At 38.5% G+C, this 288358-nt stretch overlaps 2 protein-coding genes across 4 annotated transcripts; one reads left to right on the forward strand and one right to left on the reverse strand.

The window, feature by feature from the left end:
* The first annotated feature begins 772 nt into the window (after positions 1–772).
* Positions 773–75862, forward strand: FARSB (phenylalanyl-tRNA synthetase subunit beta). Of its 3 annotated transcripts, XM_021002816.2 has the most exons (18): positions 773–881; positions 4197–4252; positions 7927–8081; positions 10403–10475; positions 11062–11177; positions 14864–15014; positions 18507–18615; positions 28749–28819; positions 30818–30879; positions 30969–31020; positions 35104–35165; positions 35426–35633; positions 36059–36139; positions 38059–38151; positions 39492–39609; positions 51223–51375; positions 57137–57191; positions 75204–75325. In XM_021002816.2, the coding sequence occupies exons 1-18, from the start codon at positions 824–826 to the stop codon at positions 75232–75234; spliced, it is 1704 nt and encodes a 567-aa protein (XP_020858475.1). In that variant the 5' UTR covers positions 773–823; the 3' UTR covers positions 75235–75325. The 3 variants fall into 3 exon arrangements, with proteins under 3 accessions (XP_020858475.1, XP_020858474.1, XP_020858476.1); XM_021002815.2 differs by lacking the exon at positions 57137–57191 and having other exon boundaries at positions 774–881; positions 75204–75862; XM_021002817.2 differs by lacking the exons at positions 51223–51375; positions 57137–57191 and having other exon boundaries at positions 774–881; positions 75204–75862.
* Positions 75863–84719: 8857 nt separating this feature from the next.
* SGPP2 (sphingosine-1-phosphate phosphatase 2) lies at positions 84720–219639 on the reverse strand. Its single transcript, XM_021002890.2, has 5 exons — positions 219237–219639; positions 171608–171778; positions 115835–116014; positions 112761–112850; positions 84720–89204 (listed from the first exon to the last, which is right to left on the reverse strand). Exons 1-5 carry the CDS (start codon positions 219429–219431, stop codon positions 88659–88661), a joined length of 1182 nt encoding a protein of 393 aa, XP_020858549.1. The 5' UTR covers positions 219432–219639; the 3' UTR covers positions 84720–88658.
* Between the last annotated feature and the right edge of the window lie 68719 nt (positions 219640–288358).

Consider the following 288358-nt stretch of genomic DNA (forward strand, 5'->3'; position numbering starts at 1 on the left):
GGAATTGTTTGCTTCTTTGCACTTGTGTGCCCAGTGCCTAGTACAGTGCCTGGCACAGTAGGCACTTACGAAATGCTTGTTGATTGATTTATTGATGAATTAAAGTTTGCTGAACTGGAATCCCCATTTTATGGATTTATGGCTGATGCACAGAACCTAGATTTCCTGACTCCAGGTCTAGTTCCCTGTCCAGGGTAACCCGGAGATTGACAACCCTTCTTCCCACCAGACAACACACCTTTCCTTCTACCTGAGCTTGTTTTAGTAACTTTAGCCCAAATACCTCCCCTCCAGAACAGTCCCACTTAGGTACTCCGCTCCAGTCCCTTTTAGCCCGGCCCACGCGGTCCCCGCCCCGCCCTTCTGGTCAAACCTAAGGCTCCTCCTCCAGGCCCCGCCCACTCTGGCCCGCCTCCAGAGGGCTCCTCCGCCTGCTCATCCCCTTGCTCCGCCTCCCACTCTTTTCGTCACCTCCTAGGCCCCGCCCCCATCCTGCTCTGGTCCTTCATTCCGAGCTGATGAAATCGACCTGCAATCTGGGCTGTCTACAATACTGCCTATTCCGCAGCGTCTCAGGACCTTGCCTCCCCTTTCTTTTGGCCACCCTCCCCACCGGAGCCTGTGCTCCAGATATCAAGGTCTACTAATACTCTGAACCACAGCTCTCACGGCACATGGAGGATCAAAACAGAGCGGGAGAAAGGAGAACGGAGCAGGAGCTACCACGGTCGACCCCATCACGAGGGGCGGGGTCTTTGCTCTCAGGACCGCGGAACCGGGCCGATTGGGTCGAGTGCGCAGGCGCAGTGTGCCGGGACGAGCCATGCCGACTGTCAGTGTGAAGCGGGATCTGCTCTTCCGAGCCCTGGGCCGGACCTACAGTGAGTGCGGCCTCCGAAGCCCAGCGGCCCAGTCCTCTCCGCGACACGATGAGCAGTCGTGTCATGGCAGCCATCGGGGCGGCCACGCTGAGGAGGGGTTTCTAAGCCCGTCCTCCCCTCCCTGGGATGGGGAGAGGAATAAGCCGTGGCCTTGGCTGGCCCGGGGAAGGGGGGCGGCGAGGCGGGGATCGTGTCTCTATGGTTTTTGCCCAATATTTTCCTAAAAGTTCTCTTTGAGAGATCTAGTGAGCGCCTTGGGAGAATGCTCTTCCTCATGATCTGTTTGGGGATGGGGTGACATTTGGCCCATCCATCCATTTCCCTTTATTCTCCCTCTATTTTGGTCATTCTTGCCTCTGATAACGAATTCTTGGACGCCATGGAGGACCTCCCGTAGGGTGCTGTCTGCTGCCGCCCCCCCCCATTCTTTTTCGCGTTAACTTTAATTCTTTTATGACTATGTAGTTCATAATTCACTCCCATAGAGCATCATTGGGAGAATATACTCCGCATTCCAATGGATCTTCATCATGGAGAGAATATTGGTCATAGCGTTGTTGGGAGAATATTGATATTAAAGAAGTTGATTTTTCTAGTGGCGGACAATTTGGGGTCCTTGAAAACCCGTGCAGTTTTCCCAGTGTGCTCCAGTCTAATCTAGTCAATTTAGGGCCCACGTCATTATCAGTTGTATGTCTTGATGGATCCGTTTGATGTTACCCATTTTACTGCATGTTATTATTTTTTTTATCTACCTTGGGTTTTGTTGGCAGGACGATGTAGTATTTTTGTTGTTGTTGCTTTTTATTTTTATTTATTTTTGTTGCTATTGTTTCAGATGCAGTGAGGGCACTGTTATCTATAAATTAGAATTTTTGGGGAGTCTCACCTGAAAATCCTTTTTTTGTTTGGAGCTGATTTGCCAGATACGTTCCCTAACAAATGATGAATATCTTTGGTGAATATGTATCTTCCTTTTGAGTCACTTACTTGAAGCCTCCCTTGATTTCTTACTCAATGAATTGTTGGACAATAGATTTATGGTTGCTAAGATTTGAATAATTATATTAATTGCTATGATAGTAGCACTTTGATGTTCTCAGAGTGTTTTGCAAATATTGTCTGATTTTCATCCTTAAAACAGCCCTATGAGGAGGGGTACGTATGATTTTTCCCATTTTCCAGATGTGGAAACTGAGGTTAAGTGACTTGCCCAGGGTCATACAGCTAGTAGTTGCCCGAGACCAAATTTGAACCTATAGTCTTCCTAACCCCAAGCCCAGTGCCCTATCACTTCTTACTGTTTGTGATACGTATCTTGTCTGATAGTCTTTAAGCTTACATTTTTCTCCACCGGCAAATACTTTCTTGAAGTCACTCAGCATAGTCATGTTTTCTGTTTCTGTCATCTCTCAGTTAGATGTGTTATCACAGATGTTATTTGATGTAGAAAGTAGCCTCCCCCCAAAATCTGTTTCCTTGTAGTGCTTTCATGGAGAATGTGTCTGACTGTTCTCATGAGGATCTATAGAAATGAGGAATCTGGCATTTGGATTAGTTGTTGCTGCCTTCTTCTCAGGCATCTTTTTTCTTTTCTTTTCTTTTCTTTTCTTTTCTTTTCTTTTCTTTTCTTTTCTTTTCTTTTCTTTTCTTTTTTAGGCAATTGGGGTTAAGTGACTTGCCCAGGGTCATACAGCTAGTAAGTGTCGAGTGTTTGGTCTGAGACCGGATTTGAACTCAGATCCTCCTGATTTTCAGGGCTGGTGCTCTATCCATTGTGCTACCTAGCTGCCTTCTTTTTTCTTTTCTAAAACACTTTCCATGATATTTTCAATTTGGGAGGTAATTTTTCCTTCCTCAGCGTGTCTTGAGAATCAGTCCCAGATACTTTTAAAATTGGAGTACCTATTTAACACACATTTAGCCAGATCCCACCACTTTTCCTGATTTTCTTTTCCTGGTTTCATGTACATCAGGGACAGATACTAGTAAAATTCAAATACACTGGTGCCCCACCGTTTTTGTTTGTATAAAGAGATCACTATGAAAATTCTGACAAAGCTTTTCCAATTTGTGGCTCCTGGTTTCGTCTACACATGTCCTTTTGATGACCTCGTTTAGCTGACTCTCATGCCAAGCTTTCTTCTGAAGGCTCTGCAAAGGAACCAGAACCTGGATTCAAATCCTACCTTTTAATGCTTATTGCTTGTGTGACTTGGCCAAGTCATGGGCTCTGAGCTTGAGTTTCCTTATCCATAATGAAATGTTTGGGTTAAATGTTTCCTCTAGGGTCCCTTCTAGTTCTAAATCTATGATCTGATGATCCTTTTCTTCATTGGGGTTTGGCTATTTAATGAGACATTTTGATTAAATATCTTGAGAAAATAATAAAAGTCAATGGTATTTTATCCATTTCCCATTTTGGGGGGAGAGTTTAGATAGGACTGGTTGAAGCTGCTATAATCCTAAATAATGTTGCCTTCTTAGCTTTATCCTTTCTTTTGATTTGTGTTTTACCTTTTGACTTTTGCTCTTAGCTGTTAGTCTGACTGCATTACATATTGCTGATTTTGAAGTGATTACTTCACCTGTAGCTAGTCAGTCCCTGCTTGTTAAGAATGAAGTCATTTGCTGTTTGCCATGTCCACCTTTCAGTTCTTTTATTCAAAAAAGTGTTTATGACCTGCAATTGTAAGGCTTCTGTCTTTGGCTTTCTTCATATATCGCTCCCAAATGGTATATAATTTTTGCCATACTTCCCTGAGCACACTTTCTCCCTGATACCAATGAGTATCAAAAATATATAGCAATTAACTTTGGAGGATTTTGTTATATGACTAATAAGTCATTTTTTTGTCCCCTGCACAAGATGTTAATTTTCTTCATAGCTTTCTGCTTGTGCTCATTGGGATGTTATGATGGAATGACCATGTAACCCATGAAATGGTTTTTGTTAACTCTGGGTACATGATACATCAACTCCTTTACTTTTCTGAGGAGAACCTATAAACTCTCTCTTGTTTTAGTTGTTAACATCTTTACATGTTGGGTTTTGGACAGCAAATCCATTGTTTGTTAAAATTTTTTTATCAGTTTTTGATTTTTATATTACTCTCATTTCAAAAGGTATACATAGGTGTATTGTGTATGTATGTGTGTGTGTATATATATATATATTACATATATATATACATTATACATATAAAACTTGTACATATAATATTTTCCTAGGTTCAAGGCAATGAAAACATTTGTTAATATTTTGATTTGTTTTAAACTGGCCAAGATTGTTAAACGGTTTTTTTTTTCTTTTAGCTGATGAAGAATTTGATGAACTGTGTTTTGAATTTGGTCTGGAGCTTGATGAAATCGTATGTATTAGGAATTCTTTATCTTCTATTTTGTCTCCTTAAAAACACTTATTTTGAGGGGTATGATGTACATCATCTTTGTCACCTCTGGTTTAGATTATGGATTTACCGCTTTGACCCATTCAGATGGTATAATTCAGAGTAATGGGTTTTAATAGTTTTTTGTCTCTCTTTGCTATTATTGTCATTAACTAAGAGAACTTAAATATCAAATGTCTCAATCCATTTATGCAGTAGTCTCTGTAAAATGATTGTAAAAGTTTTGGATGTGTAATTCATAAAAATTTTTTATGTTCTTTTGACAGTATGATGACAATTATAATAATATGCCTGCAGTGTGACATATCTGTGTAATATCTTAATATTATTAAGAATATATTATGCTTATATAAAAGACCGTATGGTGTAATGGAAAGAGGGCTGGTTTGGGAGATACCTGGTTCATCTCCCACCTGACACCGTCTCTGTGACCTTGGGCAAGTCGTTTGACCTCCTGGAGCCTCAATTTCCTCCTCTATAAAATACAAATGACATCCGTAGAAATTGTCTAACAGAGCTATGAGAACCTGATGAGAAAATAGAGGATAAGTACTCTGAAAATTTGAAGTGTTATGTGTTACTATGGATACTTTATCTGGTCACAGTTTAAAAGTATTATACCATTTCTTTTCTTTTTTGGGGGGGGTCCTACGCAGTGGGGTTAATGGACTTGCCTAGGGTCACACAGCTGGTGTTATGTGTCTGAAGTCAGATTTGAACTCAGGTCCTCCTGACTCCAGGGCCAGTGTTCTATCTACTAAGCCACCTAGCTGCCCCTATACCATCTCTTAATAGCTAGTCAAGGCAAGTCAACAAATTTATTGAAAGTTTACAAAGTGCCAGGCCTATGCTAAGTGGTAAGAATACAAAGAAAGGCAAAAACATAATCTCCCCCTTCAAGGAGTTTACATATGAATGGAGGAGACTGTGTGTAGATCACTGGGTAAATACAAGATGTCTAGATAGTGGATGGAAGGCCTTTGGAGAGGGAATAGTCACGCCAGCTGGGGAGACAGGGAGAGGCCTCCTGGAGGGGGGGGGCGCAAACTCATTCTTGAAGTCAGCAGAACTAAGAGGGGGAGGGGAAAGCTTTCGAGTTATGGGGGATGGCAGGTGCACTGGCATGGGAGGAAGGTACTGCAAGTAGGCCAGTATTTCAGGGGTGTAGAGTGCTTAGAGGAGAGGAAAGTTGAAGAAGACCAGAAAGGAACAAGGGTCAGGTGGGGAAGAGCTTTAATTGCTCAACAGAAGAGTTTATATTGTCTTGGGCTTTTCATGAAGCAAAATTGCTATCTGACATTTTTGACACTTGTATCTTTGGATACAAAGGATTAGCTATTAAACTTCATTTGTCACTTTTTCAAATTTATAAGTTCAAATACCCATCTTTCCCAATGTGCCCTTTCTTTAAATCCCTTCTTTCATTTAAATAAGTCTTGAAATCCCTCCTCTGCTTGGGAAATGGTTAAAATATCCTTTTATTCATTACTTAAGTAACTATTTTACTCCTTTAATTTATTTGTTTTTATTTTTCTCTGTTTTTAGCATATCAGTGTGCATCCTTGTCTGTAACTGATTATAATAAACTCTGGAGTTGTGCTTTCAAAAGCCCCAGGCCCAGTGTTGTATTGACTTTTTTGGGTCCAATTAGTGTGGATTAGCAACTCTTTTTTTTTTTAAAGGATTAGCAACTCTTTGCTTAAACGAAAAACAAATGCCACCCAATCCCTGTATTATATGATAGGTTATGCCTGTTATATAATTGGGAAATGTTTAACAAATTACAGTAGAGTACAGTATTAAAAAATGTAGTGTAGCATATATAATGTTAATTTGTTGTTTTCAAAGTCAGCATGCAGCTGTAGGGAATTTGAGCCCACTGGCCAAGAGCACTTGCTTTGCTGTGCTCTAGAATTGCCTCAGATAACTTGTTCAGGCCAGCCTGGATGTGTCCAAGACAGGACTTGAACTCTGGTCTTCCTGGCTTTCTGTGCACATGTGATGGTACTGCTCTATTATCTGACAATAGAATCTAAATTCTTAACTGCTTATTAAATTCTGGGGATCAAAAATAATCACTGATGAAGCTCTGAAAATTTTGTGTAGGATTCATCATGTAGGTACAGAGCATTGTATTATTTGTGTTTATACTGTACCTTAACCAGTAAGTTTCGTGAATGGACACCCAAGGTTTCCAGCCAATTGAAAGTTAAAATTTTCTGTCAGAACTTTTTTTTTAGTTGCTTTTGGTGACAGTTTTTCTCAAATGCAGTACATGCTGCATTGCCTCAGTAAACTGAAAATATACTGAGTATAATTGAATCTTTTGTGATGATGTTGGCCCATTGATGTAACCTTTTTGGATTCGCGGTAATGCCATGTCACTCTCAGCTGTGGAGATGGAGAGGGCTTTTTGCCCTTGCTGTGAGGGTGTCCTTACTGCTCTCTGTATTCTTCCAGTTGGTATTTCTTTTTTCTTGCTCCATGTCTGGGGTTGTTTTTAGGACTCTCCTTCCCTTGCACTGATTCTGCTTCTAGCTACAGGCTCATAGTTTGTAAATCACTGCCCTATCTTTAGTCTGCTATTTTCCACATTCTCTTTTTGTTTTGTTTTGTTTCTTAAATCTCCCATTCCCTTGCTGATTCTCACCTTGGTGCCTACCTGCCTTGGTTTTTTATAGTCATTGTCAGCCAGTGATAATATTTTGATCTGGTCAGTAAACTAATGATTTTAATCATGCCTTATGTAATTTTTGCAGTTAGGACTATTCTTGCCCATTTTTATTGATACTCATCTTTGAAGACTTTTTCAAGGATTTGTGAATTTGTGGCTCTTCTGATTAGTTGAGTTGCTGGATGCCACAGTCTCTCCATTTTTCTAGTCTACTACCACTATCCAAAAGTAAGACCTCATAGATAACAATCTATATTATAATAATCTCTAACAGATCTTCCCAGTTCTGCTTTGTGCTTTTATTGCATCCTTCAGATTGTCGCCAGGCTAATATTTTTCGTGCGTGGTTCTGGTTATAGTATAATGCCTTCACTGGCCCTTCAATTAAATTGGACAACTCACTCCCCAACAAACGTACCTTGTGTTTTTCTGCCTCCAAACCTGTTATCTATACCTGGAATACCCTCCTTCCTCCTCTATATTTGTTAAATTCCTCACCATACTTTAAAGTCCAATTCGAAAAAAGCCTTGCTGATCCACTCAGTGGGCAATGGTCCCCACATAGTGCCTGGAATAGAATGTTGTTCATAACTAAACGGTTTATTTATATACTATAATTGTCTGTGTAGATGTCTAGTACCATCTACTGTACTGTAAGTTCCATGAGGCAGAGATCTTTTTTTAACTGAAACTTTGTATTTCCCTGGTGCCTGCCAGGATATCCTCGCACAACATGTTTGTTGAACCAAATTTCTTGACTTGGATAAGGGAGTGTGTATATATTGATTTAGCAGGGAATAATGTTTAATATTTGAGTACCCATGAAATGTTAGGTGCTATATTGAACAGAGACTGACATTAATTCCTTTTCTGGGAGACTTGACATAGTTCTCTATAAAGGATCTTAGATTTTTTTCAGTGACGTTATAATGGATGCAGTTTTTGTGTTGTGTGCTTTTAGACTTCTGAAAAGGAAATTATAAGTAAAGAACAAGGAGATGAAAGGGCAGAGGGTGCCTCTGATGTCATTCTCTACAAAATTGACGTCCCTGCCAACAGATATGATCTCCTTTGTCTGGAAGGATTGGTTCGAGGGCTTCAGGTTTTTAAAGAGAGGTAAGGTAACATTTTTATCACTCAGTGTTCAAAAATATTCTTTCCTCTTTGTTGGTAGATATGTTGCTTTGTCATTATTAGTGACTAGATTTATGCTTTAGGAAAATCATGTGAAGATTTAAAAATATTAGTTTTTTGTATATTCAGAAGCTTTTGGTGAGTGGAATTTAGATTATATATGTACACATTCTCTCTGTGTATTAAGGGCTGGTCTGGTTGTAGCCTTTTGAAAATTTGTCCTACTGACTCACAGGAGTATTTGTCATTGGAACACCCTCCCACCTCTAAAAAGAATGCCCACATCCACCTCAAATTGACTTTGCCTCCTTTGAAATGCAAATTTATATGAAGGGCACAATCCTAGACTGTTCCTGTAAACCTGGTTATGATAGGAAGGAAGGCACTGCCTTACTTATTGTGTGTGAAGACACACAAGGGCATCTTTCCTGGAATGATAAGTGTCAGTGTAAGGGTAAATCCCCTCAGAGCCAGGGAGAACAAAGTGTTTTGACTGCTCTTATTAGCTCTGGAGAACAGACAGAACTCAAACAATTACAGACAACAGACTTCAAACTTACAGCCTCACAGGTCACTGCCTGGAACCTGTACTTTGGAGCCATGCTAGCGAAACAAAGAGTTATCAGTTTGTTGTGGGACAGACGCTTCAATACCAGTGTCTCAAAGCAGCTAAATATAAGGGTACTGCTGAGAGTACCTGCATAAACAGCAATGGAAAACCAACATGGACTAAACCACATCTGAAATGCTCCAATGTCACTTCCACTGAAACATCTATACCATCTTCATTTACTACAGAACATAAAATAGCAGCTTGCACTGAAACATCTGTACCATCTTCATTTACTACAGAACATAAGATAGCAGTTGCTGCTTGTATTTTCCTGATGAGTTTTCTAATCTTCCTGGTCTGGATCACCTGGAGAAAAAGATGGAGAAGAAGATGGCAAACTGACAAAGAAAAGACCAAAAAAAGAGAAGTAAGAAGCCAACAATATTGTGGCAAGAATCACATGCCTGACCAACCTGTAGTACTCTTGTCTGCTTAGTGTGCTAGAAGCCATTCTTGTTTTTCCCTGACATCTCAAGGAGCAACCACATAAGCTAAATGTTCATCTGTCAAGCCCATATTAATGGCAGCAAATCTTTCAGAAATGTCAGTTACTGACATATTTGATCCCCTGATTTAGAAGACACAGCTCTATAGTTATATCAAAAACAAAGATTAGCACTCATCAGGACTGCTTTACAGAATAAATTTTGTTCTCTGTCAGCTTCCAGACACAGTCCATCTTGATCCGTCTGTTGTGAAAAGCTGGTGAGCTTTCTATTAGCATGGCTTACTAGAGACATAGAAAAAAATAGAGCCATTCGCTAGGCTAAAATAATAAGTTTCCTTTGGGTGTCAAATCTGATTCCATTCGTTCAACAAAATGTTTATTAACCAATAGCTATGTATTGTGCTAAGGCTTGATGAGATACGAAGATAAATAAGACTTGCTCTCTACCTTAAAAGAGATTCGTATTTGGCTGTGGAGTGAGAGAGAAAGGACGTGAACACACACAAACCCCTCTAATGCTTAGTAATATTTTTCCAATTTTAATGCATGTCCTTTTCATTCTCAAGTGGATGGAATAATGACTATGTTTGACCTGACTTCCCAGGCTTAAGAGCAAATGAGAGGAGAATACCCATTTTTAAACCTGAATCTACTGTTTAACTCCTAATTCCTCATCTCTAGCCTTGAAACTTTTAGCACAAATAAACTACATGATCTTCCTTCTCAAAAAAAAAAAAGAAAAAAGAAAGAAAATTTGTCCTACTGATGTCATAAATGTTTTGAGTATCTTTTTAAATGATTATGGTTAATGAAAATATAGTTTAAAAGCATAATTTTTTCTTACATGTATCTTTTAAAAAAAAAATTATGTTGAACGATGTGGCCTCTAGGCCTCAGGTCCCCTACCCCTGGCTAGCTTAATAATAAAAAAAATAGAACTTGGGGTTCTTTTATAGCATATTTAGATTATGTATGTGGCTTGAAGATATATATTATATAATATATAATGTAACATAGCATATGTACATAAAAGTTTGTGGGTTAGGAGAATACAAATGGTAAAATAATCAGCTAGGGAAACTTAGAAATGGAGCTTTGTAGCTGAGATATTTTAGTTTTCATATTCATATCTAAAGTCACTTCCAATTCTAAAATATTTACATATACAATATGATATATTCCTATGTACTGACCTGTTTAGATCTATTTATTGTAAATGAATTTGCTTCTATTTTATTGTAGGATAAAAGCTCCAAGATACAAACGGATAAAACCTAATAATGGACAGATCCAGAGGTTGATTATCATGGAAGAGGTATCAGGGCTTGCTTCTTGTTTCTCAGTTCATCAAGTACCTTTCTTTCATGTTTGATATACCTGTTGGAAAGAAGAAAGGAATGAGAACCTACCTTTCTTATTCTGTCAAATGTGGATGTTTGCTAATCATTCACTATAATTTGTGTGTTTAAAGTTAACATATTGCTATGTCCATAAACAAAATGTAATTGATGAGCCCTTTCTCCAAAATTGATCTTAGAAATGCAGTATTTCAGAAAAAAATTTGAGGCATAGAGCCCCAAACGTGAATCATACATAAAACTGAAAAGAACTGAAACATGAATGTTTTTTATTAACATTGTTGTGTTTCTAAAAACCATTAATTATTGGCAGCATGCCTTCTCTTTCCAGATCTTCGGTGATGAAAATACTTGTATTTTTGATCTAGAACATTTTTCTTTTTAAATTTCAGTGTTATTTAGTGGGCATTGAGTACTTTTAGGTTAGTTGCTTGATTTGATTGAAATGCGAATTTATAAAGCTTAAGAATACAAACAGGCCTCTACTGTGAATTTTTACCACAAAACATTTTGTATCATTTCTTCTGATTTCATAAATTTCAGACTGCCGAAGTCCGTCCTTATGCTGTAGCAGCAGTTCTTCGAAACATAAAATTTTCCAGAGCTCGCTATGACAGCTTCATTGAACTTCAGGAGAAATTACATCAGAACATCTGCAGGTTTGTTTCCAAAAGCAAACTGTAGAGTAGATGGTAATGATTACTTCAGTGCTTTAAGGATTTGTGATTTTTTTTTGTCTTAGTTCTTGCTCCACAGATGCAAATTTCAATCCCTTCTTCCCTTTTGTTGCTGTCCTTTTGAATTGTTGAGGCTGAAAGAAATCCCCCATTTAGTGGTCAGCCTTCTGCTAATACACATTTTCCAATTTAGATGGGACAGTCATTGGATCACATAAATACAGGAGATTGCTGGGCTCTGACACAGTGTCTTTCCAGCTTTGTCAGATCTGCTAGAGCTCATTTGTGCTTTGCTGGCAGAATTTTTTAGAAGCCAGCTTATCTCCACACTTTGATGAGCATCTGATTAGGAACATATGGCCGTAACTAGGTTTTAAGTTGTGTTGCATCCAGTAAGTACAAATACTGTTATGTATGGCATAGGCATGAAGAAATTAAGAAGTGTCTTTAAATGTGAGAGATTACTGTTTAATAATTTTATTACAACCTTTACTAACATCTGATACTTAGAATCTGTATGTGTTTGAGTCATTTTAGGATTGAGTTATAGCAAAAGATATTAAAAGAAATTTAAGTTAGCCTATATTTGTATTTTACAAAAAATCAGAGATTCCTTTAAATCTGATTTCTGTAACTATATTAAACATTGTGCTCTGTGAGCCTCTTTGCAAGCTTGCTTCCCTTCCTGTACTCTACACTCTAGCCAAACTTGCCTCCTGCCCTTCCTTATACGCAGCACCCATGGGCAGTAGAGGCCTGGGAACTTTTTAATGAATAACTTCACATACGGGATAGTTTTAACTATTGAGGGATGCCACTGTCAGCAGTGACCTGTTGCCCATGGGATTACTCTTACATAGGGTTATTCTCCCCTAGGTCATTCTGTCTTCAGCAAAATGTCTTTTATACCATTGAAGAATAATAGAATTATATCTTTTGTGTGGAATACACTTTTGAGATTCCAGATAATAGTCAAACAGAGTTACTTTACATACAAATAGAAGATTTTTATTAATTTGCCAGAATCCTAGTTAGGTAAAACAATGAGAACTCAAAGTTAATTTTAAAGCATAAAAAGGAATGTGATCTCCTACATATATGTGTACATACACTACTTTAAAGGCTAATCTTTGGCACAGTTCTGTTTCTGTTCATTTATAATAGTAATACTAGCTAGTGTTTACATAGCACTTTTAGGTTTTTCAGAATGCTTTACAAATTTTATCCCCACAAAAGCTGTGGGAGGTAGGTACTGTTATGATCCCCATTTTTTAGTTGAGCAAACTGTGAAGTACTTGCCCAAGGTCCCATGGCTAGTACGTGTTTGAGGCTGGATTTGGACTCAGATCTTCCTGATTTTAGGCCCAATGTGCTACTACTACTTCCCCTTGCTATCCTCATTTATTAGGCATTTTTTGTGGAACTGTTTAATTAGTCATTCAAGAAGCATTTAGGTGCATATTTATGTTCAAGGCACTGGTATAAAAATGAAACTTTGTTCTCAGGAAGCTTACATTTACATACATACACATTCACTTACATGTACATTTAATACACACGTTTATATATACATAGTCATTTACATATATACATTTTACAGATACAACACATTTTCATATACACATTTACTATATACACACGCATTTAAAATAAACACAAGGTAATTCAGGAAGGAAGGGCTCTAGAGATTTCTCTAGGGGCAGAGGTGAGGAGGAAGTGCGCTTCATGTTTGGGGGACGAACAGGGTGGAGCCATAAAGATGGGGCTTGGAGAGCCATATGTGAGGAACAGCAGGAAAGCCAGTTTGGCCAGGCTGTAGGGTGTGGGAAGGGGAGTGATCTCTAATGAGGCTGGAAAAGAAGGTTGGAGCCAGGTTGTGAGGGGATTTTAGAGTCAAACAGAGGAATTTATAGTTTATCATAGAGGCAATAGGGAGCTGCTGGAGTTTATTGAGCGGGAGACTCAAAAATACTGTGTATATATGTATATACTTAAAGTCATTTCAGCTAGTATGTGGAGAACAGATTGGGGTTGGGAAGTGACTTGAGGCAGGGAGACCAACTAGGAGGCCATTGACATAGACAAGGTGAGAAGTGATTTGGGCCTGAACTGGGGTGGTAACTATGAATAACAATAAGGGGTCAGAAGGGAAAGATGGAGTGTACTCAGGGCAAGATTTGGCAACAGTTGGGTATGTGGGCTAAGAGATGGAGAAGTGGCAAGGATGACACCATGGTTACAAACCTAGCAAACTAGAAGGACAGCGGTAGCCACAATCACCATGCATAAGTTTGGAAATGGGGTGAATTTGCTGGGAAATAATGAGTTCTGGCTTAGGTATGTTGAGTTTGAGTTATTTATGAGACATCCACTTTGAAATGTCCAGTGAGGAGCTGGTGATACGGGACTAGAACTCAGAAAAGAGATTGGGTTTGTTCATTTAGATCTGGGAATCATTTGCTTAGAGAGAGTCAAACCTGGTGGAGCTAATGAGATTACCAAGTCAGAGAGTGTGGAGAGGAGGGCCCAGGAGGAAGCCTTTGGGTAGATCTACAGTTAGGGGCTCTGGTAATGGATGCTGAGGTAGCAAAGGGGACAAAGAGGGTTAGAGAGCCAAAAAGAGAAGCTGAAAAGAGTAGTGTTAAGAAAACCTCAAGAAGAGAGAGTATCTCAGACCTGTCGCCTTCCAAACTTCCATATTACTGTTGAGGGTGCCACCATCTTCTCAGTCCTCCAGGCTCACAACCTAGGTGTCATCCTCAACTCCTCACTCTCACCTACCGTATCCAGGCTGTTGCCAAGTCTTGTCAATTCTACCTTTGTCATGTTTCTTGTGTTCTCCTTCTTCTCTCCTCTGCCGCTGCTGCAGCTTATACCTGGTCTCTCCCACTCCAGCCCATCCTCCACTCAGCTGTCAGGTTAATCTTCCTAAAGCATATTTCTTTCTCTCTTTTACCTCCGGAATCAAATACAAAATCTGTTTAGTATTCAGAGCCCTTTATAGCCTAGCCCAGCCTACCTTTCCAGTCTTGTTTCACTTTATGCAGCTTCCCCAAATGCCCTCCATGTGCTCTTCAGTCTAGTGGTGCTAGCATCCTTGCTTCGTGCACAAGACACTCCATCACTCAGCTCCGGGCATTCTCTCATGCCTGGAATGCTCCCCCTCCTCATCTCCATCTCTGGGCTTTCCTAGTTTTCTTCAAGTCCTAACTTAATCTACAGGAAGCCTTTCCCAGTCCTTTTTAATTCTAGTTAACTGACTGACTGACCAGTGGGGAGATAAAACACTCAAGTGCATGAAAATGGGCAAACAGAACATATCATATATTAATATGGCATTTTAGAAGTCATAGTAGAAAAGAAAAGTACCACAATTACACAATGAAATAGGAAGTCTATGGAGATTGCCTTGGGAGCAGATCAGTTATTTGTATCATTGCGTTTGGAAGCCATGAGATGTTAAGATTCATACTTTCCAGCAACTGAAAAGTATCAGGTGGTTATTCCAGACAATTGATTCTAGCATTGCCTTTTTTACTTTTTGCATTCTGTTCCTAGCTTTAGAATGCTCTTTTATGAATTGTAACTTCATTAGAAATCCAACTACAGAATAACTTGAGTTAGAGTGGTACCATTTCTTATCATCTTATTTAATTTGTGATTTTTAGGAGAAGAGCCTTGGTCGCTATTGGTACTCATGATTTGGATACTATTTCAGGACCATTTACTTATACAGCTAAGCCTCCTTCAGATATTAAATTCAGGGCGCTAACCCAGACAAAAGAGCACACGGCTTGTGAACTGATGGATTTATATAAGGTAAGTGTCATCTTTCTGACTGTTAGTACCTCCACAAAAACTGTTATGAAATCTGACTAATGAAAGTAGGCTTCTAGGAGAATAATGAGGTATAATGTTTTTCATTTCTTAAAAAACAAAACGAAACTGTACTGCTTACTTTTGTTTTTGACGCACCAGATTTTATAGACAGGGAGGTGGTGCTTTGGATAGAGTGTAGACCTGGAGTCAGGAAAACCTGAGTTCAAATCCAGCTTTAGACACTAGCTGTGTGACCTTGGGCAAGTCTCTTAACTTCTGTTTGCCTTAGTTTCCTCAGCTGTAAAATGGGGATTATAATAGCACCTACCTCCCAGCATTGTTCTGAGAACCAAGTGAGGTAACATTTGTGAAGCACTTAACACAGTGTCTTGCACATGGTAAGTGCTGTGTAAATGCTTTTGTCTTCCCTTCTTTCCTTTCTTCCTTCCCAGCAGACACTACTGCAGAATGCATTCCCTGAAGAAGCTAGTTTATTGATTGTTAACGGAAAGGAGGAATGAGGGATGTGTCCTTTAACTTTGACATGATCCTATCATGGACCATTACATTGGGCCAGAGTTTTGTTGTTGCTTCTCTATGTTGACTTTATAATCATTGTGTATATTATTCCCTTGGCTTTGCTTACTTCACTTTGAATCGCTTCCTGTGGGTCTTCTCTTGTTTCTTGGAATTCTTCATATTTGTAGTTCCATGTATACCATGTCATGTACTATATGTAACATATACTCTAATTTGTTAAGCCATTCCTCATATTTTTTCCGGCTTTTTGTTATCACAAATAGTGCTATAAACACTTCTGTATATTTGAATCTTTTCTTGCTGTCATTCACCTCCTTGGCATATAGGCAGTCAGCAAGCGTTTTGGTACTATGCTAAGCGTAATGCCAGTGGTGGAATCTGTCTTATGGTATTCCACATTATTTTCTAGAATGATTGAACCAGTTCATGTTTCTACCATGAGTGAATTAATGTTCCTGGAACAGTGAGTTTTCCCATATTTTAGCATCTTTGCTAACCTGATGTGGATATGAGGTCACATCCCAAGGTTGTTTTAATTTGTGTTTATTTGATTCTTAGTTATTTTGAACATTTAAAAAACTGGTTTATTTATTGTATTTATTTTGAAAACTGGTAATTTCCTTTGACTACTAATCTTTTCCAAAAAAAAAACCAAACTTTTCCCATTTAAAGCATTGGTTTAAATAAAATCTGTTTTATTAGTCATCATTTATTCTTCAGCACAATTACTGTGTTAATTGTTAATTAATCTTTAAGGTCAGCTCTAAGTAAATTTATATTATACCATTCAAAAATTTGGGGATAATAAAGTTGGGCAGGTATAGAAGCAGCTTTAGGTGAAAAATACCAGTAGGAACACCTCCTAACCATTTATTGGTATCAGAGAGGTCAGTGTTGGCTATCGATGGATGAGAATCTATTTAGATGGACACCAAAGTTGTGATCTTTATTCTGTCAATCATACAGAAATTTATTAAGTATTTTCTCCATGCCACACATTGTACGAAGTGCTTGGGATCTGCAGGAAGTCACTTAAGGAGCACACATTCTTATCTGGGGGGTTTTGGGGGGGGGAGGCGGAGGATAATCACGTGTTCTTGTCCATTTTTGGAAGAATGTGAATTGATCATATCATTTCATCTAAGAAGAGCTTTCACCTGTTCATCATCCACATTCCTTGCCTCAGGTTTTAAGTGGGTAGATATTGCTTCTTCTATCCTTTTTACTCAGTTTAATTAAAAATTCCTTAACTTTAACAAATTAAAATTTTCAGATTAGTTTTATTCCTCTGAAATGATCATTTCGAGTCTTAAGTTCATGAAAAAATAACATTTGACATTCATTATGCTAAGCTTTTTTTTCCCTTACTTAGACCCCTGGTTTCTACCCAGTGCCAGTGCAAATCAATACCTGCTCTGCCACTTAGATAACATTAAATGTAACATTAAATGACTCCCCCCAGGTGTAAGTAAAGTGGATTTTAGTGTGTGTAAGGCGGATTTTGTTATTCCTTTTTAGATGATAGCTCCGGGATCCTAGATAATATTTCCCATGAATTATGGTTGAAAACATCTCCACCGTGCTTGTACAGTGAGATATAGGGATGACATAAGTGATATTTACTGTACTTACACTGAATAACGATATTGCTAAAGTTAACCTGTGAGGCTATTGTTGGCAATGTGCTTTTTTGTCTGTTGCCCTATAAAGCAAGTGGGCACTGGTCAGTAAGGGGGGATCCCATTTTGGGATTTGAGTAATGCATAGAAGAATGCATGTACCTGCCTTGATTGGCCCCCATCAAGGCTTGGGGGGGATCTGTGTGTTTGCCTCAACTGGCCCCCATTGAATTTTAGGGGATGGGTAGGAGTTGTAGCTCCTGCCATTCTGGCCTGCCCATGTAAGAAGTGTGATTAGGGTATGCTGTAGGAATTGGTGCTGCCATTATCAGCAAACCCCCTTTGAGAAGACTATAAAGTAAGCTTATTTAACCCCTCCAATGCTGTCTTCCTGTCTGAGCAAATCAAAAGTGAACCTGTGCCAGAATACCTGTTAGTGTTAGGAGCCCTCCTATGTTCTCCTGCCCAACAAATGGTGTTCCCTGTGTGTTCACCTGTGAAACACAAGGTCACACAGTCAGCATGTGTCAGAAGTGGGACTTGAACCCATCTCTGGGGCCAGCCTTTATCCACCGGGTCACATTGTTTCTCACTGTTTCATTTGCTGTGAGAGGAAGTGTGGTTCTGAGCCTACAGTTACTCTGTTTCACAAATTTTAAAAAAAAATCATCCTGTGGCCTGTTGAGCCACTTATGCTGAGCAGTGGACATGGCTGTTTGAAAACTGCTGAGAGATACAAGAAAATTTATCTGATACTTCTCTTAATGTTAATTGTGTGTGGTTAGCCCAGTTGGTTAAAGCACTGGGCAGATGAGGCTGAGGTCTCAAGTTCAATCCTAATTTTGCTTGTTTAGCATCATTCTATTTTACAGCTGCAGAACCTAGAGCCAGGAGCCTAGTCTAGTCCTGGTTCTACCAGGGAATAGCTCTCTGACTTTCGGCAGATTACTTCATCTCCCTGAGCTTGTTCCACATCTGCAAAATGAAGGAAATGAGAGAGGTGATCTCTGCCTCCTTTCCCCTGGCAGCAATGTTGAAAATTCATGTTTGAGTTATGAAAAAAATCAGGGAAAAGAGTGTTGCGGAATTAATGCAAATCTATTTTCCCTGCTGGAAAAGCATTCTCAAAACTTCCCGATGGAGGAACTGTGTATAAGGAATATAACACATTTAGTTTCAGTTAAATAAATATAAATTAGGGCTTTCTGTAACTTATGGCTTTTATAATTGCTTTTCCCACTTCTTTTCTCCCAGATTCCTAAATAGCCAGACTAGTGAACTTCTTAAAGTAATTTAAATAATGGGCAAATGACATTGTCCCTTTATTTTTCAGACGGATAACCACCTGAAACATTTCTTGCACATTATTGAAAATAAGCCCCTGTACCCAGTTATCTATGACAGCAATGGTGTGGTCCTTTCAATGCCTCCAATCATCAATGGTGAGTTTGTTCTGCTTCTTTTTCTTTTCTCTCCTAGCTTCTCAGCAGTGTGATTTGGTCATCTTCACCCTCCCTGTTCTTTAGTCACTTGGTTCCTTGGTGGCCCAAAGGCGGCTTTTTGTCCTCCTGTTGTTAGCCTTTATTTTCCTTCTCTTGAAGACAACTGGATGATAGTTTTCTGCTGCAGTAACTAGTTGTTTACTTCCATTTGTTGTGATATTTGATGTGGGATCATGATTTGTTATCATGAAAGGTACTGCTTGGCAGTATTGGGCTTAACAAGATTATTCATAGCCTAGCAAGGCCATTTCAGTTTATGGTAAATAAAGCTATCATTAAGGTGGGTATCACTGCAGCAACCAGAAATCGTTGTGGTGGTTAGATTATCATAGATTGTGTCATTTGTTGTCATCCCAAAGGTCCTTCATTTGGTATTGTTTCCAGAAAACCCAAATTCAGTCTTATTTGATGAAGTAAACTAATTTGAGTCAGCTAATTCTGGAGGCTGTTACTGATATAATGAGCTCTCGTTTATCCTCCCCAGTGAAGGTAAACATTAACCCTGATAATCCCTTATCAAAGTGTATGACATCTGCCTAATTCTGGGAATTAACGTGAGCACTAATGACACTACCAGAAAGAACCTAAACTGTGTTGCCAGTGGTGAATTATGACATCTCAAGAAACTCAAGACCAGAGGGGTACAAGTTGTGTTTTCCTCACTGATGCCCATTGAAGGCAGGGGATGCAGAAGAGAAAACTTAGTTGCGAGTAGAACAGCTGCCAAAGAGGTGGTGTCTGAGAAGGAGGTTTGTATTTTTGAACCATAGCTTAAAACAGAGAGATGGCGGATTCTTGGGCAGAAATGGGGTAAAACCTCAGTAAAGGCTGGTAAGACTATATTTGCAAATCTAAGCAAAAGCATTATTGAAACTAAAAAGAAAAGGGGAGGGAGAAGACTACTAATGTATATCTCCCTACTGAGGTGCCATAGAGAAGAACTATAATGATGGAAGAAGAGTAGCAGTTGGGACACCCAGAAATTCACAAGAAACGAAATCCAAGGAAGGAGTCAGTATTAAAAACCTATGGCCCCAAATGTCTATACACAGATGCCCCAAATTGAGGCAACAAGTAAGAAGAACTGGAGGTCCTAATTGAAGGAGAGCAACTTGGCCTCATTGGGATCATGGAGACTTTGTGGGATGAAGCCCATAACTGGATTATGGGTCTAGATGGGTATACCTTAGTCAAAAGAAGATTTCATGTTAGATGAAGTCAGGGGTGGAATTGTGGGAGGAGATTCACAAACCAGAGGGTCAAGCACAGCAAGTGGAGAGTATGTGGGTGAAGGTCAATGAAGGAAACAGAACAGAAGTGGTATTATTGATAGAATATACCAGAGACCACTTGGACAGAAAGAGGACAAAGATGAGGAACTTGAGAAACAAATCATAAGCCTGGCACAGAAATATGACGTGGTAGTGGTGGAAGACTTCACTAAGTCAGTTATCTTCTACAGAGGCTCTTAAACTTTTTCCACTCCTGACCCCTTTTCAGGCATTGAATGGCCTGAGGGCGGGTGCAGTGCAAAGTGATGCAGGTTGGGCAAGGCTGCCAGAAACCCTTGGATTCATTATGCATTTGATTTTTAATTAAGTTTTGGTCATTGACATTCAGAAACTTTTTACTGTTGCTAAATTTTTTTTCGAATCCATGTAGCGTTGTGACAACACCTGCAGTTTAAGAAGCTCTGTACTAGAACACTTTCTCTGCCAAAAGCAGCTCAGCTGATGACTACTTTAGGCACCTTACGGATAGTTTCATCCTTCAAAAGGCTGAGGAAATAACAAGGGGAGATTCCATTCTGGATCTGATTTTCACTAACAGGAAGTGGTTTTGGGGGTAGGATAATAATAATCATCAGAATTTGTATGGCGCTTTCAGTTTTGCAAAGTAATATACAAATGTTATGTCATTTTATCTTCATAACAACCCTTGGAGGTAGGTGCTATTATTATCCCCATTTTACAGTTGAAGAAACTAAGGCAGACAGCATTTTAGTGAGTTGGCCAGGATTACATAGCTAATAAGTGTCTGAGGGCAGATTTGAACTCAAGCCTTCCTGATTCCAAGTCTAGCACTATATCCATCATGTTACGGGAACCCTGGGGAGAAATGATCAGTGTCTCCTAGTGTTTGTAATAGACAAAGAGAAGAAATCAAGTTATAATCTTACATTCACCCTGGATTATGTGAAAGCAGGTTTAAAAAAGTTTGAAGCAGATAAGTAGAATCCCATGGACTAAAATGCTACAGGGAAAGTGAGCTTGGAAGGGATGGGAAATATTAGAGGATGAAATTCTGAAGATTCAAAAGGAAACAATTTCAGGGAGAAGAAAAAATAAGATTGCTGAATTTTATCATCTCAGATTAAAGATGTACAAAAAAGACATGTAAGGTTAGGTAATAGAGGATAAACACGAGAGTGGAGTAGTCCTATAAAATCAGTAGGGCTAAAGCTTGGAATGAGTTGAGGCTGGCAAGGGAGTCTAAGGACAACAAAAAGGAGGTTTTTAAAGAAGGTTGGTTTTTTGTTTTGTTTTTGCCATCTTGGGATAAAAAGGATGCTCAAGGAAAGGATGGCATTGCCTCTGCTTTGGGTAGGTGGGATGATGTTGACTGAGAATGGAGAGAAAGCAGAACTGCTTAGTTCCAATTCTATTTTGTGTGTGTGTGTGTGTGTGTGTGTGTGTGTGTGTGTGTGTATGTGTATATATTTGTATATGGAGACAGTGAGCACATCATTACCTTTGATGAGTTTAAGACACCTGGCCCCAATATACCACTTCCTAGGGCTCTGAAAGAACTGGCAGATGGGATTGCTTAACTATTAACTGAAATATTTCTAAGATCATGTGGTACCATCAGACTCGAGAAAGACATATGTGTAAGCTTTAAAAAAAAAAAGGAAAAGAATAGAGGTTGCAAATTATAAGCCAACCAATGAGCTTGACTTTGACTCCTAAGACAATTCTAGAATTGGTCGTTAAAGAATTGGTTAGTGAAATTAAGAAGTGGTGATTACTGAGAGCCGGGAAGGCTTCCTCAATAACACATCCGGCCAGACTAACTGCACTTCCTTTTCGGACAGGATCACTATCCTAGTAGCTGAGGGGAATCCTGTGGACGTCGTTTACCTAGTGTTTAACACAGCTTTTGATGATGTATCTCATTTGTAGGTGTGGAGAAGATGGCGGGAGACATGCAATAGACTATAAGATAGTCCATCCAGTTGGGTGGGTTTCGAATTTGGTGGAGGGTCAGACTCAGCAAGCCGTTCCTGGTGGTTCAGAAGTCAGCTTGTATGGCAGGAGTGGAGCAGTGCTTGGCCTACTGCTCTTTGGTGTTGTGATCATTGCTTTGGATAAAGACTGTAGATGGTATGCTCACCAAATTTGTAAATGACACAAAACTGGAAAGGAAAGCTAACCACATTGAGCTGAATCTAATAAGATGACATTCAGAAGAGATTAAAAGTAAAGTCTTGCCTTTGGGTACAAAAAAATCCATTCCACAAATGTATGATGGGGGAGGTCTATGTAGAGAACAGTTGTTTCTGAGTACAAATATTTCTTTCTTGAACTTGACCAACAGTGCAATTGCTTAAGCTATATAAATCATTCTTGTTAGTACCAGAGCTACTTACTGACTGTACTGTTCATCTAACTGTTGCCAGTTATTTCATCCCTCCATTACTTAATTTGCTACATTTGTTCTCCGCTAAAGCCCTCCAGTGCACCGTCATGTTACAGAGTAGACAATGGGCAACACTGTAGGGTCTGGTGAGTCTTACCGAGTCCAGAAAGCCTTTGCGTAGGGGTCTACTAATAGACAGCTATCTGAGGGCTGCCCTAGCTGAATAGGTTAACTGGTGATCAATTTTTCAGCCCTGGCTTCTTATGAAATATGAAGGGGTTGTGCTCTTTAACAGCGAAGGAAATGTTTACAGTAAGGAGAGTAGAACTCTGTCAACATACCAAGCTGCCAGTTCAGTGGTAAGGAATCTTTTTCAGTAGACGGTCAGAGGTCACTTTAGGTCCCTTTTAGACCATAAATGATCATGAATAATAGAGAAAATATGTGCAGTGTGAAAAAGTCATTACGCTTTCCCCATAATGCATGCATACAGAAGCAAACCAAAATTGTTGTTTGGCATTTTTAAATAAAATTTTTTAAGAGGTAAACTGCAAAGAAATATTGTTTAATGACATTGAAAGGGAATTATTACATTCTTTCATATTTTTAAAAAAGTTTTTTTAAGCAAATGTAATTTAATGAGGTTTTCTAAATAAGCAACGTGAGAGTCCAGTGGTGAACTAACATTTTCACGTATAATCTGAATCAAAACATGATCAAGGTGCTTGCTTGGGAAACCTCATTAATAGTGGAACGGTTTTGCTGATTTTTATGTAGTTGTCTTCCTTGACCCATTTTCTAATCCTTGGGGCTAGGAGAACTTGTCAATTGAATTCCCAGAACAGCTTGCCTCTGAGTGGTACTTCTTTTCCTCCAAGAGGCTAAGGAAGTTGTTATTTAACTCTTGCCAGGTCTCTTCCCCATCCTCCCCTTGTCTTCACCTGAACTCTTCCCTACCTCTGCCTTGCTCTACTTGGTACTTTTTGACTAAAGGAGGTGGACTGGAGGTATTATAGGGAGTAGGATATACCAACTCCAGGGGCTGGACCAGTGATGACAATATAATAGGAGTGGGCTCTGCTAGCTACAATGCCCATGGAAGCTGTGCCTGGAGTGTTTCCTGTCCTTTGGATTTGTGCAGTTTAATAGGAGCTAAGGCAGATAAAAAAGTTGAAGACAATTTGTCACCAGGTGGTAACTCATGAGATTCCTCTGTGATTACATCAGGGGTTGATCTACTTACTCTCTACAGCAGTTTGGCAAACTTCGTGTCACAGATCAGTTCCAGGTAGTGGTCATCATTATCACGTTGCCATTTTGCTACTTAGACCATCTTTTTTGAAGAACAGTAGGAGAATGCATGCAACGCCCTCTTGAACAAGTTTAGGATAGTTTTTAAAAACAGATTTATTATATTTGTATACTGATTCTTGTGCATACTTAAGGTGCCTTCCATTCTGAAGAGATCATGTTTGCTGAGTATTCTGCAGTGTCTGAATTAGGAAGGATTGTAGCATAGATGGCTCATTGGACATACATTGTTTAGAGCCAGAACAGACCTCTGAGGACATCTAGTTCAATACATTTATTTTACCCATGGGAAAACTGAAGCCCAGAGAGGTGAAGGGACCAAAGTACCTACCAAGATCGTGGCCGAGCTGAGGCTGGGACGGTTACCTAAATCCCAATTGAATTTTTGTCAATACAAATTTTTTTTAAAGAGTTTTTTTTAATGCAAGCATTTGAATTGTGTTCTCACTTTAATTTGGAGTTTTCCTTTAGTTATGGGACATTAGAAATAGCAAAAGAGGAGAAAAAAAGGGAAAGTTAGAATAAGACAAGTAATAATCATCTAAACTTCGGCCATGGGCCTCTCCAAACCTAGACAGTCTTGGCTTTGGAAAACAGGACATGACTTATAGTTGTCACTGGGTCTTCAGTAGAAAACTCCAGCTTGGCCAAGCTTTTATTCCACCTGCACTTCAAGCTCCTCCTCCTCTCCTCTTTCTTTTCTTCCTCCTCTGCCCTTTCCCCCTCTTCCCTCTCCTCTCTCCTTTCTGTTCCTCCTCCTCATCCTCTTCTCCTTTCTTGCTCCTTCCTTTCCCTCCTCTTCATCTTTGACTTCCTTTCCTTCCTTTCTGTTTCTCCTCCTCCTCCTTCTTCCCCCCCACCTTATCCAGGCTCATCGTTCCACCCTTCTAACCATCTATTTGTGCCATGCCACCAACACCAACACCCTCTTTCAGCTCTGACTCCAAGCAACTCTGACTCTTCCCTGGCCATCACTCCTCTATATGGCTTCTTGAGAGCAGGGACTGTTTTGCTTGTATATATCTGTATCCCCAGCACTTAGCACAGTGCCTGGCACACAGTATACACGTAATGGATGCTTTTCATTCATTCATTCCATGGGCAGGGCACCACCACAATGAGGCATCGGTTCTGGACCTCAGTGGAGGGCCTGCAATCCAGTTAATGAATCCACAGTCTTATGTCCCTCACTCATGTCTTTTATGTTCCTTTCAGGACTATAGCATAGTAGAGCGGAAGAAGTGTAAAGCTCAGGGTTGAAAGAAAGAGAGGCCTGATTGTGTGAGTGGAGCTGACCATGTGGGTCTGGTTGAAAATATTCTGGGGTGGAAAGGGAAATAGCGTGGGCATGGAGGGGCAGAACTCAGGAGCTATTGGCAAATGGCCTAAATTCAGACTTTGCTCATTCTCAGAAAGTGTGGATTGTATATGCATGCCATTCAGAGTTTGCTTATAAATAATGAGATGATCACTCTTTAAATGTGTCATTTTACTGTACATGCAGATAAAGACTTCAAGAACTGTGTTAGGGAAAGGCCTCCAAAATTTCTTAAATTACCCGTCCTTCTACTACTTTCACAAGAATTCTAGTATCTGTTCCCTTTTCTGGTTGTTTGTTTGTTTTTTTAATCCTTCACAAATGCAGCTTATAAATATATTCGGTATTTTTGTTACTAAGGTTTGTTGTAACCTTTTTTTTTCTTTACTGAAGTTTTTCAGTTTAACAAGATTTGGTAAGGCAGGAGAAGTGACTTGGAGGCTGGGTGTGGTGGCACACACTTGTAGTCCCTGCTTCTTGGGAGTCTGAGGCTTGTGGCTCACTTGAACTGGGGATCTCTGAGCTGCAGGAAGGCTGAGCTGTTCAGATATCCACACGAAGTTCAGCTCCAGAATGGTGAATCTCCAGAAGTAGGAAGAAGGGGCCGCTAGACTGCCCAAGGAGAAGTGACTTGGCCCAGGAGGGCCAAGCTGCCATCAGTGGTGGTGTTAGCCAGTAACCGTGCTGCACTTGCAGGCTGGGCAAGATTGGGAGACCTACTAATTAGGGTTAGGAGAGAGGGGAGGCTTTCCAGTGGTAGGTAGGATGGAAGGGAAAATGCCCTTGGGGCATCATCTAAATAGGAAAGGCTAACTTACTAGGCTTCTTCCTGACTTAATAAATCATTCTAATATCTGTTTTAAGAATAGAGAGTCTTTAAAGCACAGAAAGGACCAGCTTTTTCCTCCCAAATAATGATAACTGGGAGAGTGATTTTTTTTATAATTACTACTGATCAAAAAGTATTCCCACTCATTATCAAAAATAGTTTCTAATAATAGTAAAAATAATATGTGTGTATTTTTTATACACACACACACACACACACACACATCTATTTTAAATAGGGATAGTGTTAGGGCCTGGAGCTGTAATTTCATTGATAGAGGGAACTCCTGGTTACCGATTCAGGCCAGCACCTTCTCTGCAGCTTGGAGTCTTCGAATTGCATGGGCACAGACAGTTTGTATCAGAAGCAGGACTTGAACCCAGGTCTGCCTGGCTTTGAGGACAGCTCCTTATTTACCTCTAGCTGGCTCAGTGGGTAGGGTGTCAGGAGGACCCGAGTTCAAATGTAGCCGCAGACACTTCCTAGGTGTGTGACCCTGGGCAAGTCTAACCTCTGTTTACCTCATTTTCCTCATTTGTAAAGTGAGGACAATAATAGTACCCACCTCCCAGGGCTGCTGTGAGGACCAAATGAGACACTGATTGTAAAGCACCCAGCGCAGTGCCCAGCAAGGTGTAGGTGTTGTGTAAATATTAGTAGTTGTTGTTGTTGTTGCTGTTACTACTGAATTGTATTGTTTCTCTGCTTTAAAAAATGTTTTATTGAAGTTTTCACATTGTAGTCATTTTTAGATGTTACTCCCCCAACATGTCCAATAAGCTCTTTTTTGTAACAAAGAAAAACAAAATTTAAGTCGAGCCAACTAACACAAAGCATTTGACCATCTGAAAGTGTAGGCAGCATTCCATACCTGCAGTGCCACACTTTTCTAGCTAAAGGAGGGAAGTGCATTTCTTCAATAGTAAAAAATAAAAATCAGTTGCATTGCACAATCCTGAAATTTGAGCTTAGTTTGACTCTTACTAACATCAGGTAACTAAACATTGGGTGCTCAGGCTCTGGCTCAGAAGAATTGTAATGTAATGTGAAATGACTGTGAGCTTGGCTGGATTTCTGCTTTTTCCTTCTTTCTAATGTTGAACAGCTGAACTGAATTTCACTAAGCATTATACATATTTTAATTTTCTTCCTAATGTTCAACACCTGTTCTAAATTTGAGGGTGATGTCAGTTATTATCTCCTATTCTTTTGGTGATGTTCTCAGTTCATCTTGTTCTTTCTGTAAACATTTGGGTTGTTTGCAGTTTGAGTAGAATTCAAAAGTCTAAAAGGAAATTTCTTTTACTTGGCAAACTTAACCAGATTCCAAGGCAAAATTAAACTTCACACAGTTCTCAAAACAAACTCCCAACTATCCATTCTGGATTGCTCTGGGAAGGATTTTTATTGTCTTGAAATTTTATAGTATAGTACTTCTCACACTTGTGATTTATTCAGATTGAAGACTGCCTTTTGCCTCTTATTATGGGCATATTTCATCTTTTAATTTCAAATATGAGGATTTGTACAGACTTAAAAGGAACGAGCAGAAAATTGCAGCAAAGCAGAGTGTAGGACAAAGAACTTCCAGTCTAAGGAAGAGGAAGTAGAGAATCATCCTGCATGTCAGTCACAGGAGAGGAGGTGTCAGAGGCCACAGCACCTGCTGGCTCTGGACTGAAAGAGCAGGAAGTCCCACTGCCATCTGTTCTGAGAGCATCACAGCTTCCAGGGAATGAACTTCAGGACAGGCAGTTGAGTCAGGCAAGGAGCACACCTACTATGTGCACAGTGAGAGGATTGATAAAGTGAGTTTGAGTAGGGTTCCCCTTCCCCCCCATCCAAAACCCAGACACCCCTCCCCAAAAAAAACACATCTCTTTGGCAACTAAGAAGCAGCCCTGAGTAACCGTCAGTGAGTGAGTCCTCTCATGAAGAGCTACATTCAGAGCCTTCAGATTGCCTACTGTAAGGAAAAGAAGCCCTGGCTGGTGATTTCTCTAAAATGTCAGCTGTTAAATGCAAAAGGGGATAATTTTGGGGCAAGCCATATGACAAAGAAGAAAAGCTAGGGAATTAGAGGTCAGTAATAATTAGGAGTGGCCGTAGGGCTTGGGAGGCACCTGTGGGTAAAGGTCTTTGAAGTCTTCGGAGAGATAGGAGAAAAAGCAGTTTGGTTAATTCCCACCCTTCCCACTGACGACAAAAATTTGTTGTCTGCAGATTAAAAGACCTTAGATTTCTTCCGTAAAGAACTCAATAACTTCAAGCTTTATGGTCTGCAGCACTATTTCAACAACACTCCATTCACGTATCAGCGGCTCTTTAGGACTTTCCTGTACCCTGGTAAGGGGAGCTCAGCCATGGGACAGCTCATTATTGCTAGACTATTACAGACACCCTGAAGAAGAAGGGTTAGTGTGTGGAAACGTTTTCAGGATCTTTCTGCTTGTATTTAACTCCGTGATTTCAGCTTGTTGAAGTCATCTGTGCTATTTTGGATATGACAGTAAAACAGAATAGATTTTATGAAAAAACCTATGCATCACACAGGCCCCATGCAGGCCTTTCAAACTCATAACATTAAAAGTGCAATTTATGCTGTTACTTTGTTTTGTTCTGTGTCTAGAATTCTGATAATTCATATATTAAGGAGAATGTGAAGAAAATTATTGCCTGGCTACTAATACATTGTAAATTTCTTGTAATTTGGAGTCATAGCTTATGGTCAGTGCCAGAGATAATATTCAAATACAGATCGTCACACTGTCAAATACAGATCTCTATTTTACAAAGGCCCCAGAATTTAACTGTAGGCTTTGTCTCTGAGCCAGAAGATTCTAGGTTCAAATAAGTTTTAATTTCTCTTTTGTTTGACTATCTATGTAATAAAAAGGCACTCATGTTCTTGTATGATTAAAATCCTTTGTCTTTCTAAAATTGATAATTTGGGATTTTGTTTTATACTTATTGTAGGTGATCATTCGAAAATCACATTAAAAACCAGGAATGTGTTTATTGAATGCACAGGAACTGATCTTACTAAGGTAAATGGAGATTTAATTCTATTTCATGTGCTGTAAGACCTTTATGTTTTTATTTATATTCTTGGACCAAATATTTAAATTTAAAAATAATTAACATTCAGGGTGGGCACAGGGAGGTAAGAATAATCCATTCTTTGGTTGTGATGCTTATTTCACATGGGCCAGATCAAGTAGTTACTAGAAAGGGATGCCTTCTTCAGTACTTGGTAAATGCTTTTCTATTCGCTATAGACGTAAAGATGATTTCTGTAGAAGAATCTGGACTGTTACATGATAGCCTCATTCTTCCCCATTTCACTTGCTTTCCATCCTTAGAGTTCTTTGATTGGATTACTGTGGAGTCTTAATTACTGCATGAGCTCTGCACCTTAGTTGTTTTTTTTTTTTTAATTGTGTTGAGTAAGGCAAAAGAAGGAAGCTGGCAACTAAGCAAGTTAAGGGAATGTAAATTAATGATTGTAAAGGGCGGGGATAGTTGGCATTCATAGAAGGCTCATTGTCCTAGAGACTGGTAAGAAGATACCTCATTTAAAATTTATATTTTTCATATTTACCTCTAGAAATACTATCATAACAATGTAGCTTTTATTACTTTACTCTTAAAGATTTGTTTTCTGCATATCAAAAGACCTTAGATAATTTTCTTAAAGGATTAAATTATTTCAAGCTATATCGTCTGCAACACTTTATATAGCATATATTTCCTGAAGCTTTGCATGATTTGCTATACCTTTTATTTGATTTTTAAAATCCTTTTTGAGCTCTTTCAGGAGTTCTTTTGGGCCCGAGAACAATTCACATTTTTCTTTGAGGCTTTGGATATAGCAGTTTTGACTTTGTTGTCTTCTGAGTTTGTATTCTGATCATCCCTGTCATCGTAGTAACTTTCTGCAGTCAGGATCTTTTTTTGTTGTTGCCTTATTTTTCCACCCTATTTCTTGAGTTTTAACTTTATATTTAGTTGGGCTCTATTCCTAGAGTGGAGGGGGGCACTATGTCTGTCTTCAGGATTTTTGTGAAGCTAGTTCTGGGGGTTTATAAACTTTCAGTTCTTCTGAAGTGGTATGATCTAAAGAGAGATATGTTTACTACTCTCCTGGCCTGTGCTTTGGTCTGTGAGCGACCACAAGTACTCTTTTCCTTCCTGGAACTGGGCCCAGGGTACCTGCTCACCTGGGGCTGCAAGCTCCAGTGTACTAGTGCTTCTCTTTGCCCTGCGACTGCAACCTTAGCCTGTGACCCAGATCTCTGTATGGACAATGCAACAGAGTCCTGCACCCAGTACCAGCAAAGGGACCCCCTGAAGCTCCTTCTCACCCCTTTGCCATTTGTGGGCTGAGCGCTCCAAAAGTAGCCTCTGTGGCCATTGATTGAGTGGCTTGCAAGGCCTGCTTCTGATTTGCTGAGGCACAGCCTGTGCTTCCCTCTCACCTTGGTGTGATAGACCTTTCTTGCCAACCTCTTATGTTGTCTTGGGTTGGAAAATTGTTTCACTCTGTCTTTTTGTGGGTTCTGTTGCTCCAGAATTTGTTTTGAGGTGTTATTTCAAGCTGTTTGGAGGGAAATTTGGGAGAGCTCAGGCAAGTCCCTGCCTTTTCTCCTCTGTCTTGTCTCTGCCCCCTGCTTTATATGATTTGTAGCTTACAAAAGCAATTTGCATTTTAAAAAACATGTCCTTGGGTTGTAACTATAAAGATGTTGAAATTTTCTTAGTGTTTTCAATTGTCTTTGAAGGAAGAATCCAAATAGAGTATGGATTTGTATCTGCCACAGATACAAAACTGAGACTTTGATGACTCCAGAATCGGAGAGCACAAAGACAGGAACTGACAATCCCGGCCTGTAATCTTGTCTCTCCTCTCCATCCTTAGAAAGTGCATTGAGAATCCCAGCTCTGGGAAGCTAGAAAGGGGACTGCTGAATGCTGCTCAGTCATTAGTCATTTCCCATCTTAGCTGTGGACTATAGATGGTCACAATGGTGTTCTTCTTTCTCCAGGCAAAAATAGTCCTTGATGTCATCGTCACAATGTTCAGTGAATATTGTGAGAAGCAGTTTACGTAAGTAGGACAAATTACTGTCAAATATGACCAGGCTTTCCTGTTGTGAAAGACCAAACTAAGAAATCAGCTGGGGTGTTTTCTTTCAGGGTTGAAGCTGCTGAAGTAATTTATCCTGATGGGAAATCCTATACATATCCAGTAAGTATTAATAATAATGACAATAGTAATAGCTAACGTTTTTATAGTGTTTTAAGGTTTGCCAACTGCCTTATAAATATTATCTTATTTGATCTGCACAATAATCCTGGGAGGTAGGTGCTATTATTATTTCCATTTTACAGATAAGGAAACTGAGGCAGAAGTGAAGCAACCCACCTAGGATCACACAGTTTGTGTCTCAGGCCAGATTGGAACTCAGGTCTTCCTGACTCCAAGGCCAGTGCTCTATCCAATGCACTACTACACTGACTGGGAAGAAGAACCTTTGTGTAGGGAAAAGGCTCTGAAAGGCACAGTGTGCCATAACCCCTTTGGCCTAACTTTTTAATTGGGTAATTTGCAATTCCACCTCTGGCAGGGATGCACACTCAGCAGTCCAGACTTAATTAATCTTGTTCAGTCATCTGAAATCAGAAGTTGCTAAAGGCCACTGCTGCAGCTAATAAATGTATCATCAGGCCTAATTCAGGAGTTTGTGCAGTTGTGGTAAGGGTCGAAACAGTCAATAAAAAGCCCGAACCTCTAAGCCCCCAGGGTAACTTAGTGTGATTAGTGCAGCAGGTGACAATGTTGAGACTGTTGGGGGTCATAATTCTGGCTTAGTAAGGATGTTACCATGTTGGCTTTGGTGCCTGTGCAGTCAGACCCTCACTAGCAGCTAGTGAGGAGATCCCAAGAGCCTGGAAGGCCGCTTTTAGTCTTCACACCCACCACTTTAATGGTGTGGAATCTGTAAACAGAAGCCGAAAGTCCTGCTCCTGAGTGAAGCAGGGTCCGCTATCAGAAATGGTGCTGTTCCTAACAACATGAAGATAGAATATTTGTGTAACTACAAAAGTGGTGGCCGTCAGTCATGGTTGGGGGATTCTTAACCCTGTTTTAGTAAATTCTTGGTTTGAATGAGAAAATGACTAGCAGCAGCTTAGTCAGCTTACTTCAAGGGGTGGAAGTTACAGAGAAGTAAATGCTAGCTTTATGTAAGGAACTTCCTCACTTAGAGCTCCATCACCATAGGCATTCATTTGAAAGGAATGTTGTAGAAAGGATTCTTGTGAAGGTGAGGGTTGAACTAGATGATTTCTGAAAGTCCTTTCAACTCTGAAATTCTTTGGGATCGTTGTTTTGGTACAGAAGAATTGTCTTTAAAAAACAAAAAAACAACAACAGCATGCTGTTTAACCTAAGCAATAGGTTTTTAAAAAATCTTTGTAATACTCAGATGTTAATACAGATGTAGTGTTGAACATTGAGAAGGAGGTAGAGAAATACATTTTAAAATTTGGTTCATTTTTTTCTTACATATTGCTATTCATTTTGAGGTGATTAAAGAGGTCCCTTAGGTCTAAATCAATATTCTTATACAAGTGAAATAGCATGATTTTTTCCAAATGTTATATAGTTTTTAAAGACAATTATTTTAAAAATGTGTTTGTGCTGCTAGTGTGTAGAGAGAAACCTCTTCTGTAGAAGAAGTAGAATCTTAGTAAGTTATTTAGTCCATCGCTGTGCTTTGAAGCAAGGCTTTGAAATGTAAGGACATAGCATAGCTTATGTTCATATAAAGCTTTTATGTTTATAAATGACAGTGACAAGTAGAAATTTGAAAGAAATTCAGAAATTGATCAAGGGTATGCCATTTTTATGTGATTAGAATGCCGAGGTATATGGAAAAACGTAAGCTTTTAGATCACTCACTTTCTGGAGCATATCCTTTCCTTTATCAGCAAAGATGTGCTATTTAGTGCATTGTCACTGCCAGAATTCTCCTCGACAGCTACACTGTGGCAGTACCCATTGAGAGTGTGCTGAGAGTCGTGGCATTAGTGTGGTGGTATGCCCAGCCTCTCCAACAGCACCAGAGTAGTGTTTTGTAACTCTGCTCTGGGGGACAGCTCTAGTGCAGTGCCTGGGGTAAAAGAGGAAGCCAGTTAAATTGAGATAGTTATCAAATCGTTTTTAAAAATTGACAGACTCCAAGTTAGTTAGCCCCGCAAAAGGAAAGTACTAAAAACGGAGCCTTTTAGCCTTTCAATGCAGGACACAAGAATGATCCTTCCCAGTGGTACCACAGGGATAGGCAGATGGAGGAGTGAGGGAAGACACAAATAGGTATGGTGGGCAAATAGGCTCATTCCACAACTGAAAACTTAAACCCTAATATATGGCAAAAGTCTTACTGTTTTAGGTAAAAATGTGCTTACTAAGCATTTTTGTTTTAAATTCTCAGGGTGACTCAAGACAATGTATTGGCTTTTTAAATTGAGCAGCAGTGTGCATAGGGAAGAAGAGGGGATAAGCGTTAATTAAGCATCTACTATGTGCCAGGCACTGTGCTGAGCACTTTACAGTGTTATCTCATTTGATCCTCACAACAACCCTGCCAGGTGATTATGATCCCCATTTTGTAGTAGAGGAAACGGAGACAGACAGAGATTAAATGACTTACACTGGGTTGACTAGCTATTAAGTGTCTGAAATCTGATTTAAACTCCATTCCTCCTGACTCCAGATCCAGTGGTCTATCCAGTGTGCCACCTACCTGCCTCTCAAGTAAAAGAGTGTGCAGCTTGTAGTCAAAGTCCTGAATTTGAAAACTTCTTCAAACAATTACCATCTGTGTGACCATTAGCAAGACATTTAGCCTCTCAGAACCTCAGTTTCTCCCCTCTGTAGAATGGGGGCAATATATATTTGTACAACCTTTCTCAAAGGATTATTGTGAAGAAAGAACTTTATAATCCTTAAAGAATTATGTAAATGTGTGAGTTTTTAGTACCTAGTGCTTAACACACTGTTAATATTCTGCTGCCACATTTCATTCTTTGGTTTTTGATTTTCTTACATCTGTAATCATTGGCTAGTAGACCATCTAAACTTGAGAAGAATTCTGGGACTATCATAAAAATAATGTTATCTTTAAGTGTGATTTTCTTTTCACCATAATCTGACCTGTCAGGTCAGGCTTGCCAAAATCTCAAGCCCAGTTCAAAAACTCGGGAGATGATATAACGTATCAGTGCTTTGCTATTGGAAAGACTGGTTAAGTCTCCATAAAACATTGTTTAGTGTTTTATTCCTTATTCAGAGGTTTGTGTGAGGGAATCTTTGTAATATTTCACAGTGAGTTGATTAGATCTGTCTGTCAAGGAATCTTTTAAAAATTAGTTTTTTCAATTTGGAACTATGCCCAAAGGGCTACAAAAATGTGCATACCCTTTGATCCAGCAATAGCACTTCTAGGGCTATATCCCAAAGAGATCAAACAAATGGGAAAAGGACCCACATGTACAAAAATATTCATAGCAGCTCTTTTTGTGGTGGCAAAGAATTGGAAATTGAGAGGATGCCCATCACTTGGGGAATGGCTGAGCAAGTTGTGGTATATGAATGTAATGGAATACTATTGTTCTATAAGAAATGATGAACAGGCTGACTTCAGAAAAACCTGGGAAGGCTTATATGGTCTGATGCTGAGTGAAGTGAGCAGAACCCAGAGGACTTTGTATACAATAGCAGCCATGTTATGCAATGACTAAGAATGTTAAACTGAACCCTTCTCAGCATTATGAGGATCTAAGACATCTCCAGAGGCCTTGGGATGGAAAATGCTGTCCACATCCAAAGAAAGAACTATGGAAGTCAAATTGCTCTCACTTATTTTTACCTTAAGTTGAATTTTGTTTCATCTTTCTGATGGTTCCTCATATTGGTTTTAATTTTTACTTACAACTTCACTAATGTGAAAATATGTTTAATGGGTATGTAAATGTAAAGCCTATGTCAGATTGTGTGCTGTCTTGGGGAGGGTGGGGGGGGGAGAAAAAGGGAGAAAAAATTTTCAACTCAAAAGCATATGGGAAAAAAAAATAAAAATTAGTTTTTTCATATAAAGTAGAATGTTCTGAAATACCGAACTAATCCTAGTTCATCTGCCTTTTAAAAAAAACTAAGATGGTGATGAAATTTTTTAAAAATGGGATTAGGAAGCTTCTAAATCTGTATCCTAATGTAGAATGATTTAATTTTCTTGTATGTTTTATAAAATCTTTTTCTTCTCCATAGGAATTAGCTTATCGAAAGGAGATGGTGAAAGCTGATTTAATTAACAAGCAAATTGGAATCAGGTATGCAATGGAAAACTCATTCATATTCATTTTAAAGATATAGGAATGGAGAGCAAATTATATTTTATCTTATCTCAAGGAATGTTTGGAAAGGCCTTTCAATCCATCTGGAATTAAGATGGCAGTATAATACAAAATATTATTATTTTTCTCATTTTAAAATAAATTCGTAAGGAAGCTTGTTATATAGTTACATTTTTTTTTTCAAAATGTAATAATGCTTTAAAAAATGTAATGAAATTTTCATTTTCCTATTTCAGTGAAACTCCAGCAAATCTTGCAAAGCTTCTGACCAGGATGTATTTAAAGTCAGAAGTCATAGGGGATGGGAACCAGATAGAGATTGAAATCCCTCCAACCAGAGCTGACATTATCCATGCCTGTGATATTGTAGAAGATGCAGCTATTGCTTATGGTTATAACAACATTCAGATGACTATACCGAAAACGTACACCATAGCTAATCAAGTAAGATTGCACCCTTAAATAAACACTCCTTATTGTTAGTAACTGACTATTGAATGCCAGGAGGGCTTTGGGAAAAACAGAGCATAAGAATTAAACAATATTTTGACATGCTTTGCTATGAGAGGCATTTGCAGTGGATAGGATACAAAACAGATGCCCAGCTGATTAGAGCAAGTTGGAGACCTATAGTGGCTAGTTCTTTGAAAAAAGCCAGGTTTCAGGCTTGGAGCCGTAGCTGACTCTGTAATGGGGAAGCTCATTTTCTCAAGGTGGGTCCAAAGACAGACACTGTGTGTGTTTGTGTGTGAGTGGTAGTATGCTGATCAGCAGAGGAAAGAAGCTTTTACCTTCATAATAATGGGCCCTTTCTTGAGGAAAATGGGAACTTTTGAGGTTAAGTAGTATGAATATGATTTTTCTTGCAGTTACCTCTGAATAAGCTTACAGAGCTCCTGAGGCATGACTTGGCAGCAGCGGGATTCACCGAAGCTCTTACCTTTGCTCTGGTACGTCTTGCCGGCTAGCATTTTCTGATTGACATCTTACTTTAATTTTTGAGCATTAAACATGCATTTCGTTATTTTATCATAATGTAATATGCCTATGAGAAATTTATAGTACTCTTGACAAGTTGGCATTTGCCGATGCTCCTAGCAACACCTCTCTGCATGTACTGGTGGTGTCTGTGGAATGTAAATATGGATGCTTGCTTTGATTCCCTGCTACAGGTAGAAAAGGCTAAAGCAAAGTACTAGAACTAGCATCTCCTGTGTTAAATTCTAGCATTCTGTAGTGCCGTGAAAAGATCATGGGCTCGTTCTGGGTTTCATAACTGAATTGTGTTAGCAGTTTCTAGTCTGGATTTCATCGTGGCAATGCCCACTAGATGCCGCTCTAGTTAAAGATTTGACAGCTGTTCTGCATTATTACCTACTTTTGGGGATTTGTTCTCATCTTCAGACATTTGCTTTGAGTTCAGAAGTTAACATGAAAGGCTTAAATGAGGAAGTGGATTATTTACAGAATTCAATGGAACAAAACAGATTGACCATTTAAAAATATATCTGTGAATTGTAGTTCCCTGACTTTTCTATAAAGCCTAGCATCTGTGTTGCCTATCCTCTTAGTGTTTGAGTCTTTAAACATGTTACACCCTCACAGAAGTTGAGGGGGAGAGGGACCTAATCCCCTTCTTATATCTAAATCTCTAGCTTGTTCTTTTTAATGATGACATATTACAGTGGCAAATGAGTCATTTAGCTTATGGAGTATGCTAAAAGAGCAATTTTTCATTTCATTTTTTCAGTCCTTGGGTTCCATAGTGAAGCCTTTCCTGGTGTGGGAGTTAGTAGGCAGGTATTTACCATTGCTTTTGTCAGTAACAAAGGCCCCAAATATTGCACTCAGTCATACATTGTGAATTTGGGTCTTTTCATTGGTAACCCTCATTCTGATGGTTATTTAATCTCAATAAATAGATTTCATGAGGATATGTCAATTTCTTTGCCTAAATAAAATATGAACAGAGTATCCCCCTAAAAGGGACTTCGTAGGGTACTGCAGTGAGCAATATCCCCAGCTCTGTTTATTAGAAATGGATATATGAGTATAATGCTACAGTCATTTCCGAGTTAAGGCTGGGTTCCCTCCTCTAAGAGGTTAGCATTAATTTTTGCATCAAATGTTGCTTACTCCCAGTGGTGAATTATTGTTTTTGATGTGTCACTTTCATAGCCTCAGATTGAAACCCCTTTTTTGGGATGACATTGTGCTTATCTCACTACTCTTCATTAAGAGGCCATCTGTGCATAGAGCAGATACTTAGAGAATCATATATTTAGAGCTGGAAGGGACTGTAGATACCACCTTGTCCAAGCCCCTTCATTTTACAGATGGAAACAGGACATAGAGTTTAAATGACTTGTCCAAAGTCACATAGCTAGGAAGTGGCAGATCCTAGATTTGAACACAGATGCTCTGATGCCAAATCTAGCCTAGTTTGCACAACGTAATGCTGCCTGTCTACGAGGTAATCTGTGATGCATGCCCATAATAGTGCTCTGAGCACATTCCTATGGGAGTTCATAGAAGGGGGGAGAGAAAATGAGAATGGAAAAGTAGGTTAAGGCTAGATCATGGAGGGCTTGAGTATAGCACCTGTCAGCATCTCCATAATATATTCTGTTTGGTTTCATATGTTGGCAAGAAAGTATAAGCACCATAGCAGTAGTAACTGATAAGTAGCATCTGCTCCAGGCTATTTTTATGGATAGAGAGAGGCTGTTTTTAGCACATTGACTTGAACATAGAATAAAGATGCCTTACTTAGGAGAAGATAGTCAGGTGACTTATAGAGAATTACAGAGTCTTTATTTTAAGTTTAGCCATTTCTATGATAATCTGTTCTAAACGTGTTGTTTCTTAGTGCTCACAAGAGGATATTGCCGATAAACTTGGCATGGATATTTCTGCAACGAAAGCTGTTCACATAGCCAACCCCAAGACTGCAGAATTTCAGGTAAGAATTTTGGTGGCTAAGCACTTTTCCTGAATTCCATGAGGCTCTTGGTTAGTATGTACACCAATAAAAAGGGAGATTGTAACATGCCCTATGTGATATTCTTTTACTTAAAATGAATTAGGACACCATCCCAATTCTTTTCCTAAAAGACTGAAACTATCTTGTTACCTTTTTACAGTTACCAAAGCTTAGTGTGGGTCACCGAATAAATCAGCTGAGTGTAAATAACATTTGCAGATAAAATAATACAGACAAACCCTCCGTAACCTATAAAACTGTGACTTTTGAATAGCCTGTAGGTAGGGGGCCTGGTACCTGAGTCTCTGCCTCTAATTCTATAGGTGCAATTGCCTTTTAGTTCACATTTGACTAAGGTTAGAATGGCCGAGAGAAGTGCCTTTATTTTGAGCAGATGTTTGAGGTTATGAAAGGAACATTTTCTTAATACAGATATGGACATATAGAGAGCTAACAAATTAGTGAAGCCCAAACATACTCTTATAGATTCCATGATTCCTATTCTTGCTGAGGTGAGATATGTTTGCATTACTCTACTCAGAATGTGTTTTTCCAACAAACCTATTATAAGTGGTGGTTTATGTAGTTAAAATACTAATGGTTGCACTAATACTTACAAGTTCTCTCCTTCCTTTAAAAATAGCTGTCTAACATAGCACTTGCAACTGATAGCATATTTAGTTTTTGGTTCTTATAATTTACAATTTCTTAACAAAAAGGAAGATTCTATATCTTAATGTCATTCCTCTGGAAACCCGACTGGCCACTGTATTTAACTTAAGTTCTTTTGTCTGCATTTGGTTATTGTGGTCATTATATATATTATTCTTTTGACTCTCCTTTCTTTACTTTAAATTCGTATGGCTCTTCCCATATTTCTCTGAATTGTTCATGTTTGTCTTATTCTTTATGACGCATAATATTCCATTACATTCACGTTCCACAGTTTATGTGGCCATTCCCCAGTTGATGGGCATCTACTTTGTTTCTTTGCTACTGCAAAAACTGCTGTTATGAATGTTTGTCTATATATGGGAGTTTACTGTCTTTGGCTTCCTTAGGACATATTCTAAGCAGTGGAATCAGATTTATTTTTAATGTGGTTTTGTTTTCAGTGAGAACCCTGTGTTTTTTTTTTTCATATACATAATACCCTGGTAACAGTTGTTTTAAAATTATAGCATTGCTGGAGAGCTCTTTTATTGCACACTTAAAATTTGAGTGATAATACATTAAAATGAATTATAAAATAAAAGTGAGGGGAAATGATACTTTTTGAAGTTAAGTTTCACAGATATAGATTTGTGCTTGACCTTCAGGTAGCACGTACAACTCTTCTCCCTGGGCTCCTGAAGACAATTGCTGCTAATAGGAAGATGCCCCTACCTCTGAAACTGTTTGAAATTTCTGACATTGTATTAAAGGATTCCAGCAGAGGTAAGAACTTTTTTCAACACTGATTCTTTTATTTAAAAGAACTTGCAAGAAAAGAAAGTAATAATACTAGAAAAGTTGGCCTATTAAAATCTTAACCTAAGAGAGTAATCTCTAGGGAGCAGGCATTCTTAACCTGGGGTCTATGAATTTGCTTATTAAGTATTTTGAAAGCTGTATGTAAATATAATTGGTTTCTTTTGAACCCAAATATTTTTATTTTCTGTATCTAAAACCATTATTCTGAGAATTCACTAGACTGCCAGAGGGGTCCATGAAACAAAAAAAGAGTTAAGAATCCCTGTTCCAGGACATTTAACATTTTCTCTTATATTCCATGGTTATATTCGTATTCTTTTTACTTGTAATGCTTATCATTCTCACTCAGAAATGGCAACAATAATTGCATTCACAATGAGTGTGTGTGTTGTATCAGATTTTGCTTATTCGTGCATGGTCTGGTAATTATGAGGGCAGGGATTATCACTTGGTACTTTGTGTGACATTTGACTCACCGTGGGTACTTAATAAATATATAGTAAGTTTAGTAGGTACCTGTACCAAGTTGCTAGTGAAATCTATTCCAGACAAATGCCCCTGGGCACTCTTTGGTGGGGCAAGTCAGAAAGTGATTGTCTCAAGCTGTATACCCAGCTTCTCTCAGTGTGCAGTGCCTTCAAATGATTAAGCTGCTGCCAGTGTTTCCTAGGCTCCCTGGAACTAGCAACTTAAATCCCAGTATTGTTTAATCAGCTATTCATCCTTTCGGACTCTTTGGGGGGTGCGTGTGTGTGTGGTGTGTGTGTGTGTGTGTGTGTGTGTGTGTGTGTGTGTGTTAGAAAAGCTTGGAGAAAGAGATCTTTTTTTTTTTCCGGTATCATCCTAAAACGTTTATTTGACATCACTTGTGTCCAGTTGAAGAGATCCAAACCTGAATGTTGTATGTCCCCAGGAACCGTTGCTTATTATTGTAATCCATAATGTTATCTGTAGGTGGAATATGCATGGCAGTTTTTCCATATTGGGCAGGCTTACTCTTAGAAATTAAAAAAGATTAGATAAAGAAGAGGTCCTATTTGATCCTAGAGTGGCCCTCTTGGTCCTCAGGTGCGGCCCTTGTGTTTGGTCCATGTGTTTGGATTCAGTCAAATGGCCACACTTGAGGATGAGAGGGCCACGTGTGCCTCGAGGCCGCAGGTTCCCCACCCCTGTAGACTTTACTGAGCAGAGGAATGCTTGTCAGAACTACTCATTAGGTGAACTGCTCTGGCAAGCTGGAGGGAGGATGGATTAACCAGTTGGGAAGCTTTTGCAGCAGTCCCGAGGAAGTGAGGATAGTAAGTGTGTTAGAGAGAAGGCAACAGGCTTTAGATGTGTGAAGTTGGAAACAGCAAACTGATTGATCTTTAGAGTGAGGGAGAGGAATGAATCAAAGATGGCCTTGAGGTTGTAGAGCCTGGGTAGCCAGAAGGATAGTTTGTCCTCAGCAATAATAGGGACGTTTGGAAGAGAGGAAAGGTTGGGGAGAAGGTAACATCATGAGACATCCCATCACTAAGCTTGTCTTTTTATCAGTTTGCCTTCCAAAATACATCTTTCCAAGGGTGATATGAACAATGAATGTACATACGTTGGGCCAGGAGTAGAATTTAGGTTCCAGGCCTGACTAAACTAATGACCCTGGGAAAGTTGTCAATTTCTTTAATTTTCAGGCTGTGTGTAAGATGAAGATAAGAATCTTTGCCCTACTTATCTCATAATGTTATTGGGAGAATAAAAAGTGAATTGACATGAATGCATTTAGAAACATAGAAAGCATCCTACAAACTCAAGGTGCTATTACCGAATGTTAGGTTGTATGCTGAGTCTCAAGAATAAGCCAGCCTAACGTGGAAGACCTGCCATGTATATGCTACCTACAGATAGTGTTATTTTTTATAACGAGCATCCCATTCTTGGACATTCTTGATCATTCTGTATAATTTATTCTTTGCCTCCCACTGTAAGTGGGAGAGGCAGGGCTCTTACAAGTCACTGCCCCAGAACACAGAACTTGCCCTCCGAGGGCCCCTTCAGTTGATCTAGGTGATAAGCAATAGCTGTTCTGGAAGAGGGAGGGGATTTTTCCAATGTTACCTGCTACTTTGGCTGCCTGGGTATTGTTAGGTTCTAACCTCCCTGGAGAACCATGGCCCAGTCCAAGGAAGTTTGGATCTTGTATGGCAGAGGGGAAGGGTTTGAATGGGGATTGGAGGATAAGGTAAAGTATGATTGTGTTAGAGACAAGCGCCATGATTGGTTTTATATAAGGGCTCAAGGGACTGATTATACACCCTTAGGACCAAGCCATTGCTGACCAGGGGCCTATAGCTCCATTTTGAAGATCACTAATGTAGATAATTTGAAAATTAACTCTATTCCCAGTGTAGATTTTCCTGTTAAACCTGATTTTATTCGTTGCTGAATACTCACATCAATGTGCTTTATTAGGATCATTCCCCCCTTAGCCCTAGAAGTTGAAGTTTGGTATTTTTTGTCTAGAAATACAAAATATATCATAATTAAAGTCCATTTGCATACATGTCTCAGACCTACTATGGAATTCCCTCTTTTTTTCCTTTCATTTTTTATTTCAGAAGAAAAAATTAAAAGCACTTAAGTAGTTAAGAAAATAGGTGGGGTGCCTTCTTGAGTGGTTCCCTCCTTTTTTCCAAGTGAACTCAGCATGTTTGTTTTTATGTTTTTGCTAACAAAGGCACCAGTTTCTCAGGCCAGTAGACATATTTATTTTATTTGCCTTTTCACCCACCAATTAGTGAGATATCTATTAAAAATAAAATCCAGATAACCAGTAGACAGATGAGAAAGCAGCTTGCCATTCAAGATGGAAACCTCTTTAAAAAGAGAGAGAGAAATAAAAATATTTTTCCAGGAAGTTAAATAGCCCGCCTACTCATTTGATGTTTAAAGCAAGGGATGGGAGTGTGGGGAGTGTCTAGAAGATTGAGGGATCATTTATTGGCAAGTTGGAGACTTATTTTGTGAGTGCGTCTACCAAAAAAATGCACCTTTCTAAATGGAAATAGATCTGCAACTCCACAATTAATTTCAGCAAGCTCTTATTGACTGTGTATAAATTGTTATGGGTGCATATGCTGTTGCTTGTTTCATATGTTGAAGATTTTAATGGAGTTCTCTGAGAGACTCTGTCAGAAGCTTAGGTAAATCTTTTTGCTTTACTGCTTGATATGCCAGATCAGCAGTAACTAACTGAGTATGGTCTAAGGGTAAACCCCATGCTCTGTGTCCCTCTATCTCAGATTTGCTGTACCCTCATTCTACATTAGGGAGTTGCTTAAAGTCTGACACTTCACTTATAAAGAGAACTGACTAATCCAATATATGATTAGGTTCTAATTAGTTTCAGTCTCCTTTACCATACATAAAATTGCTCAGAAGAATAATAGTAGCTCCTTTTTTTGTTGTTGCTGAATCAAATTCTACTTATTTTTATTAACATTTTGAAAATAATTTTTAGGTTTGTAGGAGGAGAAGATATCAAAGCATGGGAGAAACCTCAGACCTTATAATACTTCTGTTTGACTTTTTTAAGCCCATTGTAAGCTGACCCCTTCCCACCTTTCCAATTTTCTTCTACCCTGCTCCCCTCCATGTGCTCTGTGGTCCATTGAGGCAGGCCTTATTGCTGTTTCTCAAACATGTCGCTCCATATCCCATCTCTGGGCATTTTTCACCGGCCTGACCCATAGATTCTCCCCTTTGTCATCTGTCTCTCAGCTTCCTTCAGGTCTTGGCTAAAATCCACCTTCTGCAAGAAACCCTGTTTTCCTTAATGCTGGTGTCCTGTTTGCACATAGACGTTTGCATGTAGTTTCCCCCATTAGACTGTACATTCCTTGGAAAAGGGGGATGTTTTTGCCTTCATTTTTATCTCATTTGTTTAGTGTAATGTCTGTCACATAGTAAATACTGGAATTCTTGGTGATGACTTGAAAAGTGATGGAGAGAACATTTACAGTTACAGACCTATGTACTACTTTATCCATCTATATAAAATTTTTAATGAGAATAATCTCCTTGCACATTGAAGGCATCCTTGGTGAAGGTATATTCCATAGAAAACCATGTCTTTGTTATAACAAAATTGACTGGAAAATATAGAGAATGCAAGATTACCAGTATCCTTATTTTTAAATTAACCACTACCTTAACGTTTCTCTTTCAACAAAGTGTTTTCTATCTATCCATGAAAATTTTTCATGATACTTTGAAAGATACAGCAGGGATAACCTTTAAAATCCCCCTGTGATCATTAATATCAGGAGAGGCATGAAAGAGTGAGGTGTTTGCTCTCCAGAGGTATTTACCACTCTCGTGGAAGAGGTCTGGCAATGAGTGAAAGTTGAAGCATCTCCTGTGGGTGGTGAGGTTCTCTAGATACTCCTGTTTTTTAGAGGGGAGGGTGTTAGAATTGCAGGTTGCATCAAGCCCCAGAATATTGCTGAGCCCTCTGGAAGAGAAGAGAAGTTAAGTTTCTCTTAACCATTCATACCAGGAGAACCAAGGGGATAAAGAATATCTGTTGTCCAGATTATGACATACAGTTACATGGACAACCTATAGAGCTTGTATAGATCCGGCAAATAGACAACCAGTTGGACCAAGAATTAAAAAGAAGGAGGAAAGAAGGGTGGATTGCCTTTGAAAAGTTGCAGAAATCCTTTCATGAAGCCTAACTTCTCCCAGAAAGAAAATCCCATATCTTTGCTATCACTTATATTCTGCCAGTGTTATTGTATTGCCAAAGATTTAAAAATGAGTATCACTAGATGACAGCGGAGAAGGTGTATGGTGGAGGTAAGCAGGCTGCAGTATGTAACAGATAAGGAACCTTGAAGGAGAACCAGATTCACCAGTGTCATACAGGAAATGAGAAATTAAAGAATACAGACTGTTCACCTGACAGGAGTGAGGGATAACTAGGAGGCAGCCCATGTGACCCACTGGTAATCTCACAATGTCAAGAAGAAGGAAGTATTTCTGGCTTGTTGAGGGGAAGTGGACTAATGGAAGTGGGGGGGACACACAGAAAAGAGTTGTACATGGCAGGCATGAATGGGCTGTGATCTCTATTGTTGGAGAGAACATAGCATTGATGAGAGCAAAGATCTATTTGGTTGTGAGCTCTAGCCCTTTTCTAACAGGCTAAAATAAACACAGCTAATTTCTGACCATTAGTTCTACTCTTAAATGGTGCCAGTAATTAAGCTAGATTTTTAAAATTATAGAGCAACATGCTTATGTTCACAGGTATTATGGTTTTAAGTCATACTTGAGGATTAACGTTGGGATGATTCTCTACTCATCTTATGTTAAGCATTGGCAAATAAATTCCTTAACATTTCCCTCATCAAATCCATTTGCTTTCCCGATTATTCACTAATACTCCGGAGTGATTTTGTACCCACATCTAGCCGGGAAATACTCTGATATCCTGTCAGGGGTATGCTTCTCAAGGGCCACCACTTCCATTTTGGTTCCTGGAATTTGTAGTTACCAAGGTTAATGACCAAATTGCCTTTGCTGAGGCTGTTGCTATAGCTTTTGGTTTTGCTGTTGTTTTAAACATTACACATGACTCAAAGGGCTAAGTTGTTTTTTTCCCCTCCTAATAGGCAGTGATATATATGGAAATTTTGTTCTTGGACCGAGAGGTTGAATACAGGCTTTCACTCTGGGGCAAGTTTGTCTCCCTTTTATAAAATGGGAAAGTCAGCGTAGCTTTCACTGTAGTTGACCAAACAGGACCAAACCATGAATTACTAATTGGTTTCATTCTTTAATACATCAGTTTAACCTGTTGGGTATATAAAATACCTAAAGCATAAACAAAGTGGTAAGCAAATTACTTAGAGGTTGGGAAAGGGAATGTACATTGAAGGGCTTAATTTGTGAATTGCTAAATAATGTGCCAAGAAAAACAAGCAGCTTTTGAAAAGTCAAGCATGACAGCTCCTCATTAAATGCAGACTGAGCTTGATGATCTCAGTTTTTTCCTTGGTGGGCAGTAAGACTGCCAACATATCTAAAATCTGACATAAATGGCAAGAGAAAACACTTAACTGGGGTGAGGCTATTTATGTTAAGAGGAAGGAAGACATTTTTCTGGCTTTGTAAAATATTGGTTACAGATATTTATTAGATTTCAAATCCAAGTTGTCTAGTGGTTGTCCAGTTGGTGGGTTGGTTTCTCCCCCTCACCCAAAACCCCTGCCCTTAATAGAAAACACCTCAGTTTTAAAAGAATACATTTAAAATTTGGGTTTTAAATTATATTATTATACTAAATACTCAGCATAGCCCTAAGTTAGCTCCCTTTCTTTTTTCTATACCTTTGAATTATCCTTATTGTTACTCTTAGACACAGCTACTCCATGTCCCTTTTCTCTACCCCTATCATGCCTACTAGGTTTCTGGAAAGTAGTACCATGTTTCTAGAGCTTCATCCTTTTCCCCAGCCCTCCAAACCGTCTCTCTTCATTTTTAGCTTTTGAATCCTATTCTATTAAAGCTTTACTCACATAATCAAAGGAATCCAGAATTTTAGCATAGACCTTGAGAGATACCTGGCAACTGGAAGGGTTGTTATTGAATCCTTCATGATGAGATATAGACTTCTTGACATTGGAAAGACAGCAAGAGAAGACTAGCTTAAAAAAAGATACTGTCATTATGAAGAAAAAAATACTTGTCATGGGCAAGACCATGCAAAGACTGGAATACTGAAGATTGGAAGAAGATAATTTTTACTAAGGAAACTCACTTTTTCTTCCAAGGCTATACCAAAACTGTTGTCTGAAGTCCAGGTGATCCTTGAAGATCTAGACATCTTTATCAGATCATGAGATATCTACCCCAAAAAGTTTGGAGGACCTTTTTTTTTTTTTTATTACCTCTGGTCCTAGAAGTCATGTCTTCATTGAGGTAATGTTGGATTCTAATAAATATATCAATATACTGAGAAAAAAATTATTCTAGAATTATAGAAATTCTCAGATGGAGATATTCTCCAGACAATCTTGCATCATGCCATATGTCACAAAAAGTTATGAAATGTACCTAAAAGATGAAGATAAAAACGCTTCAATGGCTAGGGCACCTAGCTGTTTTAAACACAGTTGAAAACCTCATAATAGCGTAATGAAGGCTAGACTTGGAAAAGATCATTTTTCGCCAGAGAGGCACGTTAATATCCAGTGTGACAAAACTCTATTGAATGATGAAGAATGAAAAGGACATCTGTCACCATTTTATGAACTCAGTGCCAAATTATGTAAAACAACTGATGGTAGAGAAGGGAGGGCGAACTGCAAAATAATAGCTTTCAAAGTTCTAAGAATGAGGAAGGCTTATTGCACAAGTCGTGATTTTACTTTGCTCCAGGCTAATTCTCCCACCACTGTAGCTTTTTTTGGCCACCCCATCATATTGCTGACTCGTGTTGTTCATTTCTTCTCAGTGTACATGGAGATGGAATGCCGACCGGTCCTTTTCTGCTCTTTGCCCTAATCGTGTACCTAATGTCTCTGCTCTTCTGCTCCTTGTCAGAAATGCTCACTAATGATATGTATAGAGTATAAATAAATTCAGTGGCCCTTTGCTTATCTGTTTAATGTTTTTAATGTATATAAGCCACCTATTTGTGTGGCTTCTCTTAGATTATAAGCCCCAGGAGAGCAAATTCCAGGTATATGGGTTTTTAAAAAAATATATAGTTTATTGTGCAACAAGGATGTCAGATGCTTTCTGATGATAATGAATTACTTCAGCTTTCTACTTCTAAGAAATTATCCATCAGTTCTTTAGACAGTAAGCAACAAATGCAAGATTGTCCAGGGTTCACATGTGGAACACAATTCTCAAAAGATGCCTTATGTCATCAGCCTGGCTTGATTTAATTTCACTATTTCATTTTTTTGGCATGCAGAATTTCCAATTAATAATATAAAAAACATGGGTGTAAAGAACATTAACATTAACAGTATGTGAAGTAGCATCCTGCATTCATTTGTCTGTGTGATGGCATCTAACTGCAGAGCTACATCATTTTTATAAAGACAGTTATTTTTACTGTATTTGGTTCCACATTGTTAAGCTCTACTGATGTGACCATAACATGTTCTGTCATGCATTGAATATTATAATTTTTAAAACAGATTAAATTCATGCCAGGTTTACTTTAGCTAAATAAAAATGAACCCGTGAGGATATAATTTTCTCATTCATATATTTAAAAGGTCGTAGCTCTTTTTTATATCAGTTATTCCATAACTTTTCAGCTTTATTCAGCCATATTGCCTACAATTATGAGGATTGCAAAGGGGTAAAAACATCTTTAATTCCATTATTAGCATCAATCTCCTTTGGTTTTTAAAGTTTAAATTAATTGCAATTTCATTTTAAAACTTTTGGACTGTATTTTTAGAAAGTAGTTGCTACACAGGGCTTCTACAGCTCTGGTCAGGTTATGCCCTGATTGAACTCTGCAGAAGAATGATGAACATTATAATAGCATCTGTAACCCTTTTGATCAAGATAAGGATGCTTGGTCCCATCCACATCAAATAAAGTGATATTTTGCCAAGTTTAAGTGATATTTCCTAAGCAAGACTATGCTATTCAAGCTTGCCCTCCTGATATTCAAGGCCTAGGCTGGCAAATAAGGCTAGCATTTTGATTTCCTTACAAGTGTCTGAGTAGGTACAGGTAAGAAAATATTGATCTATGCCTTTCTAGTCTGTGATGCCATGGCTTTTTTCTATTAGTGGACCTTTTTTGGGGGAGAAGGGCAGAGAAAGGGGGAAGCCAGGCAGCCCTGAGATTCTATCAACCTAGGGAACTCTTGGTCTAGAGACTCCCTCCACCGATGCACATGCACATCATCAACTTATTTGTAATTTACAGTCTTAAAGAGTTGTCTGGGGACACTGAGAGGTGGTATCAAAAGTGGGGCTTGAGCTAGAAGCCCATTGACCCCAAGGGCAGCTGGGGAGTCCCCTTGACAAGCTGCTTTCTCACCCCATTATTAGTATTTGAGTGAAAGAGGATTGCTGAAGTTTCCTCCTGAGCAGGTGCCCTTTCTGAATCTTGGGATTAGTGCCATTTTTGGGTGCTAGATGGTGTCACTTCCATTGGCTTCATTACTTTAGTTCTGCAGACCCTTAGCCAGCTGTCTGTCTTTGGGTTGTTTAGAACAGACTCTCCAGGCAGTGCTTTGAAGTCTGTGAAATGCATGTGTAATTTAGGCTGCCGTACTTGGCAGGCCTGTTTTAAAAGCAGAATTGTTTGATGGTGTGGCACGAGGAAGAGGGCCCTGCTAAGTGAACGAGAAAGAATGGAGGCATTTCCATCTGACCAAAAAGTCTAAACAGTTCTTCTTTTGCGATGTGCACTCAGTGAGTTTCCTGTGATGTAATATGTTCTCAGTGTCAAACACTACAGAATGGGAGTTTTACCTTGCGGATTGTCAGGGGAGGAAGGATTTGTAGGAGATCTAATCCTTGGGGTTTTTTGTTGGTTTGTTTTTAGTTTCATTGACAATACAAGAAACATGTAAGAAAGAAACACAAATAAATTAATCGAGTTGGAAATTCTTGTAGCACTGGAAGGGATGTGACAAGCCACTAAACTTGAATAATTCAAGCCCCTTTTTTTTTCTCCAAAGAAAGTTGGGATGATACCTCTTTGGCAAGTTTCTGTGCATTTTTACAATCAGATAGGTGGGAAATCTAGTTGATGAGAATGAAGTGGTTCTTATGGTTTCTTGAGATACATAGCCTCCTAACTTGATAAAAAACATTTCGCAGTTCAGCCTTTTTTCTTTTTGATTATCTATGGCTGCGTTGTGCCTAAGCCCAGATGAAGTGTCATTTAGCTGAAAAAAAATAGAAAGTCTGGAATTCCAAGCATCGCTCACTGATCAAGCGAGGTAACTTTTGGGTGATTTTGAGATCCTAGAGAAGGGATCAAAGGCAACGGCCACCAAAGTAATGCTTCTTGCTTATAATGCGGAGTCCTTTCATTACTGTAGTGGTGCCCTCTCCTAGCAAAAATGGAACTACAAAGTGTTTTCAGTACAGGTCTGTGTTAAAGTAGAAGCCTGTGACACCAAAAACGGGGAACACATGGTGAAGATACCCAGAAGCAAGTCAGGAATAGAAAAGAGAACGCCGAGGTCTGTTTTATTCTATTCTTTTAGCTTCAGGGACTCTGTGTCTGTCTGTCTGTCTGTCTGTGGAAATTAGGCTCTTCATTTGGAATGTGCATGTAGTTGCTTTAGTGAGCTTTTTATACTCACGAATGTTGTAACATAAAACTCTAGTGAAAACCCTAGACATTAGTACTAAACTTTTTTCATAGTAACAACAGCAGTCGACCTACTTGTGTCTCTTGTGCTAATTTATAAAGCATATTTCCTCTAAAGAAAAAGGGGGTAAATTCTTATGCTGTGTTCGTTCTTTGATATCTCTGTTTGTATATGTTAAGTTTGATGCTGATTTCATAAGGAACTTAAGAATCTCTTTTGGCTAAATTACTAAACAGGTTAGACAGTTATAATTATTTACTGATTTAAGTTTAAACTATGATCTAAAGACCCATGTCTTCTAAGAGTCCATTGTCCTGGTAAATTTTTTTTTTATCAGACACTTAACCTTTTTATTTTTAAAATGCATTTAATGGTGCATTTTGTCCTGATATCAGTTGTTTCTGGGAGGAAAAAAAATCTTTCCCCCAAAATCAAACACTACTTTGTAACAGAGAAAAACAATTAAGTGCAGACATCTGAACCTTTGTATCTTATAGTGTATATTATATTCTGCCCAGCTCGTCCCCTACCTTCTTGCCAGGAGGAGGGAGGCACTGATCATTTAAATACAAAACTTAGGTATTAAGAATATGGCTTTCTCTTTAAATAAACTAAGCATATCCACACTTATATATATTTATATGTAAGTATTGCTTTAGATATTTGTAGCCTTCTAAATTCTATCGTTTTTGTTTGTGTGCTCACTATACGTGTGTTTTCTTTTATGGTATAATATTTGCAAGGGGCACTAGGTGGTGCAGTGGATAGAACACTGGCCCTTCAGTCAGGAAGACTCATCTTCATAAGTTCAAATCTGGAACTCTGGCCTCAGATGCTTACTAGCTGTGGGACCGTGGGCAAGTCACTTAACCCTCTTTGCCTCAGTTTCCTCACCTGCGAAATGAGCTGGAGAAGGAAATGGCAAACCACTCCAGAATCTGTGCCAGGAAAACCCCAAATGGAGCCACAGAGATGATTGAAATGACTGACCAAGAACAACATAGTATTTGCAAAGTGAAAGATGGATAGTTCACTTCGCCTGTGGCTAATATCCATTGTTTAATATATAGGAGGTGAATATAGAAGTGATTTCTATGAGAATATAGTAATAGAAACTAGACTGAGAGAAAAAAATGTCTGATAAAAGTTCAAAATAATTTCTAAAGTAGACACTCACGTAACTTCGTGGCAAAGAAGAAATGAAACAAACTCTCTTATGCCTTCTCCAGATGTAGGTGCAAGAAACCACAGGCATCTCTGTGCTGTTTATTACAACAAGAACCCTGGGTTTGAGGTTATCCATGGACTGCTGGATAGAATTATGCAGCTCCTGGACGTGCCGTTTGGTGAAGACAAGGGCTATGTGATCAAAGCAGCTGAAGGTAAGCTACCAGCTGAAGCCACAACACTTATAATAAAACAACGAAGAGATGAATTCGTTACCCATTGTGGTGAAGATCTTTGCTTTATTTCAGTTGTTAGAGTTTTCCAGAAAATAAGCTTTTCAAATATTTTAACAAAACTCCTTTCAGATTTCTCACAAGCATTGTGTGATGTATTTCTGTCCTAGCTGAGATGAGATAGGAGCATCCCTAGTATACATGTACCTTGAACACATCAGCATCATGGTGGACCCACAAGTCCAAGCTGGAAGCCAAGGAAAATCTACACAAAAGCTATGTACTCCAAAGTTGCCTATCTGAATCCTTGGGGACAAAAAAAAAAGCCTCACAAGTTGTTCAAAAAGACTTTATATATATTAATCTAGAGTTATAAAATAAACTAGGTAGGGATGGGCAGCTTGTGATCTGAAGCCCAATTACAACAAAATCTTTGTTATGGGAGCACAGCTAACTAAGGTAGCTGAGAACTCTATGCTTAATCTGTTTGCCACTTCTTTAAAAACTTCTGAAACCTCTGGCTTTTTACCTTAGACGATGCATAGTCTAGTTTTCTTCTGACTACGAGATCCAGAGGAAGCCTGAAACAAATATTTTTGCCACTAGTTATTAATTAGGGCTTTTCAAGTAATTTCCAGTTACTTTTCTATTTTTGGAATTATTTGTGCCTCCTTTCATTTCTAATCAAATTTTATTACTGAAGTATTTGTCACTTCTCCTAGTGTAAAATTTTTTGGGAGAGGTTCTATTTGCCCTCAGACTTCCTGCTTTGTCCTTAAGAGACAGCCATGACTTTCTGTATTTATGGATCCTCTTTCCAAGTGTGCTGAAAATGAAGTTTATGGGTCTGTTCATTAGTGAAGATTTGTGTTCAACAAAGTACTGTATCTTTAAAAATGGAAATTGAGAGAGCGATGCAGGCAGGTTAACTGGAGCAGTTAGTTAATAAAAACATCAGATTCCTCAGCCATGCTGTTTAACTGAGGTATAACTGTGCATTTATTCTTATTTGAGATAGTAAAAAACCATAACCTCTATGATGATAGTATTTCTGTTAGCTAAAAATGAGCATCTTTGTATTCTGACCACTCCTTCAAAAGAAGCATCATTTAGATTTTTCAACATGTTTCATTTCCATAGAAGGGGCATTAGAAATCTGACCCTCCTCATACTATAGATGAGGGAAAATAGTAAATAAAAATAGTGAAATTTAAAAATAGTAAATATTTAAATTTACTTCCACCTTTCTTCATAGATGTGCCAGAAAAATGGAGAAAAAAAGTTTACTGTAATTTTGTAGCCACCAAATCTGAAACGTAACTTGAGGCAGAACCTTCTGGTAGTATAGGCAATAATAGGGTTTTTGTTTTAAAAACTAGGAAGCATCTGGCACTCTATCCACTGCACCACCTAGCTGCCCACTATAAACATTTCCTTAGCTTGAATTTTTGATTTGTGTAGTTAATAGCAGAAGTTTATATGGGATTCAAAGCTAGAAGGTGCCTTCTGTAGATCACATGGCCCTATTCCACCCTCATTTTTCAGCTGAGCTATTTGAGGCTGTGACAGAAGTGACTGAAGTAAGGTTATGCTGGGAGGAGAATTGCTATCTGGACCCAGGTGCTCTGGCCCCACACCCAGCGTTCTTTCTCCCTACTCTGTTGCTGCTTCTGAGTTCTCTGGCGTTTCTCATTTTAGGAACCACTTTAATAATCTGGTAGCATTTGATGTGTCCATAGTCTGAAGACCGGTAGGTGGACACAAAATCAGATCTTCTAAATTCATTGTCCTTTCTGCTCACCAACCACAGGTTGGGAAACACACAAGTTACTTGTGACAATTGTTGAATGACTTGTGAGCTAAATTTTTAGTAACAATAGTGTCACTGTATATGTATATATGTGCGTATGTAAATATATTTTATTTAACATGAATATTGCTATACTCATTCTTTAGTTTCCTTTGAAATGTGCTTTGAATCTCATTTTAAGAATAGTTTTATAATTCACATTTTATGTTTGTCTTTTATCTTACTTGTCAGGTATTTTAATTGAGGTCAGTCCAAGTACAATCTCTTAGTATTATTACTTGGTCTAGGGGTCAGCTGATGCTACAGTTTACACTAAGTGGCCTTTTAAAAAGGACAAGATAGGGTCAGCTAGGTGGCACAGTGGATAGAGCACCAGCCCCGCAGTCAGAAGGACCTGAGTTCAAATTTAGCCCCAGACACTTGACACTTATTAGCTGTGTGACCCTGGGCAAGTCATTTAACTTCATTGCCTCACAAAAATAAATAAATAAAAAGGACAGGGTGTTTTTTTCCATCAGCCTGATTAGCGTATTTAGCTGTATCCTTTTCCCTGAAGAACCAGGCTTGTGTCTTATCCTAAGTGCTTTTTGTTAGGATGCGTTTGGTGAGAGGCCTCAAGCCAGAGAGAATTAATGTCATTGAGCGTAACATCTCATTTCTCAGCTGCTAGTGGGGAAGGGTACAAGGAATGGGGATTCTAATTGCATTTTGATTATCTACATCACATGTATTATTATTTCTGCTTTGTATAGTTCAAGAAACCAAAGCCTTGGAGAAGTGAGGTGGCTTGTCAAAAAGCAGTTCTGTAGAAGAGCCAGTACTAGAGCCCTTGCTTCAGTCTGAATCTCTATTGTCTTAAAATCAAGGAAGAAAACTGGTCCCTCGCAGCCTGAGTCAGTGTGTAGATTCTTGTGGAATTTAGCAGCTGGGGAGTGTGTTTTGTTGCATCTTGTGTTTGAGGGATTCTTCTTGATGCCTGTCTGTTGCTGGTATCATTTGTTTGGCTGTTTGCAGAGATCCTGTTCCTCTAAGGAGAGGTCTGCACTGTATCAAAAAATAGATTAGGAACAGATGAAGAACTCCAGTTTCCTGACATCCTTGATTATTAAGTTGTCTTATATTGCCCTGGCACATGGCATGCTTCTTAATAATTAAAGATCTCTGGTGGTTTTGGTGATTAGAATAGAGTCAGACCTGCTTGCCAATGTGAATCCCTGCTAACGGCAACTGTAAAGGCTGCCTTGTGGCAGGTCTTTTCATATCCTACCGTCTGTCTAATGAGCACTGCCAGGTTGTTTGTGCAGGGCTCTGTTTGGGCTCCTCTTATGTTCTGTGGGTTTTAGGGGCTGGAAAGGTACTTTCCTGCTTTGAGAAAATTGTCCCTTGCCTCTCAGGTAAGAGAAATCCAGAAATTCGTAGTATTGATCACTTCATTGCTTCCAAACAGTTCCACTGACCTTGGAGTTTAACCTTGCTTATGCCGCAGCCGGCAGCGCTCCCTATCCTACAGTCACTGCAGAGAGCTACTTGCAAAGCCCTTGGCTGCGGCAAAACTTGGAAGTCATAGTAGTTTGTGCTTATTTTTTTATTTGCTGCATACGCTGCCAATGAAAAACATAAGTGAGATAGAATGTCAAGCAGATGATAGACTAAGGTCAATTGATGGGTGAAAGAAATAGATCCTCTAACGTCTTAACAGACTGCAGAACATTTAAGGGTTTGAAGAGAGGTCCAGTTTTCTCAGTGCTGTAAGTTGGTTTTGATCAGATTATTGTAGCTCATGTATTTGCTTTTTCCCCTTCATTTTTGTGGGTTTTTGAAAACCAAATTGTGCATGTTAAAATGCACTTATCCTTTTCAAAAACCATTTCTGGGTAGGGAAAATTCTTAACATTTTTGTGTTTAAAAGTTAGGTGGTGGTTGGATAAATCAGTGGAAAGAAGTCAGTTCTAGTATAATGGAATGGGTTTTGTGTGTGATCCCTTATACTGAGTTAGATGTATCTTTTCTTTACAAAAATTCTTATGTAGCTCAATTTTGAGCATAACACATTTCTTCTGAAAGTGCCAGTTAACTTGAGACGATTTAAGCCAAGAAGGCTGAATTCAGGGTGTCTTTGGGTTTGACTACATCCCTTTCCATGCTGCTTTGACTCAGAATTCATCCTGTGAAATAGAAAATATGCTTACATATTTTAGTCTGTTCACACATTGAGCCCTTGCCATATGTACAAACCATGGTATTTAAGCACCTTCTGTTACACTAACACATAAATGGCCATTGACCTGACCTCCAGGTCATGGCCTTTTCCCCCTCTAAGGACACCTGTGAAAGATTTCAAGATGCTAGAAAATAGGGGTGAAATTGTGATGTTCTCCTGGCCTTCACACTGGTTTTTAGTGTAATCTGAGCTTATAAGTGTATGGGAAAACATGCTTTAGGTCGAGAACGGCAGTAAAGGTGATGAGCTGATAGCAGCCTTGACGATTTCTTCTAAAGAGAAGTTGAAAGACTAGGGCCGGCTGTTCATGTTTTCGTAGTGAGGGCTGTTGTTCCCACATGCATATGTGTATAGATGTAGGACACATGTAGGTGATGGGTATGTTAATGTATAAATGCAGAAAGATGAGAAAATTAGAGAGTAAGTGAAAGTTTGGCCTGAAAAATACAATTCACTCATGAGTAAGTAGAGTTGTTGAAGTAATGGGCTGGAGGCCATTTTGCTTTTTCTTAAACAAGGCAGTTGTGAAATCAAATGAAATAATATATGTAAAGCACTTTGCAAAGCTTAAGGAGATGTGTAAATATTAGTTATTGTTATTATTGTGCATCTTAATGCAAATCTGCTTAATTGTGTTTGGATTATAATTTCTTGGATTTTTTTTCTTACTCTTATGCCATTAAATTTTTATTTAGCAGATAACCTTCATTATTAGTTATCAGTTTCATGTACAGTGAGCCATCCTAATGTTTTTTAGGGGATTTAGATGTATCTTTTATTTTTTCATGGACGTCTTCCTCACTCTTGCTCATCTCACATGTCCAGTTATGTGGTAAATCTTGTCATTTTTACCTTTATAAAAGCCCCTTCTCTTTCTTCACACCCTGACTCTGGGACTAATGACTTCTTGCCTAGACTCTTACAGTAGGTTTCTAATTGGTCGACCTGCTTTCCTCTGCTCCGGTCCATCCTCCATACAGCTACAGAAGTGGTCTTCCCAAAGCACAGGTCTGACCAAGTAATTCCCCTCCCTCATGATTAAATATAAAGTCCTTTGTTTGGCATTTAAAGCCCTTCACAAACTGGACCCTGGCATGCTCTGTCCCCTAACCTCAGCCTCTTAGAATCTCTGACTTACTTCAAGTAAGGAAGCCTTTCCTGGTCTCCCTACCTGCTGGTGTCTTCCTCTCTAAGGGTACTTTCCATCTACTTTGTATATATCTCTTATGTACCTCATTTATTTACATGTTGTCTCCCCCATTACAATGTGAACTCTTTGAGGGCAGGGACTGGTTTTGCGGTTTCTTTACATCCAAAGTACTTAGCCCCGTGCCTGACACAAAGCAAACACTTAATAATTACTTGTTGATTTTTTTCTTTTTTAAAGAATTTATTTTAAAAAATTATTCTAAACTTAAATGCCAAAAAGGGGTATTTCCATTCACACAGCAGAATACAAAAGAAAATTCTTTATGAAACTATTAATCTCTATTTCACACCGCTTGCTTTTTTAAAAGTATGTAATAAATTTTACACACTTTCAAAACTGTCTCGCTTGTCTGTGCTTTCTTCTGAATTTTTGTGCATTTTAAAAAGTGTTAAAAAATAATCTTTTTTTAAAAATATCACTATTGTGAACCCCTCCCCCAAAGAAAGGGGAAAAAAATCCAACATTCTCATAGTCAAGCAAAACATGTTCTTATATTGGGCAGGTCCAAAAATGTATGTCTTCTGCACCTTATGTCCATCACTTCTCATTGGAAGAGGGTAAGTACTGGGCTTTATCATAGGTCCTCTAGAGAAAAGATTGGTCATTGCTTTGATCAGAATTCTCAAGTCTTTCAGAGCTGTTTTTCTTGATTGTGTTATTGTTCTAATATAAATTGTTCTTCTGGTTCTTTTTACTTTATCCTACATTAGTTCATGCCACCTAGGATTTGCTGAAATCATCTCTTTCGTCATTTTTAATAATACAATAAAAGTCCATCACATTCACATGCCACAATTTTTTCAGCCATTTCCCAGTTTTCTAGGAGTGCCAGGCCTGAAGTCAGGAAGACTCATCTTCACAAGTTCGAATTTGGCCTCAGACACTAGCTGTGTGATTCGGGATAAATAAATCACTTCACCCTGTTTGCCTTACTTTCCTCATCTTTAAAATGAGCTGGAGAAGGAAACAGCAAATCACTCTAGTATCTTTGCCAAGAAAACACCAAATAGTGTCATGAAGAGTCAAACATGTTTGAAAATTGACTGAACATGTCTAAAACTAAACTATTGTATTTCTCCCCAAACTCTCCCCACTTCCCAAATGCCCTATTATTGTTGAAGGTACCACTGGCCTCCAAGAGGCTTATAACCTAGGTGTCATCCTTGTTTCCTTACTTTCTCTCATTCCTCTTGCCCCTAATTCAATCAGTTTTCAAGTCCTGTTTTTCCTGCCTTCCTAATATCTCTCATGTGCTCCCTCTTCCCTCTTCTGACCATCCTAGTGAAGGCCTTCATCACCTCAGACCTGGACTTCTTACTTCAAGTCTCTCCCCATTCCAATACATTTCTCACTGAGCTGCCATATTGGTCTTCCTAAAAGATAGGTCTGATTTTATTACACTCTTTTCAGTAAACTGCAGTGGCTTCCTATTACCTCCTGGATCAAATACAAGTACAAATACGTAGGACTGTGAAAGCCCTACGTAAGCTGGTCCTTTCCTACCTTTCCAGTTGTCTTCTGCCTTCTTCTCCTTGATCTGGTGACACTGACATCCTGGCTGTTCCTCCATCTCCTGACTGAGCATGTTTTCACTGCTTGTCTCTCATACCTGGGATGCTCTCTTTCCTTGTCACCACCTTCTGGGTTTCCTCAAGTCTCAGCTAAAGTCTCACCTTCAGCAAGAAGCCTTTCCCACACCTCTTTAGTCTGTCTTAGTGTCTCTGAGACCACCCCCAGTTTTTCCTCTCTGTATCTTGATGGTGTATGGTTTACATATTATCTCTCCCATTTGACTTCTGCTTGATAACAGCTACTGTTTTGCCTTCTTTTATGTCACCAGCGCTTAGCACAGTTTATATCACATAGTAGATGCTTAATAAATGGTAGTTGGCTTGTTCTGAGGGCTCTGGTACCATGTTGGTCTGTTCAGCACCATGCTTGTCATTGCATGTTGTCACTCCCTGGGGTGTCCGTGGTCCCCACCCTGAGCCGACTTTTGCTGCCCCTAGACACAGATTCTTACACATATCCTATTTTTGACTGCGTTGCCACTGGCTTTGTTGGAGAAGGCCTCCTTCCCAATTACATGTGGCCTTCTAGCTGACTTTTTGCACAATTTTGGGTTGGAAGAAGTCATTTAATGGATTGGATTTTCTAATCATTTATTTGGTCTGATAGGAACTTAAGGGTTTTTGCTTTGATAATATCAAAATAAATATTGCCTCTAGTTTTCACTGTATGGATTTGTACTATGTTGGTTCTACAATGTAGGTCCTTGAATTGAGCTCAGGAATTTAGCTTTCCTTCTGAGTTAATTTAAAGGTGTAATTAAAAGAGGAACCATTATCTACCATACCTTATCTGTGAAGACCTGCAGCTGATCTGGTATATTTCTACCAGGTATGTTGTCCGACCTTGCCTGTCCTCATACAACTAAGGAGGGTCTTATTTCTCTGACAGGCCCTCCTAGGAGTCAGAGAGTCAGCTGTCGATAGTCCACTAACAATGCCCTCAGGATGCAGATAGGTCCCATAAATCAATGAAGCGTTCCTTAATGGCAGACCCAGGTGGATGTTAGCACACGTTCTTTGATGTAACCAATCATACTGTCTCTACCCTATGATGCTGTCCGCTCACTCCGTAGCCAGTCACACGTACCCGGCTCTCTACCCCCAAAGCTTGATTAAAGCTGGCGAGCCTGACCTTAGGATCATTGATCATAGAGGTCATTGGTCCCTGCTAGCCTAACTCATGTGAATTGATAGTGCTCAGACCATTAATTTTCAAATGTAGCGGCTGGAATGGATGTGAGGGAGCCGGGTGGTCTGCCCCCCATTCAGAAAACTGTCCTGTTGCAACTTGATTGATTTTTTTTCACATTAGATTTAGGAAAATGTGTGATAGAAAATATCAAGATTGCTTATACCTTGCAAAAAGATCTTGTAAACGTGGGCAGTAAAAAGAATGTGTCAAATAAGACTTGTCACTATTGAGTTTCAAATCCTTAGTGCTCTCAACAAATATCATTTTAGCTGGTAAACTTAATTAGGGGGTAGTTATGATTTTTTTTAGGTGTACCTCTTTTTAAAAAAATCAGTGACATATGGGATGATTAGATAAAGAGAATTTCCCCATGGGTTCTATTAAAGAATCAGCTCCTTCCCCTCCTCTACCGTATTTAAAATAGTATTGATTTCTGTATAGTCTTTCAGGAATGTGTTTATTTCTATGTCAAGGAATCAAATTCTGAAAAGAATTTTGAAGTTTGTGCAACTTCTTTGCTTTTTTAAATTAAAAAAAAAATTTTTTTTGGTGAGGCAATTGCAGTTAAGTGACTTGCTTAGTCACACAACTAGTGAGTGTTATGTGTCTGAGACCAGATTTGAACTGAGATTCTGTGATTCCATGTTGTATTCCTCAGTAGAATGTAATTTCATGAGGTCTTGGACTGTTTATATTTTTTACTTTGTATGCACGGCATCTTGCACCTAATTAAGTGATGAATGTACATTTTATTGAATTGAGCTTTCATCTGAAGAACAATGTAATTAAGTTTGGAGAGGTTTATCATCAGAAGATAGGCTACCAGAAAATGAAATTCTTTTGGTCATTCATGAAAACCCTATCCTTGCATGTGAAAGGGTTGCTCTTTGTTATCATTGGATAGAAGTAGTGTAGATCAAACGATCTGAATACTTTTGTAATTTCTTGCATAATTCCAAATTATTTTTTATTGACAATGATCTCTTCATTATATTTGTATATTATTCCCATAAATATTTTTTTTTGGGGGGGGGACTAGATCTGTGATTTTAATACAGGTCCATACCTGCTTTGCAACTTAGAGTTTTAGAGAATTTCCTAGGACACTGATAGCATAAGTGACTTGGTCAGGGTCACACAGCCAGAACCCAACTCTAATTCTGATGTTGGCTCAGGAGTAATTGATGCTCTCTCTGTCTTTTTTAAATAATAAGGTCTGTGATTTTTTCTGAGCGTTTGGTAATATATGTAACAGTACACACACACACACACACCCCATGACCAAATTGGGTTTACATCAAGAATGCATGAGTTGCTCAATACTAGAAAACAGCAGAATAAATCATACAAGAGGAACAGGGGCAGCTAGGTGACACAGTGGATAGAACCCTGGCCTTGGAGTCAGGAGGACCTGAGTTCAAATGCGACCTCAGACACATAACACTCACTAGCTGTGTGACCTTGGGCAGACCTCAATTGCCTCACTTAAAAAAAAGAAGAGAGAGAGATAATAGAAAGCAAGGATTCTCAGTCTTGGAGGAGGACATCTTCACTGTCTTCAGAGTCAGACTTTTGAATACCACAAAGCAGTTTTTGTGCAAGGCAGAGTACTGTATGGGGAAGGTAGCTGAGGTCTGAGTATTCTGGGTTCTTAGGTGAAATGTTTTAAAAGGCTAATTATGTTAACCCAGGAAAAAAAAACAAAAACAAACCCCTAACTCCTTTTTTGAACAAAAGGCATATTTACAGGCAATTCAGTTGAATAGCTTCTATAAGTAATAGCAGATCATCAGAATTTTGGGTTAGTTTTAGAGGCCCTTTAGAGTTTGTGATTTTGTTTTCACATGGACTGTAACAGATCTGACCTTCATTCTTTTAAAGTGTGTAATAACTTAATTGCCTTGGGTTCCTGCCTTAGTTACAAGAGTTTTACTGAAAAAAATCACAGATAGCTTATTAAAAAAAATCTCTCATTAATCAGCTTGGCATGGTTGTGTAATAATTCCATTGCCTCCTAAAAACTTAAGTGCCTTCTTCCTTCCCTTCTATTCCACTCCCTACTTAATTAAATGAAAGGTGTGACTGAAGGTGTAGCAAATCTTCATGGTATACCATCACTTAGCTAATAGCTTGTCATCTATTAAAATTTGTCTGTAAAATTATGGTTATTTTCTTACTTCACTTTCTGTCAGTTAATATTCCAGGAAAATTGGGAAATTTTAATATCAGAATATTAAGGAAATTATTTTTCTCTATAAAAGAACATTAGTAATTTTAAATCGAAGTTTGCCTAGTACAAATCATTTTTTTTTTCTGCTCTCATTAGTTGTACTTTGAACCTATTAAATATGTAGCATTAGAGTTGGACTTAACCCTGACTTTTCACACTCTGTGGTTCTGACCATGGACAGGTCACTTAGCAGTTCCCTCATCTAGAAAATGAGCTTAATTTAAAACACTTGCCCTGTCTCTGTCACAGAATTGTGAGGAAACTCTCAAATGCTATATAAATGTGAATTGTTGCTGTTCTAGGAGTCTGGAAAGTTAGGATATATTTCTCTTATTCAGACCACTTTGTAGGAGAGCAGAGGTTCTTAACCTGGGATCTGTGGGTGTGGAAGATTTCAGGGGGTCCGTGAACTTGGATGAAGAGAAAGTTAGACATTTATTTCAACATAATTGGTTTCTTTTGTAATGCTTTTTATTTTATTTTATTCATTTTAAAACATTATTTTGAGAAGTCTATAGGCTTCACCTGATTGCCAAAGAAATATATGATACAAAAAAGATTAAGAAGCCCTGTAACTGAGAACAGTCCAAGATGATTAGCTTAGTTGAGGTCATTTCATAGTTTTAATTCTTTTTTGCATGTTGGGGAAAATTCCTCCTTGATGTTCTGTTCTCTCTTGGCTTCCATAATATCCCACTCCTCTTTTTCTTCATAATTTTTCTTACACCCTTAATTTGAGTGATCTACAAGATTCTTTCCTTTATACTTTTTTTAAGTCTCTCTTCACTCTTTTCTTAGGGAAACATCAGTTTCCACAAACTCCATTCTCATTCCTGTAGAGTTGACCCTTTAATCTCTGTCTTTAGACAGAATTAATCTTCTTCACTCAGGCCTGTGCTTTCAGCTACTGTTCTGTTACTCATCTCTCTTGAACGTAGTGATATCTCCTTCAAACTCACCATGTCAGAAACCTAATTTTATTATCTTTTCTTTCAAATTAACTTGCTGATTTTCCTACTTAAACATCTCAGATGAGATTATATACATAAAAGGTTTTGCAAACCTTAAACACTTAGATGTCAGTCCTTAATATTCCTGTCAAGAATTTACTCACTATTTTTTATTCTTTTGACTCTCTCACTTCATGCATCCAGTCAATCACAAAAGTATTGTTTCTTCTGCCATTAAGTTCCTCTCAAATGTGTCCTCTTCTTCCTGTTCCCTTTACCACTGCTCTAGTACAAGCCTTTATTACTACCCTTCTAGACTATTGCAACAACCTCCTTATAGACTCTCTGGTCTTTAATATCTCTGTTTCCTTCACAATGCCATGAGCTTTATCACTATGCACAGATCTCCATTTTTACAAATGAGTTGTTATCATGCATCCAAAGGTAACAGGAAACATCATTTAATGAGACACTTAGCCATCACACATCACATGGCTCATGATGAACATAAGCAAGGAGACCACCATGATGATAATTACAGTTTATGTGCCAACTTCAATTGCAAAGAAAGAGGAGATAGAGATAGTCTATGAAGGACCTGATAAAGCCCCTCCACATCAAGTTAACATATGCTTTAGTACTTGGCAGTGTTAATTGAAAATTGGGTGTAGGGGAGGACAATGAAAAACATGTTGGAAGATTTCTTCAGGAAATGGAAGAAGCCAAAGGCTTGTAGATGACTAGACTCATATTTATCATGAATACTTTCTTCAAGAGGAGAATAAGGAGGCAATCAGTGAGTAGTAGGCACTGAATAATATCACCCACACACAAAATGACTCTGACTTTATCTTAATAGATAGTTACCAACTACTTAGCCTTGTTGGACTCATTTCCAACTATCAATTTCTTAGTTCAGAAATCAAAATCAACACTAAGTTAGAAGAAAGAATTTTTAAATGAGAATATATACCAAGCAATTTAAACTTAACTTGTCTAAACAAGTTACTGATGCTGAAAATTGGAAGTGGATAAAAGAACAGATATCCGCATGGACTGTCACCATTTCCTATGGAAGTTTAACCAACGTAGCAAGAAAATGGAAACAAGTTGGGTCTCTATTGATTGAAGAATGACTGATCAAATTTTGATATGAACTAAATGGAATGTATTCTTTAAAGAATGGTAATATGAAGTATTCAGAGGAACTCGGGGATAACTTGCATGAATTGATACAGAGCCAAGTAAGCAGAATCAAAGAATAATACAAATAATGGCCACAGTAATTTAAAGGAAAACAGCTCTAAATGGCAGCGAGATTCAGATCATTCCACTGACCACTGTTGACTCCAGAAGTTTGATGATAAGCTGTGTATCCCTCTTTTGGCAGAGGGGCAGTTCACAATCAGTACAGAATGAGGCGTGTGCTGTCAGACATGGTCAATGCGTTGGTACTGATTTTTTTACAGGAGAGTATGCTTTTATGGTTGGTACTAGGAAGTGACAGCAATATAAAAAAATAGCGTCAAAAAAGCTTTTAAAAAAAAACAGTGTAAAGCAGTTGCGACTTGGAGGTCAAAAGAGCCTAGAAGCTTTCTCAACCAGAAAATAGTGTGTATCCTTGCTAAGTGGAAAGCAAGGGTTATAGCAAACAGAAGCAACATTATTCTAGAAGATGATGAACTTATTAGTTAATTCTTACTGAGTAGGACGGGAAAAGATTATGAACACTAGAAGGAAAAATGGGCTTATAGAAAACTTAGTGAGAGAACTAATTACATTTGATCATCTGAGAGCATTTAAAGTTGAAACTGAAAGGATGATAACAAACCACACTAAACTGTTTTTTCCAATGGCACGTTGCCCTTGAACTGTACTATCCCATTCCCTAGGGTGCCGTATGAAACAATATATATGACACAAAAGAAAGCAAAAATCGGAAGGCCACCTGGACTAGACCCAGCATACACAAAGGGTTTGAAGCTCAGTCATCAAGAAAAAGGAGGAGACAGCAAAAAATTGGGGGGACAGTGTTTATTGTTGTTGTTGGGTCATGTTTGACTCTTTGTGACCCCGTGACATCTCCGAATTTGAGAGAGATAACCTTAATGGCCATCCACTCCAACTCATACACCAAAGAAATCTCCACTGTAACATAACTCAACCAGCGGTCATCCAGCCTGCGCATGAAGATCTCCAAAGAGGGGAAGCCAGCCCTTCTTGAAGCAACCAGTTTACTTCGGGGTAATTCTGATTGTTAGGAAGTTTTTCCTCATGTCTGGCCTAGATTTGCCTCTTTAAAATTTCCACACTTTGCTCTTGGCTCTGCCCTTTGGAGCCAAACAGAACAAATCTAATCCATTCTCTGCATGAACAGCTTTTAAAATACTTGGAGATAGCTATCATGTCCTTCCAGAGTATTTTTTTTCTTCTCCAGGCTATACATATCCAGTTCCTTCAGACAGTTCTCATCGGTCATGAAGTGTTCGCAATCCTACTTGTCCTCCTGTGGATGCTTTCCAGATTTTCAATAGGCTTTTTAGACAAAAGTGCCCAGAACTGAGCATAATACTCTAGATGAGATCTGACAAGGGCAGAGTACATTGACATTATCACCTCTCTATCTCTAGAAGCCATGACCCTCTTAATGTAGCCCAGGATTACATTACCATTTTTGGTTACTGAATTTTACTACTGACTCATTGAACTTGCAATACACTAAAACCCTCAGATGCTTTGATCAATTCCCATCTATCTATGCCTCCCCTTTCTAATATTTGGGGATTTTTTTTGTTCCCACATGCAAAACTTTACTTTTTTTATTTTTTGAGTTTCATCTTATTAGATATATCTGGATTCTTTTGTGTTCTGACTCTGTCATCTACATTAGCTGTCCCTCCCATCTTTGTGTCAACTGCAAGTTTGATGAGTGTACTATCTATGTCTTTATCCAAATCATTGATAAAAATATTAAAACATTATGCGATCAAGTAAAAATTCCTGTGGTATTTCACTGGGTACCTCTCACACTTGCTGACTCTGAACCGTCGACAGCAAGTACTCTTTGAGTCTGACCATCCAACCAGTTTGGAAGCCTTCTGGTCTTCTAATCTAAGTTTCTCCATTTTCTCTATAAGAATACTTGGTCAGAAGCTTTGCCGAAATCTATTTAAACTCTATCTACAGAACGCCCTTCATTTGCTAGTTTAATAGTGCTATCAAGAAAGGAAATGAGGTTAGTCATGATTTGTCACAATCTGTCTTGATGAAGACTTCTTGACTCTTGGTAATCACTGCTTCCTCTTCTAGATGTTCACCAACTGTCTCTTTAATAATCAGTTTTGGCATTTTCCCAGCAATCAAAGTCAAGCTCACTGGCCTATAGTTGGCAGACTCTGTTCTCTTCCCCTTTTTTGAAGATTGGGATAGTTGCCCTTTTCTCATTTGCAGCCCCTTTACTAGTTTCCATGAATTCTTTCTTTCTTTCTTTCTTTCTTTCTTTCTTTCTTTCTTTCTTTCTTTCTTTCTTTCTTTCTTTCTTTCTTTCTTTCTTTCTTTCTTTCTTTCTTTCTTTCTTTCTTTCTTTCTTTCTTCCTTTCTTTCTTTCTTTCTTTTTTGGCCAGGCAATTGGGGTTAAGTGACTTGTCCAGGGTCACACAGCTAGTAAGTGGTGGTCTGAGACCAAATTTGAGCTCAGGTCCTCCTGACTTCAGGGCCAGTGCTCTATCCACTGTGCCCCCTAGCTGCCCTCATGGATTCTTAAATATCACTGTGAGTGGCTTAGCATGGCATCCAGCATTTGTTTTAGAACACAAGGATGGGCTTCACCTGGGCCAGGTGACTTAAATTTATCACAGGCTCTCTTACTATCATCTCACTTTTTCTGAGTGTTGACTCCCTTCTGATCATTTTTGTTCTGTCAATTCTAATATACACCAAAATGAAATTAAGGCTATCTCTGAAAGAGCTAATATTTCCTATTATGTGCATCCTCATGTAGTTCCATATTTTCTTGTTCAACAGGAATTCATATGTTTTGTTATCTTTGTACTGTCATTCAGCAAAGCATAAGACTCATCTTCAGGAAAGAATTCCTTTTGTAACCCATAAGAGCTTGAGATAGTTTGGGGATTTTTTTTCTATGAGCAAAGGGATTCTTTCCAGATTTTACTAAAGGTAAGTCTGAGTCATATTTCCTCATGAATTAGGATTTTTTAAAAATGTATTTGCTATTGGGTGTGACTGTCTTGGGTGTCTGTCCTTGTCTTGGAAGATGTGATCAGCAGATATTTGGTGTGTTTGTTGCTAACATTATTGCTAATAAAAAAACTACTGCTTACTAACACGTTAATATTTCACATTCAAGATGAACAGAAATTGGGTGCCACGCCCAAAAGTAGAAATGTAATGGAAATCACAATAATAATAGCTAACATTTAGGCTATGAACAAAGCTCTCAGAATAAGACTCAAACCATTAATAACCATGTGAAAAAGAATGTTTTTTGTTGCTAATATTAAGAGAAACACAAATCCAAACATCTCTTGAGTTCAAGGATGTCAGTGACAAAAATAAAGGCCTCATGTAAACCAAAATATTTGTAGCATCACTTTTGGCTGTAGCAAAGAACTAGGCCCATCGATTGGGGGAATGGCTAAACAATTTATGCTTCATGACCAGGGATGTTACTGTGCTACCAAAAAATAAACATGATAAATACCTATGGACTGATGAAAGGAGAAGTACGCTGAATCAAGACACTAATTTACACAGTAGCACACAATGTAAATGGAAAGAACAACACCAAAATCATCCTTAAGTTACATAAGGTTGTGATAACCAACCCTGGCCCCAAAGAAGAGACATGAGAACATACCCGTGCCTGCTCTACTGCAAAAGTAGGGGTCTGTGGATGGAGAAGATTGCCTGTAACATCAGACCTTGTAATAGGTTTATTTTGGTTTTGTGGAATTTTTTTTTTTATTTTTAAAATGTATTATAAGGAATGGCTCTCTGAGAAGGGAGTAAGGGGAAGAATACAGTGGTAAATGTAGATGATTAAAATGGTATCAAAAATTTATTTAAAATAAGAATAGCTAACATTTTTATAGCACTTTAAGGGCAAGAAGGAGAGTGGTGTGGTATAAAGAAGGCTTGCCTTGGAGTTATGAAAACATGGGTTCATGTGCTATCTCCGACATTTACTAGCTGTATAGGCACTTAACCCATCTGGGACTCATTTTCTCATCTGTACAATTAAGGAGTTGGGCCTTATGACCTCTAAGGCTCCTTCTAACTCTAAATCTATCACTCTGATTATTTATGTGTGCATGTATATGTGTATACAGACACATATATACGTACATATGTGTATACTTATAGATGTCAGTTTATCTTCGCAGCAGCCTTGTTGGGTAGATTTTACAGATGAGGAAACTGAGACTAACAGTCAACTGACTTGTCCAAGGCCACACAGCTAGTAAGTATGTGAGGCAGCATCAAGCTCTGGTCTCCCCTGTGCCACACTACTGTACTAGGAATAAGAGAACCAGAATCTCATGATCGTGCTACTTGTGGTTCCTTTTGACCAGTTCATTTTCCTCTTTGGGCTTCAGTTTCTTCATCTGTGTAGCAAGAAGATTGGACCAGATGATCTTCAAGATTATTTCTAGCTCTAATATTCTATGTTTTGAATGGAAACAAGGCACTCAAGTCTCTGGCCCCATGCCTACTAATTTATCCACCCGAGTCAATTAAACAGTTTATTCCTTTGTCATTAGAGTCTGGAAGTTGTTCTTGAGAAGAGCCTGTGTTGTATGAAAACACTGTTAGAATGGTATCTCCCTCCCACCCTGATCCTGCCTGGCCCCAAGTGATCTAGCTTTAACTAATATTGTGATATTGGGTCAGTGTTCTAAGCTTCACTTGAGGTTTTTTACATGTAGATTTTTAGTAAATTTATTTTTCATATCAGAAATGGTCCTATAGACATTAATGATATCTGAGAGCCTCTTTCATCATTTTGCATACCTCAAGTTGGCCATCCCTTTTTCTAGGCCAGCATTGTGGGTTCAGTATCTGTCATCACCACTAGTTTCATCAGTAACCTGGGGCAAGAAGTCATCTAAGACATCTCTTTGTGCATTAGTTTTTTCCCCATTTCTAATTTATCTACTTCATAATGGTCTGGTGAGCCTTATTGAATAACAATCTTATCTTTTTACAATGATACTTTTTTCTCTTCATACACTAATTTTCATATAGATCCTGTTCTCAAATTAAAAATGTTTTTTATAATAAGCTTTTTGTGTGTAAAATTAAAATTCTGATGTAATAATCAAGAAAAACCCAATCTGTTGTAGTGTTACTTTTCATGCTTCTATCCTTTACCAGTGTGTTGAATTATTTCATTTTTATTCATTACCTTCAGTGTAAGGGTACAAATAGTAAATTGCTTTTGTTAACTAATATAATTCCCAAAGGCTTAAATCTAGTGAAACTGGGAAATATCTATTGGCCTAGGAAAGGAGGATAGTTCTGTGACTTTTATTTTGAAATTTTAAAAAAACTTTGCCTACAAAAGGAAGCGTAGTAGGTAGAAAGAGTCCTGGGCTGAGATGCTGGGGACTACCTTGCCACTACCCCCTTTTTCTGTGGAGTGAGGGGTTAGATTGGGCACCTTTCCAGCCCTAACATTCTTTGGTTCCATGATTCTTTGAGTACTAAAGTGTTGTGAAATGTCATTGAAAAGTTTTTAGAAGCCTGTAAAAAGGTAGTTTGATTAGTGGAAGTGTTAAGGATGTATTTGTACTCCTCACAAGGGAGAGCCAGTAGAAGAGCCCGTGAGTATGGTCTGCTGTGGTAGGGTAGTAAGCACAGTTTAGTTGAGGTTGAAAGAAAGCAGATGTACAATGGCACATTCATGGATAAGTCATTCTAGGATACTTTGTTTTCCTTTTAAAGTTTGGAATATTGGGGGTAGAATGGAGGCAGTGGAGTGTAACTCTCTGGTTGTGGGGTGTTGCCCTTTATAACCTGTTGGCTCACTTTTAAAATAAATCCAGTTTTATACTGAATAATCTTGACAGTGACAGCTTGGGATGTCTGACTCTAGTATTTTTGTTTAATTGTTTAGTATTTGCACTGTTAATTAACTAGTTTTCTCTTTTAAGTAATGTGAAAAGTGACAGCCATGAAAGTCAATTATGGATTTCTTCACACATTTCAAGATGAAGAAATGCTGGAGTTATGTTCCCCTGGTTGTTTCACAGCATGGAGTGTTGGGTATTTCAGTGTGCTTATATAAAAGGTGGAAGTGTACTGAGTCAGAGCCAGTAAACTCTCTTTATTTCGAGAGGAAGGTTTGCCAGGTTACTGTATTTAATGGGAATTTTATTGCATACTGCCACATTATTAAATGTGGCCACTAGCACAGCACTCCATCCCAATTCAGTGCCATGGGGTTAAGGAGGTACTCCTTTTCTCTGTTCCATTTGCCTTTGCTTTAAGAGTTAATGACATCTGCAGGTGTGTTCGGATTAGCACTGTAAAGTTTTATAAAGGCTTTTTCTTTCTTTTGATGTTCAAAAAAGGATGAAAGATAGCCATTGAGCTCAAGGGATTAGGTCTACTACACTTTAAAGACTTAAGGGACCATAAATATTTCACTTCAGATGTAAGTCTGGAAAAAAAAATGTTGCTTTATATTGTTGGAATTCAGTCTCAGCTTACAAATTTAAATAATCTGTACAGAAGCATTTTTCTCCCCAAACAAAGTTGTTGCTGAAATCTGAGCAAATTTAATACGCCCTATTTTGGGGATGTATCTTAATAGCCAGTTCTGCTTTTCCCTTGCCGTATTCCCAGGGTTTTACTCCTCTGTAAACGACTGCTTTCCTTCTGCTTCTGTTTCTCATGATTTTCCTTCTTTCCCTTTTTGCAACCTTAGTTATTGCCAACTGAGTCCACAAAACTCCTGCTTGTGAGAAAAGCTGCCCTTAAAAGATGCATATCATGCTCAGACTTAGGTTGGAATGGGTGGTAATCTGTTTGGTGTAGTGAATTTTACTTTATTTTTTTTGTTTCTCGGAGACATTATAGAAAAAGGATGTTCATTTTGCTGTTAATAGCATATGTGGATACTGCTGCAGAATTAGATACTAGGTTTTTTTTTTCCAAACATTACTTACCCAGAAAAGAAAAAATTGAGAGAAAACAATAGAGAAGACCTCTATATCTTGATGCAGACATGGAAGAATTCAGCTCCTTCTTTGGGGTTTATCAGTAAGGATTTTTTCCTCTATAAGTCTTCTGAAGATGAGTTATTAGCTCCTGTAGAACTGGAATGGGATAATTTGGATTTTCCTTTTGATAGGTCCAACCCATTGACAGGAAATTAAATAATTACTGTCTTTCTCTTATACCATGACAAATTGAAAGGATAATTCAAAGCAAAGATTTGAAATACAGTCAGTTCCCAAAATGGATCCCAAGACTTTGTGCCCCTGAGATGTGTATATGATGGGGTGGTAGGTTGGAGAGGGAGAGCAGTGCACTTATATATCTGTGGGTGTTTCTGTTAATCTCACTAATGGTAGATGTTAGATCCAATTAATTTGGCAAGTTTCTCATGAATCATTGTGATCTTTGTGCTACCATAAGACCCTGGGTGGTTATGGATATAGTATATATTTTATCTTTTCAAATGCTGCTTTAGTTCATTTTTTCTAAGGTATTGAGCATCTTAGTGATAGATATTTATATTGTGCCTAATTGAATGTAAGAACAACCTGGTACTGGTATTAATGTGAAGTAATGACTAAACATCAATTATAAACCGAGTAGTCCATTTGCTAAGATGAGTCAAAAATTGCCAAGGGAATTAATTTAATAGCCAATGGCAAGGGGTTTAAGATTAAGGAATTCATAACATCATGCTTGATAATAACACTGCTCTGAAGCTTTGAGAATTAGGGGCCTGCTCAGTTACTTCCTTAAGTCTCAACTTCCGATGCTTCATGGAATTATAGGAATGAGCATGTATAAAGCTTTATCCTAACTCTGGGCCTATAATATTACTTTAAAAGAAAGAAGGGAGGAAAAAGAAACTGTGAAAGGTGTTTGGCAACCAGCAGGATAGGGAGCTCACCAAGCTCTTTGAAGGTCAATTAGCCAGAAAATGTGCTAAAGACTAGGTACTGTGTTGGATTACTGGCCAAAGTATTACCCCCAAGGTCATCAAAGTGGTCCTACTGTCTGAGCAAAGAAAGACAATTATACGTGTTGAGGAGCTGCTACGAAAGCTTTAATTAAGGGACTTATTTACACCCCACTAAGTCTTAGAAATTAAATTCTTATTTGTGCTAAGCTACATGGCTTTGGTCTGGGATCCCATGTAGGATTTCAACACAGAATACAGTCTTCCTGAAATCTGTTTTATGTGGTAAGCCATTTTACTGTAATGGATACCAGGAAAGGTGAGGATTAAATACAGCACTGGAAATTGGAAGGAAAAGAAGAGTGTGAGCTAGCTGTCTTTTTTGTAGAGAGAGGAGTTTGAGGGGAATAGTAGGGAAGATGATAATTTCTTTTATATTTTTATACCCTAGAAATTCTGAGACTCCCATGTGATGGGTCACAAACAAAACCTGAACACAAAGAAAACCAAACTTATCTTTATTCTGGTATTTGAAATTTTGAAGTCTTATCCGCAAGATAATGCTATTTTGCTTAGATCATTAATTGGCAATTTTATTACGCTAATATGCTTTTGTCCTCCCTTGAGTTTTATAGGGCATATTTCTTGTATTTCCCTAAACCTTCAGCTCCCTCCCATCTGTATTTCAGAAGTTTAATCCCATATTTATAGCATTTCTAACAGTTGGAGCATTCTTTTCCCCCCCTTTTTGTGTAGTCTTCAGTTTATGTGTCTCGATCCAGTTATATCTTTATTACAGTATTAATCAGGCTGCGAGGTAGCTTATGCCGCCATGCTACCTGGCATTCTTTCTGTTGACATTAATGAGTCATGATTCTCACATCCTGAATGGTTCTTCTCCCGGAAATGACTGCTACATATGCTCCCTTTGTGCTGATTGAAGCCAGTCTCTTGCCTCTCCTGTGAAATGGTAAATTCCCAGAAAGCTAAGCTTATGTTTTATTTGGACTATCACAGTTGTTTTTTTGTTTTTTTGAAACCAATAAGGAGGCTGTATAGATTGTTTTGACTTTGCTTCAGTTTCTAGCATTGCATTTCTAGTTTGAATGCTCTAGGCGAAAGGTGCCCTTTTTGTTTGTCTTGAGGCTTTTTTTCTTGAGAATGGAGGCAGACCGTTCAAAAGTAATGCTTGTGTGAATCTGTGTGTGTGTGTGTGTGTGTGTGTGTGTGTGTGTGTGTGTGTGTGTGTAAGAAAAAGAGAGAAGAGAGAAACAGAGCACCAGCTCTGTTAGTTAATCACACACTAAAGTCAATAAGAAACCTGTGAGAAGTGCTCAATTCATGGGCCTGTCTAAAGGAGCCAACGATAGAAACTTAGACAAACCCTGCCAGCTCTGTGATTCTGGGATTTCACTGCCTAATGTGACTGTACACAGACTTCATTTCCCAATTTAGTATGGACATTTTTTGGTTTGTTGGAAGTTGTCTGCTTTTTAATTTGGCCTTTTCATTGAAAGAAGTAACACACCGTAATGCTTCATTCATTCATTTAACCAATTAAGTAACATTTGCGTTTTACAACAACCAGCAAGTTTCCCCATAATGAATTCCATGTTCCTAGTTATTTATTTTCTGGTAGAATAGCATTTGCTTTTTATTTTATTTTTCAGTGTGGATTAGCATACCTATATAAATAGGACCCTCTAAAGGGTAGTTTTTTAACAAATTTAATCAACTTAAGATGAAGTTCATTCATAGTACAAAAAAGTTCCTGTTTAATAAACAGCAAAATCATCTTATGTGGTTTTAGGAAGTGAAAAAAAAATCTTATTTCATTTCAGATTGCATTTCAAAAATGTATTTTTCCTCCTTTGATTTCCCTAGAAATATTAATATTCTACTGCCAAACTGGAAATACCATCTTCATCTTGGCATAGTTTATATACCAAGGTTGGTTATACTTGTTTACAGTTTTCCTGTTGGATTGTTTTGGCAAGATAAAAGGACCCAAGTTCTCATCTTTGTTCTGCCTTTGGCTAGATGGGTGACGTTGGACAAATGGCTTATTTGTAAATGTGTGAGTTTGACTAGATCATCTCAAAGGTCCCTTCTGCTCCTGAATCCTATTAGCAAGTTTTCTTGTAAACCTAATTTCCCAAATAACACTGAGCTTAGGATTATTATTTGAAAACTTCAATTTTTATTTCATAAGTGAAGAGAACACGTATTTATTAAGTGCCCACTGTCTGCCAGGCACTGCTGAGTGCTTTACAGATATTATCTCGTTTGTATTTCGTAAACCACTCAGTGACTAAAGAGTAGCTACATGTAGATTGATGTCATAATGCGTACTGAATTTTGAAATTTCATGCTAATAAAGGTTTCTGGTTAGTCGTGAACTATTGGCCTGACCCCTTTTCTCTAAGGTGGTGGTTGGAGATGAGACAACATGAGGAAAACGTCTCCATTTCAGTAGATAGCTAAAGAAAGGAATCAGTGATGACAAAATTCCAAAATACAATTAGTTATCTGGTGATTGTAGACTGTTCTGGTAAGTTAAAAAAACTACTGTTAAAGTTCCCAAGAACTATTAGTTTTGTTAGCTACTGTCAATAAACTGGTTTATGAAAGAAAACCCAAAGGAAGAGACAGCTTTCTTCCTCTTTTTAAGGAAAATGAGAGAGGGAACCCAGACTACTTTGGAGTTGTTTTTTGCAGTGGTCTCACAGTAGATGTCCCCTTTCCACCCCTCAAACTGCTGTGAAAGCTTTTTTCCAGACAAGGAATGTGGGTCACGTTCCTAGTAACATGGCATGTAATCAGACATGACAGTTCCCTTCAGTCCAGATGACAGTGCGATTTATCTTTCTAAATGTCTTAAGGTAGAAAACAGTCAAGTTTTAGACAGTAAAGACAGTATAGAAAAACCTATTTTGAAATCTCTAATGTTTTCAGGATAGGAATTCTTCACTTTTCCTTTTTTTCCCCCCTAATATAGTTATGACTAACCAAGAGAGAAAGCAGCATGTTTATATAATTTTTTCATATAATTACACAACTGATTTCTTCCTTTTTTGAGTAAGAAATAACCATTGTTTTCCTGTTCCAACCCTTTTAGATAAATCTGGGCATAGGTGAAATAATCTTTTGACTATAGTCTTCTATCTATCCCCTCTTCATTCTTTCCAGGGTCCCATTGAACTGAAACATGGATCCCTGGTTTTCTCATCCCATTTTCTTTCTCACTATTCCTTATAGGGGCTGCTGGGTAAAATCAAAACCACTGCTTTTTTTTTTTAACACTAGAAAATGTTAGAGAAACACCATCTTCTCAGGTTCAATAGTTTGAAAAAAAACTTTTTTAAAAATCAAACTCAGAATCTCAGCATTAAACATGCTCTCAATGTTAACTGTCTAATGACATTTTTGCCTGGAGAAACATTGATTTTTCTCTCACTCTGTTTTTCAGGCTCTGCTTTCTTCCCTGGTCGATGTGCTGAGGTCTTCGTAAAGGGTCAAAGCGTCGGGAAGCTAGGAGTCCTTCATCCTGATGTTATTACCAAATTTGAGCTGACCATGCCGTGCTCTGCTCTAGAAATCAGTGTTGAACCCTTCTTGTGAAAATGGGGCTGTGTGGTGTGAGCCTCCCCAAAAGGCTCCCCTTTCTCTTCCCCGGTGTTCTTTAGTTCTCCATAGGGAGCATCCATTTGTGCTTTAGTGTTTAATAAAGTAGAACAATATTGTCTGGCTCCATGAGTAAATATCTTCCTCCTACTGTAATTAGGGCAGCTTGTGCAATATAAGAATGTGGTATCCCAGGACAGCTCGGCCATCGATGTGTAAAGTTTCATTGTTGGGTAAAAGCCCAGTGAGTTACCAGAGAAATGTAATAGTGGAGCGCATGATCAGTTCTGAAAATCAGAAATGTTCCGCACACATCAGAGCCTCACACTGTAACTGATTACTTCTGCATAACAGGAATCTCCTTTTCGTATTGCATGAAACAAGATAATTGATTAGAGCAAATGTTGAACGAATGTGAGCATAACTAAGGGGCTTCGCTTGTGTTTTGTCCATTTGTCATGTGTTCATCATAGGGAAAAAAATAAAGTATCCTCATTTTTTGAAGACCTTGAGCCTTAGGTAATCAAGATTTGTATCTGAATTTTCTGTTCATTTGCTATGTGGTAATTAACTGCCTTTGAAGTAATTTTGAAGTGAAAGAAAATCTGAGAACTATTTGTTTTTGCATGCAATGTATTTTAGTGTACCATACCAAGGGTTTCCTGAAACCATCGGGTTGGGTGCGTACACCCCTTCAAGGCCAAAGCCTGGCTTTGCTGGAAGGGTTCAGCATGGAGAAGTTTGAAATGAGTGGGCCTTGATGTATTTAAACATTACAAAACATTTGGAAATTGTCCTCTTGCCCTTCTGGATAGACTTAGGGTTATAACCAGTTGAGATAGGAAGAAATAAATTTACATGAAGTCAGTTATATAATTAAACAATTGAATTTTTCCTTCTTTCCAGGGCAGGAATTTAACCCTTTGCTCCTCTAACTGGGAAATTTCATACACCTTTCCCCCCATCCCTCTCCACTCTCCTTCCCTTATTCTTGAATTTGCTTCACTCTAGGATTCAAGTTCATACTGTGAACTCTGCCTCTCCTGAATGAAGGAGGTGAGTTACCCTATTAGGAGCCTCACCTCACCTAGTTAACATGAAATTCACATAGAAAAAACAGAATTCATGATAGACACCTGCAAAAGGAGCATCCTGAAAGAGTAAATATGTCGTATTTCTAAAGACTCCACTCAACCTAGAACTGAGAACAGGACCAGCCTGCCTAGGTGAAAAGTAATTGTGGCAAACTTAGCAAGATACATGAATAGACAGGAGCATAAACTCCTAATTTGTTGAGACAAGAATGCAATTTTGAAGCTCATCTCCTAGCTAGCGCCTAGCACAGTGCCTGGCACAGAGAAAGTACTCAATGTTTATGGATTAATTAACTTGTCCCACCTTAAAAAGAAAGTAACTAGGCTTTTGGAGCATAAAGTTGAGGTGATTGAGCCCTGTCTCCCCACTCCAGTTCAATAAGCATTTATTTTGATTTGGTTCTGCAATTTGCAGTATTGTGATAGGTTATCTAAAAGACGGGACAGTTAGGCAACACACTGGGTAGAGCGCCAGGCCTGGAGTCAGAAAGACATGAGTTCAGGTCCAGCCTCAGACATTTACTAACTGTGGTACCCTGGGCAAGTCACTTAACCCTGTGTTTCAGTTTCCTCGTCTGTAAAATGAGCTGTAGAAGGAAATGGCAAACCACTCCAGGATCTTTGCCAAGAAAATCCCAAATGGGGTCGTGAAGAAGCAGACGTGACTGAAACAAATAAACAATAATAAACTAAAAGATGCTGGTTGTCAAATAATGTTACAAAGGTAGTGTAGTATGGAAAAAAACCCTCAGAAATCTGGAGTCGGAGGACCTGGGTGTAAATCTTGGGTTTGCAACCTATGTAACATTTGGCTTAGTCTTCAATCCAAGACTTGGTCTCTCTGGGCTTCGGTCAACTCATTTGTAAAATGAGGGAGAGGATCCTTCCAGCTCTAAATCTCACTATCTGTGAATATGAACATGAAAATGATTCTGTGCTATTGAAGTGGCTTATATGATACTATGAGGTTCTCTGGTATTAAGATCATATTGGTTGCTGGTCATCTGGCTTTATTCATGTTTAGAAATCAGTGTCTAATGAAGATGATCTTGCTACCTGCATGCAGAGGGAAGATCACAATATCCATTATGGACATCTTTTTAGTCCTTCACAAAGGAATCGGTAGGAGGAAAAACAGCATTGATACAACCAAACAAGAAACGAAGGGCCTCTTGAGCTCTTAGGTCTCCATAGGGTGATCATCTTACCCCATCAGTCTTAGGGTGACATTTCTGAATGGGAAGCAAGGCACTGCATCTTCATTATTGAAAGCCACTTTTTACAGAGTTAGGTAAGCAAGGAAACAAAATCACGTGCCCTTTGAGTGAATGGAGTGCCTTCGAGGAAATTAGAACCTCAAATTTGGATCAGTTTGGTACACTGGAAAGAGCACCTGGGTTCAAACCCTAAGCCTTTCAGTCACCATGTCGCCTTGGGGCTTCCTTTTCCTCATCTGTAGCATGAAACTAGATGAGATGGCTACTAGGGTCACTCTCAGCTCTAAGGTACTATGAACATAACATAAAAATGATCAAGAATGGATTTTTATTCAAACTCTTGGAATATCTCAAATGACTAGTTCTTTAATGAGAGTTGGGGAATAAGATAATTAGTAATTTTCTAACAATGGTGGGGGAGGGAGAATAAGCATTTATTAAGCACCTACTGTGTGTGCCAGGCACTGTGCTAAACATTTTACCAATCTCTCATGTGATCCTCATAACAACCCTGGGAAGTAGGTGCTAGTGTGATCTTTATTTTACAGTTGAGGAAACTGAGGCAGACAGGCTAAATGCCTTGTCCAATGACACACAACTAGTATGATACTTTCCTTGATCTTAAAGTCATTAGTTACAAAGGAACTAAAGAAGGCTCTGCTCCCCTGAATTATTTACCCAGTATCTCTTCTCAGACCTCTGTGAGTACTTGTACCTGGTCATATGGTATAAGTGCCACTAATGCTGCTGCCTCTCTGCTTCCATCCAACCTGTTAGCCCTTTGGGGCCCTGAGACAGATTTGACCAAGAAAAACAGGCACATCAGCTGAGCTACTAAAGCATTGGATAAATATGAAATCCTCAGTTTTATAATCACATACTAATCTGTAAAGATCTCAAATCACTTTATGGATGGAAACCCTCATGAGGAAGCAGGGAATAAGAGTCATTCCCTAATTACTAAATGGTCAAAAGATTTGAACAGGTAATTTTCAAAGGAAGAAATTCAAACTATCAACAGTCATAAAAATATACCAAATCATTAATAATGAATAATTAGCAAGTTAGAATGCATATAGCACTCTAAGGTTGGTAAAGCATTTTTAAAATGTTTTATTCTTACAACCACCCTGGTAGGTGTATTATTCCCATTTTACAGTTGAAGAAACTGAGGTAAACAGGTTAAGTGACTTGCCCAGGGTCATACAGCTAATATGTTTGATACTGAATTTTAACTCATGTCTTCCTGACTGTGTTCAGCATTCTTCCAGTTGCATCATCTAGAAACCTAATTGGAGAAATGCAAATCAAAGCAATCCGGCGGTCCCACCTCACACATGCATTAGACTGATCCATCAAACAAAGCCCTGTGAATGGTACTGGGGATAGAGAGACAAAACTGAAATAATCTCTGCGATCAGTCAATGTAGACTTTATGTGGAGGTGGACAGATTAAACTTACATGGATCCATATAATACAACCTAAGGAGGAATAGAGAGAAAGAAATCCAGACAATGTGTTCTAGGCATATTTGGAGTGGGAGAGATGACATTGAGCTGAGAGTGGAGAAGCATCAGGAAAAGCAAACCTGAAATCAACATTGAAGGAAGATGAAGAGTCTGAAAGATGGTGGTGAGGAAGAAGTATATTCTAAACATAAGAGATGGTGTATATGAATGCATGGCTAGAGATGGGTGGTCATGTTCAGACAATAGGCATTAAGTAGATCAGTTTGGCTATCATGCTGTAGAATAAGGCTGGAAAGGTAGAGTACAGTCAAATTATGGAGGGTCAGTCTAAAGTGTTTACATTTTCTTTTAGAAGTAGTAGAGAGATACTGGGAATTAGGAGGAAATTTTTATATGTATGGGGGAGGGTATGAACATTTATATGGCTGGAGATTTACATTATGAGAAATAACACAAATGAAGAAGCTTACTGGTGAAATGTCTTGGAGGCTTCTTGAGTTTGGATTCAGTTTTAGACCAGAGAGAACCACTACAGATGTTTGAGTAGGGGATCAACTTTATGAAATCAGCGTTAAGGAAGATTAGTCTACCAACTTTGTGTAGGATGAATTGGAGAGGGGAGGCATTGGACCAAGACAAGTAGGTATGAGGTGACTAGGATGGCATTTGTAGAAATGGGAAGGAGTCAGATTCAAGAGACATTCAAGGAAATAAAGGCATTAAGACTTCATTGAGGTGAGGTGAAATATTGGGCATTTGGGGCAGGAAGTTAAAAAGTAAAAAAAAAACTGTTCCAAAATTTTCAACTTGAGGAAGGAACTGGGAGAATAGCATTTCCATTGAAGCCTATGGAGAAACTCAGAAAGTTTATCTACAATAAGTAGTGGGTTTTTAACTCACATTTCTATGATGCTTTAAAGTTTTCAAAAGAAAAAAAATTCACTTTTCAAGATGTCCTTTGTTCTTGAAGAGGACCATGACATCAGGGAGGTGATGCCATGACATGCAAGTGAATTGAATATAAGTGAAGGAGGGCTGTGCAGAGTCACCAGCCTGGGTCCAGTGAGGAGATATAGATCAGGATGACTGGAGGTGGCCCAGGATGCAGTGGGAGACCTTGACCTTTTCAAGCTAAGGCCTTTAACAGGTGTCAGTCTGATTGAGGCAATGCCCAGTGAGTGATTGAGGCTAGGTAAGAAATGAGGCAGGGAAAAAATTTAGCTAAAGAGGTATTATAGAAAATCATAAAGTCGCAATGGTCTCAATGACAGAATGTTTCATAATTAGCTGGTGCTGGTTTCATTGTTGGATCTCTTAGGCTTCCGTAGAAATCAGTGATATTTACAATTGGTCCTCTTCAAATGGTATTCATGTTCTTCCTGCTTAGCAGTAAATACAGAAGTTTCTGCATACTGATCATAGTGGGACTACCCATTTTCTCTCTCCATCACAAAGAAGTTTCTTCCTAAGTGCTTCAATATGGAGCTCCTAAGTACACAGTATGGAAGCTCGGAGCCTAGTAAGAAGGTCCTCCCCTGCTGGATTACTTTCAATGGCTGCATTGGCACCAAAATCCTGAAGGTAGAGGTGAAAAAGAATTTTAAAATGAAATAAAAGCTAATACAAAGAGGTACCACTGTTGTGTTTTTCTTTTCTCAGCAGAACTGAAAAGATTTGCTAAAAATATTTGCATTTGACTGACTTGTTCTTTTATAAATGAGAAGTATTCAATCAAAGACAGCTAGAAATCCCTCCTGGTGCTTTCCTCCTGTTCGTTGTACCTTATAGTAGCTTGTCTGTCTTGTCTAACCATTTTTCACTTGTCAATTCCTCTGGCCAAAGAATATTACCTCATGGGATAGTTGCTTACCTCACCAGTGACTGTCCCAACTCTTTTTTTTACTCAGTGACCAAGTTGTTAGGCTCTTACTATGGGAGACTGAGAATTTGACTAAGAGCTTATTAGACATAGGCTCCTAAAATCATCATTTTAGAGCTTGGAAATGACCTTAGAGGCCATCAATTTCACAACCCTCCTCTACCCATTTTACAGAAAAGAAAGTGAAGCCCTCTTGAGCTTGCATGTACTTGTCCAAGTCCATTAATACCATATCAAGAGAGCAAGGGTGAGCCCAATGGACCTGTGATGTACGATGCTACAGCCTGGGCTGTTGGTTTTTTCTGCCAGTTTTTTGGCATGCCAAGTATAGAGAAGGGAAGCAAAAACAAATGTGACAACACAATAATATACTTGGACAGAGTTTCCTTGTGTGGTTATAGTCTAAGAGGCAGGGGTAGGCAAACTACAACTTGATGGCCAAATCTCACCTGCTTTTTTTGTAGGGCCCCTAAGCTAAGGGTGGTTTTTACATTTTAAAATACACCAAAGCTTTTAAAATGGAAAAACCATTCTTGCTGAGATACAAAAAAAAAAAAGGGCCAAGTTTGGCAACCCCTGAATCTAATCATTCATAGATTTAGAACTTAGGCAATTGGTCAAGCACTAGAGCCAGGAAAGCAAGTAAAATCCAGCCTCAGACACTACTTATGTGACCAGGGGCAAGTGTCTTAAATGCTGCTTGCCTCAGTTTCCTCAACTGTAAATGGAGATAATAATGGCACCTACCTCACACTTAGCACTGTGCCTGGCACATAGTAGATGTTATATAAATTCTCCCTGTGCCCCCTCCCCAATTTAGAACTGGAAGAGAGCTTAGAGGCAACCTAATTCAACCACTTCATTTTAAAGATGAGGAAACTGAGGCCCAGTGACAAGGTCACAGGTAGAAAGTGAACAAGTCAAGATTCAAACTCAAAATCCTCTCCAAATCCAGCCTTCTTTCCACTATAGCATGCTGTCTCTCTGTGGCCCATATTCAACTCTAATTACCCTAATTCACATCCCTTATGTACTTGTTTTGTAAAATAGTTGTTCTGTTTTAAGAAAATCCATTAGATACAAATATGAAATGACTAGGTTAGCAGGGGGTTGTTTCCATGAAAAACAGCATCATTTACAGAAGTGGAAATTTGCCACAATGTCATTTAAAGAGCCAACCCATTCCTCCCTCCCTCACCTCTACAGAAAAATTAAAATTCAGCATGATTTGCATGTTACTATTCAGGAATACATTCTGTAAATGAACACTGGATAAATCTTTTTTTTTTTTGGTTAGGCAATGGGGTTAAGTAACTTGCCCAGGGTCACACAGCTAGTGAGTATTATGTGTCTGAGGCCAGATTTGAACGCAGGTCCTCCTGAATCCAGGGCTGGTGCTCTATCCACTGTACCACCTAGCTGCCCCCAAACACAGATTTTTTTTTTTTGCTTTTTGGTGAAGCAATCAGGGTTAAGTGACTTGCCCAGGGTCACACAGCTAGTAAGTGTCAAGTGTCTGAGGCTGGATTTGAACTCAGGTCCTCCTGACTCCAAGGCTGGAGCTCTATCCACTGCACCACCTAGCTGCCCCTGGGTAAATCTTTACCAATAATTACGTAGGGCTTTAATGAGGGACCTATTGATAATTTTGGCTTCATATATTTCTTAAAGGGGGTGCACTGAAAATTTGAGGAAGGCTCAAAAAAAATTCACAGAGGGAATGAAATCTTTCAAAAATAAGATTTAGCAAGAAAAGTTATGGGATCTAGAATTATTCAGTCTGGCAAATAGAAGATTAATGATAGTGGCCTTCAGATATGAGGACTTACTTAGGTAGTTCTCCATCTCTGAGAGAAGAAGAGGAAGTAACATTAAGATACAATATTAGGGTTTTATATTCAATTTAGAGACAAAATTCCCAACAGTGTAGATTACTAAATATAGGGGTTGGGGAGGGCGGCTGAATGTTTGTGGAATGTTTTCCAGAAGTCTTCAGAAACAGGGTAGAGTAGGGGTGGGGAACCTATGGCTTTGAGGTCACATGTGGCCTTCTAGGTCCTTGAGTGCAGCCTTTTGACTGAGTCCAAGTTTTATAGAACAAATCCTTTTATTAATATGCTTAATTTATTATTGTGTTCTACCTGGTAGAGGCATATCTGTTGGGGATGGTTGTGTGCTCCTTCTTGAAGACAAAGGGATAGACTAATGTCTCAATCTCTTCCAACCATATGATTTTATCACAATCGTGTGATTCTTATCAAACCTTTTTCTTTTCTTTCTCTACTCTCCATGCTGTCATCTTTTCTCACTTTCAAAATGTGTGCACACCATTCCTCAACCCCCAATGATTCCGCCGTAGTGCAGAGGGAGTTGATACAGCAGTCTTGGTGGTGGTGGTGTTACCTTCCCGAGGACAAGAGTGATCATTTTTGGAGCAGGAACATGACGGAGTGCATTCTATATGCTTTAAAATAGTGTGATTTGTCATCAACTGCTCAAGAAGCATTTATTAAGCACTACATGCCAGGCACTGTGCTAAGCGCTGGGGATGCAAAGAAAGGCAAAGCTCCCAGCCCTCAAAGGCTCACATTCTAATGATGTAACTAACTAGGTAATATTCAAGACACAGAGAGAGTAAGTGGAGGGTGCTCTCAGAGGCAAAGGTACCAGCAGCAGGTCCTGGGAAAGCCTTCTTGCAGAAGGTGGGATTTGAGTGGAGTCTGGAAGAAGCCAGAGAAACTAAGAGGTGAAGGTGAAGGGGCCCAGCATTCTAGGTGTGAGGGTAGACACAGAGACTGGAGATGGAGTATTAGGTGGCCAGTGTGGCTAGACCCTAGAGTGAATGGAGAGGAGTGAAGCATTAAAAGATTGGAAAGGTTGGAAGGAGTCTGGTTACAAGGAGCTTTAGGGGCAGCTAGGTGGTGCAGTGGATAGAGCACTGGCCCTGAAGGCAGGAGGACCCGAGTTCAAATCTGGCCTCACACCAAACACTTACTAGCTGTGTGAACCTGGGCAAGTCACTTAACCCTGCTTAAAAAAAAATTACAAGGAGCTTTAAATGCCAAATGAAGAAATAGAAAGTCATAGGATCAGACCTACACTTTGGAAAAATCATCTTTGCAGTCATTTATTCAATTGTGTCTGACTTTCCCTGACTCCGTGTTGGGGTTTTCTTGGCAAAGATCCTGGAGTGGTTTGTCATTTTCCTTCTCCAGCTCATTTTATAGATGAGGAAACTGAGGCAAACAGGGTGAAGTGACTTGCATAGGATCACACAGCTAAGTAAGTGTCTGAGGCTAGATTTGAACTCAGGAACATGAGTCAGGAAAGCACTCTATCCACTGTGTTCAAATGGAGCTAACATATTACCATCTGCGTGCCCCTGGGCAAGTCACTTTATCCTGTTTGCCTCAACTGCAAATGCCTGTAACTCTAAATCTTTGATTCTAAATCGAGGTCCTTGAGGAGGTGGGAAGGAAGGAAAGGGTTTGTCACTCCTTCCTCCCTTTCCCCCCTGAACTGACTCACTTAATAGTTAAGTGATTTTACCTGTAGCTACTGTGACCAGGTCAAATAAGAGCTTCAGGTGTGATATCCCGGAGTAATTAGAGCCCCCAGGTTGTTTTTATCTCGGCCTCTCTACTCAGTTGTAAAGAGCTCCCAGAAAAGTCAGTCTAGAGAGAAATTAAGTAGGCAGAACACAGGCTTTCAAAAACATTTAATATGCAGTCAAGGGTCAAACCAGCAAGATTCTGAAAAAAAAATACAATTTACATACAGCATATAAACAACCAGATGAACGTCCTCCAAAGACAGAGGCAAAGCAGATTGACTTGTAAATACCGCATATTCTGGTTGTATTTATGGAAGTACGCCCGTCATTTTCAAATCAAATTCACTGCCTCAGCCCTAAGTAGAGAACCTCCTAGTTGCTTTAGGACTCAGCGTGGTGCAGCTTCTTCAGCGCCTCCTCAAGCGACCCTTTGAAGGTCATATGCCTGCTCTGTTTATTCACTTCCTAGGATTCTGTTTTGCGTCAGGGCGTTGAGAAAAAGTGACAAGAAATGACATGTGCTAAGGATTCTGGGAGGTTCCCAGAACTTGGAGTAGATGGATTGGAGGGAGCCCCAGCCCAGGGAAGGGAAGAGGAGATGGCGGGAGAAAACCATAGAAAGGAGACAGATTTGCAAGGGATTTGTAGTATTCTAGTGCTGTAAAAGGTGGTTAAATTTTATAGGACAATCTCAGCCAAGGCTGGGCAGAAACCCAGTGGGAAAGCTAAGACTTACCAGTAGGGGGCACGCTGCCCTCAGAGAGAAAATGGTAGCATTCCAGAGGAGGCCTTAGACTCCGCTCCCCCAATCAAGAGGGTTTTGTTGTTGTTTTAAAGAGGTAAAACCACTCCCAGAAGAGATTAGTTGGAGGGCTTAAAAGGCTCTATCTAGCACAGAGTGGATCAGATGACCTGAGGGGTCCTTTTCAATCCCTTCAGTCTCCAATTCTAGGCAACTGGGAGAAGAGATTAAATAATAAGAGGAGGAAAGGGAATGCCATTTATTAAAAGCAATCTTTGGAGCAACAAACTTTTTATAGGGATAACCATGGCTAACTCCTTGGATTACTGAAAGCCCTAGCCATGTCAAATAAAATATGACCGTTTATTAAGCACAAATGTACACCAAGCAAGCAGTCACCTTTAGATTTTTCACATTATAGCAACTAAAAACAAAAACCTTTAGTGCACCACTTTGTTTATACACTTTGTATTTACTCACCTGTATGTCTTTGTAGCCCCTCAACAGAAGCTCCCTGAGGGCAGGGACTTTTTTTTTTTCTAATACCTAACATTTATTAGAGCACTTTAAAGTTTGCATAATATTTGCAAATATTATCTCACATCATTTTTGTCTTTGTTTTCCCAATGTCTAGCCAAATGCCCTGCATACATTTGGTTGAATTGAATTTATTACCATCTTTTATCAAATACATTTTAGAAAGCTGCAAGGGATGGGTGGGTGGGGAACACTTTGGTAGAGAAATACATGTTTACTTTCTACTAATTAGCTTTGGGCATGCTCACAAATCTAAATAAATATTACATAATATTATCTTCTACTTTTTTTTAGCTGAAGAAATTCAGCTGCAGTCAAGTCACACAACAATTAGATCTTAGAACAGAAGCACACGGGAATTAGGATTCCTCTGCTCTCAGTGGCTGCCACCGGTTGTTTTTCAGCGTATAATTGATTATTAAAATAGTTAAGTGGCAACTCATTTACTCCCTCCCTTCTGATTACCAGAAATACATAGAAAACAATTCCCAGAAAGAAGTTAGGGATTTTCCCTACCCTTTTTGGCTTAAGGAATCAATGTATTCCACACAACCCCAAAGAATGTGCCCCCCAAAAGGATGAGGGTATTCAAATTAGGAAAAGGTGATTGTCAGTCTTCAGCGTAAGTGCTCTATTTATTTATTTATTTATTTATTTATTTATTTATTTATTTTTAAGGCAATTGGGGTTAAGTGACTTGCCCAAGGTCACACAGCTAGTAAGTGTCAAGTGTTTGGTCTGAGGTCGAATTTGAACTCAGGTTCTCCTGACCTCAGGGCTGGTGCTCTATCCACTGCACCACCTAGCTGCCCCCTCAGAGTAAGTGCTTTATAATGAGTTTAAATAAGGCTAGAACTTAAACATAGGCTATATCCCAAAGTATTATTTTTTAAAGAAAAAAATTTGCGTGTGTTTCTGTAAACACTAAAGGCTTCACTCAGGTTTTGTAGAAGCCAGGCTTGGGAGTAAAGTCTGCGCTATGCCACCGATCAATAGGATACCTAAGACCCTGTGCAGCAGGACTGCCTAATTTTTTTTTAAATTTAATATTTTATTTTTCCCAATTACACGTAAAAACAATTTTAACATTCTTTTTTTTCCCAATTTTGAGTTCTGAGTTCTTTACTCCCCTCCACTCCCGCCCCCCACTGAGAAGTCAATCAATTTGACATAGGTTATACATGTGTAGTCAAGACTGTCTAAATGTTTAAACAGGAGAGTGGGGCTAACTTCCAGTGAGAAATGTGTGTATTACCGTGTGTTAGGCTGGATGAAAGCTTGTGGGTAGAGAAGTAGGGAGAGGCACTATGGCCCCTGCAAAGCAGGCATTTCCTGGTAAAAAAAAAACCAAAACCCAACTATATCACATACATAAAGTGCATATTATATATGAAATATGTACATAGGTGTTCATAGATCCAGAACTGGTAGAGATCTCAGAGCCCATCTAGACAAACTTCCTTATTTTAGAGATGATGAAACAGTCTCAGAGGGGTAGCATTAGAGTCCAAGGCAGGATTTAAATACAGATACTCCAACTCCATTTGCTGTACACTCCCCCCCCATCCATGCACCCTTTTTTTTTTTAAGAGAGAAACTTTTTTTAGTTGATCCAATCTTATCTCCTTTTCAAGAGCTAAGGAACTTCTAGCAGGGGAAAAGGATTGTTTGTGTGTTGATTTAGTGATACTAATAACACTTTTAAAGTTCATGTGTTGCTTTTCTGCAAAATAGTCTAAAGTCTTTCACATGTTGTCCTGAAAATAGTCCTGAGATATGGGAACAAGGTGAAGAAAGAAGGATATTCATCCCAGTCGTTTACCCCAGCCTCACCAGGACTTGAGGTTCTGTCCAGTGGTAGTCGGGCTTCTGCTCCATGCATAGATATATTAAACCTACATTTTACTAATTGGGAGAGAGCAACTAGTTAATCACATTCATCAGTCAACTGCAGGATTGTTCTCTGGAATTCTTTGAAAGAAATATGTAAAGATGGATGCCCAAGCTCTACTTCAAAATGAATTCCTATGGATTAAACAAAGTTACGATGTATGGAATCATTAAAAAAGAAGCCTTCCTATCTCTGTGCTTTTACTGTCTAGATATGTATCTTGCCAATCACTTCACACCCTGCCACAAACTTAATTTCTTCAGAGCCAGGTTTAATCGTGGTGATCTTGTGGTGAGCTTTAAGAAATGTCATATAAGGCTATTATAATTTCTTTGGAATGACAACTAATGCCACTTTGTCTACAGAGTGCCTTTGGAAGGGACACCACCATTTCACTCTAGCTGAAGTTCCCATTCTAGTTGGAGAATCCAGGTCAGTCTTTCTGGAAGACATGAGGACTAAAGGAATATCCTCTAGACTTTTCCAGGAGCTAATCAAGGCTTGTGTAATCTTTCCTAACTACACAAGATGGTGTATTATACCACTCTAGGTCATAAGATAATTTTTTCTGAAGAATAACAAAGGATTCTAAAAAGCTAAGATTATAGTCTAGGTTTAACTTTGGAATGAATCTGTAATGGAACTTATGAGCTAGAAATTCTGACTGGAATTATTTCTTTTTCTTATGCTGTATCATCGTTTATTTTGATTATTAGCCAGAAAAGAAAGGCACAAGACATACAAATATCTTTTTTTTTTTTTGCTTTTGTTTTCTTGGGAGTGGTGGACATAGAAGAAAGAAGAGGCTGGCAGGATGGTGATGGTGGCAAGGATGGTGACTGTGATGGGTCTTCTCCATTGCATGGCCTTTCTAGGGTGGCATTGTCTCTATGGGCATTCTTTCAAGTGTACATTGCTCAAAGTAATCCCAAAAACTGGTGGAGCATTGGCACAAATACCGTAGCACAGATGCCAACTGAAGAATATGTTACAAATTTGTACGGTACTTCAATTTCCAGTCTTCGTCTGGCCTCCTTATTCCTGGTGACCACCTTGAACCAAGAATAGAGCACTTGGAGTGAAAGATTTTGCATCAATTGACGAACCAAGAAAACCATCACAATTCCAACCATAAATTTGGTTAGTCCCAAGCCTAACATTTTAGTTGTGAGTGGTGGGATGCTTTGTATGGCAGACTCTGTGGGCTCAGATACCAATTTGAAGAAAGGACTGACCCAGAATCCAATGGTCCCTCCAGCTCCAGCCGCTAGAATTGTGGTAGTATCTGCTCTCGTAGGAGTATAGTTATCCGATACTGGGTAGTTGTAACATAAGAAGAAAGGCACCACAAGAATACATATAGGGAAAAGCAGACTGGCGGACTCGAGGTGATCGATGAAGTCCCATGCTGGGTAAGTGACAGCGATGAACAATCCACTAATCAGAATGCCACCAATCACATCCTAAAGCAAATAGGAAAATAAAAAAGGAAGTGAATTAGCAGGCATGTGTAATATAGGTATGCTTCTGATGTACAGGTTTTTCTGTCTCTTCATTTTTTAATTTAGGAAGAGGAAAATGTCCTGATGTGTCTAATGCATGCATAAATATAGACCACATAGAAAAGAATCTGTGTGATTTCATCCTTTGCTGCAAAACCAAGTTCTGAAATCATTCCAGATTCTATAAGTGGTCATACATGGAGTTTTAAAGCTCAGTCCTTCCCTTTTCATGTTTGCTTTGTTAGTAATAAGGTTGTACACATCATGGCAGGTCTGGACACACACTTGGCAAGCAGTGGATGGCAAAAACAGGCACTAACCATCTGGTTTCACAAATTGCAGAAAAAGTGATTAAGGAACCATTCAGGAAGAGAGAAGAGAGGCCAACTCAGAGGTCCCAGTAATTTAAATGTAACAAATGAGGTTGTTCTTAGAGCTTTACTTAACCAAGCCAACTGCCTCCGCTACATCCCTTGCTTCTGTTAGTGACTTATACCGTGAGCCTCACTGCCACAGGTTATCATGACTGTAAGGCAATCAAAGTAAGTCCTTATTAGAAAAAGATTAGCTGAATATTAGTTTGACATCCTTTACCAAACAACAGAATATTTTTTGTTTTTACCATCTTTTTAATCTCTATCCTTGCCTTCATACTTTCATTTCACGTTGCCTTAACAAGTCCATTATTTATCTCTTGTTTATATCCTAGCATAGTCCTCATAGGTAATAATTTCCTAACTGTTGTCTCTGTATTTTCCCCTCTCCCCTCCTTTCTCATCACCCCCTCCTCTCCCTAGCTTAGCCTCCCTTATATTATCGACTCTTTACCTTAGAGCCTGGGTTATTAACCATTTTGTGTCATGGCCCCTTTTGGATTATAAAGAAAACTAATTATACTGAAATAGTTTTCATATTAAAAAGAAGTCCACAAATTCCAGGTTAAGAACTCTTGCCTTAGAGTATCTGTTCCCTCAAATTCTTCAGTATCTTCACCCATCCTCTCTTCCTTTCTTCCTGACTCAGAGGAAGAGTGTCTTCTGCTCATCTACAAAGCTAAATCCTTTACCTGCGGCTTTTTCTCAGTTCTTAGCCTTCCTGATCTCTCCACAGCTTTTGACACTACTGACAACCTCTCTCACTGTATCCTCTCTCCTTTTTTGGCTTTTCATGATACTGTTCTCTCCCACTTCCTTTACCTGTCTGATTGCTCTTCAGTCACGTTTGTTGTATCATCCATGTACTGCTTCACAACTAGGTTGCCCTTACCCGAAGGTTTTGTTTTGTGCCCTTTTCTCTCTCTAAGCTTCTCTCTTCCCAATGTTATTGGCTTCAGTGGTCAAATCTTTGCAGGTGACTCCCCAAACTATACATTTAGCTTTAATGTCTCCTTACAACCCAGTTCTGTATTGCCAGTTGCCTGCTGGATATCTCAAATTAGATGATCCTAGGCACCTCAAACTTAGCGTGTCCAAAATGAAACTCATTATCTTTCTCTAATAAGCCCACCCTAGTCCAAATTTCCCTTCTTCTGTGGAGGATAGCACCATATTTTCACTCATTTAGTTTTGTAAACTTCACTTTCTTCCTTATCTCCCAAATTTATTCATTGGCCAACTCATCAGTTCTGCCTCCATAAAATCTCTTGCATCTGTTCCTTTCTCTCTCACATGGTCCTCATAACTTTTCACCTGGACTGCTGCTATAGCTTCCTAGTCAGTCTCCCTCCATCCAGCCTTTCCTCTCACCAACCCATCCTTTTTCTAAATCACAGGTCTCAGCATGGGACTCCCTGCTAAAACATTCTTCACAAATAATAAGGTTTTTTGCATTATGCATGCCACATTGAGGAAAATTTAATAGCATTTATTCCTTATGTAATAAATGTATAATGAGTGAGCTTTTCAGTGGAGTGAGCTTTGCAGTGGAGTTTCAAGGGTGTGTGTGTGTGTGGATAGATAGACAGACAGATGGATAGGTGGATGAGATAGAGACATATAGATATACATAAAATATGATATACATATATAAAATATGTATATATATAGTATACATACAAATACACTAAGACAAAGGAACTACTGTTCAGTGATGGAAGATGCAGGATGTCAGAGTCCTGGGAGACTTGTGTTTGAATGAGGACTGTGTCAGAAGACCAAAACTTGGAAAATGAAGATAAGAGAAAGGAAACTGCATGTGAAAAGGAAAAGAAAAAAAAAACAGCAGGGTTACCAGAGTCATGTAAGAAAATCAAGGATCAGTTTGGCTGTGGTTAATTGAATCAGGGAACCAGAAGAGAGATGAATGAAACTATGCTACCATATTGTCTTACCTACTACAGCCTTACCCTCTAGAGTTACCTTCCATCTATTGCATATGTATCTTGTATAGACTACATGCTTTCTCCTCCATTAAAGAGGGAGCTGCTTGAGGGCAGAGATTGTTAATGTGTTTCTTGATATCCCTGGCACTCACTACAATGTCTGGCAACGAGTAAATGCTTAATAAATGCTTGTTGATTGATTGTCCTTGAATCCAAGAGTGCTAGTGGAACCTTGATGAACCCAGAGCAAAGCTGAGAGGCTTCTGGTAGCTAGGTGGTACAGTGGGTAGAGTTCTGGATCTGTAGTAAAAAAGACTTGAGTCCAAATCTGGCCTCAGAGACTTGCTAGATGTGTGACCCTGGGCAAGTCACAACCTCTGTCTGCCTCAGTTTCATCATCTGTAAAATGGGGATAATAGCACCTACCTTCCAGGGTTGTTGTGAAGATCAAATGAGATATTTATAAAGTTCCTTAAAGCACTATGTAATTGATAGCTATCATTAATTTTTGCTTTTCTTTTTCTATTTTTTAAAAACGTATTTCCACATCAGTCATGTTGTGAAAGAAGAAACAGAACAAAAGGGAACAGCCATGAAAAACAAAAAAACAAAAAAAAGTGAAAATAGTATGCTTTGATCTGCATTCAGACTCCATAGTTCTTTCTCTGGATGTGGACAGCATTTTCCATCACGAGTCTTTTGGAGTTGTCTTGGATCATTGCATTGCTGAGAAGAGCTAAGTCAATCATAGGTGATCATCTCACAATGCTGCTGTTACTGTGTACAATGTTCTCCAGGTTCTGCTCACTTTACTCAGCATCAGCTCACGTAAGTCTTTCCAAGTTTTTCTGAAATCCGTCTGCTCATCACTTCTTATAGCACAGTATAGCTATTATTATTAGTTATTATTATTCATCATCTTCCAACTTGCCCCTAGAAACTTCTGTAGAATTTCATGAGGGAAAGGGCACTGAACCCTGTGCTTTTACCATTGGAGTATGAATTCTGAAGTGACAGTTCATACAAGTCTTCCCATGTTTCTCCTAATTAATCGTATATATATATATATAAAACTGTTTATACCACAATATCTCCTTGCATTCACGTATCACAATTGCTTCCTCTCCTAATTTAGATGCTCTTTTAGTGGCAGCTAGATGTCACAGTGAGTAGAGTGCTGGGCCTGGAGTCAAGAAGACCTAAGTTCAAATCCAGCCTCAGACAGTTAACTGTATGACTTTGGATGAGTCAATTAACCTTTGTCTGCCTGAGTTTCCTCATCTATGAAATGGGGGTAATAATAGCATTGACCTCCCACAGTTGTCGTAAATCTCAAATGAGATATTTGTAAAGAACTTACCAAGTGCCTGACACATAGTAGCCACTTAAATCAATCTTTTCTTCTTTGCTTCTGTCTTTCTTTTCTTGTTTTCCTCTCTCCCTTCCCTCTCAGTCCTTTGTTATACCAAAATGTGCTGCTGTAAATACTTTTGTACTCATGGATCCTTTCTCTCAATCACCAACTTCCTCAGCCATGATGGATGTGTTGATAAAATGTAGATCTTTGAGGGCAAAGACTGTTTCAGTCTTGTCTCTGTATCTGGTGCCTAGTCTACTTACTGTCTGACACATAGAAGGCACTTTGACAGACTATACTTATTTCTTATAAGAAAGAATTTCTAGGGGCAGCTAGGTGGCGCAGTGGATAGAGCACCGCCCCTGGAGTCAGGAGGATCTAGGTTCAAACCCAGCCTCAGACACCTTACACTTACTAGCTGTGTGACCATGGGCAAGTCACTTAACCCCATAGCCTAGCCAAAAAAAAAAAAAGAATTTCTATTTGGAGTGCTGGTAGCAGGTCAATGAGTAGTAATTATTATGCCCCTCCCCGTAAAAACCACCAACAAAACATTTAAAAGACTACACAGAAAAAAAAAACACCAAAAAGTAGTACAGATATAAGGGATGCAGGCAAATAAAACAATTTAGTTAAATTTAATTTAGCTTGTTAAATTTAACACATTTCTTTAAAACTAACAACATAATGATAGTTTCTTATATAACCACAAAGAATTTATTGATGACTGTTAAATTCACAATGAAAAAGAAAAATAAATCTTAAATGATTAATGAGGGAATCAGATTCTAATTTCTTCAGAGCCTATAAAGCAGTTAACCCATTAAGTAAGGGGACAGAGAATGATTTCACAGCTTATCTCATTGTTTGCATTATTTTTATATTATAATTAAATATTTTTGCTATTGGATTTGTTTCTTATAGAGAACAACTGTGTAAAGAGAGAGTACTACATTGCTAGCGGGTTGGGCTATGATGATCAGAGGTGATAACTTAAATAAGCCTACAGTGAACCTTCATTTTATTGCTTCTATCAAAACAAATGAGGCCATAGTAAAGTAATATACATATTTCTACATGTAATTTAAATAAATTAAGCCACAGCCAACAAATAGATTAATTTAATTCAGGAAATTTCTTAGAACAACATAAAGCACTTTCTAAAAATAAGGGTTACTTTTTGAAAGCTTGAGTTACTTCTTACATAAAACTTTTAAATCATACATTCAAGGACATACTAAACAATCTTTTTTTGAAGCATATCTGTTGTTTCAGTTTTCTAAGAGGAAATTACTAGGATATTTCTTTCCATCTCTGAGTTGCCACCAACATGATTATGACAAATAATCCTGGAAGTATAGAGAGTAGAATGAAAGGTAATCTGGGTGAGATGCATGAAATATCATAGTTCCAAAGAATGTTAGGTACTGGCTGAGATGATGGAGAATAAATAATCGTAGCAGAAGCACACAGCTATTGTGGCTAAAATTCTTGTCTTAATGGTCAAATTTGTTTTTTTTTACATATATGAGTAGGGAAGGGGTTTAGAGAATGAACATGAGGAATGTCATTTTACAAAGAAAGGAAGAAAGGACAATGGTGAAGGAGGAGATGAGGAGGAGAAATTAGGGCAGATACTTCAGCAAGAATGACTTAAGAATAAGATATGCTTCACTCTGTAAAATTACTACTGTGAATATGCTCTTAAAATCAGTCATCTTTGAATTCATGTTACAACATTAGGTAAAATCACCTTCAAGTTGATAAAGCATCATGATGAACCTAGCATTTCCCAAAGTTAAAAAGTGTAAGGAATTAATGAACTTTTACTCATGTGCTGTCTTTAATTAGGAAGTTCTTATTTGAAAGCACAGGCCTTATTCTGTTTCCTTCATAAAGGGAGCAAGGGAGGGGAGCCTACATATTGGGATTATCACATGGATAAAGAATTTGGAGTGAAAAGTTTCAGGTTCACCTAAATGCATGTTGTATTTTCATTCAAGATCAGAGGCTATCCTAGAAGAGCCTTGGGAAACTCAAATTCTAGCCATGTTTCCATGTTTAGTGTGGTAAATTTACATTTTATCTCTAAGCATCTTCAATGGAGTATGTTACTGAGCAGCCCAACATAACCCAAGGTTAGCTGGCTAGAAAGGAGAGAAAGAGAAAACCTATTCATTCAATTGTGAGGAAAGAATGCATTCAGATTGTTGAACTATTTATGCAGAAGACACAATGATTCTGGTCTTCCTTTCTTCCAGGCCCCCTGCTGAGAATGTGAACAATCTTCTCTGCCCTTGGCTGCCTCCACCAGTCAACTGAAATTAGGAACAGAGATAAAACCAAGAGAAACGTCTTTCGTTGGTGGAGTGACTGCCTTTATCATGCTCATTTAATAACTTTTTTTTCCTCCCAGAATATGCCCAGAAATGATTTATAAATTATGAACCATTCAGGTACTGTGTATGTTATTTTTCATATTGGGTTACAATTAGTTCAGTTTCTGTCTGTTAAACAGAGAAAGTGAATAAAAGCCAAACAGAGAAAAATAAAGCCACATTCATGAGTGTGAATATAAATAGCTGTAAGAAACCTAGATTTATGAAATTAGCATGTATAAGAGAGAAATTGCTTCATAAATTCAAGAAATATTAATATTCTATTGTTGTCCACAAATGGCAAGAGATCAATTACATAAAGGCAGCCATGAAATAAGAAATATATTTGGTCAACTGGTGTTATGTTTAAGTCTCCTGATATGACAGAAATCAGTATAGAACAGGGATTCTTGACCTGAGGTTCACATGTCCTCAAAGGGTCCATGGTTATACTTCAGATGATTTATAAACTTGGGGAGGAAAGAAATTAACATCCGTTTTCATTAACCTCTAATTGAAATTTAGCATTTCCTTCAATTATTTTTGAAGCTGTTTATTTTATTTTCAAAACATTTTAAACTTTTATTATTTATATTTTAAACAATTTTAAGTTTCAAATTTTCCACCTCTCACCCCTCCTCCATCCACTGAGAAGACATGTAACATATTAATTATATACATGTGAAGTCATATAAAACATATTTCTATATTAGCCATATTTCACAAAAGCAAGAAAAATAAAGTAAGAAAATTATACTTCAATTTGCACTCAGAGTTCATCAGTCTCACTCTGGAGATAGGTAGCATTTTTTCATCATGAGTCCTGTGGAATTGGCTTGGATCATTGTATTATTATTCATCAGGTAACCAAGTCTTTCATAGTTGATCATCGTAATATTGCTGTTACCATGCACAATGACCTCTTAGTTCTTCTCACTTCACTTTGCATCAGTTCGCACAGGTCTTGCCATGGTTTTTTTTTTTTTCTGAAATCACCCCCCTCGTCATTTCCCATGGCACAATATTACTCCATCACAATCATATGTCACAACTTGTTCAGCCATTCCTTAATTGATGAGCATCCTATTCATTTCCAATTCTTTGACACCACAAAATGAGCTTCTATGAATATTTTTGTACATATAGGTCCTTTTCCTTTTCCTTTTATCTCTTTGGGGGTACAGACCTAGTTGTGATACTGCTGGGTAAAAGGTATACACAATTTGATAACCCTTGGGGCCTAGTTCCAAATTGTTCTCCAGAATGGTTGGACCAGTTTATTATTCTCCCCATTGTACCTATTTTACCTCATCCCCTCCATTGTCATTTCTGATAGGTATAAAGTGGTACCTCAGAGTTATTTTAATTTGCCTTTCTCTAATCAATAGTGATTTACAGCATTTTTTCATATGACTACAGGTAGTTTTGAGTTCTTCTTCTGAAAACTGTTTATATTTTTTGACAATTTATCAATTGGGAAATAGCTCTTAGTTTTATAAATTTGACTTAGTTCTATACTCAGTATTTGAATTGTTTCTTTCTAGTGGTTTGAAGTATTTTCTCTTTGACCTGGAAGCTCTGGAATTTGATTATAATATTGCTGGGTGTTTTCATTTGGGATCTCTTTCAGGAGGTGATCAATGGATTCTTTCAATTTCTAATTTTCCCTCCTGATCTAAGATTTTCTAGCAGTTTTACTTGATAATAACTTGCAATATGATGTCTAGGCACTTAACCATGGCTTTGAGGTAGCCCAATAATTCTTAAATTATCTCTCCTGGATGTATTTTCCAGGTCAGTTGCTTTTCCAATGAGATACTTCCTACTTTCTTCTATTTTTTCTTTCCTTTGACTTTGATTCTTTCTTTTTTCTTTTTTTTTTTGTTTTTATCCAATTACATGTAAAAATAATTTTAACATTTGTTTTTAAAACTGAGTTCTAAATTCTCTCCTTTCTTCCCTTCCTACCCCCTCATTGAGATGGCAAGCAATTTGATATAGGTTATACATGTGTAGTCACGAAAAACATATTTCCATATTAGTCATGCTGTGAAAGAAAACATAGAGAAAAAAAAAACTGAAGAAAACTAGAACTTGACCAAATCTCTTCACTTTTGGAAAGATGTAGGGATATGACCTTGTTGAGTGGCTACACCAAAGAGCAGTCATTAAGTACAAAGAGCCAATGGAGTTTTATTAAGAATAAGTCATGCCATAATAATCTCATTTCTTTTTTTGATAGGATTACTAAACTAGTAGGTAAAGGTAAGGCTATGGGTTGAATTTGCCCAGATTTTACTGAAGCATTTGATAAAACATCTTGTTCTACTCTTATAGAGAAGATGGAGAGCTGGATTAGGCAATAATATTAGCAAATGGATTTGGAATTAGTTGGATGGTCAGATTCAAAGACTAGATGATACTTCAGAATCAACATGACAGGTCCCCAGTGGAGTTGTCTCAGAGAGCTGTACTTGGCCCTGTGCTGCTTAGTATTTTTATTAGTGATTTGGATAAAGGCATAGACGATTTGCTCACTAAATCTGCAGGTAACATAAAGTTGGGTGAGATAGCTAACGCAGTCAGTTGTCATCACATCCAAAAAGAGTAACAAGCTAAAGCACTGGGATGAATCTAATATGATGAAATATAGATGGGATAAACGTCAAGTCTTGTACTGGGTATGAAAGAGCAATTCCAGAAATGTAAGATGTGGGCAGCTGGGTGGCACAGTGGATACAGCACTGGCCCTGAAGTCAGGAGGACCTGAGTTCAAATCCAGCCTCAGACACGTAACGGGCACTAGCTGTGTGACTCTGGGCAAGTCACTTAACCCCAATTGCCTCACAAAAACAAAAACAAACAGAAATGTAATGGAGGAGGCATGAATAGATAGCAATTGTTCAGAACACCTTGAGGTTTTAGTGGACTGCAGTGAGCATACAGCAGTGTGATGTGACAGCCAAAAAAGCTAATGCAACCTTGGGCTGCATTAAGAAAGACATAGCTTCCAAGGACAGGAAACTGATAATCCTCTTGTCTTTGCTCTCGTCTGCTCTCATGTGGGGCATTGTGCGTTCAGTTATGAGTGTCCTGGTTCAAGAAGGACATTGATAATGTGGCAAGTATGCAGAGGAGGATGACCAGGATGGTGAAGGGCACTAAGTTTTACATGAATATTGGTTGAAGGAGATGGGTATTGTTTAGCCTCGAGAAGAAAAGACTGAAGGGAGGAATAATAGCTGTTTTTAGTTATCTGGGGGGCTGTTATGTGGAAGAGACATTAGAAGTGTTCTGACGTTCATCCTTTTTTTTTTTTGAAGACAAGATGAGTGATGTCTTGACTTATGAATGAATTGTATTTAAATGAAGCAAAGTTGCACAAAGTGGTCAGCCTCACACTCTCTTCTTGAGTCATCAATGTCCAGTGGCAGGACAAAAGTTAGGGTGACTGGGGATGGCCTGGGGTGCAGTGGATGACCTTGGCCACCTTCATGACCTTTGGAACAAATTGTTCTCATCCAGCCGTTCTGCTGGGAGAAGTCATCACGTGCTTGTGGTAGCCTATTGGTTACCCTTAACCTGGTTTAGTCCATCTGCAAAGATGGCAAATTAGCAAATTAAAACAGCATATAGTAGTTTACCTGTCAGCTCTGTGGACAAGGGAGGAATTAAGACCAAATAAGGGATAGAGAGCATTACAGGATAGAAAATGGATAATTCTGATTACATTAAGTTGCAAAGTTTTTACAGAAACAAAGCCATTGCAGCCCAGATTAGGAGAAAAGCAGAAAAATTAAAAAAAATTACAGCAAGTTTCTCTGATAAAAGCTTCATTTCTCAAATATATAGAGAACTGAGTCAAAATTATAAGAACATGAGTCAGTTTCCAACTGATAAAAATGTCGAAATGAACAGGCAGTTGTCAGATGAAGAAATCAAAGCTATAGAGATATGAAAAAATGCTCTAACTCACTATTATTAGATAAATGCAAATTAAAACAACTCTAAAATACCACCTCACACCTATCAGATTGGCTAATATGACAGAAAAACAAAATGACAAGTGATGGAGGGGATATGGGAAAACTGGAACACTCATACATTGTTGGTAGAGTTGTGAACTGATCCAACCACTCTGGAGAGCAATTTGGAACTATGCCCCAAAACATGGAAAGGCTTACATGAACTGATACAAAATAAATGAGTAGAACCAGGAGCACACTGTACATAATAACAGCAATATTGTATGATGATCAACTGTGAATGACTTAGTTATTTTCGGCAATACAAAGATCCAAGACAATTTTGAAGGCTTTATGATGAAAAACACTATCTACCTCCAGAGAAAGAACTTATGGAGTCTGAATGTAGATGAAAGCATACTATTTTTTACTTTATTTTTTTCATGGTTTTTTTGTCTGTATTTTCTCTCACAACATGACTAATAGGGAAATATCTCTTGCATGACTCCACATGTATAGTCTATATCAAATTGCTTGCCTTCTCAATGAATGGGGAAGGGAGAAAGGGAGGGATAGAATTTGCATCTCAAAATTTGTTGTATTTTGTATCAGAGGATGGAACTACTCACAAAAGGTGGGAGTTGTAAAGAGGCTAAGCTTCATGTCAATTATTTGAGTCCTCCAAGGGTGGGAAAGGTTGCATCAGTAGATAGTGGCTTCCCCTTCACCTGAAGTCTTTAAGCAGAGCCAGGATGACCACTGATCCAGTATTGTGTAGACACTTTTGTTCAGCTGCCTTTTGAACTTGATGGCTTCCTAGGTCCTTTCAAACCCTGTGTTTCTGTGTGTTTTAAATAGAAAACGTTTCTTCTAACCAGAGGTGGTTCCTTCTGTATTAACCAATGAATACAGCCTAAAGTATAAATGACATAAAAGGAATAATCTTGAAGGGTTCCCATGTCCTACTTCTCTTTGTTAAAAAGTAGCATTTTAACCTTTTAACCTTTCTAAACCTTTTATAAGTTCTCTCTAAAATGTGCAAGTTTGCCAAATGGAAAATGGCCTAGGACCAGATTAAGTTCCCATAAAACAAGGAAGGGAACAAGAAGAATTTTATGTATGATTTGGAAGGTAAATACCAAATGACCTCCACTAAAGCCTCCTTTTATGCCTCATTGTCACAGCATGCAGAGAACCTATAGGGCTTCAGGCTCTGATAGATCTTTCTGGAAAGCTTTCAAGAAGGGCCCAACAATGTTCTATCTGTCATCCAAAGACCAGCTTTAAGAGGAGGGGGCCATCACCAGGTTGGCTACAGGATGAGGTATTATTTTGGCCTCAGTAACTCTTCCAGATTATCCACCAAGTGGCAGAGTGAACACAGTCATGAGTGATGGGGGCATTCACACCAACAAAATCATAGACCCTCAAAATATATTTGGCTTCACCATATACTCTAAAATATCCTGTGCAAGGAGCAATTTGGGGATGATTACTGGTTGACTCTGCATTAACAGGGTCTAACAAGTCTAGGCAGCAGGTTTTCCCCACCCCTGATTCTCATTAATACTAACAGGCCACAACTTTATTGAATCAGAGTCTTTGATAAGTCAGTAGGATTATGACTTTAGATCAAATAAGCTCCTAAACAGGCCACAAAAAATGAAATCATAGTGATGCCAGTCTTTTGGATTATTCTGGCCTAAAGTCCCCTGTGCCCTCTTAAATTTGAGAAGACCACTTAAATCTTTACAGAATCTGTGTCTTTTCCTGAAGCAAGCTTTGCTCTGCCCTTGTTATTTGTGGGCTTGGAGTCATGAAGGCCTGAGTTTAGATCCTGCCTCTGATACTTACTTAGCTGGTGACCTGAGGAAAGTAATTTAATTTCTTTTCCTTATCTGTAAAATGGGGATAATAACAGCATCTACCTATAGGGTTGTTGTGAGGGCCAAATCAGAAAATATATGTAAAGCATTAAGTAAATATTAAACTAGAGGAAAAGTAGTTCAAAAGACATATTTAATGCCCAAAGGCATTTCCCCTTAGTTGGCTATCATTAAAGAGCTAAAGACAACCCCTGGGGGTTATCAACCTAAAGAGCTGGTAAGCCCTTTACCATCTGGGGAAAGAGGCCATAAAGCATTTGAAGATCAGCAGATGGTAGCAGAGAAGTAGCAAGAGTATCAGAGTAGTAGCAGCAGCAGCAGAGACAGCCAGTAGAGGGAGCTCAGTGAAGAACCCCAACAGAAAGTAACAGACAAGAACAGAGTAACAGATGACTCCAACAAAGAAATAAACAACAACAACAAAAGAAAAACCCAGCTTGCCTGATCCCACCATCAGAGAACAGAACAACAGAGGATTCCCAACACAGTAGAAAAAATGGCTTGCCTGATCCCATCATCAGAGAACATCAGCAGCTCTGAAGTGTCAGAGGCATGACTTTCCTTTCTTACATGCTCTCCAGATACATGGGTTCTCTATGTGCGTGACCATGGAAGAACACAAGTATGTTCCTTATGTATATCATCTCCCCCACTGGCAGTGTGGTAACCAGTGAGGAAGCATACCTGGGGGCTGTTGGTCTGCATTCTTCAACTCATCCTGGGGAATTCATTCAGCAGAAATGCAAAAGATGCTATGTGGAGCTGGGGTGACAAGTTTCTCTTTGACCCTGGCAATGATTCATGTGGGCAAGCAAATCAACTTTCAGCAAAACCACAAAGCCCGGGTGGAGTTGGTGACCGCTAGCCTCTCTAGTCCTTTCATCAGACTTTTGTTATGGATTCCTACCATCCACAAAAATTCCAAGTCTGTATGGATAAGGGAAAAATTTAGAAGCAAAGAAAATATAGAAAGCATTACAAAATGTTAAACAGGTAATTTTGATCATATAAAATTACAAAGTTTTTTTCACAAACAAAACCAATGCAACTAAAATTATAAGGAAAGCCAAAAAAACTGGGAAAAAATTTTTTTCCAACAACCATCTCTGATAAAGGCCTCATTTTTCAAATATATAGAGAACTGAATTAAATTTACAAAAATACAAGTCATTCCTCAAGTGATACATGGTCAAAGGATATGAACAGGTAGTTTTCAGATGAAGAAATCAAAGCTATCTATAGTTATATGAAAAAATGCTCTAAATCACTATTGATTAAAGAAATGCAAATTAAAATAACTCTGAGGTACCACTTCAATTATCAGAGTGGTTAATATAATAAAAAAAGGAACATGTTGGATGTTGGAGGGGATGAGGCAAAACTGGGACACTAATGCACTGCTGATGGAGTTGTGAACTGATCTAACTATTCCGAAGACAATCTGGAACCACCCCCAAAGGGCTATAAAACTGTGCATGCCCTTTGATCCAGCAACACCACTGCTAGATCCATATTCCAAAGATACCCCAAAAGAGGGAAAAGAACCTATTTGTACAAAAATATTTATAGCAGCTCTTTTTGTGGTGGCTAAGAATTGGAAATTGAAAGGATGCCCATCAATTGGGGAATGGCTAAAGAAGCTGTGGTATATGATTGCAATGGATGCAGGATGATTTCAGAAAAACCTGGAAAAGCTTAATGAACTGAAGCATAATGAAATGAACAGAACCAGGAGAACATTGCACACAGTAACAGCAATATTGTTCGATGAAGAACTGTGAATAACTTAGCTATTCTCAGCAATATGACCATCCAGACAATCCCAAAGGACTAGTGATGAAGCATACTATCTGCCTCAGAGAAAGAACTGATAATGTTTGAATACAGACTGAAGCATGCTATCTTTCACTTTCTTTAAACTTCTTGTACAAAATGACTAATATGGAAATGTTTTAAATAATTGCACATGTAAAATCTATATCGGCTTATCATCTCAAAGAGGGGGGAGGGGAAGGAGGGAGGGAAGGAGGGATAGAATTTGCAACTCAGAACTTTAAATAAAAATATTTTTAAAAATAAAGAATAAGTTTAACATTTTTTTAAAATCACAAGTCTCCACAGACTGTAAACTCTAAAGATGAACTTCATGTTAATAAAGAAAAGTGGATGGGCATCTGAGAATCCTTTTCCACATCAGATTCAAAATGAGGGCAGAGTTGGACTGACTGAAAGATGGTCTCCTAAGACTCAATTTGTAAATCTGCAACTTAATTCTCTGAGTGAACAAAAAATAAGGCTATAAAGTGAAGAAACTTGGAATGACAAAAGCTAATAGAAAATGAGTTTGCCATGTTTACAGTTATTCCTGAACATGTTGAACCCTTGCATTTTCCTTTTTTTTTCTCTGAATGATACTTTTAGGAATTTCTGACTGTAAAGTCTCAGAGATCAGCTTTAAAAAAAATACAAAGAGCTGAGATATTGATATATCTTCTTTAATGTCCAGCCTGGCCTGGTCCTGTGGATATTTCAGATAGGTGAAAAAGTTTGGTGACATGGGGGGAAAGAACTTGGAAGGAAATAGGGCTTTTTGTCTGGAGCCCTGTAATTCTTGGCTCTAGTCACATTTTTACAGAATTGCTGATATTCATTATTCACAAAGGTTGTCTCTTCTTCAAAAGATACCCATCATGTTCTACTCCTAGCTGTTCCAGAGACCTGTCAATATAGTAATTTAGTAGAAGTGAGGAAACCTTCAAGGTTCCTTTTCCTAGTAATGTCTTATAGTGGAAAGACTGTTGTTGGGAGTAAGGAGACCACAGGCTCAACTCAGCTCTGCTATGTAATCTCAAGCAGGTCTCATTAGCTCTTCTACTCTCAGGTTCCTCCAATAAAATGTGTCAAATGAACATATTGCATTACATGACCCTCCAACTCTAGAATTGGGTGATTATAAGCCAGTCTATTTTGTCTTAGTTTCCTCATCTGTAAGATAAGAACTCTTTCTCCTCATTCTTAGAGGTGTAAGAGTGAATGGTAGACATCAGTTGGCTTGGTGAGTTGCAACACAAGAATGTAACAGAATGTTACTGTGCCCTAAGATACAGTGAATATGATGGATACAGGGCAGTATAAGAAGACATGAACTGATGGAAAATAAAGTAAGCAGAACCAGGGAAACAACACACACAATGTCTCCAACAATGTAAAGGGAAACTGTAATGGCCCAACTTTGCTTCAAAGAAGAGATATGTGAAGGCATATGTGAAGGTCTCTCTGCGTTTTTATTGGCTTGAACCAATTACCCAGAAACCTGGGGAGATTTTCCACACTTGCTAGAACCTAACTGTAATACTACGACTACAACAGATGGAATCCCAAATACAACAGCGGTAATCCCAGAGTAATCCAAAATCCTATAATACCATACTCCCAAGAGTTACAGTAGATGGGGAATGCTATATCCTCAAAGGGGCTCATCAAACACTCCTCATCTCATTTGGCAGTATGGAAAAGCCTATGGATTACTATTCAGAATAATAAATTAAAAATAATTGAAGGAAATGCTAAATTCAAGTTGGAGATTAATGAAAATAAAAGTATAATTCTCTCCTCACCCCATATAAGTTCATAGACTCCCTGAAATCTATCCACAGACCCTGTAGAGAGAAGTCCACTGATCCCAGGTTAAGAATCCCTATCTTAAATTGTGGTCAGTGAACATCAGAACAACACTGAGTCTGGAAGGGAATGGGGGGGGGAGTGGTTGAAGAGTTGTGGGAGGAAACACAGGTTATCGAATACAATAGGTACACATTTCTTTCTAAGATCTCTGGATTTATCAGTGATAGGTGGAGTGCTGGATGTTAGAAAGCCACCTGCCCCAGGTTCCTGACCTTGTTGATACTACCCAATCAATGCCACTGTTGCATCTGTATTTGTAGAGGTTATTTTCTGGCAGAATAGAACTAAGATAAGTACAGATTCACTGCAAAGCATCCGTGGAAAAATGGGATCATGATTTTCTTTCCAAGAGTGATCAGGAATGTCCTTAGGAGCAAGAATAAGAAGGTAGATCTACTTCATTTGGGGCAGCAAGGTGTCGCTACAGTACACAGAATGTTGGGCCTGGCATTAGAAGACTCATCATCAGATCCTGCCTCAGACACTTAACTAGCTGTATGATCCTTGGCAAGTCACTTATCCCTGTTTTTCAAACCACTCCAGTATCTTTGCCAAGAAAGCTCCAAACAGGGTCATGAAGAGTCAGACATGACTGAAAAACCACTGAACGACAACTACTTTGTTTCCCAGAGTGTTTCGAACCTTATAATTCAGAAACAAATGATAATGTATAAATGAAGATGAGTATTTATAAAGCATCTGATATGTATGCCAGGCACTGGGCTGGGCAAGGGGGCAAGAAGACAAAAACTAAGCAGTCACCATGTCAAGGAGTTTATATTTCATTGGAGGGAAATAATATGCATAGATATAATAATAATAAATATAAATATATATAGAAAACAAAGTAATTTTGGAGAGGGGAAAGAGACTATTGCTGCTGAGTAGGATCAGAAAGGACCTCATGGAAGAAATTACATGAACTGAGTCTTGAAGAATCTGACTTCTAAATTCAACATAATGGCATATAGAAAACACTAAATAAATGCTTGTTGTCTGACTTTTTTCAAGACATTAATGTGTGAATAACCTAATGGATCCCATGGCCTAGAACCCCAGAATTATTCCTCTTCTAATTAATTCCCTAAACCAAAGGTTTTTAATATTTTTGTTGTCTTGTACCCCTTATAGGGATCTATTGAAGCTTATGGTCCCCATATCAGAATAAGAGTTTTAAATGAATAATCTAAAATACATAGGATTACACAGGAAACCAAATGTTAGTGAAAATAAATATTCTATTTTTTTCCCATCCAAGGTCATGAACCTCCTGGAATTTATCCACAGGCTTCTTCTGTGGTTCCTGAGTTAAGAATCCCTGCCCTAAACTTCTCTTTCCTTTCTAAGGCACTTCCTTATACCCATCCCTCCTCCACCAAAACAAAGTTGTTTCTTTACATCCTTTTATAGGCCCTCATGGTTCGTGGTTCTTGAGACAAATTATTTTATAACCTCCCACTTTACTCCCTCATCAAAAGAAAGAAGAATAGGTTCATGTCTGACCATCTAACACCGCCCCCCCCATTGCCAACTAGGTGGAGGTAGGGAAAGCAGAGTACCAGGGAGTTCTCATCACTCTCTCCCAAAAAGGAAATGTATCACTCCTTACTGCCTGATCACTTCTGATAAAGAGCCAGGTTCTCAATTATGTCATTCATATTCACAATGCATTGCGGAACTGCTCTGTACTTTGTACTCTGCTCGCTCAAAATGGCATAAGGATCTTTAATAAGTGAAATGGGTTTTTTATTTCCCATTTTTAGAACAAAGTTTTTTTTTTAAATAAAAAGAACTGTGTACAATCTGTGCCTTGCTTCCTCCGGTGATGGCTATTTGGCAGACCAATGGGTGTGTCATGTAAAACCTGACTCAACAAAATAGAAAGGAAAAAAGGGAGAAAAAACAGAGGGCTGGAGATGGGAGCATGGCAAAAGGAACAGGCATTTATTAAGCACCTTCTATGTGCCAAACATTCACTGTGCTTAGGGCTTTATAAATACTCATTTGGAAATGACCAAGAAATTATTAGCAATATTTTAAAATCAATATGAAAATGAAATATTTGTACATTAAAATATAACTGAGTCTTAAGGGACTTTGAATTAAGATCCATACTATATGTAAAATTTTGATTACAACCACAGAAATTTTTTCTTGATGTTAAAAGTGAGAAAAGAATGGGTAACTTCCCTCTTTTCTTCATTTTGTTTGATAATTTTAAATAATCTGATTTTATACATATGATTTTTAAAAATCATTCATTTGTTAAAAGCCAGCCATGAACAGAACATGTACGTGGTGCTGGTAAGAGGAGAATGGGTTAGAAAAAGCACAGAAAAAAACAATCCTTGACCTCAACAGGTTTGTAATCTGCAGTAGAGATGGAGGATTCTATCCTTGATTTAATGGACTCAAGATGGAGAATGCGACATACATTTCTGGATATGGCTGATTCTGGGATTTGTTGTATGTTTTTCTTTTTTCTTTCTTTCTTTCTTTCTTTCTTTCTTTCTTTCTTTCTTTCTTTCTTTCTTTCTTTCTTTCTTTCTTTCTTTCTTTCTTTCTTTCTTTCTTTCTTTCTTTCTTTCTTTTTAAAGGCAATTGGGGTTAAGTGACTTGCCCAGGGTCACACAGCCAGTAAGTGTCAAGTTTTTGGTCTGAGGTCAAATTTGAACTCAGGTCCTCCTGACTTCAGGGCCAGTGCTCTACCCATTTCGCCACCTAGCTGCCCCTTTCTTTTTTTCTTTAATTGGAGGCACAGATAGAGGTGGTATGGAGGAAGGAAGAAAGGAAGGGAGGGAGGGAGAAGAAAAGAAGGGAGGGATCAAAGAAGAAAGGGGGAAGAAGAGAAGACGAGAAGAAAAATAGGAAGGGGAAAAGAGAGAAAGAAAGAACAGAACAAAGGAAGGGAGGAAGAAAAGATAAAGCCATTTTTTAAATGCATAGAAGAGAATAAAGGCCAAAAGGAGATTAAAAAGACAATTGAATTTATCATACTTAAAAAGGCAAGTAAGCTCTACTTAATAGAGACCTGTGATTTCATGTACAGTTCTCTTTTCTGTTCTTCTATCTATATGGAAATACTCATTTTATTTGGTATTGGTTAAGTTCAAAATGAAAAAAAAATTAAACTATTGAAGTGCCACAGCGTCTGATGTTATACTTTTGGCCAATTTGGCTGTTAGCTGTCCAACAATGTCTATTGACCTGGCTGCCTAGTAGCCCAGCAGTAGCATTCTGCCATAAGGAAAGGGCATATCTGTAGGATTCCAGTTCCCATAATAATTGGATTTGAGTTAACATTGGTCATTGGGAGAAGTTCTCTGGACTATGTCTTCCATATGCTTCCTATGCTTGGGCTGTGCATAAGCCACTATCATGGTAAGGTCAGCTAGTGTGGACTCTGATAGCTGGGAGACTGGTCTACAAGGCAAGAAAGAGGTTTAAAAAATACACGGTAGAAAGGCAAAGACGGGAAAGGTGAGAGGTAAAGCTATAGACAGAATGGAGAAAGAGAGTTTAGGCCCATAGAGCAACCTTTGAGCTCTCTAATCTCAGGGCTGGGTTGGGGACGCCCAAGAAAATCAGTCCCTCATTCCTGCTATATCTGGTAGAGCATGAAAGGCTCCCTGCTTGAGGCCAACTTTGATTAATTTCTGTCCTGGATACTGGCCTCCTGGCTACTTACAAGACTGTGATCTCAATGTCTTTGTGATCTCTGGCTCCTGTATGGTTAGACTCTGGGTCTCTGTTCTAGCCTGATACCTCAGCTTGACTCTATGCTTTGTTATTGACCTGTAAAGTGGTTTCTTAAAGTTGTGGACGGCAGGCAGCCTGCAACCACAATCAACTCATGGCTCAGCCTCGTACCGTCTCTGCCATCTCTTGCTGTGGACCAGGCCCAGGTCTTAGCCTCTTAAAGTAGCCTATAATCCTAGTTTATCCAGAGAAACAGGCTGCTGTATTCCATCACTTCTCATTTAGGAAGTGGTTGTTCCCAATTTCTCATGTTGGGAAGGGATATAACAATTATGGACCTCGTCTTTTTTTTTTTCCAGTGACATGCTCCCTAAGAAACAGTCACTGGAATGTATGGGAAGCACTAATTGCTATCCCAATAACTTATAAAAAACCAGAAAGAAAAATGCATTTCCCTCCAGGGTCGCAGAAAAATAGTCCATATAATAAGATGGTGGGAACCACAATTTTAAAAAATCTTGGCAGCCCTTATAAGAGTAGTAGTTCAAAAGTTAAATGGAAATTAAGTATAGGGTAGCATGTACACAGCCCTCTGCTCCCTCTCCTGCCCATTCTCCAACCCCTCAACATATCAATAGTGACTGGCAACTTAGGCTGAAAAGTTTTAGATGTATTGGGAAAAAAAATACACACATCAAAATGCTACACTCTGACTTAGAATAGAGGTTTGTGTAATCTATAGGTAGTTGAGTACTTGGAAAACTTTTTAGTGTTCTTTGATTCCAACTGAGATAAACACACACACACACACACACACACACACACATACACACACGTATATGTGTATGCAAATATATACATACACATATCCACATATACATGTACATACACATGCACACACATGCATATATATGTGTATACATACCCACAATTTAATACAGACATGTGCATGGTTATTTTGTGCATGTGTGTATTGTACGCACACGTGTATATGCATCCACACATAACTTACTAGCAAATAATCTAGCCAAATAACTCTAATTATCTACAGAGAGTAAGGAAGGCATTCAGTAAAATAGGTCTAGGTTTCAGCCAATTCAAGTCAAAAATAAATTGACAATGACTCTCTGTCACACGTCAATTATTCACTAATAAGATCCAGTAGAAAAATAATATCCCTGGCTCCCTTTCAGCTTCACCAAATTTTTAGAGTTGGAAGAGACCTCTGCAGCCATCCTGTTGAACTGATACCTGAAATGAATCTTCACTATAACATACCTAACAAGTGGGTGCAGCCTCTGTTTGAAGGCCTGCAAAGTATGGCTGTTGGTTAGATAAATGCCTTGGGAAATACTGAAAGGATCTAAGGCAATTTTACATAAGATAGTCAAGGAGGTGATACAGAGGACAGGGTGCTGCACTTGGAATCAGGAAGACTTGAGTTGAAATCCTGTCTCAGGCACTAGATAAGTAATCCCTGGCAGGTCAATGAAAGTCAACAAGCATTTATTAAGTGACAGGCACTTTGCCAGATTTTGGGGATACCAAAAAGCGCCCAAACCAGTCCCAACTCTCAAGGAAGTCACAGTTTAATGGTAGAGACAACATGCAAATAACTACATACAAGCAAGATACAGGGGGCAGCTGGGGGCTTGGTAGAGCACCAGCTCTGGAGTCTGGAGGACCTGAGTTCAAATCCTGCTTCAGACATTTAATAGGTGTGTGACTAGGGCAAATCACTTAACCTCTCTGCCTCAGTTTCCTAATCTGTAAATGAGGATGATAATAAGAGCATCTACCTTGCAGAGTTGTTGTAAGGATCAAATGAATTAACATATAAAGTGCTTTGTCAGCCTTAAAGTGTTATATAAATGCTAGCTATTACTATTGTTCTGGCTCTAAATCTAGGGTTCTTTCTACTATTATACTTCCAAACAACATACCATGGGATTTGATGACAGCCTTATATTTGCCTAGTCAATGTCAAGTGTTCTAGTACAACCTCCCTTTGAGAAAGGGGAAGGGAGCGGACTCTATGGAGGATTACAATTTAGAAAATTAGCATCTCTCTTTTTTTTTTATTATTCAGAGGATCACAGGTCTAGAGCTTGAAGGAACCTCGGAGGCCATCTAACACAACTCCTTCATTTTACAGATCAGGAAATTGGGAGGTTAATTGCCCAAGGTCACCAAGGTAGAAAATAACAGATCTGAAATTCAAACCCAGGTCCCAAGACTTCAAGTTTAGTTCTCTTTGGACCATACCACCTATAGAAATGTAATAAGCTAACATTTGACTCTGTCCTGCTCACAGTCCCAGACTTAAGTCTTTCAATCACTGTTCCAATCAATTCTCTTTCCCTTTTGCTGCTCTAAGATATGGTTCACTCATTATCACAGTAGTCTGGTCCCTTATCATTGGGTTATCAGCTGAGCCTAGGTCTGAAATTGATGGGGACAAGGTTGAAAAATAACGCAGAAAAATCAGACCCTCACCTTCACTTCTTCTTCTAAGACTTTTTCCAAGACTATTGTCCCTCAGAGTAGGTAGATTAAGGTCAAGGGAGGAGTTCAATATTTCTACCCTCCAGGCAACCATCCCATTATGGAAAATATTTTGTTGCAAATCTATTGAATTGGTTTTTATATGTACTTTCAGTCAGGCCTGTAGCCTCTCATATATACTTTAATGTTGAATTTTAACCTGAATTCATAAGATGGTTTTTTAATTTAAACCCAATGATATTCAAAATAGCTTCCCCCCCAAAAAAAATGCCAAAAAAAATGCCAACAAACCCAAGAGAACTCTATTTAATTCCATACTTAAGCCTATAAACATATTTGGGAGCAGCCTCTTTACCCTCCAACACAGCAGTGTAACAAATTGAGAATTTGCTTCCCGCCAATTTCCCCCTGGATTCTATTACTTCCTGTTTAGCTGAAAGTGAGATGGGACTGAGAGGGAAGGAGAGGACTGTGCAGTATCTAGAATGCTAGGACCTAGTGCTGATCAGACAACATTCCCATGGCCGGAGCTACCCTTACCCCAGAAATGACTCCAGTTATTTCAACATCCTTTATTTATTCCCTCAAAGTTAAGTTCAGCAGCCACACAAAGAAAGACCATAAAACCTCTTCCTGGTATTTTGAATTGGCCAAGATCCTTGACTTGTCTCATCTGAGGCACCCTATGTCACTCAAGTCATTTTCTGTTTTATTCCCACCACTGCTTGGTTCTTGCTTTAACAGTTTTGAACAGACCCCTTTCGTCCAGAATCCACTGAAGTACTGCAGCTTCTGTTGGGTAAAAAGTCTCTTTTCCCATCTCCTCCCACCTTCCTCACCTCCCCTACCCCCAAACAACAACAACAACAACAACAACAACCAGTACTAGTCAACAATTAAATTCAACAAATCTGAATTAACTACCTACCACCCACTCTGGGCAGCAACAAAAGGCCTTAATTAGAAAAATTAATTAGAAAAAGAGTTCTCTTCATCTTTTAAGACACCCGATAAAAGCAATTTTCACTTTTCACAAAGTTGGGAAGAACACATTTAGCTAGCAACTAGCTTTTTAAAGTAACTTTTTTCTTTAATTTTCTTTGTTATTATGAACTTAATAATCATAGAGAAATATAAACATTTCAATATAAAAAGAAGATTGTATATAAAACTGTGAACCATTAGCTTTTTAAAAATGTATTTAAATTTAAAAGAGTGGTAACAAAATTACCATGTTTGTGTTCCCTTCTGAAGTTATTTTTGTTTTTCCATGTATTTTTCAGACATGGCCTGGGTGTTGATTTGCTTTACTTGGTTGTACTCATTTATTATAAGGAGGACTCTATGTGTGTGTTTGTGCATGTGTGTTTGTGTGTGAGAGAGAGAGACAGAAAGAGAGAAAGATGGAGGAGTAACATGGTGGAGAGTAAGTTAATAAGTAGAGAGTCATGGAGAAGCCAAGAAAAGAAAAGGCAATCAATAAAATTCCTTCTCAAGTACCAATGGAGATGATGATAATATAGGACATGATTAACATTATCTAAGGAATTAGTTACCATGGATATGTATATCCTCCAAAATGATCTAGCACAGGGCTGATGGGATGAAGAATTAAACTGGAAAAGAATTTTATGAATACAAATAGCTTGAACAGCAATAATGAATTCATCCTGCTAATCTAGTATTCCAATATTCAGCTCCAGACTCGAAAACAAATCCTTACCAGTACTGTGTGCATGCCAGTATAAAGCCGGCTAAGGGATACCATGGTAGAAAATAAGATGGCCAGCATTAGTCCCAGTGCAAAGGGGTACTGTGGGAAGAGAGAGAGAGGAGAAATAAGAGAGGTTGCATTTCACGTTAATATTTCAACACCATATGCACACCAGTGAGTTGTGCTTCCTGGCCCCCATCTAGCATTATCCACACCAACAACCTTACCATACAGACCCAGAGATGAGAACTAGGAAACTGAAGAAAGTGAAGGGAGAAGGGTGATGTCTAAGTGTGAAGTTACGGCACTGTTTTCCTACAGGCACACAGTAAATGGAAAGATAAGGTAAATGGCAAGTGGTACAGAGTAGAAAACAAACTCATGTCTGAAGCTGCCAAGGTGAAATAAATGGAATTTCTATGGCTGCTTTTTCTTTGAGCTCGTAATCCTATAGTCTTGGCTCCAAGAAAGTTAGGCATGAGGGATTCGACAGTACTGCCACCGAGAAGTTCTGAGTAGCAGTTATTTTGGTGATATTCGCCAATATTTTGGTAGTACCCAATTGTGATAGGAATGGCAGTGGAAAGTAGTGACTAGAGTGAGAAGTTGGAGATGGGAAGATTGGAGATTCTGATTTGGAATAATGAGCTAGCTGAGTGAGTCTGGACATGTCTCACCCTCAGATTCTTCATCTATAAAGTGGGGATAATAATAGCATCTAACTCAGAAGACCCCAAACCAATGAATACAAAGTGTTTTGCAAACCTTAAAGTATGATCATGATGATATCTTCTGGGATGATGATCCAGGAAGAATAAGCCTGACCCAGGAAACTACATACATATGTACAACTTGGATGACGACAGTCCAGACTCAATTCAATTTTTTTCTTTGGAGGCAGTTGGGGTTAAGTGACTTGCCCAGGGTCATACAGCTAGTAAGTATCTGAGGCCACATTTGAACTTAGGTCCTTCTGACTCCAGGTCTGGTGCTCTATCCACTGGGCCACCTAGCTGCCCTAGATTTAATTCAATTTCAACATTAGCCAGCTACTGAGGTCTGGGGCCATGTAAGGAACAAAAGGAGGGTCTGATCATTAACTGCGCCTAAAAAGATGTCATCCACATGCTCAAACAGCTAATAATTGCCTGGTCTTTATTATGCTCACTCAGTGATGACAATGTTCCAGAAGAGCTATGTGTCTTCCTAAAATTTAGCTTTGGATGTTTAGCCACATTAATGTTAAAATTAGCCATTTAATGCTGACACTGGATATGTCATCTGCATATGTTTAGATCTGTCAATTAGGAGAAAAGCTAGAAGAACTAAATGTCTAATTTTATTTATCATAAAAAATGCGCATATAAGACAAAAAGAATCATAATGCCCTTGCTACATGTGAACTAAAAGTGATTGAAAAAAAGGATCAGTGTAGTCTTAAGTTAGACCCACCCAACCTCTGTGCCCTGAGAACAGTCTCCTTCTTGTTGCTTGAATCTCTGGTCACAAAAACTCACTCTGAGCAGCATGGAGGCTGGTCTGTAGCAGCAGCCTGAGGATGCTGGTGCCTCATCCACAAGTGGCTCTTGCTCTCACCTCTCTTAGATAATGTTCATGTCAGAAGCTTGAGAGTGGCTGCAGATATTGGCTCCACCAACATTTATATAACTATATGCCTGGGGGTTCTTTTATTGTTTTCTAATTTAAAAAAACCCCACCACTCCAATTTAAGTAACATAGCAAACTGTTAAACAGCACTACAATGTGTCCCCAGATTTGGGGGGTGGGGTAAAATCCTCTTAAAAGGGGATGCCATTCAGATTTAACTGAGGTCTAAAATTTTCAGAGTAAAAAGTCATCTCTAGACAGCCTGCACAGTTCAGAGGAATGGTTCTCTAAAAGGGGGGGGGGATGAAAATGACTGTTTTATCTTTATGTCATACAACTGTTAAAGAGTGCCCCCTCCCCCCCTTCTGCCCCAGCCAAAGAAGTGCTGAGAAAAGGCACTTCCTTCCCTTTAATGGGAGGTGAGGAGGAGTGGGGAGATTACGGGTGTGGAATACTGCATATATAGACTCAGGTGATATAGTGGCTTGTTTTTCAGAGCTACATTTCCTCACCCCCCCCCCTTCTTTTTATTCTTTGTTACAAGGAATAGCTTGTGGGTAAGGAAGGAGAGAGGGTGTATTTGGAAATGAAGGTTGTGTAAAAACAAAATATATCAATAAAAAGGAATGAAAAAAATCAAAGTGAGGCAATCTTGTAAAGTTGTTAAAGGAGGCTTTAGTGTAATTAACATTCAAGCTATTGCATAATCATAAAAAATTAACACATCTCCCATCACATTTATTAATCTCTTAGCAAATATGTTGTAAACTTAATCCCATTTAGTTCCTTCCTGAGCAATGCTTTGAAGCCATCAATTAGAATGGACAATCCCTCATCAAAAGCAGGAGGTTCCTGGGAACCCTTGGTTCAGGGTGATGGATGCTTACTGCTTCTGGCTAGAGACAACATGACCAAATAAATTTGGTGGTTTCAGTTTGGACCATTTGTTCAGATTACGAAACTTCCTAAGTCTGGTGGTTCTAAAAAAAAATACCAAGAGAACTTGAATTTAAAATGTGGGCCTGGCTATGAGATTGAAAACAATAATACTTAAAGTTTTATTGGGTGCTTTAGTGGGTGTTCAATCCCACTTAGTCACTGTTTCACAAATCTCAAATTCACTCAAGCCATTTTTTGGGGGGAGGGGGAGGCAATGGGGGTTAAATGACTTGACCAGGGTGAGATAGCTAGTAAATGTCTGAGGCTGGATTTGAACTCAGATTCTCTTGACTCCAGGGCCAATGCTCTATCTACTTTGCCACCTAGCTGCCCTGACTCAAGCCATTTTTAAGGGAAAATTCTGAAATGAAAATCTGTTCTCCTAAAGTGAAGGGCAAGTCCTCTGTACCTCAATTTCTTCTTCTGTAAAGCTCAGTAGGTATTCTCCAAAGTCTCTTTCAGTTCTAAATTTACTCTATGATTCTTGTAATTTTATCCACAGTACCAGAAGGACCATCAGTAGGGCTGCTTCCTACCTTGTATCGGTTCATCGTAGAGATGAGGAATGTGAAAGAGATAGCTGTTGCTGCCATGGCATGAGTAGATGGCATCCCAAATTCATGAGCTAACCTTTTTTCTAGTTTCACGACAGAAGGAGAGGAGGGCCGGGGCCACTTCAGAATATCTTTGGAGACCTGGCCTATATACATAATCACCTGCAAAATAAAAGCAATGGGCTAAAATTTAAATTAATGGACATAACCTAGACATTCAACCAATGAAACTGGTTTCTCAGCCACACCTTGGAGATGCCCAGTGTCCAAGAGTACAGGGTGCTGCCTCTCACTCTGCACCCATGCTGCTGCCACCCACCTGTAAAAGCATGGTAGGCTGTTGGGATATATTTCAGGAGCACTCACCTTCCGTAGCCTCAGAACTACTGAGTAGCTTGTAACAAGAAATGATGGTCCAGCATGGCAAAAAAGCAAAACAAAATAATTCAAATCAGGCAGAATTTCCTACTCCAGAGAATAACTAGAGGTTTATTATTCTTGAGGAAGGGCAGTTAAGAAGGACAATTGGAGTCCATTTGACTATAATCAGTAAGTGTGAAAAATAAATAGGTCACAGGAGCATTGTTTACACTTTCAGTTTTATTGATTTTTTTTTTTGCATTATGCAGTCAATCCTCAACTTTTGTGGGGCTAATGTTCCTTAAAAATGGTGCAAAAGTAAAAAATACGAATGTTAATATATTAAACCTATGAGAAATAGGGAGTTAAATTCCCATAACCATCAAAAATTGCAATCTTTCACTAAAGATTGATGAAAATACATACAATTCTTTATAACAAAACAGCAATTCTGATAATATGACTCATCTAACACAGTAACCATAAGATAACCCTTAAAATGCAGTACAAAAAATAAAATTGGTAACATGCAAAACATTTTTTTTCTTATTAGTAATTCCCTAGAATTCTGTGAGGTTCTGTGCCAATATCTCAAAACAAAAATGACTTCGGACATACTATACTGCTGTAAACCTCTCTACATTAGCTGTCCTCTGAAAAGCAAGGGAGAAGGTGCTGTGACTTTAGCCACTGATGTCAGAAGATGCCAAGTCTGGCAAGGTCTGGATATCATCTCCCACGATACTTTGAATGCATGGGGAGCTCTTTGCTCTACATGAGCTGGGTAAACAAGACCAGTCAAGCACCTAGTAGGGTACCAGCTACTCCACAAACATGCAAGCATTGCCTCTCATTTTTTCCTCTAGTGCTCATAATTGCAAACGTGCCTGGCTGCCAAGACAAAAATGAAGTTACTAATAAAATCATGCAAATGCTTGGAGTCATGAAAAGTAAACACACACATGTTGAAGATTGTGTTTACAGGTTATTCATGCTTTGTGCAAGGCCTCTTATAACAAAATAAAAAAGTCTAATAAAACAGTGACCTCATTTGAAAGTTCATGCAATGTTTCACATCTTCAGCAGGCTACCACCTTTCTTTTTAATTAATAGAAATCCATTTTCTCTCTTCCCTACCCTCTACTTCATTTTTTAATAGAAGAAAAATAAGCAAATTTCTTAAAACAAAAATACATGGACAAGCAAAATAAATTCCCTCGATGACTGATGTGAAAAATTTATATTTTTGTATATAAATTTAATAAATTATATATAAAATTATGTGTGCGTATATATACATGTGTATATGTATATACAAATGCATACACATATATATATGTGTGTGTGTATATATATATATTATTATATATATATACATATATATATGTATATATATATATATACATATATATATATATATGTATAAAATTATATACCCTAAATCTCTCATTCCATTATCTCTCTATAATGGATAGCATGGTTCAGCATCAGTGCTCTGGAATTATGAATGGTCATACATAAGTCTTGTTTTTAGTGGGAGACAGAACATAAATCAGAGAGAATGATTAATCCTCCCCACCCCCACCCCTCCAAATGTGGCTTAGATTGTGAACACAAAAAAATTTACTCAATCAGTACTTTCTAGAACAAGCATTTTAAAAACATTTTGGTGAGAGGGCAGATTCAAAGGACACTGGAAATGAACCAGGGATGAGTTCTCTGTTTACTTTTTATTTCCTTCTCTTAAATATGTCACTTTTAATCATGAACATTATTAGCTTTCCAAGAATGTGTCTACAGATTTTTTGGTTTTGTGTCTAAGATCATCTTAGTGTTTCCTTGTACTTTTAATTTCTCATAATGGCAATCTCAGAATCATTTTGATCAATTAAACATATTCCTTTAGATCTTTCTGGGTTTAGGTGTTCTCTCTGCATTGATCCATGTAGTTCCCCATGAACATAGAGCATTATTTGAGTTTACCAAACAGCCTTTGGAGTGTGCAGCATATGTTTATTTGTATGTAATGGAATTTTCCTGTGAAGCTATAAACCACAGCCTCTCAATGTACTCAGCTTGTTATAGCCCCAAGGGCTTACGACCTCAGTGAAAATCCTATAGAATCCTTTTGCTAGGATAATATGATGTGGAAACCTTGACCATGTTACAATCACTTTATGACCCAGAACTGTTTCTCCAGTGTACTAATGTGTCTATTTTTTCCAGATTTCTGAATCTTTCCTGTGACCCTACTGGATTTGCTCTGTATAAATTTATATATGTACTTCTTGTCTTTGCTGTTAGAGTATAAGCTCCTTAAGAAGAGGGATTATGTCATTCATTGTGTTTGTGTCCCCAGAGTTTATCACAGATACTGCATACTTTAGGTGTTTAATAAATGCTCACTGATTGATTGGTTGAAGAGCCATATCAATTTCTGTCTGCTGAGTTTAAAATATTGTTCAAAGGAAGATAACCCAAATTACAAGCTCGTTTGTTCACAACAAAGAGGAAATAAAAAGAATTATACAAAATTATGTATCAGCAAAACTGAGACTTAAAAGGGAATTAATAAACTTCTTTAAAAAAACTACAAATAGGCAAATCAACAAAACAGGAACTTGAAAACTTAACTCAATCTCAGGAAAACAAACAACTGAGCAAGCTACAAATCCATTGCCAAAGTGGGGGAAAACCCCACATTAGATAAAATTTAATCAAGTATTTAAAGAACAATTAGTATCTATAATACAAAAAAGAATGTCAAAAATAGTGAGGGGAAAACACTCAACTAAACTTCTTTTATGAAACAAATATGGTACTGTTGCCCAAATGGGGAAAAAAGGAAAAAGAAAAAGGGAAGTATAGATTACTCTCACTAATGAATATTGATGTAAAATTTTTTAAATAAAATCCTAGCAAGGAGACTATGTAAATCCAGAAAATAATTCATTATCATTAAGTTGAAGTTATGTCAGGGATGTAAGGATGGGTCAGCATTAGGAAAACAGTACAATTAATCATGTAAGCACAATGAGAATAAAACCCACATGATTATTTCAATAGATACAGAGAAAAAGCCTCAGGTAAAATCTAGCATTCACTTGTATTAAAAAAAACAGTAATAGGGATAGGCACAGAAGGATCCTTCTTTAACATAATCAAAAGCATATATTTAAAATAAGAGTTAATAGTTTTATAATGGAGAACTATTAGATACTTTCACAGTATAATCAGGGATAAAGCAGGGATGCTCTCTTTCCTCACTATTATTTGACGTAATGCTAACAACAGTAATAAAACAAAATAACAAAAGTGAAGGTATAAACATTGGTAAAGAAAATATAAAAACATCCCTGTTTTCAGATGACATGATTATGTACTTGGACAACCTTATAAAAGTAGCAGAGAAAGTAAGTGAAAAGATTAATGGTGTCAGCAAGAGTACAGTATACACAATAACACCACAAAATCACCACATTTCTTGACAGTGCTGTCAAAAATCAGAAAGACATTTTAAGAGAAATTCCATTCAAAATAATAACAAAGAGTGTAAAATATTTGAAATTTAACTGACCAAGGCACATGAGAGATTTGTATAAATACAACTACAAAACACTTGGCAGAAAAAAGAGATTTAGTTATTAGAGAGCTATTTACTGCTTCTGACTAGGGCATGCCAATGTAACAAAAATGAAAATACTACCTAAATGAATTTATAGATTTAATGCTATTCTAATCAGATTACCAAGTAAATACTTTTTAGATTTGACCCAATATCCTAGTCTGAAACATATTTTTGAGTTAATCATGTCTCCCAGCTTTGAGTCATATGCAATACAGCTAAGTATGCCAATCATGCCCTCATCTCAGTTACTGAAAAAATTTGAAATACACACACACACACACACACACACACACACACACACACACACACACACACACACACACATACACGGAGCCAACCATGATCTCTGGGTACTCTATGACTGACTTCTCTACATGTTGATATCAGCCTATGTCCAATTATTCTAGCAGTTCCCAATTTATTTAATTATATGGTCATTTAGTCCACATTTGTCCATCTTATCCAAGGAACACACGAGAAACTTTGTTAGCTTTGTTGAAGTCAAGGTAAACTATAGCAGTAGCATGGACCTAACCTTCTAGACTAGTAAACTTGCCAAAAGAAAAATGGAAAGAAGGCTACTTGAACCTCATCTATTCTTGACAAAGCTGCACTGGCTCTATGTAATCCTCTGATTTTGAGAGCTTTTCATCCATCCTGAGTTGACCACCCCCACCTCCACCCCACTTCCTCCCCAAAGCTTGAAGAATTTTGGGCCATGGGATCCTATTCAACCTTTCTCTGAATGCTCTGAAATCTAGGGCGCAGGTCAGACTCTACCAAGTTTTCCAACTCATCATGCCTTGGTCTTGGATAACACTAAATAATCTTAAATGCGCCATCAACAACCCTGCCCCCTGTCCTTCCAGCTCTGGGGTTTTCTTGACCCCAGTTTCTTTCACTCTGCTCAAGTCCTACACTAATGACTCACTGTGGAACAGATGTAAAAATCAGAAAGCTGTACCTGCAAACGTCATTATTGGCAGGTCCACCTAGACCAAGCTAGAAAGGAGTTCAGCCAGCATCAAGCGGGAGGTTGTTTGCCTGTCCCCTCAAGATGAGCTAAGTCCAGAGAGTCTCATGACCATACTTGGCTGCAGGGGTATGAATTTTTCCCCTGCACCAATTCTCGAAAGTCTTCTTCTAGGTTATAGAGTTTTGCTCTTCACTGGTGGAAGGAGTACCCCCAACCAATGAAATCACAAATTGCTGAAGAATTGTTGAAGTGTCCATCTGAGTAGTGACCCTTATTATTTGTTTGTTTTTTCAAATACCTATCTGCACTATACAAAAGTCCCAGTAGAACAGAAGCTATATGAGGGCAATGGCTGTTTAATTTTGGCTTGTGTCTGGCACAGTGTGCTACACATAGCAGCCCCCGGTTGAATTAACTTAAGACTACGCTTTCTAAACTTCTGACTATGTTGATCACGTACCAAATTCAGTCAGCCTCCCTCTGCACCATGCCCTCCCCCATTCCTGTAAAAGTCTCTGGAAAGATCAAGGCTATCACTGTTGGGAGTAAATGAACATATTTTTTAAACAAGACAACACTTCTGTCATAGAAAATTTCAGTGGGATCATGTACTGCCAGGACATTTCAAAACATTTCCAATAATCATGGAACAAATTAAGTCCAGGCTGAATGGCCGATGATTAGGACAGACAAGTTACTTGAGGACTGCTTGGGTCATAAGGTCAAGATCACAAAGGATAACTGCTTCCTTAAGAGCAGGTCCTTATGTACCATGGGTAATAATTCGCCTTTCTTTGAATGTTTTCTTATCCCAGGGGTCCAGCCATATCAAGATAATACATTAAGCACAGGGAATTTTGTCTTGAGCTCTCAGTGAACTCAGTACAAGCAAAAGAACATGAAATATAACATAGAAATTTGATGCTTCAAAACAACAGGCTTTCATGAAAAATCCACTGTTGTTGTCTTTAGGTGATCAAGCTGAGAAACACACACCAAAAACGACTAACCAAAACCAATGGGGTAGAGAGAACTCTTGATCCAAGTGCCTGAACCTGGCGTTTGTTTAATCCTTCACTTAATAATAGTAGTTCATATTGACATGCCACTGTTAACTGTATAAGGTACTTTACATACAATTTTTCATTTAATCCTCACAACAATCCTGTTAGGCAGATGCATTTATTATTCCCATTTTACAGATGAGGAAAAGGAGATTCAGAGAAGGTGTCTTGCCCAGGTTCCCACAGCTAGTAGGCGACTCCAAATTAAGTACTCTATCCATGCTGGAAACCAGGCATTTAGTAAACACTTTTTGGTTGACTGAGATACTGATGAATGTGATGGCTGCTTATACATTTGCTAGTTAAAAAAAAATGATGTCAGCTAACATTTGTACAACACTTTAAGGTCTGTCAAATGCTTTGAGTACTTATCTCCTCTGATTCTCATAACATGAGAGGTAGGTACTATAGGTGTTAGTATCCCCATTTTACAGATAAGGAAACTGAGGCAGTGACTTGCCTATGGTCACACAGTCAGTAGGTTTCTAGGGGTGGATTTTGGATGCAGATCTTCTTTGTCTAATCCAGGACTTCTTATTGCCACCTCCTCATTGGATCAGGAGTCTGAGGCAGAAACAGATGGCGACTGCATCACAGATCATTGCTCACAAGACTCTTCTATCTCGAAATTACCCTCGGCTTTACTCCTGTATTCTGTACCTGCAGAGTGCTGGGGTCAAGGAAGCCAGCAATGTGTGTGCCAGAGAGGAAAGAAGGGGAATGGATGCACAGAAACATCTTACCTATATGGTATGGGGGCAGCTAGGGTGCTGTTTAGAGATCTGAAACCAGAATCAGGATGACTTGAGTTCAAATCCCACTCACTAACTGTGTGACCCTGGACAAGTCACTTAACCCCTGGTCTGCCTCAGTTTCTTCATCTGTAAAATGGGGATAATAATAGCATTTACCTACAAAGGTTGTTGTAAGAACCAAATGAGATAATATTTATAAAGTGCTTCATCTAGTGCCTGCCACATAGTAGGTACTATAAAAATGTTAGCTACTAACATTATTATTACCCTTCACTCTATCCTTATGTCATTACTAAAAAGTCAATCCCTGTGCTACTTTTTTTTAAACGAATAAATGGAAAATTTACCCAAGTAAGCCAAAATCTGAGCTCAAAAGAGAATGGGAAAGAGAACAACCCATACTCAGTTTTTCAATTACAAAACTGGGCAATGGAATATCTCTTCAGGCAGCATTGGCCTGTATCTTTATTTATTCAGTTTCTTTCCTCCTGGGAACATATTCAGTTCTCAGGTGATATGTTATTGGTATCCAAGGAGGTTATTTTCACCGTGTTCTTAAAGATAGTTAAGTTTGTGAGAATACTAGGGCAGTGGTATCCAGCTTTATTAGAAAGGGGGTGGGGGGGCAGCTAGGTGGCACAGTGGACAGAGCACCGGCCCTGAATTCAGGAGTACCTGAGTTCAAATCTGGCCTCAGATAGATAACACTTACCAGCTGTGTGACCCTGGGCAAGTCACCTAACCCCATTGCCTAGCCAAAAAAAAAAAAAGAAAGAAAGGAGGTGGGCACTAATCAATACATACAGATCCCTGTCAGTAGTATATTGATTTGGCTGTGAAATGTCATGTTATCTATATTTTATTGTATTTTTATTTATCTTGTTAAATATTTCCCAATTCCATTTTAATCTTGCATTCCCCTTGGCCCACTGGTCCATATTTGACACCTTTGTGCTAGGGGACTACCATGTACCTGCTAATCAGTGTGAAAAATTATTTCATCCTCCTATATAGTTTCCATATTAATTACAATTCAAGGTCCTTTGGGGAAGGGGCTGGCAATCATCGCCATCATTTATATAGCCCTTTAAGGTTTGCAAAGCACCTTATAAATGTTGTTATAATAAATGCTTCATAAATGTTTGATTTGCAAATGCTTATGTATAATATGAATGTTCAATTTAATAAATGTTCATGCCGACAGGTAAAAAATTTGCTGAATAGAAATAATCTCACAACCCAAAGTGATCTTTTCAAAAGCTAGTCTGACCAAGGCCCTCACCACTAAATTCATTCTTGAGCTCTTTGGGTACAGTTCTCCCAATTGGTCTTTTCCTGGTTTAGAATTAAGGACCATAAAAGAGAATTCCTCCAGTAATTCACTTATGACAATCCCAGAGGCTGGCTTCTATGTGTGAAAACAAACCAGAATATTTCCACAGCTTGGTAATAAAAGCCTTTCATTGTATATCCAAATGTGCTAATGTGAGTCAAATGTAATATTAATAAATCCTCGCGTAGTTGCTACATTTGGCAAATCCTCTTTTCTGGGATGGCTTGATGCCAACGTACCATGCTTTTCCTCCAGTGTCCTAAAATCTTAGAATATTAGGGCTAGAAGAGATCTTTGATACCATCTAGTTCATCTGACAAATGAGAACCCTGAAGCCTGGAAAGAGGATGTGACTTACTTAATACCACAATCAATCAATCAACCATCAAGCATTTATTAAGCATATACTGCGTGTGCCAGGCATGAGGGTAGCTAGATGGCGCCATAGTTCACAGAGCCCCGTGCCTGGAAGTCAGGAAGACTCATCTTCCAAAGTTTCGATCTGGCTTCAGAAACTTAACTAGCTGTGTGACCCTAGGCAAGTCACTTAACCCCATTTGCCTCAGTTTCCTTATCTGTAAAATGAGCTGGAGAAGGAAATGACAAACCACTCCAGGATCTCTGCCAAGAAAACCCCAGATGGGGTCACAAAGAATCAGACGTGACTGAAACAACTGAACAAAATGTACCAGTAACTATGCAGAGCAGGGACTAAAACCTGGGGGCTGATTTAGTCCTGTATTCTGTTAAGCCTAGGTTGGCTCCCATCAAAAGGATGGTAAGATATATGCAACAGAAGTTTTTCATAAATTTTCTAACATCTTCAGAAAATGACCTGATGGAATTACTTTAGGCATTAGAAGCAACAGGCATAAGAGACAGTTATTGAATTTCAGTCTTTTTCTCAATCATAGCATCATTGACTGAGAGTCTGATGGGATTTTAGAGATGAGAGAACCAAGGCCCAGACAGGCTAAATTACATTCCCAAGGGCACAAAGATAAGTGGCAGGGTCAGGATTTGAACTCAGAGCCTGTATCCAAGTTCAGCTCTCTCTTCTGGATGTTCACATGATAAAAAATGTCATAAAACCCAAGAAAGGTCACAAAGAACAGTAATAGTCCAATGTTGAAAATTATATGTTTATGTTCATTTTTTACAATTTTCTTTTTTTATTAATTTATTTTGATTTATCAACAATCACTTCCATATGCTTTTGAATTTAAAAATTTTCTCCCCCTTCCTCCCCACCACCCTCCCTAAGATGGTGGACAATCTGATATAGGCTACACATACACATTCCTATTAAACATATTTTCACATTAGTGATATTGTAAGTAAGAATTAGAACCAATAGGAGGAACCACCAGAAAGAGGAAACAAAACTCAACAGAAGAGAAAAAAAATAGCCAATAGTATATGTTCATTTTTTAACGTTTAAGGTGAAATGACCAAAACCATTCTTCGATGGTTGACAGAACAGAAATCTCCAAATACGTAGGCTTCTTTTGTCAAAGTCCATCACTTGATTCTTCGTGCTATTCCCTAAATAATGTCCTCACAATTTCACATTCTGCAAGGTAAAACATAGTACATAGTGAAGAACAATGGAATCATAGTCAGAAGATCAGACTTCGGCTCCTGGGTTGGCTGCTTCCTGGAATCTCAATAACTGAAAGGATTTCAGAGGCCATCAGGTTCAACCAATACCTGATGAAAGGACTGCCATTTATAGCATCCCTAACAAGAAGCCATTCAATCCTTGCTCAAAGGGCCCCTGCTACCTCCAGGGGGCAAACTATTTTAATTTTGGAGACCTCAAATTGTTATTTTTTTTTTCTTTATGTCAATCTGCTTTGTAACTTCTATCCCATTGCTACTAGTTCTGACCTCTGGTGCCAAGCAGAACAAATTTAATCTTTCTTCCGCACTACATCCAATTCAACATTTTATTAAGTGACTGCTATGTGCGAGGCACGAGCTTTCAAAGACAAAAAAAAAAAAAAGGCATCTCTACTCTCCAAAGAGCTTACATTCTATGATGATGTAATGACATAAGAGTCCTTCAAATAGGTCAGGATGATTGTTCCTCTCTGCCCCCCCCATCTCAGTCATCTTTTTTCAAAGCTAAATAAATTCTCCAAGTTAATAATATAGTACCTACTATGTGCCAGGCATTGTATTAAATGCTTTACATTTATTATGGTATTTGATACAGTAACTCTTGGGGTAGGTACTACTATTATTCCCATTTTACAGACAAAGGAACTGAAACAGATTAAGTGATGACTTGCCCATGGTTACACAGCTGGTAAGTAGCTGGGACTGGATTTTAACTCAGGTCTTCCTGACTCCAGGCCCAGTCTTCTATCCACTAAACCACCCAGCTATCATTCAAACTATACTCACATGGCATCACTTTGAGACTCTTTACCATCCCTTTGGCCTGCTCTGGAAACTCTCCAGTTCATCAACATCTTCCCTACCATGTCGTAACCAGAACTGAACGCAGCACTCCAAATGTGGTCGGCCCGGGGTACAGCTCGAGCTGTGTGGCCTTGGATAAGTCATCTTCCTGTCTGAGCCTTGGTTTCCTTATCTGTAAGATATTGGGTATTGGCCTAGGTAGTCTTCAAGGATCCGGGTGTCTTTAAGTGACTTTGTAACTCAGAAATCAAACTGCTTCAAACATTCCTTTCCAAGTGGGTGATATCATCCTAGTTCTACTTCAGTTTTCAAGCATAACTACAAGGAAAATCTAAAGATATGATTAGTAAGAATCTATGCAGGGCATCCCAAAAGTCTTAGTGCAGTTTCAAACTCTTAAAGGCTAAAATGACACTCATGCCTCTTTTCTCTAAAGGCAACATCCTGTATTCAGGCTATTAAAGATGGAAACTGCACTAAGACTTTGGGGATGCCCCGGATTACCTCTCCAAAGTAAAACAAGGATCTATAAACCTGTGAAGAATGTCAGCTCCAGCCCTAATCCTTAGGTCTCGCTGAGCCAGTTTTCTGGAACATAGGTTTTTTTCCTCAAACCTGGTCCAGGGATTTTATTCCCCAACGATTTTTGGCCCTCACTCCATTCTAATCTTCCTTGATTTCTGAAGCTCACCTTGAGATAACTGTGTCTTCTGACTTCCCCAGTCCTGGAGCTGGCTGGGGGATTGGGATTGATGACTCGTGTCTCTGCCTCTGCCATTAATTTGAGGCACTGGTTCTTGGTATCTGCTTTTATTTCTATCATATACCCCATCTCTACACTCTGAGAGTACAAATTGCTGAGAAGCTTCCTCATGGGGAAACTCCCCATGCCAATGAAATCATAGGTTTTATAAACAAAACCAAAAAGTCTTTGTGTACTGCAGTCCGTAAGAATGAATTTTCTGGGGCATGTTAACAAAAGGAAAGAGAATACAGAAATATCAGAAGAGTACAACTGCATAAGATAATTAGATGTCAGAATAAAATAAATCTACCTAGTACCTTTATGTTGAAGGCATCTAAGCTTTCTAAACAAATCCTCAGCACTAAAGACCTCTAGGCTTAGACCTGGGCTCAGATACTCCCTAGTCTGGAAATCCATTAGGCACCTTGCCTCAAACAAGAAGCACATCTTCTCTTCCGAACACAGACAAGCCAGTTCTGGAATTCGTCCACCTGGGCTCCTGGGATACAGTTCGCTGCTCCATTCTCCTGAACCCACGTTTTTTTCAGTTGTTGTTATTGTTTGTTGTTGTTGCTGCCTGACATTTATATGACATCTGTGGCATAATCAAAACAGTGCTGTATATTTAAAAAATTCAGTTTTATTTTATTTTCAATCCTGAATCTCCCTTCCATTGAGAAAAGCAGAAAAACAAAACCCATTACAGATATTTATGTAAGCAAAACAAATTCTTGCATTGTCCATGTTAAAAAATAAAAATAAAAAAGTGCTGGATTTGGAGTTAGAACCTGGGTTCAGATTCTGGCTCCTTCCCTTAACACCTGAGTGACCTTACTTCTTGGGAACTCTGTTCCTCATCTGTAAGGTCAGTGGATTGGACTAAATGCCTTCTAAGTTCCCTTCTGGCTATAAATCTATTATCCTATGAAGGTTTGCAAAGCAGTTTGCATAATTTTTTTTTTTATGAGATGAAATGGTGGGGCTGTGGTACTCCTCTCCATATTACTACATAAAATTCGGCAAAATAATGTCACCCTCCCCCTGCCTTAATCAGAGGAAACCAAAGGAAATATAAGACAGGGACAGTGTTTGTATCACCTCATAAAGATCAGAATTCAATTAGACATACAAGCCCCCAAAAGCTCACAAGAAACAATCCCATTCTTTATAATCACCTCTGCTCTTATCTTTTACATTATTGCAATTCTAGTAGCAATAACCTAGTAGGGTGAAATGGGGAAATAAATGTTTTGTTCAAGTCTAATTCCAAATTCCGAATTTCAATGAGAAAATAAAATTCCAGGAAACATGCATAAAATGGTTAAAAGGTGCCAGCTCTCTTATTCCCAGGAAATCTGCTCACACCAACAGCCTCATTTTTAAACACGGCTGATGTTTTGTACTATTCCTCTTAAAGTTATGAGTTCCCAGTGCAGCCTCGTACCTGTGGTCTCGAAATCAAGGGCATGTCTGCTTTTCCCCTTCTGGTCACACCCCATGCAATCTTTCAATCAAGACTTTCTGGCCTGAAGGCAGCATCTTAGCCTTGTGGCTTCAGGTTGGAGACAGCAGAAGACTTAAGGTCTTTACCACCACTTATTCACTCACTAGCTCAATAAGCATGCATTAAGCTCCTACTATGTGCTAGGCATGTAGTAAGTGCTGGGGATACAAAGAAAGGCAAAAGACAATCCCCCATTCTCAAGGACTTCAGCAGTGATTTAAACACAATCAAGAAAAAAAAGTGCTTCCAAAGCAAACTTCTGCTAATGATTTGGTTAAGGAAATACATGATAGGTTAAAAAAAAACAGATCCTATTTTTTGAGATGGATTTTGACATTTGACATTTATCAATTCTGGAAATTAATCTGAAGATGAAGGCAGCCATATATATATATAACATTTATATAGTGCCTATTAGGAATTGAAAGAGACCATAGAGGCCACTGAGTCCAACCCCTTCATTTTACAGTTGAGGAAACTGAGGCCCAAAGATGTTCATCAACTTGATTCAGGACATACAGCTAGGATGCATTTGAGGCAGGGTTTGAACTTGGGTCTTTCTGGCTTTAAGTCACTGTTCTATCTACTATGTCATTTAGCTAAACAGAATCAGTTCCTGGAATATGATTTTTTTCCCGGAAGAATTTTCAATAGCCATCCAAGTTCTTACAAAAATCTATGTTTCAAGGTGATTTGGCCCCACTGTAGAATCACAAACTTTTAAGAATAGAAAGAAACCTTAGAAGTCACTTAATGCAGTCCCTCCATGAAGCATGACTCTTTCTACAACTCCTGTTGTGGTGAAGTGCTTTCTGATTAAGCTAGATTTTCATTACCAACTCAGTAACTCTGGCTTGCATTTTAGATTCTCTGACTCAATCTCTTCCTTTTCATTTGAGTTTTCAAATAATCTTGTAAAAAGCATTGAATCTGAAGTCTGCATTCAAAGCCCAGCTCTGATGCTTTCCTGCTGGATAAGTCACTTAGCTCTAAGTCATGGGTTCTCTCTAGGTAAAATAAGGGACTCAATGAACTCTAAGGTCCCCTCTAACTCTAAATCCTGTCATTTTATATTCTGAAAATAGAGAATTTTACTGAGATTATGTGTTAAGCCTGGGATTTATGTATGGTTTCTAAAAGCCCAACCCTGTCCAACTGGTGATTTGGAAAAAACCAAAAGTTTAAAGCGAGGCTCTTTCTTAAGGCTATGAATAAACCACTGACAAATAATTGAATATGGTTTGGAGCTGTAATCCAGCAGGAAGGAGGTAGATGGGGACCTGCGTAGCCCTGGAGAACTCACTTAACCTCCCCCCCACCCCCCAATTCTCTAAACTATAAATTGTATCACAATTGCCCATCTATATTAAGAGAGGGAATTTGTTCACCAGGGAGCTCCCAATATCAATGCAATCCAAGGTCTGCACTTGAAAAAATCGTTTCAGATATTTAAAGTGTAGGTAGTAAGAATATGAGTTTTCTTCCTTCCATTTTCTAGGAAATGCAGCTAGTAGGTGCAGTGCAGTCTAGTCCAGATGGAGTGCTGGTCCAAGGGTCAGGACTCCAGGGAGTTCAAATCCAGCCTCAGACACTTAGCAGCTATATTAGCCTGAGCAAGTCACATGACTCCTCTGGGACTCAGTTTCCTTGTATGTAAAATGAAGATAATAACAGCACTTACCTCATAGAGCTGTTATGAGGACTGAATAAAATAATATATACAGTGCTTTGTGAATCTTAAAGCATTATATAAATTGCTAGCTATTGCTTTTTTTTTTTTCGGTGGCAACTGGGACCAAATGACTTGCCCAAGGTCACACAGCTAGAATGTGTGAAGCCAGATTTGAACTTGGTTCCTCCTGACTCCAGACCCAGTGCTCTATCTCCTGTGCCACCTAACTTTTGCTATTGCTATTTTTGAAAATGTGATAATGCTTCAAATTAAATACTACTAACAGCGAGTTACATTTTTAGAGCTCTTTAAAGATCAGAAATATCTTTGCTCGATGTAACCTTTGAGGCAAATTGTTGAGGCATTGTCCCCATTTTATAGAGGAGAAAACTGAGGCTTAGAGAGGTTAAATCCCATAAGCAGTAAATCTCAGGGGCAGGATTTGAACCCAGTCTCCTGACTCCAGTGCTCATTCCACTGAGCCACACTACCTGTCGCCTAAGAAGCCTTAAACTGGAAGCTCACTTCTGCAAGGCATACATTCTCTCAAAATATGCATGCCATTTCTAATATTAACAGCACCTAAAATCTCCAGTTATAATTTTCCCAGAATCCATGGCTTCAGCAACAGCCAGCTAGAGATTCTCAGCCTAGTGCATTAATAATGAGCTCTGGATGCATTTATCTAGCTGCCTCACTTATTTAGATACACTTTGTGTTCAGAGTGCCCCCTCAAGCATTAAAAATAAATATTGAGAATAACCATTATATTCACAGTGTATATTATTAAACAGATAGTGTTGTCTTCCCTGGCAGCGTTTCAGGATGGCCAGGTTTATACTAGCATACAAAGCAATTTAGGGACCTGGAAACTTTTTCAACAGCTACATCATCTTTTTCAATAGTTTATTTTTTTTTTATACCAAGCACACTTGTTGTGTAGCACACTTGGGGTCCTTTTACATAAATGTTTTATATATGTTATCCTGCCTCAGCCACTGATGTTCCATGAGAAGTCTTAAAAAATGAGAAGCTTGTGGGCATGGCATAAGCAGCAGACCACCAATGGAAATATCTTCTAAGGCACCTAGCCATCTGAATCCCTTCCTCTCCAATTAACCTGTCTTAATCCATAGGGATTCATGGATATATTTTTAAGGGGCAGTCTGTAACTTGAGGGAAAAAAGAAATCACACCTTTATTTCAAGGCAAGTAAAAAACATTTATTAAGCACCTACTATGTACCAGGCACTGTGCTAAACAGTAGGGATACAAAGAAAGGCAAAAAACCATCAATTCCTGTTATCAAGGAATTCATATATAATTGCTTTCCTTTGTAACTCTATGTATTTTATCTTATAAATTTATTATTCCAAGAAGGGTCTGTAGGTTTACTAGCCTGCCAAAAGGGTCCATGACACATAAAAAACTTAAGAATCTCTGCTTTTAGGGGCAGCAAGGTGGCACAGTGGATAGAACACCAGACCTGAAGTCAGGAAGACCAGAGTTCAAATCCGGCCTCAGACACTTGACACTTACTATCTGTGTGAACATGGGTAAGTCACTTAACCTCATTGCCTAGCCCCCCCCAAAAATTTTTTAAAAAAGAATCTCCGCCTTATAAGATCATCTAGTCCAACCCCTGAATTGCGTATAATATTGAATAATGAATATTGAGGTCCAGGGAAGTACAATGAGTAGCCAAGCCAAAACTTGAACCCAGGACCTCTGACTCCAAATCCAGTGATCTTTCCAAAATGCTGATCAACAGAAACAAAACCAAACAAATAAAAAACCCCAAATCATTTGGACTTTTAGAACATGCTTAGAAGCTCGCTAAAATAAAAATTTAGGTGGAAAAAAGGTTTTAATTGTAAATATCACTGTAGCACCCTCTCTGGATTCTGTCCAGATACATACTAGAGTAAATCCAGTCTCTGACAGAAGCATTCAATCCCAAGATAATTTTTAAAACAGGCTGGTGTAGTAGACTAGGCTTGGAGCCAGGAGGACCTGAATTCGAAATCTGACTGAGGTATGGTATTCTAAGCTAGTCACTTACACTTGTAACTTACACTGGTAGTGTCATGAAGAAAATCATTCTCCATGGGCTTCCTGAGATCAGGCACTGTCTGTCTGCCTCAGCCTTCTCATCTAAAAAATGCACCTTCCTCACAGGTTTTCTGTAAGCATCAAAGGAGACAAATGCTTTACTCATCTTAAAGCAGCACATAAACTCTAGCTGTGATGATTACGACTAACATTTTTCTTTCTTAAATATCTGGAATGTAAAACAAACCTACAAGTTTTCTTACGTGAAAAATGAGGATAAAAGCTACAGTATGAATCTCGTGGTATTCTGGTGATGAGCAAATATGCTGGCTTTGCAAAATGCCACAAAAATGTCAATTATAATCATTTTTACTACAAAGAAAAGAAATGAATGGCCTGCATGCTATAGCTTTCTATCTACTTTGTGGCTGTATCTGTTTAGCTTGCACTACAAGTGGTTTGGTAAAGAACATGACTTCCTGGAAAGCCACAAGTCTGGTTTTAGACAATATTGCTAACACGGAACACACATTTTTTCTTTTTTCAGGCAACTGAAGACTCCGCTAGGTATTGGGCCAGTGTCGGATTTCCTAGAAGTTGGCCTTCAGTGAGGGATGGGTTTTGAGGTTAGGGAATGACTCAGTGTTGGTGTTGGTGACCATGGGTCTATTGAGGGAGGGTCGTGAGTGTCAGTTCCATTTTTAAATAGGACTCAGAAAAATGTCAAGGTCTGGCTAATAATAATAATAACAATAATAATAATAATACCCAAGCACACAGTGCCATGAGCTAGATGAACGTATCGAGAGTGACTGGATTCAAGTCAGTTAAGCTAAAATGACTGGCAATCTATTTGACAATTGGGTTTAATTCTCAGGAAAAAAATGCGGAGAACTGAACTGAAGTTATGGCACCATCATATTTTGCACCTGGTTTAATTCCAACAGCAGTAACTAAATTGCTAAGGATCATTGTTCTCATTTGATGGGGTATGCATACTTCTGAAGATATCCCTAATAACAAAGACTCTTACAGGCTTCATAGCTTTATGGAGATCATCCCACACAGTAGAAAGGCAATGAACTGGGAATTATGGGATCTGAGTTCAAATCTTACCTCTGACACTTACTACCTGTTTAGGTCATTTACCCTCTCTGGGCCTCATTTTCCTCTCCTGAAAAAACGAGAGTTCGACTTGATGACTTCTAAGGTCTGTGATCCTATGATCTAGTACAATATCAGGCCTCAGGAAACTGAGGCCCAGAGTGGATAACATGGGGTTACATAGCTTAAAAAAAAAAAGACAGAGCCAGGGTTTAGAACCTCTAACTCTAAATCTAGGCCTCTGGTCTGATCTTTTTGTTGTTGTTATCCAGTTGTTTCAATCATGTCTGACTCTCTGTGACCCCATTTTGACTTTTCTTGGCAGAGATACTAGAGTGGTTTGCTATTTCCTTCTCTAGCCCATTTTACAGATGAGCAAACTAAGGCAAACAGTGTTAAGTGACTTGCCCAGGGTCTCACAGCTACTACAAATCTGAGACCAGATTTGAACTCAGGAAGTTGAGACTTCCTGATTCCAGACTCAGCATTCTATCCATGGTACTGTATCACCTAGCCGCCCCCTGATCTACTACTCCTTGCATAAATAACAAAGTTCAATGGTCCTGGGGCTTTGGACTTGGCTCCTCCAGAAAATACCAGAATGATTATATGCTGGAGCATTCCATCATCCCATCCAACATCCTCAGCAATGCTAACTGGCTCTCCAGAAGCGTATCAGACCATTGGCTCCAAATCCTCAGGTCCAATTGCACAATCTCACCGGCACGGACTGGCCTTCCTTGAATATCTTCCACTCACAAAATCAACCGCACACAAAATAATGACTAGGTGCTCTGGCTTACTGCTTCTCGAGCAAACTCAATTTTCTGTTCAGATGGCTTAGAAGGAAATGGAAGGCAAAGGAAACGTATAATGACTAAAATTCAATCTGTATACTAATGTAATTAAGGAAGCTGTAATTAAAAAATGAAGGAAAATTTGCTTAGGACAACAGTATGCCACACTAGCTTTCAAGCAGCCCTGTTTCTCTCTGCTTAGACAGAAATACATATTGAATCATGCTTGCTTAACAGGCCACATTATAGGAGGCAGGGTGGCATGAGGGAATGAAAGCTACATGTAAAAAATAGCTATTATTTCTGTCTCTTTATGTAACATTTGCATGCTAACCTAATGCAGCTCAGAATCTTGGAATAAGGTGTTATTAAAATGGACATCTGGTTCAACCCCTCGGTAAAACATGAATCCCTTCTATAAAAGCCCTTGAAGGAATCATTTGGCCTTTGATCAAACACCAACTTGGACCTTATTGGGCTTATAGATTTAAAGTTGGAGATCATGAAGTCCAAGCCCCATTTTTCAGATAAGAAAGCTGAGGCAAAGATTAGGTGACTTTGCCCAAGGTCACACAGCTAGTACTCATCTGAGGCTAGATTTGAACTCAGGAAAATGAGTCTTCCTGACTCCAGGCCTGACACTCTACTCACTGTGACATCCAGCTGCCCTGCTATAGAGAATACAGTCATCAGTAAGACATAGACTCTCCCCTAATGGAGGGTATAGTCTAACAAGGAAGATATGAGCTAGACATATACTCCCATTTTTGATACTTACTAGCATGGGAACATGAACAAACTAATTTTCCTCTCTAAACCTTTGGGCAAGTCACTTAACCTTGTTTGCCTCAGTTTCATCGTCTGTAAAACGAGCTAGAGAAGGCAATGGCAAACCACTCCTGCATCTTTGCCACAAAAACCCCAAATGGGCTAACAAAGAGTAGGACACAACTGAAAAAGGACTAAACAACAAAATTCCCTATAGCAACCAGCCCTGTGCCTTCTAGATAGCAGCAGCAGCAGTAGTAGTAGCAGCAGCAGGAGAAGGAACAGCAGCTACTAGCTAGGTAGCTACCTGGAACGTTGATAAAGTATTGATTAAACACTTACTATGTGCCAAGCATTGGGCTAAGGATGCAAATACAAGCCAGCACAACAGCCTTGACCTTAAGAAGCTTACTTTCTAATAGGGGAAGACAAGGTGCAAAGCAGAGCTGGAAAGGGTAAGGGCCATGGCTAAAGTGGGAATATGTTCTATACGACTTCATATGTGTAATGGGTATAATATGTCCTATTTCTTGCCTTCTTGATGAGTGGTAGAGAGGGTGCAGGGAGATAACTTGGAAGTGAAAAATACATTAAAAATTATTTTAAGGGGAGAGAGAGGAGGCCTATGCAGCATATTGCAATAGAGAAAGCACATTGTATTTCAAACGCCACCTTTTCTACCTTTGAGACCTTCAACAAGTCACTTGGGTCTATTTCTTGGGGTCTCAGTTTATCTGTAAAATGAGGTAATTGGACCAGGGAACTAATAACCTCTCACAATCTAGACCTATGATCCAGTGAGTTTAGAAGTGTGAAAAAGAATGATGAAAATGAGTGTTGAGAGATACTTTTCTTCCTCTCTCCCTCACATGACATCCGGACCACTAACTTGATACAACAACTACTGAGATGCTACTCACCATGATCTAAGGTAATAATCTATATTCTAGAGAATCCCCAAATCTTATGTCAGAACTGTATTTTATTGATGACTTTTATGATTACAGCAGTCTTTTTGAACTTTCCCCCTTCGCTTTTCCAGAATGAACCCTTCCTTTTAATAAGGAAAAACAAGTAAAAGACATTGGATACAGTGACCAAATCTGATGGTGTATACAGTTTTCTGCCCAGGTAGTCCCCTACCTCTTTGCTGTGAAGAGGAAGGCATGATATATTATCTATTCTGTGAGACTAGTGGCACTGTTTCTCCCCTCTTTCCCCCAATTACTCTGTTTGATTTCCTTTTCATCTTTCGATTTACATGTTTGTAGTTAGCAGCCTCATAATTTTTTAAAGTATCTAAATACTGGAGTCAATATGAAGGTTCTATTTATTGAGAAGGAGATAAGCTGAGTAGTATCTCAGCTCTGGTGGCGAGTAATACAGAAACTAAATCTGCCTGGATTCATAGCTGCCGTATGCCCTGGGGTCTGGTCACCCCCCCCACCTGCAATAATGGTGATAGCTCTCTACCAGCTTGGGGCTCACACACATCCCTAGCCAGGCCAAAGGTCAGGATGGAAGGAAAATGCAAGCTATGACCTAGGAATTACTGCTTCATTCTTTAGGCTTTGGGCCATCAGAAGCCTCACTGCCCGATTCAGGAAGGGATGAAAGAGCTTGTTTTCAGATCAATGAAAAAATAAGAAATTACCGTTTATCACTTGCTTTCATAAGAGTGGTCTAAAGGCTACTGAAAACGTGTTGAATTTCTTAGAACAGTAATACATAAATAATGATGGACAAATACTCTTTATTCCCATCATCCTGAACAACCTTCCACTTTTTCAGTCTGTCCATTTTAGAATTACAGAATGCCTTTCTTTAGGAAGCTTTGAGACGCTGGACTTTTCTCTCTTCCCTTCCCCCTACTTATTTTCCTCCCAGTCATCTTCTGGGAAAGTGTGGCCTAATTACAAGGCATTTCAAAAGCTGTTTCACCTCCCCTCAAGCTAAATGACACCCTCTTCAGGAAAAGGGAGAGTTCTAGTGAGAACTAGCAAAAGCCCTAAGGGGATGGGTTTCTTGAAAAAGTGTCTCTTTTTCTCCTTCCTGATTCATTTATTGGGGGCTGCAAAGGAAGGGTGTTTGGCTATCACTACAGAAAAGAGAGGTGGGGGTAGAGGGCGATGGAGAAGGAAAACCCAATTGATTTTCTCAGTTGCACTAGTGAGTTATTAACTCTAACCATATTAGAGGAGCACTGTTTATTACACATAATAGTTATCGGCTAAGCTGGATGGTGACCTTCCCATGACCCTTTGTAACTGGGAAGATTTTAGGGTGGCTGGTCTGAGGCCTTCAGGGCAGATCAGAATATCTACACTATCTGCTTTACTTTGACTTTTCCTCCGAAATTTTCACATCCCATCCTAAAGTTTGGGCCTATGTGATAGAGCAGATATCAAATCAATGGGCTTTAGTCCCACTCTTAGGTTAATATCTACCTGTTTAGTTTTGTCCGTGAGTCAGAATCTTAGCAATGAAAATTTAAATGTCTTCAGATTTCAACCTGTTCTTCATATGCTTCACACTTACAATGGTATTTCATTTAACATTTCATTCACATTTGGATTAGGAAAAAAAAATAGTACAATTGGGTTAAGGAGTAAGAATTTACATATTTATGTAAATTCACAAATTTCTAAAGTTTCCATAATAATGTACATATGACAGTTGCTAAAAAGAGTGGGACTCAGAGATCTTGGTTTCATCCCACACTTGCCACTAAGTCTCAGGGTATGATTTTAAAAAAAATTATTTTATTAATTTATTTTGATTTATCAACAATCACTTCCATATGCTATTGAGTTCAAAATTTTTCTTGGGGTATGATTTTAACAAATCATTTAAAGAGTCATTGCCCAGTTGGTAAGCAGTCCAAGAATAAGACAAGGAAATGCTCAAAAGAAGAGATTCAAGCTATCATATCCATATTAAAAAAAATACTCTAAATTACTACTACTTAGGAAAATGCAAATTAAAGCACTACCCAAATTCCACCCTCAACTGAATAGTAAAGATGAGAAAAAGGGAAAATGATAAGTGTTGGAAGAGCTGTGGAACACAGGCACACTAGTGCATGGTTAATGGAGCTGTGAAATGGTCTGGCCATTTTGGAGGGCAATGTGCAATTATGTCCCCAAAGTCACCAAACTGTGCCTATTCTTTGACCCAGCTCTACCACTAGTAGGCCAACATCCCAAAGAGAATAAAGACAAAGTAAAGAGACACATGCACAAAAAAACCAAAACCAAAAACAAACAACAACAAAAAACCACAACCAACCACACAACAAACCAAAAAACAAAACAAACAAACAAACAAACAAGTCTACAACACCTCTTTTTAGTAGCAAAGAACTGAAAACTCAAGGGGCGCTCATCAACTGGGGAATGGCTGAACAAATTCTGATACGTGAATGTAATTGAATACTATTGTGCTGGAAGAAATGACAAAGAGGACGGTTTTAGAGAAACCTGGAAAGACTTGTATGAACTGATGCAGAATATATTGAGCAGAACCAGGGAAACAATTTATACAAAAGAACAGCAACACTGTAAAACAAGCAATTTTCAAAGACTTCAGAACTACAGCCAATGGAGTGATCAACCACAGTTCCAGACCAATAATGAAGCATCCTATCCATCTCCTGACAGAAGGGCAATGGATTCAAGATACAGAATGAGACTTTTTTTTCCTGACAAAGACAGTGTAGGAATTTGATTTGATTATGAATATTTGTTACAAGGGTCTTTTTTTTTCTTTTAAACTCTATGAAAGGGGAGATAATGCTTACTAATTTTTAAAAAGGAATTTAACTTCTATTAATTCTAGTTTCCTCATTTGTAAAACCAGTAATTATACCAGATATTTGGTAAGTCCTTCCCAATCCCGCCAGACATGTGTCATATGCCTATTAATTGCTTTGTAAAGCTAGAGACATCATGTCACAGATCATAAGTCAAATTAATTCCTTTATTTATAAAATACATGAGCTCTTTGATGTTGACAATAACTAACAATTATATAGCGTTTTGCATATATTATCTCATTTGATTCTCATAACAACTCTATGAAGTAGGAGCTATTATCCCCACATTACAAACGAGGAAACTATGACTGAAAGTGGTTAAGTGGTTTGCTCAAAGTCATACAACTAGTAAGTATATGAACCCGGATTTGAACTCTGGTCTTCCTGATTCTAAGTCCAGGATTCTATCTATGATGCTACCTAGCTGCATCCTCAGCAGTGTAAAGTGGTCACTCTTACCTCAATTCATTACAGAAGACCCAGATATCTCAACTGAATCAACTGAAAGTAAAAGTCAGTTAGGTGTAAGTAAGTCCTTGCTTAATTTGAAAGGATCATAGGGCTTTGAGCCACTGGATGGCTCATGAAGGAAATACTCTGTGTTGGCTGAAGAAGAGCTCATAATACATATAAAAACAGCAAACTAATTAAGAGCAGCCAGTACAATGGGAAAGAGCTCTAAATTCTAGAGGATTCTAGGCTTCTGAGAAAGAATCACTTTTGGGGAAGAAGAATGTGCCTTCCACTCTTTTTCCCCCTTTCCCAACTTGAAATTTTATCAGAGGGATTGGATTAGTTGGTAAACAGAATGTCTCCTGAGAAAATGGCAGCTGAGTATCAAGAGTCAGAATTCACTAGGTTAAGGACTTGTGAATTTTAAAAGTGTGGGAGATATAGAGGTGCCAGCATCAATAGTGATGTGCACCAGAGCTGAGGTAGCTAGGAAGCACATGCTAAGAATAAATAGATTCATCAGGGAAAGATGGCTGCAGGACTCTGTGAGAACACTGACCCTCAGAGCCCACTAGAGAGCTACACTTACAGGGAACTTCATGAGGGCACCACAAAGGAAAAAAGGGTTTTCTACTAGCCAGCAGCTGTGAGTTACTCTACGTCACATGTATTCTCTATGCCTCACTATCATTTTTCTCTAAGTCTGAATCCACTCATGGACGCAGACCATGTGTGTTTAAGGAAAGAGTCCGTCTCCAGTTGGGGGAAGATTGTTTCTGTAACAAATGAACTTGCTATACCTGCTTCAAAAATACCCTTTTTTTTTTAAAGCTAATTAAGTCTGGCCAATAATCAATAAGAATCACATCAGTGGGTCTCATGAGTAACAAGACACCCTCAGAGTTATCACTAGAACTATGAGAGAGTAGTAATAATTGTCCCGTGAGGACACAACCCACCAATGTGACAGTGAATAGAGGCAGTAACCCTGAAGCGGTGCTGCAAAATGCAAGGTAAGACAGAGCACATAATGTTCTGTCTTAAAAGCAAATGCAATAATTTGGCTTCTCTCTCTCTCTCTCTCTCTCTTTTTTTTTTTTAGCACAGCAAAAACTCCCCAAGGGAGTCTTGAATTCAAATGACATTTCTGAGCCACTGAGTCGGTTCCTCTGCTTCTCCTCAGGGTCACAGAAGTCATTGAGATAAATGACTATAATATTTATAAAGCCCTTGAATACTTGGCATACACTCTATGTAGGTCTATGCCTGCAACAGATGAGAGCTTCCTAGTAAACCATTTACTAGCTATGGCTGCTACCAATTCTGTTCTTGGTGTTTGAAGAGAAACCACAACACAATGACTTTAAAAGTAGGTTGTTAAAAAACAAACCAAAACCCAAAGGTTCTCTTTTATTCACATGTTGTTAAATGCTGAGAGGGAAAAAGGAAAGGGCTCCATCTCTTTCAGAAGTCTCTTGCAGAAAGCCAGGTTTAGAAAAAAAAATCACACAAAAGCTCCTGGGGACCAGACAGACCCTTGTTTTCCCAGAGGCTCCCAGATGCAGAGCCACTTAAAAAAAAATTCAATATCAGTAAAGAAGGAAACATCTAATGTGTTAGGGGAAAAAATCTGCTTCACTCCCCCCCCACCTCCCCACAAAGCAAAGGTATGTATAGCATGTCCTTTTCACTATCTGTTAAGAACTAAAAGAATGAACCAGCATGGGACTTGAAATGAAATGACCTCAGTACTCTTCCCACTATACCAGTCAGAGGCTATGAACAGTTTTCAAATGGAGACTGGCATACTATGGATGACCATTTAAAAACATGCTCCAAAGCATTAAGTGTAAGAGAAATGCAAATTAAAACAACTCTGAGGTTGTACCTCAGATCCTGAAAATTGGCAAAGATGAAAAAAATCCAGTAACTATCAATAATAGAAGGCTTGGAGAAGATAGACATGATTATAACAATAAATCCACGTTAGTTCAGATTATGTCCTTTCCCAAGAAGGGGACCAAATTCCAGACTGACCAAGACCAGTCCTGGTAGAGCCTGGACTTCAAACAAGGAACCAGGGTCTTTTTTAGCATTCTCTTGCTCTTTATACCCTGCAGTCCAGAGTCCCAAGGAAAATCCTTTAAACAAAGTTTTTGTTAAGCTTATGTCTAGGTTGAGCTCAGGGAAAAAAAGAGATTAGAGTGTTCCTTAAAGAATAAAGTAGATCAGGTATAGGATAGTTATTTATTTCCTCCACACAAAAGAAATTCCTAAAACGCAAAAGATTTCTGAGTAGACAATGGAAAAGATTTTAAAACTTGACACAATAATCTATAACTCCTATTACATTCTGAGAGTTTAACGCTTAAAAAACCAAAACAAGAAACATTCTATGGGACTGCTGAACAGCCATTTCCCTTTCCCCTCAGCTCTGAACTTTCTAAGCAACTCCCTCAACAGACCTTAGATGTAGGCTCCTGGGGGTGGTCATCTTGTCTGAGACAGGTATAATTTCAGAAAATTCTTCCTGCTTCCAGTTGGCACTGACTGTGGAACCCTAGAACTTTTGAACTCCAGAATTTCACTGAAAATTTTACCTCTCATAATCCTTTTTGTCACCTCTGCTCAGAGAAACACATACAAAACAGAAGTGTCACCCAGAGACTTGACATCCCATCTCAGGATTATTTATTGACCTGTGTTCTCAGCGTCATAAACACCTGCCATATCTTCCAGGGGAGGAGAGTAAAGGAACCTTTATGGGAAATCCAAGAAAGAGTCTCACAGAGTGCCCACGTACTCAGCAGGTAGAAAGAGAGCAAACACCAGAGGTTTGAGTCATCAAGGTTAAGGACTACAGAGTGAGTTATGATACTTATTGCATATGGCAGTTTGAAATTATGCCCCCAAGGAACTAAACTGTCCCTATCCCTTGACCCAGTAATCCTATAATTGGGTATAAATCCCAAGGAAGTCAAAGATGGTAACAAGGATTACTTTTACCAAAGATTGAAATAGTATTTTTGTGGTAGCAAAGAACTAGAAACAAAGTTACTATCAGCTGAGAAATGGATGGAAAAAAAACTATAATGCATGAAAGTAATGGAATATTACTATACAGTAAGAAATAATAATAATGAAGAATTCAGAGAAATAAGGGAAGATTTATAAGAATGGTTACAAAGTAAAATTAGCAGAACCAAGAGAATAATATATACAATGGCCACAGCAATATAAACAAGAACACTAAAAGAAGTTGCATTCTAACAAGTGAAAAGCCAATAAACAGATAATGAAACATTCCTCCCTCCTCACAGCAGAGAGGAGGTGAAGGCAGAATGCTTTATAAAGTATCAGATGTATTCACTGTGTTGAATATTTTGCTCAATTTTTTCTTCTTCACAAGGAAGGATTCAATCTGAGAGGATGGGAGAAGAGGGAAGGACTTTTTTCCTCCCCAGCAATCAGTGGGGATGTCAAGACAAGTCATCATCAATATACTATATTTTTAAATGAATTGTTACCAGAATTAGCTTATGTTTGCTGGTGATCAGACTACTATTGTTCTTATGTCATTTTAAACCATTATTCTAGCTATCAAAAGAAATGAGAGTAAGGCAGCTAGGTGGCTCAGTGGATAGAGTAAGGAAGACCTGAGTTCAAATCCAGCCTCACACACTTACTAGCTGTGTGACCCTGGCCAAGTAACCTAACCCCTGTTTGCCTCAGTTTCCTCATCTGTAAAATGGGGATAACGGCACCTACCTCCCAGGGTTGTTAGGATCAAATGAGATATGGTGCCTGACATATAGTAAGTGCCATTACTGTTACATTACTGTAATGTCAGCTATTATTATTTAGATTGAAAGAGGAACTTAGTTTTCTGAAATTCAAATGTCCCTCTAAGGTTCACAGAGTTTTAATCCTTTCACCATAAGACACATCTTAATGATTTTTCCTACAAGCAAATGGAATGAAAACTTTGTATACCAACAGAACTGCTCTCAATGGTGTAAACTTTAGCCTGTAATAGCCATCCAGAAGAAAACAGTCCTTGCACAGTCCTCAACAATCAGGATTTATTTGCATGAATCCTGCTCTGAAATAGAAATTTGTATACACAGTAGTGCTGAGCAAGTGTTTTTGTTTCATGAAAATTGGCCTTCATGGCTAATTTATAACCTCGGGATTGTTTTTACTTAAGTTTTGCAAACCATTATTCCATGTTGCCAAAAGGGCAGATTTCTAGGCTCTTCCTTCATTTTTTAGCCTTACTTATCAACTAACCTTTTCCCTCCTTATTCTGTGCACAGGTCCTTAAAATTTCTCAACTTTTATACTTTATAATGAATCCAAAGTTCCCATTTTCTCCAGTGTCTTGACATTCTTTAAATCCCGAAAAAGGGACAACTTTCAATTACTTTTATTCATATTTCTTTCGAAGCTTCCTGGGCACAGAAGGAAAAAATGAAATTCAGCTTACTTCTCCTTGGAACTTGCTAATTGCCAAGCAAAGAGCTGATTCCTCAGTGCTGTAGCTTTCTAAAAACCTTTCAGAATTCCCTCCCCTTACAATTCCTTCTCTTGACTTCTCCTCCCCCTAAAATCCGAGGATCTGTAAAAGCTTTTCAAGTTGAAGGAAACAGGTTTTTTTTCCTTTTAATTTAAACCCATGTGTATGTCAAAAGAAATTTTATTTTAAAAACAAAACATATTTTTCTGGTTAAATTGGAGCCTATACTGTGCAAACAATGTTTTCCCCCCTCTTCTTTAAAAAATAAACTATGAAAGACTCATTAGTATGCTTCTTGTTTGTTTTTCCTTCAGTTCAGGACGATGAGATTTGAGCCTTAACCAATTCTTCAAAATTTTAAGTTAAATGATGAATACTGTAGTGTATTTGTAAGGACAAACCATGGCTAGGCAATCTCCTTCCAAAAGAGCCCAAATCTAGCCCTGTATAATCCATTCCCAGTAATAGGACGTATCCCATTCTCAACATCTTCCTCTGCCCTGAGAGTTGTCAATTCAATTTAATTCCACAATCATTTATTAAGCATCTACTATATGTGAGGCAATAACCCGAGTCTTGAGGATCCCAAGAAGACTTGTAAGAACTGTCTCAATTACATTGGGTCAGTCAGGTCAGAATCCAAAGGGAAATCAGTTGCCAGGAACAAATTTATCACTGAACACAATGACTGAAGAAAATATTGTACACTCTCAGGACTATTCATTCCACTATCGATACTTTCAGATTCACAGAATCAGTGAATCTACAAGTGTTAAATAAATATGAGATGTTAGATTACAAGAACTGGAAAGGTAAGGAAAGTTGAATAGCATGGTTAAACCTTTTTTTTTTTTAAAAAAGGAAAGACTATTCTGATTTAGAGAAATGATTCCAACTAATTTAATATTACTTTTAAGTAACTCCAGCAATTTGGAAGTAAGCTAACCAATGAATTAATAAGTATATCAAAACAATGAAACTTATTTCAGTAAAATGGATATTTCTAATGGATTATAAAATAGTTCTGGTTTGTGGATTCATAGGATTGCTTCATTATTTGCTTAGCAAGGTTCTCCTGATCATGCAAAGTCAATTTGAAACTAGCAAAGTTTTTATTATATTTATTAAGTCTTGCTTATACGGTATTGCTCTTGAGTACATTTTAAAATTGACATTGGGTACAATATGAAGAACATGGAATAAGCAGACAGCCTTTTGAACAATAGTTTGTCTTATATGATGATAATATTTACCACTCATGATACAATGTAAAAAGTGCCAGATCTGAAATCAAAGAACCTGTCTTCAAATGCTAACCCAGACTACCCATGTGACCTTTGGCAAATCACTGCAAATCTCGGGGCTAAGGTTCCTTATCAGTTAAATTGAGGAGGTTGGGTTCTATGACCTCCCACATCCTTTCCAGGTCTAAATCTATAGCCCTGGTACCTCCAATCCAGAGGACACAAGCTGGACAAAAATGTCTTTTCTGTGGTCCTTTCCAATAATATTATTAACAGGAATGACAAATTGAGCTCATATATATTTTTAAAGTATTTACAAAAATTAGATATGGGAGCATATTTTGTCTGCTACTAGAGCAGTAGATGACTACTAGAAAAAAAATAAATTTGTTCTGGAGTTATGCCACTGCAAATTAAATGCTTTCTTCTCAAAATATTTTGCCTATAACACATGCGTCAGAGAAGGATTTGTATACTAAGTACTTAATAGCTATGTGACTTTGGCTTTCCCCTCTCTGGGCCACAATTTTGGCATCTGTAAAATGAAGGGCTTGTTGAATCTTATGCCATATCCTAAAATCAGCTTAAAGTGGATACCTAACTGAATTAAAAGTCACATCATAAAAAAAAAATAGAAGAGAATCAAATCAGGTACCTTTGATAACTATGACTAAAGGAAGACTCCTTAACCAAACAACGGATAAAGGCTTGCAAAAAAAAAATAGGATAAATTAAATTACTTGAAATTGAAAAGCTGTTGAGCAAATAAACAACTGCAAAAGCAGTTGGTTGGGAATATGTCTTTGCCTGAAATTTCTCTGATAAAAGTCTGGTATTCAAGTCATATAGGAAACTAGCATAACTACAAATACAAAAAGCCATTTCCTAAATGGACAATTGGACAAAGGATTCAAACAAACAGTTCTCAAAAGAATTGAAAACTATAAACATTTATTTGAAAACATACTACAAATCACTAATAAGAGAAATTTAAATTTTAAAACAACTCATCTCACACCTAGCAAATTGACAAAGATGACAAAAAAAAGGGAAGATTTGATATTGAAGGGCTTATGAAAAGATAGGTACACATTATCACACCATTGGTGAAGCTGTGAATTGGTCTAATCAGTCTGGAAAGCAATTTAGAATTATTCCAAAAAGTGGCTAAAATGCTCATGCCCTTTGACCTAGAGATTCCATTGCTAAGCAAAAATCCTAAGGAATTAAAAAAATAAAAAGAAGGGCCCATATACAAAAAATTTTTATAGCAGCTCTTTTTTGGGGGGGAGGGGTCATAGGAAAAAGCTGGAAACAAAGTAGAAACTCATGTATTGAGGAATGGCTAAACAAATTGTGATCTACAAGTGTAATTGAATACTGCTGTGGTGTAAAAAACAATGAACAGGAAGAGTTCAGAGAAGAATGGGAAGATTTATATGAACTGATGCCAAGTGAATTAAACAGAACCAGGAAAACAATAGAGACAATGACTATAATGATGTAAATTGAAAGAAAAACAACTATATGCTGCAAAATTATACTAAGCTGGGTTGCAAAGAACAGATACGAGGGTCCACTTCCTTCCCTTCTTTGCAGAGGTGAGGGATCAGGAACATGGAAAGCTGCCTATAACATCAGGCTTGGCTGATATGATAATCAATTTTGCTGAACTGTTTTCATCCTGTTCTTAAAAATTCCTTGTTATAAGGGTGGTTCTCAGAAAGTGGATGTGTCAAGGTGAGGGATCATGGGATCATAGATTTAGAACTGGAAAGTTCCTTAGAGGTCATCAAGTCCACCCTTTCATTTTACAGATGAGGAAACTGAAGGTCAAATTCACACAGCTACTACGTGTCTGAGGTAGAATTTAAATTCAGATTTTCTTGACTCTCAGTCTAACACTCTATCCACTACTCCAGTATTACCTCTTGAGATTTTTGAGGAATTGAAAGTGAGATCAAAACCACTCTTCTACTTTCATTTCAATTGAAGAAGCATTGATTAAGCACCTGCTGTGTGCCTGGCATGGTGGTAGAAGCTGGGGTTAGAAGGCAAAGAAGGCCAAGAAAGAAAACAATTCTTGTCTTCAAGGAGCTTATGAGAGCAAGTCACTTAATGGTTTCTGTGCCTAAGTCTCCATATCCATAAAAAGGGTTTATACTTGCCCTACATATCTCACAGAATTATTCTGAGGATTAATTGATAAAATGCATATAAAATGCTTTGCAAGCATAAAATAATTTTTATATACATATATATATGCATATATATATGTATGTATATATATATATATATATTTATGTACACACACACACACACATATTTGTACATATACAATTATGTGAGAACTAACAGACAGGAGAGCTGGCCTGAAGCTAGGAAAGTATTGGTTTAAGTAGCCCCTCTGACACATACTGGCTATGCGACCTTGGACAAGGAACTAGTCAGTACTCTAGGTAACTCTGAGACTATAAGCTTCAGATAAAGTGCCAACCTGCATGGGGAGAAAGTTTTCACACCCAAGAGTTCCCTACACCAATGAAATCACAAGTCCAATCCCTGTTCCTGGGCTGTTGTGACAACTAGGTCTTGGGGCATGTATGCGCGTGCGCGTGTGTGTGTGTGTGTGTGTGTGTGTGTGTGTGTGTGTGTGTGCATGTTCCTGAGAGATCATGGGATGTAGGGCCAGAAGGGACTTTAGAGTCTACTTGGCCCCACCCTTTTATTTCACAGATGAGGAAACTGAAGCCCAGGTTGGAAAATTGACTTGGCTAAGGTCTCTCCCTCAAATCCAACTCTGAATGAACTCAGAGAGAACTTTGATTTCAATTCAACAAACGTTAATCATGTGACTGTCTGCAAGATAGTGATTTCCTTCTGGAGTTGGGGCTATACATATCATCCATTCTGATTTCCTATGAGACAAAAGTCTAAGAATTCTCTAGTTTCAGGCCTAGATATAATTGGATAAATGTTCCCTGATTTTTTTTTATAGGACATAAAAACCACAGTAAAACTGGGGCCTGAGTAAAGGACTGACTCCAAATTAATATGACAAAAGAAGTGTTTAATTCTTAGCCTTACTGACAATGGAAAATAACTCAGCCTGGTTCTTTGGGTATCTTGACTCCAAGATCTCAGTATTTCTGAATGAAACAAGCTTAAAAAATGTCCTTCACCCACAGGAAAAATTAGAGCACAAGGAACCAGGCTGTATAGGCTTGTCTCTCCCTGGGTGATTATATATTATGCCTAATCCAAAGAATAGGCAAAACACGGGATTTACAAGACACATGTAAAGGGAGGGAAGGGGAAAGTATGTCTGTTTTATAGTCATTAAAAAAAGTAATCTTTTTTTTTTTGTTAACCATACTGTATCAGTAATTCTACAGACCCAAACTCTGGAGGGTATACCCTTCCTAGACAACTAGGTGGTACAGTGGATAGATAGTTGGGCCTGGAGTCAGGAAGACCTGAATTTAAATTCAGTCTCAGACACTTATAGCTGTGTGACTCTGAACAAGTCACGTAACCTTTGTTTGCCTCAGTTTTCTCAGCTGTAAAATGGGCATCCTTTGTGAGGACCAAGTGAGATAATATTTGAGATTATTAGATAATAAATATAAATAATAAGAATGAGATAAACAAATAATATAATAAAGCACTTTGGCACATAGTAGGCATTATATGAATATTTATTATCTTCCCTCCAAATTATAACCCCATTTTAAAAATTAAAATCTCATTTTTAAGTAAACTCTTTTCTTAATGTTAAAAAAGGTTAACAACTACAAAAAAAAAAATCTCACAGAAATTTGCTCTTAATGTTTAACCAGATCCAAATTACAGACTCTACTTGTTTCCAAGGAGAGTGGTCAACACTTAATTGTGTTCTATTCACTTCCAGTTAGTGAGGGCTATCATTTGCCCATTGTTGGATACTTTTTAAGTACTCATTAATCTCCAGCAAGAACTAACTTAACTTAACAAGCAGGGAAATCTTTTGAAGTGAAAGGTGCCACTAGTTTAACGAGAAGATTAAGTCACAATCACTCTGAAGGTCATCATTTGGTACTAAGATTGACCCCAGCCTGGTATTTCATGAAGTATAGAACTTGGGCCAGATAATCTTCATCTCTTCCTGCAATAGCCCAGTGGAAATTTACCTGGATGTAGTACCAGATTTTTGAGTCTGAATGAACTCTAAAGGTCATTTAATCCAATTTCCTCATTTTGAATATGAGGAAACTGAGATCCACAGAGACTGAATCATTTGTAATCATCAGCAAATATGTAACAGGGCTATGATTTGAACCCAAGTCTTTGGACACCAAATCAAGAATTCTTTCCACTATAACAGGAACTCAGTCTGAGATCTGTGAACTTTTTACACACACACACACACACACACACACACACACACCACACACACACAACTATATTTCAATAGAATTGGTTTCCATTACAATCCTATGTATTTTATTTTGTGCATTTAAAATATTATTATGAGAAGGGATCCATAGATTTCACCAGCCTGCCAAGGGGTCTGGGGTACAAAAATGGCTAAGAACTCCTGGCAAGTATATATCATGATTTAAAGAGATGTAACTGCTCAATCTTTATATCTTATTCAACTAAAATCAACTTCTTAATATTGTGAAAAAAAACCTTTCCAATTTGTTTAGACTCTGCATCTGTAAGACACTAACTGGGGGAAAAAAGAGAATAAGGATTTATATAAAGAGCCTAATATGTGCCTGGCACTTTACAAATATCATCTCATTTGATAATCACAACAACGCCATGGGGTAGGTGCTGTTATTTATGCCCATTTTATCATTGGGGAAACTGAGTCAAAAAGAAGTTGAATGACTTGCCCAGGGTCATATAGCTAGTAAGTATCTGAGACTGGATTTGAACCCAGGTCTTCCTGACTCTAGACTTAGTGCTCTATCCATTGTGCCACTGAGCTGCCTAATTAGAAAGTAGCTTCATCTGTAGTCTAATTTCAAGTGTCTGTCTCAATTCAAGGACCTACAGGTTAGTTTTGCATTGAAGAGTGATAATAGGGCTCATCCAGTGTTCTAATGATATGTGTATAGAGCACATGTTGTGCCTTGGGTCAGGAAGACTGAAGTTCAAATCCAGTCATAAACGTTTACTAGCTGTGTGAGCCTGGGCAAGTCACTTAACTTTTGTCTGCCATAATTTTTTCTTCTATAAGAATGGGGATAATAATAGTATCTAACTCCCAGGGTTGTGAGTATAAAATGAGATAATGTTTGTGAAGGTTTTTTTCCCTTAAATCTTAGAGAGTTATATAAATGCTAGTATTTAGTATTACTATTAATACATCTTATGATTACAAATAAAAATCATCAAAGATGACTCTCTCCTTGTCTGCTTCCATTATTGCATTACGATTATGCATATCGATTATGAGAAAATGGATCCTGTCTTCATTATAAACAAACACTATCTATGAGGATCACAAGACTTAGAGCTGAAAAGTACCTTAGAGGGCATCTAATCCAACTTTTCATTTTACAAGTGAGAAAATCCAGAGAGGTCCAGAGAGATTAAGTCACTCACCCAATGTCAAAAATGTAGTAAGTAGCAAAGCTGGCATTTCCTCTGACTCAAAATCTACACAAAATTATTTGACTGTAAAACACCAGGTATTGAAACAATCAAAAGGAAGGCAACCAGCTGTTTGGGGGCAGGGTGCAGTTTCCTCTGGAGCTCTCCAAAGAAAGAGGAGGGGAATGAGGCAAGATGAGATGGCTGGGCTCTGGAGGCTAGGGAGAGGAAGGTGTTGTCATCTGTACCACACTGATGACATTTTCAACTCCTCAAATTGCCAAAGTACTGTGGTCATAAAATTGAATCTGTCTGAGTGATGACATCCTGGAAATCTATGAACACATGAGACAAACTAATGATCTCCAACTCCCTGCAGCTTCTCTCCACCTGGATGCCTCATCAACACCTCAAAGTCAAATCCAAAACTGAGCTTTCCTCCAAAATGTGCTTACTCTGACTTCCCCTTTGCTAACAATGGTGCTACCATAACTCAGTCTTCTGTGTTAAAAACATGAGTGTTGTGATCATTTCTTTCTGTTCCTTCAACTCTCAGAACCAGCCATTAAGTCCTATAGATTCCAACTCTATATCTCTCTCTTATTTATTCTCTTCTGGATATTCCTACTGCAACTGCCATAGGTTAGGAATTCATTACTCTCCACTCATACAATTGCAATTGCCTCTTAACAGGTTTTCCTGCCTTCATTCTCACCCTCCTGCTGGATTAATCTTTCTTTTGTAGAGATGTGGCCATACTACTTCCCTGATCAAAACCTTTTAGTGACTTTCTACTGTCTACCAATTAAAATATACACTCTGTCTAGCATTAAAATTTAAACTCTACAATCAGGCACCCCTCTACTTCCACTTCCCATTTTCATTCATAGTCTATGTTCCAGCCAAACTGGACCACTCTCTTCCTCTGCTACCACACCTTGGCCTCTCTTCACCTCCCCATGCCCTCTCTCCACTTATTTCCCTTGCCTAGACTATCCTCTCTATCATTGCCTGTTAAAATACAGTTTATCCTTTAAGGCTAAACTGCCATGGCACTTTCTTCATGAAGCCTGCCTTGATCTCCCACCACTAGCTCTGAGTCTAAACTCAAAGCCAGATTACCTTATTCTTTGCCCAGTGCTCTTTCTACTATTCTACACTGCCTCAAAAAGTCTTTCCATTCCAGCTTATTCTAGCATGTAAATGTGTTTCCTAGAGTAAAAGCTTTTTTTAAGAGGTGATATTGCCAACAAAAACAAAGGACTTGAAAAATAAAGCAACTCCCCATTTGATGAGAATTTAAAACCTTACCAGTGCTCTGGAGTTGGTCATCAACTAGGACATAATTAAGAGGTTATGTAGCCTATTACTTGTCACAATAGAAACCCAAATTTCTTAATGTGATTAAGTGATAGAGCATAGATTCAGAGCTGGAAGGGATAGTATATTCACCTTTCAATTTTATACGGTGTGTCTACCATCACTTTCTATTGCTGAGGCTTGCAGATTCAACTTTTAGGAATCTTAATCACTATGGACAAGAACTGGACCTGAAATTAGCACACTGTATCACCAATCTTTGGCCATCCACATGGTTAATTGAGATTTTAAAAATGGATGAAACATTGATTTGGAAGACTGTTCCTTTAAAAAATTAAAAACAAAACTCTTCAAATAATTCAACATAGCTTTAATGAACAGTAGATTAGATTATGATGCATCTAAAACAAAATTTAAACACAAAAGTTTAATTTCACACCTTTTGTACCAATCCCTAATTTATTAATCAATAATTATGAATCTAACAAACTCAAGTCAAGCCTGTTTTGATCCCCAGCTCTAATTAGAAATCTCCTTTATTTACTCTGTAGCCTTATCTTACAATAAAAACTTCCCAGAATTGGTATAAAGTCCCTCAATTTCAGGCTAGTTTGCTATCAGAAGACTAAATTTCCTCTCAATTGACAGATGTATTAAAAGACCTCTGACTGTTACGGCTATTCCTGCTCAGCTAGAGGTTCTTCAGAATTGTTGTGTTTCTATACAATCTCTTCTGTCTTGGTTAATATGAGGAAGAACTTGATATCTTATGTTGCTTCTTGCAAGAAAACTTTACCTGTGACTAGTTTTGTTAGTCATAAGGGGCATCTGTTTGTCCTTTTTGTGGGCTTTTTTATTTAAAAAAATTCTTAACTTACAAACCAAATAAAATGAGCATTTCCATATACATTGTGGAACAGGAAATGATTGTATGTGAATCTACAAATCTCTATTGTGAAGAGCTTGCTTGCTTTTCCATTTAAATATATAATAAATTCAACATGTAACTTTCAAAGCTGTCCTGTTTGTGATCTTATCTGGCCCTCCTATCTTTTCATTTACTTTTATTATGTATATATAATATATATGCAAGAGAAACCCCACTCCATCTCTTTCTGCCTCCAACTTCCTCCAGTTAAAAACAAATCAACCTTTGAAACAATATGCATAGTCAAGCAAAACAAGTTTCCACATTGGTTACGTCATTTTGCAACTTGAGTCCATAGAAAGTGGAGATTTTTTTTTTCATATGGCCATTGATAGCTTGGATATTTTTCTTTGAATATTGACCTTTAGGAACTAGAGAGTAGTTCTTGTTCTTATACATTTGAGTCAATTCCTTGTATATCTTAGAAATTACACCTTTATCAGAAAAAATTTCTTCAAAGTTTTTTTTCCCCTGAATCAAGTTTTTTGTTTCTTATTTAAAGAAGGGGAAGAAAGGATAGAATTTGGAACTCAAAACTTTAAAGGAAAATGTTAAAAAAAATACATATATATTAGTAGTGTTTGTGAAAAACTTTAAAATTTTATCAAAACTGTCTATTTTGTCTTCTATTATCCTCTGTATTCTTTGTTTGGTCATGAACTTTTCCTCCATCCATAGATCCAATAGGAAATGTCTTCCTTACTCATCAAATCTGCTTTTGATGTGACCTTTCATATCAGTCACTTAAATATATGGAGTTTATCTTGGTATGTGGTATGAGGTGTTGATCTAAATCTAATTTCTGCCAGACCGCTTTCCAGTTTTCCTGAAGTTTTGGTCAAACATAAGTCTACTAGGTTCATTGCTTCTGTATGTTGTGTACCTTATCTGTTTCACTTGTTTATTTATCTTTACAAAGACAAAAATAGGTTGGCTAATTACTGCTTTGTATTATAGTTTGAGGCCTTATACTTTTAAGTACCCTTCTTGCTCCATCCTTTCAATATATCCCTTTACATTTTTGCCCTTCTGTTCCTCCAGATTAATTTCGTGAATTTCTCTAGGTCTATAAAGTAATCCTTTGGTAGTATGAGTCATATGGCACTGAATAAGTAAATTAATTTATGTATCAATGGCATTTTTATTGTGTTAGCCCAGGCCAACCATAAGTTTGCCTTCACAAAACTGCCATTCCTGAACTCTGATTATAAATTATCATACCCATTCTTTGTTCTTGTTTTTATTCAGTCATGTCCAGCTATCCATGATCTCATTTGGGGTTTTCTTGGCAAAAATACTGGAGTAGTTTGCCGTTTCCTTCTCCAGTTCATTTTACAGATAATGAACTGAGGCAAACAGGGTTAAGTGATTTGCCTAGCTATTTAGTATCTGAGGCTGGATTTGAACTCAGGTCCTCCTGTCTCCAGGGCTGGTGCTCTATCTACTGCACCACCTAGCTGTCCACCCATTCTTTAAGCACAGGCTTTATTCTTACTAGCACTAGGAAGCCTTTTCTTAGCACCTCAGTACAAGGGATTTCCCCTTCCTCTGAAATCCTAAAGTACTTCTAGTCTGGGCCATTTACTTGACAGAACTATAGTGTTAATTTTCTTACCCATGCTGGTGTGAGTCATGATGAGTGTGCATATTTTAAACCTAGTTCAGAAAAATAACTAAAGTAGAAATACAGACCAGATCTCCAACAGTCTCCTCTTGTCATTTTTCTAGCTACAAGAATCAACTGCCCATTTATTAATACAAATGTAACAAATAAACACTGATTGTTGCTAGAGCAGAGAATGTAAGGGACAAGGCTAGAAGTCTCTTCTGGTACCCTTATGATGTTGTAAGAAAGTGAGAAAGGCCTCAATCCAGCATGTTGAGTAGACATTGAGTCAAGAGTAACTCACACAAGATGGCAGCCACCATCAGGTCAGGGCTGTAATCTGTATCACTTGAGGGGACTCCTAAATTGATGAGATCACAAAGTATTGGAGTCTTGCATGCTATATCTGGGCTAGATGTTTGCTAAGACGCAAGGCCTAGATAAGATAGAACTTGTTAGCCTTAGAAAACTTGCAGCCTTGTAGGAAGGCTCAAAAATTGGGGAAAATCTAATATACCACTAGGGTTGGGTCAGATTTGTGATTTCACTGGGATAGGGAATTCCTAATGAGGAAACCTCATCTACCAACTCAGACCAGCCACCCTTCTGCAAATTCTAGAGTTGCCTGGGGTACTGACAAGTCAAGTAGCTTGCCCGGTTTCTTTCTTTTTTTTCAGATATAACCATTTATTTAACAATTAGGCCAAATAAATTCCATAGATATTAATGTTAAAGCAAAAGGCATAATCACAATACACATGTCACGCTCTCTTAATATACACCATAATCTGCTATTAAATGTGCATGAAGAAACAATTTTCAAATGTCCACATTCAGATGGACAGTTTTGAGACTGAAAATGACCTGCGCATAATTTTTTAATGCTACAGCACCTCACCTGAGAGGTGGTGAAAACTAGATACACATTAGAGGAATTTCAGAGAAGCAGATAGACATGGGAGTCAAACACATGGGCTTAGAGTAAAGCACAACTTTGGATTACAGTTCACCCTCATCGCTCCTCATCTTCTCCATATGAATATAGCATTTTTATAAGCCCTTTCAATTAACCCTCATCCTTTAAAGGGAGTTTAGAAAACCTCAGGTTTTAATAGTATTGTCCTTCTGTTTACACCAGGAGAACTGCAAACTTTAATCAAACTATCTCCAGCCAATTATTCACTGAAATGGTTGCTGCCTCATCCAGTCAGAACAGGCCTCCCAGCTAACAAGTTGAGGTTGACTCCTTAAGCTTGTTGATCTGGTTACCAAAACAAGTTATGGAAGCCCTTCTTTACCTGCTCAAGCAAGAAGGGGCAGCCCAAGTATACCTACTGCCATGGCAGAGTGCAGCAAATGAAGAAAAGAAGACCACAGGCTGATCTTCCCCCGCAGCAGCAGAAAACACTAAGCAAAGCAGTAGCCAATTCTCTTTGGTCATGGATAGTCCAAGCTTTCTTTCAGGAATACCCTCAGCCACAGTACATACCCATACACCAAAAGCAAAGAAGGCTCATTATGTGCATGTGCAGTCCCTCCAGCAAGCTCTCTCAAGGTAGTTTCCCTAATAAAAATTAAAAAATCAATTTAATCAAAACATTTAATTGTTGAGAGGGAGAAAATGTATAACCCATGGTAAAAAAAATAAATAAAAAATAAGAATTTTTAAAAGAAAAAACAACTGTCCAAGATTGCTATTCACTCATTTTTTCCTTAAGTGTCAGCTGAAGCATACTATACTCCATACCTCCCATTTTAAAATGTGTTTCTTGTATAAACGTTGTCAGGTTCTTATTTTTGGTCCATCCTACTATCCATTCACATATCATATATATATATTTCCCTACATTCCAGGGTTTCAAAAAAGTTCAGGGGAAAAGCAGGTGTCCTCAAGGGGCCAGACCCCTCCCACCCCCACCCCAAGGTCTTCAGTGCTGTCAACCCCAGCTCAGCACCAGGTAAGCGGCTAGACCCCTATAGCCTCCAGCTGCCAGCACCTGAGATCTCAGCACATGAAGACTGCCCCTTGCCTAAATCCAGGAAATAGGCAAACACAAGGAGAAAAAGCAGAAAGGGCTAATGACTCAAAACACAAATTCAGATCAAAACAAATTCAGAAGGGGACAACACTGTCAAAATTTCCACATCCAAAACCTCAAAGGGTTTGAGATGTTCCTAAGCACAAAAAGCCTTACTGGAAGAGCTCAGGAAGGACTTCAAAAGTCAAAGAAGAGGTAGAACACTTTGGAAAGAAATGAGAAATATGCAAGAGAGTCAATAGCTTAGAAAAGGACAAAAATTAATTGTAGAAAACAAGTCCCCCCAAAATACAGCTGGCCAACTGGAAAAAAGTACACTAAAGAAAATAAATCCCCCCCAAAACACAATTGGTCAAATGGGGAAGGAAGGAGGTACAAAACCCAAAAGAAGAAAGCAATCTGTCAAAAACTAGAATTGGGCAAATGGAAACCAATGACTCAAGAGAGCAAGAATCAGTCAAACAAAAACAAAACAACGAAAAAAAATACCTCATTGGTAAAACAACTGACCTGGAAAAAACAGTCCGGGAGAGACAATTCAAAAATCACTGGTCTACCTGAAAACCACAATGGAAAAAAAAAACCCAAAACCTGGACAGTATATTTCAGGAAACCATAAAGGAAAACTGCCCTGAGGTCCCAGATCCAGAGGGTAAAACAGCCATAGAAAGAATCCTCCGATCACCCCCTGAAAGAGATCCCAAATTGAAAAGACCAAGGAATATAGTAGTCAAATTCCAAAATATCATGGAACCACAATCAGGACCATACAGGATCCCATAGCCTCCGCATCCAAAGACTATAGGGCATGGAACATGACACTCCACAGGGCAAAGAGCAGGAACTACAACCAAGGATCAACCACCCAGTGAAAATGAGCATGATCCTTCGGGGGAGGAGATGGACACTCAATGAAACAGGGGACTTCCATACCCTCCCGACAAAAAAGACCAGAGCTCAACAGAAAACCCGATCCTCAAGTACAAGACTGAAGAGACACAAAGCAGCTTGCCCAGTTTCATATGGCTTGTGTATGTCAGAGACAGGATTCTAACCCAAGTATTCATAATTCCAGAGTCACCCCACTATCCATTACACAATGCTCATTCTCATAACACACAATATATGATAAAAGTATTACAGAGTCGCACATGAAAGTGCCGAGTAAGATGTGAGGGGAAAGGCCATTATTGATCATGGAAGCCTTCTTGGAAGTGTCAGGCTTCAAAGGAGGGGTGATAATTCAGCAGGGAAAAGATAAGGAAAGAACCCATTCTAGTCGTAGGGAACTCTATGACTAAAGGCAGGGAGATAAGGGAGGAAAAAGAGGGTTTAGGAAGTAGGAGTGTAGAGTATTTGGAGAGGAAAAATATGAAATAAGTTTGGAAAGGTTATCTGGTAGTAGATTATGGAGTATCCTAAACATTAAGGTAAAGGATTCTGAGATTTATGCGTGAGGCCATAGGGAACCACTGAAGATTTTCTAGCAAAGTTAAGGAAATATTCTCACTGAATCAAGGGATCTAGGAGAAATAGTATCTCTCACTTCCTAGCTGTGTGACCTCAGGAAAGTCACTCAATCTGTTTGCCTCAGTTGTAAACTGGGGATAATAATAGCACCTGTTTCCCAGGGTTATTCTTGGGATCAAATGAGATGATATTTGGAAAGCACTGAGCACAGTGCCTGGCACATAGTAGGCACCAAGCAAATGCTAGCTATTATTGTTATTATTATTAATGACAAAGAAAGGAATAAAGTTGATTAGTTGGTCTTCGCCTTCAAGGTTACCCAAGCTTTTCATTTGGCTTATTAAATATCTAACCAATTTTTGGTTAAGCATATTTTGGTCCAATAGAAAGGATCTTAGAAGAAGCAGGAACAATAAAATATGACTGCTGGTCACTTGGTCTCTGTGAAGCCCACATAGTTCTATCAGATCTTTTTTTTTTTTTAATAAGGCAATTGGAGTTAAGTGACTTGCCCAGGGTCACATAGCCAGTAAGTGTCTGAGGTTAGATTTGAACTCAGGTCCTCCTGATTCCAGGGTCAGTGCTTTATCCACTGTGCCACCTAGCTGCTTCCTACCAGATCTGAGGAGAAATCATTTACTCTGTCAGGAAGGCACTAACAAGGACAAAGGCAGAAAGTCCATTGGAGTGATTCCATGAGACGACAGTAGAGAGGACCCTGGCTCTCACTTTCTGATTTTCCTCAAGAGACAACCTAAGAGACCATTTAAAAACCAAATATTTTATAAACCTTAATAACATATAAAATGCTAACATGATTTCTATTAGTAATAATAGAAGCATTTTATAAACTTCACCTTAAACAACAAAACTAATTAAATTTATTTTTATGCTTAATTCAACTTTTAAAATATCTTCAACTTATAGCTATCTTGGAATGATTTTTTTCATGTGTATTTCTCATTTTTCCTGGGTAAATTGTAAGCTTTAGGAGGGCAGGGACTTGGTCTGCTGTTTCTTTGTATTCCTCAGAATACATAACATAGAACTTTGTGCATATCAAATATCTAGTGAATACTGGTGGTTGATGATGATGATTGAAGCTGGAAACTGGAGTCAAATATCTTTTGCCTAAAGGATGACTAAGTAACTCAAGTTTTGGAAAGATTACCAGTATTCAGCTCCTTCCAAAAATTATCTGGGAAACCTTGCCAAGACCATTTTGGAGTTTTGCAAACTGCTTTCTAGAGTGCTGAATCTTGCGCTGATGTGATACGGGCATCTCTATCAGTCTTACTCAGCCTGGACATGCACGCTAGTAAGGTCAGTTGACAAATCTGACATATTCCATTTGGCGCCTACTATAGAGTCAGGAATTAAGTGTTTACTAGAAGAATTAGTCTTCTTAAATCAAGTCTATGTCCCTAACAGGCAGTGGGAAGAGAGATGTATTTGGAGTTGAAGATCTGATTTCAAATTTGGGTTCTGACACTTGTTACTTGTGTGACCTTAGGTAACTCACGTGAACTTTCTGGGCCTCAGGACAGTCAATTGTAAAGAGAGATGATTGTACTATATGACTTCCATGGTCCTTCTAGCTTTAAATCTATGACTGTGATTCTTTTAATTTTTGTTACAATGCTCTTCCAATTCAGTCATCCTTGACAATGTAAGAGATAACAGCATTTTCCATCGGTTTGATTGGCTAAGGGTGTGGGGGAGCGGACAATAGATCAAATAACTTGCCTTTCCTTCCATCCCTTGGCTTTCCTCAAGGCAGGGGTGGTCATGAATTGATAGGGTCGGTCACTTTTTGTTCGTTGAAGGAGAAGTAGCTCCTTAATTAAAAATTGATTCCTTCTTTAGAAAGGGAACAGCACCTCCAATAACCTTCGGAGTTGGTAGATCTTGGAATGTCAATAAGATATTGCTTCCTTTCTGGTAATTTCTTGGGGAAGAGGTGAAAGGGTCAGAAAGGTCCTAGAAAGAAGGAACATGTCCATGCACCTAATCATTTTCATTACATCTCTCTCAGCCTCTAGCAATAAGTTTGTCTTTCTTTTTGAGGTTCAGTTGGCAGGAGCTCTATTGGCCAGTGCCTCGAAGATCCTGAAAAGTAATGGCTTCTGGTAGAACAGACAAAGGATCATGGATTTAGAGATGAAAGGAATCTTAAAGGTCATTGAGTGAAACACCCTCTTCTTATAGATGAGGAAACCAAGGCCCATAGAAGTTTTTGGTTGTTTTTTTTTTTAGGCAATTGGAGTTAAGTGACTTGCCCAGGGTCACACAGCTAGTAAGTGTCAAGTGTTTGGTCTGAGTCCGAATTTGAACTCAGGTCCTCCTGACTTCAGGGCTGGTGCTCTATCCACTGCGCATCTAGCTGCCCCAAGGCCCATAGAAGTTAAGTAACTTACTCAGGGTAATACGGGTAGAAGGATTTGAACCCACATCTTCTTGACTCCAAGCAAGACTAGCACTTTAATTGCTACTCCCTCAATCAGTGCTTTTTAGAAAAAAAGTTAAACTAACACACATATGCTGGACTGATTTCCATTCACGTTTAATAAACTGCAAAATACAATCCAGTCAGTTTCTGTGGTAGGTTGAGAAAGATTCTGCATTGTAACCAGAGACAATTAAGGAGACAGAGAGAAGCCAAAGGAGTGCTTAGTGCCAACCAGAAGTTCTCCCCCAAGATAAACAGTGTCAGCATGTAGAACCTTATGCAACCCAGAAGGGACAACTTGGAAACAATAAAAATGAAAGTTTGAAGAGAAATGAGGCTGCTGTGTCCCTGTCACTACAAGGGGAGAGGGCACATACGGCCTTCTGGGGACAAGTCCTCTAAGTAGAACTACTTTCCTTGTGCGGAATCCATATATACTCACCAAGCAATTTTGGGACCGTAATTTGTTTTCCCAAACAGGCTACCTTCCTGGGAAGGGAATGCATGGCTAGCCAAGAGAAAAATCATTTGGCAGTTGTAGTACGGATTGTAAATGATTAAACTGACTTTCTGGTACAAATCAGTCTTATGTGAGGTTGGGCAGCATGAGCCAATTTTTCCAAGGCCTGATTGCCCCTGGTTGAGTGAACAATCAAAATTCCAGACCTGCAGAGTTGGGAGGAGAGGGCTGAGGGCAACCTCTGGCGTCTCCCGTCAATATATCTTTTATTACTGCAATTGACTTTTTTATAATTCCATAAAAACAAGCTCTTTATTCTTCTGCCCTTATGGTACAGTTACTGCCCTTTGGTAATGGGGCTTGAAGGATTATTTTAAACTCTTCTTTCCTTGCGTCACAGTGTACCTAAATAACTGGATGAATGAATTTATGTGGTATGCTGTCCTGATGCAGATCTAATGAGAAGAATGGGATGGATGAGCTCTGAGGTCGTTGCCAGCTCTAACAGCCTATGGTTCAGTGAATCTCCCTGTATACTTAGCACTTTATTCTCCCTGGCAGAGCATTAGATACTTAATGCATCCACAAGACAAAGCACAGGACAATCTCTGTAAATCAAGGGATTTGTCATCGCCACTTTGGGTGACATCATTGAGAACGAAACCCCAACACCCTAAGTTTTAGTCTGCTAAAACCTCCTAATGAAGCTTTAACACTGTAATATGGAAAATTAGTGGAAGTCTTTGGTTGAAAAAAAAAAAGGCTAAATCGTTGCTGAAATTCTCTTATGTATGTCAGGTTGCCATAAGGGTTGTAAAATTCCTTATTTTTAATTGTGAATCCATTTTCAAAGAATATTTATATTCAAGATTTATTATCTTCTGGTGTTCCACAGGTTCAAAGAGGGCTATATTAAAAAAAATTCTTCCATTTATTCAGGAATGTACAATCCAAAAATACCATATTTTTATTTACTGTTATTTTTTTAAAAGCTAGCTTCTTTAGTTATAGGACCATTGCTAAAAAATTAATCATGCATAGAACATAGGCACTTTATTAGTAAAACTGAAACCAGCTTTTATCCCAATAGATTCAGCATAAAAGGTTACTAAAATTCTGAAGAAATCAAAATAGCACAGAAAAACAAGCTTCCAAGATTCAGTTTCAGAAGCTCATCACTTGGAATCTGCAGGCTTTGTATTTGCATTGCTAACCTGAGAAACAGAGTGACTCTATCTACTGGAAAAAGAGGAAATGTAGGCCTTTTGCTTCATATCCTCCAATTTTTATGAAAATCTTCCCTGACTCCAGGAAAAAAAAAAACCAACACCAAAAGCTACTTCAAAGTTAATTCCTCTGGTAGTGCAGACAGTCTGCCAAAATGGAAATGGAGAGATTACATAACCTCTCATTTGGACAATGTTTCTTCGTTTCAATCACAGCCCAAAATATCTCTGTAAATCCTGGAATTCTATTAGGGGAGGCCATTCACTGACCTCTTTCCCGAAGTCTGGGGCATCTTGAATATAGGCTGCTAGTTAAGATTGAAAACTTTAATACCTGGACACCACATAGAAGAAAGAACCAAAATTAGTTTTCCTTCCAACTTGTTTAGCATAGGTTTAAATATAGACCAATTAAAATCTCTGGAATGTGTTATCTTTGCCCTTTTTTGCAAAAAAAAGCTAATTTAAATGCACTAATATTTTTTCAAATATAAAAAGTTCTATAGAAAAGCAAAATCTGTCTCAAACTAAAAAGGAAAGTATTCATGAAATTTATCTTGATCTAGAAAAAATTGGGCAACATTAAAAAAAAAATCAATATTCTTTAACTATGGATTGGTGACAGACTTAGGGAAAGTATCAAAGGACATGAGGTAAGCCCTAGGCATAAATGAACATGTTCACCAGCACTGCCTAGGTGGTGAATTGTTCAATGATTGATAATTCACATATGACCCAAAATGGGGCCTTTCCTACTTCCTAGTATCTAAACTTAACTACAGAGAGGATTTCTTTCTTCTTCCCACTCCACCCTCCAATCAAAATTTTAGCCTTCTCTCCCTGTTTTTCCACTAAAACGGTGTTTTTTTGCAGTGTGCTGGGAAGACAGAAAGAAAGTTCCATCACCACACTAGATAATGACAAAAGCTCTGTTAAGACTTAAAAAAAAAAAGTCCCAGCCTTATTGCACTCACTGTATGGCCTTGGGAAAGCCACTTCACTAGGTGTCAGTTTTCCTGCCCTTAAAATGGGGATTAAATACTACCATTCTTTTCTACATCTCAGTCTAGTATTTTTGTGAGGATCTAGAACTATCCATTATTATGTACCAGCCATTGTGATTGGGGCTAGGGACACAAAGATAAAATTGAAACATTTCTTGCCCTTGTGGGGCCAAAATTCTAGTGGGGGAGATAATGCATATGAAAGCAGAAGCTTGGTCCTCCAACCCCAAATACTATATCCTTGCCATTGTAACACACTGCATCTCTGTTTTGACTTTGTGTGGTTGCAGTTATTTTGATGAAGAAAACGGTAATATAGATATGAGGCACTTAAAATATCCCAGGTGATGCAACATAAAGAAATATTTTAAAACAAAAAAAGCTCTTTAGTCTTTCCATAGTATCAGCCATATCAACTATCATGGCTGCATTGGTAAAATGGTGAGCCTCTTACTTTGTGAAAGGAAATAAGTGTGTGCATACACATATACATGTACATATATGTATATATACACATATATACAATATATATGGGGGAGGGGAGAAATTTAAGTCAGATGGTTTCTATAGCTACCCTTACTAACTACACAATTAACTTTTTACCACATGTGGGAAATTCCTGAATTATGAACATCCCTCATATGTATATAACAACAACAACCACAACATCTCTCCTGAGCCATGCTATCAGAACTCAGAGGCAGAATATTACACAGGAAGGGGTATTGGTTTTAAAATCAGAAGACTTGATGGGAATGCCTAGATTTTCCTAGACTTAAGATGCATGACCTTAAGCAAGCCTCTTGGACTTCAGTTTCTTCATCTGTAAAATGAAGGGATCAGACCAAAATGACCTCTGAAAGTGTTGGACATCAACTCTCTGAGCCTAGTATCTGATCTAGGCCATGCCTAAAACAGGCCATTCTCAAAAGCAGCAAATTCAATATGCAACAATATTCAAAAGTCCAATTAAACATACCATGAAAAGAATATGCTTTTGAGAGGATAAAAGGTATCCTCCTCCACCTTCAGTCACCAGGTCTATTAATCTAAGAGAGTAGTTCCCCCAAATCCCATAAAAGCTGATTTGTTCAGGGAGCAATGACATTCAGCAATAGTCTCAGGCACTCCTTTCCCCTCTAGGCTAAGCCTTTTATACTTCCAGCCTCTAACAACGCTGTCAAAACAAACAACTCGGAAGGACTTAAGAACTTTGATCAATACAATGACCAACCACAAGGCCAGAGGACAGATGAATACCATCCACCTCTAGACCGAAAGATGATGGACACAACATGCAGAATGAGACATATGTTTGGACATGGCCTATGAAGAAATTTCCCTTATGTTCCTATGTATATGTGTTACAAGGACTTTCTTTTCTTTTCTTTTCTGTTTTTAAAGGTGGGGGTGAGGCAGTGAATGATGATCCAAGGAGTAAGTGAGTAGAGGAAAAGATTTAGGCTTTTGTACACTCCAGCTCTCAACTGTTTGAAGAGCCAACCAATGACGGCCAAACTCCAACCATTCAGTTTTCTCATTTGTAAAATAGAGATAATGTTGCTTACGCTACTAATCTTCAAAGGATAACATTAAGAAAATACTTTACGAGCCTTAAACAACTATATAAATGCAAAATATTATATGTCCATGTATAGCTAGGTGGTACCACAGTAGATAGAGCACTGGACCCGGAGTCAGGAAGACTCATCTTCCACAGTTAAAATCTGGCCTCAGACATTTCCAAACTCTGTGACCCTGAGCGAGTCACTTAATCCTGTTTGCCTCAGTTTCCTCATTCATAAGATGAACTGAAGAAGGAAATGGCAAACTACTCCAGCATTCTGCAAGAAAACCCCAAATGGGGTCACGAAGACTGAAATGACTGAACAGCAAGAACAGTAAATAGAATGCTGAGTCTAGTCAGGAAGATCTGAGTTCAAAAATCCAACCTCAGACCCTTACTAGCTGTGTGATCTTAAGCAAGTCACTTAACCTCTCTTTGTCTCAGTTCCCCCAACTGTAAAATAATCGCACCTGCCTCCCAGGGTGGTTGAGGCCCAAATGAGATAATACTTGTAAAGCACTTAGTGTAGTGCCTGGCACACAGTAGGTGCTTAATAGCTATTATTAGTAGTATTGTGTCATATGAAATTATCATTATTATTACTAGTACTAGTAGTAGAGTCATGAGAGGCAGTATGATTTCCACAAGCATCAGGAATGAGACTTAGGCCCTAATTATCAGTGTCCCTAGGGCCCTTTCATGATTCCCTTAACTCTTCTGAAAAGACACCAGATGCTAAGATAGTCAGAATCTTTTAAAGAAGGCTTAACAGACAACCTGAAGAGTTGTTTCCCTTTCTTAGAAGGATTAAAACAATGGGTTTTGCATAGTATGTTATTGCCTGAAGTTAGATTTTCCTTCCAATAAGATAGATCCAACATAGTTTCTCAGAGACTTGTAACAGTAGCTACCGTGCCTTGGGTCATCGTACAGTCAGGTGTCACAAGTCAATATGAGTTGGGCCTCAAGAGGAATTATGTGGGGTGCTACAACATGCAAGTGCTTAAAGAAACAGTGAGTGGGTTGGGGTAGCTTTCTGTCCCTCTGGGGTCCTCCTCAGTGTACCGTTTAAGCCCCAGATGACAACCTAATGAAGCCAAGGGGGTGTGAAGAGGTTAGCAGAAACAGAGCAAGCAACGACTTGTTGTCTGGTTAGGATCCCTTGCTACTTCACAGAATGGATGTGTTACTTAACCCCTAGCCGTGTGGCCAGACTGAAGCCCATGTACCCTCCCTAAAAGGTCTTTTCTGTCTACACAAATCAGGCTAAGCTATTTCCCGTGGTTATCAGACCACTATAGGGAATTACCAAAGGCAAATGATACCCCCTTCTTTCTTCCCTCATTTCTAATAGTGTGAGAATCACGGATTGCCCTATAACACATCCCAGCTAGCAGCTACCCACTGCAACAGCATATATTAGGAAAGTTATTACTTTCGTTCATTCATTCATGGATTCATTCACTCATTGAGTGAATGAATAAGTATTAGGTGCTACTATATGCAAAGCACTGTGTATGTAGTGCAGGGATACACATAGAAAAGCAATACAACCCCTTCTCTCCAGGTGCTCATATCGCAATAGGCAGAGACAATAAAGAGAAGATTTCAACTGCAAATTAGATGGAGAGATCCCATGTCTTTAGGCTGCAATGGTGTTATAGGCATGACTCTAAAGCCAGCACGCTCTCAGTCCAAGTTTAACGTTTGGATGAAATGAGGTAATTGTGAGTCATTGAACAAAGGAGGTTTACTTTGCCCTAACACAGCCAGGGTAGAATGGCACTTAGCTGCTAGTCTCCATTTAGAAACACATCTGGTCAATACGTCAGCAGGGGCCTGGGCAGAGATGCTGGTCTATGGGGCACTGCTACTCCTTGGTATCTTTGGTTTATGGTCCTGGATCGTCTCAACAGCAGTGTAAAAGTGGTAGCAATGGAGGGCAGCTAGGTGGTGCAGTGGATAAAGCTCCAGCCTTGGAGTCAGGAGGACCTGAGTTCAAATCCAGCCTCAGACACTTGACACTTACTAGCTGTGTGACCCTGGGCAAGTCACTTAACCCTGATTGCCTTACCAAAAAGCAAAAAAAAAAAAAAAAGTGGTAGCAACGGCTTGAGTCGCCGGGCACATGTCATTTCCTGTCTGTCCTTTAGGGTTCCTTGCTGCTTCAGAATCTGGGAAGCCAGGAAAGAGTTTATTCTGGTATGTACAAAGCACTGCAGGGATACAAAGAATGGAACTCAGTTGGTATTTGTGGTAGTTACATTGTTCTGCAGAGCTGATGAAGCTGAGTGGTTCAAATCAATCAGGTTTTGGCAAAGACCAACTTTTTTTTATAGCTATAGGATAAAACCTCTGATATGAACCAGCTGACAAACAAGTGTATTGAACAACATAAATCATTATTTCGGGGGGGGGGGACAACAATTCAAATCACAGGTCGTGATAGTAGGTCCAAAAATCTACCTTATTTTTCCTTCATGGGCTAAAGAACTCTGCCCAAGTGGGCCTCAAAAAACAATAACAAACAAACCTCTCTCTCTCCATATACTACATACACGTATATATGTATATATGAGTATATATACACATATGTACACACAGTCTTTACATATACAGGTACACATGACATACATACACACACACCTGTGCTGGGTACCACATAGGAAATGCAGGAATACTCCTGGCCTTTTGAGGGGCTGACATACTTGAGGCTTCCAGTTTTCCTTCTTTTTACTTTAGATAGGGAAAACTATTTCTCTGGTGACTCAAATTTATCTTCTGCTGATATGTCAGGGTCACCATAATGGGCAGAACTTGTTGTTTTCTAATGAATTGGTTATGGTCAGGGGAATATAGAGGCAAGTTCTTAGTACCACCAGTAAATTTTCATTATATATCACTACCATTTTTAAAAGCCACAGAAAAATGTCAAAGAGGGGAAAGAGTACAGGAGATACTTGTGAGCAGTTTTATGAATGCAATGCATGGCATTTGCTCATATGATTCTCCATTTGCCTCAAGAAGATGAATAGATAGAAAGCAATGAACTTAAAGGAGATGCTGCCTAGAACATTTGATTAAAAATGCAACATATCTGGTGCTATTGCAGAATAGCTGCTATGTGTTTGCCCCAGCATTGCCTTCACAATATCTTTATGGGAGGGAGAAAAATGGAAACGGTTCTTTTAATTTCATATTTTGGCTTTTGAACCAAAAGTATCAAAAACAGTAACTATTAGAGCTTCACTCCCTTAGCCCACCAAAAAAAAAAAAAAGGATTCTCATTTATCCTGATAAAATCCATCAGACAACATAGAGGAGGAATGGATGAGAGCAAAGGGACAGAGGACCTCCCATAAACCCTAAGCTGGTCAAGTCTCTGAGACAAGGAGTTGGTCTACACCAGCTTTCAGATTAAACTCACAGTATATCTCCAAGTTACAAAAGGAACCAAATTACCAATTTGGCACATTCAGTGAAATCATTGAGAACCATGGGGATCATTTGTCAAAGTCTGAATATCAGTGGGAAAGAAACTTGGACTCCACAGCCCTCTCCCTGTATCCCACTTGAAAGGAGAGGTCTTCCCAGTTTTAAACAGGTGTTTCCAAGAAGGGAGGCATTGCTCCAGCAGGGGTCGCTGCTCCACAGTTATATAAAGGCAGCTTAAGAAAGGGTAGTATGTTCAAGTCATGTAGATGGAGATAAGATTGACTCAGTTTACATGTGTTTTTTGAGGATTTTTAAATTGAACTCGGAGCAATGAGTAGGGCTGCAGAGAATGGCAAGCTTGGGAGACAGAGAGCTGAAAGAAGGCATGGTATGGTGCGATGGCAGAAATAGAGAAGTAATGGCAATTGAGAGCTAATACATTTCTCTAGGGTTACAGACTCCTGGAATCCTAGAATTTTAGAGCTGAAAGAGGCTTTAGAAGTCATCTAGTCCAGAGATAACTTGTTTGGGTGATGGTGAGGGAATCACTGCTTCTCTCGTAATTCCCCCCCCACCACCAAAAAAAAAGGTTAAAGTCACTCATTCCTTTCCCCAAAGTCTTTAGATAATCTGGAGGGCATTTATCTCCACCAGCTAAAAAGTATTGAGTGAATATTTATGTATACATGAAGATACAATCATAGGGTTTTTAGAAGGGTCTTGAGAAAGGATCATAAATACACTGTTATTTTTGTATATTTACATTAAAAAAGATATAAATAGGAATAAAGGAGATAGGGAAACTGGACCTGTGATTTTAATGGTATAGAGAGCTCCAAAGTGAGGAATCTCTTTCTACTGTTTCTATGGATCAGCACCTTCTCTGCATTCCTGCTGCAATACCCTCAGATTAAAATGTAAGCATCATTAAAATGACATCTCTGGCCTAGATTACTGGGGTGGTGGTTGTTGTTGAGCCATTTCAGTCCTGTCTAATTCTTCATGACCTCCTTAGGAGTTTTCCAGGCAAAGATCTTGGAGTGGTTTGCCATTTCCTTCTCCAGTTCATTTTACAGATAAGGAAACTGAGACAAACAAGGTTAAGTGACTTGCCCAAGGTCATACAGTTAGTAAGTATCTGAGGCCAGATTTGGACTCAGAACATGAGTCTTCCTGATCCCAGGCCTGGCACTTTACGCACTGTTCCACCTAGCTGCTCATGTGTAGTCTTTACTAGTCAACTTGGGTGAGTACTATATAGCACTTGAGAAACAGAAAGGCATATTGAACAGAGAGCTAGTTTCAAAGCCACCAGAGCATCCTAACATATACAGTCCCCCAGCCACACACACACACACACACACACACACACACACACACACACACACTCTCTCTCTCTCTCTCTCTCTCTCTCTCTCTCTCTCTCTCTCTCTCTCTCTCTCTCTCTCTCTCTTCATTCCTCTCCAGCCTCCATTCCTGACTCACCATACTACAATAGCCTTCTCAAACTGGAAGTTCACTGTCTCCCTGTGGCCTCTTCATCCTAGAAGTTTATGGCACTGTTATGGCCCCTTCCTCTCATTGGCTGGTTCCTACTAGAACCACTATTTTAAAGAAAGTGTCCAAGCCAGTCATGTCTTTATTCCTCTCTGAGTTCTCTACACCTTCTGCGCTTTACCACCCCTCCCTGCCTTTGTTCCTTCTGTCTTCCCTCCAACCAGCTTCCTTTTACCTGTTTTTTCCTCATTAGGATATAAGCTTCTTGAGGGCATAGGTTATCTGTTTGCTTGTATTTATATGGCTTTGCACAGTAATTGGCACATAATAAGCAATTCATTAATGCGTGTGGAATTGACACATCTTGTGCTGGGTTCCATGGCTGGACATGCAAGGGAATCAGTCTTGTTCTTTTGAGGGTCTGATGCTCTAAAGTTTCCTTTTCTTTACTCTAGATATGGGAAACTGTGGCTCTAGCTGCTCTAATTTACCTCTGACTGATTGGTTAGGGTCATCAAGGTAAGTCAGACCAGCAGCTTCCCATTGAATTGATTAAAGGTCAGGAGATTAGAGGAAAGTTCACAGTATCCTAAATTTAGAGCTGGAGGGGATTTATGAAGACTTGGAATCCAATCCCTTTATTTTACAGATGAAGAAACTAAAGTCAAGAGAAGACAAATGGTTTGTCCAAGGTCTCACAGCCAGTAAAATGGCAGAACCAGGATCTGAACCCAGGTCCTCTGACTCCAAAACCTTACTGTCCATTGTGCCAGACTGCCTCCCAAGTTGAGTATAGGCAATGGTGAGTCTACAGATTTACATACTTTACGTAAGAAATGTTCCTTCAAATTTGCATGTCGATTGAATTTTCATGAAAGAATTAGGAGAGCTCACTAGTTAAGACAGTACTGCAGAGATATCTTTTGTAAGATGAAGAATAGTGATCATAACAGAACTTGTAAGTTGAGATTTTGGTGTCGTGGGGGTCTCTTAAAGTGATATATTATTTAAAATGAAAGCTTTTCCATTCGACCTCCATGGTAAAATCACACAATTGCAGGATTTCACAGCTGGAAAGGGACCTTAAAGATCATCCAGTCCAAATGCCTCGTTTTGACCAATGAAATGACTGTCTTTTCCAAAAAACCCCACAAGTGGTTATTGGCAAAGCCTGACTCTTTTGACTTCCAGGCCAGTGCTCTCAATCTTGTACTGTCCAGCTAATGCTTCATGTCTGGGTAAGGGACTTGCATCTTTCCTGTTATCAGCCAAATCTTCTTGATCCTGAAGCCCCTCCCCTCTTGGCTCTTCAACTGTCACAGGTGTTCAGTTTCCCCACACCCTGGTCTTGATTGACAAATCATGTGTCCAACTCTACCCTCCTGAAAAAGTCAAAGTCTAGGAAAAACCCACGTAACATCAAGTTGCATATGTCCCCCAACCAAAACTGATCTAAAAGGATCCTTTTACAAACCCCATATTGTGATTAAACGTTTTTCTGTCTTCTAATCTGTCTGAAAGCCCTTCCTATGGGCAGAGGAAGGACACACCCTGTCCTTCTTGGTATTCCCCATAGGACACAGCACATGGCAGGCATTTAATATTTGTTGACCAAATTAAAGACACTAACAGGATGAAAGTAATTTTAAAAAACTAACTGGGGCCAATGGAGAGAAAATAATCTTATCACTCATTAGTACATCCGAAAAATAGTCAATTTGTCTTTTCTAGGCACACCTCCATCTTCCCACTCTCTTGTTCTGTTCACATATTAGAAAGCACAAGTTATTCAACAACAACAACAACAAAACATTTTAATGAAACATGTCAAGTTGTATTTTTGAGCTCATTTCTTTTTCCAGAGAAAACTAGAAAACAAAATGCTATTGGCTTAGTGAGCCAGGGAACATACAGTCACTGGGATAATAAATAACAATAAAGTATAATGATAATACTTACAACCCATATAATTATCAACCTTCTGGACACATAAGGGTCAATATTCCAGTGGGTGAATGGAAGGAAGGTGATGTAAAAAATTTCTTCACCCAAAGCAGCTGAAAACTTGAATAGATAATAGTAGAAATAATTCTTCACAATGTACTTCTGTGTGTCCTTCTGGGTATAAGGCTGGAAAACAAAGTTTGAAAAGGCCTTGTGAGTTCACTTGGGGAAATCATTTCATAACATATTTTAGATGACATTGTTTAAAGTAAAGAGTCATGAGTTACCAAGACCCTGTCTTCTCTGAAGATACTAAAGAGGCAGTGGTGGAATTTTGTTATTACAATATCATCATTATTACTCACTGCCATCATTATTATTTAATATTTGTTGAGCACCATTCAGCTACATAGACGATGTCCTCATTCATGGGATTAAATAAGCAGATAAAATAAGAAATACCATGATAACTTGAAAACTGAATATGTAAGATTGAATATGAATATAAGAAGAATATGTAAGTATCATCTGAGAAAGGAAGAGCCACATAGGGCTTAATGTAAATGTAACAGATTTAAGGTCTCATGTGTTATATTACATTATCGGCTAGAAATTATATTGCTTTGTGATACCTGGAAAATCACTTTCCTTTTTGTGTCAATAAATGCAACCTCAAAATGAGACCAGTAAGACTGAGGTCCCTCCAAGTTCTTATGAGAAAGGCAACTTGCAAATAATATATGAAATACTAAAAAAGCAACAACACTCACAAAAACACTTTATTTTTTCCCTTATGATTTCCTTCCCTCTTATCCTAACAGGTGATACATGAAAGAGTGAAGGGTTTCAGACGATTAAAAAAAAGAAATGCTTAATCTATATAAAAAGAATTGGAAATACCCCTCAAATGTTTAAGGAATGAGATAAGAAGGGCAAATGGTTAGTTACCCCTGCTGGATAATAAAACTCCAAAGACAGAGTTTTACTGCTCTCAAAAAAAAAATTAGATAACAGAAAGAGAAAGCAAAGAAAGCCAAAGTTAACACAAGAAGGATGTTGTAGAAGACTAAGTTACGCGTGTTTATATTTGTAAGCCCTGATGGCTTTACATAATAGGAATCTAATATTATTGGCTATATGCTATTTATTTAATTTTAGAAATATATATGTGTATATATACATATGTAAATATATGTACGTGAATATACATGTGTGCATATATGTGTGTGTGTATATATATGTATACATGTGTATATGTATACACATACATACATATATAAGATGCCCAAAATGAGAAAAGGAGTAAGATTATCTATATTTGTACATGTAAATGTGGAATTATTGACCTAAAACTTTTATTTCTATACCAGGAAAATCATCACCAATCAATCAACTAACATGTATTTGTTTATTTATTAAGTTCCATCTATGTGCCAGGCACTATGCTAGGCACCAGAGATACAAAAACAAAACATTTCACACCCTAAAAAGCTTGTATTTTGAGAATGGGGGAGGAGCCAACAGCAAATACAGTTACAGATAAAATTGATACAAGGTGATAGGAGGGGGGAGGAGTGCCAGCAAGAGTAAAGGAGAGTGGGATCAGGAAAGTCTTCATGTAGAATGTTGCAGAAAGTTTGAAGAAAGGAGATTCTACGAGGCAGAGGTGTGAAATGTAGCATCAGATTGTGGTTCATCCTTCCCTCCTGAACAGGATCAATGACATTATGAGGGTGGTTTCACTGGACTACAGGAAGAATGAAGGGGAGTAATGTGAAATACTGCTAGAAAGATGGATTGAGGCCAATTTGGGAAAGACTTTAAATACAAATAGAGGCATTACATATTACCCTAGAAGTGACTGGGAGCTACTGGAGAAGGGAAATGACATAGCCAGATTTAGACTTTAGGAATATGGCTTTGGCAGATCTGTGGAGAACAGACTGGAAAAGAGAGATATCTGAAGCAGAGAGAACATCCAAGAGACCATTGCAATAAGCCAGGCAAGAAGTGATGAGAACCTGATATAAGATGGTGGCTCTATGAGTGGAGAAAAGAGGGATGTGAAAAACATCATGGAGCAGAAATGACAAGATAAGGTAACTGCTTAAATACTCAGACTGATTGAGATGGAAGAGTTGATAATGATACCCAAGGCTGTCAACCTGGATGACCAGAAGGATGGTAGTACCCTCAACAGAATTAGGGAAGTTCAGAACAAAGCTGGATTTTGGTGGAAAGATAATAATCTCCATTTTGAGATGTCTACAGGACATCAGGTTTAAGATGTCCAATAGGTTACTGGTTACATGTGATCAGGACTAGACTAGAACATATAGATTTGGGAATTGTATGCATAAAGATGATAATTAAATCCATGGGAGCTGGTGATGTCACCAATGAGAAATTGTAAATGGAGAAAAGAAGGGGGCCCTGGACACATCCTTGGGGTATACCTACCATTATCATAAATCATAAAATGTGCAAATATCTGGGTAACTAGGTTCTGGATGATGCTAAGCAAGGTATAATAAAGTTATGTTATCACCCTAATCTGATCTTTATAGCAGAGGTAATAGCATCAGCTTGATAGAGAGGAAGTGATGCACTACATAGTATTAACCAGACTTCAACAGGGTTTTACTTCTGTCCTGTAAGTTCTGGTTGCCAACATTTGGAAAAATATTCTCTCAATCAGTATTTCCTAATTTAAACTATATTGAGGATCAGTTAAATTACAAAACTATTTGCTGCAACCTCCTAAAATTATACTGGTAAGCAAATTCTTCAGTAAAAAGTGAAAACAGTTCATTTCATATTTTTTCATTTCTTTTGTCACCAAGATAAAACTGTGATTTCCTATTAGAACTATATTTAAAGATACAGAAATGTTATAAAAAATGTGTAATGATAGAAATTAAAAATATTCAGCATAATTATCAGTCCTCTCACTCATTTCCAATGAAACTAAATTTAAAAAATGAAAGTATAAATGTGAATAAAAAATTAAAAAAGGATAGGACACCTAGCTTTGCTTTTAATATCATCAAAAGGATTTCTACATGATTTTTCAACTGATAAACATGATCATTCCATTGACATTTAATTTTGAAAAATTTGTTTAGAAAAGAGTTTGGTTTATTGTCTGATTGTGAGTGTTTTATCTTTAAATGCTAAGACACTTCCCTGGCTTTATTCTTTTGTTGGACAAAATAATTAAAATTGCAATAACTCGCCAAGATCTTGACAAACACTCCACAGCTCTAGGTTCAACAAAACCAACTGTTAAATAAATTGACCTTATGCCTAGGAGCAAAACAAAAAAAAAAACAACTCCTCTTCTTTTCAGACAAAAATTGGATTCTGCTTTATTTTTATTGTCTAGTATTGGCAAATTTGAAGTACTTAATTCACGCAGATTTTTACTAATTAGACCAAGCAAAGTGAAGTGTTTGTTGATATAGATGGAAGAAAGGACATCAACATCCGACTAAAATAAGCTTCATAATAGAAATTCAACCTATACAAATCAATTGCCATAACCAGGAGTCAAAAGAGCCTAAAAACACATTGGTCTGTAAACACTTGACTTACTTAGAGAGATGGTAGCCAAAAGCAACACTTATTCAGAATATAAACTCATTTCTAAAATTTTAGGGAGAACAGTGGAAGATTTAGAAACAATATCACCACCATGAAACAGTGAGAAGCAGTAAAGAGTACAACCGGTTTGAAGAACCTTTGGCAAGAGACGTAAGTGCCTGGAAGGACCACAAAGAAAGAAGGGCAAGGCCTGGAAAGGTTTTTGTAACAAACAAAAAAGTGTTCCCCAGCAGGAACAATGGAGTGGCCACAGCTGGCCTCAAACAACACATCTCCAAATGGGCTCAGGGAGGAAAATAGACCTATCTGTGAAGAGAGCAAGGATGGGAAAAGCAGCTGAACTATGCTAGGTGTACTCAGGGGGGAAAAGGGCTGAAAGCAACACAAGTGTTAGGATATTTGGTAAGAGATTATTCATAGGTATCTAAAGGAGGAGGAAAAAAACAAACAGAAAAATTTCAGACTTATTCATACTGAAAAAGGCAAATGACATATTTGTCAACTTTCCCACATACATACTATTTTATGAGGATAATCTACCATACTCTTTGAGTCTGACTTGGATGAAACCATCAGTAAGAAGCAATGGGTTAGACCTAGACTGAAACAAAAGGAGAACAGGCTGGATTGTTTTTAGCAAACTGTGAACTTCTATTAATGACTACAAATGTCTCCTAAAGTGAAAGGTCCATTTTAAAATAATTTTCTAGTATTATTTTATGGTTATAAGTCATTCAAAGAGTTATAAAGTCTTCATAGTATTAAAAATGAATTATCACCCAGAGAGCTATGGAACTCTCACATGGCAAGGTTGAGCAGGCCACAACTGATTACAAAAGACATTACAAAAGAGAAACAGAATTAAGGATGACCTCAAATAAATGTATGAAAAACAGTTGGAGACAGAGGCAGACAGACCAAGACACAGACATGGAGGGGCTAGTCACATGGCCAGATGGAGGAGTAAAGAACAGCTATCCCTAGCTATTACGCTGGCATCTTTTTAATGTCAAGACAAAAAGTGATGAAGCCCTTTCCACCCACCCCCATTCTAGCACATTGGGTGGCTACTCATTGGTGAACTTATGGGAGGGCATGGACAAGAGGTGCCCAAGTTGGGCAGGCATGAATAGGCATCCTGGTCAAAAGACTATGACTATTGAGGAGATCACAGATCCATTTGACTAAACCAAAACAATGACCTTTGTATTTTTTCCCACCAATTTTAAAGTTTATATTCCATTAGAATACATATTGATCAAAATTATCTAAATGAATACTTAGATTCAAGAATTTGAAAATTAAAGTTACTATAAGATACTACCAAGAAATAAATACCGACATCCTGTCACCTACTGTTACTTGATGAGGAAGAGATATAAAATCAGATAACTCCTACCTCAGTGCATAATCACTGTCATTTTCAACCCAAGGAGTGGAAAGTAAAGGCCTGTCCAATTAGGCTTACTGAACCATGGTATAACTCATTTTATTTTTCAAAAGCTGGATGGCACAGAGAATAGAACACTAGACCTGGTGTCAGGAAGACCCAATTTAAAATCCAGCATCAGACACTTACTAGTTTTGTGACTCTGGTCAAATCACTTAAGCCCTGTCTGCCTCAGTTTCCTTATATTTAAAGTGGGGATAACAATAGCACCTGACTCACAGGGTTCTTGTGAGGATCAAATAAGATAACATTTCAAAACCATTTTGCAAACCTTAAAGTGTTATACAAATGCTAGATATTAAAAACCAGTTTCTAATGTTTATAGATTTGAAGAAACAAGGATTTTTGATAGCAGAAGTTTTGCACAGCAGTATAATTTGCTATATAATGGCATCTAGTAAACATCTCCCTCAATTACTCAATTCTTAGTGCCATGGATGGAAAAGGTCCAATACCTTCCTCTCTCCCCCCTTCCTCCCTTCCTTTTTTCTTCCCTGACTTTATATACTAACTGTATAATCTTCAGAGGCTAACACTTCAGTGCTTATAACCTATTTCCTAATACCTTGTAAAGAGATTGGGCTATACCAGCCAAAGCCTGATCCCTGGATTTTAGGTATAGGAAGGTTTCAAGTCTCATGTGTATACATTTATGAAACTCTAAGTAAAGGCCAAATTCCAAAGAGGTGAGTGTCTCTGGTGCTTATCTTTCAATGACTAAGAGTTCAATTTAGCATCCAAATTCACTTAAAGTCAAGCCCAGATAGCAGAACGGAGGAGGTGTGTATGTGTGAGCATACACATGCATATGTATATACATACATATGTATATCTACAAACGTACATGTGTATGTGTAGTTTTTTTGGCACTGTTTTTCCACTCAGAACAACCATGGGAGAATGCTATGTTTTTGTGATCTGGATGTGGGAAAGATACTCTCAGTTGCTGTTATCTTAGATTTTGCTTCACTAGTATACTTAATAAGAAATGGTCACTATTAAGTTGGAAAAGATAAAAAAAAGAAATTAAAGTATATAGATTTATATGTTGACCAAAATTGTCATGGCTGCATTTGAAAGAGACAGGATTAGAGATAGTGATTGAAAAGTACAGAATTCTTTGTCTCCCTAAAACAGAATCCTTAAAATGACTGAAGAATCTTAAAGAAAATCTTCAATTGTATTTAGGCCCTAAAAACAAAATGCAAGATTGGACTTAAGGGCGAGGAGGAGGGAGAAGGTAAATACATATTAAATAGGCCCAAATTTGAGTCAAATAAAATATTCCCTTATTAGTGCCTTTAATATCAGGGTTAGTTCTCCTTGCCCAGCAGGTACTAGGAAAGACGCCTACTGGATTGGCCAATTGCCACTTTTTTGAGCCTACAAAAAAAATGCTACTTTTATGTCGTAAGACTTAAGTTCTTTTAGCTATAGACTTAACTAGCAAAATTTTCCCACTGAGGAAAGCAGCAGAGGTTTGGGGAGAAGAAAAGGCAAGTGTGATAATCTGGGGTACAGCCTAGGAAAGGGGCAACATCCCCCGGGGATACCCTCTGGAAGGTCCAGTTACCAGGGGGATAAATTGCTACTGCCCAGCTGGGATCAGAGGTAAACAAGGGATGAGGAGGCCAGGACAGTGGGTGGGGCAGGGCATGAAATGCTTCAGGAAAGAGCCTCTCAGTCCCCTCTAAATTCTCCACCCTGGGAAAAGTTCCAAGTGCCCCACCCTTGTGTTGGTCCTTGGTTCCAGCTCAGACCCAGAGCCACAGTCCTGAGATAGAGGGAGGCTGTGAACTGGCTCTGGCCAAATCTCTTCATCAGATTCTATTTTATTAAGGAGTAATCATGTTCTACACGACATGGATGTCCAGATAGCCCTCAGACAGCCCTCCAACATCACATTGATCTTCCTTCTAGGCCAAATTCAGTATTTTCATCTAAACAAACAAACAAAAAACCTTAAGGGGAATATTTCATTTTGAATAGTTCCTCTCACCATGTTTTTTTTTAAATTATTATTACTGAGAGCGCTAGTTGTTTTGTGGCTGGAACAGAAGCCTATATGTCAAGCCAAACATGAAATTAAAAACAATTCCAAGTGACTTCAATATACTTTCTATAGGTTCAGGCTGCAATCCATCCAGACCTTCTCATCCTGTAGAATTCTCTTCCCCAAATCCTCCATTTAGCATCTTCCTGACTTGCTGGAGGCCTTCCTCCATTTATCCTTCCTTCCTTCCTTCCTTCCTTCCTTCCTTCCTTCCTTCCTTCCTTCCTTCCTTCCTTCCTTCCTTCCTTCCTTCCTTCCTTCCTTCCTTCCTTCCTTCCTTCCTTCCCTCCTTCCTTCCTTCCTTCCTTCCTGTCTTTCTTCTTTTTAGGCAATTGGGGTTAAGTGACTTGCCTAGGGTCACACAGCTAGTTAAGTGTCAAGTGTTTGGTCTGAGGCCGGATTTGAACTCAGGTCCTCCTGACTTCAGAGCCGGTGCTCTAACCACTGCGCCACCTAGCTGCCCTCTCCATTTATTTTTCATATTCCATGGTTAGTAGTCGGGTGCCAGGCTGGGTCATCCCTTGTTCTCACTGTAAAACCAGCCTGTTTTTTTGAACACACAATTCCTAGATGCCACTTCTTACACAAAGATCATTATTGGAAATATGCTGTACTATCCCACCCCCTTTCCCACCAATGAAAACAAATGTCTTCATTTAGGTACATCCATACATTTTTGGTGTCATGGATCCTTTTGGCAGTCTGGTGAATCCCTTTCTCAGAATATTTTAAATGTATAACATAAAGTATGTAGGATTACAAAGGAAACCAGATATATTGAAATACAGCTATCAAAATAAAAAAAAATAAAAAAACCCCACCAACTTCAGTTATGCCAGGTTAAGGACCCCTAACCAGAAGCAGCGTGATATAAGGGACAAAGTACTCGGGCTTGAGAACAGAAAGACCAAGGTTCAAATCCCACTTCTGGCACTCATTGCCTATGTCAAAGAGGTATTGGTGGTAAGGCTCTCTCTCCACTGGTGAAATCACAGATCAATCTGTGTGTATTTGGGTAGAAAAGTGGTTCCCAACTAGGGCATGTGAACTGCCAGGGGACTTGAGAAGCCTGTCAAGGGTAAGTAATAATACAAACGTAGGAGTACTGGTACAAAACACTTGTGGATTGGATCAGGAATGAATTTTTTTTTGACACTAAAAAAATGTTTCCAGGGGCTGAAAAAAGTACCGTAAACACTGAAAGGAAGCATGGTATGGGGAAAGAATACTGCCCCAGGAATTCCAGTCCCATCTCTGCTAATAAAGTTCTTTTGGAGCAAGCCACTTCACCCCTCCCAGCCATTAGTTTCCTTCTCTATAAAATCAAGAGGGTTGGACCAACTGAGCTCAAAGGTACTTTTTACTTTATGGTTATCACTTGGCTCATGTACAAGTAGTTTTCCTGTCTTAAAAATGTCAAAGCATTTGATAAGAGGTCATGGTACCATTAGCAGCTGATGTAATTATTTCCATTTTTATAGATTTACAGTAGGAGCAGAAACTGTCAAAGGTCAAGCAGGTGATATAACGATGGAATATAAGTTTGTTGAAAACATTCCTCATCACTGCTGACCAACACACAGTACATAAACGAGTAAGAATCAAACATATAAACTCTGCTCTTTTCCTCCTGAAGACTATTCTATTGTAAATAAACTATGTGAAGCTGGAAATAACACCCTTGGTGACAGAACTGGGATGCCCAAAAGGTCAAAACCCACAGGATATCATGATTAACCAATAAAAATTAATGATAATACATTATAATATAAATATGATAAAATAATAAAAATCAATAATTAACCAATTAAAGTTGTATGCTTGGATTGAAGAAATCAATTGCACAAATAGCAAATGAAGAAGCCATGGCCCATAGTGAGTGTTTAACAAATACTGGTTGACTAATTGACAAGGCTGGACAACAGCTCATTTAAAAAATTTCTAGCTGCTTTGCACTGCAAATTCAAGGGATCCACTATGATAAAGCATTCAAAAAGCTGCTGTGTGCTTCAGGTGCATTAAGAGACATCGAAGGTCTGGTCAAAGGAGGTGGTGATGGTCTCATTATACTCTTCCTGGGACAGGTCACACATGGAAGGAATACGGTTATCTAGTTTGGGTTTCTGGACTGGTGAGCTTCCTGGGGCAGGAAGTTCTATCAATGAAGATCAGCAAGAGCTTGACAATTGACAGTTTTGGAGAGTTGCCAGTTGAGGTGAACCTCGCTAAGGTTTAACCTCTCTAAGAGAGAAGAAGGGCAAGTATATACCAGGAAGAAAACTTGAACTTGTATCATTCTGACTCTGAGAGCCACTCTTCTGCTACTCTGCCATGCTGCCTCTCATACTAAAGCCTGAAAAGCATTTTACAAACATTATCCTTTCTGATCCTCCTAAAAACCCATTGAGGTAGGTACTATTATTATCATCATTTTAGAGATGAGGAAACTGAGGCTCAGTTCAAATCTATAACCATTTATGAAGCACCTACTATGTGCCCAACAACTGTTTCAGGCACTCAGGACTTAAAATTAAAAGTGTGTTCTGGGGTGCAGAAGTCAGACTGATTTGCCCAGGGTCACACACCTAGTAAGTGTCTGAGGCAGGATTTGAATCTGTGCCTGACTGCAAGTCCAGGATTACTTCACAGCATGAAAGCACATTGATAACACTTTTTTAAATGTGAAAAAGCCTTCATATTTTAACGAGTGCAAAGATGCATGTAGACCACAATAAAGCTAGCTCTGACAAGATGTAAATGCTCTAGGCCTTAAAACGGGCATGAATCCTTTTGTTATGGCCAATCTTCAACAAAACGTGGTGAGGGTATGACATTAATCAGCAGTTCAAGACTTGAGGGGAGGCATATTAAAATTGTTTTCTGATGGTGCAATAGACATGTCCCTCCCTAAACTCCTATGCCTATCTGCTAGGTTATTTTTAATTACCAGTTGAAGAAAGAATTCAGAGAATAAAGACTTTCCAACCTATGAGAAAAAAGAAATTGTGATTACTTAGGAAGTTTAAGAAAGATTGACAGTGTCCCTTGAAGGGGGAAAGAGAAGCCCCGAGAACACGAAAGGGTTTCCTCTTTCATCTGAAAATCCAGATAGAATTACAATTTGGGTGACCTAACTGATGTCTGCACAGTACTTTGGTGATTAAAATTTCAGGATGGCTAGACTGAAGGTCAATAAAATGGAAGGACAGCTCCTTTGAATAATGGAACCTGAAAGGAAACTGCATGCCAATCACTTTCATCTGTTTAGTTAGCATTCACCCAGATTCTTCATTCAGTGTCCAAACAAGAAGAGGCAGCCTCTAAGGGAATTTAACATGTCTCTCCTAGGTTATTTACTATGAGCAGTTACTTGCAGTCTTTTCACATTGACAGAATTTCTGTCCTCATCAAAAGACATTAGTTACAATTCCTCCACTCCTTAAGATACTTGTTTTGGGACCATCATTTCCCCATCGTCAGGATAAACAACTGCTATTATTAATTATGTCATTCTCCTCCTCTCCAAAATGTTTTGAAATGGTGCTAAATGGTGGCACCATTGCCAAAGCCTCATCTACAACTATGCCCAGCACTCTGAGAAGTACCAAGGGAAACAGAAGATGGAACAAAGAAGAGAAATGACTCCCAGTTTCGGGAATGGATGGGAGAAGCCATTTGCCCTTCAAGTTCAAGAAACATCTTAAGAACTTAACTATTTTTCAAAACATTTTGGATTTGCTAAAACCAAAAACACATTGAGCCAGACATTCTTCTACTTAATGGCTAAACCCTTGTGTATTCTGGCAGATTTGGGGTGCAGATGTTTCTGATTCATTTATATTAACTTATCAAAATGACATTTTGGAAGAGCCGCACGATGTTCAAGACAGAACCATGTAAGCCAGGAAGGGTTTTTCTTTTGTTTGGCTTTTCAATCCTGTTTTGTTTTGTGCCAGCTACACTGGGGAAACTAAGTTCAACTTTGTTCTAAGTGTGGCAGGATGGGCTCGCCAATTTCTCATTTTCTGGAAGAAAATAATATCTAGAGCTACAAAAGATGTGGAGTGCAAGTAATTTGTGCACTGAGGGTTTTCTCCCCCTTGGTTATTGTTTTGTTCTAAGATTTAAAAACAAAACTCAAAACACACAAAAGCAAAACTGAGGTCTAAGTAATTTGCCACTGAAATTAGGAAAATGTTGCCCAAATGTTTTCCTAACTCCTATGAGCTCCTTGAACCTTCTGCAAAACTTCAGGTTTTTTTGTTTTGCATTCATTTGATATTAGCACAGATATCTCTGATTGAAGAGTTTTTATTATAGTCAAATTTAACACTTGAAGTGTGTTTGAGAAGGAAAAGGTTAAAGGCAAGTCCTCCCCCTCTTTCTAAGCCTTCATTCTGGTCTACCACTTTTTAATAATAATCATAATTCTAACAACAATAAGTACTTGTATAACACTTTGAGGTTTACAAAACCCTTTGTATTTAAACCTCACAAGAACTCCATGAGGTAGGTACTATTGTTATCCCCATGTTACAGATGAGGAACCTGAGGCTGAGAGAGATTATATAAATAGCCCAGGGTTACATAACTAGCAAGCGTCTGAGGTCGGATTTGAACTCAGGTCTTACTGATTCCAGGTCCTTCACTTTAGGGCCTCCTAGCTCTAGTCTTTTCTTTTTCTTAGGGTTGCTTTCACAATGTGGTGGTAAGCAACAGTGAACAGTAAAAATAAAGTGATCCAGGCAGTTTCTGTATCTTCAGAGTATTTTCTTCTTGTTCATACTTTAAAAAAATATAAAATCAGTGGTGCTCTAGAATCCACAGCCTTAAGTTGCATTGTGTTAAAAGAATATATACCAAAAGCTCCCAGCCTTCACCACCAGAGCCTGATGGGCCAATCCAATTTGCCCATAGTTTCTATTTCATATCTCGAATAAAAGCATGAAGCCTTGTGAGTTTTCCACGGGCCCTCAATGGGAATGAATTAAACCATCTTGGAGCCACGTGGGATCAGATGATACACTCATTTAGCAGGAAACCACATGAACAAAAACAATTTGATGAAACCCAGAGAATGCAAGCACTTACATGATTTACATGGTGCTATGGGATGAGCAAAAAACTCATTGGAAAAAATAAAGGGACTAGGAGTTCTGAGGGAGCTTTGGGTACAGGACTGCTCAGGTGTGACAGATGGCAAGTTGCTGTAGTCCTGGATACTTTAGGTTCCTTATCAGCAAAATGGGACTAAGTCAAGTCAACAAGCACCTGTTATGGCACTGTGCTAAGTGCTGGGGATACAAAGAGAGTTAAAAGACAATCACTGCTCTCTATCTAATGTGGGCTAATCGTACATGTACTCAACTCAGTGCTTTAAAAAAAGTGTTTGCTGCACTCTAACAGAAAAAGAAGGGAGAAAGGAAGAGAAAAGTTAAAAATAGAAAGGAAAGACAGTGGTTTGGAAATTTTCTTAGTAATTTCTTTTAAATAGTAGGAGGAGAAAAAGAGCAAAATCCATGTTAGCTTACTAGTGCTCCTCATTGTTAACTATGGCCAAAGGTATTCACCACTGCGAGGAGTCCAAATGGGCTCCATAGATGGTCTCCTGTTTGGTGGTAACCATACCCCCAACTCTGTCCTTTCACTGGCTGTATCCCATGCCTTGCCTTTAATGAATGCTTTCCTTCTTCAACTCTACCTTTTAGCTTCTTCAGTTTCCTTCAAGATTTAGCTCAAACCCCACTGTCTTCAAGAGGCCTTTTCCTCTCCTCCTTTTCCTCCTCCATAGTGACTTCTGATATTAACTTCCAACTATCACATGTATATCTTGATGTCTCCACCTTTAGAATGAGTTCCTTCTTGAAAGTAAGGACAATTTTAAAAATTTTTCTTTTTATCCCCAACATTTAGCATAATGCTTGCTGCATAATAAGCATTTAATAAATACTTGTTGATTGATTGCATTTGACTCTAGAATACCATAAGGATTCTTCACTGAGATCAATGGCCACTCAAGAGAGATGAGCCTAGTAATCCACCTAGTAAAACCGAGTGGATATTGATCCAGTTATGGCATGCAGTTGCATGGGCAGCACACTGATTTAGTCTATTAGGGTATGCATCTTGGATAGACATAACAATTAGACAATGAACCGGGCTGAGAATTTAACAGGAAGTGCAAAGATAGAATATAAGTCCGTTGAGGACAGGCGCTATTTTGTTTTTGTCTCGTATCTCCAGATCCTAGCACCACTTAATAAATGCTTGTTGACTGACTGGATTACATTTGGAAAATTATAGAAGTTTCAAGGATCCTAAGCTCTTCTGTAAATCAAGAGCCCATCTTTTTTAAAACTCTAAAGTTTGTCCTGGTGATGCTATATATCTACAAATCAAGGTACAGCATGATCTCAAAGAAGTTAAAATTGTAGGTGTACCGAAGAGCAATGGAAAGAAATGTTGTAGATGGAGACAGAAGCAGATTCTCAGAGTTGAAAGAGCCCATGAGGCTTACTAGCTCCACCTAGTGAATGGGAATCCCCTTTAAATGGTCATCTGTCTTCCAGTGATGAAGGACACACTACCCTCTAAAAACAGACCCCAGTAAACTGTGGAGACAAAATCTGCCACTGCAACATTCACCTAGTTTCTGTTCTTTCTTGCCAACCAAGTCACATAGCACTGACAGAGAATTAACCATAGATTCCCACCTGGTCACCACTGAAAGGAAATTGTGTGGAAGTCAGATATTTTGGAACCAGGTCAGGCAGCCCAGTCCTCCTCATTTTATGGTCAATTTTAAGGTAAGCCTGCTGATGGGTTTTACAAAAGAGAAAACTGAGACTGGGAAAGGTTTAGTCACTTGCCTAGGGTCATCCAGCTAGTGTGTCTGAGCCAGAATTCACACTCAGATCTACTGACTCCAAATCCAACCCTATATCCACAGTGCCATTTAGCTGTATGAATGTCAGAGCATACCATCTGAAAAGAATATGGACTGTTGTGAATAAAATATTTTGAAAAGACAAAAGCATGAAAGAAACAAAATATCCATTACCATTTAAGGCACAATTTTAAAATAGGTGTGACAGCATTGTAAAGATGTTTAAGAGCCCCACAGAGCTAAATGGACTTGCAGCCTTGACGAGGAATGGAAAGAAACCAAATTAAACACTCTGACTAAGGTCATTTAGCCTTCTCAGGAATGAGAGGCACAAGAATCAGGAAGAGCAGAGCAGACTCAGGGCCATTCGGGAAAGGATTCAGAGGCCAGAAGAGAAAGAAAATTGGTTGGAGGATTCATGTTACAAATTTGAGAATGGCAGATGCTATCTATGCATGTAAAACTGATCTGGTTCACCAAGCTGGAGACCATGGTTGCGATTCTTGAGAACTAAAGCACCTAGTACAAAGACAAGCTTTCACTGACCTGTAGATTAAAATCATTGCTTCAATGTAACCTATCTGTTCTATTCGAGACAAAATATTAGAAAGAGGTGGGTTTTTTTACTGTTCTACCTAAACTGAAAAAAAAATTAATACTTAGCATGAAATGAAAAAAACGGTTATAAAATACACATAAAATGATGAAGCCTCTCTCAGAAATTCCAAACTGAGATAGGAATTCAGGAACCAGATTTAAAAAGTCCAAAGGATAGATACATACATACATACACACACACACACATATATCCTCCATGTATATACATATATATGTGTGTGTGTGTGTGTGTGTGTGTGTGTGTGTGTGTGTGTGTATGTATATATATATATAAAATCACACACACAGAAAGAGAGAGAAAGAGAGAGAGAGAGAGAGAGAGAAAGAGAGAGAGAGAGAGAGAGAGAGAGAGAGAGAGAGAGAGAGAGAGAGAGAGAGAAAGAGAGAGAGAGAGAGAAAGAGATTTGGTGCCGTTTTAAGCAGCATGAGTAGTTTCTTTCAGCTATAGAGAATCAGACATGATCCTTGGCTGTAAATACACAATTCTTTCTAACTTTCCTCTTAACAATTCCAAGCAACCGGTGCTTATTTTTGATCTTACTTTTGCCCCTAAATGTTGTATTTTGTAAGCAAATATCAATTATTCATTCATCAGAGGTCATCTTATCTTTTCATCACTTCGTACATAATAGATACCAAGGATTCATCTCTGCTGAAAAACACAGCATACAGGAGACAGGTTTGAAAGCAACAATTTCACATATGAGATTTCTCGTATGCCACTTGGTTTCCTCTAAGTGATACAATAGTAAATCACCTCCATTACTATTGCAATCCCCTGTAGATGAAAAACAAATAAACCAAGATAAGTGCTAATGGTAACTTTAGGGCAGGGGTAGGGGGGGGGATTGAAATGCATTTAACTATGAAAACTTTTTTTTTAAAGTCTTTCTTCCACAAGTTCTCGAATTCCTTAAAACAAACAGTTTGCTGACAGGCCCAGAAGGAATAATTTTGCTATTGTCGTCACACACAACCCACATTTTGGCCAAAAAGACAATGTTAGTTCTGTGCCCTCTTGGGAAGCTCTACTTTACAGTTTGGAATCATTTTCATCCTTCTTGACCTGCAAGGCAGAGCAATCCAGTATACAAAATGATTTTTTTCTGCCCATGAACAAGCAGCTGTCACTCTCATGCCGTAGTTTGTCATAAATACTCATTGCCAGTCACCAGAAGAAAGCCTGTCTTTTCTGTGTCTTCCCTCTTCATCTGGTCTCATCATGGGAACTCTGTAGCTTACCCTATGTGAAGAGGACTATGTTTGAATCCAACAATTTATTTAGCATATGCTCCAGAAACGTAACGCGTATGTGTATATGTGTGTGTGTGTGTGTGTGTGTGTGTGTGTGTGTGTGTGTGTAAATTCCTAAGGCTCCTAATTCCCACAAAGAGCTCTACAGTTTTCTTGATAGACTGAGTTAAACTCTTTACTCTCAATATGTTACTACTACTTTTATTATTACATTCTCAAGAGTTCTAACTCCCAGCAATATGGGATCTATTGGCCAAGACATTTATAATAATCTGTTGTAATCAGTTTCTTCAAGAAACACCTAAATTGAGGCCAAAGCAGAGAATCCTGAAGCCAACAGTGACTTTTGAGATCATCTAGCCTGGGGGTTTTTAACCTGGGGTCCATGAACCCCTATAGATTTCAGGGGGCATTTGTGAATTTTTAAAAAAATTGATAATTTTTTTACAGGCAATTAGGTGGCACAGTGGACAGAGTCCTGGACTTGGAGTCATGAAGGCCTGAGTTCAAATCCAGCCTCAGACACTTACTAGCTATGTGACCCTGAGAGAGTTACTTAACCACTGTTTACTTCAGTTTCCTCATCTGTAAAATGGGGATAAATAATAGCACTTACCTCCGAGAGTTGTTGACACTTACTAGCTGTGTGACCCTGGGCAAGTCACTTAACCCCATTGCCTAGCCAAAAATAAATAAATAAAAACAGACTAACAAACAAAAAGAAATGGGATTTGAACCCAGGTATCTCCTGACTCTATGTCCTGTATGATAATAATTAAAAAGTGCTTAACACAGTGCCTGGCAATATTAAGTGCTATATAAATGTTAGCAATCATTATTATTAGCACTTTATTTCTATTTTTAAATTCAATTTTATTTTATTTTCAATTCCAAATTCTCTGCCTTCCCTCTCCTGCACCCACTGAGGAAACAAGAAAAATGAAAATCTTTGCAAATATGTATACATATGCAAAACAAATTTCTGGCATTAGCTTTATTGGGGGGGGGGACGGGGAGAAGCTGTATTGCAATAGCATTGGTCTCTTTTGCACTCCCGTGCATTTTATTTTAAAAACATCATTTGGAGAAGGGGTTCATAGGTTTCACCAGGCTGCCAAAGAGATCCATGAAACAAAAAAGGTTAAGGACCTCTAATCTAGCTATATCCCTCATTTTTACAGATGAGGAAATACAGACCCAGAGACACAATGTGGGACAGATGGAAGGACACTGGACTTAGAGTCAGGAGACACCTGGGTTCAAATCCCATTTCTTTTTGTTTGTTAGTCTGTTTTTATTTATTTATTTTTGGCTACGCAATGGGGTTAAGTGACTTGCCCAGGGTCACACAGCTAGTAAGTGTCAAGTGTCTGGTCTGAGACCAGATTTGAACTCAGGTCCTCTTGACTCCAGGGCCAGTACTCTATCCACTGCACCACCTAGCTGTCCCCCACAAATCCTATTTCTGGCACAGCTCCATGACTGTGGGCAAGTACCTCAGTTTCCTCATCTGTAAAATAGAAATAATACCCACAGCAATTATTTCAAGGGTAAAGATCAAATGAGATCAGGTATGTAAAGCTCTTTGCAAACCTTAGCCTGGTTATAAATCATATTATTATGAATAATGCCAAGGCCACATGCCTCATAAATGGCAGTGCACAACAGAAACTGTTTGGTTGGAGGCACATCTATGCCAGCTCTCTTTGCTTCAACAGCCTTTGGTTTCTCCGGGGGTTTTAGCTTCACTGCCAGGGCTACATACTTCTTTAATTTTTGTCTGTAGTCAGGAGTCTCAGGAAGGATTTCCTTTCCCTGTGTTTGAAGGGCCTTTTCATAGCCATGTTGCTTCAGACAGCCTCCAAAAAAAGGCAGTGGGGATTGGCCTGAACTTCTTGCATTTCAGCCAGGATCAGCTTTCTCTGGAGTCCAACCTCTGATGAACAGATATTGAATGGTGGCCAGACAGTCAGCCACGGTAGTGTCTAAAAGAATGGCTCAGCTTTCTTCCAATTCTCATAGGGGTACCAAGTATTCCTCTATATTTATTCTGCTAGAAAAATAAATGTGAAGATGTTTTTGAAGGTTCCTCATTTATTTTAACACAGATATGATCAGCAGAATTTGCTACCAAGAGGAAAAGCTGGTAATTTTTTAAAAATCATAAACATATTCTGAAGTTGAGTAAATCATATTCAACCTACGGCTATTTTACTGAAATAGCCAAACAAGGATGCATACTTTTCAACTAATTTGATCTCTTTCCTTCCCTTCCATTCTCTCACCCACAGAATTAGAGGTGTTTCACATTAATTTCCCCTTATCATTAATGAAAGGGAGCATGCTGAAATAAAGCTTTTTAATTTTGGGTATGTGAACTCGTTTTTAATTTTTTTTATAACTGCAGTTAAATATAATCAGTTTACTTTGTAACCCTGTGCTAAATTTTATTTTATGCATTTAAAAATATCTTGAGAAAGGTCCCAGACTACCAAAATGGATCATGATATAAAAAAAAGTTTAAGAATTCCAGTTCTAAAATTAAGGCAGAAAAAAGCTAAGAGACTTGTTGATGTTCATAACTTATTTAAAAAGTTCAATGAAGCTAGACCCGTAGTCCAATATTATTTTCACTAGACCAGGGGACTGGAGGGGAGTCAGGAGTGATGATGTCAGATAATTCTGTCATGTCTGTTCCTTACAAGATAACCTGAAGGATTTAGTCCAAAGGTCACAAAGGCTACCACACCAAAACCATATGGTTTTAGCTCTCTCAGCACATCAGAATGATTTTTGTTCATTTATTAGATCAGAGAAAGGCAAGTGAGCAGTGTCATGCATGATCAGAGGTTTTCCCTAAGTGACAAGCAAGGATATCAAAGTATTCACCATCAATAGCATCATAGGTAAGTTATTTATACCTTTAAAAAAAAAGGTCATGAAGCAAATGAATTAATCAGTGTAGAAGGTACTCCTTTCTCCCACTTCTTTCAGTCTGTCAGGTCTTTTTATTGAGAATGGAATGGCCCAATCAGATCTAATTCATGCTTCTGTATCACATGGAGGCTGAATAGAAGAGAGATTTGATGAACATCAGTCTTTCTCCCAAATTAATAAGTGACAAAGTGAACTGAAAATTATTCTGCAAAGAGCTAGGCTGAAGGTAGAGCAAGAAAATACTTAGCAAATCCCTATGAAACTGGAAAGATTTTGAATACAGGCTGGAGATGAACCGTGTCTGTCAAAGAACTAGCCTAAGAAATGCTGAGATGCTCACCTCCAGAAGGGTAGCCTCCAAAGGACAATTTTTTTTTTAAATTTTGCTACAGGCATTCTCCAAACAGACAAAACTCCAAGTGGCCTTAGTCCTCATCTACACCTTTCATTTCTGCAGTGATGATGGTGGACCAAGTGAAAAAAGGTGGCAGAAGCTGCTAAGTATCACACAATCTTAAACTCTCTATAGATATTAATTTAACTGTCACTACTCTAAATATGCACCCTTTGTCCAAAGACCAAAAGGCTGAGAAGCTACCAGAAGAACTGAACCATATCCACACTAATTTTTTCATTCTAAATGAAACAAGGAGATAATAATGAGGATGTAGCTAGTGGGAATAATAGCTCATAAAGTCCTCTCAGAGAGGTAAATAAAGGAGCTAGTATACAACAAGTGCAAATTAACTTTATATAAGATTCAATGACAGTTCTAACTAGAGCCCAGAAGGGAAGCAAGGGAGAGAGTTACCCAGTGCAGATAGCTAAGTGAAGTGGTACAATGGACAGAGCACTGGACCTAGGGTCAGAAAGGCCCGAGTTCAAACCTGGCCTCAGGTACTTTCTGTATGACTCTTGGCAAGTTAACTTCTTTAGGTGTCAGTTTTCTCAACTGTAAAATGGGGACAATAATATAACCTACATCACAGGGTTGATGTGAGGCTCAAATGGGGTAATATTTGAAAAGTGCTTAGCACAATACCCGGCACATAGAGGGCATTCAATACATGTTGATTCCCTTCCCTACTTGAGTGCATTTTAACGATTCTAAGCTTCTTCCTGAAACAAAGGCTCATCTTGTTATCAACAATATTTTTCAAATGGTAATGTTTGTCTATTAATCAAAGAATACCACAGTCTCTGGAGAATTAAAATAAGTTCAAAAGTCACAAGAAAGATCATTTTATTGGAGATATGGTCATACTACCTTACGTTGACAATAACCAATCAGCCCTCATAACAATGATTGCAGTTTATGCACCATCATCTGTTGCAGAGGGCTGAGTAGGGAAATCCTACAAAGAGTGATGGTACCCACCAAACTAAGTCAACATACATCCTTCTACTCAGCAACTTGACTAGAAAAGCAGACAAGAGGGGTGGTGGAGAGGAGAGGGAGGAAAAAGGTATCAAATATGACATTGGGAAACACAGGTGAGTAAGGATCAAAAAATGAAAAGGGCCTGTAAAAACAAACAGAAGCCTCACACTTGTAAGGGCATGAATACTGTAGTGAAGAAAGCACAGGAAGCAGCAACATGACACGCAAAGAGAAATCAACTGGATCCGAACAGACAGAAAACAACTAGTTGCAGATGTAGCATGATGAAGTTATCTCATACTCTAGTTGGAGCAAAGGTCAAAGTAAATACCAAATTAGAAGAAAGGGAAAAATTAAGAAGGTGACCCTGTGTACCATGATAGCAGCTCCAGCCCGACTTGTTGACTTGGAATAAAGAGAAGTGGACAAGAATAAAGACTCTTATCATTCACTAAAAAAATTTAACTCATGCAAAGCAGATCACAGAACAAGAAGAGTGAAATGTAATCAACACATATGGTCTCCTTACCAAAAAGGGAGACAATATCCGAAGACAACACCATGCAAGGGAATATGCTCATTTACCAAAGACCATAGAAGAAAATAACCAAAGAATTTGAACAGTATCACCTCACAGAAAGCAAAAAGAGAAGAATACAAGACTGTGTGAGATCAAGTCATATTATATCATCCCCAAGCATCTGTCCATGAGATTGGGAGGAAACAAACAGAAATGATAAGAAACAGGTCAGCTAGCATTTTTATGATGCTTTATTCTTGTCAGCCAATGAAATGAAAGCCTTACATTTTACTTATCAGGACCCAAAGTACAATTTGAGGAACTAGCCATAGCAATTAAGAAAATAAAGCCAGGAAAAGTAGCTAGACTGGCCAAATATATACAGAAGAAATTCATGCTAGAGGTAATACCTTCCTCCCCTCCACATCCTCTACAACCCATGACACCCAACTCCACACTGTTCCTCGAACAACACACTCCAAATCCATTCTCAGAGCATTTCCCTAGTTGTCACCCCTTGCTTGAAATCTTCTTCTTTGTCTCCCCACTCCTGGCTTCTTTCAAGTCTCAGCTAAAATCCTTCCTTCGGCTTGAAGCCTTTCCCGGTCCCCCTTACTATTAGTGTCTTCCTTTTGAGATTATCACCAAGTTTTCCTGTACAGATCTTGTTTGTATACATATACATACATACACATACACACACACACACACACACACACACACACACACACACACACACACAGAGACACCCCTATATGTATATGCCTTGTTTGTATGTTGTTGGATTGTGAGCTCCTTGACGACAAGAATTATTTTTGCTTTTCTTTCCATCCCCAGCACTTAGCACAGTGCCAGGAACACAGGGGACATTTAATAAATGCTTGCTTACTGACTTACTCAACAGGTTTAAAGGTATTAAAAGGACCAATTTTCATTATTTCTCAAAATAGAAAGAACACAAAAGAAGGGGAAAGGTCAAAGATGACACTTTTACAAAAAATGTGCCAAGGAAGATTTTGGGGGCAGCTAGTTGGCACAGTGGATGGAGTGCCAGGCGTGGAGTCAGGAAGACTCATCTTCCTGAGTTCCAATCTGGCCTCAGACACTTATCAGCTGTATGATCCTGGGCAAGACACTTAACCCTGTTCACCTCCATTTCTTCATCTGTAAAATGAGCTGGAGAAGGAAATGGCAAACCACTCCAGTATCTTTGCTAAGAAAACCCCAAATGAGGTCACAAACAGTCAGATACAATTGAAGCAACTGAACAACAACAAAAAACCAACAAATATCAGCAAGCATTGATTCATATGGCTTCTTTCTCATGACTATAAAATCTTTATGAGAATGGTCTATGCATATCAGGCTTTCACAGAGGATTTTCTACAGCCAACCACATTTTTATAGTTACACATGGCTGAATGGTACAGAAACTATAATGTCTTTTTATTTTGTAAAAAAAAATGTGACTCAGTTATGACAAAATAGAATCTTAAAGGTGCTCTTCAGACAAAGTGTCTTCAGTGTACATATTAATGTTATATAATATTGGTCATATGTTCTATGAAAAATGTAACTGGGCCCACAATTGAAATGGCAGATGGAAATTGCATGGTACATTTGACACTGTTTCTCCCTGATACGAAGGCCTATTTTTATATCAACAATATTCATCCAATGAAACTATTTGACTATAAATCTAGGAATACTGTCAAACCCAAAAAATTCCAGTTGCTTCTTATACAAAGGATTAAGAGGAGAAGCAGGGTGAGTAGGATCAGGCCATAGTGTGTTACCAATGAAGAACTGCTGTTAAAAAAAAAAATAGTGTAATCCATGGCTCAGAAATGAAGCTCTGTGCCTCTCTGATCCCATCTTAGTTCTAGGAGGCTTCTCGCAAAAAGTCTCTTTGAGTTGTACCCCTGAGCAGGGTTTCCCTTAGGAACATTAGGATTTGGCTCACGTCTACAGCTTCCCAGAGAAGGTAAATGACTCTCTGCTACCATTGCAAGCATTCAGACATAGTATTTCACTTGCCAGAGAATGAAAACACAAACATATACCCAAGCCCATAAACATCCAAAATCATTTTCCTTCCCTCTCATCCTCCCCCCCCCCCCCCCCCCCCCCCCCCCCCGTCCTTATTCCAGGGACAAACAGAATGACCCTGAACTTAAAATGCAACTCTCTTTGGGACATCCCTGAAAGTAGAAAGAATTGAAATGCAAATGGAGAATCCACCTTCCTCTTTCATAGCTAAACACACTATACAATCCACAGTACTTGTCTGTTTTGTTCCTCCACATTGTACATCCATCCCCCAAACCCTGCAATACTCCATTAATTCAGGAATTTTTCCATTGCTCTACCACTGCCCCTCCAATATTGTCGTCTACAACTCCTACAAATCTTGGGCTGGCTCAGGGACTACTTGTCACATAGTTGCTACCTTCATTCACTGTCATCTCTGATGCTTCATTTTTTCCCTTCTCTCCTGTACCAGTGGACAAAGCACCCTTACTGATGAGACCTTGGATCTAGCTGAGTATCCTCTTCAGTAGAAATAAGTGCTAAGCGTCTGAACTCAATCCCATTTTTGCAAAAGCTTTTGTTTTGCTAAGTGTCTTAGTGTTTGTACTTTGGAGGTACGTTCTTCATAGAGGACTTGCTTTACTTCAGATTGAGTGAAAAACTTGAAAAAAATTTAAAAAAACTAAAAAGAGTGAAAAACTTGGCATTATTTCACTTAATTTTAAGACGGAAATGGTTCCATTGGATCCATGAATGATCAAATAGCATTACAATGGGACAGGAAAGTTTGGTTATAATGTACTAATATCTATCAATGGGCCAGGCAATGTTGTAAGGGGGCATATATCCTTGAATCACAGAGTCAAAGAGCTAGAATGGTCTTTCTTCAAATTTGTGTTAAGTAGGTCCAAACATAAATATGAATATTTATAATAAGTATATTTTTCCCCAGATGAGGTTCTCTCTTAGTTTTGTAAATATCCAGGAGAAATTTCACAACCTCCCTCTGTAATCTAATTACAAAGATAGGTAATCTTCATCATCAGAAAATTGTGTCATGAAACCCAATACTTCACAATGTAGTTTAAACTCATCTTCTCTTATTATGTCCCTACTGGTGATAGAAAACAATTGGCCACTATCTTTATAAAAGAAAATTGTCTTGATGTTGACTGTATATTACTTGAAATAATGTTCATTTACAAAATGTAGCAAAGAGTACAATAGATTGCAAATAGTATCATTTCACAGATCAGAAAAAAAAAGTAGTATATAGAAAACAAGCCTGCAGAAAACTTGGCCAGAGACCAAACTAAGGCATGTCATCCCCAAGTAAGAGATGAAACTGGGACAACAAGTTTACATGAAATGGAACAGATGTGTCAACATTTGTATCATGATCTGCTCAGCAGCCAGGTAGCACACATGCCAGTGGACAGAATACTGGACTTGGAGTTATGAAAACCTGAGTTCAAATCCTGCCTTAGATACTTCCTGATTGTGTGTGCGGGGCCAAGTCACTTAACCTTTATCTGCCTCAGTTTCTTCATCTATAAAAGAGGGATAATAATAGTACCTTATACCCAGGATTGTTGTAATGATCAAATGACCTAATATTTGTGAATTTTGCCTTAAAGTACTTTATTATTATCAACAATAGTGAAACTATACCATTTAAACTCTAACACTTCAGTATCCAAAACCATATATGAAGAAGTAAAAATGGCAATAAGAACTAATCATGCCTGAAACTGACCACAAACATTGCCTTTCTCATGAGGCTCCCTACTTCTGGAATGCTCCCTACTGACTACTTCCTACCCCCAATTTAAACTCTAACCTTCAGCACTCAGCACAAAGGTCTTACCTCTCTACTTAATTTGGTCTTAGAATCAGGCTGCTTAGAATCATCCAAGCCACAAAACCAGAGAATATGACAAGTGTTATCAAAAGAAAGACAAAGGTTGGGACAGGCAAAGTCAAAGTCAAGAGGGCGAGATTTAAGTGAAGCAGAGGCAAGGTCACTCATGGGCCAGAGGGCTGCCATGTATCATCAGGATCCTTCAGGGAGAGGTAATCCTGCATGAGTCATTATGGAGAAAGTTACTCTAATAGATGCTGAAGGATTTATCCTCAAAACCCCAGGATTACTTAGATGGTTCAACCCTTTCACAAGAATACTTGAATTGTATTACCACTTATTTCAAGCTTAGCATCCATCCCAATCCCCATCCCCAGCCCCCCAAAAGCTTTCATGATCCACATCAAAGGGCAGAACTACACAGACTGTCTGGGGGTTCCATAGAGGTGTCTGTGTCCTTAAAATAGTTTATGCTGTTGGATTCAGATTGTATCCTGCTCTAAAATAATGCTTTCTTTTCTTTTAAAAATAACAATGTGCTTTATTGATCTACAGATTAAAGGTATCTCAAGAAGACCGGTAGCTGCTTCACCTCCTACACAACAGGTAGACTGATGTCTAAGCTGAGGGAGTTCTCGAAGCTGTGCTAACTCTTCAGATGGAGTGTTCCTTAAATTAGTTTACTCAATGTACAAGGAAAACCAGACAATATTTTAGCTTAGGTTCCAAACTTAGGTTTACTAGTGTCTGAATACATTTCTTTTTAACTCTGGATTTGTTGGGGCGGAGCCAAGATGGCGGAGTGAAAGCAGTGACTTGCTTGAGCTCTCCCCCAAACCCCTCCAAATACCCGTTAAAAAAATGGCTCTAAACAAATTCTAAAGCAGCAGAACCCACAAAAAGACAGAGTAAAACAAATTTCCAGCCCAAGACAGCCTGGATGGTTGATCAGAAAGGCATACCGCTCTGAGCTGGAAGAGGAGCGCAGTTTGGCTTGGGGCGTGCAGGCCTCAGAGGAATGATTCACAGGTAGCTGTGGTGGTTTCCAGACTCCTCAATCCACAAACACCAAAGACAACTTAGAAGGTCAGTGGGAAAAGTCTGGGGTTTTTTTGGTGAGAGAAGGACTAGGTCACAGCCAGTTCCAGAGCGCAGAGCATGGGAGTTGGGTCGGTGGCTGTGTCCTGAGCTTCCGGCCCACAGACTGAGGGGGAATCAAGTGGCTGATCAGAGGGGGATTGCAGGGATCTCTTTGCCAGTGCTGAGGCAGGAATCTCTTGCTTTGCCGTGCTTGGATCTGGGTCACAGTTCTGGTGGCGCTGGGTGAGGAGGAGCGGCTGGCAGTGGAGCTTGTAGTGGCGGTGAGAGAAAACCCTCCTCACAGTTCCAAGACAGAAAAGACTGCTTGTGGCCAGTCACTCAAAGATCAGAGCACAGGCCAGGAAAAGGGTAAACACCTTGATCCTTATCATACCACCTTGGAAGAACTGAAAATTTACAGGTCCCTACAAGTATCTCTGAAAACAGCTGTACAAACCCCTGAAGCTTGGGACAGTACATTCTCCACATTGGAAGCAGACTTTTACCTTAACAAAGAGTTTAAAAGTCAAGTAGTTGGCTGGGATCATGAGCAAACCTCGCAAAAAGAGTCAGACTATATTATCTTACTTTGGTGACAAAGAAGATCAAAACATACAACCAGAAGAAGACAACAAAGTCAAAGCTCCCACATCCAAAGCCTCCAAGAAAAGCAAGTAAGAGAAGTAGAGGAAAAACTGGGAAGAGAAATGAAAGTGATGCAAGAAAATCATGAAAAACAAGTCAACAGCTTGCTAAAGGAGACCCAAAAAAATACTGAAGAAAATAACACCTTAAAAAATAGCCTAACCCAAATGGCAAAAGAGGTCCAAAAAGCCAATGAGGAGAAGAATGCCCTAAAAGGCAAAAATGGCCAAATGGAAAAGGAAGTCCAAAAGCTTACTGAAGAAAATACTTCCTTAAAAATTAGAATAGAGCAATTGGAAGATAGTGACTTTATGAGAAAAACACAGAGAAAACAAATCCAAAAGAATGAAAAATTAGAGAAAACAATGTGAAATATCTCATTGGAAAAACAACTGACCTGGAAAATAGATCCAGGAGAGAGAATTTAAAAATTATTGGACTATCTGAAAGCCATGATCAAAAAAAGAGCCTAGACATCATCTTTCAAGAAATTATCAAGGAAAACTGCCCTGATATTTTAGAACCAGAGGGCAAAATAGAAATTGAAAGAATCCAGATCTCCCCTGAAAGAGATCCCCAAAGAAAACTCCTAGGAATATTGTAGCCAAATTCCAGAGTTCCCAGGTCAAGGAGAAAATATTGCAAGCAGCCAGAAAGAAACAATTCAAGTATGGTGGAAACACAATCAGGATAACAAAAGATTTAGCAGCTCCTACATTAAAGGACTGAGGGCAAGAAATATAATATTCCGGAGGGCAAAGGAGATAGGATTACAACCAAGAATCCCCTACCCAGCAAAACTGAGTACAATCCTTCAGAGGAAAAAAATGGTCATTCAGTGAAATAGAGGACTTTCAAGCATTCTTGATGAAAAGACCAGAGCTGAATAGAAAATTTGACTTTCAAATACAAGACTCAAGTGGAACATGAAGAGGTAAACAGGAAAGAAAAATCATAAGAGACTTATTAAGACTGAACCGTTTACATTCCTGCATGGAAAGATGATATTTATAATTTTGTCAGTAATAGGTTAGTGGGAGGGGAAAAATTATATGTATGTATGTATAGATAGATAGATAGATAGATAGATAGATAGATAGATAGATAGATAGATAGTTAGATAGATGGCACAGGGTAAGTTGAAGATGAAGGGGTCATATCTGGAGAATAAAATTAAAGGGGTGAGAAGGATTATACTAGGAGAAGGAGAAAGGGAGAGGTAGAATGGGGTACATTATCTGCACAAAACAGACAAGAAAAGGTTCTTACAGTGGAGGGGAAACAGGGAAGGTGAGAGAAATGAGGAATCTTATTCTCATAGGATTTGGCTTAAGGAGGGAATAACATACACACTCAATTGGGTATGGAAATCTGTCTTACCCTATAGAAAAATAGGGAGGAAGGGGACAAGAGAGCAGGGGGATGATAGAGAGAAGGGCAGATTGGGAAAGGGGTAATCAGAAGGAAGTACTTCTGAGGAGGGACAGGGTCGAAAGAAAGAATAGAATAAATGGTGGGGGCAGGATAGGATTAAGGGAAATAGAGTTAGTTATTCACAACATGTCTACTATGGAAATGTTTTGCATAACTGCACATGTATGGCCTGTATTGACTTGCTTGCCTTTTCAACGAGGGTGGGTGAGGTGGGAGGAAGGGAGAAAATTTGGAACCCAAAGTTTTAAAAACACATGTTTAAAAAAAATGTTTCCACATGCAACTGGGAAATAAGAAATACAGGAAATGAGGTACAGAAATCTATCCTGCAGTACAGGAAAATAGAAGGGGAAGGGGATAAGAGAAGGGGGGGAGAGATAGAAGGGAGGGCAGACTAGGGGAAAGGGGTATTCAGAATGCATGCCATCTTGGGGTGGGGGCAGGGGCAAGATGGGGTGAAAATTTGGAATTCAAAATCTTGTGGAAGTAAATGTTGAAAACTAAAAAATAAATAAATTTATATTTAAAAAAAAACTGCATTTGTCCTTGTTTCCACTACAGTACTCCTCCAATGCCTTACTGTGGTTTAGAGATGACCTTAGATTCTTAAAAGTTAGGCCAGCAAAGGAAAATCCCTCTGTCCTTGTTGGGAAACATTCAAACCGTGGCTTTTGCCAATCAGAATCTCTGACAATATTAATCATAGTGGAAAAGATTGTGTAAACATAAGATTGAAACACATAGACTAATCACTGATTATCATATGAGAATAGATTGTTCTCATTCTTGGAGTGGATTTGATTATTCAGATTCAGAGTTCAAACTAGCATAAGATGAGTGAGATTTTGTAGCAGGGTACATCTGTATGTGTGCCAGCCTCCCCTTCCCCATAGCAACTGGGGTCCCTATGCCTCATCTGAAGATCTCATGGTCTTCCATCAACATATATCACCATGAGGCAAAATTGCCTCCAAGATATGGCAGCCTTGAGGCTACCTTTCAAGGGTTTATCTCCACCCCTGCCCCTCCCCCCCACCTCAATTCCTGGGAGATGAGGCCCAGACCCTCTGAGGGATAGAAAATACCCTCTCTCAGTATCGTTGCTGTTCAGTCATTTCAGTCATGTCCAACTCTTTGTGACCCTTTCTTGGGTATTTCTTGCGAAAGATACTAGAGTGGTTTGCCATTTCCTGTTCCAGCTCATTTTACAGATGAGGAAACTGAGGCAAACAGGGTTAAGTGACTTGCCTAGGGTCACACAGGTAGGAAGTATCTGAGGCCAGATTTGAACTCAGGAAGAGTCTTCCTAACTCTAAGCCCAGTGCTCTATCCATTGAATCTCCCAATATGCCCTCACTCATATTTGGACCATCCTTTGTGGCATCACCAAACTACTCCCCAAATGAATTTGGTGTAGGCACAAGGATTCCTAGTGATGTCTCTTTTTAGTCTTGGTAAAGAATGCATATCTTAATTTCAAACAGAGTCTCTCTATAGAAATTTAGGTTGAAGAAGGTGGTTGAAATAAGTACTCTACAGCAGTGTGGTCAAACTCAACCAGAAACGTTCACTAAACCATACATAACAATTCCTGCTGCTGCATGTTGACTTAAAAAAAACCCCACATATTAAAATCATCTATCTCCTATTGTGTTTTATTTGTTTTATTAAATATGTCCCAATTACATTTTCATCTAATTCCTACTACAGATACTCAAAGTGTTTCCAAGGGCCTGCAGATCAGGTGTTTGGCACCTGTGCCCTACAATAATACATTGAACTGGGATCTCCATTGCATCCCTACTACTATTGATATTAGGATCTCTGTGGACAGCTAGGTGGCCAGTGCTGGGCCTGGAGTCAGGAGGCTCCAAGTTAAAATTCAACCTCTAGTATGTGGCCCTAAGCAAGTCACTTAACTCTGTGTGCCTCAGTTTCCTTATTTGTAAAATAAGCTGGAGAAGGACATGGCAAACCACTCCAGTATCTTTGCCAAGAAAATTTCAAATGGGGTCATTTGATGTACGTGACTGAACAACAAGACAAAAGCCCTTCAAAACGCCGTAATAAGAGTTAGCATTTAAACGGTACCTTAAGGTTTAGAAAGCACTTTATGTATGTATAATTATGGGAGTGCTATATAAATACCACCTACAAAAAAGACTTATTAGGTATGACATATTGTAAAAACTGGTTTGTAGGCAATATCTTTTAATAGTTATATAAAACTATTTCTGAAAGGTAATATTGCTGAATATCAAAGTATTAGCCTGAGATTCAAATCAAAGACTGGCACAAGGAATATAGAAAGTGGCTCTTCTCAGCTAGATTCTCTGGAAGTCTGCTATTAAGCCCTCTCACCATATTATATGAAAAGAGGTAGGCATACAGGGACCCTGTGAAAGACACATCAAATCAGAAAGGTTTTGAATAGAAAGAAGAGAACTGTTACAATTGAAAGAGTGCTGGAGCCTTAATCTATGTTTGAGATTTTCTAGATGTATGGCAGTGGGCAAGCTACCGCCTGGCCTCAGTTTCTTCACCTGTAAAATGAAAGGGTGGATTAGATCACCTCTAGAGTCCAGCTCTAAATCCTTGATCTTGAAGTCAAGAAAAGCACATTTGCAGGCAGCTTCTTGCTGAATGAGATTCATGTTTTCTCAGTCTGTTCAGCAAATTATTGATTTGTTACTGAAAACCAAAATCCTAAGATCAAGCCTTTTAAAATAGTCACTGCCATTTTGCCTAAGATTTAGATCACCAGCTAAGAAGCTGGTCACCATCATTTCCTATTTCTTCTCTGTAGTGACTTGTAACTCATGACAATTCACATTTCCATGGTCTTTCAGGGTTAAAGAGCTTACTTTTCTGGTCAATAACTGGGTGCATTTGCCTAGGCCAGGAAAAGCTGAGTGTCTCTATGCCTCCCCCCCAAAAAATCACAGGAAGGTTGGTCACCCACAAAATTTGCTACTGCTAGGTCCAGCAAAATAGTGTTGTTGTTCGTCCTTCATTTCTGAAGAAGACCAATGACATCATGATGTTGGGGTCAGGGTACAATGTGTTCAGCTGTGGTTGATCAGTTCAGTATTAGCTCAGAAGGCTTTACCACAGATCAGGCACAAGAAGTCCATTAGAACATTTAGGATGAAGATGTCTCTGGACTTATGCAGCTTATGTTTCCTTTGTGCTACTGAGATTCTGCCTTGTTCATGGAATACAGTGCCTTCTTTGATGTGGGTATGCCAGTCCCCTGCCAGCATCTCCTATGTCTCACAATTGATACTAAAGTACTTCTAAGAGACCTTGAGAATGTCCTTGCACTGCTTCTTCTGACCACTGTGTGAGTACTTACCTTCTGAGAGTTCTCTGTAAAATAGCCTCTTAGGTAAATATGGGCTTGGTATTTGGGCAGTGTTCAGCTCATTGGAATTGCCCTCTCTGAAGCAGAGTTTAAATGCTAGGCAGTTCAGTTCAGTGTCTGGTATCTTATCTTATCAGAATCTTCCCAAGACAATTCCAATAGAAGCAATTTAGTTTCTTGGCATGGCAGTGTTATACTGTCCAGGTTTCACAGGCATACAACAAGGAGGTTAGCATAATGGCTCTGTAGACCTTCAGTTCAGTAAGAAGTCCCTCTTCTGTCCCACACCTTCCCTCAGAGCCTCCCAAACACTGAGCTAGCTTTGGCAATGCATGCATCAACATCATCATCTATCTAGATGTTGGAAAACATACTGCCAAGGTAAGTGAACTTATCCACAGCATTCGAAAGTTCTCCATTTACTGTGACCAGTGGTCCCAAATATGGATGATATGATGCTGACTGATAGAGGACCTCTGTTTTCTTGGTGTTGATTGTCAGGCCAAAATTAGCATAAGTGGCAGAGAAGTGATCCTTACTTTGTTACTTCTTAGTCTCAGAGGCTGCTTTGAGTGCATAATCATCTGCAAACAAAAAAGTAATGCACCAACTCTCCTCCACTCTAGTCTTGGTTTGTAGCCTTTTCAAGTTAAATAGTTTACCATCAGTTTGGTAACTAACCTTGATGTCATTTTTGTCCTCATTAAAGGCATCTGACAACATTATGAAAACGTCATAACAAAAAGCATGGGAGCCAGCACACAGCCCTGCTTCACTCCACTGGTGACTGGGAAAGCATGAGAGCATCATTCATTATCCAGAACTCATACAAGCATGCCATCATGAAAATGGCATACAACACTGATGAATTTCTCTAGGCAACCACATTTTGCCCTGATCTTCCACAAGCTCTTGTGACTGACAAAGGCCTTGGTTGGGTTGATGTACATTGTATACAGACCTCTTCTGTTCTGGTATTTCTCCTGGAGTTGTCATGCAGCAAATAGCATGTCAACCATTCCTCAGCTCTTTCTGGAACCTGGAAGATGACCATCTTCCAGGTCAAGGATCAGCCAAGAATCTTGACAGCAATGACTAAGAGAAAGATCTCCTTGTGATTGTCACAGGAAATCCTGTTTCCTTTTTTTAAAAAAATTTTTTATTATAGAGATGGACAGTGGAGGTATCTCTGATCTCCTAGGGGATAACTTCTTGTTGCCACACAATCCAGAAGGCTATATAAAGCAAAATACTATACAGCCTTCCAACCACCATCTTGACCCCTGGAATGACTTGAGAACAACTAGAGCTTCCCTGAGAGAGTGAGAACCAGGAAATATTCTAGGGTGTTTGCTTAAGAGACTGGGTGGATTCCCAGGGGGACAAGTTCTACTTCATACCAGTTATATCATGAGGTGTTTCAGATATCCCAAGAATAAAATAAGTAAGCATGAAGAGGATCTTTGTAAAGAAAAAAATTACAACATTTATACTGTTTTTATCAATTACTACAAAGCTTTTGAATCAGTTTGAATAAGTCATGACTTACTGTGTATGGCAAATATATGAAGTAGATCTAAAGAAGGTGTCCTTTTTCACCTTGTGGAGTCTTCATATTGAGCTTTTCTTTATAGCCAGGGCTAATTCTCCTTTGAATCCATGGTCAGTTCTCTCCTGCCAGGAATCCTTCTCCCTGAAACTACCTCATTCCTCATATGACTGCCTGTGTCTATATGAAAAGGGAGTATATATCTTTGCAAAGATCTGCTTTTCCCCAAACTCTTATCACCATGTTTGTTCAGTAACAGACACTTTAATGTTTCCTGTATTCTTACCTCGCCTCAAATGCAGCAAGGTCAAAGGTTAGCTGGAGATAAAATATTATAGGAGGAGATCTAGATCTCTTTCTGAACATTTTCCAAACTGGGAGCTCTGAGCTAATTTGTTTATACTATTAGCTCTCTATATAATATAAATACCATAAAATAGCAGAGGAGGGAACTACATGGGCCTACAGGCCACCATGTTACCCCTGTGCTAAAAAATGAGCTGTTATAACAGGGTATGGCTGATCATATAATCAGAGAGAAGGCAAGGCAGGGAGAAGTGGTAATAGCTAATGGCCAAAGAAAAGAAACACCCCCAGAAATGCCCTATTTCCCTCCCTCACACCTGAGGGGATATGCAAGACCTGGTAATAATTCCTCTCTGCCCTATTCAGCTGGGAGGAGGGAGCACGAGGAACTTAAGACTTAGTATCAACTCTACACTCTACAGCAACACCTAAGTGTGTTATAGCTATATCTCATAGCTAGCTGTGTGCAAACATAAAGGGTCAATTAGTAAAGGTCTCTAGTTTGGGGTTACGTGGGATTATTCACAGACAAATCTGATTCTTTTAATCAATGACTTACTTGAAAGCATAGATAGCCTCTTTATCAAATTTACAGAGGAAACAAAGATAGTAGGATAGTTTACATATTGATTGACAGAATCAGGATCCAAAAATTTCAAAACATTTAGACAATGGACAAAATCTTAAGAGGATGAAATTTAATAGGGCAAAAAAAGTAACTGATTTTTATTAAGTTTGGAAGGGCAAAATGTTGCAATTATGTTTAACAAAATTAACCTCAATGACTGCTGTATCAATAATGACAAGTATAAGGACTTAAGACTTGGGGATAAGAATTCATTATTTGGTAAAAACTGTGGGGGAAACCAGAAAGCAGTATGGCAGAAACTGGGCATAGACCAATATCTTACACCATTTACCAAGATAAGTTCAAAATGGATACATGATCTGAATAAAGAGATATTACAAGAAAATTAAAGGAACATGAAACATATTACTTTTCAACTATTGGATCAACCAACTAACCGGTGCCTCCTCTGTGCCCAGCACTGTGCTAGGCTCAAGGCTGCAAATACAGAACTGAGTCAATCCTTGCCCTCAAGGAGTCTAGCTTGTATCGTAATAGAAGAGGCCTGACCTGCATCAGTTCATGTGAGCACACAAGTTGTTTTAGTTAACCACACGCTCTATGTGAGCTAACAGTAAGATGAGGCTGCCTGGAAAGGGATGCAATCTTTTGCTGCATTAATAAACAAGTCTCTGACTCCTGATGGGCAGATGCCATCTGTGGTGCTGTGTCCAGTTCTGGGTACCATATTTTAGGAGGAATATTGAGAAACTGGAGCATGTCCAGACAGAGTGAAGAGTTTGGAAATCATGTTATATAAGGAATAATTACAAGAAGTAGAGATGTTTGCCCTGAAAACAAAGACCTTGGGTAAAGGCTATTTTAATGATCTTAGGAGAGTGCAAGGACCAAGCATTTGAGGCAGCAAGGCCCACTGTAAAGAATATTTGATCTGGAAGAAGGGAGCCTAGATTCCAGCTTGACCACTTAGAAATCTACATAACTTTGGCTCAATTATTTCATCTTTCTGGGCCTTAGTTTCCCCACCTGTAAAATGAGTGAGTTGGATTAGATGACTTTTAAGGTCCCCTACAGCTCTAAACCTATGATACTATGGAATATGGATTAGATTTCTTCTACCTTCCCATGGAGGGCAGAACTCAAATCATTGGGCATAACTACAGAGGATAAAATTTTGACACAATGTAAGGATGAACTTTTTAAATGTGAGAGCTATCCAAAACCAGAATGGAATGCCCTATGAGTTGATTTCTCCATCAACAGAAATGTTCACATAAAGGCTTGATATAAAAGTTTGACCACCTGAACTATCAGAAAAGCTATAGAAGAGATTCCTGCAGTCTGACAGTCTGTACTAGAAGACCTTTAAAGTCCCTTATTTTTACTTTCTAAATTAGATTGTATGTTATTTTCAAATAAAGATGCTCCTTCTCTCGCTTCTACCCACTCTCACCATTGAGAAAGCCTGAAAAGCAAAAACCCCAATTATAAGCATGCATAGTCAAAAAACCTTTTTTTCCCCTCACATTGGCCATATTAAAAAAAAAGTCTTAATTTATACCCTGAGTCCGTCACCTTTTTATCAGGAGTTGGGCAGCATGTTTCACAAATTCTCTAGAATTGTGGTTGGTCACTGTGCTGATAAGAGTTCCCAAGTCTTTCAAACTTGTTTATCTTTACAATGTTGTTATAGTATACACATTTGTTCCCGTTTACCTTACTGTGCATCAGCTTGTACAATTCTTCCCAGATTTCTCTGAAACCATTCCTTGATCAATCCTTATTTTGAATGGTATTCCATCACATTCATATACCATGACTTGTTCAGCAACTCCCCAATGGGCACCCCTTTGATTTCTAATTCTTTGCCACCACAAAAAAAGGCTACTACAAATATTTTTGTGGATATGGGTCCCTTTCCTCTTTCTTTAATCTCTTTGGGGTATAGACCTAGCAGAAGTATCACAGGGTCAAAAGGTATGCATAATTTAATCATTTTTTGGGAATAGTTTCCAATTGCTTTCCAAAATGAAAGCCTCCCCTTATTTCAAATGGCATATTCAAAAATGCTCAAAGAAATCAAGTCAGAGGAGGAAAAACTCAAACAACTTTGTAGAGAAATTTCTCCTACAAAAGTTAAAAAAACAAACAAAAAGAAAACAACTAATCACCACATAATATTTGAACCTTACAACTGCTCTTTAGTTGAAAGTGATCCTTTCTGAACTGCAAAAAAATAGTTAAATAAATGGGAGGAAACTTTCTACCACCCATTAGGTTAGGTTCTTTATTTGCTTTCCTGATCAACCCATACAGTTTTTAGAGACAGTGGGGTTGGGGCAATGGGGGTGAGAAGAAATGGTGGGAGTTGGTCAGACTGAAATAATACAAACATCCTAACCTTAACATCTTAGAAGCAACTCCCTAGGTAATTAGAATGGGAAAGACCATGGAGGAAAGGACAACTTCAGCATTTGATAGGAAACCCTAGTAAAGGTATTAGCAGCACTACAACTTGGCTACCTGGATTCTATCATGGGATTTTTTTTTCTTCCAACAAAGATAACATTGGATTATATTCAAGGAATAGTTCTTATCAGTTGCACAAAATAGTTAATGAATACTGTAACAGAAACAAAAGTGATTACTTAGAGCTAAAAACAGAGAACTGCATGGGCCATTATATCTCGAACAATTTCCAAGGCAGATAAAATTGTGCCAGATATGTCTTTACTACTGATAATAAAGCAGGGTAAGTTTACTTTTTTTTGATAACTTTATTAAAAAGATATACAAATATATAACTTCACAATGTTCACTCTTTTAAAAAAAAACTTACTGCATGAGAAGAAATCAATAAGGTGGTGCTTTATGTTAGTAAAGAGCTTAGTCATCTCTCTGGGAACAAGACACGTCACATGTCATTAAATAGAGATACCAATTTCCTTGCTCAAGCAAGGCATGCATCTCTCTTTTTTCTTAATAATGAAACAAATACATAATGAAATAGCCAAGTGGGTAAATTCTGTACAGATTCATAACCTCCAGCAGCATCCCTATCTATTTAGCCAGTTAGCTGGCATGTAATCTTCAACATAAATAGAACAGAAATATAAATAAACCAATATACACAGTGAGTGTGTATGTCCCTGCCTGTAGATTCACCAATACTTTTAGTGATAACTTTCAATATTCTATTTGAGAGAAAAAAAATAAAATAAAAGTAACACATTAATCATAGGATCATAGATTTAGAGCAGGAAGGGACCTTAGAGACCATCTAATTCAACTCCTTTATTTCAATTTATTTTTATTCTGAATTTACAGCCCCCCAAAGAGAACAGTTCCATATACAAAGGAGAATAAAAAAAGAGGATTATATGTGAAACTACAAATCTCTATTCTACATAGCTTGCTTTAAAATATATGTGTGTATACATATATGTATATATTTATAATAAATTCAACATGTCACTGTCAAAGCTGTCCTGTTTATGTTTCCTTCTGAACTTCCTTGGCACTTTTTAGACACGCTTTAATGAACCTCTTCTTTCTTTTCTTCTTCCTCATTTTACAAATGAGGAAATTGAGACACTGAGAAGTTAAGTGATTTATTTAGATTCACAAAGCTAGTAGATCTTAGAGGCAGAATTTGAACCGTGGTCTTCCTATTTGTACTCTCCTCCATTAGAACTTAAGCTCCTTGGGGACAAGGACTGGTATTTGTATACAAGCACCGAGCACAGTGCTTGTTACAGAATAAGAGCATAATAAATAATGCTTTTTTAAGTCAACAGGCATTTGTTAGGCATCTAATATCTGCCAGACACTGTCAAGTGCTGGGAATACAAAGACAGGACAGAAACAGTTCATGATCTCAAGGAGCTGATAGTCTAATGGAAGAGTTAACATGTAAACCGCTATGTACAAACAAGATATATACAAAACAAATTGAGATTATATCAGAGAGAAGGCACTAGCTGAGGGAGGTGTCAGGAAAGGCTTCTGGAAGAAAGTGGAATTTTAGATGAGGCCTGAAGGAAGGAAGGAAGGAGTCAGGGATGAGAAGAAAGAATCCCAGGCATGTGGAACAGCCAGGGAAAATGCCCAGAGTTGGCAGATAGAAGACATGAAAAGGCAGAAGGAGCCAAGATTAAGGGGCTTCTTTATTCCTTTCTTCATTTCTGACTCCAACTCTGGGGCCTTATCCACCGCATTATGCTGCCTTTCATATCAAAATCCTACTTCAGTTTCCTGAATTCAGACAAGAGCTGAATGCAGCCCTGAGAGCTTTTCATCTCCAAATCTTTCTAGAAATCAGTGATTTCACATGTTTATGTCCCACTCCACCAGTGCATACTCAGCCCCTCATCCTGTAAGCCTATAGTTTGCATAGTTTCATAGTTTGCATGAATTACTCATTCAAAAATACTCAGTTACCTCCTGGGCACACTTCTGATGATGAACCTCTGTGGATAATAGACAGAGCTCATTTTCTGACCCATACCTGGTGCCTTTTGAGCTTGGTAGGACTTGTACAAAATTATACTCCACTACCAGCTAGGTGGTGAAGTAGATAGAGTGCTACTTTAGAATCAGGAAGACTCATTTTTATGAGTTCAAATCCTGCCTCCAGATACTTACTAGCTGTGTGACCTTGGGCAAATCACTTAACCCCGTTTGCCTCATTTTGCTCACCTGTAAAATAAGCTGAAGAAGGAAATGGCAAACACTTCATTATCTTTGCCAAGTTACTAAGTCAGACATGCCTAAAAATGACTGAGCAACCATACTTCACCACCATATCCTTTTAGAACCCAAGGACACAACTATGCTGAGATAAGGTATTGGAAAGGGGCAAAAGCTTACTGTGAGGGAGTACTTCAGCTTCAAAATAAGACAAGATGACAATCCTATTTCCACTAAAGGGGGAAAATAAGGAGGTACACACAGTCCTTCAGAGGGAGTGAATAAAGAAGAGGAATAAAAATATGTTAGTAACCCTACAGATACTTAGCCAGGTATCTAACATGAAAGTCCTCCACCAAGAGTAATTAACATACTGCTCTGTACAGGCTCATACAGAGGCCTGGAAAAATATAAATATTTAATGTTTACAAGTGCATTTTCTTACAGTTCAGCAACTTGAAGTACTTCTTAGTTCTCTACTTGATAAGATAAAGTTTAAGTATCTCGATTCATTAAAATAAAAGAGGTAATTTTCCAAAAGCTGATAAAAAAAAACAACTTTAATAAACCCCATACAGACTCTTGAAACTTTCAATAGGAAGGAAAATAATACAATGATAATAAATCGAACATTAGTTGATTGGTTTTTAATCCTTTTACAGTAAGGATTTTGTGTTATGAATCCATTTGGCAGTCTGGTGAAGCCTATAGTTTCCTCAAAATCATGTTTTAAATGCATAATTTATTTATTCACATAGGATTACAAAGCAAACCAATTATACTGAAAAACAGTTATCAAAATTAAAAGTTCCAAGTTTAATAGTTCCTTGAAATCTACAATTAGAGCCCTTGAGGTTAGAAAGGTAGAGGATTCTAATGTGGACCCTTTGGGGAGGGGCATGTCTTTGTACCCCAAATAACCTCCAATCTAAAATAATGTCTCTGAGAGTTACTTTTTAGAAAGGGAGAATCATAATGGTGAAAAAGGACTTGGAGAGTTCATCTTGTCCATTTCACTTTATATACAGATTAATAATAAAGCATTCTGCTTTTAAAGATCTCCTTTCACGGTATGGTGGTGCAGACCTGAAATCCCTGCTCCTGGAGAAGGCTAACGAGGTAGAATCACTTAAGTACTTGGTCTCCTGATGCATTAAGGCTAAAGGCAATTGGGTGTCCACACCAAGTCCAGCATTAATATGGTGAGCACCTGAGGGGGGGGGGAGGAGAACCAGGCTGCCTTAGGAGGGGGCAAAACAGCCCAGGCCAGAAATGGAGCAGATCAAAGCTTCCAGGTTGGTAAGCTGTGGGATTAGGTCCTTGGCAACTGTACTTCTGGTCTGGGCAAGATAGGGAGAACCAGTCTCCAAAAGGAATGGGAGAGGGGAAGGAAAAAAACAACCCTCCTTAAAAAAAAATTCCAAATATTCCATAACATTTCTTATTTAATTCTGTTGTGGGTTTTATTTCCCCCCTTAAGGATTGATAGATTCAAATCTGACCTTAGACACAAGCCACTCAGAATTATGGAAAGGAAATAATTAAAACATTCATACCTTTTGATCCATCAATTCCATTGCTAGATATATACCCCAAGGATATCAATGAGAAAAAACGCCTTCATATACAACAAAATATTTAAAGCAGCACTTTTTTGTGTGGTAGCAAAATACTGGAAACTAAGTAGATGGTCAATGACTGGAGAAGCTAAATGAATTGTGGCACATGAACGTAATGGATTATTACTGTGGTATAAGAAATGATGACTATAATAAATACAGAGAAGTTAGGGAAGATTTATATGAACTGATGCAAGATGAAGATAACAGAATAAAAAATGATGTATACAATGGTGAAAATGGAAGGAACAGCAAAATGACTGAAACTGAATCAGTCATGTGAAATTATAATGAATAATCCTGTCCCTAAAATAGGTGTGAGAAGGCACATCATCCCACTTCTTTGCAGAGGTATGGAATGCTGAGCATATTAGACTCTTTTATATGTTGGTAAGATTTGTTGAACTGTTTTCAGCTCCTCTTTTTTTTTTATTCTTTGTTATGAGGGATAACTCTGGGAGAGGAAGAGGATGAGATAAATTGGAAAATATAGGATGATATAAAACAAAATATGTTAATAAAATAAAATATTTTAATTAAAAAAAAACACCTTTCCTAAGGTCACACAGGTTAGAAACAGGATTCAAACCCAGTTCCTCTGATTCTAAAGAGAGCACACACATGATCTTCAAAGCCTCTCCCAACTCCACACCTTATGAAATCTATGAAACTTCCAGTGATAGAAAACTAACTACCTTTTGAGGCTAACTTTTCCAATGTTGGGTAGCTCCAGCAATTCAAATCTGCCCCTGTCCTGGAGAAAAGGATTAGGCCTCTTTTTCAGGCTAAACATTTAACAGTATCATTTTAACAAGTCACTCTTTTTCTCAAAGGGGTAACCACCATAGTAGCTCCCTACTGAATCAAATTTAAATTGATCAGTTAAAGCTCTCCACCAATAGACTACGGCCTTATTTGACTACCCTTACTTTTCACCAGAATGACAAAGAAGCCAGGACCATTGAGGAAACTGTTAGCTATCCTCTCCAGTTCCCACAATATCCATCTAAACTCTGTTTACTGTGTGTCTCTCCCTCCCTTTACCCCATTTCTTTCTCTTTTCTCCAATTCACTTTTCTTTCTAATTCTTCTGTTTTCTTTCTGTGCTTTAGACCTACCAATGGCACTTGCCACTAAATAGCTATCTGAGTTCTAGAGTTTATTCTGGTTTATATTCTTCCTTATTAATTCATCAAATATTTATTAAGGACCTAATGCACTAGGCAGTAGGGGTAATCCACTAATACCCCAATGGACTGGTGATCTCATTTATATGGGCATTCCCTTCAAAGGTCTCAGTCTCAATAGGCGGTCTACCCAGTGTGCTAGGGGAGCTTTCCTCATATTCTTCTGGCTTTGTGAAGATACCAACAGACCATGCAGCCTGTTCATCAGATAGCCCTCACATTTGCTACATGATTGATCTGTCTTCTTTCTTGGTCATACATTTTTGGCCACTGACTCTTCAATCATATATGCTAGGAATAATAATTAAAAAGAAAAAAAGATAAATAAGGTGTGGTCCATATGACTTCAACATGTAAACCATGTTGAGATTTTCTTATTGTACTTACCATACTCAGAATTAGATACACCCCACCCTGCTCCAAGGCAGCTAGATTGAGTAGTGGATAGAGCTGGAAAGACTCCTCTTCTTGAGTTCAAATCCAGTCTTGGACACTTACTAGCTGTGTGACCTCGGGCAGCAAGTCACTTAACCTTGTTTGCCTCAGTTTCCTCATCTGTAAAATGAGCTGAAGAAGGAAATGGCAAACCACTCCAGTGTCTTTGCCAAGAAAACCCCAAAAGAGATCATAATGAGTTGGACATGACAAATTGAAACAACAACTCCACTCCAAAATCATAGTACATACCAAAAAATCCTTCCCCAATGGATTCCCCCTTCTCTTTTTCTCCATTTTGTAATGAAGTAGCACATGAAGACAAAAAAGCATTGATGATGAGTCTGGGCATCTGCAAATTTATCAGGCTACGTGAAATTTTGACAGCTCTACTTCTGCTGAAATCATCTGAAAAGCTGATTCTAGTCCTTTTATTTGTATGGGGCTCAAATTTGGGGGATTTTGGATAATTGAATGCCATTTGATGAATTGCATAGATATGGAAACTTTCTTCACCCATCATGCTTTTAGAGAAAAGAAATCTAGTATTATCTTCACTATTAGGGCATTTATCCTCAAATTTCTGTTCCTATGGCTCCCACTTTCACTCTTCCACAGGCATTTGCCAAAATGGCCTTCCTATCACTTTAAACCACTCCACCTTCAAAGTCCTGGATTCTCAAATACCCTTTTCTGACCAACAGCCTTAAACCCTTGCTCATTCTATACTTAGTCTTTACTCTCATTGTAAGCCCTGCTTCCTTGATTCTTCCGAGTTCTCTGAACCTGTCAGCCTTGTTCTTACCTCACTTTAATCCATACTACTTTTGACCCTATGGTAAGTCACTTCAACAATGCCCTTTTCACCAACCTTGAATCCCTTATCCTTGATCCATATATCATTTCCTGTCTTGCTAAGGCCTAACCTTTACCATTGCACCTCCTTCCATCCTATTTTAAAGTTGCTGAGTGCCACTGGAAGAAATTATGCTGACTGGGCTCATTACAAATGTATGTGAATGAGCAGAGTTCTCACTGCTCTGCAATAAGCCTTTAGCTTATCTCAGTCTCTTTCACACTCCTCCCAGCAGCTGTTCCAAATCTTCCCTTCCCTTTACTTAAGCACAAGTCTACCTGCTCTGTCCTCACTTTCAGAAAATTATTCCCATTTTATTGATTGAGACTATTCAAGTGAAAATACTCAATTCTCCCTCCTCTACTCTTGATTTTCACCTATTTTCTCTTCTATCAGGATCAGAGGATCTTCTTTGTTAAAACTAACATGTACACTTCAAGAACTCCTCCCTTTCCTTCTTCTCTTCCCTTCCCTCGGACTTTGTTCTAACAATTCAATTCAATCAATTCAATCTCTTTAACCTTAATCTCTCTCTCCTTCGGTCTCTCCCTCTCTTCTTATCCTGCTCCTCCTGTCTCTCTCCAACTCCTCTTCCCCATTCCATTTTCCCTTCACCCTTCAAATATGTTGAGATCTTGCTCTAAAAAATTCCTTTACCCCTCTCACCCTCTCAATCCAAGGTCCTATCTCTTCCTTGTCAGTGCCAAGCTACAGTTCATAATTTCATTTCCTCACTACCCATTCAACCCCTTGAAATCTTGCTTTGGTTTCCTCTACTTTACTGAAATAACTCTCCAGAAGACCACTATTTACCTCTTTATCACCAAATCCAGTGGGTTTTGGTCATCTTCCTTGATCACACTGTGGCATTTGGCACCATAGATCACCCATATCCTCCCTCTTTTATTGGCTCATGGTTCTCCTTATATCATCTCTGACCAATTCATCTCTATCTCCTTTGTTGGCTTCTCACCCTACTTCCCTTAGGTATGTTTTTTCTTCAATGTTCTGTCCTGAAGCCTTTTCCTCCTCCTAAGTGATCTCATTTACTCCCATAGTTTCTGCTATCTCTTCCTTGCAAATCATTCTCAAATCTGTTTCTCCCCTTCTTATGTCTCTCCAGAACTCCATTCTTTCAGTTACTCTCTGTCTCTATTCTCAGCCCTCTCCAATTTCTATTCCTCTATTTCTGTCAAGATCTATAAATGGAATGCATTCCTCACCCCATTCTCTTTCTATGGAAGTCCCTTCCTTTGAGACCCTACTCAGATCTCATTTCCTTCATGAAACCTTCTACCAGATGTCCAATTCATGGCCATTTCCCTGTCCTCAATTGACTCACAGCACTTTGTGAGTTTCTCCTTTACACTTCTATCATTCTCACATATCATAGCTATTTTTGCATTTGTTCTCTCTCCACTCCAAATAGATGGTAAGTTCCTTGAAAACAAGGCATGTACGCACTATATACTATATATGTACATTTGAGATCACAGGGCTTACCACACAATGCCTTGTAGATTGTGAATACTTAATAAATGCTGAACTAATATTGAAATCATAAATTTTTAAAAGAGTAAATAGCAAAATTGACTAGATTTCACAGAATCATCGTGTGGAGTTGTCTTTAAAAACAACATAGCTAGGTGGCGCAGTGGATAGAGCTCCAACCCTGGAGTCAGGAAGATTTGAGTTCAAACCTAGCCTCCAACACTTGATACTTACTAGCTGTGTGACCTTGGGCAAGTCACTTAACCCTGATTGCCTCACCAACAAACAAATAAATAAATGAAGACATGAATGAATGAATGAATGAGCAACAAATAAATAAATAAAGACAACGGCAACAATCTGAAAGAGGCCTTAGTCTGGGTATTGCTAGTGGAACCCTTTGTTCTACAGGTAAGGAATCTAAGAGGTAAAGACTTGGCAAATATTTCACAGCCAATAAGTGGCAGAGTTGAGGTTAGAATTCAGATCTCTTCCACTTTCTCTGTCCAATCATCTGCTTACTCTTCAAGCTGGTCTGAAAGCAAAGGGCTGCATCTTGGAGATCAGTAAGCAGATTTGCACTGACATCTTGGAAAGGATATTAGCAAGTGCTGAGGTTTTTAAGACTGCCCTACTTCTACCCCCCACAAGTTTAACTTCAGAAGTAGTCAGAAAGATCATAAACAAAGAAGTATTCATTAATTATTATTTGGAGAGGCCATATCAAAGCAATGACTAATGATGGGGAAACCCACAAATTATAAACTTGATGCTAGTTTAGTGAGTAAGCAAAGGTGATAAAAATCAAAGATGGCATAGGGAGAGTTGTTGCCCTAGATCAAGCCTCTAGAAGCAAATTGCCATTCTGATGTAACCCTTTCTTGGGACAGATTTTCCTCTTGCTCGAAGTAGCACTGTGTGGATAAAGTTGCCCTCCATATTAGCTATGCTCATAAAGAGTCCCATTGGAAGTACTGCATAAATAGCCTGCCCCTATTTTTCCACCTCAGTCAATACTCACAGCTTCCAAAGACTAGCCATGGTGTGGCCCTGTTCTCTTCCTTTTTCCCAGCCAAAGCCTAAGGAACTCTATTGTTAATTCTGACCAGAGAGGTAAGTGAAGGATGCCTCATGAGATGCCTCATCTTGATATAGAGATGACCCTGAGTTTTTGAAGGTCAGATAGTGAAGGCTCTATCGGTAGAGGCTTGACCACCAAATGTTGGGTGGGGTGTTTTTTTTTGGGGGGGAATTCTCATGAACCAGCTTATGAAATCATCTACTGTGGTGTGGAAAAGGATAAGAACTGTCATTTAGGGGTCATATCCACAGGAATGAAGTCACAGATCCTGATCTTATTGCTAGCAATATGTTGTGGCATGTTCACATAGTGAGAGTTTGTAGCAGGAAGTGGAGAAGGAAGAAGAAAAGAAGGGGCATTTATTAAGTGCCTACTACATGCCAGCACTGTGCTAAGCACTTTACAAACATCACATTTGATCCTTCCTACAACTTTGGGAAGTAGGTACTATTATTATTCCCATTTTACAGTTAAGGAAACTGAGGCAAACAGAGATTCAATGACTTGCTCAAGATCATACAGCTAGGCAGTGTCTAAGGCTGGAGTTGAATTCAGGATTTGAACTCTAGGCCCAGAACAATCTACTAGGCTGTCTAACTACCTTAGAAGAAAAGTCCATTGGTTGCTTCCACAGTTTATGTCTCTTTTGAGAAATGATGTAAAATAGTGAAATGGAAATAAGAATCATTAGATTTGTGGTACTAGTGGGTGCAGTAAAGAGAGCACTGGTCTTGGAATTAGCAAGAATCATCTTCCTGAGTTCAAATCTGGCCTCAGACACTTCCTACCTGTGTGACCCTGGGCAAGTCACTTAACTCTGTTTATTTCAGTTTCCTCATGGGTAAAATGAGCTGGAGAAGGAAATGGCAAACCAGTCCCAGTATCTCTGCCAAGAAAACCTCAAAATGGGATCATGAAGAGTCAGAGAGGGCTGAGCAATAGCACAACAACAAAGATTTCGAGTAATTCAAATGATAAGGGTTCTTCTCAAATGAGATAACACAGGATGTCCCAAGCTTTAAAACTGCCCTAAGATTCTTGGGACACTCTGTATATATAAAGCAAGTAAAGAAATTCTCCTAGATTTCTAGGCTACACATTTTATTGGTCCATAGGATGGTGAAGCAAAGTATGGATGCACCTAAAAATATATGGAGACATTTTAATGCATTGTTTCTTTTCTTTTCGAAGTCAAGTATTGAAGAAAGAGGGGGAAAAAAGGGTGAAAAAATGCCCCAAACAAAACCCTGTCCCAAGGCTGCTAAAACTCTAAATGTAACAGGGAGAGTAGATGGGGGAAGGAAGAGGAAGGTTACAGGAACAGCTCCTAGAAAGAAGGGCAAATGGACCACAAGCACGACTGAAAAAGAGTACTAAAACCCCATACAAGAGGCTAGAATTCTTAATTTATTCCATATACGTCAAGGCGTAAGACTTGTCACCCATACTGTTTGCTGGTCTCAAAATACATATTGCAAATGCTACCTCTGTTTCTCCCAAAGCTGCATGAAGAGTAAACACTGCAGTTTGCACAAAACATCAGCTTGCATTGATGTTTATGTTCCAATTAATCCTCCCTGGGTAACTACAGATTTTGCAGGTGCCCAGGCGACACCTTTCTGCTGTATTGACTTTCTACAACCCAACCCTGGCAGGATTGTAAATCCCATCGAGGCAGACGGGCTCCCACCAGCATCTCTGGCAGGCTGACAGCTAGCTGCAGGATGTGTCAGTTCTGTAGGGGAGCATTGTAGTTAAGAGTCTGCGTTCCTGGCCACTGCCTAGGCAAAACAGTATTACCTAACCGCAGCCACCAAAGCATAAACGCAGCAAATTGTGTAACACACTAGAAGCCCAGCCAGTAGAGAAAGGAGCATATTTTCCCTTAAGAGAAATCTTTTTAAAAGCTAGTTGATGAAAGCTCTAGAATGAAAGGACATAGGGTTTCAGTCTGCTTTAGACAGCTGAAGTGGTAAACATAAGGCGTTGAAGAGGACAGTTCCTTTCTCTCCTGGATAGACCTGAGGATGGTCCTCGGAAATTTTTAATCATAAAGGGAGGACAAAATTAACCAGTAAAGTTTAGTGCTGATTAAGAGTGGGAGGAGAGAGGGGCGACCCTAGCAGGTGCATCTGTATAACTATCAGATGAGGAAAGACACCTGCCCAGCATCTCACACGGCCTCAGGTTTATAACTTGTAAAATGAGGGGGCAAGGAGTTAGACGAGAATCTAATCTAGCTAATCACTCGCTAATGTCGAAGATCTCTCCCAGCTCTAAATCCCATGATGCTAAGAATGATTTGTTCATAATTTCTTCCCAAGCACGTCAACCAGGCTGGTGCTAGGATGTAAAGAGCCTGGAATTTTTTTTTCCTTTAAAAAATAAACGAACCAAGGTCGCCCTCCCCGGCCCTCAGTAGAGGGTAGTGCGCTATTCACACCCCTAGGCCAAGACGACTTTGGAGCCCGTGAGTGGCTTTCCCTTTCCGCCGGACCTGTTCAGAGTGATTTCAGTCTTCTGCAGTGGCCGAGGGGATGGCTGGCTAGCAGGCTTTACGTGCCTGTTCCTGCAGGGGAGGCAGCCTTGGGACCGGCTGCCCGTCCCTTCCTGGCTACCTGGGCGCCTAGCCCGCCGGCCCGGGGGCACAGTCGGACTGCCCACCATCTCCTCCGCCGATCCCTCCTCGCTCTCTCTCCCTCTGCTCACCTGGGCGAGACATTACCTGCGGAAAGGCGTCGCTCCGGCCGCCCTTGCCGTTGACCGCCCGGGGATGCCGCGAGACCGGCTGCAGCTCCCCGTGCCCAGAGCCCGCCGTGGGCTCCTGGGGCACCTCCAGGGGCGCCGGGTAGAGCCCGCAGCGGCGCTGGAAGCGCGCCACCAATTGGGAATCACTAAAGTTCCGCAGCAGTTCCGCCATGGTCTGCGCAGCGCATCCACGGCTCGGGGAGCTGGAAGGAGAGTGGAGCTGTGGGGTTCCAGGAGGCCCAGCGTGGCGCTGCCCTGCCCGACCGGTGCAGCTCACTCCACACACCCAGACACAGTCACTCCCCCGCTCGCGGCTCGCTAGCTCTTTTACACCAGCTAGAGGCCGGTCCGCCCCCACTAATCGGTGGCCAACAGGTGTGACCGCGCTGGTCCTAGCGCCGGATCTTAGCAGACACCAAGGGGCTGGGGCCAGGTAGCTTAGGCCTGGTCCTGCAGGCAAGCCACACCCCCGCCTTCGGCCCCGCCCAATAAGGCGCTACAAAATGGTGCTAGACCCGCCATAAGGCTGCAGCATACCGTACCTTGCCTGGTGCATGGGTGTGTAAGCTAGGCCACTAACTCCCATCCCCCCATCCCCCCAGCCGCGGCAGCTCAGAGGAGTTGTGGGCACCCTAGATGGTCAAATTAGTTATGGCTACACTTGTAGCCATCCCTTTGCTCCCTGCAGTGGTGTGATGTCGAAGTAGAGTCCAGGTTCCTTCCAGATCTATGATCCTACCCAAGCATGAGCTTTGGTCTCCCCTTCCCTCCCCCCCCTCCCCCGTATTACCTGAAATCCAAACGTTAGGGTTTTTCTCCTCCATCCCAGATTCCTGTAGGACCAGTTCATTCACAGGTGTATAGGATGATTCTAAATACAACAATTATGCAATGCTCCCTGTGCTGGCCTTTCCTGTCCTTGCTTAACAGTTTGGGAGGATCAAAACCTGTCCTAAATCCTTTGCCAAAGATTTAGGGCTACCATTGGATGGTATCTGGAATATTTTTGGTTTGAGGGGAAAGACTGAGTGTAAGGGGATGATGGTGTTTGATTTTGTGCTAGGATATTCAATCTATGCACAGTGAGAGGTGGGGTGGGGTAGACCAACTCAGAGGAAGTTGCTTTTTCCTTTCTCCAGAGCTGTACTAAATTGACTTCCACTGTCCAGAGACAGGCTCAGTGATCTAGGTCTTAGTGCCAGAAATCCTTGAATTCAAGATCTGCCTCTGACAAATGACCAACATGTCAAAAATAAGAGGAAAGAGCAGTGATGCCCTTGCTGGAATGCTACGGCTTTTAAAAGTTGGTGGCATGGCCAAGCCTTAGGAGAAAACATTCGTGAACTACATTGACTTCGTTCTTTTATTTTTTTCCCTAGGATGTGACAGAAACTAGCCCTGATCTCAAGGAGCTCAAAGTCTAATGAGGAGACAACATTCAAGTAGCTACCTACAAACAAGATATATACAGGATAAATGGGAAATAATAAAGACTAGACAGTAGCACTGAGAAGAACTAGGAAAGGCTTCTAGTAGAAGATGGGATTTTAGCTAGGACCTAAAGAAAGCCAGGGAAGCCAGGAGGCAGAGATGAAGTAGGGAAAGGTGGGGAGGGGTGGGAAGGAGAACATTCCAGGCATGGGAAACAGCCAATGAAAATTTCTAGAGTTGAGAGGTGGAGTATCTTGTTCAAGGAACTGTAAGGAGGCCAGAGTTACTGGATCACAGAGTAAGTGGAGGGGAATAAGGTATAAGAAGACTGAAAAGATAGAAAAGTGTCATGCTGTGAAGGGTTTTTAATGCAAAATAGAGGATTTTATTTTTAATTGCAGACATGATAGGGAGTCATGGAAATTTATTGAATAGAGAGGTGGTCAGATCTGAGCTTTAGGAATATTAATTTGACATCTGGGGATGAACTAGACTGGGGAGAGAATTGAGGCAGGCAGATATACCAAAGTCTACTGCAATAATCTAGGTGTGAGGTGATAAGGGCCTATACCAGGTAGTGACAAAGTTAGAAGAGAGAAAGAGTATATCAGAGACCTTGCTAAAGTAGAAACAACAGGACTTGGCAGATTGGATATGGGGGGGGTGAAAGAGAGTGAGGAGTTGAGGATGATACATATGTTGTAAGCCTAGGTGTGTGACTGAGAGGATGGTGGTACTCTCTATAGTAATAGCAAAGTTAGAAAGAAGGGAGGTTTGTAGGAAAAAAATAATGGATTCAGTTTTGAACCTGTTGAGTTTAAGATATCTGCTGGACATCCAGTTCAAGATGTCTGAAAGGTAGCTGGGGGTTAAGAGAAAAGTTAGGGCTAGATAAGTAGAATCCAGAATCATTAGCATAGAGGTGATCATTGGAACTATGGGAGCTGATGAGATCACCAAGTGATATAATATAGATGGAAAAGAGAAGAGGGCCTAGGACAGAGCCCTGGGGGACAGTCACCTTTGGCTGGCATGACCTGGACAAAGATCTAGCAAAGATTAGAAGGTAGGAGAATCAGGAGAGAGCAGTGTCACAGACACCTAGAGAGAAGAGGGTATCAAGGAATAGAGGGTGATCAACAGAGTCCAAAGCTGCAGAGAGATCAAGAAAAATGAGAATTGAAAAAAGGCCATTGAATTTAGAAAGGAAGAGATCACTGGTAATTTTGGAGAAAGCAATTTTGGCTGAATGATGAGGTCAGAATTTAAAGAGGGCTCAAAAATTGAGTGAAAGCAAAGGAAATAGAAGCATTAATTATTTTTGGCTTTCTCAAAGAGCTCATCCACAAAAGGGAGAAGAGGGGATAAATGGAGCACATGAAAGTTTTTTGGGGATAGGGAAGACATGAGCATATTTTTAGGCAGTAGGTAAGTAACCAGTAGACAGGGAGAGATTGGAGATAAGAGAGTTGCAGTGATTGAGGGAGCAATCTGCTGGAGAAAATGGACTCAAATGGGATCACTTGCGCATATCAAGGGATTTGCCTTGGTGAGAAGGGCACCTCTTCACGGAAGACCTGGTCTCAATTGACCTCAATTTTTTTTCAGTAAAATATGGGTCAAGGTTAACAGCTAAGTGGATGGAGAAGGGGAAGCCATGAGGTTTGAGGAGTGATCAAAAGGTTTAAAAGTCATTACGGTGAGCAGGATAACTAAGGAGGTGTAAAAGGATTTGTCTTACCATAGTGAGGGCCCGATTGAAGTTATGTAATATAAATTTGTGATGGCTCTAGTTAGCGTGATTTCATGATTTTCTCCATCTTAATTCAGCAGCATGTGTATAGGAACAAAGGTAGTTGATGGTGGGATTGATCCTGAACCGAGGCTTGGGAGGGCATGATTGGTGATGAACAGTTTATTTCTCAGCAGCTCAAGTCCAGTGGATACCTCTCCAACATTATAAGACTTGGTCATCAGGGGAGAGGCTTTCCACTTGGAGAATTCAAAACACACTGAAGAAATCACAGGTCTGGAATAATTTTTTAAAAACGATTACATTAAGGCCTTGTTATTTTGTGTTATTTTGTAAGCAATGTCATTTGTCACTCACAGATTACATACAACATTCTCTCTATGATGGAGGACACTGTTCCAGAATTGCTGTGTCTGGGATAAAAAAAAAACAACAAACATGCATCCATCACCTGGTGGTCAGCCTTTGGTAAGTAGCCTCTCCAAAGTCAACAAGGCTGGTCCTTGGATGACAGTATTTCAGAATAGAACTGGTTTCTGGAAAAGGGCCTTATCTGATGACAGAGCAGCATCCAAGGGGACTTTTCTAATTGGGTAGAATTGATTAGACTACACAAAAGATTTTAAATGATGCAACAGAATCCTTGTTTCACTGGAAAAGTTATTCTCTTGATTCGATTTCAGGCAGGTAACTACAATTTTTTCTAGCTCTATATCCAAGTTCTGGTGTTGAATTGCATAAGGAATTATGAGATGATGGATATCTACCCTGACCTTAATTCCAGTGGGAGCCCGCTGTTTTAGGTCAGGACCTTTTGGTTTCTAAGTCTTCTAAGAACCCTTTTGTCTCAGCAGCACCATTTACATACTTTGGTTTTTTCTCTTTGTGATCCTCCAGGGGTATCTTGAGAACAAGAGGTGAGATAAACTGAAGAATATGGGAAATTTGAGGTGGCAACTATAACTAAAATGTTGTTTTATAAATTGTTTTCATAACTTTAGGGGAAAGCACCAAGATCCAATGGGGAAAAATTATAGGAAGGCAGGTTCCAACTTTATAAGGAAGAATTTTCTAACAGTTGGGCCTCTAGCTAAAGAATACACTATTCTGTTAGACAGCAAGTTGGCCACCATTGGAAGCATTCATGCAGAGATCGGATGACCACCTATCAGAGCTATTCTAATGGGGATTTCTGCAATGGACACAGGACTGGACCTGACTGCTCAGTTCCTTTGAACCAAGACTACACTGTAAGTCATGGAGAAACATAGGGTAATAGTCTCTTTGATGTCTAATTGTGGATGAAGGAAGTTCGTTACCCAAAGACTATTTTCATTTAGGATGATAATTTCCCCCAATTTTCCCCAGACACAAATCATTAGCGGATGAACCAAACCCTGTATCAGTAATGCTCAGCTGCTAAAAAGGCCAAGCAGTTAGTGCTCAAGACTAGTTGTCATATGTAGACCAGGTATTAATAATCTTCTGAAAATGCTGAAAGAAGAATCTGCCAATAAACTTCCTCTTTTCGATCAAACAAATGGGAAAAGGACCCCCATGTACAAAAATATACATAGCAGCTCTTTTTGTGGTGGCAAAGAATTGGACATTGAGAGGATGCCCATCCATTGGGGAATGGCTGAGCAAGTTGTGGTACATGAATGTAATGGAATACTATTGTGCTGTAAGAAATGATGAACAGGCTGACTTCAGAAAAACCTGGGAAGACTTGTGCGGTCTGATGCTGAGTGAAGTGAGGAGAACCAAGAGGCCTTTGTACACAATAACAGTCACACTATGCAATGACTAAGATTGTTAAACTGAACCTTTCTCAGCATTATGAGGATCTAAGGCATTTCCAGAGGCCTCAGGATGGATAATGCTGTTTACATCCAAAGAAAGAACTATGGAAGTCGAATCGCTATCACTTATTTTTACCTTCTGTTGAGTTTTGTTTCATCTTTCTGATGGTTCCTCATATTGGTTTTAATTTTTACGTACAACTCCACTAATGTGAAAATGCGTTTAATGGGTATGTAAATGTAAAGCCTATATCAGATTGTGTGCCATCTTGGGGAGGGTGGGGGGGAGGAAAAGGGAGAAAAAATTTCAACTCAAAAGCATACGGAAAAAATAAAAAAATTTAAATTAAAAAAAATAAACTTCCTCTTTTCCACTTAAAAAGGATAAGTCAACAAGCCTAGCAAAAGTGTCAGGCCACTAAATCATGTTTTCAGCTAACATACGTCATCTCTTATAAAACCTAGGTTCTTAATCTAGTTTCTTCACTGATTCATTGTGTAACCTTAGGGAAGCTACTCATTCTATGCCCCAGTTTTCTCATGAGGAAAAAGCAATATTTACTTCCCATTTAATTAGTTGGGTAAGGCCTATAGATCTCCCAGGCAGGTGATGAATAATAAAAGTTGTTGATGATGATGATGATGATGATGATCTGACATTTATAGCACAACGTTTACAAAATGCTTTATTCCCCTTTAAGATAGCTAGCACTCAGAGTTTTATGATTTGCCCAGAAATCTACAAATATTGTCTCATTTTAATGTCATAACAACTCTGAGAGGTAGGTGCCATTATTATTCCCTGCTTTAAAGATAAAGAAACTAAACTGAGGTAAGTGACTTGCCCAGGATTATACAGCTAGTTAAGTGTTTGAGACCAGATTTGAGCTCAGGTCTTCCTGACTCCAAGTTCAGCTCTCTATCCATTCTGCCATCTATAAGGTAGGTTTGAGCTACTTGTGAGGTAGGTAGTACAAGCATAACGCTCCTGATTCACAGATAAGGAAATTGAGGCTTGTTGAGGTTATGACTTGCCTATAGCTAGTAAGTATATGAGTCAAGACTTTAACCCACATCCTGAATATATTCAAAATTAAGTGTAAAGAATTTTACCTGTATAATCTAATGATAATCCCTGATGATAACTACCAATTCCATATCCTGTGGGTAGGGATAAGATCTAACAGTAAATCACTTTGATGTCTGAGTAAGGGAGAGGGTGGGGGGAGGGGAATGATAACCATGACAGGTGGAAGGAGAATTGGTCTCAGAAGGCAGAGCTAGGGTTCAATGGTTGATGTTAAAAATAGGCAAATCCAGGCTTGATGTATAGAAGAATTTTTGTTTGTTTTTTGGTGAGGCAATTGGGGTTAAATGACTTGCCCAGGGTCACACAGCTCTAAGTGTCCTGTGGCTGAGACTGGATCTGAACTCAGGTTCTTTTGACTCTAAGGCCAGAGCTCTATCTACTGAGCTACCTAGCTGCCCCTATAGAATAATTTCTTTACAGAGCTATCCTAACCTGGAAAGGAGTGCCCCAGGAAATCCTGTGTTCCTTCTCCTTGGAGGTCTTCAAGAGAAGGCTATATGATCTTTTAAAGTATATTATAAAGGGAAGCCTCATTCAGGTCCCAGTTGAATGAGATGGCCTCTTCCTGACACTGAAATTCTGTGAGTCTGTTTTTCTGTGAGATGACAAATGAAAATGCACAATAGGCCTCTAATGGCTGGAGCCTGGCAGAATTCCATTTTGTCTTGACTTTGATTAGCAGGGGACTTACTGCTTCATTTATTTTTATTTCTGATGTTAATGAAAATAAAATCCTCAAAGTCTTATTAAAAGGAAATTTTTGATTTAACAATATGGAGGCATTCTGTTCAAATACAAATTTATAATTTACTATGAATACTTTGCATTTTTCTCTAATATCTGTGACTCAGAGGGGGCTTGTATTTGAGGGCTGGTCCAAGATATTCTGGTCAAGTCAGACTCTTTAGCCCTTTCTTTCATTTTTGCCTTTGTGACTTTTACTTCTCTGAAAATCCTCTTTTATTGTAAATCAATATTAAGCCTTTGAACACCACTTGTTCTTACTTTCCTAAAAAGGGAAAAAAAGTTCTTTCCCTAGTCCTTCTATACAAGGAAAAATGCACATTTTAATTTAGCAGAGACATCTTCAAATCAGCTGGCCCCAGGGATGAGGTAGTTCACAGCAACAAAAATTCTAAGAATGGGAAACATCTGTGAAGAGGGACTCACCAGAAAGGGACCATGCCCTCAGGTGGCAATTTCCATAAAAGGTGGAAATGAAAAAAACCCTACAAATTGATACTGCCCTACCTTTCCAGACATATCTTATGTACTTTAAGTACTCTGAGTTTGAGCCCCAAATGGCTATTTCCAAGTGTTCCACATTTGTGACTTTTCTCATTAACTTAATTGATGCTATTCTAAATTTGAGATCTTTGTCTAGTGCCTATTTGACACATTACTAGTGGTACTGAACCACATCAATATTGACATTTTTACTATAAACAAAGACAGAAGACAAAAGGCATTTGCAGCTAAATAGAAAGACCCCTCATGAGTTCTTTTTGGAGAGTTAATAAAGAAGTTAGGAGAGTTTATCTTGTGTACAAAGACAAAAAGCATTATTTCAAGGAATACTTGGTCATGTTACCCACAATGCTTATGATGAGCATAAGCAAAAAGAATAACATAAAGATAATTACAAGTTATGCACCAACTTCTATTATAGCATTTGGGGAGGTAGAAAAATTCTATAGTAGGGTAGGAGGTATTCCCAGACTTATTGATGAAGTCACATAAGGGGGCATGGAACAAGTATAAGTGTAAATATGTTAAAATGGAGTCTATGACCTGTTGCCCTTTATATACTATGAAGAGATTTCCCTGATGAAATTGGAATAGCTTCAAAAAGCTGTCTGCCAGCCTACTGGAGAAGGTAGAGATAAGGAGCAGTTCTTTGGAATGTAACCCCTTTACTTCTACTAGGGTTGAGGGAGGAGATTGTTTTCCTCCTTCTCCTCCAATAAGCCATGGCATCTTGCAGAACTGCTCCCTGAGTAGGTGATAATGCATTCAGCTTTGGAACTAGAGAGACACAGAGAGTAGGAAACAGGAAGCAGCTTCAAGGAAAGTATCTAAGCAAAGGAAATATCTAACCTTGGATTAAAGGGAGAATTAGCCCTGGCATTAGGAAGCTAAGCTAAGGCAAGGAAAAGACCAGGGAGCCCAGCTGACTAAGCTACACAAGAGCCATGTTGCACCCAGGGAAGCATGGTGAAAGGACACCATGAGAGATAGTAGACTTGGGAGTTGTCCTGGCCACATGTGTTTCCTATATGTCCTACATATCTCATTACCAGTGGACGGTAAGTTGTGTCTACTCTTCACACAGTTACTGAGTGTATTTGTGGAAGTGCGCCCCAGGTTTTTTTAGGAGGAGAGGTGAAGAGGAAGGTTTTGTAGCTACTAATCTTATGTTATCCTAATAAATACCTTTGTTTTGGTCTAGCTGTTTCTATTGGCTAATAATGGTAGTTGGTATCACTGATAGGGGCTTATGAACTATAGTTTCATGTTACAGATTCATAGAATAGCTTTGAACCAAGGAAAATATCAGGCTGCAAAGAAAGGTATAGGAGAAGACAAAAAAATGTTGAAAAGTATAGTTCAAGAACCAAAGATGGCAAAGACTTGACAGAAGCTTCATACCTATATATCATAAATGCTTTCTTCAAGAAAGGAGCTGACACTTACTAGCTGGTGATCCTGAGCAGGTCACTTAACCGCGATTGCCTCACCAAAAAAAAAAAAAAGCAAAAATAAGATAGATTAAAAAAGAAAGAAAGAAAGAAAGAAAGGAGCTAAAAGGTTCTGGACATGAGGAGAACTCTTTTTAAAAAAATGAAGTTGACTATATATTACAGATAGTAACCAAACTTGTGATTTCATTGGTATAGAGAACTCACAGAGAACCCTCTCTCAGTGTAGGTTAACTTCTCTGCAGTGTATATAGTCTTACAGAGTCATGTATGGAAGCTGAGAGATTAAGTGATTTGCCCAGGGTCACACATACCCAATAGGTGTCAGACAGGACCTGAATCCAGATCCACCTGGTTCCAACCCATAAGTTTGGATTAGTTAGGCAGGTCCAAGATATTTTAAAATGCAATAGGCTCTCATAAAACATAAAATTCAATTAATATTACTTTAATAATTAAGCATTAAAAGCATACAACCGAAGAATAAGTAGAATGAAAACACAGCCCCCTTTCCACAGTAACCACGTCAGGAACTCCACCAAGAAGGTAAGCTGCAGGGAATTAAAGGTCAGGAAAGAAACCTCTCACCAACTTTCCTCTTTCACCTGCTAAACCCCTTATAGTACAAGGTGCTGTGCAAATTCCAGGATAGGGGTAGGGAAAGAAATAAAGGGAGAGGACTGGCCACAACAGCTTTAAGACAGTGCTTATTCTTTGGTTCTCAAAGGTGAAGAGAGAGAGGGAGAAGGGTGAGCTGCCTGCACAGTGATGGCCAAGCCCCTATGACATTCCACTCTTTGGTGGGAACAGAGCTAAAATTTTCTAGGGCAACTTCTATCAATCACTAATCTCAAAATAATCCAAAAACTGAGGGAAAATATTAAAACAAATAAGAACAAACATAAAAACATTTTAAAATAATCACCTTAAAACAGTGAGGAAGCAATATTAGAGACCATCATAAAAATCTTCTGGGATAAAACAATCATGAAGGCCAGGAGAAACACCAGAAATCACATGATCTCTGAATAAATGATGATACATCTGACATTGTCACAAATCTCTATCACAGGTGTGGACCATCTGATTAAAATAGGTAAGAAGTCACAGGTCCCTTGTATATAACCAGTCCCAGGGTGTAAGATCATACTGGAATTACCACTTACTACCACCCCATTCACTGTTCCCAGGCCCATCAACCAAAAATTACCCCTCTATAGGAGTGCCAGTGGACGAATAATGCTAACTTTTGATTTTTTTAGCCTCCTCTACTGAAGAGACCCATGGGGGTTGAATAAAGACTATTTTTCACCTTTACTTATAGACTCAAAATTGCTACCAAATTGGCTGAAGGATCACTTTTTCCCAAGTAAATTCCAACTCAACATGATTTTATAAACATAATTTTATCTCTACCATGTTATTAAAAAAGCAATATCCATACAAATTATTGTCCTTAATCCCCCAAACCTTTTCTAGGAAGGAGCTGTCCAAATCACTCCAGGAAAAGGAAACTTGGGAGTTAAGGAGAACCTGAGCCATTTCCCCAAGATTATGGATCCTTCTGAGGGAGCAAAAACATAAAGACACAACTGACCCCACATGGAGAATGGAATAAAGGAGGACTGGAGAGGGTTTAAATGGTACTTTATAAAAAAGTAATTGTTTTATTTTTTAGTAATTTTTAAAATTTAATTTTATTTAATTTAAATGTATTTATTAAAATAATTTATTAATTTATTAAGATTTATTTAATGTAATTAATAAATCATCTTGGTCAGGCAAGTAGTCCTGAAGTCTGAATCCAGAAAACTTCTGGAGTGAAGAGCCATTCTTCTACTAGGGATAGCAGTGATTTATTAAAGAGAACCTCTGAGAGATAGGATACCTAATCCCAGCAATCAGGAATATGACAACAAAGTCATTATTTTGAAAGCCCATTCTATAATACCAGCTACCTGGGATGGTACAAATGGAAAACCTACAGAATATGACAGTGATAGGTCCAATTCCAGACCTTCTTCTTTGCAATAAAATGGGTAACCTAATCAGAACTAAGGGTACAAGGAGGCCCATAGGGACAAAGTGTGTGTCCTGTTAGAATGCTGATATGGCTGCTAAGGTAATGGACTTCATTAGCACTATATCCCATATCCTGAAAGTGGAGAGCCTTTAATTATCCAATTCTGTTTTCTCCAGGTCACAGACCATTCATATAAACCCATAACCCCAGCCCAAGAATTAGTTCAATTTTATCTGCCCCTTCTCTCAAAAATCTCTTACAGACTAGCCATGTGGCTTGAAGACCATTGGGAGAACTTGCCAGGATCCTCATCCCTTTATCCCCAGTGACTGTGTCAGTGGCTATTGGAGTTCAGTTGTGCATAACTTTCTCGTAATGGATAATGTGAGTTAACTCCAAGCTCATCCCAGAACTATAGTAAGCTAAAATGCCATGACATAGAATTTGAACTAATTTTGTCCCAAGGTGGATTAATATGAAATTTAGCTGTGAGTCCCTTGGGTAAGGAGACCATAAGAACCATTGTATGTAGTGAACAAGAGGCTTCTGAGACTGAAGAGGGGTTGATTTTACTTGCAGTTCACTGATTACATTTTTAGTGAAGTAATTGTCTTGAGAAAAAATGCTCCTAGGGATCCCTTACATGAAATATCAAACCACTCTTGAGATAGAATGGAACATGGAGGTTTTGGAAACAACATTCTATAGCAGATCATATCATTACCGCCACACAGAAAGGTTCAGAGATGGAAAGAACCAAGTGTCTTTGTTAGCTATTAATTACATATTTGAAAAGTATTATATGGGAAGTCCCAAAAATTTTAATGTAATTTAAAATTATTGGGGTTTAAAAATCAGCATTTGTGATTTTCCTTAGTTTAAAGAGGAAGAAATTCCCACCACTAATACAGATCAGCCCTTTGACCCAGCAAAACCACAACTAGGTCTGTATCTCAAAGAGATTAGAGAGAAAGGAAATGGATCTACATGTACAAAAATACTTATAGCAGCTCTTTTAGTGGTGGCAAAGAATTGAAAACAAAGTAGATGCCATCAATTGGGAAACTATTGAACAAATGAAAAGACTAGTAAGAACAACTCAAATTTTGAACAATTGCAAAACCCGGGTGGAAGAACAGATAGTGAAACATGCCTCTACTGCCCCTACTCCCCACCCCACTTCCTATAGCTTCCTATTTTAACTAGTTATTCTTGCTAATTATCTTCTAAGTGCAATTGTTTCTGCGCTGTTGGACTGAAGGCTATCTAAATATTTGGTGCCTTGAGATGAAGCCTTAGTAACCCTGCCTTCCTCTTGGCTTTTCACTAGGTTGACTGGGAAAAAAAAGCAATTCTAATAATTTAGCAATTTTAGAAGACTATTTATTGAGTTATAATTCAAAGTTCTAATGTCCTCAGTTGATTTTTATGCCTTTTGTAGACAATGCCTTCAAACTGTTCACTTGTCATTTATCCCTCCTGAAGATCTAGTTCACTATATACTTGAAATGTTCAAAAGCAGCATTTTTTTTTCCTTAGAGGCTTCAGGATACAAACCTATTTTTTTTTCTCCAGAACTAATGAAAACCATTTCTCTGTTTGGACATTCTTAGAAATTGTCCAATGAAATCCGTATGAGTATCCCTCCCCATTTTCACCTTCAAGATGAGAAAAGGCGGGAGAAATTTTAGCTCAGACCAATCCAATCCAATTCCCCAAAGCATTTATTAAATACTTACTATGTACTAGTCTCTCAAAATATAAAAGTCAAAGGAAAGTATTTACAGGATGTATAAAACACCTGCCAAGGAGAGAACAAAAGTAAAAAAAGAAAAAAGATTGAGAGGCAAAATCTGGTCTTTCAAATAGCACCCTTCCCCAAACCCTACCCCCATCTAACTTTCAAGGAAAGTTACAGTTTACATACTTTCACAACCATGGCTATTAGTTAGATTTCCATTTCAGCCAAGACTTTCTCGGTCTGAATTCATGTGAGTTAAACCAGATGAGACAAAATAGTTCTATCCAAACAGTTTTGATGGATTGTGACCACTTTTATGTGCAAAATTATTGAATTTAGCATGCTTTAACCAAAGGCCTTGGGGAGGGACATCTCTCACGCCAACCAAGTTGAAACCCTTTGAAAAGCTGGCCCTTCGTATTATTTTGGATTGTGTTTGGCTTTGAAAAAATGTCAAAGGAACCTGTATTTAATAAAAGAAAAAAGTGAGCAATTTATATCAACTCCATCAAGATTTCCAGTGGTATTAGGGCAAACTGTATACAGGTGTGCCTTGATTTAAGAAACCCCAATCTATGCAACTTTAACTTTTAAAAGAAGATCATTGTAAGGGATCTTAGAGACCATCTAACCCATCCCTTGTGTTTTACAGATAAGTAAACTGAGGCCCAAAGGGGATGAATATTTCATTATAAACAGATCATTACCTATTAAAAAGATTTTCTGCTGGATTCTTTTCTATATTTATTGCTCCAGTGAATTTTAGATATTATTTAGTCTACAGAAACTCTGTTTACACACCACTTTTCAGGAATTTATCAGTTGCACAGAGCTAGAATGACTTGTATTTTACAGGACAAAATTCTCATCTTTTTCCTTTGGGATGAACTCTAAGATGATTGGAGTAGCAGAATTATTATAGCTGAAGATGTTCAAGTTAAGGGGGAATGCATGTTTTCAAATCCTCCTACTCAAGGATATTCTCCAGAAAGATGAAGAATGAGCCAGGAATGTTTCTGAAAAAAGGTGTATGTAACTGATGTGTCCATCTCAAACTTACCAAAATCAAATTTAAAAGATTCGAGACTGGTCAGGCTTGGTTAGCGGGAGAAGCCGGTTTTTATAGATGCTAAACATAAAAGAGACTGTTGTTAGCAATTATATGTGGAGATTAGGATCACAATAAGATTAGCTAGGATTTCAGGATATCATACTCACATAAATATTTATGCCCAGGCCAATGACTCCCAATAAACAATATAAATATCTCTATACATGGAATTGTTTGTAGGTTTTCAAGTATACAGTTCTGCAAGATCTAAGGAGGCGATGTGGTAGTGTAAATAGCATTGGATGGAGAATTGGGACACCTGGGTTCTAGTCAGGAGTCTACTAGTAACTTGTCTGTCTTTGAGAAAGATACTTTATCTGGTCATCAGTTTCTGCTTCTGCAAAATGAGGGGGTTGGACCTCAAGGTTACTTCTTTCATCTCTAAAATTCATCAACTCTATGATACCTAAGTAGATCACTGGTCTGTGACCGGCCTTGAAATATGAGATTTGAACCTCTGTGGACTATGGACACCATTAAGATCACCTTAACTCAAACAATTGTCCAAAATGTGCATTCCTGACTGCAAAATCTAATACCTTTTATAGCCTCTCCTTTTTCATAATGGTATATATAGCTTCCCTGGAAGCCATTAGTATTAATAAAGAAGAAGAGCTATGAATTGAGTCCATGTATGCTTTTAGCAAAGACAAAAGAGGAGTCGATAAGTAGAACAAAGAAATCCAAATGAATTAATTGGGGGTCTTATTCCTATATCTATTTTACACTCTGATTATATGTTACAACTAAACCTTGGAGTTATAGGAACTGGATTTGAATCCTAGACCTGCCACTTAGATCATAGATGACATTGGAGAAGTCATTTCCCCCTGTTATATCTCAGTTCACTCATCTGTAAAATGGGGGAGTTGGACTAGATGAATTCTAATGTCCCTTCCAGCCCTAAATCTATACTTTCATAAGCCTGATCACTGTCCTTAGGGCCTCTAGTGCCTGTCGGTGTGTGATTATATTTTTGAATTTCTATTACTACATTTCAGTGTCATAGTGTTATCTTGTGGAAAGACTACTGTAATAGGCAGGGCACAGGAGAGACCTGGGTTTGAATACCACTTTCTAGCTATGTGATAGGGACAGCAAGCCATTAAACCTTTGTGGGCCTCAGTTGTCCAGTCTATAAAATGGACACAATGCTATTTATAGGACCTGCCTCCCAGGATTGTCATGAGCATCAAATGAAGTGCTTTTCAAACCTGAAGGCATTATATCAATGTCAGGTGGTATTATTAACATTATTATAATTATCTTCACATCTTACACTTGTGCAGTGACGTCAAACTGTCAGTATTTTCACATTTGGAAATCACAGATAGGGAACAATATTAGAGAGATAGCATGGTATAGTAATAGTAATAAAATAATGACAGCAGCTAAAATTTATTTAGCACTTTGAGGATTGCAAAATGCTATACAAATATTATTTGATCCTCACAACAGCCTTGGGAGATAGATGCTGTTATAATCCCCATTTTACAGATGAGAAAACTAAGATGGGCAGAGGTTAAGTGACTTGCCCAAAATCACACAGCTAGTAAGTTACTGAGTAAGTCTTCCTGACTCCACGTCCACTGCTCTACCGGCTGTGCCATCTACATTATATTTGGAGTCAGGAGGACTGGCATTCAAACCCAGCCTCAGAAACTTACTAGCTGTATGATCTTGGGCAAGCCACTTATCCTCTCTGCCTTAGTTTCCTCACATGTACAATGATTAGGGTTGTACTAACAAATTCTAATTTAAGGGGATTAAGCTAATAAAGCTCAGCATAAGTCCTACACGAGACCTTTGCTATCTGCCCCAGGGACAAAAGACAAGTCTCCCCTTTCCCCCCCCCCAAAATATTCCTTTTTATCTTTTATCACTATCTACTGGCACAATGCCTGGCACATAGTAGCCACTTAATAAATGTTTATTTATTGGTTAATTAAAATGATCGTCTTTCCAAAGAGAATTAGAAACCAGACCCAATTTATGAGTTTGCTAATAGCTCTGTCTTACGGCCTTTAGTCTCTGCTCAATGTTCAGCCATAACACGACAAATTAGTTTTCTCCAAGACCCTTGGATTCCCTCTGTTTTTCCTATGTGCATCATCTTAGCCAGAATGAAAGTTAAATTGTGTCTAAATCATACTTGAATGCAGCAAGACTGTTTGGTAACATTGGTGGGATCCTTTTGTCAATTCAAGTTAGGAAGATTATCACTGAAAAAAGGATTCCAGGTGTATAACGAAGGAAATCTTGCTTGATTATAGACCAAATTGATGTATAGAGGTGAAACAGGAAATAGAACAGGTGGTCTGACTCAATGTCCCTCTCCGGCTGTATAGGGTAATGAACAGATTTCAGAGTTTCAAACTTCCAGCCACTTTTGTGGTATGTATATGTATGTGGCATATATAAACATGGATATACAGAACGTATACACGTGAATACATATATGTGCATATATATGTATATATATATATATATATATTATTACTAGCACTCAGTCTCACACAAAAAAATACCAATGTATTCTTGACTGCATAAAAGCTCAGGATCTTATCAAACTACAATTGAGTTGTCAGTCATGTTCATTATTTATTGCTAGTGATAATGATAGCTCACATTAAAGTGGAACGTGAAGATTTTATAAGGTATTTTCCTCACAGCAAGCCTGTGAGGTGGGTGGTACAAATATGACTATACCAATTTTAGAGAGTTGGAAATTGAAGCTCTGAGATGTTAAATGATTTACCCAAGATGACACAATCAGAAAATTTCTGGGTCAAGATTTGAACCTAGGTCTGCCCAATTTTAAGACCAGTCCTCTATTCACTCTACCCCAGCTGCTTTTCTAAAATTTATTTATTAGAATCATACATTTGGAGCTGGAAGGGACCTTAGGTATCAATTCCAGTGTTTTCATTTTACAAATGAGGAAACTAAGTCAGAGAGAGATTAAGCTAGTTGGCCAGAGTTACAAGGCTAGTAAGTGTCCAAAGTGGGATTTGAACTCAGATCTTCCTAACTCCAAGCCCAGAGCACCATCTATTATACCATAATACTTCTCAAATATTGTTACCTACTTTGATTTCTTCAGTGTTAAGGAACTCTAGGTTTGAAAACTCCCCAACCAATGCAGATCCGCCACTCCTCGGCAAACTGTTTTCTTAGAAGGGGCAGCTGGGTGGCACAGTGGATAGAGCATGGGCCCTGAAGTCAGGAGGACCTGCGAGTAAATCAGACCTCAGACACCTGCTACTCACTAGCTGTATGACCTTGTGCAAGTCACTTAACCCCAATTGCCCTGCAAAAAACAAAACAAAAAACAAAACAAAACAAACAACAATAATAACAACAAAAACCCTCTGTTATCTTAGAGAGGAAATCATCCAGTGGATAGAGTGCTGGGCTTGGAGTCAAGAAGACTCATTTTCATGAGTTCAAATCCAGCCTCAGACACTTACTAGTTATGTGATCCTGGGCATGTCACTTCACCCTGTTTGTCTCAGTTTCCTTATCTGTAAAAAATGAACTGGAGAAGGAAATGGCAAACCATGAAAACCCCACAAAGGGTTGGACACAACTGAAAAACAACAGTATAGTAGTAAATTATCCAAGGTCATACAGCTGGCATGAGCCAGAAGTAAAGCTTGAAGTCAGAACTTCCTGGCTCTGAGGCCTTTATTTACTTCTCCAATGTTAATGATACTTATATACACAGGAAAATGCCTGTCTATAGGTTTGGACAAAGCTAGGTAGAATACTGGAGAGTTCTCTGACCTCATTTGATCATTTGTGCTAGAACAAGCTGAGTATTTATTGTTCTGGGAATTTTCTACTTTTTAACAGTAAATACCAAATCTGCTTCTCCTAGCTCAAAATTTCAGCCTTCTCCTTGACTGTGAGTTCCTTTCAGTCTGATGATGGTTATCCACAAAATTAACATAGCTCAGACTATTCGGTAGTGACTTTTGAACAGTAAACATGGCCCACACCCTCCAGAAACCTGGAGGTCAAAAGCAGGCATAGGCGGAAAAGTTTCAGAATGAGCTGTTCCACTGCCTGAGGCCTTGTGTGCAATCCCAAGGTGGGTGTCTCCGGCTTCCTCCTGCTCCACTCCAGTTATTGTTGATATGCTGACACCCTGGGGTCTTTTTCTCCATGGTCCGGTTGGGGAACAAAAAACAAACAGGGCAATCTGTATTCCCAGATTGCAGCCCTTAACTGTTATTTTCATCTGAGCTCTTTCCTTGGGCCTACTCTGCCCCTTTTCTTGATCTGCTCTTATTTCACCATACCTTCCCACTCCCTGACACTTTCCTATCCCTTCCCATCCCTGGGGGAGAATCCAGGAACTAAGCTTGAAAGAAGTCCCAGGTTGTCATAACACCTTGATGTGGGGCAAGGGAAAACCCTTGGCAAATATTTCCTAGGCACAGGGCCAAGAGTTCCTTTTCTTTCACCATTAAGGCTCTGAAAAATGCAAAGGTCCTTTTATCTCTCCCTCCCTTCACTTCTCTTTTCCTTGTTTATAAAAACTGGAATTTCTACCAACAAACTGGACCCACACATCTCCAGCAATCACACCAAACATTCAGTAAATAGGCTGGACCTAAACATTAAGTCTAATCCCAGAGACTTCTCGAGATACTTTACTTAAAGGTCATGTTCCTTGTCCCACCTCTTTTTATGTCATAGCCCCTCCCCTAAGTTTATCTGTTTCATCTAAATTCTTCAATCAGCCCCTTTCCCTTTTCCTTTCCAGCCCTGGCTGTTTTGGAGTCTAACTCCCTGGGAAGAAGATTGTTGTTATTTGTCCTTCATACTTGAAGAGGACCAAAATGACATTTTGGTGTCGGGGTCGATGTGCAGTGTGTCTGGTTGTGACTGTTCAGAAGATGCTACCACAGGTCGGGTGAAAGTAATCCATATGACCATTTGGGAGTCCATCAGAGAACTCAGGTTCAAATACTGCTTCTGACACTAGCTATGTGACCTTATGTAAGCTACTTAAACCTGAAGTGAGGAAGCTGAACTAGATGAGAGACAGGACGTAGGGGCAGATCTTTCTCATTCCAATTGACCCCAAGCCACTCTATCCATTATACTACACTGTCTCCATAAAATTACAACCATTCATCAAAATTAATTAAATATTAGAATTTATTTAAGTAAATTAATCCAAAGTAATAAAGCAAAAATGTCCCCACAAGATAAATAAGTGTATCTCTCTAGTAGAGGCAAAAAAAAGAAATGGAGATATTAGACACCATGAAAGTTGTATATTTGAGAGACTAAGGTGCTTCCTTTAACGCTAATATGAACTTTGGAAGAACTAAAGATTTTTTTTTCCTTCAAAAAAAGAATTTACTTCAAATGGCAATACCGTCGAATGCCTGTCATATAAGCTGGATATTCTTAACAATAGTGAAATAAATATGTATATGTATATATACATATACTTATAGATACATATATATAGTTCATATAACATTTATTGTTATAGGATGTTTAGATCCATTAATCTGAGGAAATAATTAAATATTAGCATTGTTTTTTTTTTTAAACAAACTTGGGACTTCACCCAGGTAGGGAACTCCCAGGAAGGAACTACCCTTTCCCAATACAGATCTGCAACTTTTCAGTAATAGTTTCCTGGGGCACTGTATGTGTTAGAGGTGGTTCTGGAACTCCGGTCCTGACCTTGAGACTGGTCCTCTGAGGTCCAATATGCCTTTCTGTTTCTTAAGTGCTATATATAGTACTTATCAAAATTGACTTAGTAAAGACTATGTTGGGTTTGGATTCAAATGACCTAAGCTTGAATTCCAGGCAGCTCTGCTATTAGTTATCCCTAAGGAGATATTACTTGACCTTGGGCAAGTTACTTTACTTCCCCCTGCCTCAGTTTCTTCCTCTGTAAAATGGAAGAGCTGGACTAGAAGACCTATAAGGTTATTTCCAGCTCTAAATTCTAGGATCCTCCATAGGTATGATTTCATCTAGCAAGTCTGAAGAAAATTAAGATGCTTGACATGACTGCAGCTGTAAGGGACCCGAAAGGTCATCTTGTCTGAGCCCACTTTCCATTACTCCATCTTACAGATAGAGAAATTTAGGCCTAGGGAGCTTGTGACTCATATAAGGTCACAAAGACATTAAGTGGCAGAGCTCGGGTTCCAAGTCCTTTGATCCCTGATCTAACATTCTTTCTACTATATCACACTTCTACAGGAGACTCTGAAAGACTTCTGCTAAGCTCCTAGGACATTTTAGAGCAAGCAACATATCGTACATACAGTAAGGCTGTAATAAATGTTGATTGATTTGTAGTGTCCCCTTAAGACCTCCCCTTGGGGAATACTCCGCCAGCATTCTTAGTGCCTCAAATATCCAGGTGCTTGCCTAGAGGGCTGACTAAGCATGTTCAATGTGGAGGTGCCTAAGTAGAGTGTTACAAAATGATATCTATGCCACGCTACCCTTTTGGGGAATCTCTGTCCGTGTATTGGCATGTATTTTCTTCACACAGTTTCCAACCAATCATATTTTCACAGATCTTTCTTTGAATATTTATCAAGCAAAGAATTAATGAAAGAAAATCTATTAAGCATACAAAATTAAAATATGCACTGATCATACTGGGAAAATTTTTGCTCTTATAAAGTACATGGATAATTATTCATTGAAATGAGAATTAGCTCATTCAAGTAGCAATTTGCCATTAGCAACTTAGCTTTGACAATTTCTAAGAGTAAATCATACACACACACACACACACACACACACACACACACACACACACACACACACACACATATACCCCATAGGAAGGCAGAGAAGACACATATATGCCCAGAAGGGACATGAATAGAGTTCACTGGAAGAGAAGACACACAAGACTGGGTTATTGGGCATTAAAATGCAGACTGTGACTTACATTGAAAGGAAAATAGGCCAGAACAACAATGATATCTTTTTCAAGGTCATATTGAACCATTATTGCTGAGGTATATTGGAGTTTCTGTTTAGGCAGAAAAAGCAAGGGAATCTCTTAATCCTCAGAAACAGGGTTGAGGAAGAGGCCAGGTGATCTCTAAGCTTATCTGCAAGAGAGAAGGAGACAGACAGACACAGAGACTGAAACTGAGATTGACAGAGAGACAGAGATAGAAAAATTGACAGAGAGACTAAGGGAGACAGAGACTGAGAAACCTCAACATAAAAATCATCCTTCCAAAAACAAGGAGAAAAAAGTAAGAAAATTCACTAATTGGTAGCGTTCATGCAGTGCATTGGAGCTTACAAATCATTTTATGTATATCATTTCATTTGATTGGTATAACATCAAACCCTGTTTGATGGATTCTACAGATATTATTATTGCCATTTTACACCTGGGGAAATGAGTAGGCCACAGTCCCATAGCTAGGAAGTATGATAGGTGACATTTGATCCCAGGTCTTCAAGACCCCAAATTCAATACCTTCCATTACATAATACCCCATCTCCTCTTCCAGATGTACATGTATTTATCAAAGTGAGGACATACACATATTATTGGCATTCCTTGCTTTCCCATAATAGAGACATAGAAGTATTCTTTATTCTATTATAGGTCCTATTGCAGTTGGACCTTGCACACATATTCCTTCTCTACATGAACATGTTTAGGTAGCTGTCCAAAAGACCATTATGGAGCATTTAGGTATCTTTTTCAGGGGCCACCTAATTTACTTTGGAAGGTTGTAAAAGAAGCAATATTGGAAGGAAGCACTTATATGGTCCTTCTGAAGATTGTGTTCTGCCAAGTTTTGATCTGGGAACTAAGGGCTAAACTTTCATATTCCTCCTCCAGCACATCACCAGCCGTTTTAAAATTTAAAATTTAAAAATCACAAGGGTTTTAAAATTCTGTCTTAATCTTGTGTAAACTGGGATTCAGAATTATTGACTTCTACAAAATGTCTTCATGATATCTGAGGAGCGTAACAGTCAGACCTGTGCTCCAGCAGGCAAGGAAAACACTAGGACATCCTTCTGCTGCTTCAGGGATCTAATTCAGATGTGCCACTTAAGACAATTATTAGGCTTCATCGTTTCTTTCACGAACACTCTAGTAAATAGCCTTCTAGCAGACCTGATACAGCTAAGTTCCACTTGGCAGTCGTTTTTCAGTCATGTCCAACCTTTCATTACCCCATTTGGTGTTTTCTTGGCAAAAAATACTGAGTGGTTTGCCATTTCCTTCTCCAGTTCATTTTACAGATGAGGAAACTGAGGCAAACAGGGTTAAGTGACTTGCTTAGGATCATACAGGTAGGAAGTGTCTGAAGCTGGATTTGAACTTATGAAGATGAGTCTTCCTGACTCCAGGTTCTGTACTCTAACCACTGTGCCACCTAAATGCCGAAAAGGTGAATAATAAATTCACCTGAAGTAGTCCCATTATTGGAATTCATACTGCTTATTTCTGATGGGCTAGAATCAATGACCATATTTTACATAATTATAACTTCAGAATAATCTCCTGCTCTGCTTTTTTTCTTAGTCACATTCTTGTCAATCCATCTGTTCCTCAGATAATAAGGTGGTGTTACTCATAATTAAAATTTGGGTTATAAGGTCCTAGGATTTAGAATCTATAAAGGGCAATTTGTAGATCATTTATTCTCTGCTTAATCCCATGAATCTGCCTAGGCTTCTGCTAACATAGACTGACCTCTAGTTTTAGCAACCACTATTTTTCTAAATGATAGGTAGATAGAAAAGATTAATCTAGCAAGTTATATAAAGATGTAGGTGTGCTTAGGTGTGTATTCCTTGTCAGTCAAGTGCTGAGTACCTGCTTTGACCTTGGCCTATTGGGAAATACACCAGAAGACATGATCCCTTTACTCAAGAAGTTTATAATTTAGTCGAGAAGGCAAGACCAGCGCTATTAATTTTTTTAAATGACTAATTATGTTTATTGCTTTTCTTATGTTGAACCATCCTTGTATCCCTGGTCATGATAAATGATTTCTTGTTTGAATTGCTGTACTCTGACAAGATTTTAATTAAAAAATTTTAGTCAATATTCATTAATGATATTGGTCTATAGCTCTCCTTTTGTGCTTTATCTTTCCTTGGCATGTGTGTGTATGTGTGTGTGTGTGTGTGTGTGTGTGTAATGTTTCACAAAAACGAATCTAGGAGGATACTTGTTTTCTCAATGTTTGAGATTGATTTGTATAGTTTGGGCACTAATTATTCTTTTAAAATTTTGTAGACTTCTGTGAATCCATGAACCAGGAATTTTTTCCTTTAAAAATTACTCTACTCCTTTTCTGATCAGGTATTGTTTAAAATCTCTATCTGGTCTTCTGTTAATTTGGATATTTTATATTTTTTGAAGTATTCTATTTCTTTTGTGTTCTTCAATTGATTAACATATAACAGTAAATATAAAGTTCCAACAATTTTTCTATTTCTTTTGGTTTTGTTGTGATTTTGCTTCATTCATTTTCTGTTTTGTTGATTGGATTTTCTGCTCTCTTCTTTTTGAATTAGATTGATGAAAGGCTTATTAATTTTGTTAGTCTTTTCAAAGAAGCAGCTTGTAATTTTATTTATCCTTTCTATAGTTTTTTAGATTTCCAGTTACCATTTTCTTCTCTAATTTTTAACATCTTCTCTTTTGCACTTATTTTAGTTTTATTTGCTGACTAACTTTTAAACTTTTATCAATATATGTTTATCAGGATATGATTTTTCCCCTGATGACTTCTTTATCTTCATTCTAGAAATTTCAGCGTGTTACTTATTATAATTTTCTTTCACATAATTATTGTTTCTACATTTGCTCTTTGGTCTATATTTTCATTTGTGTGCCCTGAACTGATGACTAGCTTCATTGTATTATGTATTATAAAAGCTGTGTTTACTTTTTCTGCCTTTTAAAATTTGTTAGCATATGGTCAACTCTGTAAAAATTCCATTTGGTGCTGAGAAATATGTATATTCTTTAGCAGTCCCATTTAGGAGATGACATAAAACTTTTACGTCTAGTTTATCCAGCAATTTCCACAATTCTTTACTTTTCCTTTTGTCTGTTTTTCTGTTTGAATTATCCCAAACTTCAAGGACGTTGAGATCTCCTGCCACTATTGTATTACTATGTCTTCTTATAGTTCAATTCATTTTTCCTTTATGAATTTAGATATTAAGGCATCAAGAGCATATAAGTGTAATACTGATATTGATTTATTGTCCATGGTTCCTTTTAGCATAAAATAGTTTTGTTGTTTATTTATCCTTTCTTATGCTTTGAATGATTGTTTTTGTTTTGTCTGATAATATGATTGCAACTGTTACTTTTTTGGATTCACCTGACGGATAATAATTTTTTCCCTAGTCCTTTATTCTCTTTCTTTGTATGTCTATGTTTTTTAGGTGTGTTTCTTGAGGGCAACAGACCAAAGAGTTTTGCTTTCTTAACCTATCACTCCTTTTCATTTTATTGGATTGTTTAATCTTTTTGTTGATGTTGTTGTTCCATCATTTCAGTGGTGTCTGACCCTTCGAGACCCTATTTGGGGGCTTTCTTGGCAAAGATATTGGAGTAGTTTGCCATTTCCTTCTCCAGCTGATTTTACAGATAAGGAAATGGAGGCAAACAGCTGACTTTCCCAGAGTTGCAAAGCTAGTATGTGCCTGAGGCAAGATTTGAAATCAGGTAGATGAGTCTTCCTGACTCCAGGCCCAGCACTCTATCCACGGTACCACCAGCTGCCTGCATACTGACTTAGAAAACCGAAAACTAACATTATCTATTTTGGATTATATGTATTGTTTTCATTTTGTTAAACATTTTCCAAAGATATTTTAGTCCAATTCTGGCAGCCTTCTGGTGTCCTGGAGCAAGAACTGGACTCTAGATCACCAAGACTTAATTACCCCTGAGGCATATTAGCTATGTGACTCTAGGCAAGTCATTTAAGCTTTAAGTGTCCCAGAAAATCAAGAGAACACTTACTTCACCAGAGATAATTTTAAAAATAATTTAAATTCACATGTTAGCTATGAGAGGTAAGAAACAACGTTTCCATATAAGGAAACTGAGAGAAAAAGTAGCTCAGAGGTTCTAGATCAGGCTGAAAAATGGATGAAACTTGTTTGGTTAAAGAGGCTGGAAGTTGGACAAAGGTTAAGCTTTACTTAGAGTGCGCATGCAATGGGCTCATTAATACTAACTTCTCTGCCCAGAGGGGAGCAATAGCACAGAACTTGGCACATTTCATATGTTAGTGGGAGGAGGGACATGTTATGAAGTGGGAATATCAGGAAGATTGTAACCTGGAAGAGCAGGGACCAATCCTGGCTCTGAAGGGAGGGACAAGAAGGAAGTAACTGAATAAAAGGCTTGCTGTGGCATCTGTCAGTGTGTGTGTGTGTGTGTGTGTGTGTGTGTGTGTGTGTGGTACCCCCTCCCCAAAATAAATAAAATAGAATAAAAGATGGGACACACACACACACACACACACACACACGCACGATTCTTGCAAGAATTGTAAATAAATAAATGTCCCTTTGCTCACTTCAGTTTAAGTTTTGTTTCTTAAGGGAGTACTGAACTCTGCATGGTATGTTTTTAGGGGAGCAATGAGTTGCGGCTGCTAACCCTATCAAGGAGTGACTGAACTGCGTTTGTCACATTGGCAATGTCTGTTTGGAAAATTTGATGGCCTAATTTGAATACAGGCTGATTGCAGGTTGGAATGTCATCCTTCTCCAGCTTTAGAAGGGAGATGGCATCTTATCTTTAAAGTAGATATTTCCATTTTGAGTTTTTTCTAGTTTGTGTTTAATTTATTCACATTTAAAATTATTATAGTTAGGCTTGTATCTTCCCCCATTTGTTTCTAATTTTATTTTCAGATTGGGATGTTTTTCCTTCTTCCTCTGTAACCACAATACTTTGTCCCTTTAGTTATTTTAGCTTAATCTACTTTCAGCCAACCCTGGTCCTACTGGTTCTCCTCTCCTCACCCTAAAGCCTTGCCCTCTTCTTGTCTGTTACCCCTTTGCATCGTTTTAGAGTTTTGCTAGCCTTATTAGTTCCTTTTCCTTTTTTCCTAGTTATTTAATTCCTCCTTTTTTTTCTGGTAGGAATTCAAGTAAAATTTCCTATCTTATCCTTCCCTTCAACTTTTATTTGTTAGTTTTATAAATTTCATTATTTATGCAAAAGATCTTTTTCATGTGTTTTTTTGGTAGGAATGCTTTGAACAACATTTTAATTTTTATTGAATGTCCATCTTTTTTTTTTTATTAATGTTTAGGATCCGATTTGTATGGTATAACACTTTGGATTGAATCTTGAACTCTTTTGCTCTTCAGAAAACATTATTTTTTTCACCTCCTGTGGTTTATAGTTAGTGTAGAATTGTCTTGTGTTATTCAGATTTCCCTCCCTCTATATTTGAAGGTCTTCCTCCTTGTCACTTGGATCTATCATTGGAATTATTAGATTTACCCTCTATGTGTCTTGGAGTTTGTAGCCTAGGATAATTTTATTTTTCTGGAGCCAATCTGTGGATTCTTTTGACTGATACTTTGTTTTCAATGTCTGAAAGTGCTGGGCAATTTTCTTGTATTATTTCTAACACTATGGTGGTAAAGGTTTGGTTTTTTTTTTTTTGACTTCTCATGTTCTTCTTGGAAACCTATTTTCCTAAAGCTGTCTTTATGCATCCTGTCTTTGAGATCAATGTTTTGTTTGTACAGTGATTATGTTTTCTTTTAACATTATTGCTTTTTGCTTCTCTTCTTACAGAAGAAAGTGTTTTACTTCTCTGCGTTTATATTCCCAAGAAGTTATTTTCTTTTTTGTTTCTTTAGTGAGACTTGCCACATGGATTCAGTTTTTTCTATTCTTCCATTCTTACTGCTGTGCAGGCCATAAATTTTGCTTTCACAGTTTTTCATAATTCTTATTTGTCTTTTAAGCCATTTAAGAGCCTCCTGCTGTGGTTCCATGCTGTCTTGGGAATCCACAGTGTTCTCCCTCTCATCAGATGTTAATTTATTTTCTTTTTCCTTGCTATATATATTCATAATTTCATTAATCTGGAGGCCATATTCCCTTCTGATATTTAGACATTCAAAACATAAAAAGGATAAACAAGGAAACCACATTCTTCAGAATGAAGTCACAAACAACAAGCCAATATCAATATAAATATTATATGTTTTACACTTTGGAACTCTACCCAGAGGGCTACAAAACTGTGCATAACCTTTGACCCAGAACTACTACTAGATCTGTATCCCGAAGAGACAAAAGAAAAAGAAAACATATCTATCTGAACAAGAATATTTATTGCAGCTCTTTTTGTAGTGGCAAAGAATTGGAAATTGAGAGGATGTCCATCAGTAGGGGAATGGTTAAGCAAGGTGTGGTATATGATCTTATGGAATACAATTGTTCTGTAAGAAATGACAAACATGATGGTTTCAGAAAAATATGGGAAGACTTACATGAACTGCTGCTAAGTGAAGTGAGCAGAATCAGATGAACATTGTACTCAGTAACGGCAATACTATACAATGATCACCTGTGAAAGACTTGGCCACTCTGATCAAGACAATGAGAGGGAATAATAGCCTTTTCTGACGTTCATTGAATTGTTACCTCATTAAGGTTCTTGGTGACTTAAATCATGGAGAAAACTGAAACTATTTTTTTAGCATAATTTCTATTTTAGAGAGTTTTGAGAAGTCACGAGGACTGAAGAAAATGACTAAGCCATCCTCTTGTTGGCCACATGACCCAGAAGTTCCACATTAATTCTTAACTGTTATCAATTACTGCTTAATTCAGGGTTTTCTTGTGAACCCAGGTTTAGATAGAACATTTCACTTTTCTTGAATTCTTTGCCTTGGAGCCAAAAATCCTTCCTTGAAATATGGTTCTAGTGTTTTAACCTCTTTATCAGGTGTCAGAAGTCCTGGATGAAGCTTTAAAAAAAAAAACCCTCTAGAAAGATACCTAATGACCTATTTAGGCTCATTCAAAAGGCAAGCATTTGGGTGGTGAGTTTGGGTGAATTAATTTTTAAACTATTCCTTTCAGATGTATTTGACTTTTCCTAATAATGCCTTTGCTCTCCTAGTTTCTTCTCTCTCTGACCATGGACAGAAATTTAAAAAAAAAAAAGACTCACAGTTACTTCACAGATTGATCATGCAGGTTTCACTATGTAGCTGGTGATAGGATGGGATGGGGACAATCAGAAGGGAGTGATTTTCCCCTGTGAAAGGAAAGGACTCTCTCCTCTCCAGCCTTAGTTCCCTGTCCTTTAAAGAGCTTATGTTGTTCCTATTTTTAAAACAATGGTTTCCTTGGCAACTGTGTTTAACTCACAGGATATGTTCTGCTACAGCTAGCCAGAGCAACTTAAAAGAAACAAACACACTGGAACAGAACAAGGTTTTTTGGGAACAGAGAGAAAGAGACTTTGCCACACCCGTGGCTGTTCCTGTTGTGCTCTGTGAGGATAGGGTGGGGGATTCCTGTACACTGAAACCCTGGGTTGCTAGAGCTCTCAGAGGTGGGAATAGGACCTTGCAACACCAGGGAAAGATGCCAAGTGGGACTCAACATTTCCTCAGGGACATGGAAGGGATAGGTTTTGCTCATAAGTCTGTAGGAGGAAGGAAAATTTCCAATTACGCATCCTGCTCCATCACTCTTCACCCTTGGTTCTGGGATTGTCATTCTTGGGGCAAAAATGATGTCTTATCTTCACGTATAGAATCTGTTTGTTCAGCCATTTTTCAGTTCATCTGACTCTTTTTGACCCCATTTAGGGTTTTCTTGGCAAAGATGCTGGAGTGGTTTTCCATTTCCTTCTCCAGCTCCTCCTCACATGAGGAAACTGAGGCAAAAAGAGTTAAGTGACTTACCCAGGGTCACACGGCTAGTAAATGTCTGAGGCCAGATTTGAACTCAGGAAGATGAGTCTTCCTGACTCTGAGCCTACCACTCTATCCACATCACCACCTAGCTTCTCGTAGCACCTGCTCCACTTTGGGTGTTTGCTTATTCAAGCTTTTAATTGCATCATTTGTTTGAATTGCTCCCAGGGTGTGGAAGACCTGTACTTCTTCCTCCATTTTTAAAAATCTCTCTCCTTCCTGTCTCGCCCAATCTTGGGGGCTGGAGTGGGGAGCAACAACAATAACCAAAGGCATGGCTTGAACCTGCTGCCCCTTTAGCTGTCTTCCTAATGCTCTTCTTCCTTTCACTGCCCAACTTCTCAAACATCCGCTGCCTCTGTTTCTTCTTTGTCCATGCCCTCACCAATCCTCTGCCTTTAGTTTTCCCTCCCCATCACTTTGTTCTCTTAAAAATCACCGATAAACACCTTGTTGCTCAGACCTCACTTTCTTGACTTCTTGACATTGTTATCCATCTCTTTCTTCTTGAAACTTTTCCATTGAGTCTGATTTTTATCCTATCTCTATTTCAATTTTTTCAACTCATTCACTAACTGGATGTTACACAAGGTTAAATCCTTGAACCTTTGTCCTTCCTCCTTAAGAAAATTCACCCATTTCCCCAAATTCATTTATTACCACTTATGCAGGTGATTCCGCAACTTGTATCTCAATTGGCTCAACAAATATTTATTAAGGGCCTACTATGTGCAAGGCACTGGGGATAGAAAGACAAGGGTAAAATTGTCTTACTTATATTTAAGGTGGGGGGGCAGGGGCTAAGGAGTGAAAGAGCAAAGGAGAGATTGGACAATTCAATGTAAGGATATGTGGGGAGAGAGAGAGAGAGAGAGAGAGAGAGAGAGAGAGAGAGAGAGAGAGAGAGAGAGAGAGAGAGAGAGAGAGAGAGAGAGAGAGAGAGAGAGAGAGAGAGAGAGAGAGAGAACACTTTTACCAGGCAATCAGAAGAATTCACCAATGGGCTGAGCCTTGAAGGAACATAAGGATTCTGAAAGTCAGAAAAGAGATGATCATTTTCCAACCTATTAAATCATGTCCATCTTTGAAGGTCCTTCTCTAGTCACTCAATAAACAAGCAATTATTAAGCTCCTATTATGTGCCAGGCATCATGCTAGGCATTGAAGATGTGAAGGCGACTCTTATCTCTTCCAGGAAGTCCTACCTATTAATGTCTTCACTAAATTTCCTCTCCTCTAAAATCCCAAAGCACTTTCAGTTAAGACCAGACAACTTCACATTTAATTATAGTTCAGTGGGTGCTATAATGACAGTTCATTAAGCTGCTAGTTAATTAGATATTGTCACATGTTGCTTAATATTCTCTTAATTATGGAAGCATAATTCTTCCCTAACAGCAGAGAGATAAGAGACTACAGGACAGAATGTTGTATGTACTTCAATGTAAAGATAAAAAGTACCAATAAAATATGCTCTAAATTGCATCATTTGATTTATGTTATTCTTGCACTCCAAAGTAGCCTTTAAGCCCCTGGATGTCAAGGACCTTGTATCATACTTATCTCTTCCCTATTTTAGTATTTAGTTCAGAGCAGAGCACACAGTGGGCGCTCAAAAAATACTTTTTGGTTAATTTTCTCAACTGAGCCATCCTTTTAAAATACACACACACACACACACACACATCTCTCTTAATCTAACAAACATTTACTATGTGGCTATTATGTTCAAGGCAATGTATGAGCCACTTTTCAACACCAATGTCTTCTCAGTGTTGCTATAGAGCTGTGAATCCAGGGAACGCTAAGATCTCAGAAAAGTTAAAATAAGAAACTACAAAACACAATCAAAAGAGGTTTATTATCACTGAAGTGATCAGAAAAAAATAGGTAGGTTAGTCATACAGTGAGAATGAGAGATAAAAGATGGACAGCCTAAGTGGTACATTGGTACCCATGAGCTATTAAAAGGATCAGAGGGTAGCCTCTAGTATATTGGGTAGATCCTTCATTGAAGATTTAAAGAAAAACATGAACAGGAATCATGAGAAGGCAATGATGCAACCTGCATTAGCGGATGAACTATGCCAATGAGAGGACCAGAAACACATCATAGTGTAATGGAAACTCTCTCTCTCTCTCTCTCTCTCTCTCTCTCTCTCTCTCTCTCTCTCTCTCTCTCTCTCTCTCTTCTATTTTGCAGATTTGATCTCCCTAGTCTCTGTATCTAGTTAATGTCACTGAACTCAGTAATATTCTAAAGGTGGGTCAACCTTGCTAGATGAGGCCCCAGTGGATATTTCATAGTGTAAAAGATTCCAGCAGCGTTATCATGGCTGCCTGAAACCAGAGAGGAATTCTTCAGGGGATTTGCTATTTATATCTTCAGGTTCCTGAGGAATCCTTTAGAAGCTAACATTGAACGGTCTTCCCTAATTTCCCATTCTTCTCTCTTACCTATCTATCCTTTACCATGTTTTATGATTAAAAGTGAATTCTCATGTCCTGGATTTGACTCCAGGGGAAACTTTAATATATGCTCTTGAGCAATAATGCAATGCTTCAGCAATTTAATAAATCTTTGTTGACTGACTGATCCAATGGGGAAGAACTCTGTTGGGATGGGGGTTAGAAAAAGCAGGTTCCTGGGGCAGCTAGGTGGCGCAGTGGATAGAGCACCGGCTCAGAAGTCAGTCACTTAACCCCAACTGCCTACAAAAACAAAAAAAGAAAAAGAAAAAGCACGCTCCCTATGGTGTCAGATATTCTCAAGAGAAGTTAGCCTAGCCTGGGCCAGTGATGCTGTTTAACCCTAGGGTAATTAACAGAGCTGACTGTTTTGTCACACAGGTATATGATACTTTCCTTCTCCAGTATTTAATGATAGGCATATCATTCTTAGGTAAGCATCACCCACTGATTTGTTTGTTTGTTCTTTTTTTTAATTTGTATTTTTTTATTTATTTTTTATTTTTGTTTTGGTTAGGCAATTGAGGTTAAGTGACTTGCCCAGGGTCACACACCTAGTGAGTGTCAAGTGTTTGGTCTGAGGCCGTATTTGAACTCAGGTCCCCCTGACTTCAGGGCCAGGGCTTTATCCACTGTGCCACCTAGCTGTCCCCATTCTTTTTTTTTTTTAAATGATATTTTATCCTTTTTCTCAATTGCCTGTAAAAACTATTTTTAACTTTCAGTTTTTAAAATTTTGAGTTCAAAATTCTCTCCCTCTCTCCTCCCCCTCCCAGAGACAATAAGCAATTTGATACAGGTTATACATGTGCAATCATGCAAAACATATTTCCATGTTAGTCATGTTGTGAAAGAAAATATAGACACACACACACACAAAACCCACCAAGAAAACAAGAGTGAAAATTAGTATGCTTCAAACCAGATTCAGACTCCATCAGTTCTTTCTTTGGAAGTGGATAGCATGAGTTCTTTGGAATTGTCTTGCGTCATTGTATTGCTGAGAATAGCTAAGGCATTCACAACTGATCATCTTATAATGTTGCTGTTACTGTGTACAATGTTTTTCTGATTGTGCTCACTTTACTTTGCATCAGTTTGTGTAAGTCTTTCCAGGCTTTTCTGCAATCATCCTGCCTGTCATTTCTTATAGGACAATAACATTCCATTACAATCATATACCACAACTTGTTTAGCCATTCCCCAATTGATGGTCATCCCCTCAATTTCCAATTCTTTGCCATCACAGAAAGAGCTGCTGTGAATATTTTTGTACAAATAGGTGTCTCCCCCCACACTGACCTTTTTAAATCTTTTTGGGATATAGAGCTAGTAGTAGTATTACTGGGTCAAAGGATATGCACAGTTTTATAGTCCTTTGGGCATAATTCCAAATTACTCTCCATTGTGGTTGGATCAGTTCACAATTCCACCAACAATGTATTAGCGTCCCATTTTTCCTACATCCTCTCCTACATTTATTATTTTCCTTTTCTGTCATGTGCCAATCTGATAAGTATGAGACAATTCTTTAGAGTTATTTTAATTTGCATTTCTCTAATCAATATTGATTTATATGCTCATTCTTCTTTGCAACACAGATGTACCAATTCCAATATTTTAAGATGACCCCTGATTTTCTTTGGGCCATTTCTCTTTGGCCATTAAAAAAAAAGCCTGACTAGTATGTAATCACCTGGAGAAATCAATACTCCCCTCAACCCTATTAAATTTTCATTCTATTAGGCAAATTGACAACAGTTGCATCCCATTTTCCAGTTACGATGATAGGGCCAAAGATGTAGAGAAGAGGAAGATTTTCAAAGTATTTTTATTCCTTCTAAAATAATCATTCAAAAAATATTCTTTACCAAATGACCTTAAATGCAAAGACCCTTAAGAGAAAAATTAAATTGAAAAAAGATTATTCTTTGACAGCTGGATCTTATATCATTTGACTCTGATTTAATTATGATTTTGGAACCTGAATCCAACCTAGAAGAAAAAAAAAATCAGTCTGGAAGAGCCTGAGGCCTTTAATGCAAATGAAGTTTATTTAGACTTCACTTCTGAACACTTTTAGTAGAATCTCTGTTTTGACTGGTGCTCACAATTTAAGAAACACACCCACTGGAGCTTGATACCAAGAAAAAAAGTTTTTATTTATTTATTTTAATATGAAAGTAAAATGATAGAATTTGAAAAAAAATTAGAATTAAAAAGTATAATGATCCAACTCTCAATATTAAAAGTCAAAAAGGAGAGGCCCAGATTTTCTAGTGTATGAAAACAAGTTAATAGGAGGGAGAATTGTAATGAAAATAAAGTCAAGGAAATAAATTTAAATATCTTTTCCAGGAATTGAAATACAACCTTTCTAAGATATGGAAAGGATTTCTCTATCTAATGGAAAAGCAGTGATCCATAGCATTACCTACTTTGTGAACTTGAGGAAATAGCTCTAATTTATTTTAATGTACCATGTAATCTGGCGCATTTCCCATATTGTTCATTGATCTTAACTACACAATTCAAAGAAAAACTTGGACTGATATTAAGAATGTCATCTGGATACAACCTTTCGGTATTTTCCAGCTCACCTCAATTGTCTGTTTTTCTTTTTCCTTTCTCCTATTGATTCTATAAAATAGAGCCAACGATAATAAAATCAGAATTAAAAACTAATGAGGACACAAGAAACTAGATCAGTTTCACAGCATACAAAGACCATTGTCTCCCTCTTATTTTCAGAAAGGCCCTCTGATAGTTAAAACAAAGTTTTGTGGTAAGGGGGGAGTCTGGCCCTCTTAGGTTGGTAGTGGTGGTGGTGGTGAGGGGTCTGGAATATTTTTTTCTCAATAAATGGCTTCCTTTCTAGTCAAATCCCTCCTTTTAAAATTTTCTGCTTTGCCTTTTCCAAACATATTAATTTTTTTTTTTTTGTAAATCCCTACTCCTTTTTTCCTACATTTGGTTGCTTTCTTTGCCTGCTGCCCTCTGTTAGTGAATTTCTTAGCTTCATTTCTTTTCTCTGGTGCCAAGGATATAGCTGATATGATTCTATCTTTATCAGAAGGTCATTTAAAAAAATGAATTCTGGATTTTGCTTATATATAGCTCTGCCTAGGGATAATTAAAACTGTCAAGGTTCACATGACCCTATTCAGTCCCATTCAGGTCCCATGTAAATGTTAAAAAAGGGCATCATGAGAAAAAAAAAGGCATCATGGAAAAGCAATCTAGGTGGTATTCTATAGAATGGCATGATACCAAGAATGGCTTGAGAGTTAGAAAGCCTGTATTCAAATACTTCTTCTACCCTCCTTGTGTGACCTTAGGCTAGTCATTTGTAAAGCAAAGAATGGGGGAGGTATTCTCAGGAATCCATTGAGACAATCTATGCGAAACACTTTTCGGCCTTTAAAGTGTTTTATCAATGTGAACTGTTATTTGTTATGATGTCTGAGGTCTCTTCTGGCTTTAAATCAATGATCAAACAAAGTGGAAAGTTATTGTTGAAGATTATCGTGATGTAGCAGAAAGGGCCACCATATTAGGAGATGGGAGATTTTGGGTGATGAAAGTTTGGTTCTAAGTATCTGAGGTAATCACACTCTGATGAACTCTACTAAAGTGAGTTGGGTACTCAGCTGACCTCGGAAGTTGGCACAGTAGTGAGATACTTCAATTGTATTAGCACACAAATAACAGTGCCCACAATTATACATCCCTGATTTAACTTTTCTTCAGCACGGCTCAAAAGGATGCACTATCCCCAGCTAGGTGAACCCAAAGAGATGACCTGTTCCTATCATTGGTCACTTCCCACCCTGCTTGCTTGCTAATTCAGCTCTCCTGGTGGGCTCATATCCTAGGCCTAGTTAGTCTCATGCCCTTGCAGAGGACCGGTAACTTTGGGCAGAGATAGCACATTTGGAGGCTCATTTTTTTGTTCTTCTATGGCTGTCCGAAATCAAGGGATCTCTGCTTCCTTCCTCATTGTCATAATTCCAGATCTATTAGTGCCATGGTTGGCTGTAGAAAGGTTGGGTTTGCAAAGGATTGGTTCCTCAAATTATTTTATATTTGTCATGTGCACCATCTACTTACACACGTGTACATATACCTCACAGAACCCTTTTATCATACATGTGCATATAGTTCAACAGGGAGGAGTCTCACTCATCAAGCTGTAGTGCTACAGGATACTTTATTCTGTAAAATTCAAACTTATTTCCTTCTGGAGAGTCTCCCAAATTTGAGTTCACTTTTGAAGTTACATAAGATGCAGTTACGCGTATAAAAAAAGAGAAGCAGCATTGTGTCCTGTAGAGGTGTCAGACCTACAGTGTAGGCCCCATGTGGCCCACAGCACTGCCAAGCACAGCTTGAAAAGATTAAAATGCAATTGGGAAATATTTAACAAAATAAATAAAAATGCAATAAAAATAGATAACATTACATTTTAAAACGAAGTAATACGAAGCCCACGGGGATCTGTATATACAGATTAGTGGCCCCATTTCTGTTTGAGTTTATCACCACTAGTGTAGTGGACAAAGTTCTGGACTTAGAGTCAAGAAGACCTAAATTCTGATATTGCCTTAAATTCCTGGTCAAATCTTGGCTTGTTTCCTCCTCTGTAAAATAGGGATAATAATATCACCAATCTCACAAGGTTGTTGTAAGGATCAAATGAAATCATGCATGAAAAGCATTTTGCAAACTTTAATGTCCTGTATAAATAATGGGCAACAATCAGTCATCTAGGCCATTATTAACCCTCCTGTCCTTGTCCTCTCACCCCCAGCCTCAACTCCACCATACCTTTGTGCTAGTCCTGACTCTGCCAGTAACTCACTGTGTACCTTAGACTACTTGCTTAATTTCTCTGGTCTTCAATTTCCTTATCTATCAATGAGCAGGGTTGGTACAGATAATCTCTAAGACCCTTGCTAGAGCGAAGAGCAAAAATTTGGATTCAGTCAAAGGGCCACACTTGAGGACCTACAGGGCCACTTTTGGCCTGAGGCCATGGGTTCCCCACCCCTAGACAAGAGTGTGTGGTTCAATGCCAAGTAGAAGATATATGAAAGAAAGGAAGCAAATTCAGAGATATGATTGCTGAAAGACCAAAATGGCATCCTCTCTATAGAATAAATCAATTAGGAAACATTCGTTAAGCACCTATGGTGTTGGTACTATGGGGGTACAGAACCAAAAACAATATATGGTGATTTGAGGTTTGATGTAGGAGGTGACCTTTGAGCTGAGCTTTGAAGGAGGTTAGGGATTCTAAGAGAGGGAGGTGAAAGGGGAGTGCCTTCCAGGCATGATGTAAGAGCATGGAGATAAGAAATGGTATGTGATATGTAAGGAACCACAAGGACAGTTGGGCTAGAGAAATATAGAATAGGCCTAAAGAGGTTATTTGGGACCAGGTTGCTAAGGCTTTAAATGCCAAATGGAGGAGTTTTAATTTGATCTTAGGGGTAATAGGGAACCCTTGAAGTTTATTGAGCAGGGTGAAACCAGTGTTTCAGGTATATTACTGGCAGCTATGTGTTGGATTGGCAAGGGAAGAGGCTTGAGGTAAGTAGACCAATGATTGATTCAGAGAAATGATTTTTGAAAAGCCAATATGGCAGCCTTCCTTCAGAATAAAGATTAGGATTAAAATCACATGCTTGTGGTTGTAAGAAATCTATAGAAGTCTCTCTATTGATTAATAATCAATAAATATATATCTTTCACATGAGTACTCAGTATAGTTTATTTAGTCTTTTCAGCATTAGGGACTTATAAAATGCCTTGTCCATATATATTACAACATTAACTGACAAGTGCTCTCCTTTTGTGATAGATTCACAGATTTGGCTCGACCAACAACCTCACTGCCAGAAGCTTAATAAAGAATCCTCTCAGTTGAAACGAACTGTAATAAATATTTGTCATTTTAGAAAACAACTAATGCTTCTCTAAGAGAATATATGACTTGAAAATAGAGTGTGGATATTTTTATGATTGAGCCATTTGATATAGCTTTATTCGCCATTTCATATGTGATTCGTTACTGGGGGTACCTACTCCAAGTCTAGTGTAACTGTATGGGTACCAGTGAGAACGTCATGTTCTGTTATATACCACTCCCAACACAGCTTTCCTTTTTCCAATCCTCATCCTCCCCTATAGTCAGCATATCACTGTTTTTCTTCTGCATGTGTTGTAACTAACCATTAGAATACACATCAATGTAACTGGAAATCCCCTTTGCTTGAAGGCTCTAAAAGTTCTCCTCTTTTTTAACACTTTTGTGGCAATCTCATCTCTGCTCATTATAATCCCCTTTATCCTATTTCATATTCAGTCAAACCCAGCTCCTAATTCTGTGACCTTAATATCCAATTTTCTATTTTTGGAAGTGGGATTTCCCCTCAATCATCAAGTATTACCTATTTATATGAGATTTAAGATTTGGCTTCCATAAATGAGCAGTTCTCAATCAATTTATGTCTCTCATTAGACATATTTCCCATTGAAAACTTCTATTGGGTGAGGCAAAGAAGTCCATTATCACCATAAGTATTCGATATTGTATGAAAAATGCTAGCTATAGCAATAAGAAAAAAAAGGAAAGGAAATTGAAGGAATAAGAATAGGCAATGAGGAAACAAAACTATGACTTTATGCAGATATGAGAGTATACTTAGAGAATCAACTTAAAAAAACTAGTTGAAACAATGAACAACTTTAGCAAAGTTTCAGGATATAAAATAAACCCACAGAAATAATCAGTATTTCTATATATTACCAGCAAAACTCAGCAGGAAGAGATATAAAGAAAAATTCCATTTAAAATGACTTAAGACACTATAAAATGCTTGGGAATCTACCTTTCAAGACACACACAGGAACTATATGAACACAGTTACAAAATACTTTTCATATAAAGACAGATGTAAGCAATTGGAAGAATATTAATGGCTCATGGGTAGGCCAAGTCAATATAACAGAAATTACAGTACTATCTAAATTAATTTACTTGTTCAGTGTCACATCAATCACACTATCAAAGAACTGTTTTAGAGCTAGAAAAAAATCATAACAAAATTCAAAGAGAGGAACAAAAAAGATCAAGAATATCAAGGGAATCTATGAAATAAAAATGAAGGAAAGTAGCTTAGCAGTTGTTGTTTGGTCGTGTCCAACTTTTTTAAAATTTTTTTTTAATTTTTAGGCAATTGTGATTAAGTGACTTGCCCAGGGTCACACAGCTAGTAAGCGTCTGAGGCCGTGATTGAACTCAGGTCTTTCTGACTCCAGCCCCAGTGCTCTATCCACTGTGCCGCCTAGCTGCCCTGATATTGCTTAGCAGTATCAGATCTCAAAGCATACTACAAAGTGGTAATTATCAAAACAATCTGATACTGGCTAAGAAATAGACTGGTCGATCAATGGAATAGTTAGATACATAATATATAGAAGTAAATGACCACAGTAACTTGGTGTTTGATAAACTCAAATATTCAAACTATTGAGGCAAGAGCTTACTATTAAACAAAAATTTCTGGGAAAACGGTAAAGTAACCTGGCAGAAACTAAACATAGACTAACATCTCATGCTGGATAGCAAGATAATGATTTAGACATAAAAGATAATATCATAAGCAAATTAGGAGTGCATGGAAAAAAATAACCATCAGATATATGGATAAGGGAAGATTTCATGATCAAACAAGAGGTAGAGAGGATCTGAAAAGGTAAAATGGATAATTTTGATTATATCAAATTAAAAAGGGTTTGTACAAACAAAACCAATGCAACCAAAATTAGAAGAAAAACAGGAAGGTGGGGGGAGATTTTTACAGCAAGTTTCTCTGATAAAGGCCTCATTTCTCAAATATATAGGGAATTAAGCCAAATTTATGATAAAAAGGGCCATTCCCAATTAATAAATGGTCAGAGGATATGAACAAGCAATTTTTAATAATTTAATTTTATTTATTAAATTAATTTAATTAATAATTTAAAAAATTTAAAGCTATTACTCATCATATAAAAAAAATCTCTAAATCAATAATAATTAGAGAAATAAAAATTAAAACCGCTCTGAAGTAGCACCTCACACCCCTCAGATCAACTAATATAATAGAAAAGGAAAATGACAAATGCTGGAGGGCTGTGGAAAAATTCTGGAGAACAATTTGGAACTATGCCCAAAAGGCCATAAAACTATGCATACGTTTTGACCCAGTGGTACCATCACTAGGTCTGTATCACAGAGATGAAAGAAAAGAGGAAAAAAACCCAAATATACAAAAACATTGATAGCAACTCTTTTCATGGTGGCAAAGAATTGGAAATTGAGGGGATGCCCAACAATTGGGGAATGGCTAAAAACCGCGGTATGTGATTGTGATGGAATGCTATTGTGCTATAAGAAATGATGAGCAGAATGATTTCAGAAAAACCTAAAAAGACTTATATGAGCTGACAAAATGAGGTGAGCAGAACTAGAAGAACACCATACACAGTAACAGCAATATTATAATTATTATCAACTGTGACAGACTAAGCTTCTCTAATCGATGTGATGATCCAAGACAATTAGTTTCAAAGGACTTCTGATGAAAAATGGAACTCTGAGTGCAAATTGAAGCATGTTTTTTTCACTTTCTTAATTTTTTTACTTTGCAACATGGCTAATGTGGAAATTCGTTTTGCATGACTTCATATGTATAATGTGTGCCATATTTCTTGCCTTCTCAATTCAGCGGAAGGGAGAGGGGTGAGAGGGAGAGAATTTGCAAATGAAAATAAAAATTTTTTAAAAAGAAAAATTCCCATTAACTCTACCAATTTTTATCTCCCAACCCCATTCCTGACTCAGAACTTCTCCACCATGCCCCTAAGTGGGTACCTTCTTCCCCCACCTTTTTAACCCCCTTTTGTTTATTATATTGTTTAATAAATAATTGTTTTATTTATTATATTGCTTATTGTTTTAATTCCCTTTTATTTATTACGTTACATTATATTTGTTACAATGTGAGCTCCTTGAGGACTGGGACTTTCATTTTGCTTGTATTTATGTTCCCAATGCTTAGCATAATACCTGGAACATAGTACGTACCTAGTAAATATTTGTTGACATGATTTGACCAACTATTGGAACTAAAGATTGTAATCCTATTCCAAATATCCTGGCACCCAAGAAATTTTCTGCTAAACCTAATGCAAGTCCTATTCTGATGCTTCATTGTGGTCCTGAGAGCATTCTGGATTCTAATAGAGTACAGTCTCTGCTAGATCCTATTAATACGAGGATCTTCAAGTGCAAGTCTGGTAATGGGCTGCCCAGTTCAAAGTTAGCAGTTCAAAGTGGTAACCCATCCAAAGAGAAATTTTTTCATGACCTATAGTCTATTAAATTCCTAAGAAGACTCAGGAATATGTTGTCAACAAGTCAGTTCAACGAACATTTATTGAGTGCTTATTATATTTGAGGAACCATGCAAATTGCTAGGGATACAAAGAAAGGCAAGAAACAATCCCTGCCCTCAAGGAGCTTGCATTCCAGTGGCGACTTGATTTGCTGTCACATGGCACATGCAAAAGTTCTAAGAAATGGCTACAGCAATCAATCAATAAATTAATGAACAAGCTTTTTCAAGTACCTATTCTGGGTCACACATTGTTCTTGAGGCTGAGGATATAAAACAAAAATGAAACAGCCCTCACCCTCAAAGACCACATCTTGTATATGTTTTAGGACTTATTTTGATCCCGAACATTTGAGAATCCTAAATTACTAGAGTGAGTCTCCAGGCTTCCCCAAGAAGAGTAAAGTCAAATGATGACTTCCATAATTCCAGGGACAGGATTAATGGGATGAGTATATTCCTGACCACTTTTGTGCCTCCCCTCCATCCTCACTTCTCACCTCCCAAATTGTCCTTTTCCTCCAAATCTGCTCCCCTTTACTCTTTGGTGGATCTGCCATACACAATGACTTGAGGACAAACTCACACCTCAATAATTAGTAATTGTGCTCTTTCCTCACCACCCTCCAGTCAATTTCTAAACCACATGATGGTGTCCATTTGAAAAATATGTAATACAAAATCCATTTTCTAGTAATGCTTCTTAAGACACCATATCAAATGTTTGAAAAAAGACACTTCATTTGTTTTTCCATTAAATAATACTTTAATCAGAAGGCAGAATCAAGCTTACTTTATTAAATCTATTACAGTTTTGCTGCTCATTGGCCCATCATCTTTAAATAATATTAAGGATTTTTACTGAAAACTGTTGTGTGGCTGACTCTTTGTGACCCCATTTGGGGTTTTCTTGGCAAAGATACTGGAGCAGTTTGCCATTTCCTTCTCCAGCTCATTTTATGGGTGAGGAAACTGAAGTAAACAGGATTGTGACTTGCCCAGGGTCACACAGCTAGTAAGCATCTGAGGCCAGATTTGAATTCAGGAAAATGAGTCTTCCTGACCCCAGGCCTGGCACTCTATCCACTTTACCACTTAGCTGCCAAATTTCTCTTTTAGTCTTTGTTTTAAAGGATGGCTATTTGAGAGCTGGCTCCTTTGATGGGGCACAGGGATGACTTTTTCAAAACGAAAGATTACAATTTTTGTTTGTTTTTTTAAGGCAATTGGGGTTAACCGACTTGCCTAGGGTCACACAGCTAGTTAAGTGTCAAGTGTTTGATGTGAGGCCGGATTTGAGCTCAGGTCCTCCTGACTTCCTGGCTGGTGCTCTATCCACAGTGCCACCTAGCTGCCCCTATAATTTTTTTAAGGAAGAAAAAAATCCAGTTAGATGTTTCCTTCATACTAAGATATAAGCAACTGATAGCTGTTCAAAATATTAACCCACTGAGGATTATTTCCATATTTAACAGTATTTTAAACCCTTAGATGAAAATGATGAAATTGTATGACTACTATGGAAGTGTTTTGCATGACTACACATGTATAAATAACCTGCATCGAGTTGCTTGCCTTCTCAATGAGGGTGGGTGGGGAGGGAGGAAGGGAGAAAATTTGGAACCCAAAATTTTAAAAACAAAAGTTAAAAAAAATTGTTTTCACATGCAACTGGGAAATAAGATATATAGGAAATGGGGTATAGAAATCTATCCTGCCCTACAGGAAAATTGAAGGGGAAGGGGATAAGAGAAGAGGGGGGAGAGATAGAAGGGAGGGCAGATTAGGAGAAGTGATACTCAGAATGCATGCCATCTTGGGGTAGGGGTAGGGATGAGATGGGGAGAAAATTTGGAACACAAAATCTTGTGGAAGTGAATGTTGAAAACTAAAAATTAATTAATTAATTAATTAAAGAATAAGAAAATGATGAAGTTGTAATTATGAGGTTTTAGACTTGCACAGTAGATGAGGCATAAATCTATGACACAAAGGGTTCTTTTTCCCTAGCTCCTAAACTCTCATCAGGTAGGTAGCTGAAATGAACCTTGTTGTCATCTAGGTCAATCGCCTCTTCAGATGAGATATGTGAGGCCCCTAGTGATTAAATAACTTGCCCAAGGTCACCCAGGTCTTCTAACTTTCAATCCAGCGTTTTTTTCCTCTGGACCATGGTATCTTTCTTCCTTTCACCCTCACAGGTAATCATTTTTTCTCCTTCAAAGCTACAACAAAATCGGAACACAGATTTTTTGAGTTTGATAATTTCTATGGCAACAAGCTATAATACCACAGGCAGCAGTTAAAAACTTCACTGAATAATTTAAAAATAGAAAGGCTAAGATGCAGACATTCACAATTAAACATATAAAGTAGAGAGGAAAGAAAACAAAGGTATTGGCCAAATTATTTTATCAGGGTTTGATTTCTGAAATCTCTCCCAAAATAACATTTTAGAAACTTTAAAAAAACATGTCTTTCTGGATTGAAATGTCTACTAAATCTCACAGCAAGAAAGTGTTAGACAGTAGCCAAGGTAATGTTTCAAATGATAATTATTATTATGCTGTCATGTAATTAATTGTTTTTATGCTTTTCCCCCAAAAGACCTCAAAGCAGAATTTTTGAAAAGAACATGTTTCAACTCAAGAGATGTCACTATCCATTAAGAGAATTCCATGTTTCCTCCACTAGCCCTTGAGCTTGTGGTGCTTTTCATTTCTGTGTATTAGCCTAAAACAGTCTGGATTGAAAGTATTTATTGTGTAATAATGGGAAATATTAACACAATTGCATTAGCAGTTGAAAAGGAGGCATGACCCATCACAACATGATATATTGGTGTCCAATAGAGATGGGTGTATTTGATCCTAGAGGAAATAAGGAGCTGTTGCCTTCCAGACTCAGCCCGTTTTATTTTTTGACAGCCTTAATTGTTAGGGCACTTTTCTTCACATGACGCCTCATTTTGCCTCTCGGCAATTTCCACCCGTGGCTTCTGGTTCTGCCCTTTGGAGTCAAGCAGAGCCAGTTTAATTAATCTTTCTTCAAATACTTGGAGATGGTTATCATGCACCTTCTAAGTCTTTTCTTGTTGTTGAGTCATTTCAGTCATGTCTGACTCTTCGTGACCCCATTTGGGGTGTTTTTGGCAGAGATACTGGTTTCCTTCTCCAGCTCATTTCACAGGAAACTGAGGCAAAGGGGGTTAAGTGACTTATCAAGGGTCACACAGCTAGTGAGTGGGGCCAGATATGAATTCAGGAAGAGGAGTCTTCCTGGTTCCAAGCCCAGTGCTTTATCCACTGCACCACCTAGCTACTTAGGCTTTTCTTGCTCATACTTAACATCCTGAGTTCTTCAAACTGATCTTCACAGGGCATGGACTTAAAGCCTTTTACCCTTTGGGTTAATCTCCTGTAGGTGTTCTGAAGCAGATTACCAATGTTCTTTCTCAAATATGGTGTCCAATTATAGTCTGAACAGTGCACAGCAGAATAGGACTGTCACATCTTGGGAGCCATGCCCCTTTCAGTGAAATCCAAGGTTGCTTTAGCTTTTTTGGCTGCCATTTACTTATATTGAGCTTGTGGTCCACTAAAACTCTCAGATCTTTTTTAGATAAATTGCTGCTCCCTTCCATGAGACAAATCAAGCTTCTTCCATCTTGTGAAATCAATTTTTAACCCATTTATGAAACTTTCTATTTACCCCATTCACTTTTACTTTGTTATTTCCACCCAATGTTTCTAGCCTGTTAAGATCAAGTTAGATTTTCCTCCCAGCTTTACATCACATGCAAATCTAATAAGGACACCAACTATGCCTTTATCCAAGTTGTTTATAAGAATGACCCTAGGACTCTCTTAATATTACCTAAGATAATATTTGCTGTTATAGCTGTCTGCTATATATACATATACATATACATATACATATGTATGCATGTATATACACACCTATATATATGTATACACACACACACATATACATACATATATATGTCTGCTATATCACACTGTTGATTCCTGTTGATTTTGTAGGCAACTGGTGATATAGTGAATAGAGTACTGGACCTGGAGTCAAGAAGACCTAAGTTCAAATCCAGCCTTAAACACTTACTACTTATATGGCAAGTCACTTACCTTCTGTTTGCCTCAGTTTCCTTATCTGTAAAATGAGGATAATTATAGCACCTACTTTCCAAGGTTGTTACGAGGATCAAATGAGATATTTGTAAAGCCTTTAGTATAGTGCCTGGCACATAGCAGGTGCTTTATGAATGCTGATTCTTTTGTAGTCTAATAAAGCCCCCAATTCTTTTTCAGATGCACTGCTGTCTAGCCATACCTCATCCTTTAAGCCCAAATCCCCTCCCACCTCTGTTTGGTCATTACTGTTACCACCATTGCCCTTCTTTACTTGGGCAGCAACTTGGGAGTTGGGTTTGGGGAATGGTTAGGAAGCTATAAGAAAATGGAAGGCTTGCTAATGATACCAGTGAATCATTCCCTTTCCCACCCTTCATGTGTTTCAAAGGATTATCTCATGATGCCCTCCAAGAAAAGAAGGAAGAGGCAAAGGAAGGAAGCATTTATTAAATACCGTCTATGTGCCAGACACTGTACTAAGCACTTTACAAATACTATCTCTTTTGATCCCTGCAAGGTAGATGCTATCATTTGGTGTGGGAATTTGACTGAACCATACTGATTCCATCTTGTGACTCAGTTCTGGATTTAGCTCAGTTCTCTTTCTGCTCAATTATGGATGTAGTCTAATTTCTTTCTTGTGAGAACACTTTATTCCAATTACGGAAATTGTGAGAAAAAATTTGTTGCATTGTTTGAACCTAGCCTTGTGTGGCTAGGAAGCCGAACCACCTCTATGTACTGCTTAGAGACCCTTAACTAAGGACCTATGTTATACTGACCAGAAACCCAGTTAGATCCAAAGACTGAGGAAAGGAGTTTTCTCACAATTATACATCTCAAGCAACCCATATAGCTTATCTGAAAACTGTTCCCATATTGATCAATCAGTTATTCTTTCTAATTTCCTTTGATTGAATACAGTCACTTGCAGGAATGGGATACCTCTTTTTCTGATTTCAGGGAATTGCACTTATTTGCTCTCTTTCTCCCAACTTTCTCTCCTAATCTTTCCTCTGATTAGAAATCAGATTACCTAATTTTGCATCCTGGTTAATTATTTTCTTTTAATTAATTTATTTTTGATTAATTGTTTTTAATACATAAAAATCTGTCTCACTCTGTATTGAGGGTCTTTGGACTGACTGGGGAGTCCATTGACCCATTTATTATGCCTTTTTGCTAATAAATCATATAACTTGGATTATTTCTTCAGTTATTGTCCACCACAGAGGAAACTGAGGAAGACTAAGGTTAAATGATTTGCTCAGGGTCACACAGATAGTAAGTTTCTGGGACCAGATTTGTACTCAAGTCTTCCTGTCTCCAGGTGTGGTGTTCTATCCACTGAGCCACCTTGCTGGAACATTGCTATTAGTTTCATATCCAGGCTATTTCTAGCCATCGCTAAGCCGTATTCAGTTTAAGCAGATTGAAAAGATCATTGGACTTAACTTGGAGATAGGACACCTGAGTTCTCATTCCATTTCTTGCAATAACTAACAGTGTATCTTTGGATAAGTCACCTCACTTCCCTGGGCCTCAGTTTCCCCATCTGCAAAGGGAGGAATTTTGACTGGATAATCTCTAAATCCTTCCCAGCTCTAGCAGCCTGTACATTTTAGGAATGTAGATTGCTGGCAAACAGTTGGCTCGAGGTAAGGCTATTCTAAGCTAGATTAAAATTCAGCCCACATTTTAATTTAGTCTGTTGACATACTACTACCTCATAAAAATCACTGATTTCATATTATTTCAAATCATTCTTTTTTTTATTCAAATATAAAAATCACCACACCCAACAAATATCCTTCACATACCAAGATGGAGCTACTGATTTTCTCTCACTAGGGCATTACCCTTGGACTTATTTTTTCTGATGTGGTACTAGATTTGAAATGTGTACCCTGGACTCTTTTAACATGGTATAGTGAATACAAAGCTGTACTTGAACCCAGAAAGACCTGAGTTGAAATCTTGCCTTAGACACATACTAACTGTGTGAGGGCAAGTCATTCACCCTTTTTCAGTCTTAGTTTTCTCATCTGTTAAATGAGGGGTTGGACACAATGACCTCTTCCTTCCTTCCAACTCTAAATCTATGATTCTGTGAACATTTGGGAAAAGGCTGGCTGGGGCTAAGGGACTGGACACATCCGCTCATAATATGATGTTATAACTATAACTATATATGTATGTGTATGTGTGTGTATAGATATATCTTTGTGAATGTTTATGTGTATCCTTAAGATTTCTGTAACACTTCCCTTAAGACAATTCTCTTAGGTAGATAGGGAAAATACTATTATTCTCAGTTGATGAAACTGAGGCTTCATAGAGATGAAGTAATTTGCCCAAGGCTACATAGCTAATAAGTGGTAGAACAGTAGATTTCAAGCAGACTTGAATTGAGGTCTAGGGGCAGCTAGGTGATGCAGTAGGTAAAGCACTGGCCCTAGAGTCAGGAGAACTTGAATTCAAATATGATGTCAGACACTCACTGGGCAAGTCATTTAACCCCAAATGCCTCCAACAAGAAAGAAAGAAAAAAAAAAGAAAGAAAGAAATGAGGTCTTCTGACCCTTCCCCATGTTTATAATTAAAAATCTGGTAACAACTCTTTTTCCCCCCAAGGCTCGTCTTTGGTGTTAGAGATAACTGAATATGTCAGTTCACTTTCTGGACATGAACTCCTCCTTTGATTCCATGAGCAACTGAAAATGATTCTTTTTTCCTTTCAAATTCTTTATCCCTCATCTTGAATTCCAGATGCAAAATGACCTTTGATTGACTACATATGATTCTACTAGCCAAATAATTCCACAAAAAGCTCTATCACCTTTTGCTATCATTTGCTTAGATGGCCAAGAAATGTCTTGGGACATTTAAATGCCAATTGTATTATTTGGTAAGACTTGGGAAGCAACAAAAACTACTGAGAACTGACATTTAATGTTCTTTGAGTAATATTGCCAAAATATTTCCAATAAATGTATGTCACGACATAATGAGCCCCCTGTTTTTAAAAAGCCTGTTTCAAGCTGCTCATTGAAATTAAAGTCTTTAACTCTCAAGTGCAGGACATAAAATTAATACAGTATTTTACCAAAATTGTGGCAAGGGTCAATGGAACACTCATTAGTCATTTGCTCAAAAAGCATTACAGAGTTTGGAAATGAAGAGGGGACATTTGTCATCTTTAAAATTGCTGTTAATTATTTAAGATCATTTTTTTAAATCCTGTAATTGGTCGCAGAGTCTACATTTAATGAATCCAGGAAAGTCAATTTTAATGGACAATAGAAGGCAAGGGAAAGAAGGCTCCTGTTGACAACATTGCTATCAGTACAGAAGAGAAGCCATTATCTTTCCTGTTTGCAGTCAATGTAAGTAACCAAAGAGCATAATGTTATTGTTTCTGACTTATAGTGCTCAAAATAGCATTTCTAATTTGTTATACTAATTGGTTTATCATTTAAGCTCTACCAAATGGCTGAGCTTTATGAAAAAGAAAAAGTCTCCATTTCATATAACTCAAAGGCTTAAATGCCTCACACAGTTTCTTAAAAGGTGGAATGTCTTTCGAATGGTGAACTCTGATTTTCATATCCTGGACTATTATACTAGTTAGATATTTATCATGAACAGAGCAGTGCATAACAGAACCTTTAAGCAAAACTTATCTAATTTTACTGTAAAAATTCAAACCCCATGCATTATTACTTAAGATCGCAGATTTTATTCCAGGGGATCATCTCATTGCCTCCATGGAGGATTGTACTTTAACCTGCCCCAGAATAATTGTCTGCCCTAGTCTTAAAACTCTCCAAAAAGGAGAACAAGTGTTTATCTTCATTACCTAGATAATTACCACTGTTCCATGTTTCCCTTTGGCTATGGGAACTTGGGCCTCAAGTGTATTTGAATTAACTCAGAATTCCATTTCACATTTTTGGCCAGACTATGAGCTAATTTAAGCACTGAGGCTTTTGCTATTTTTTCTAATAGCTATAAAATCCCTCTTTTTTTATTCCTTCTACTCTTTCAAAATTTTAACTTTGAAGTTCACAGGATCTTAGATATAGAAAGGGAAGTAACCTTAGATCATCTAGTCCAACACTTTTGTTTTACAGAAAAGGAAACTGAGAGAGGTTAAATGAGCTGCATACTCCTTCCCCCTCCACTCATACTCCACGAACTCCAGTGTCTCCCTAGCATCTCCAGGATCAAATATGAGATTCTCTGGCGTTCAAAGCCCTTCATAACCTTCCACCTCCCCCCAACCTTTCCAGTCTTCTTATAGCTTAACCCACCCTGCCATCCTCCCCACCCCCACCTCTGCCCCCCATACATAGCCAGTAACCTAGTGAGATAGACCTCTTTGGACCAAGACATTCCTCTCCAAATCCAGGCATTTTCACTGGCCCCCAGGCCTGGACCACTCTCCCTCCTCATCCCTGCTGCCTGGCTTCCCTGGCTTCCCAGCTACAATCTCACCTCCTCTGGGAAATATTTCCCAATCTCCCTTAATTCCAGTGCCTTCCCTCTGTTGTATTCCCATTTTATCCTGTACAGAGCTTGTTTGCCCATTGGCTTTTGCTTGTTGTCTCACCTACTGGACTCTGATCTCAAGAACAGGGACTGACTTTTACCTTTCTTTGTATCCTCTGTGCTTAGTGCTGGGTCTGGCACATAGCAGGCACTTAACAAAGGTTTGCTGACTGCTCACTGGCCAACTGACTGACTTGTCCCAAAGTCACACAAGCTTTAAATGACAAAGCTCACATTCAAACCCAGGTCTTTCTGCCCTAAAATGGTAAGATGTACAGAGAAATTCATTTTCTTTTCTGTCTCTTTTTCAAAATTTTATTTTTAATTTACAGAATAAAACAAGCATTTCCACAATGCAGTACAATAAAAAGGATGATTTTTCATGAAACTGCAAAACTACTATGCACAACTTGCTATTCCTTTTAAATATACACCAAAATCATCATGCAAATTTCTTTTTTTTCCCTCATCCTCACTTCCCTGCCCTAGAGATTGCTACCATTGGACACGGAGGTGTATATATATATATATGTGTGTGTGTGTGTGTGTGTGTGTGTGTGTATACACATACATACATACACACACACACACAAACACACACAGATACATGTGTGTGTGTGTGTGTAAAATTATTCTATACCTACATCTATTTATTAGTTCTTTCTCTGGATTCAGATAGAATCTTTCTTCATATATCCTTATAGTTAACTTGCATATTTATAATAGTTAAAATGACTTATTTGCCCGAAGTCATTCTTAAAATGTTATTGCTGTTACTGTATACAATGTTCTCTTGATTCTGCTCATTTTGCTCTTCATTATTTTTGGGCAAGTCTTTCCATGTTTTTCTAAAATCATTGAGTTCATCCTTTTTTTTTTTTTTGGTGAGGCAATTGGGATTAAGTGACTTGCCCAGAGTCACACAGTTTGTGAATGTATTGTGTCTGAGGCAGGATTTGAATTCAGGGCCTCCTGAATCCAAGGCTGGTACTCTATCCACTGCACCACCTAGCTGCCACCTAGCTGCCCCCTCGCTCATCATTTCTTATAGCACAGTAGTATTCCATCATAATCATATGCCACAACCTTTTTGGCCATGCCCCAACTGATGGGCATCTCTACAATTTCCAGTCCTTTATCATCACAAAGAGAGCTGCTAGGAACATTTTAGAACATAGGGGCTTTTTTCCTTTTTCCCTAATCATCTTTGGAAATAGACCAAGTAGTGGTATTGCTGGGTCATAGGTATAGGTAGTTTAATAACTCTTTGGTCATAATTTCAGATTGCTCTCCAAAATGGTTGGATCATTTTATAATTCCACCAACAATGAATTCTTCTCCTTTACATAGACATTTGCCATTGGCTTATCTTCTGATAAATGTGTTTGTATGTAACACAGTTCTGAAATTTGCCTTAGTTTTAGAAAGTAAAATGAAATAGTCATGAGAATACAGTTAGATGATGTTGTATAGCATGCAATAATGCTAACTGCACTGAAATGGTAGCAGAGCCTACCCCAGAATTTTCTTGCTCTAAAAATTCTAGATAAAATCCTGAGTAACATATTGATGAGGTTTTACTGCAATCTTTTCCTTCCAGAAATACTCTGGTTACATAGAAGCAATGGAAATCTCTTCCTTTTGAAATCTAATCAATGTGATGATCTTTGAAATGTAAAAATAAAAATAAAATTTTATCAAAGTTTATTAGTTTACTTCAAATGATCCTTAAAGGAAATCATTATTCATTTCTAGATAATCACATTTCCCAAGGGCAGTATGGAACAGGCCAGCCTGGGAATACTATGAGGCCATAAGACTGGCCTTCTGATTTGCCTTTTTGTCTCCATTTCTTCTGTGTTTTCAATGGTGTGATTCTTGCTTCTATTCCTATGCCTAGTTTGAGATCTCCAGAGATAGCAACTTAACTTATAGAAATGCAAGGAAGTTTATGATGTAATTAGTAAGACAAAACCGTGATTTTCGTCCTCCCCTTCCCCTGCTAATTGTGCCAAGGCTCTGAAGATGTAAAAACATATTTTTGCTCCCCCAATAGATGAATTATCCTCTAATCTAGAAGTCAGCCCTAAACATTAAGAAACTCAATGTTATTCCTTATTTTAATTCCTATCTTTCCTCTAGAATAGAAGACATCTGTTCTGAGTAACTCCCATCTGGAATACTATACTCCTCATTTCCCGTTTGCATACGTGATATTAGTGTAATTGAAGCTAGTTTAAAAACAGAAAGAGAAGAAAAATAATACTTGCTTCATTTGGTCCACAGAAAAATGCATTCTTCTTTAATTTCCACCCTTGAATGGAGGGAACTATGGTGCCACTCACAAGAGAAATGTCATCTTAAAAAATTACATGGCTAATATCATTTAGCAGTGTGATGATAGCAGGATTTAGACTTAAAAGCAACAATTTATTAATATGTTGTCTGTCTAATAACTCATCCCTTTTTATAAACAATTACATAATGCATTCTCATGAATAGACTACATGTTCAATAATAAATGTTTAAGTTGAAGATCAGATTTTTTGTTTAGTTTAGTTTAGTTTTGTTTTTATCTCAACTTGAAAGAGATTACAACAAACTTCCTGAAAAGACAGCTCTGTTGATCCAAGACAGGAAGAGCCCTTCAGTATTTGCAGGATGAGAGGGTTGGTGGAGGGAGAGGAACATGATTCCATCAGACAAATATGGATCATTTCAACTCATTCCTCAAAGGAAAAAAATATCGTAAGATTACCTTCTACTAAAAAAAAAGTAACCATTTATCACAGGTGCTACAGACTTCGGCTATTAATTGAATTAACTAAATAGTTTCCAAATTTCTTATTTTATACCATTCTCCTTTAATTCTAGTGCCTTCCCTCTTTTTTTTAATCTCCAATTTATCCTGCATGTTGCTTGTTTATACACAATTGTTTGTATGATGTCTCTTCCATTAGACTGTGAGCCCTTTGATAGCAGGAATTGTCTGTTTCCATTCTTTTTAACCCTAGTGCTCAACACAATGTCTGACACACAGTTGGAGCTTAATAAATGTTTATTGACTGACTACTGAGTAGAGTTATCCACTGTTGGAAAATCAATTGTAAATGTCAATTTTTCCTTATTCATTTTAGCACTTAGAATCAGTTGCTTGAGCTCTGCCTTTTAAAAGTGTGAAAGTTGACCCCATAAAGTTATGTAGGGGGAAACAAGATATAAATAAATACATGACAATTTAATTCAAAAGATTTGAAGAAATCATGGGAATGATTTTAAGAAGTCATAGAAATGGAGCTCATATCCAGAAATGGCTAAAGAGTGTTGAAAAACTTTCAAACCTGAATGTTGGCGATATAATCTCAGTACAAGGAAGGAAAAAGAGGAGAGGCTTCTACAGAGACTATTGCAACTTTAATCTCTGATGACCTCAGGTTCTGAAAGACAAATACCAAAGATGGAAGGTGGGCTATATCATCAAAGATAAATGCAAAAAAAAATGGCAAAGACAACAAAATAGTGTCAGGAAAGGAGTTTGTAAAGTATTAAGGAGGATGATAAAGGCATTTAAAGTTTAGGCTAAGGATGATATAGGTTTTTAGCTTGGAGTAGATAGTATATTGTTAACAAATGGAAAAGAAAAAGTAGAGCGATTCAGCTCTTCAATTTTTATTTGATCTCTGTCAAGTTAAATCATTTTGAAACTGAAAAACTGAAACCAAACAATATGAAGAAGAAACTGAAGACGTAAGGTGGGAGGACAGAAAGAGAGCACAAGGCATCCTTGAATGAAGTTAGACTTTCTGACCCAGATGAGGTATATACTACAGTACAGAAGAGAATGAGTATTTTTGCTGAGTCACTGTTGGTGATCTTTGAAGGTTGGTGGTAAAGTGAGGAAACATTACTAGAAGGCAGAAGATGGACAACTGTTATCCTAATGTTCAAAAACGGAGAAATTACGGATTACAAAAACTATAGACCTGTAAGCTTGATATTAACCCAAAGTACAAGTAAAACAATAATCATAGCATTCATAGATATTTCTTGTCTGTTTCCAGTTAACGTGTGATTCAAGACTCAGGCCTTCATGGGGTAAATTAGCTCATGTTAAAAAAAGAAGGCATGAAAGGAAGAGCTTTTACAAGAGAAGGGAAGATGGGGTGGTAGGCAGGAGCACATGAACTTTACTCTTATGGGAATTGGTTCAAAAAAGGAATAACAACTCAGTTGGGTAAAGAAATCGATCTTACCCTATGGGAAAGTAGGAAGGGAAAGGGAAAAGAGATGATGGTGGTGTTGATAGAAGGGAGTGCAGATTAGGGGAGGTGGTAGTCAGAAGCAAAGCACTTTTGAGGATGAACAAGGTGAAAGAGAGTGTGGAGGGGAATAGGATGGAGGGAAATACAGTTAGTAATGCTAACTATGAAAAAAATTACACCACGTTTCTCTGACAAAAGCTTCATTTCTCAAATATATAAAGAACTGAGTCAAACTTATAAAAATAAGAGCCATTTCCCAATTAATAAATGGCCAAGGGATATGAAAAGACAGTTTTCAGACAAAGTAATCAAAATTATCTATGTAGTCATATGAAAAAGTGCTTTAAATTACTATAATTTAGAGAAATGCAAATACAAAAAAAACTCTGAGGTGCCACCCACACCTATCAGATTGGTTAATATGACAGAAAAGGAAAATGACAAATTTTGGAATAGACGTGAGAAAATTGAGACACTAATGCACTATTGGTAGAACTGTGAACTGATTCAACCATTTTGTAGGGCAATTTGGGACTATGACCAAAGGGCTATAAAGCCATGCATAATACATTGGACTCAGCAATACCACTACTAGGTCTGTATTCCAAAGAGATTAAAAAAATAGAAAAGGACCCATGTATACAAATACTTATAGCAGCTCTTTTGGTGATGGCAAAGAATTGGACATTGAGTTGATGCTCATCAATTGGGGAATGGCTGAATAAGTTGTAGTATGTAATTGTACTGGGATATTATCGTGCTATAAGATATGATGAGCAGAATGCTCTAAGAAAAACCTGGAAAGACACCAACTGATACAAAGTGAAGTGAGCATAACCAAGAGAATATTGTATGCAATAACAACAATATTATGTTATGATCAGCTGTGAATAACTTAGCTATTCTCAGCAATATAATGATCCAAGACAATTCCAATGATGAGATTCTTATGATCTTAAAACAATTCTTGTGATGAAAAATGCTGTACATCTCCAGAGAAAGAACTGATGGAGTCTGAATGTAGATCAAAGCATACTTTTTTAAACTTTATTTTTCTTTGTTTTGTTTTGTTTTGTTTTTTGGTCTGTTTTTTTTTTTCACAACAGGAGTAATATGGAAATGAGTTTTGCATGACTGCATATGTATAACCTATGTCAAATTTCTTGCCTTTTCAATGAGGGGAGAGAGGAGAAAGAGAATTTGTAACTCAATTTTTTAAAATGTTAAAATTGTTTTTACATCGAATTGGAAAAAAATAAAATATTAACTAAAAATATTTTTAAAAGACATGGACCCTTTGGAAATAATGAACTTCTTGGATGCTTCTGGCCATGTGATGGTTCAGTGCCAAAAGGACTTGTTATTTTAGTGACAGAAAATGCTGAATGGTGCCTTGATACTTCCCTGCCCTTTGCCAATGAAATGGGAATAGAGTGCTACATCACTTAAAAAGAACTACAGTTATAACCAAAATCCAGAGCTCCTACATCAAGGAAAAAATACTATAAGCATGCAGAAAGAAGCAGTTCAAATACCAAGGAACTGTAGTCAAGATTACATAAGACCTGGAAGCTTCTACTATAAGTAAGAAAAGATAACGGAATAGAACTTTTCAAAAGCCAAAAGGGATGGGCTTATGAACAAAGCGGAGTATGATCCTATAGGGGGGAAAACACTTAACAACATAGACCTCCCCATGATAGAATAGAGTACTTTCAAGCATTTCTGATGAAAAGATCAGAGCTGACCAGAAACTTTGAAATACAAACACAAGAGTTCAGAGATGCTTAGAAAAGTAATTTATTTGAACAGTTGGAAGGAGCTATATGATGATGTAGTGCTAACATTCTAATAGGAATATGAAGGGAAAAAAGTGTACATTCAGAATCTTAATATCTTCAAAGGGTATTGTGGGGTCTAAATAAGAAAAACAGAAGTCATGAGGGGTGAATTATTTGGATTCTGAGGGTCTGAAGAAGGGAAAGGGAAGGGGGGTAAAAGGAGTTTCACTAGGATAGAAAAGAGAAAACAGGTGGAACTTAATGTTTCTTGTAATTGAAGTGTGTGAGAAGAAGGGATTGAGGAACTGGTATCAAATAAGCCTCATTATTATCTGAAATGGGCAAAGGAAGGTTGAACACACACACACATACTATATGTACATATATATACATATATATATATATATATATATATACATGCACATGTATATATATATACAGACACACTTGTATGTATACAGTGTATGTAATATATATGTGTATAGATGTGTATATATGCATATGTGTACGTGTGTATATATATACATACATATATATACACACATACTGTTTACAGCAAACTCATTATGGGAACAAGCAGGGGCAAGTTAAGACAGAGAATGATATCATGGATGGAATACACATAAGCAAGATAAACTTCATGATTCTAAAGAAGAGAGAAGGGAAAAGCTAAGAAGGAGAATCTAAAGGGAAGCGGTGCCTTAGATTGCCTTTTAGCCAATTGGGTAAAGGCCCAATATAATGGAATATTATTGTAAGAAATTATGAAAGATTATTTCAGAGACTTCTGGGGAATATGAACTGGCATAGAGTGAAGTGAGCAGAACCAGAAAAATTTATAAAAGATAGAAATATTGTAAAGAAAAACAACTTTAAAAGATTTAAGGATTCTGACCATCTATGTCTCCAGATGACCTATGATGAAGCATGTTACTCACATCCTGACAGAAAGCTAATGGACCTAAGGTACAGAAATTGACATATTTTTGGACATAACCATCGTATAGTTGTTCTTTGTGGGGAGTTAGCAATAGTGATATCAAAAAAGAGGGCCATTACAAGATTTTTTTTTTAAACGCACAGAACAAAATGAAGTTGGAAGTACAGACAAGCAGGATAGTTTTGAAAGTAATATGTAGGATTTCTGTTACACACGCAACTACATACGTGTGTGTGTATATATATATATGTACATATATATTAAAAGCTAGTAATATGGAATGGAGATTCGTGGCTTCATATAGAATCCCCTTTATGTACTGTTGAGTGTATAGAAATGCTCTTATTTTGGTTTAAGTTCATAATAAAAATATTTTCAAATGCTTCAAATTATTAATCATTAGAGAAATTCAAATTCAAGTAACCTTTAAGTTCCATTACATCCATTAGACTGGCAAAGACGACAAAAGAGGAAAATAGCAATTGTTGGAATGTTTATGAATGAATAAGCACACTAATACAGTGTTGATAGAGTTGTGAATTAGTTCATCCATTCTCGAAAGTAATTTGGAAGTATACCAAAAAGTCACTATACTGTACATGCCCTTTTACCCAGCAACACTATTAGCTGTGTATCCCAAGGAGACCAATGACAGAGGGGAAGGAAGGAAAGTAGAAAGGAAAATAGGAAGGAAATTAATTTTTTATTAAGGAAAGACATGAGCCTACTATGTGCCAGGTGCTTTGCTAAATGCTTTACAAATAATATTTCATTTAATTGTCACAACCCTGCAAGGTAGGGGCTATTATCCCCATTTTATGGTTAAGTAAACTGAGGCAGATAGGGGTTAAATGACTTGCCCAAGGTTATACAGCTAGTAAGTGGACTTGAGTTGGGATCTTTCTGACTCCAGATCCAGCCCTCTATGCACCAGCTGCTTATACATGTAGGAAAGGTCCCCATGTGTTAAAATATTGATAGCAGATCTTTTTTGTACTAGCAAAGAACTGAAAACAAAATAGGTGCTCATCAATTCCAAGCTAGCTGAACAAACATAATGGATTATCTTTGTGTCAAAAGAAATGACAAACATAGTGGATTCAGAAAAACATAAGACAACTTGTATGAACTGATGCTGAGTAAAATGAGAATGAGAATAACTTGTATGATGATAATAATAAAACACAACAAATAAAAAGAAGGTTGAAATCTCTCTGAGCTATGATCCAAGAACCAAACAATGGTGACTTCCTCCCAACTCTTGAGAAAGAAGTAATGGAGTAGTGGGGCAGAATTAGATATGAACCCTCAGACATGGCCAATGTGTTGATTTGTTGGACCATACATATTTGTTACAAGAGAGAGCTTTGGAATGGTGTGGGGGGAGGTTAATGGATAGAGATATATACACATCAAAAAAAAAAAGAAAAGAAAAGAAACCAACAACCCACCAACACAGCTTTTTTTTAATGTACTGAAGAAAAAATTTAAAGTGCAAGAGACACAAGTATTTTACCACCTTATTATATTATATATATGTCTTTTTATATATTTCCTTAAAAACAAATAGTACATGATAGATGTTCACAGTTTCTCATATAATTTTTTCTTATTATTTTTATTTAATGAAATACTTGGTGATTGTTAATTTGACAATAAAAAAAGAAGATTCTCTTAAAAAATAGACATGTCAATCTGAACAAAAATCTCTAATGGAAAGTCATGAGACCCTTTGCTTTGTCTAGTTATCACTTTTACCATGACTTGAATAAAAACATGGAAGATACATTTTTTTCAAATTTGTGAAACACACAACTGGAGATGGGGTGATAGTTAATATATTGGTGGATAGAATCAGGATGTAAAAGAGCTTAATTATTTGGAAGTGGTATCAATCTAACTGATGTCCTGGTCCCTCTTCAATTGCAGGGTTAGTTTTCATCCATGTGAATGATCTCAGGTCTTGACTACCTCCACTCAAGCCAGTTTTCCCTGAGAGTATAATAGCTAATAGAAGATCATATTTATGCAGTACTTTAAGCTTTGCAAAGGTTTTTGCATACATTATTTCATTTGATCATCTCACAATAAATCCATTTTACAAATGAGGAAACTGATACAAAGAGAAGATAAGTGACTTTCTCAGCTAGGAAGTGGCTGAACTGGATCTTGATTCACTCTCTGGTCTTCTTGACCCCAAGTTTAATGCTCTATCCATTATGTTACCACAGGCAAATTCCATGTTAAATTCCTGTCACTGGGACCTGGAAGGAAAGTACATAGTACATTGTATAGCATTGCCCCTGAAGTTGCCTTTTGACAGCTTGTCATTTCTGCCTACAGGATGCTGTAAAATCTGGCCTGGACCAACTGCAGGAGTATCTTGAACCCTTTGAATAGTGTCCACAGGAAGGTCTGTTGTGGCCCAGTGAATAGAGAAGACTTGACCAAATGATGACGAGACGCAACCTCCTGAATGCCTGATGCTCATCTAAACAAGGCACAGACATGAGACAAAGCTATCTGGTAGACTGTGGAACATGTTAACTGTACCAACTCACATTCCCATGTTGGGAATCCTAGCTCATTTATCCTCTGGCTCCCATTTACTCATGTACCCAGAGACAGTTATCATCAAGGCTAGCTTGGAAACATCAACCAAGCATCTTTGTTGCTTCTCCTTGACTTAAATACACTGGTTACCTGCTCTCCTCCCTCTCCCACCTCTATTTTTTACAATGGTTATCCCCTGTCACCATGGTTCCATTGACATCACTCCTCTTCCCTGACAGCTTATCACTGGGCTATGGAGGAAAAGGCACTAGACCCCAAATCAGAACACCAGGCCTCAATCTTGGCTCTGCCATTTACAGACTTTATGACCTTAGGGTAAGTTCCTGAAACTCAGATTAATAATAATAACAATAATAGTAGCAATAATAGTAATTGACATTAATAAGTACATGAAGTTTTGCAAAGCTATTTTTATGAATTATCTTATTTGATTCATAAAATACACCACCTATGTCACAAGGTTGTTATAAGAAATTAATGAAATAGTGCACATAAAATACTTTGTAATTGTAAAGTATATTATATTATGAAGTATTATGACTTCACTCTATTTCCCAGTTGTCCTGGAGTCCAATGGACACAACTTGTGTGTGGTGTCTAACATAACATTTTTAATAGATGTAAACTGAGAGTTCAGGCCTTGCATCTGTCCTTAAAAGGGAGGGACAGCAATTCCATCAGAGAAAAACGTGAATTTCAAGTGATTGACACTCCTCATATTCAGTTTGTGAAAGTGGTAGAACATAATGGATCCGTGGAAACTACTGCCATCCATGAAGTCTAGTGCTGCTAATTATTATGCTAGTAAATGTTTGTTTACTCGGTGGATCCTGATGTCTTCAACGAAGTCTGTGTGGCCATTTGGTTAACTAATACATAATTGAAAGGCATCTGGACTCTTGCATTCCAAGAGTACTTTGAAAGAATACAGCTTCTTGGCATATATCTTAAGGAGGTCAAAGATAGTAAGATCCCATAGATATCAAAATATTCCTTGTAGTACTTTTTGTGGGGGTGGAGCCAAGATGGAGGAGTGAAAGCAGTGACTTGCTTGAGCTCTCCTCTAAACCCCTCCAAATACTCATAAAAAATGGCTCTAAACAAATTCTGAAGCAGCAGAACCCAGAAAAAGATAGAGTGAAACAAATTTCCAGCCCAAGACAACCTGGATGATTGATCAGAAAGGTGTATCGCGTAGGGCTAGGAGTGGAGCGCAGCGTGGCGTGGGACTGCAGGCTCCAGCAAACCTGGAGCAGGCCTCAGAGGACTGAATCTTGGGCAGCTGTGGAGGTTTCCAGACTCCTCAATCCACAAACGCCAGACTACTTAGAAAGTTAGTGGGAAAAGTCTGTTTCTGTCTGTGCTGAGAGAGGAAGGCGGTGTGTCTCAGCTCCATTCCCCAAGAGCTTGGCCCTGGTGGGGGCAGCTGCTTCCCAAGCTTCCAGCCCACAGACTGAGGGGGAATCCAGTGGCTGATCAGAGAGGGATTGCAGGGATCTCTTTGCCAGTGCTGAGGCAGGAATCTCTTGCTTTGCCCGTGTTTGGATCTGGGTCACAGTTCTGGGCAGCGGTGCTGGGGTGAGGAAGAATGCTGGTGTGGTAGAGCTTGTAGTGGCTGTGGAGAGAAACATCTCCTCACAGTTACAGGACAGAAAGGAGTACTTGTGGTCACAGGCCAAGAAAGGAGTAAACACCTCACCCCTTATCATACCACCTTGGAAGAACTGAAAATTTACAGGTCCCTACAAGTATCTCTGAAAACAGCTGTACAAACCCCTGAAGCTTGAGACAGTACACTCTCTACATTGGAAGCAGACTCTTACCTTAACAAAGAGTTTAAAACTCAAGTAATTGGCTGGGATCATGAGCAAGCAGCGCAAAAAGAGTCAGACTATATTATCTTACTTTGGTGAAAAAGAAGATCAAAATATACAACCAGAAGACAACAAAGTCAAAGCTCCTACATCCAAAGCCTCCAAGAATAATATGAATCAGTCCCAGGCCTTGGAAGAGCTCAAAAGGGATTTTGAGAAGCAAGTAAGGGAAGTAGAGGAAAAACTGGGAAGAGAAAGGAGAGTGATGCAAGAAAATCATGAAAAACAAGTCAACAGCTTGCTAAAGGAGACCCAAAAAAATACTGAAGAAAATAACACCTTAAAAATAGCCTAACCCAAATGGCAAAGAGGTCCAAAAAGCCAATGAGGAGAAAAATGCCCTAAAAAGCAAAACTGGCCAAATGGAAAAGGAAGTCCAAAAGCTTACTGAAGAAAATACTTCCTTAAAAAATAGAATAGAGCAATTGGAAGTACTTTTTGTGGCAGCAAAGGACTGCCTGTGACCTAATGACTACAGAAATAGCCTTGAAGTCAGAAACACCTGGGTTCAAGTCTCTGTTCTGGCACATAGTAGTTGGGAAAACATAGGTAAACCACTTAACATCTTAGTACTCTAGGGAGCTCTGACAGACAAGTCACTGAGATGCTTATTTTTTGGAAGTTCCCCATACCACTGCAATCTTAGGTCCACTCTCTATCTGTTCCTATTCTAATGAAACAGAAACAAGTAGGTCTGTCAATAAGCATTAATTAAGTATACCCTGGGGATACAAAGAAGGTCAATAAACAGTCCCTACCCTCAAGGAGCTCACACTCTCACGGGAGAAACAGCATGCAAAGAACAATGTACAAACAAGCTACATTGTCTAAGAGGGAAGGCACTAATATTAAGGCGGATCAGGAAAGGGGTTTCTTGGAGAAGGTAGGATTTTAGCTGGGACTTGAAGAAAACCAGAGAAGCCAAGAAGTAGAGATGAGGAGGGAAAAAGTTCCAGACATGAATAGGAGTAAATTGTTAGAAGACCAGAAAGGTAGAAAAGGGCCAGGTTATGGAGAGCTTTAAAAGTCAAACAGAGGATTTTATGTTTCATCTTGGAGGTAACTGGGAGCCACTGGAGTTGCTTCAGTAGGGAGGGCATGGTCAAACCTGATCTTCAGGAAGATCAATTTGATAATGGAGTGGAGAATGGACTGAAGTGAGTAAAGACTTGAAGCAGAGACCAACCAAAAGTCTATTGCAATAGTCCAGGCATGAGTTGGTGAGGGTCAGTACCAGGATAGTAGCTGCGTCAGGAGAGAGAAAGAGGAACATCCAAGAGAAGGTTCAAAGATTGCAACAACATTATTTGATTACTGATTGGATGGAGGCGTGGTGAGGCGCTGAGGATGACACCTAAGTTCCAAGTTTAGGTGATTAGGTTGATGACAATTCCCCTAACAGTAAAAGAAAAGCTAGGAAGATGTTAGAGATATCCTGAAGATGTGAGAGTGGAGGACAAGAGAGAAATTAAGACTGGACAAATAGATCTGCAAATGAGCTATCTGCAGAGAAATGAGAAGAGAATACATGGGAACTAATGAGATCAACAAATGAAATAATATAGAAAGAGAAGAGAAGAGGGTCCGGGACTGAGTTCAGAACATGCCCCAGGTAGTAGGCATGGGCTTTATGAAGATCAAGGAAAGGAGACTGAGAGAAGCCAGACAGATAGGAGGAGAACCAGGATAGATTAGCCACAGAAACCTAGAGAGAAGAAGGTACCAAGTAGAAGAGGGAGATTGACAGTGTCAAAGGTGGTAGGCCAAGAAAGACAAGGACTGAGAAAAGGCCACTCGACTAGGCAACCAAGAGGTTGTTAGTACCTTTGAAGAGGGTTGAATGACAAGGTCTGAAGCCAGACTTCTTGCTGTTCATCCTTCACTTTCAAAGAAGACCAATGACATCACAGATGATACCCTGACTTGTGAGTTGGATTTAAGTGAGGCAGAGTTGCACAAAGTCAGGCTCACTCCCTCTTCCAAAGTCATTAAAGTCCAGTGACAAGATAAAAGTCAGGATGACTAGCAATGGCCCAAGCTGTAGTGGATGGACTTGACATCTTTGAGGAATGACCAACATCTAAGGGGTGGGGAACCTGTGGCCACAAGGCCACATATGGCCTCGTAAAAGTAAAGAGTAAAAGAGTAGAAGTTCAGCCCTTTGACTGAACCCAAACTTCACAGAACAAATCCCCTTAATTAAGGGTTTGTTTTGTAAAACTTCAACTCAGTCAAAAGCCTGCACCCAAGGACCTAGATGTCCACATGTGGCCTCCAGGCCACAAGTTCCCCACTCTTGTCTAGGAGCTCCACAACACCTGCTTCAGTGTGGCCAGTCTCGTGGCTGATGGAACAAATTGTTCTCATCTGCCTATTCCACTGAGGGAAGTCTTCACACACTTGGTGTAGACACTCCTCCCCCCCCCCCCACCCCAACTCACTGACAGGTTTGAGGCCTGTCGGTTATCCTCAACCTGTTTTAGCCCAGTCTGTTGAGATGGTTTTACTGGGATGTGGACACTGCTCAGGGTACAGCTTCTTGGAGACAAAGTGAGAGCTGGGTGACAGGTGGACACCAAAGGATGAGCAGCCCTGAAAAGACCTCTGCTAGCTCTCATGCTGGAGGTGCTAGTCCTCCCTTTCATACATTTCATACATTCTAATGGAAGCCACACAAACTCCAATGGAAACAGGCCATTAATCCATACATAAGGATCTCTATAGGTCACATATTGACTTAGTTTTTAAATGCAATGTATCTATATTTTATTGTATTTTTATTTTGTTGAATATTTCCCAGTTATATTTTAATCTGGTTCAGATTGCACTCAGGAGTGTCATGAATGGTATGTGGCCCACAGGCCCCATATTTGACCCTTCTTTTAGATTCTCAAAGGACATCTCTTTTGTAGAGAACTCTTTTATATAGAAATCTGCAGTTTGTATGTGCTCTTGTTTGCTTCCTTGTTTTCCTTAACTAAATAAGTTATATTTAACATAATTTTGGATGCATCAGGGTCACTATTATGATTGATTTTTGTACTGTACTATAGATGATTGTAAAGTCCAGGATTCCCCCACCTAGAGAATCCTGCATCTCCCTCTTTAATAGCGGGACAAGTTTTATACCAAAGGAGGATGCCAAAGAGCTCCAAATTGATTATAGGTAGCAGTTTAATCAATTGGATACTTACTTTGGGGGTCAGCATTATGGATCCCTGCCAAGAGTTCAGATAATCAACAGTCTGGAACAGTGGCCAGACCAACAATGGATCCCAGCAAAAGAACTCCAGAAATCTCTATGGTAATTATAGAAAACAGACAAAGGGAGGAGGAACTGGGCATTAAGCCCAAACATAAGTTTGTGCCTTGATTGTATATTGGTCACATATGGGTGATGATATTCTTGTTATGACTTTCATAGATCATAGTATCTAAGTTTTGACTCGGTGTCTAAATTATGATTCATTATCTAAGTTATGATTTTTAACAGGTCATCATGTTTGGGCTTCTACCTTTTATAGAGTTTAAGTTTTTTTTAAATGGGTTTTCCCCAGCCAGGACCCCACAATGGTCCATGGCCTTAACTTGAGCAAGCGGTAACCCTGGGGAATACTCTGGAACTTTCATTCTTAAATTAATCCTTTATCTGAGCTTGGTAACTTGTCATGGAGCTTTTCCCATAGAAGTGGAAAAGATAAGCTGCATCCTTTACCATACCTTAGCCTCCTATGCAGTGTAATATAATTGTTCTTTTCTTTTTTTAAAAATTTTATTAATTTATTTTGATTTATCAACTATCACTTCCATATGCTTTTGAGTTAAAATTTTTTCTCCCTTTTTCTCCCCCCCCCACCCTCCCAAAGACAGTGCACAATCTGATATAGGCTTTACATTTACATTCCTATTAAACATATTTTCACATTAGTGAAGTTGTAAGTAAAAATTAAAACCAATAGGAGGAACCATAAGAAAGATGAGACAAAACTCAACAGAAGGTAAAAATAAGTGATAGCGATTCGACTTCCATAGTTCTTTCTTTGGATGTGGACAGCATTTTCCATCCCGAGGCCTCTGGAGATGTCTTAGATCCTTGTAATGCTGAGGAGAGTTCAGTTTAACAATATTAGTCATCGCATAACATGGCTGTTATTGTGTACAAAGTCCTCTTGGTTCTGCTCACTTCATATAGCTGTTCTTTTCCAAGATTAATTATTGTATCTGAGGCTGGAGCAGTCACGCCCCCTCAGCTCTTTTAATTTCCCTTGGTAAAAGTAATATCTTCACTGACTTTATTAGTATCTTTGACTTCACAGGATTTAAAACATTCTCTTATTTCAAGATCCCCAGTAAACTTCAGCCCATTCTCCATCACATTAACTTATTGTTGCTGCTAAAAATCATTATTTTAAGATCTAATTTTCATAGCTATGAGTGAGAGAAAAGTAGTTTATACAACTTCTTGCAACAAGATTACCAATTATCTTTTAACTGCTAGACCCTGATAGTTTTCTCAACCTGAAGCCAGACTGCAGCATTAAGAATTGAGTGAGAAGAAAGAAAAGAGAGGCATCAACTGCAGATAGCCTTCTCAAGAGCTTTAACCACAAAAGAAAGGAGAGATGATGGGATGCTAGTGGGGATGGATGGGTCAAATAAGATGGGAAAGACATGGACATATTTATAAGCAGTAGGAAAACAGCCATTACACAGAAGAAGATTGAAGAGAAGTCACAGAGTGGAGATGATAGAAGGGGGAATCTGCTTGAGAGGATGGTATGCAATGGGGTCATTTATACATGTAGAGGGCTTAGCCTGGCATAGAGAAGGACATTAAGGTAAAGGAGGAGGTAGGTGGGGGAGACATCTGAGTGATGCGAAATGAGGCAGAGGACAACTGAATAAGCTGTGTTATGTGAATGTTATTCAATGTTATTGTTCTGTAATAAATTATGAAAATGAGAACATCAAAGAATCATGGGAGCCTTGTGTACACTGTTATTGACTGAACCTGATAAGAATCAGGACAGAGAAAAGGGTAAGGATGAGAGATGCAGATAACATTGACTCCTTTGACTTTTTAAACCCAGTCCCAATGTTGGTGGAAGTATTGTTAACATTCCTGTGTAACAGAAACTGAAAAAGATATGCACAAAGTTGGCCATTATTCTTCCAGCCAACATGTGCCTGACTCACAGCTGAGTGCTTATTCTTTTAGATGACAAAGAAATCTTGGGGCAGCTAGGTGGTGCAGTGGATAGAGCTCCGACCTTGGAGTCAGGACAACCTGAATTCAAAAATCTGGCCTCAGACACTTGACACTTCCTAGCTGTGTGACCCTGGGCAAGTCACTTAACCCTAATTGCCTCACCAAAAAAGCAAAAAACAAAAAAGTCTTATTGGCTGCTAAGCGAGAAGAGCTAATGGGTCTGTGGTTATATAAAAGGAAATGACCCTACCAGCAGTGTGTTCTTCCATGCTACCATGCACATGGCAGATGAAGCGTGTGTCCTTCCTAGGCAAGCTTGAGCCTACATTTTGGGCTACCTCTTCTATGGTTTTTCTTTCCTGATACTCAGTGAATGAGGATCTATCTGGAGAAAGATGTACTTAGGGTTAGAGGTATCCTTTTGAGTTCAAGAGGTCCAAATGTCCAGGATCGTTTTGGATGGAGCTGATTGACAGCTTGGAGAGAAGTCCTAACTACTTTTCCAGCACACTTGGAAAAAATAACCACTGACAAGATCATGAGCCCAGTGAAAAAATAGGATAGAGCACAGTGATTAGAGCACTGGGCCTGGAGTCAGGTAGACCTGAGTTCAAATCTGGCCTCAGACACTTACTAGCTGTGTGACTCCAGGCAAGTCACTTAACTTCTGTCTGCCTCAGTTTCCTCAACTCTAAAATTGGTTTAATAATAGCACCTACCTCCCAGGGCTATTGTGAAGATCAAATAAGATAATAATTACAAAGGGCTTAGTACAGTGCCTGGCACACAGTAGGTGCTCAATAAATACTTACTTCCTTCATTTCTTGTTGATTTAAAACGCATTGATTGTACATTTGATTTAATTCCATTAACCACCACTGTGGCCAAGTTGTGCTCAGCTAGAGACTTCCTGCCTTCAAGATGTTTTTATTCTATTGAGGAGATACCACATGTACATGGATAAGTACATGCAAAGTACGTATAAAATGAACACTTAGTGGGTTGCGATGAAAAGGAAAGGCCGTGTGTACATGCCATCTGAGTTGGACTTTGAGGGGATCTAGGGATTTATAAGAGAAAGAGGTGAGATAGGAGAGAATTCAAGGCATCAGGCAAGCCAGATCATGAAAGGTTTTAAATGCCAAATAGAGGAGTCAGAATTCACTGAAAGGCAATAGGGAACTACTGAAACTCCTTTAGAAAAGAAGTGTTATGATAAAGCCTGCACTTTAGCATGACCTATTTGGCAGCTACTTGGAGGATGAATTGGAAAGGAGGAAAAACGGAAGCAAGAAGAGCAATTAGGGAGGGATCTGCTACAATCATCCAGGTGAGCACAAGGATGAAAGGTGAGAAGGGGCTGTACTAACTTGGTGGTCTGGTGAGGGAGAGAAGAGGGTGGTTGTGAGAGATATTGTATCACTTTAAGGCTTACAGCATGTTCTGCATTATGTTATTTCATCTTAATTATTATCTCCATTTTATGGATGAGGAATTTGAGGCTGAAAGAGACTAAGTGACTTTCCCAGGATCACACACCTAGTTGGTGTCTGAGGCAAGATTTGAACTAAAGACTTGCTAATTTCCAGTCTAGCATTCTATTTACTGCACTAATCTGGCTGCCTCTGTAAGAAGGACATTAACAAGCACATTCAGAAGAGGTTGGCCCCAAATGGTGAAGGGATCACACGCAACTGGAGAAAATGAAGAAATTGGCCTGAAAAAGAGAAGACTGAAGGGAATGTAATAGATGTCTCTAAGTATTTGAAGGGCTGTCATCTGGAAGAGGGATTATATTTGTTCAATTGACTGCATAGAAGAAAAAAGAGAAGAAAGTACTTGCAAACCTTCACACATTGTACTGCTCCATGCAGGGTCCTTAATCGATGACACAAAAAACAAGACATGCCCAGCAAACTCGAGGGATCATCTATTCACTGTTTCCTAGTTTGGGTACGAGAGTGAGTCATTTTTATAATTGATTCAGATCACAGTGTGATAGTCCCGAATGATTGTGCAGAAATAGACTATTATGGGTAAAATCATCAAATTAATTATGCCAATTTGATGGCCACATAGAGAATCATAGAATTTTAGAGCTTATAGAGACCTTCAATATATCCTCGCTTTTGAAATTCCAGGATTACCATAATCATAGAATTACTGAGTGTTCAGAGAATAAAGACTGAAATATTAGAAGGATCTATTTTCCTTAAATAGTTTCAAAGTGAGGCACACAATGAGACGTATGTTCAGATGTGACTAGTGTATGAATTTGTTTTGACCATGCTTATGTTTTGCAGATGAAGGCTTTGTTTTTTGTTTGTTTTGTTGCTAGTTGAGGTGAAGAGAATTAGGGGACAAAAGAGTGCTAGGAATAATGATGAAAGAAGGAAGGAAGGAAGGAAGGAAGGAAGGAAGGAAGGAAGGAAGGAACGAAGGAACGAAGGAAGAAAAAAGGAAGGAAGAAAAGGAGAGAGGGAGGAAAGGAGGGAGGGGGGAAGGAAGGAAGAAAGGAAGGAAGGAAGAAAAGAAAAAACAATTGGAGCATTTTTTAAAAATGTGTAGAAAAGAACAAAAGAAAGTTCTAGACAGACACAAATATGCAAGTCGGCTTTAAAACTAACAGGTTGGATTTTTTATATATACATTTTAAAAAGAAAATATACTGTTCACAATAAAGATTCACAGTTTTGCAAGCAAACCTCATTTTCTGTTCTCTGTATGGCTCAGGCTCTGAAGTCAGGCTCCCAACCCCAATTCGTACTGGCAGGCTGAGTTCCCAGAAGGCAAATGCTACTTCTTCACTGAGGTTGCTAGTAGTACTGAGAGGTTAGGGGGCTGAGGGTATATTTCTAATGCTACAGCTCATAAGCCCATATCAATGTGCTTCCCCCCACACCCATCGATTACTGGTCAACAGTATTTAGTTAGCCTTAGTTAGGTGTATTCACTAAGGAGGAATACTGAGTATGGTTGGTACAAACATACTCCGCCTCCCCCATCCAAGTCCATGGCAAACTCTCTAACAAGTAGAGACAGAGTTCAGGGGAAAATGTGTTCACGCTTAGAAAGCACATGTGCTGAAGGAGTTACAGCTCCTGATTTCTAAAAATTTCTTTCTCCATTTCATGGGAAATGGTTCCCCTTAGGCATGGTAAAGTTTTTCTTTCTTTTCTTTTTTTTTTTTTTTACTTTTTGGTGAGGCAATGGGATTAAGTGATTTGC

This window comes from Phascolarctos cinereus, unplaced genomic scaffold (genome assembly GCF_003287225.1).
Source record: "Phascolarctos cinereus isolate Bilbo 61053 unplaced genomic scaffold, phaCin_HiC Scaffold_7;HRSCAF=346, whole genome shotgun sequence".
NCBI classification, from domain to species: domain Eukaryota; kingdom Metazoa; phylum Chordata; class Mammalia; order Diprotodontia; family Phascolarctidae; genus Phascolarctos; species Phascolarctos cinereus.

What these genes read in the sequence shown, in the direction of transcription:
- FARSB (XM_021002815.2), top strand. Translation starts at nt 824, where the DNA reads ATGCCGACTGTCAGTGTGAAGCGGGATCTGCTCTTCCGAGCCCTGGGC. An exon ending in TTACATCAGAACATCTGCAG is followed by an intron (nt 11,178 to 14,863) that starts GTTTGTTTCCAA and finishes TGTGATTTTTAG; the next exon opens with GAGAAGAGCCTTGGTCGCTA. An exon ending in ATTAAAGGATTCCAGCAGAG is followed by an intron (nt 39,610 to 51,222) that starts GTAAGAACTTTT and finishes TGCCTTCTCCAG; the next exon opens with ATGTAGGTGCAAGAAACCAC.
- SGPP2 (XM_021002890.2), bottom strand. Translation starts at nt 219,431, where the DNA reads ATGGCGGAACTGCTGCGGAACTTTAGTGATTCCCAATTGGTGGCGCGC. An exon ending in GGAGCGACGCCTTTCCGCAG is followed by an intron (nt 171,779 to 219,236) that starts GTAATGTCTCGC and finishes TTTGTTTTCCAG; the next exon opens with CCTTATACCCAGAAGGACAC. An exon ending in GGTTGATAATTATATGGGTT is followed by an intron (nt 116,015 to 171,607) that starts GTAAGTATTATC and finishes TTTATTTTGCAG; the next exon opens with GTGATTATGTATATAGGCCA.